The sequence below is a fragment of the Podarcis bocagei genome, assembly GCF_964188305.1.
Source record: "Podarcis bocagei genome assembly, chromosome: 4".
Taxonomy (NCBI): domain Eukaryota; kingdom Metazoa; phylum Chordata; class Lepidosauria; order Squamata; family Lacertidae; genus Podarcis; species Podarcis bocagei.
The window spans coordinates 40,210,107-40,481,271 of record NC_138128.1 but is presented as its reverse complement, the minus strand read 5'-3'; the positions used below and the strand labels follow the sequence as shown (position 1 = coordinate 40,481,271).

General features: G+C 43.8%; 7 protein-coding genes and 4 long non-coding RNA genes across 20 annotated transcripts; 7 read left to right on the top strand and 4 right to left on the bottom strand.

The window, feature by feature from the left end:
• The first annotated feature begins 21,755 nt into the window (after positions 1–21,755).
• LOC308586005 lies at positions 21,756–28,365 on the top strand. Of its 3 annotated transcripts, none has more exons than XR_014007712.1 (3): positions 21,756–22,052; positions 26,695–26,994; positions 27,618–28,365. It is a non-coding gene; the product is annotated as an uncharacterized lncRNA (long non-coding RNA). The 3 variants fall into 3 exon arrangements; XR_014007713.1 differs by lacking the exon at positions 21,756–22,052 and having other exon boundaries at positions 24,558–26,994; positions 27,618–27,731; positions 28,240–28,365; XR_014007714.1 differs by lacking the exon at positions 21,756–22,052 and having other exon boundaries at positions 24,558–26,994.
• Positions 28,366–44,005: 15,640 nt separating this feature from the next.
• On the bottom strand, positions 44,006–61,682 carry LOC308586307. 2 transcript variants are annotated; one of them, XR_014007783.1, is made up of 4 exons: positions 60,421–61,682; positions 56,716–56,838; positions 44,929–45,094; positions 44,006–44,118 (listed from the first exon to the last, which is right to left on the bottom strand). It is a non-coding gene; the product is annotated as an uncharacterized lncRNA (long non-coding RNA). The 2 variants fall into 2 exon arrangements; XR_014007784.1 differs by lacking the exon at positions 44,929–45,094.
• Positions 61,683–64,070: 2,388 nt separating this feature from the next.
• LOC308586064 lies at positions 64,071–69,818 on the bottom strand. The gene is made up of 3 exons (XR_014007734.1): positions 68,375–69,818; positions 66,019–66,102; positions 64,071–64,275 (listed from the first exon to the last, which is right to left on the bottom strand). It is a non-coding gene; the product is annotated as an uncharacterized lncRNA (long non-coding RNA).
• Positions 69,819–71,598: 1,780 nt separating this feature from the next.
• PTTG1IP (PTTG1 interacting protein) lies at positions 71,599–83,194 on the top strand. Its single transcript, XM_081192720.1, has 7 exons — positions 71,599–71,996; positions 76,397–76,449; positions 79,448–79,556; positions 80,360–80,465; positions 80,583–80,648; positions 81,046–81,092; positions 82,294–83,194. The coding sequence occupies exons 1-7, from the start codon at positions 71,882–71,884 to the stop codon at positions 82,338–82,340; spliced, it is 543 nt and encodes a 180-aa protein (XP_081048846.1). The 5' UTR covers positions 71,599–71,881; the 3' UTR covers positions 82,341–83,194.
• Positions 83,195–90,077: 6,883 nt separating this feature from the next.
• SUMO3 (small ubiquitin like modifier 3) lies at positions 90,078–101,989 on the top strand. Of its 2 annotated transcripts, XM_081192322.1 has the most exons (4): positions 90,088–90,266; positions 94,382–94,510; positions 95,621–95,692; positions 100,163–101,989. In XM_081192322.1, exons 1-4 carry the CDS (start codon positions 90,246–90,248, stop codon positions 100,223–100,225), a joined length of 285 nt encoding a protein of 94 aa, XP_081048448.1. In that variant the 5' UTR covers positions 90,088–90,245; the 3' UTR covers positions 100,226–101,989. The 2 variants fall into 2 exon arrangements, with proteins under 2 accessions (XP_081048449.1, XP_081048448.1); XM_081192323.1 differs by lacking the exon at positions 95,621–95,692 and having other exon boundaries at positions 90,078–90,266.
• Positions 101,990–105,475: 3,486 nt separating this feature from the next.
• UBE2G2 (ubiquitin conjugating enzyme E2 G2) lies at positions 105,476–123,995 on the top strand. 2 transcript variants are annotated; one of them, XM_081192777.1, is made up of 6 exons: positions 105,476–105,622; positions 110,111–110,146; positions 110,231–110,276; positions 117,342–117,460; positions 120,543–120,683; positions 121,938–123,995. In XM_081192777.1, exons 1-6 carry the CDS (start codon positions 105,580–105,582, stop codon positions 122,048–122,050), a joined length of 498 nt encoding a protein of 165 aa, XP_081048903.1. In that variant the 5' UTR covers positions 105,476–105,579; the 3' UTR covers positions 122,051–123,995. The 2 variants fall into 2 exon arrangements, with proteins under 2 accessions (XP_081048903.1, XP_081048904.1); XM_081192778.1 differs by lacking the exons at positions 110,111–110,146; positions 110,231–110,276 and having other exon boundaries at positions 105,535–105,622.
• Positions 123,996–154,727: 30,732 nt separating this feature from the next.
• TSPEAR (thrombospondin type laminin G domain and EAR repeats) lies at positions 154,728–206,627 on the top strand. 2 transcript variants are annotated; one of them, XM_081192622.1, is made up of 13 exons: positions 154,728–155,284; positions 174,940–174,983; positions 177,268–177,488; positions 178,782–179,020; positions 180,694–180,784; positions 187,573–187,729; positions 189,182–189,313; positions 190,333–190,565; positions 192,033–192,219; positions 194,631–194,860; positions 202,269–202,450; positions 202,756–202,857; positions 205,112–206,627. In XM_081192622.1, the coding sequence occupies exons 1-13, from the start codon at positions 155,268–155,270 to the stop codon at positions 205,263–205,265; spliced, it is 1,989 nt and encodes a 662-aa protein (XP_081048748.1). In that variant the 5' UTR covers positions 154,728–155,267; the 3' UTR covers positions 205,266–206,627. The 2 variants fall into 2 exon arrangements, with proteins under 2 accessions (XP_081048748.1, XP_081048747.1); XM_081192621.1 differs by lacking the exon at positions 174,940–174,983.
• A 3,575-nt stretch (positions 206,628–210,202) lies between these two features.
• LRRC3 (leucine rich repeat containing 3) lies at positions 210,203–216,224 on the bottom strand. Of its 3 annotated transcripts, none has more exons than XM_081192753.1 (2): positions 215,073–216,224; positions 210,203–211,539 (listed from the first exon to the last, which is right to left on the bottom strand). In XM_081192753.1, exon 2 carries the CDS (start codon positions 211,509–211,511, stop codon positions 210,726–210,728), a length of 786 nt encoding a protein of 261 aa, XP_081048879.1. In that variant the 5' UTR covers positions 211,512–211,539; positions 215,073–216,224; the 3' UTR covers positions 210,203–210,725. The 3 variants fall into 3 exon arrangements, with proteins under 3 accessions (XP_081048879.1, XP_081048880.1, XP_081048881.1); XM_081192754.1 differs by lacking the exon at positions 215,073–216,224 and adding an exon at positions 214,571–214,666; XM_081192755.1 differs by lacking the exon at positions 215,073–216,224 and adding an exon at positions 212,348–212,464.
• On the top strand, positions 212,562–217,642 carry LOC308586304. 2 transcript variants are annotated; one of them, XR_014007779.1, is made up of 4 exons: positions 212,562–212,939; positions 213,550–213,677; positions 214,613–214,713; positions 217,458–217,642. It is a non-coding gene; the product is annotated as an uncharacterized lncRNA (long non-coding RNA). The 2 variants fall into 2 exon arrangements; XR_014007780.1 differs by lacking the exon at positions 217,458–217,642 and adding an exon at positions 214,799–215,064.
• A 3,521-nt stretch (positions 217,643–221,163) lies between these two features.
• On the bottom strand, positions 221,164–258,253 carry TRPM2 (transient receptor potential cation channel subfamily M member 2). Its single transcript, XM_081192520.1, has 34 exons — positions 258,040–258,253; positions 253,742–253,805; positions 251,304–251,611; positions 250,956–251,041; positions 249,134–249,302; positions 247,412–247,592; positions 246,103–246,266; positions 245,308–245,488; positions 243,165–243,226; positions 242,278–242,478; positions 242,074–242,176; positions 240,803–240,924; positions 238,119–238,469; positions 236,753–236,890; positions 236,046–236,175; positions 234,975–235,120; positions 233,712–233,824; positions 233,340–233,553; positions 232,501–232,619; positions 231,389–231,521; positions 231,057–231,228; positions 229,414–229,597; positions 228,814–228,995; positions 228,191–228,323; positions 227,707–227,794; positions 227,127–227,214; positions 225,709–225,860; positions 224,779–224,855; positions 224,490–224,591; positions 224,314–224,400; positions 223,400–223,505; positions 222,824–222,925; positions 222,003–222,119; positions 221,164–221,367 (listed from the first exon to the last, which is right to left on the bottom strand). The coding sequence occupies exons 3-34, from the start codon at positions 251,496–251,498 to the stop codon at positions 221,242–221,244; spliced, it is 4,524 nt and encodes a 1,507-aa protein (XP_081048646.1). The 5' UTR covers positions 251,499–251,611; positions 253,742–253,805; positions 258,040–258,253; the 3' UTR covers positions 221,164–221,241.
• A 159-nt stretch (positions 258,254–258,412) lies between these two features.
• CFAP410 (cilia and flagella associated protein 410) lies at positions 258,413–267,031 on the top strand. Its single transcript, XM_081192739.1, has 7 exons — positions 258,413–258,648; positions 259,457–259,475; positions 260,604–260,650; positions 263,291–263,520; positions 263,766–263,940; positions 264,822–264,918; positions 266,048–267,031. Exons 1-7 carry the CDS (start codon positions 258,452–258,454, stop codon positions 266,174–266,176), a joined length of 894 nt encoding a protein of 297 aa, XP_081048865.1. The 5' UTR covers positions 258,413–258,451; the 3' UTR covers positions 266,177–267,031.
• Positions 267,032–271,165: the final 4,134 nt, after the last annotated feature.

Here is a 271,165-nt window from a genome sequence, read left to right as displayed (position 1 = left end):
TCCATTTTAGTTCAGTCGCCACATCATGTTTAATTCATTTTATTAAAAGCATTTCTGCCTCTCCTTTTGGTTCAGAAAGTTTAAAGCGTTGCCAACAATGGAGGATTTCCCCCTGAAACAATCACCAGCTTCCTCAGAACCACAACATGGGAGGAAAGGGTAACACTCAACACTTAATTATCAGCCCCACACCCAGCTGGTGCTATTTGCATCTTCAGAAAACAAACCCTGTGTGTACTAAGTGCAAATACGTATCTAATGTTACTTGTAGGTTGGTCTTAAAAGTCCTGGGCCCTACTGGCAGAGTTCCTGGTTTGCGTTTACCACTGCCTTTCAGTTAAAGCCTTAATAACAAAGGTCACTCTGAGGGTGGCAAGCACTGCTCACACATCCTAAGAGGTAATTGGGTTATTCTAGCTTAAGTCCGTGCATGGATAATGGGGGCTGTGCATTCATTAGATATACAGTGATACCTCGGGTTACAGACGCTTCAGGTTACAGACGCTTCAGGTTACAGACTCTGCTAACCCAGAAATAGTACCTCGGGTTAAGAACTTTGCTTCAGGATGAGAACAGAAATCCTGCTACGGCGGCATGGCGGCAGCAGGAGGCCCCATTAGCTAAAGTGGTGCTTCAGGTTAAGAACAGTTTCAGGTTAAGAACGGACCTCCAGAACGAATTAAGTTCTTAACCCGAGGTACCACTGTGTAGTAAAAAAGAGATGATGCTTTATGAACCTTCTCATCATCACCAGACCCCAACGTAGGTCACAGCAGTGTAAAAATGCAACAGTTAAAACAAATTACAATTAAAAGAATGGGTACTAAAAAAAAAAAAATCTTTACGAAAGAGAGATTGTCCAAACCAAATACACTAAAAGCAACATATATAAACAATACAGCAATACTGCACACAATATAACGATACCTATAATGCAATTACAAGGGGCCATGCTGGCGATAGGGCAATGGTAGAGGGGACTTCACATTTGTTTTTCTTTTTTAGACAATGCAAGTGCATCCATGTGATAGAGTAGAATAAGAATATTATTTTGTGAAACTAATGGCTTAGCCATGCTTCCTCTTGTCCCACTGCTTTCACCTGAGGAAAACTGCTCTTTAGTGCTCAGTTGAAGCAAACAGCTGGAGAAAGCCCAAATTGCCATTTGCTCCGACTGAGCGCTAAAGAGTGGGTTTTCCTTGGGAAAACCACTCAGGCCTGGGCTTTCTAGGCACAGGACAAGCAGAAGTGTGGACAAGCCCTAAAGCAAATATCATTTCCAGAGGGTTCATCTGTTGAGGTAGACTGTAGTTCGCTGCAAGAGACCCTCTGGAAATGATATTTGCATCTGTTGAAGTGAACCCTAGTCTATGAAAGTTTATTCCATAATAAATTTGTTAGTACTTAAGCTGACACAAGACTCTTCATTATTAACTTCTGTTAACTGTTTTAAACTCTAAACCAGGGCATGAAAATTGGACCTTGCCACTAGCGATGACATAGTGGTTCTCCTATCATATAAAATGTATGCGTCTTTATCATAAGGTCACTGGCTGAACTCCTTGCTGGGGAGATCTCTTATTTTAGCAGCTACCTCTGGGTATACTATGAAAATTGAGGGGGCGGGGAAATGGTTTGCCAGAGCAACTGAAAAAGGAAATATTACGATGAAGCTGAATATCTCTATAGCAATTTCTTTTGTCTTGAAAGGACACTTCAGGGGGTATTAAGCTTCACAAGTGCCTCCCCTCCATTTAGTTTTTTGGCCCTTGTTTGTGGTCCAGGCAGTCATGGCCACTGTGCTGTTCAGTGCTGCTTAGCACCAATTTCTCCCTCCTTTTTTGCATGAAGCAACGTCAAAGTGTGGGCAGGGAACATGGCCCTCACTCTGATTTGGCTTTGGGACACCTTCACGTTGCTAGATCTGCCTGGTTCCTTGGAGTTGTGTGGGGGAAGGAAGGAAAAAACAGCTCTGAGCTATGGTGCTGAATTCACATCCTAAACAAAATGGTGAAAGGGGTGGAGACTCTTCATAGCCTAAGAAGAGAGTGGTAAAGCTGGGTGATCATTTCAGTTCTGTCCTAGTGGACATTTATTGCTGCAAGAGACAGAAAGACAAGAATGCTACCATGTTGCTGAAAATATATTGTCCGTATAAGTCACAAGAATATACAGAACATGGCGAAAACTGAAGGGCCATTGCAATGTTTTCCTCTTTCCTAATGCAGAACCAGTCCCTTGTGTGTACAACACGACAAGCCCTTGACATCACAACTGAGGCTGTGTTCTGCTCCCAAGACAGGAGGGCCTGGTGTGCTCAGACAACCAACCCTCAAGTGTGTTATTATGGCAGCCCTTCAGTCAAAAGCTTCCTCTTTCTCTCTCTCTCATCTCTCTGTTAATTTCCTTCAAAAACAAAACAAAGGAAGGTTCTGAGCATTTTCCTCCATGGCAAAGGTTGAATTTTCCTAAGGAACAAAACAAACCACAGCAAACAAAATATGCCAAAATAGATAAAAAGCTTTTCCCCTTTCTTTCCATGACGTGCATGCTTTAATGCCGAGAGGCGACACTATTTCAGGCATGTTGTATTATTTATATCTAATCATATTGCACTATATTCAATTTGGAATATATATATATTTAGAGAGAGGGGGGGGTTCTGACTTCAAGATGCTGAGAAAGAGCAATTATGTCTTAAGTTGACGCGAAGTTGATGGGGAAGACTCAGCTCATTTGCGTAACATAGCACACACATGTACATTCACCCACAACTTGCTTTTGATCTGAATGCTTATATTTCATGTGTTTTTCAGCTCTTCTCCATCAGCTTGCTTCTGATTCCCTCTGGGTTTTTGGTTTTTTTTGCTGAGAATCTAATAACATGCTGAAGCCTGGGTGGGGAAGATGAACAATTTATGATATGAGGAACCAGTAAAATCCCATAAATGTTTTTAAGAAAAACCAATTTCCCCCAAAAAAGCCTGGTAAGGGGAATAAAATGCAGGTTTGTGGTTCGAGGACCCGACCCAGGCGAAGTGAAATAAAGACACAAGGACACGTGATATAAGGTTAATGGGCTAGAGAAGGCCACAACTTTATTGGTTACAGCAATTGAAAAGGTATTGGCTTAGGCATTGGATCGAAACAAGTGGGTTATTCACCAGTAGGTGGAGCCTGTTGATGCTAATCCAACGTGACTCGCGATGGGCGAAGGAAGAATGAGGCCGGGGAAGGCTGGCGCTGCAGCAAAATGCTGCTGAACACGCCCCCTCCGTGGCTCCTGGTTGGATGGCCACCGAGGGGGCGTGAGCGCCAGCCAGGTGAGCGGGCGGCAGGGGGCCACGCCCCCTGCTAGCCGGAGCTCGGGCCCCGACCACAACCCCTCCCCTCCCTTTCAGGGAGGAGAGTCTTTGCGGGAAACCTGTAAAAAATCTTCCATAGGTACATGTGAATATATGAATTTCCCTGTTCTGTCTCTGTGTGCTTTAATTTCTTCTTCTCTTGACAGTAATACAAGTGTTATTTGTATTATTTTCAGTATTACTTATGGTATTACCTTGAAAAGGATTATTTCACTTCCCCACCCCCACCCCCGCCCTCCCCCACAAAAAGGTTATATGGGCTTTTCTTGTGCCTTGAAAATTAGCAGATTAATTTTTACTTTAACAGCAACCTATTAAACAACGAACTTGCTTTAGATGTTGCATATTGTTGGAACCTACATAAAACATGTACAGTCATAGCAGGCCATAAGTATGTTCACCAAACTATATACTTAATTCCCAAATTGGCAGTGCAGTCCTAACTACTCAGAAGTAAGTCCTACTGAACCTAATGGCGTTTACTCCCAGGTAAGTGAGATTATTCAGATGCATACTATGGTGTGATAATATTCAACACCTTATCAGATCACGACTTTGCTGCTTGTTGAAAGCTCTGATGCTATGAATCATTTGTTTCTGTTAGCTATAGAAAAGCCATCTTGGCTGGACTCAGAAATAACTCCTCCTGTGTGCTGTGGAGATTTCTAATTACTATTAGCTAGTCGAGTTCCTTCCTGGGATTAATTAATAGTTTCCATTCACTTTTAAGCACTATTAAGAAATGAATCATTATTCTGTTGGCTAGCAGACAACCATGACAAGGGGGAAAATGGGTCCCATTTTTGCTGACATTTACAGCTTTGGAGCAATAAGGCTTGTTATCCATAGAAGGTATGGATGGTCAGTCCATCTCTGATTGTGACGTTGTTATAACACTGAGGTCTCCTCTTTGGACTCTAGATGTGCAGCACAATCCTGCACAATGTCTACTAAGAAGTAAACTCCATTAAGTTCAACAGGAGTTACTCCCAGGAAAGTGTATGTAGGATTGCAGCTGTGAGCTGTGGCTTAGGAGTTAGTGTGTTGGACTAGGACCAGGCCCGTAGGGTTGCCATATTTTGAAGAGCAAAAAAGAGGCCACATTTTGCAACTTCTACTTTTAACTATAGGTCGCTATGACAATTCTACCCATGGAAAAGAGGACGTGTCCTGGAAAATGAAGACACATGGCAACCCTGCCTGGGAGAGACCAGGGAGCCTAACCTACCTCAAAGGGTTGTTGTGAGAATCAAATGGATAGAGGGAGACTTATGTACACTACCTTGAGCTCATTGGAGGAACGAAAGCGGGATATAAATGCAACAAACAAATAAACAAGCCCTCCAGTGAGATGTACGTACAATACCTTTACACTCAATAGTGGGGGGGATCTTTGAGCTCAGTCCTCCAGAAAGACCATGCTCCTGTTATCCTGCCATTTGAGAGGAGGCTGGTACTACTCTGTGCACCCTTTGCCTAACAATGGCTGATTTGGGTGGCAGTGATGTTTCTGTCCACTGGCAGTGATACTAGGTATAATCTGGTAATGTAATCCGTCAAAAGTGGGCATAACCTGTTTTAGTAACCTGTGATCAGCAGTGGAAGCCCTGTTGGGGTATCACCACTGGTGCAGCCTATTTGGAACTGACCCATGACACAGCCTTCTTGGTGAAAGTTCCCCGCTTGCAGAATGCCCTCTCTGGTCTCTCTCTCTCTCATTAACATTTAGGAGGAATTCTAAAACATTCCTATTTGCTCAGGCAATTGACGGCTGAAAGACAACTCTTCTTGGCAGCCATGAAATTATTAGCGGTAAGAATATGTGGCTGTTTTTCAATGTCTCTCACATGTTCTTAATGCTTTTAAATGTTTTATTTTCAATTGCACTGCTTTAGTGCTTGCTGCTGGCTGCCGTGAGCTCCTCTGGGAAGATAGGTGGGATAGAAATTTAATTAATTAATTAATTAATTGTTAATGTCAAGGGGAAGTGGTGGGGGTGTCTACAGGGACATCATGGATGGGGTGGGTAGAATCAGTACCCAACAGTGAATACATTCAAGTGATTTATGTGCATAAAATATTATTAATAACACGAGAATCAGTGTTATTATGACATTTAAGAGTAAGCGCCTGGTGCTTATCAGTTATCTTGGCACCTCTGCGCTCATGGGCTGAGGCACTGGAACATTGTTGCTTCTTACTCAGCTGTTGGGTAGGATCCTGCCTACACACTTTCCTTTATATCTCTCTCCACAAGTAATTGGGTCAGATAATTTATTTTTAAACGTAAGTTGGAAATTCAGGACAGGGGCCTGGGAAATAATATAATCAAGGAGGCCACAGACCTGCCTGAGCCGCCCCGAGAGAGAATATGATTACATCCCTGAGAGAGAATTTGATTAGATAATTTATTTAAGGTAACGTTTATCTCATTGGCTAAACCAGGGATGAGGAACCTATGGCTTTCCAGATGTTGCATGAGGACGATGCCTCCCACCAGTCATGACATTGGTTGTGCTAGCTGAGGCTTATGTAGGGATGCCATACGTCCAGGATTTTCTGGACGTTACCCAGATCTCAAAGGCAGAAGTGACATCTGGGAAGAATTTCTGGAAGGCAGTGGATTGTCCTGGATCTTTGGCAAGTAAACCGAGAAATCGTATCCGGATATTTACATCTTGAAATATGGAAACCCTAGTTTATGGGAGTTGGGATTCAACAACCTCTGGAGGGCCCTTCCCTGGCCTAAATTACTCCTACACTGGCAGGTACGTTTATTTTTAAGCAGCACTGGAATTAGGGGAGTGCAGGTGGTTCCCCTGCACAGGGTGCCAAGCTGAGGGGGGTACATGATAACAACAACAACAACAACAACACCTATATTTATATAGGTACCTATTCAAAGGCCCCAGACAAGATGGGCAATTGAATTGCTGCAACTATGACGTAGTGCAATTGACAGCATGTGCAGAAGGAAAGGCAAGAGGGGGAGGGTACCAAATAAATATTTATGGCCCCCAATTTTGCCCTCGCTCAGGGTGCCATATTACTAAAGTCCTCTCCTGTTTGAAGCATAAACCTTCTGTTCTTTAGAAACCCTGTTGTTGTTTTTCGTCATCACTTTTCATTTCAATAACTCAGGGTGGCATATGTGGGGTCATTTCCTTTTCTTTCCACTGCTGTGAGAGAGAAAATGCGTGTCCTGGTTTTCCACAGCGACACGCTGGAGGGTATGCACTACACCACCATGGCTCTTTTCATTTTTTATTTTTTATTTTAAAATGATATTTATTGAGAATTTAAAATTACAGAGAAAAAAAGAAAAAGAAAAAAGAGAAACAAAAAAGGAATTAAACAATACAAGTCAATAAAAAGAAAAAAGAGAACAAAACACACAATACATCAAAACCAAAAACAAAAGCAAACAAAAAATTAAAAACAAATCCAGTATTCCCAAATCTTTATCTTTCGTTAACTTGTTTCACTGACCTCCTCGCACCTCCCTTTTTTGTATTCTAGTTATTAATTATCTCAGCAAATCCTTTCCATCTTTCACTATATTCTGTCATTAAATTGTCTTAATTTATTTTAACCTTATCTTACCATAAAAAGCCCTAAAACTTAAAACTGATTTGTACACCATGCACCATGGCTCTTTTCAGGGGATGTTGGGCCTACCCATATTTTCTTAATGTCCAGCCTTATATTTCCACAACATGCAATATAGTAATTAGTAAGCTGGTAACAGAGATGTTGATGGTGGCCTCAGGGCACCAATGAGAGTTTCAGGTGTTGGAGGAAATTAAGGCGAGTTGGTCTTGGTGCTCACTGAATGTGCTCACACCTCCTCCCTGTCGCTGTTGCCACTGCCCATTTCTTTGCTAATCCACCCTACCTCCCAGGGAAATGAGACAAGGATAAGCAGAGGTTACTGCTCCTTCCCACCGCTCCTCATATTGCTCGCTTGTACAGCAACAGCAAGGAGCAGGAAGCTCCAGTGGCCCCCCAGCCTAAGGCAGACCTTGGAAGGTGCTTGATGATGCTAACCCTGATTCAAGTATTGGAAGGCATAGATCTCTCCAGCCCAAAGTGATTTTCTCCATGCTTCACACCTCAGGTTGCTTGCTAGTTAATCAGAAAAGCTGTCGCAGCTGAACCCCAGAAAGCAAGACTGATTGAGATTCAGACCCCACACACAAGACTAAACTACCTCAGGGTCAGCTTTCTCTTTTTCACAACCTGCCCAGAATTTTACCAAACATTATCTACTGACATGATGGGCTTGGTCTATACATGCAGCAGAACAAGGTGGTAGGATGGACTGGAGTTATTCAGACTGAGGGAAAATTATAAACTTAAAAAAATATTATGCCCTGTTTTAGTGACTTAATGCAAAGGGAACACCAGAACTGAAAGCAATGCTTAAAGAAAAGTCTTTCCCTCTGCAGGGTCTTTTCTTTTTCCTTTCTTCTATTTGATTTTTACTTGCAAAAGCAGTCAAAACTGGAACCCCTCAACCCTGCAGTCCATTCTACTACCTCAGAATTCCCCGTCTTTTTTCTACTAAAATGTACGATTGAATGTGTGGTTAAATGGACATCTGTATAGATTCTCTCACTTTTCCATAATGTCTGTCCTGCTGCATATGGTAACCAATCACCTCATGATCTGAATCTTATGAAAGACAGGACTCCAATACAGCAGCCCGCTTCCATGACAACAACACTCTGGTCTTCAATTCAGGCTACACTGAATATATCCCCAGAAATATAAAGTCATTTGACATTCACAATTTATAGCTGGAAAATTTCCATGTGTTGCAAGGATTTTGCTCTGGTATCCCACAATGCACTGTCTCAAAAACATGCCTATTTTGAGTGGTCACTAGGGATGGACCTGTCAGTTTTGGTTCCCTCCGTTTCTTGTTTTCCCAATTTTAAACTCAGTTCTCAGGATTTCTGAAGCAGTTTGCAATTAAAACAAAAACAAAAAACCAGCAGCATTTTGGTGCAAATTTCTCATTATAAAAACATTTTTGTATGCAGTTTCAATTAATGTACACATTTTTGGAAGCAGTTTCCCCTAATGCATGTATTTTCCCTAAACATTGGTTGGTTGGAGAACTGCATTGCAAAGCTGGATAAGTGTGAATTTTGAAGGATGGCTGCATTTTGGTTTGGTTCCTGTACTGTTTCAGAAAGTGCAGATTTGATAGCTTCACCTTTAAACGTGAACTGAATTGAATTTCTCTTCCATCCCTAAACTGAATTTGATGGATGTCACTGTCCACTTTTTAACAGGATAATATGGTTTCATCAAAGAATACATTGCAGCTGCTGTATCCTTCTTCTGCCACTGTGGCTGATGGCATAAGCCCCAGTGGAGCTTCAGTCTGAATTACGTAGCCTGATCCTCTATTCCCTTTTCCCTTTCCTCTTCTGTGAAGAAACCCTTCCTAGACCCCACATTTAAATTCTTATTCAAACACCTCCTTGCTGGCCCTAGTAGGACCAACTTGGCCAGTTAGCCCTGGTGATTATTCGATGTCTACTGACTGCCCCCCCCCCCCAATGACCCCTGAATTCTTGAATTTTATTAATACTGATGCTGCATTTTATGTTGTATTCTATGCTGTTTTATGCGTTTTTAAGTCGCATTTTAATCAATTTTATATTTGCTGTTAGCCACCCTGAGCCCAGTTTTTAAACCGGGAAGGACGGAGTGGTGTGTGTGTGTGTGTGTGTATTTGAAGGATATATATATATATATGAGGCTTTGTACCTGGTACATCAATACATTTACTCCTTGTGAGTTATTCCACCATTTATTTCAAAATTGTCTGTCCTCATAAGTCTATGATTGTAGTGTTTCAGTGCATTAATCTTTAGAATGACCTGTGTTCTTGAAGGGAAACTGCATCAGGAATGTTGATCTTAATGACGGAGGGCTGGCAATTCATTGTGTATTACTTCTATGACCAGAGCCTACCAGAATACTAACAGTTTGACAAAGCTGCCTTTGGCTTCTAAGATATCTTGAAATACGTCTCAGAGGATATCAGTAGTGCTCTCAGTCTAATACCTCCAGATATCTGTGAATATAATTTTTTTTCAGCCAAGCAGAATGTTCTTAAAAATTTGTGTTCACAACAGTGCACAAGCAACCCACGTCCCTGCAGTCACGTGCTTGGGGCAGGGTGGGGGTGAATTATGAACAGTTTGATTGGTGGCTGTGAAATCACATAAAAGAAGGAAAGAAAATTCAAAGCTCAAGGTTAGGTTCCAAGTAGTTAGACAGCATTATGTCGTAACCTGCTTTCCCACCCTATTACACTGGTAACTGTGGAGAACTCACCTTTTAAAAGGTACTTACTAGAACAGGGTTTAGAATTCAGGACTGCCCAAACTTTTTCCAAAGGGGGCCCCAGATTTGATGAGGTGAACATGCGTGAGGGCCAACCAAAGTTGCTGAGCTTTTTTTAGGATTTTACCCCAGGACATATACTGCCATGGGGCCCGGATTAAAATGACCAGCAGGCTGGATTAGGCCCCCGAAATGAACTTTGGACATGCCTGGTTTAGATACAATGTATGGGTATGTGGGATCACATAACATGACGGGTTAAATTTGAAATACTAAGTATACCTTGGTGGCTGAGAGTTGGCTATTGTTTAGTTATATGTCTGGTCTGAGGGGAATCTGGGTTCTTTTAAATACTGAGAGGTGGGGATTGCAAAATTACACTTCTAATTGGCTTACTAGGTAGAAATTCTTGGTCGCTCATTGCATGGGGTAAGTGGTCTGACGAGTAGGAGAATTCCATACCAATCTGATTGGTTGAAAGATAGGCTGGCTGGAACATAAATAGGCTTGTTCTGCCACTGCTGAGAGAGATGATGAAGAAGACAAGAATGAAGACAGAAGACTGGCTCTCAAGAACAAGCTGAGGCTGGAGCTGAGGTGAGGTGGCAAGAGGCTACTGAGGATAGGGGAATCCTGGTAGTGTAGAACTAAATCACTGGCCGAAGCCAAAGATTGGAAGAAAGGCCATAACAGCATGAGAGGGATTCAGTAAGGAGCTTCTGCAGCTGACCAGATAACTGCCTGCAAGCCTGGCTCAAAGGAAAGAAGGTGTGGTCCATAATACCTGGTGGTGAGATTAACCAGGGCAGAGGGGCTAAGGGTACTTGGTACGTAAATTAAATAGGGTTAGGAACTACACTTTTCCAGCCAGCCTTACATAAACATCTGTAACTGTAATTTGAATATACAGTAACCTTATTAATGCAAGTGTAAGTCTTAAAAAGCCCCATAAACAACTGAAATACAGTGGTGCCTCGCAAGACGAAAAGAATCCGTTCTGTGATTCTCTTCGTCTAGCGGTTTTTTCATCTTGCGAAGCAAACCCATTGACGGATTAGCGGATTAGCGCTATTAGCGGCTTTTAGTGGCTTATCTGCTGATCGGATCAGCTGATAAGCGGCTTAGCGGCTTAGAAAAAGGGGGGGGAGGAAAAAAAACCAGCAGGAACTCGCAAGACATTGTCGTCTTGCGAAGCAAGCCCATAGGAGATTCGTTTTGCCTCCAAAATGGAAAACTCTTTCGTCTAGCGAGTTTTCCGTCTTGCGAGGCATTCGTCTTGCGGGGCAGCACTGTATAGTATTTACCTTATTTTACATTTATAGTTTATAATAAATATAGAATATCTTGTTACTTTGATTTATTATAAAAAAGTCTTTTGCTGGTTTGGTATCACATCAAAAATATCACAGCTACTGGGTTGTAGTTGGTAAACAGCTTAGTACAGATATTTGGTGGCAGAATTTAGAAGGTGAATCAACTGTAGTAAATAAAAGCTGGTTCTTTACATATCAAGGAGAGGCAACTTCACTGTACCAGATGGCAGTTTTTTGTTCTCCTTCTTTATCATAAATTTAAATGAATTACAGAGTTGCATTTCAAAAAGGTGTAATAAGACGAGGAACTTTATTGGTCATTTGACCCGTTTTCAAAAATGGTCTTGGTATATGATACAGGTATGTGCATAATCCACATGGTACAATACATTTTACTAATCAACAGGTTTCTAATGTATATAAAAAGCAACCCATGTATTTAAATAAATAAATTGCCATATACATGTGAGCACAAATTCTTCTTGTTTTAGGGGGAAGCTGGAGACACCCCCCATCCCCATACAGCTTATAGCCCTTTTGGAAGATCCCATCCTGACGACACAAAATTTATTTTGTACATGAGATGTCAGGGGTGTGAAAGAATGAGTGTGCTTTGAAAAGGCATATATTTATGACACTGTTGCATCCCCTCCAGCAATTGATTCTGTAGTTCTGTCATAAGAAAAGAAAAGCATGTTTTTTTGAAGAACTATATCTTTTATAAATCCAGGCTACTTATTATTCATGGTTTCTGGTGCCCACTAGGTACTCTGTGATTTCTTTGGTCACGATTTTTAGGCAGGGTGGCAAGGATCTGAAAGCACTAATGTTCCCGAAATAATTGCCTGAGTAGGACACCTGCTGCGGATATAATGGCCACTTCAGCTACACCTACTGTACAGCTGGGCTTAGAGCTCAGTGCCTAAAAGCTACTTATATATGTGCAAAAAATAACTAAGAGGCTCTGATTGGCAGGTAGCAACTGGCACGCAAGCCTTTATCCCTGCTTCTTCCCTGCTGCAACTCCTTTGAACACCGGGGCATTGTGCCAGAGCAGAGTTTGATTTGTTAGCTTTGATTGTGCTCTCCCCAGCCATTTTATATTTTTGGATTCTATTGTTGTCAGATGCTCAGTAATGAAAGTGCAATAAGAACTGGGCCATCAGGTGTAAGGAGGAAGGGTATTGAACTGGACAGTGCTACAGGACAAATGTCGACAAACCCAAGTTTAGCTCAGGTTTAGCCAGGACAAACCAAGGCTTAGCTGCATCAATGGATCAAGCTTTAGTTTGGGGGAACATATGAAGTAATAATGAAGAGAGTGTCTCTGAGCCTATGATGACTGCTTTGCCCCTATTCCTGAATATATATGTCTGTCATCTTGCGCTCCACAAAAGGGATATGAATTAAATAGAGAGAGCACATGGAAAAAGTTACTGCTGACCCCTAAGTCCTGAAAAACCAAATGGGTCCTTTCGAGTTGAAAGGCAGGGGTGTGGGTTTAGTTTAGCACTGAGGTCTTATCAAAAGCTCTGCCGAGAAAGAATTTTGCATACCAATGACACATTTCGGCCTGTTGAGAAAGCTTTTCTGATTCGCTAGACTTGTGAATGCAAGCATTTGCAGCCCTCGGATTTCTGTCATCCTCCTTTGGGGTATTCATGGGAAATATAACACACATATGAAGACAATTAGTAGTTAATACTGAAAGAATGTGCTGGTTTTGTGTCCTTTCTCAGTAGGATCAGTGCAACTGGACAAGCAGCCCAGGCCATTGCTCCAGGCAGCAGTATTTTAAGGGCAACACAGCAGGGACTGATCCTCCCCCTAAGGTGATCATGTTCAGAGACCACCTCAGTTCTGCCCTAAGCCCTCTCTTTTGCAACTCTTCCTACTTGCCCCCAACTTGTCTGTTCCCTTGTGGGAAAATGACTTGTCTGAGTCTCAGCTGTGCCCCTGGAGCAGGAATTCTTTGAACAGAACCAGTTCGTGACTTCCTGTTAATTCCCTTGTACAGGTTGGGAACTAAGGTTGTGTGTGGCTAACTCATACAAAGTCCAAAAGGGCTCTTATCCCATAAACAGTACAATTGGAGCGCATATTGGTTCATCATATCACTCCACAATGTGGTTCTGGAAAGGTGAGTACAACAAAGAGCATGGTGTCCACCCATGCAGACACGTACATCTAATGTGTGGACACAGAGCAGTGTAGTCCTGCTGCTTCTTGATCTCCTGGATGTGCTCATCATATGATGGAAGTATAGCATTAACAGTAGTTTCCATCCTGTGTCAAATAGCTTCATGGAGGCAATTTTTGTTGTGACTATGGCATGTGTGCCAAACCCTCTTCCCCATGTGCCATGATCCTAATTTTGATTGCCCCCTCACAAGATGGGACTGCAGGGCTTTCTCCAGCCAGAACTCCGTCCTGCCACCTCTCAGGTGGGTGCCACTGCCATTATAAGAGAACAAGGGAGGCATTCATGGTGACTTCCAGCACCTCTTTTTCTAGAAAAATAGCACCCGGTGGGAGAGGAAGTTTTTGTTATTGTTATTAACGGGCAATGTTCTTTTATTTTAATCTCACCCCTAGTATTCAGGTTGGCACAAGCTTGAAATTGAAACAAATAACATTTTCACAAACAAGTTGAGTAAACACGGTGAGCGACTCAAGGAGGAAAATGTAAGAATCCTTTCCTCTAGGTCAGCATTCTCTTCCCACTCGGGCCTGCAAGCTCCTTACATAAGGGCATAAAGGTGACAGCTATCCAGTGCTTCTATCAGTTCAATTTGTAGATCTGTTCTGGCTGCCATACTGTTTATTATCCCCCCCCCCCGATTTGGGTAGAGGCGGCAAAATTATTGACAGATGGGCAGATTGCATAGCAAGATGGAACATGAGATACTGCTCTGGACGAATTTTGTAAACTGAAGAACTGATTTGAAAGCAAAGATGTGAAATCCAATAACTAAGGACAAGTGTAAACTGTAATGTCAAATGGACAGAAACCAGCCGAAGATTACAAGTTAGATAGCACTATTAGAGAAAAAGGTCAGAGTAGTGTCATAGATCCCAAAGGAAACACAGTCAATATGATTCTTTTGCCAAAAAAAGACAAAAAGTAGTGGATTGCATTCCAAAAAATATTCACAAAAGCATATGAAAAATTTCTTAGTTGCACTGACCTCAGTATTGGTCGCATCTCAGAGTTACGTTCAGTATTCCTAAATTGGGGGAGGCTCAATGAGAACAATAAATATGATGGATTCATAAAGAAACATCTACAAAGATAGGTTAAAGCACTTGGGGTTTTTTGCCCTGGTGCTTTTCCTGTGAAAACCCACCCTTTACCAATGAATCCTGGAAAACACGAATTGCTGTTGGTTCCGACTCAGTACTAGAGCGAGTTTTCCTGGGGAAAGCAGGGATCTGTGCCTAGAAAGTGTAGGGCAAAAGGGAAGTGTGGATGAGCCCTTGTTGAGTAAGATCTACCTAACCAATTATACAAAAGAGCAGGAGGGGTGGTGGGATTATAAAACAGATCGTTAATTATGTTGAAGAAACTAAAGTATTATGCTATGATCCAGCAAACGTTATAGCAACTCTCATGAACCAGTGCAGTTCTACTCAGAGGTAATCCCCACTTTGTTCACTGTGTAGGAACTTCTACTTGTTACTTTATTAATGTTCCTGTTAACGAAAAACAAATAAACGTCTTTAAAATGGCAAATGCAAGTTGAACCCTATGCACTATACAGTACATTTAAAGCAGTATCATGCGACTTTAAACAGTCATGGCTTCACCCAAAGAATCCTGGGAACTGTAGTTTGTTAAGGGTGTTGAGAGGTGTTACGAGACCTCCATTCCCCTCACAGAATAAATTTCTCGGATTTCCCTATAGTGCGGACGTGGCCTTGATCTTTAAAGTGGCCTGCTCACAATATCTGCATAGTTTCTGCAAGTGGGTGTGGAGGATCAAGTGCAGCATGCTCTACAGTGATCTCCTGTATGGTGTACTGGTGAGAGTGCTGCATGTACAACTAGAGTGACACAGTTTCAGGTTTTTGCCTGGTCATAAAGATTACTGAGTAATACATAGCACTGCAGGGAACCTCAGGAGGGGGTGAGAATGGGGGAGGCACTTAAGCATCAGTAGGGGGGGGAAAGGAAATGTATCATGTGCCCCCCAAGGGGAAAAAATAAGACACAATTTAGCATAAAAATTGCATATGCTAATTTTTGCATTTAGATACACATTTGTGGGGGCTGCTGTCTTCATATATTCTGCTCTTCAGTCTGCTGGTGGGCAGGTACAAGGTCCCTACCCTACTCTCCCCTTTTTATGGGTGAGGCTACCTGTTATGTACTGAAGTTCTCACCCTGGGCCAGCAGGGGGATACTGTAGATAGTTTTCCCTCAGGTCCACATCAGTTATTGTAGGCGGGAAACCCTGGGTTGTTGTTGCTACAATGTTGACAGCCGGCTGCCTATAAAAGCAGGCCGGCTGAGCTGTTTGCTGTTCAGTTCTGTTCCAGCTTACAAAATAAAGAGCTGCTTTGGAGAAATCGCTGTGTCGTCTGCCATGTCTACCCACTATTCAACACTACCTTTAAACCAGACTTGGACTAGAGGACATCTTCAGATATGAGTGACCTTTGAAAGCCCTTCAAATAGGTCGACCCCTTCACTGTCAGTTATACACATGGCCTATCATGTCTAGGTTCCCAATATGTAGAACCAATAAGCTAGCCAGAAATATAGGTGTGCTTGAGCAAACATCCTATGTTGCCTGAAACAGAGGTGGAGGAAGTATGGTCACTGGTCATCCCCATGTCTCCTTAATTGGTGCCCCAGCCCATGCAGCAACTGTGTTTAATATTTGAGGGCTTTTATTTCTATTCTTCTTGGACTGCAAGAAGATCAAACACATCCATTCTTAAGGAAATTAGCCCTGAGTGCTCACTGGAAGGACAGATCGTGAAGCTGAGGCTCCAATACTTTGGCCACCTCATGAGAAGAGAAGACTCCCTGGAAAAGACCCTGATGTTGGGAAAGATTGAGGGCACAAGGAGAAGGGGGCAACAGAGGACGAGATGGTTGGACAGTGTTCTCGAAGCTATGAACATGAGTTTGACCAAGCTGCGGGAGACAGTGGAAGACAGAAGTGCCTGGCGTGCTCTGGTCCATGGGGTCACGAAGAGTTGGACACGACTAAACGACTAAACAACAACAATTTCTATTCAGTCACCAGAACAGGAGAAAACGTCTTCCCTTGCCTTTATTTTATTGCTTTAAAGTGAGAGCAAACTAGCCTGGCTTGCCTATCCCCATGATTCAGTTGGGAAAATAAGTGCAGAAAATGTGTTTTGAAAGGGCATTAGGCTGCTTTGTAAATCTATGGATATACTCCTTTGTGGTTTTATAGTTCCTTATTCTGATTGCCCCACTTCTTCACGTTAAACCGCTCACTTTTGCTTTCTCTTGCTCACTCCCATCAGCAGAATACATTGCTGTTATTATCCCTGTAGCTCTATAGCTTTCACAGAGGCACTTTGGAGATTGAGATATATATTATATATATTAAAGGTTTTTCCTTACTGACTGCAGTAGCATAGTTACACCACTGTGCTTGCTGCTGGGGCCAGGACAGCTGAAGATAGGGAATATGTGTGAGTACAGGATGTTTTGTTTTGTTTCTTTGCTGACAAACACCAAATCAAATTTTAAAAGAGACAAAATTATATATAGAGAGAGGAAACAATGCAAAAACTGGATTCTGTTAAAACAATTATTTAAATGCAGCTTTTTTTAAAAGGCTTACAAATATGCATAAGATATTCTTTGTGGACTCAATCCAGCTTAGGGCTTGCTAAAGGGTCCTCAACACCTAGATACAGTAATGGTATTAAAAAGACAGTGGCCACAGATTTGCATTAAAATGCTACTTGATATATGCCAATTTAGAAACAACTGCTATCATTTAAATCAAAATACATCTCACCATAGTGGCGCACACTGTGAACAGGTGACTTTGGACTGGATTTAACATTCTCTGACCGCTAACGCAAGGGCCCTAGCATAAGAGCGAGAATAATGGTTGCACAATATGAAACTCAGAGCAACAGTTGCAGTAGCGGAAGCTTGTTGTACAACTGGAAGTATTGGGCCTACAGCAATCTGCTGAATAATAATAATAATAATAATAATAATAATAATAATAATAATAATAATAATAATAATAATAATAATAATTTTGTTGTTGTTGTTTAGTCGTTTAGTCGTGTCCGACTCTTCGTGACCCCATGGACCAGAGCATGCCAGGCACTTCTGTCCTCCACTGCCTCCCGCAGTTTGATCAAACTCATGCTGGTAGCTTCAAGAACACCATCCAACCATCTCATTCTCTGTCGTCCCCTTCTCCTTGTGCCCTCCATCTTTCCCAACATCAGGGTCTTTTCCAGGGAGTCTTCTCTTCTCATGAGGTGGCCAAAGTATTGGAGCCTCAGCTTCACGATCTGTCCTTCCAGTGAGCGCTCAGGGCTGATTTCCTTCAGAATGGAGAGGTTTGATCTTCTTGCAGTCCATGGGACTCTCAAGAGTCTCCTCCAGCACCATAATTCAAAAGCATCAATTCTTCGGCGATCAGCCTTCTTTATGGTCCAGCTCTCACTTCCATACATCACTACTGGGAAAACCATGGCTTTTACTATACGGACCTTTGTTGGCAAGGTGATGTCTCTGCTTTTTAAGATGTTGTCTAGGTTTGCCATCGCCTTTCTCCCAAGGAGCAGGCGTCTTTTAATTTCGTGACTGCTGTCACCATCTGCACTGATCATGGAGCCCAAGAAAGTAAAATCTCTCACTACCTCCATTTCTTCCCCTTCTATTTGCCAGGAGGTGATGGGCCCAGTGGCCATGATCTTCGTTTTTTTGATGTTGAGCTTCAGACCATATTTTGCGCTCTCCTCTTTCACCCTCATTAAAAGGTTCTTTAATTCCTCTTCACTTTCTGCCATCAAGGTTGTGTCATCTGCATATCTGAGGTTGTTAATATTTCTTCCGTCAATCTTAATTCCAGCTTGGGATTCATCCAGCCCAGCCTTTCGCATGATGAGTTCTGCATATAAGTTAAATAAGCAGGGAGACAATATACAGCCTTGCCGTACTCCTTTCCCAATTTGGAACCAATCAGTTGTTCCATATCCAGTTCTAACTGTAGCTTCTTGTCCCACATAGAGATTTCTCAGGAGACAGATGAGGTGATCAGGCACTCCCATTTCTTTAAGAACTTGCCATAGTTTGCTGTGGTCAACACAGTCAAAGGCTTTTGCATAGTCAATGAAGCAGAAGTAGATGTCTTTCTGGAACTCTCTAGCTTTCTCCATAATCCAGCGCATGTTTGCAATTTGGTCTCTGGTTCCTCTGCCTCTTCTAAATCCAGCTTGCACTTCTGGGAGTTCTCGGTCCACATACTGCTTGAGCCTTCCTTGTAGAATTTTAAGCATAACCTTGCTAGTGTGTGAAATGAGTGCAATTGTGCGGTAGTTGGAGCATTCTTTGGCACTGCCTTTCTTTGGGATTGGGATGTAGACTGATCTTCTCCAATCCTCTGGCCACTGCTGAGTTTTCCAAACTTGCTGGCATATTGAGTGTAGCACCTTAACAGCATCATCTTTTAAAATTTTAAACAGTTCAGCTGGAATACCATCACTTCCACTGGCCTTGTTATTTGCAGTGCTTTCTAAGGCCCATTTGACTTCACTCTCCAGGATGTCTGGCTCAAGGTCAGCAACCACACTACCTGGGGTGTACGAGACATCCATATCTTTCTGGTATAATTCCTCTGTGTATTCTTGCCACCTCTTCTTGATGTCTTCTGCTTCAGTTAGGTCTTTACCACTTTTGTCCTTTATTATGGTAATCTTTGTACGAAATGTTCCTTTCATATTTCCGATTTTCTTGAACAGATCTCTGGTTCTTCCCATTCTGTTGCTTTCCTCTATTTCTTTGCATTGCTCGTTTAAGAAGGCCTTCTTGTCTCTCCTTGCTATTCTTTGGAAATCTGCATTCAATTTCTTGTATCTTTCATTATCTCCCTCGCATTTTGCTTGCCTTCTCTCCCCCGCTATTTGTAAGGCCTCGTTGGACAGCCACTTTGCTTTCTTGCATTTCTTTTTCATTGGGATGGTTTTAGTTGCTGCCTCCTGTATAATGTTGCGAGCCTCCACCCATAGTTCTTCAGGCACTCTGTCCAGCAAATCTAAATCCTTAAACCTGTTCCTCACTTCCACTGTGTATTCATAAGGGATTTGGTTTAGATTGTATCTTACCTGTCCAGTGGTTTTTCCTACTTTCTTCAGTTTAAGCTTGAATTTTGCTATAAGAAGCTGATGATCTGAGCCACAGTCAGCCCCAGGTCTTGTTTTTGCTGACTGTATAGAGCTTCTCCATCTTTGGCTGCAGAGAATATAATCAATCTGATTTCGATGTTGCCCATCTGGGGATGTCCATGTGTAGAGTCGTCTCTTGTGTTGTTGGAAAAGCGTGTTTGTGATGACCAGCTTGTTCTCTTGGCAGAACTCTATTAGCCTTTGCCCTGCTTCATTTTGAACTCCAAGGCCAAACTTGCCAGTTGTTCCTTTTATCTCTTGATTCCCTACTTTAGCATTCCAATCCCCTATAATGAGCAGAACATCCTTCTTTGGTGTCACTTCTATAAGGTCTTGTAATTCTTCATAGAATTGGTCAATTTCAGTTTCTTCAGCACCAGTAGTTGGTGCATAAACTTGGATTACTGTGATGTTAAAAGGTCTGCCTTGGATTCGTATCGAGATCATTCTATCATTTTTGAGACTGCATCCCAGTACAGCTTTCGCCACTCTTTTGTTGACTATGAGGGCCACTCCATTTCTTTTACGGGTTTCTTGCCCACAGTAGTAGATATGATAGTCATCCGAACTGAATTCGCCCATTCCTGTCCATTTTAGCTCACTGATGCCCAGGATGTCAATATTTATTCTCGCCATCTCATTTTTGACCACATCCAACTTACCCAGGTTCATGGTTCTTACATTCCAGGTTCCTATGCAATATTTTTCTTTACAGCATTGGACTTTCCTTTCGCTTCCATGCATATCCGCAACTGAGCGTCCTTTCGGCTTTGGCCCAGCCGCTTCATCAGCTCTGGATCTACTTGTACTTGTCCTCCGCTCTTCCCCAGTAGCATGTTGGACACCTTCCGACCTGAGGGGCTCATCTTCCAGCGTCATAACTTTTATATGCCTGTTGTCTTGTATCTTTCATTATCTCCCTCGCATTTTGCTTGCCTTCTCTCCCCCGCTATTTGTAAGGCCTCGTTGGACAGCCACTTTGCTTTCTTGCATTTCTTTTTCATTGGGATGGTTTTAGTTGCTGCCTCCTGTATAATGTTGCGAGCCTCCACCCATAGTTCTTCAGGCACTCTGTCCAGCAAATCTAAATCCTTAAACCTGTTCCTCACTTCCACTGTGTATTCATAAGGGATTTGGTTTAGATTGTATCTTACCTGTCCAGTGGTTTTTCCTACTTTCTTCAGTTTAAGCTTGAATTTTGCTATAAGAAGCTGATGATCTGAGCCACAGTCAGCTCCAGGTCTTGTTTTTGCTGACTGTATAGAGCTTCTCCATCTTTGGCTGCAGAGATTATAATCAATCTGATTTCGATGCTGCCCATCTGGTGATGTCCATGTGTAGAGTCGTCTCTTGTAATAATAATAATAATAATAATAATAATAATAATAATAATAATAATAATAATTTATTTATACCCCACCCATCTGACTGGATTTCCCCAACTACTCTGGGCAGCTCCCAACAGAATATTAAAAAAACGATAAAACATCAAACATTAAAAACTTCCTTAAACAGGGCTGCCTTCAGTTGTCTTCTAAAAGTCTGACAGTTGTTTATTTCCATGACATCTGATCGGAGGGCATTCCACAGGGCAGGCGCCACTACCGAGAAGGCCCTCTGCCTAGTTCCCTGTAACCTCACTTCTCGCAGTGAGGGAACCACCAGAAGGCCCTTGGAGCTGGACCTCAGTGTCCGGGCTGAACAATGGGGGTGGAAACACTCCTTCAGGTATACTGGGACGAGGCCGTTTAGGGCTTTAAAAGTCAGCACCAACACTTTGAATTGTGCTCAGAAACATACTGGGAGTCAATGTAGGTCTTTCAGGATTGGTGTTATATGGTCTCAGCGGCCGCTCCAGTCTGGCTGCTGCATTCTGGATTAATTGTAGTTTCCGGGGTACCTTCAAAGGTAGCCCCACAACCAACCTCGAGAACCATGTTGGCTTACTGCTCCTTCTCTTGCACATGCCATTTTGCTAGCACCACTAGCATGTCACTAAGGGACTTCAACTTAGTGCTACATTGAAGTCCTCCCCCTATGCCTACTCATTCTGTTGTCCAGATACTAATTGTTGATGAGCAACTTCAAGGCTCCACCTCTCCCTTCTTAGGGTTCTTTATCTTTAAATACTGAGACTGAGCTGGACAGCCCTTCACTTTAGAGAACCCTTTCAAATGGAAGAAAGGTGGAATATAAATGGACAGCTTTATTTGCGGGGTAAGAGGTCAGATTTCAGTGGGAGCTTGCGTTGCAAACTATGACTTCACAATGCTGTCACACAGCTTGGTTCTGTTCTTGGCTCATAGTTGTGCCATTAAACTGACAAGTTGGTAGGCATTAGTTATAGAAATGGAAAGTGTGGAAGAGACCAGCTTCATCATTTGGTTGCCACTACCCACTGGCATTCATCTGAACACCTCCACCATCTCTGATCTATATTTTGTTCCTTCAAGGCAACTTTCCCCCTTGTTTGCTATAACACAAAGTAGTCATCATGCAGCTCGTCTATCTCGATGTGGGCTTCTGTAGCAAGACTTTTCACATTGTTGTGAAGTGAGACCACTGACGCTTGATTTTGTTTTTAAGGTGCTGTTTCAACATCATACAATTTCTCCAGGTATTCAAGGCACTGTGTCAATGTATTGTGAGTTTGTAGGTGCCAGTATCCCCTAAATTCCTGGGTCTGATAGATATTAGAATTTCATCAATGCTTGCAGTGCTAACATTGGCTGCCAGACACTGGATTTAGCAAAGTGTTAAGGCAGGCCAAACCACTTTCCTGAGTTCAGGAGATTGCTGAAAGGTGGGCCATTAACAGAGAACAAAGACAGGGAAGATGGGCTATCAGCAAAGCAGACTCTGTGGCAGTTGGCAAATGGGTAGATCCCTTACCTGAGCTCTGAGATAGTTAGCTGAGACAAAGCAGAATTGAGAGTTTAGGATTGCAGTTGGGGATGATGTAGGCTGGAGGAAAATGGCTTCAGTCTGTTAAAGGCTGCAAAGTGGACCGAGAGTAAGAGCCATGGCTGGTATCTGTTTTGAATCCCAAGTTGTACCTATGAAGGAAGCAAGACCCTTTTGGAATGCTGTAAGCCCCTCCATCATTTGGCTCAGGTTGTATAGATGTGTGAACAAACCATATAACATAAAGACACCACAGTCTCCACTGTTTCCAAAAGGAAACATGAATCCTGGGTAAGCATCTAGTCCTAGAACCCTGGAATCTTGCATGGCTTGGAGATTGGGGTGGGTGGTGTGTAACAGTATTATTTGTTTCCTTTCTGAAATTTCTGTTCTCAGCATTGCTAAAAATGACTTGGGCTGATCTTCCATAGAATTTGTACAGCTGACATTGTTACATTCCTGTTTCTTCACAGCAATCTGAAAGATTCCCATCAGGTTATGCAGGAAGCAAACATAACTAAGTAGGAAATTTGTGTTCTTTCTCACTGAATACTGCCCACACAATCTCCGCACATTCTTCTTTCTCTGAAAAGAAGTATGACCTCAGTACTGGCCAGCATTGTAATATGTGTTCAATAGCAGGTAGAAGCGACAAGCACTTTGTTGGTACATGCCGAAGGACATCTTTCTATTTCATTTCTACAAACTCAGAAAAGGACATAAGAGATTCTACTTTCTTGGACAAGGGAAAAAAACCTCACTTTATACAGTGGTACCTCGTGTTACAGACGGGATCCGTTCTGGAGACTTGTCCATAACGTGAAATGCCCACAACTCGAAGCGCTGCATCTGCACAGGCACACAGTGCAATTTGGTGCTTCTGCGCATGCGCAAAGCGTGATTTAGAGCTTCTGCGCATGTGCGAGCAGCGAAACCTGGAAGTAACCCATTCCAGTACTTCCGGGTTGCCGTTGGACGTAATGCGAAAAGACGCAACATGAAGCGGACGCAACACGAGGTATGACTGTACCTGGGGTTTCTGCAGCAAAACTCAAAGCACTCATCCAATGTTTGAGGCAAGTATGGATTATATGATGTTTGCATCTAATTTCTATCAGGTAGTCATTAAGCTGCTTTAATTTCTGATACACTGATCTGTGCTTTTCCAAATTTACAGAGGCACTGTCAGCTCCATAAGAAGACACACTTAATACAGAGACCATTCTCCTGTGGAATGATGGCGATATGTATCACAGTTGACTGACTTGTCAAGTCATTGCAAAAAACCAAGTTAGCCATGCTTAATTCTGTCTGACACAGAAAAGTAACAAAGACTTACTAGGAAGACTTTCCTCTGTCTCATGTTGCAAACAACAGATTCAACTAAAAAAACAACTGTGCACCATCCAAGTCCTTACGCAAAGGTTCTAGTGATTTGGGTGCCAAAATGTTTTTCTGTTGTGCTGATTGCTTTTGTCTGTGCACAATATTGTGTTGCTGTTGCAATTTCAGAATCGGACAATATTCTTAGAAGCATTTTGCTTGCAGTCTTGGCTTGCATAATTTAAAGGGTGTGAAGTTCTGTGGTAAGCCTGCCCCACTTCTGCTATTGTAACCAGATTTTCTTGGGGGAGAAATGGTACAAAATGATGAAATCTGTTGAATTCTTTTCTGTTGTTTTTCTAATTCCTTAGGCTTTCTTTGTGGCTCCTTACAGCTTACCCCTTTCTCCCCACCCCCCACAATATTTAACTGAAGACCCTTGGTGGCATCCAGTGTTCTCTGCTGGTAGCGGTGTTGACCTTGTGAAACCAGCTCCTAAATGCATTTTGTTTGTACCATTCATCATTAAAACCAGACAAATGCACCGTCTTGTTCACTGTGCTACTGTAATGTTCTTCAGTAACCACCACTACCTCTCCCTCTTTTGTTTCTGTTTACAGAAGGCTTTTCTGCACCATACTGTACTCTGGATGAATGCCCAGCTCCTTCATGCTGCCTCTCCTTAGATTGTCTCAGCACTTCTTCTAGTCTCCTAACTCCACTGTGCACTGGTCAAACTCCATTTTGCAACATTGACTTGGGACTGGTTTCCATGGTTTGGTTCTCTACTGCCCAGGCCTGGCAGCTGAGTCAATCAATGATCCCCTTGTAGCTGTGGCTCAAGCTGAGTAGTGATGGCAGGGCAAGAGTCCCTTGTACCTGTTCCTGACCACTTTCTAGTGTGAGACAGGTTGGTCAAATCTCCAGGATTGGCCTCAGAAGATTCCTGGAGCTGCAGGTTGATGCTTTGACTCTGGGCCAAACCTGGAGGGCTGGCAACTCTAGTGGGAGGGGAATCATAGATTTGTAGAGTTGGAAGGGACTATGAGGATCAAATAGTTCAACTCCCTGCAATGCAGGAATCTTTTGTCTAACTTGAAGCTCAAACCCACAACCCTAAGATTAAGAGTCTCATGCTCTACTGACTGAGCTATCAAGAGTAACATTTTCAGGCTTGCTTTTGAAAATATGTAAGATTAAAGTGTCGAAAAGCAAAGAATTTTAAAAGCAGGCATTGTGGTTACATGAACATATGAAGCTTCTGTATACCAAGTTCATAGTCCATCTAGTTCTGTTTTGTCCACACTGACTGGCAGCAGCAATGATGCAGGTTGGTACTGTTAGACTCTACACTTTATGGCCTTAGTACCCTCTCTGCTCTATAGGTTTACTTCAAACTGTGGCCATGCTGTGTTTGGGGGCCCTCCTACTCATTCCATCGAGTGGGGCCCTGACCTCCTTCTCCAAAGTCCTGGCCTGATGGCACTACTGGGCATGCCTTTCCAGGATTTTGGACAAGGATATTTCCTCCACCAACTGGAGACACCAGAGATTGAACCAATGACCTTTGGTATACGAAGCAATTGCTCGACCACCCAGGTATGGCCCTCCCCTTATACCTAATAATAACCAGAGGTATGCATTACACTTTATAACTCTTGATAACAAGAGGATGTTCCTGAGAACAGATCATATGCAGTCTAAAACACAGAGGGTGAGAGAGGTCTACTTGCTGGTGCCCTGATAGTTATTTCCCCTATCCTGTGTTATTAACTGAGCTAGGAATGTTCTGGGGTTTTTTTCTGGTTAAAACTCTCAGTCTAATTATAATCTAAAATTAAGTTTTGAAAACTGGGCAAACTGTAGAATGGATGTGTTATAGTCCAACTAGCACATGTTCCAAATCACTGAAAAACAGGAATTAAGGAGGCCACACAGAGTTCTTTCTCAGGCAGTGATGCATTGCAACAAAATTCTGCTGAGCAGCTGGTTAGCTCATAAAATTGCTAATTTGCTTATATTGGGATTTACAGTGTCTGCTTCCTGTGGCATTGGCCAAGATGAAATCCCTAGCAAAGAGAATCAGTTTTGACTCTTATCTCTTCTTTATAATGCACTTTTTCAGGAACATTAACAATTAAGCAATTAGTGAGGTTAAATAATTTATTTTCAGCCAAAGAGGATTTTTATTTGAGGCATTGCCTCTGGGAGGAATATTATCTTCCAGATATCTTGCATTTTTTTTAAGGATGCATTAAGATAAGCAGTTTTTGCATGACCTACTAGTGATTGTTATTTGTGCATGGTGATACGTTAAGTATTGCACCCTGTAATCTGTCAGTTTTTATTTATATATTTTTACTTCATAAAATGTATACACCACTTGATGGTGAAAAAAAGAACCTCAAAGTGGTTATCTATATCACATGCCCTGAATTTTTCATTAAGAAGCTGGAAACTGTCCCATAATTTTCCTTCCCTCACCACTGCCTTGCTCTTCCTCTCTTTTTTTTAATTGGCAATTTAGAATATTTTTAAAATCATTGCGCCCATGCAGGGTTTCTCTACAGATACCTTGCTAATTCAATTGAGAAGAAGGTAAATCTGGCTACTTCATGACCCTCCATTAAGGAGGAATCTTGCATTAACTGAATTGGAATGGGTACAGGTGCCAGTTCACAGATACAATTACACATCTATAGCAGCATTCTAGAGAAAAATAAAGAAAAACTCAGCCCCATAAAGAAGGATGCTTATATAGACAAGGATTACTACCAGGATAGTGATGGATGAAAACTGACTTGAAATGCAGTAAAAGAGTGAGTGTGTGTGTGTGTGTGTGTGTGTGTGTGTGTGTGCCCACTTCCCCCACAAACTCTGTTTCAAAAAGAAGACAGATGGGTCTGATTTTCTGCATTTTGGTGCTTTAGTGGTTGGTACTGTAAGATTTATACCGAGATCACCAGCGGAATTTGGGAAGCCGTTAATCAATGTATTTTCAAAGAGCAAAACTTGCTTTGTTGCTTTCCCAGGCAAGTCATTGAAGAGCATCTGAAAATGTTAAGTGCACAGGATGAAAGGAAAGATATTCATACGAAGGTTTTTCTTACTCCAAGTCACCCTGTTTGGAATCTTGTCAGATTTTGTGAGATCGAAAAGGCAACCAAGTGATTCAGAGAGAGAGAGAGAGAGGACTGACTTACAGTTAGCAAAATCCATCTCATTCCAGCAGAAAGCCTGTCTGCTTTTAATGCAGCCAAATTGCCCACATGAAGCCAGATGATTTGTGAAGCTAAATGAGCCGATGATAGCACAGACTGAACCGTATTGAGGTATGTTGTAGCAGGTCATGTCAATCCAATTGTTCATTAATTTGTCTGACTCACTGGATGAGAATTCAATCTAAGCAAGAACATGGCGCTTACTCTCATCCCCCTCTGAGCTTATAAGGATAGAAAGGGAAAAGGTGTATGGTTCACTTTCTTTGTAAGCCAGCTTTGCTTCTCCGGGTTGCTGCTGAGGCCATATTGTGCTGGCTGGAGAAAGAAATGCAGGCAAGGAGGTGGTCAGCTGGGTTCAGCAGCTTGGCATCTCTTAATGAGATCCATCTGCTTGGGATGTACAGGATTTGGCAGGATTCCTGCAGGCCTGATGGCCAACTCCTTCGCCAGGCTTTTAAAATGTATAATCATAATGGGGCTGTAATTGGCACAAAGCACTGAAGGCTTTTCTGGCTCAAGTAACAAGTATAACACTATGGCTGAGTCACAGGTGCAAAACACCACGGTGCATCTGAACTGATCCCTATGATCAGTTTTTTATTGGGGTTGCTGTTTCTGCTTATTAAAGGTTATGTAACATGAGTTTGCCTTGTCCCCCTGAGTAGAAGTAAGCCAGGTATTTGGCTTATTGAAAGGCTATGAAGTTTAGGGTGGCCATATGTTCTGCTTTGCAGAAATCCATCCTCCGTTTGATGAGCTATCAGAGGAAAGTCCTCTATTTGAAGGGGTGTCTGGCCCTAGATAAAAAAATGTAAGGTGGGAGAGGAGGACTCTTGACGTTGCCCACTGTAAGTGAACATTTGGATAACAGATTGAACAGCAGAATGCCACCTGGTCACATTCTTCCCCACTAAGAGTGAAATTTATTTTATTATTACTGAAATTCTATCTGTGAATTAGCAAATGCAGATCTTATGCAAATCTGCCCACTTTTTGGTCTTTTAGATTATGTCTTCCATCCTTTTTGGTGATGCACAAGCAGCCAGCTAATGAGGTTCCAGACAGCCTATTATGTGGGCAGTGCCTTTTCCAGCACTGAAATCACATAGGATGAAAGGGGCAGCACGATATGTCACCAATTTCTTACACAAAAACATTGCTGCTATTTGTTTTACAGGCTATTGTATTTTTTAAAAATAGGCTTTTATATGTAACGCAATAGACTTTTTCTCCCTTCTTGATTTTATGCCACGCTTTTTGTTTTCCAATGTTGTTAGTTGCTTGGAAACTTCTTATGTGCCAAACAACTCATAAATTGACTAAATAATAATAACACTTGGTGTTCTAATCCTACAGCCTTACATGGCACAGCTACAGGCTGTGATCCCATGTGCTCACCATGTGGAGACTGTAAAAGTACTGCGTGAACGATGCTCACTGGGTGTGCCGAATGAACACAATTAATAAAATCTCCCATATGGACATATTATTGAATTTTAATTTCAGTATTGATTATTTAACTTCATTAAACAGCACCTGCAAACGGACACAGGCTCAAAGTGGCTGGCTGTCAGCAGCGATAAGCTGATTGGAGATGTCAGAAAGCCAAGCAGCAACAGGAAATGTACTTCAAGCTTCCAACCGTTTGCAGCCATGTCTTTGCCTACATCACATAGGACAACAAGTGTGGGGCAGGTGGACGTGGTTTAGAGAAAATGGCCTCGTGGGCCAAATTAGGACCCCTGCGGAAAAGGATATGCTTGTTTTCCCATTGCTAAACAGCAAGTGTATAGGGACCCAATCTGATGTACACCATGGTCTGTTTGGATGAGGGGAGGCAGGAGAGAGGGAATTTAACCCTCGGTCCCCATAGTGGTCCCCAATCCAGCCCAGGGCCCCATGTGCCAGCAATTTATGCTGGACAGAAAGCTCTCATTTGAAGCAGATTAGTGTGCACACCCCCAATTAGTTGCTTGCGGTCACAGGTGTGGATCAGGCCCACTCTGTGTAGCTGTTCTGAGCCCACAGTCCTTGAGTTCAAGCCGTGGCTGCAAAGCAACGCTCTTCTTTTGCAGCCCCAACTTGAATTTTAAAAGCATGGCTGCAAAATTAATGGGAGCTCACGCAAACTTGAGCTGCCAAGTCTTCCTTTGTAGCTGGTGAGTTTTGAACCTGGGGCCTTTACCCCATCACCCTGGAGGGCAGCAGGAACAGGGGCCAGATTCAGAACGTAGCAGCTGTGAGAGTCAGGAGCGCACTTAGGGTGATTCCCCCTTTGCAGGCGCGGCTTGAACTTCCTCCTGCCTGACGTCGTTTATAACACAAGGCACGGGGAAAGATGGCGCTGAGTCACCCAAAATGGCCTGCAGGGCCTAATCAGGGCACGTGGCTGGAGTTTCCCAGCCCTGGCCTAAAGGATCCCGATTCCAAATGAGTAAAATGTTTTCTTCCGCGAGTAGGAGGGCTGACCTTTTATCCCTGTAACCGGGTAGGCTTAAAAAAAATGGAATCCTGGGCTTCTAAGAAGAGTGCCTCAGGAGGATTGAGCCATGCGCTTCCCCACCCTGTCAGATGCACCGTAAAAGGCATTGTTCTTCAGCTGGCCAGGTTAGCGCAGCAATGACAGTTCCTCATAAAACACAGAGAGGGACAAAACCCTTTGCCATATGCTGAGGGATGTCTGTGTAAAAAAGAAATGGTTTGGCTGTACACCAAGCTGCGCAGTTTCCAAATAGAGTCTGAATCCCAGCGAGAGAAGTTCCAGCTAAATATAGCCATGACAAGAGTTCAGAGTTGACTTTTTTTTTCATCAAGTACACTTAAAATAACCTGGCAGAATCTGGTTCCTATGCTACAAACCAGAAGTGAGTGTATTTGTCGGGAGGGGGGAATTAAGGGGCATTTCCACCAACTCAGAGGAAAACAAAAGAAATGGAGATGAGCAGATGGTGGGGGGGGGGGGAGAGGATTCCTTTTCTGATAGGGATGCCAGTCAATCAAGAAAGGAGCTACCTAGGAAGCTGCCTTATTCTGAGTCAGACCATTGATCCATCTTCCTCAGTGATGTTGACATGGACTGGCAGTGCCGCTCTGGGGTTTTATGCGGGAGACTTTCCCAGCCATACCCTGAGACCTCAATGAGTGAACCGGAGACCTTCTTGCACACATGTGCTTTAGGTTCATTGGGCTGTGCATAGGAGAGCTCAGGGAGCTGCTACATTATAGCTAGGGATAGGGAAGAAATTTGATTCAGTTTGCATTTAAAGGTGACGCTTCCTAATTCCCCACTTCCGAAACGATACGTGAAACACATTTATCGTTTGAAAGTCGCGATTCTCCAAATTTTTCAGCACAGTTCTCCTGCCAAGTAATGCGCACAGAAATGCATAGACTAGGGTGAAGTGTTCATAAAATGCATATACAGTGGTACCTCGGGTTAAGAACTTAATTCGTTCCAGAGGTCCGTTCTTAACCTGAGGCGCACTTTCACTAATGGGGCCCCCTGCTGCTGCTGTGCACTGTCACATGATTTCCATTCTTATCCTGGGGCAATGTTCTTAACCTGGAGCAGCCACTTCCTGGTTAGCGGAGTTTGTAACGCAAAGCATCTGTAACCCGAGGTACCGCTGTATTAACGAAGATAGCATACAAAATTGAATTATAATTACAATTTGTTTTGTAAAAATGTGTGCATTAGGTGCAAAACTTCAAACAAAAATGTGTAGATTCAGAAAAATTTGCACAAAAATGCTGGTGATTTTTTATGAGGACTTCTTTTAAGAACAAAAAGTTTGCACACCTATGTGGAAATGTGGAGGACTGTCTTTAAGGTTGGAAAAATGATAAATGGAGAGAAACCGAAATGGGCAGATTCTGCCATCCCTAGCATATACCAATAACCTCATGAGAGATGGAGGCAAAAAAGGTAGGTTTCGAAGGCTGTAGTTTTAAAATGTGTGAGAGCTGCTTTTTCCTGCCACATATGATTCACTTGCAAAACACATTCCCTGCGGATATTGTGAAGGTCACTCATATAAGTGGCTCTGAGAAGGAAAAAACAGACAAATGCAGTGAAGATATGTCAATTGTGAAGGACGTTTAGGCTACGTCATTAGGAGATACAGCCTCATTCTCAGTTCATTTAGGGAACCCTGAAGAAATTGGGAATGAAGGACAATCCTTTTCAACTCAATTCACCGCACACTGAACAGGTAAGTAATGCAGAAGAAAAGAAAGAGACCCAGAGGCTCTGTCTTCACTTTTTAGCTCTCTTCTGTCCTCACATAACCCAGGATTGTGTAAACAAATGACAGGAGCTAGTTAAAGGGTTTTAAATCTTTGGATAAGTGATGGTAAAACTTAGGGGTGGTTTTTTCTGATCACTAGACTGCATTACCTGTTATGATGGGCAGAAGCAAATAATAATAATAATAATAATAATAATAATAATAATAATAATAATAATAATAATGGTCAGGGCTACTGCAACTTTCCCTAATTGTGCAGAAGAGGGAGTTTCAACAGGTGCAGCTTCTGTGACAAGTAACACTTGCTGAATGTCTCTTTTCTACACAACTATTAAAAGTTCAGGAGCCCTGTGCTCTTTTGCACCTGGTCATCCTACTCCGTTATTGCAAAAACACTCTTCTTCAAATGCAGCACAGGAGAAATAATGAGGTTCTTCCGGTCTCCTCGCTGTTCAGAAAATTAGAAAGAATTATTAATATACTGAGGAGTTTGCAACAGCAGCCAACACAGAGAAGAGACCTTTCCTTTGAAGGAGAAGAAAGGCAGCGAGAAGAAGGGAGAGCTTTCAAATGAAAGTCTTTACTAGGACTCGAGGCTTGCAGGGGGATGAAACATAAGCTATTATAAAAGAATGTTCCTGACCAATGGCAATGAAGTGATATATGTACATCCAATAATAAATAAAACTCCCTTGGTGTTTCTATCTGCTATGGATAAAAATACTGCTGGACAAACCCTCTGTAAGTGCAAAGAAAACACTGTGTTTAATTTATAGGGTGCCGGCTATATTTAGCCAGCAGATTTTATGCGGGACTGCAGGCTCTTGGAGCAAATAACTGAAATGCTGTATCTAAAGCAAATGCTCTTTGACACTGCCTTAAGAAAAATCCTTTATATCCCCCTCATTTGAAGAGAAACATACAGCAAAAGGCAGACCAGAGGCCAAACCCATGCGCTTACTGCAAGGCAGTTCTGAAATAAAGTTGATAGGCCACTAAGCCATGGTGTGCAGTGTACTAAATATTGTTTGGAAACCAATCCATGGTTTGTGTTCTGCATGCACATCAAGGTTCATGTTGTGTGTTTCTTTCCCAGCTCCCACAAGGATCCCTGGGTGCTATCCCAAACCACTCAGCCTTGCCCCACTGCTGGCAAAGTGGCACTTTGTTAGGGTTGCCATATTTCAAAAAGTAAGGCTGATCACGGAAGAATTGATGCTTTTGAATTACGGTGCTGGAGGAGACTCTTGAGAGTCCTATGGACTGCAAGAAGATCAAACCTATCCATTCTTAAGGAAATCAGCCCTGAGTGCTCACTGGAAGGACAGATCGTGAAGCTGAGGCTCCAATACTTTGGCCACCTCATGAGAAGAGAAGACTCCCTGGAAAAGACCCTGATGTTGGGAAAGGTTGAGGGCACAAGGAGAAGGGGACGTCGGAGGACGAGATGGTTGGATAGTGTTCTTGAAGCTACCAGCATGAGTTTGACCAAACTGTGGGAGGCAGTGGAAGACAGGAGTGCCTGGTGTGCTCTGGTCCATGGGATCACGAAGAGTCAGACACGACTAAACGACTAAACAACAACAACAAAAATTCCTGACAACTACAAAGCCTCCGGGTTTCCCTGGACATTTTGCTGATTCGGCAAAATTCCCCCCTGACACTATTTTTACATCTGAAAACCAGGACATGTCAGGAATTTTCCTGACGTATGGCAAGCCTACACTTTGTGTGCTGCTTTGGTGCAACTGGATGCCCCCTCCCTCCAAGCAATACAACAGAGGATGGATATACCTTCCTGGAAACGTTTGCTTTGTTCTTAATTGTACCGATTATGCAAAGCATTTCCGCTTCTTGCAGCATTCTGCCGAGGCGCTTCCCCTCCTCCTCTTCCTCACTGTCCCTGTGTGTATTGCCTTTTGTAAATCATTCCACTTTTTGCAAAATGTGATCAATAATATGGTGGTTCTGTCTGTTATCCCTGCTTTCACCTGCTGCTACACAGGGAATTGGTTTAACATCTAGGATGGCTTATTCAGTTTCCCAGAGAGAAACAGAAGTCCGGAGAACATGGACTAAGCCATGCCTTTCAGAGTTTGGCATAAGGCGAAGCAATCGAGTATTGGAGTCAACTACTTGACCATCAGCATACATCAGTTATATCACTTGAAAACTGTTAGCATGTATTTTTGTTCGGCAAGCGAGACACATGAAGGCTGAACCTCAAAAATCCCACCCAACCCAAATGGCTTCTCAGTTTGCTGAAACTAATAGTCTTCAGTAGAGTGGCAATGAGTTTTTGTTCCCCTTAAACTACCAAAGAAGAAGAAATGTTGGCAAGTGCAGGTTTTTTTACCATGCTGAAAAATCAGCATGCGTTGAAAATCAATCTTCTGCACAATGATGAAAGGTATGAGAGTCCCGGTCTCATTCAGGTCGCCATAGTTTTCACGTAATCACTTCTCTCTCAATCTCAATCTCAATCTCTCTGTCCAGAAGATGAAACTCTGGATCATGAGAAGAATTCAACACACCTTAGTCCTGTCTTACTCATATAGTGTCATACAGTGACAGGCTGGAATGTCTATACCAGGCATAGGCAAACTCGGCCCTCCAGATGTTTTGGGTCTACCACTCCCACCATCCCTGACCACTGGTCCTGTTCGCTAGGGATGATGGGAGTTGTAGTCCCAAAACATCTGGAGGGCCAAGTTTGCCTATGCCTGGTCTATACCAATTAAGCAGTGGGGGAGTAGGAATCATCATGTGAAGGTATCTCAATTCAGTTGCATGCTTGTTATCCACATCTGCCTGGAGAAAGAACCAAGAATGCTGACTTTTCTATTCTGCTAACAGATGTTGCTCTATTGTGGGTAGATGCAAAAGAGGATGAAACTTGCACATTGCATAGTTGTGCAGACGAGGAACGGTCAGCAGGTATTGCTTATCATGCAAGCGGCACCTGCTGAAATGCTCTACACTGAATGGTGTAAGGGCACTGTCCGAATCTGCATCTGGCCATCCCATGCTCAGATTAAATTTATCTGCCTTCCTTGCCTAAGTCTAATCCTTTTCATGTCTGGTGGAGATCATGTGACCTACAAAACCAGCAGTTGGTGGTGGCAGTAGCAGCAGCAGCAGCGGGGAGCAGTTGTGTCGAATTCTGGCAATACTTTCATGGCTTCCACACTAGTATCCCTTCCCCTGCATTTATTTACAACAGACTGTAACGGTGACACTCTAATTAACACTTTGCCATCAGCACATAGTCGGAACAGTTCCCTAATTAGCACAGCTGAGAGAATAATGGGCAACATTTCCTGCAAACATTTGTGTTTGAAAACAAATTTAGATTCAGCTACATCTGTGACCCTTTGCATGCTTGCTTTTTGAAGATACGGATACTGCATCAGCCCTGGCTATCAGGAGCACTTGAAAGAAAAATTACTCTAATAACTCATTATCTGGGAAAGGATTTGCCAGACAGTCCTTTTGTACCAGCAGATGCTGTTGTTGAAAAATGGCGTGGTCCAACTTCCCAGCTCCAAAACTGCACCCCCACATCTTCATTAGGTACATAGGCTAATGACTTATTCTGGCAAAAGGGTGTTTCACATGGTAATTTTTAGGGCAGACATTAATCTGATTTAATAGCCATTCCCTCCTTATAAGGAAACCTGGGATCCATAGTTCCCAGAAGATGAGTAGAGAGCTCCAACACGTAATACAGGGATAGCCTAACTTCTGTTGTCTATGCTCTAGTAACCTCTAGGCTGGATTACTGCGATGCATTTTACACTGGGCTGCTTTTGAAGACAGTTCAGAAACTGCAGCTGGTGCAGAATTCAGCTGCCCGGTTGCTCACTGGGGTAACATGGTCTGAGCACATAACACCAAGCCCAGCCTAACTGAACTGGCTCCCAATTAGTTTCAGAGCCCGATTCAAAGTGCTATTTTTGACCTATAAAGCCTAATGTGGCTCAGGACTCCAGTACCTCAAGGCTTGCCTCTCCCCATATGACCCAACCCAGATCCTGTGATCATCAACTAAGGCCCTTCTTTGTGTGTCCCCTCCATGGGAATTCCAGAGGGTGACAGTGCAAGAATGGGCCTTTTTGGTGGTGGCTCCCCACTTGTGGAATGCTCTCCCCAAGAAGGCTTGCCTGGTGCGATCCTTAGGCGCCAGGCAAAAACATTTCTTTTTCACCAGGACTTTGGTTTGTAATTAGCTGTGGCCTCCATATGTGGGTGTGATGTTTTAATCCTTAAAAGCAGAAGTGTCTTTCAGTTTTTTGCTTTGTTTCCCTTTATCCTGATATGTTTGTTTGTAAAGTTCCCCACCATTAAACGGCAGAGTTAAGGACCCAGTAGCTTCCCTGCTGCTTACAACTTTGCAAAAGTGTGTGTTGCATTCAGCTGAAGGTGCAGATAAGTTTGCTTTCTCATTTTCTCTCTCTCACACACACATGCATAGCTAAGTGGGAGATTATTGTTTGATCCTAAGTATATATTTCTTTAGCGTGGGAGTCCTGTGTTGTATAGCAAGCGATCTGTGTGAAAGCAGAGCTGCAACATTGTTCTTAATACCACTTCTGTCAATGGAGCTGGTGAAGCGATCAGGCCTGGATGGACCAGTTTCAAGGATTTCTGCTGGCTACAACCAGTGGGGACCCAGCAGGGAGGAGGGGACGCTCTTTGCTGGCAGAGTGATGCTGCCATCACTCCACAAGCACATGCTGGCATAAAATGCACCTCCATCCCATCCAACCTTCCATGCCAGCCTGGCACAAAGGGAGGTTGGATTATGACCTCAGTGTGCAAAAGACTGCATTTATTGTAAGTCTCTTTAAGACTGACTTGTAAGTAAATGCATACACAATGATCAGAGAAAGAGAGAACAGTTGGCTATTTCCCCTGAAGCATCTTTAGTGACATACAAAATCACATGTCTGTGTCCAAACTAAAATGCCATATTAATTCTATTACAGTAATCGCAAAGGCCGCCACTGCTGAGAGCATCTTTATTTCCATCCACATGTAGGGTGGTCAGGTGAAAAAGAGGACTTTTAATAGTTATGCAGAAGAGGGAATTCCACCCTAATCACATGTGAATATTCTCCAGGAGCACCTATATTTCTGGTTATATGGAGAAAAATAACCGCAACCAAAGTACATACCTATTTTGTTGCAATTTGTATTATTCATATTAAAACTGCTTCCTTATAATATTATTTAATTATTATTGTTGTATGGTGCAGGATTTCTGGGTTGTGTGATGTGGAATGTGTGAAGTGGGTGTGATACAGACTTTCTGGAGTACATTGGATGTGAGGAGCTTCTATGTACCTTATCTGTCTGCATTTGAATTCTGTGAATTCTGTGCCACACCAGTAGAGTCACTTATTTGTCCTTGGGACTAGAAAACATTTTCAAGAATGTCTTCTGTGATCTTAATTCCTTGACCATGCAACGTATTTCTTTCCGTCTATAAGACGCCCCCATGTATAAGACGCCCCCTGTTTTGGGGGACTCAGATTTAAGAAAATGGGGGGAGATGGCCCAGAGCATAAAGGTTAAAGGTAAAGGGACCTCTGACCATTAGATCCAGTCGTAAGGTAAAGGGACCCCTGACCATTAGGTCCAGTTGTGACCAACTCTGGGGTTGCGGCACTCATCTCGCTTTATTGGCCGAGGGAGCTGGCGTACAGCTTCTGGGTCATGTGGCCAGCATGACTAAGCCACTTCTGGCGAATCAGAGCAGTGCACGAAAACGCCATTTACCTTCCCGCCAGAATGGTACCTATTTATCTACTTGCACTTTGACGTGCTTTCGAACTGCTAGGTTGGCAGGAGCTGGGACCGAGCAACGGGAGCTCACCCCATCACGGGAATTCGAACCGCCGACCTTCTGATCGGCAAGTCCTAGACTCTGTGGTTTAACCCACAGCGCCACCCACGTCCCCTAATTTTTGACATTACTTTTTAGGGGGTAAACCTAGTCTTATTCATGGAAAAATACGGTACTTAGGTTTTGTACATACCATACATTTAAAGCACCTCCCACCAGTGCTTTTTTTCAGGAGGTACTCAAGGGTACACAGTGCCGGCACCTCTTTTGTTGTTGTTAAAAAGTGTAACAACTTCATGGCGAGTACTGGCACCTATTTTTTCTAGAAAAAAAGCACTGCCTCCCACCAAAGAATCCTGGGAACTGTGGTTTACTGTTCAATTCCTAGCACCCATAACAAACCACAGTTCTTAGGATTCTTTCTGTGGGAAATGCGCTTTCAGTGTATGGAGCGGCGTACACAGCCCTCATTTGCATGAACTGATCTGTAGTTTGTCCTTTTTCTTATCTGCTGTGTGTCTTTTCTCTGCAATGGATTTCATTATCGTCTTTGGAATGAGACTCAGTCTTCTCCATCTGTAAAATGTCAGCTGCAGTCCAAACCCCAAGCAGCAGAAGCAGCAGGGCTTAACAGAACAGCAGGGCCACTGCCACATCCACAGCTCTGCTACTCACCCCAGGCAGGCAGGCCAGAAGGTAAACTGTTGTGCCAGCCTTGAGTTCGATGCTGTTATGTGATGGCGGCTGGGCTGGCTCAGGTCCCAGCAGATCCTGAGTTGGCTCAGCACTCCCTGCATGCAAGCTTGGCAGGTGAAACAGGAAAGTCCTCTGGTGGAGGACACTGGAGTCTGGCAAGGCTCCTATCCCTCCCTAGGCTGGTGCAAAGGGGTTTGGACTGTAGCCCTAGGACTTCTTCTAAATCTCTTAAAATGTTGTTTATAAGTGTGACTCATAGTGATAGGGACGTGCCATAGCTGGGTAGTTGAGAATCTGCTTTGTATGTGAAAGGTCCCAGCCAGGTTTTATGTCTGGCCTTTCCAGGTAGGCCCCCTGGGACTTTCTTACCTGAAACCCCACAGAGTCACAGCCAATCAGCATGGACAATACTCAGCTTGACCGAATAATAATAATAATAATAATAATAATTAATAATAATAATAATAATAAACCTTTATTATCACTACACCACCTGTGTGCAGTGAAATTAGAAGAAGAAGAGGAGGAGGAGGAGGAGGAGGAGGAGGAGGAGGAGGAGGAGGAGGAGGAGTTTGGATTTGATATCCCGCCTTTCACTCCCCTTCAGGAGTCTCAAAGTGGCTAACATTCTCCTTTCCCTTCCTCCCCCACAACAAACACTCTGTGAGGTGAGTGGGGCTGAGAGACTTCAAAGAAGTGTGACTGGCCCAAGGTCACCCAGCAGCTGCATGTGGAGGAGCGGAGACGCAAACCCGGTTCCCCAGATTATGAGACTACCGCTCTTAACCACTACACCACACTGGCTCTCAAAAATAATTCTAACACCCCCCACTGCCCCCATACACTCAGTCTTGTTTGCACTCTATGTGCTTGTCGGAAGGCAATTGCACCACTATTTTTTTCCCATTCAGCAGCCCAACAGCCTACGGATAAAAACTGTTCTTTAACCTGTTGGTGCTGCTGACTGTACTTCTGTATCTCCTGCCCGAAGGTAGGAGCTTAAAGAGGTACTGGCCAGGTGTGAGTCGTCCCTAAGAATTTTCCTCGCTCTCCTGAGGCAGCGGTCTCCCGCAATGTCATCTACCGAACTCAGGGGACAGCCCAATCCTCACTATTTTTGTGCAATCCCTCAGAAAGTCTTTAATCCAATCACAGATGGTAGAGGAAAGGTCCAGGTCCATCAGCTTTTTAATAAGAATGATCATTCGGTATCCTGCCTGAGCTTTCTGCTATGCACGTACTTCTGCTTATGACATGCATGTGCCACAGCTGCCATCAAGGATGTGTTCAGTTGATCTATGGTGGCCCCCATCGTGTGTGACTGGTAAGGTGGCCAGGTTAAATATTGATGAATAAATTGCCTTCTATAGGCTTTGCCCCCAGCCTTGCTATACTCCATCCCCTTGGCCAGGTTGATATCACAATATTGTGTGGGCCTCTATGAACCTACCTAGCTACCCCTGGTTTGGCATTTCCTTCTCACAAGGGAACAGGAGGATCCAGACTGATGCAAAAGCTCCTAACTTGGGAGCCTTTGCTTTGCTGAGTAAGCTTTTCTCAGCAGCTCTCTCTGGGGTTCATTTATCATTTTGATCAAAGAAAACAGTTGTTCAGCAGGACCTAGAAAAGTGGTGTTTAATAAGGCCATTGCCTTCCAAGCCGTCAATGAAAGCATCCTCTCCCTTTCAGATATTGGATTGATTCATGAGCAAGGGCAAGGGCTAACAGGCAAGGGACTCCTCATAAATAAAACGCACCCAAGCCCAGCCTGTGAGAGAATTGGTCTCCTGTACTAGGCACTTTTCCGGGGAAAGCCATTTTTTGCCTGTCCACTCAATCTTTTCCAACAAACTGTACCAAGAAAAGGACCTGGGGAAACAGAGCTATTCTCCCATCCAAAAATCTCAAAGGCCAAGTGGATTGGGGGAGGGCAAGAAAAAGGCTGAGTGTGGTGAGCTAACAGATGGGCAACTTGTAAATGTCTCTGCAGCTTTCCCCTTGATTAACAAGGGATGGGCAAGCTGGGAAGGAGACAGCTTTGACTGTCTGCTGAAATATGCTTAGGATAGAATCCAACTCATATTTCAGCTGAACTGGCATGCTAGCTCAGTCGGCACACGCTGCCATTGGGTGCCTCTAGCACGGCTTCTGTGATAGGATTATGTCCTGACTTTCAGATTAAAGATTGCATGGCACTACCAAGACAACAGTGCCTCTTAGAAAGCAAGGCTTCGGGTTCTTTTATATACAGTCTTCCATTAAACAGAATTTGTGAAAGTCTGAGTGCATGTGGCAGATAGCTTTTAGCTACCAACACAGAAAGCTCCTCAATCAACTTGTCCTGAGGAGTCAGCATGCAGCTGTGATGCAGCCCTGCCTCCTGGCTTCTCCTTCGGTCCTCCTGATTTGCTTCTTGGTCTTCCTGACCACTGGCTAAGTCCAACGAGTCTTGTTGGTTTGTTCCCAGCTCGCCTCAGACTGCTGCCCACAGCTCAGTCCCAACAGCTGCCAAGCTCTGCAATGCCCCATCTCCTGACCCACCAGTGATGTGACTTGGGTGGTTTTGGTTTATAGCACCACCAATATCTGAGTACACTAGTCATCATTGCACAGGATTTGCTGTTGGTCATAAGGCTTCACATTTTCTCTGGGTCATTTACTGAGGTTAAAGTGGTTGATGTATGTAGGGCAGCTTTCACCAACTGACTCCACAGTTGTTTGGGGTTGCAACTCCCATTGCCAAAACATCTGGATGGCGTCAGGTTGGTAAAGGCGGATGTCTATATAGACATCTTCCTAGAATGTGGTGGGATGTAGATGTGATGGCCCCATGTGAGAATGTGTGTTTTGAAACATAATTTATGGACATCCTAAACATGGGGAAACAGGACTAGGTGCTCACTCTCCAGGTTTTGAAGGGGAGTGATTGCTCCCACCACCTCTTGGTATTGTTCAAACTCTAACCAAGCAAGATGAGCTGGACTTCAGTGGGAAATTGACCTGGGGCTTCGGTTCTGTGCAGGGCTTCGGTTTCATGTCCATGATAATTTCTGAGACAGTGGGTGCAAGACCACAGCCTTAACATGGCTGCACATGTGGGATTTGTATTTATTAAATTTTCTAGCTCCTCCCCTACTCTACCATTTCCTCCCACGGGGGGCTCAGCTAGTTTACGACATTTTAAAATATAAAACAACACTCTGAAGTTCGATTTCCATAATGCTGGTGCCTGAAAGAAGCCCGAGCATGCTTTCTGTGGTCAATGCACTGAATGAGATTTAAGAACGTAAGAAAAGTCCTTCTGGAGCAGGCCAAAGGCCCAGCTAGTCCAGCATCCTCTTTTCACGGTGGCCAACCAGATACCTGTGGGAAGCCTGCAAGCAGGATGTGAGTGCAATAGCACTCTCCCCTCCTATGGTTCCCAAGCAGAATTTGGAAGCATTCTGCCTCTGACAGTAGATATAGAACATACTCATTACGGCTGATAGCCTAATCCCTCCATGAATGTATCTAATTCTCTTTTAAAGCTATCCAAGTTGGTGGCCATCACTACCTCATGTGGAAGTGTATTCCATAGTTTGCACTGGGTGAAGAAGTACTTTCTTTTATTGGTCCTGAATTTTCCAACAGCCAGTTTCATTTACTCACTGTAAGGCTGCAATCCAAGGTCAATAATGCCTATCTACTTTCTCTTAGCTGTGGAGAGTGTGCATTGCTGGATTTAGGCAGGATCCACTCCAAGGATTATGGTATCCTAGTAAAGGGGTCAAAGGGGGAGTACCTCTGTCTGAATACCAAGGCAGGGGTGTATAGGCCATAGACCCCCACCTACCCAACAGCATCCTGGAAGGACTGTCCAGAATTGATGTGCATCATAGAGTGGTCCTTTACCCAGGATTAACCCTGATGACATAACACCGGTCCTGAGAGATCGGCATTGGCTCCCAGTACGTTTCCGAGCACAATTCAAAGTGTTGGTGCTGACCTTTAAAGCCCTAAACGGCCTTGGTCCAGTATACCTGAAGGAGTGTCTCCACCCCATCGTTCAGCCTGGACACTGAGATCCAGCGCCGAGGGCCTTCTGGCGGTTCCCTCATTACGAGAAGTGAGGTTACAGAGAACCAGACAGAGGGCCTTCTCGGTAGTGGCGCCTACCCTGTGGAACACCCTCCCTTCAGATGTCAAGGAAATAAGCAGCTATCCTATCTTTAAAAGACATCTGAAGGCAGCCCTGTTCAGGGAAGTTTTAAATATTTAATGCTGTACTGTTTTTAACACTTGATTGGGAGCCGCCTAGAGTAGCTGGGGAAACTCAGCCAGATGGGTGGGGTATAAATAATAAATTATTATTATTATTCTTATTATTATTATTATTATTATTATTATTATTATTATTAGTCAGCAAATCGGGTTGGTTAATTCAGGATGCACACCCAATGCCTAAGCCAAGACCTTCTGACATCTGTAAGCAATGAAGTTGTGGCCTATTTGATCCCAAGTGGCTTGACCCGTCTTTATTACTTCTTCCCATGGTTCAACCCCGACGTTTGCGGGCTCACTGTGCCTGGGCCCGCAAATGACCTCTAGCGAGAACAGAGGTTCTCAGCTTATTTCTCTTTCATCTGGAAAGAAACAGTTGTGTAACCAATAGCAAAGGAAATGCAATAAGTAAATAAATAAGTCTTGTTATGTATTGTGGGTGGAGAGTTCAAAGTTCCACAGAGAAACATAGTAAGCTGTGAATGACTTCAAAGAGGCTAAGTAGCTGAAGAACATATTATAATTCCGTTTCCTTGTGAACCAAAGAATTTATCTCAGCAGAACTACCTTCTTTGGACAGAAAGGGAAAAAAGGGAGAGAGAGAAAAGAAACGACCAGAATTATTTGAGAAGGATGCTGGCTAGGCAAGTGAGGATTTCCATTAAATACCACCAGTTGACTTCAGAATTCTCTTGTACAGGGGCCAGTTCTCTTGAACTGGTCGTCTTGTGATCGCAGAAAAGCTGCTCTGACATTCTGTAAGTAAAAAACAAAAAACGGAGGGGGCCACCAAATGGGAGTCTGAGTCAGAGTGCCAGTGGTGGTTGTGACATGCTTTCAGATGCCCCATTGGGAGTTGAGCTACTGGAAGTCCATGACAGCTAAATTTGATAATAGAGTCCCATCAGAGAGCAACAGGTGTGTATTAGCGGTCAGAAGGATGACATCTCTAATTACTACACTGTGGAGATTTGCTCAGTGGCAGGTAACAGCAGAGGGCCAGCCTTTGCTCCCCTACCACTGGTTTTTGAAGTGTCCTCTGAAGTGTCATTGGTAATTGGATGCTGAGCAGATACCATTTCTTCACTGTTGCCTAGAGACTCACCTCAGCCCCGTTCTACGTGCCCAACTACCATTGGTGTCACTGAACTGAATACCACCAGTTGGTCACATACTGTATGTACTCTAGCATAGTTATACAATGGCTTTGCTGAGGCAATTCAGATCCTTTACATTTGGGCCATCTAAGTACTTAATTTATGGCAGAATATGGAGATGCACTTCTACCCTAAAGATATCACAAGAGATTCCTGGGATGTTCTCAGTGGCTGCTCCCAGACTTTGAAATTCCCTTCCTAGAGAAGCTAGACTGGCTCCCCCGCCCCCCCTTGTCCTGTCCTATTCCAACAGGCCTTCAGGGAATGGCTGTTCTTTTCAGGAAAGGGCTTTTATAGTACTGTGTTGTTTTTATTGTTTTTGTCATCTGCATTTTAATAGATTTGTTTTTTCAGTTGGGTTTTTTCATTTATAAGATTTAATTAATACATTATAATAAAAAAAATCTAATCTAAATGGAAACAAAAGCAAAGAAGAAGAAGAAAGTCTTCTTTCACAGGTAAATCTTAACTTAACACAGAGAAAGGCGAACCCTCTAACTCTTACCTGGGAGCTTCCATTTCTTCTCTCACACAGGGCCCTTAATCAACTATCCATCACCTTCATCTGCATGTTAACCCTTCCTTAATCCTGAGTAAAAAAGGTAAAGGGACCCCTGACCATTAGGTACAGTCATGACCGACTCTGAGGTTGCGGCGCTCATCTTGCTTTACTGGCCGAGGGAGCTTCCGGGTCATGTGGCCAGCATGACTAAGCCGCTTCTGGTGAACCTGAGCAGCGCATGGAAACGCCGTTTACCTTGAGTAGAGGACCACAAATAGTGCAAATGATTGGAACAAAGCAAAAACAAAAGAAGAAAAAGATAAAGAAAAAGAACAAAGAGATAAGAATGTTAAAGGAAATAATAATGAAACAAAAATGTAATGAAAGGTAAGAAGAAAGGAGTAAGCAATAGTTTTAACACTATTTGAGTTTAATTACTTTTTAATTATTATCTTTTCTATGTTTTCAGCTTCTTTATTTTATCTGCGTTGTTTTCATTTGTTGTAAGCCACCTTGAGTCCCTGTCTGGAGAAAAGTTGGGATGATAATAATAATAATAATAATAATAATAATAATAATAATAATAATAATATCTTGGAAAGTAAAAGGACCCATGCCCAATTCAAGGAGGGACAAAGAGGATCTCATGCACTGGGTGGCAGGTTAGGGGTACAACAACGCAGAGTGGGAGAGAGAGAAGAAAGGTTGGTGTGCCACAGCACACACTTGCCAACTCCCCCTCTCTCTGTTCTACCCACCCTCCATCCACCCACCCACATAAATGATTAAATGATATGAGAAAAGCCACACACCCCTAACAGAATGGCCACAACAGTGCTGCTTTTTCAAACCATAGATGGAAGGGCAGAATCACAGAGTTGGAAGGGACCACGAGGGGCATCACAAGATTTGGGGAGCAGTGGGAAGGTGCCGGTACTGCATACTATTGAGTACTGCCAGAAAAAAAGCGCTGGCATCATGGTAGCTGAAGCTCAGGGAAGACTGAGCAGCTACAAGGTTGTGATCCCAAGCACATATGTTTAGAAGTAAGTCACTGCAGTTGTAGACACTGAAATCTATGGAACCTGCTTCCAAATAAACTGGGGTCCCAGTGGCTTGTGCCTAACATTTTATAAAAAGGAAAAGTCTCTATGTGAAATAATATTATATCAGGACAATGACAATGACTCTGCTTTTGCCTCTTATAGGATTACCAGACTTCAGAATACCAGAAAAGGATGCTTTCTAAGGACCAATCTGTCTTTTATTATTGCATCAACTGATTTCAATAATGTCCTCAGAGCAAAGCAGAGGGTCACTGAAGTTAAAGCTAACCTGATTCCATAATCTGTGCGTACTTTTCTTGAAAATTAAATTTTCCTGAGCCAACAGAGGGGTTGTTCACCAAATAACAGCAAAATCCAGTTCAAAGTGTGAGCACCATGAAGTACTGCAGAACAAATTTGGTCTTCTCTGATTTCAGCACTTGAATGAGTTTTCTCTGCTCCATGCAGTTTAGAGAAAATATTGTTTAGTCTTTCAATGGTGGCCACTTAGCAGACTAGTCTTATTTACATTGCAAATCATATATGGAACAGAAATAGCAAAAGACACACAGCTAGCTGACGTCATCTTCCTTCCAGGACTGATTCTATTTAAAGTAAAAGACAATGAACACCCCCCCCCCCCTGTTGCCAAATCTCCCTCTTTAGAAACCATACTCAGTCTGGGGTTAGGAACTTTTTTTTTTTTAATAATATTTTTATTACTTTTTTCCAAATAGATATCCACAATACAGAAAAACAAGAAAAACAAGAAAAGAAAAAGAAAGAAAAAGAAAAACTGATTTTTCCAAAGCCTCCAACGGACTTCCCCACATCTCCCGCACAATGCAATCTTTATAATAAATTTGTCAGCAAATTATAACCTTGTTTCAGGTGTTTCTTTTATACTTTCAGTTGCATTTTAAGTTTAAATTACTTATTATTCAATTACTCTATAAACACATATATTATCCTTATTTAAACATTTAAACATTGGTTCTTTCATTAATGTTGTCTAATTTCAATGTCATCAACTCCCATTGCTGGAGCTAATCTTTCCAAATCATGCGAATTTTTATAGTTCATATAACTTATAAAATTTTTGCAAATAGTCCTTAAATTTTTTCCAGTCCTCCTCAGTTGTTTCTTCTCCCAAATCTCGGATTCTGGCAGTCATCTCGGCCAATTCCATATAGTCCATCAATTGCGTTTGCCACTCTTCCAGGGTGGGCAAATCTTGAATCTTCCAATATTTTGCGATAAGTATTCTTGCTGCTGTAGTTGCATACATAAAAAACGTTCTATCCTTCTTTAACACCTTTTGGTCGACAATGCCCAAGAGGAAGGCCTCCGGTTTCTTAGGAAAGGTGTACTTAAACACCTTTTTTAACTCATTGTAGATCATTTCCCAGAAGGCCTTCACTCTTGGACAGGTCCACCAAAGGTGAAAGAATGTCCCTTCAGCCTCCTTACATTTCCAACATTTGTTATCGGACAGATGATATATCTTAGCGAGCTTGACTGGGGTCATGTACCACCTGTATATCATTTTCATAATGTTTTCTTTCAGGGCATTACATGCCGTAAATTTCATACCGGTGGTCCATAACCTTTCCCAGTCTTCAAACATAATGTTGTGCCCAATGTCCTGAGCCCATTTAATCATGGCTGATTTAACTGTTTCATCCTGAGTATTCCATTTAAGCAGCAAGTTATACATTCTCGATAGTACCTTGGTCTTTGGTTCTAACAGCTCTGTTTCAAGTTTCGATTTTTCCACCTGGAATCCTGTTTTTTTATCCAACTTAAAAACCTCATTAATTTGGGCATAATGAAACCAATCTTGCACCTTATCCTTTAATTTTTCATAGCTCTGCAATCTCCAATTATCTCCTATCTTTTCTATTATTTCCCAATATTTCGGCCAACCGGCCTCCATATTGGGTTTTTTCCGGGCCTTGGCCTCAACTGGTGATAGCCACCTCGGAGTCTTACTTTCAAGTAAGTCCTTGTATTTTGTCCAGACCATAAATATTGCTTTCCTGACAATATGGTTTTTAAACATTTTGTGTGTTTTTACCTTGTCATACCACAAAAACGCATGCCATCCTAACGACTTATTGAAACCTTCCAGATCTAGGACATCAGTGTTCTCTAGCAAAATCCAATCTTTCATCCAGCAGAAGGCTGCAGCTTTGTAGTATAACCTTAAGTCTGGCAGGGCAAACCCCCCTCTTTCTTTCGCATCAGTTAATATTTTAAACTTTATTCGGGGCTTTTTGCCCTGCCAGACAAACTTTGAAATATCCTTCTGCCACTTTCCAAAACATTCCACTCTGTCCACGATCTGCAAGGCTTGAAACAAAAACAACATTTTTGGCAAAACGTTCATCTTTATAGCTGCAATTCGGCCTAACAAGGAAAGTTTCAGTCTTGACCAAATTTCTAGATCTTTTTTCACTTCCGACCAACATTTTTCATAGTTGTCTTTAAATAAATTCAAATTCTTGGAAGACAAGTTGACCCCCAGGTATTTCACTTTTTTAACCACATTCAATTCTGTTTCCCTCTGAAATCCATCTGTTTCTAAAGATGTTAAATTCTTTCCCAGTACCTTAGTTTTTTGTTTATTCAACTTAAATCCCGCCACCCGACCAAATTCTTGAATCAGTTCTAGAACTCTTTTTGTGCTAGATTCTGGCTCCTGTAGTGTTAAAACCAGATCATCTGCAAAAGCTTTCAGTTTGTATTGTTTCGCTCCGACCCGTATTCCTTGTACCTGCTGGTCCCTCCTAATCATGTTCAGCAACACCTCCAGGACTGAGATAAATAATAAAGGGGAAAGGGGGCACCCCTGCCGTGTTCCTTTTTCAATATGAAACTCTTCTGTCACCACATTGTTCACTATCAACTTAGCTTTTTGTTCTGAATAAATTGCTTCTATTCCATTTTCAAACCCCCGTCCCACTCCCATCCCTTCCAAGTTTTTCTTCATAAATTTCCAAGAAATGTTGTCAAAGGCCTTCTCTGCATCAATAAAGATTAACACTGCTTTAGTGTTAATATTTGTTTGTAAAAGTTCCAGAATATCGATAATATTCCTAGTGTTGTCAAACAAATGCCTGCCTGGGAGAAAGCCTGCTTGGTCCTTATGAATTACTTCATTTAGTACCTTTTTAAGTCTACTTGCCAAAATGTCTGCAAATATTTTATAATCCACATTTAGGAGTGAGATGGAACGGTAGTTCTTAAGTTGAGCCTTTTCAGTTTCCACTTTAGGTATCAATGTGGTGAATGCTTCTTTCCACGTTTCTGGTGCCCTCCCTCCCTCCATAATCTGGTTACAAACCTCCAATAATGGTTGTATCAAATAATCTTTTAGCGTCTTATAGTACTTGGAGGTAAGTCCATCGGGGCCTGGAGATTTGCCTAACTGCATGTTCTGAATGGCATCCTCGATTTCCTGTTGTGTTGTTTTGTGATTCAAGATTGATCTCTTCTCCTGAGACAGTTCTGGTAGGCCATTGTCTTTCAAAAACTGATCCATCTCAAGCACTTCCTCGGGTCCTTGGGTATACAATTTTTTGAAATACTTCTGGAAACACTTTCTGATTTCTCCCGGTTTCTGAATCTTTTTCCCTTCAACCTCTAGATTGGTAACATAATTCAATTTTTGTCTTTTTTTCAACTGCCATGCTAGCAGTTTTCCACATTTGTTCGCGGATTCAAAGGATCTTTGTTTCATTTGCTTAATTTTCCATTCCACTTCTTGGTTTATCAATTTCGTATATTGTGACTGGTGGAATTTAATTTCTCTTAAAATCTCTTTTGATTTTGGTTTAGATCTTAACTTTTTCTCTCCATCTCTTATCTTCTCTAATATCTTATCCTTTTTTCCATTCCAAAGTTTTTTCTTAATCGTGTTCTGTTGTATCAGAAACCCTCTCATTACAGCTTTACTTGCGTCCCAGATTGTTCTTTTTTCCACCGAAGTATTCAAGTTAATTTCAAAATAGTCCTTTAAAGCTTTTTGGGCCTTCTTTACAATCTCTTGATCTCTTAACAGGTTGTCATTCATTTTCCATCTGAAGGAACCAGCCGGAACAAATCTCACTTCCATTTTCAAAGCGTTATGGTCGGAGCAGGTCTTTGGGCAGATTTCCACTCTTGTAGTCTTAGGTGCCAGCCCTCTAGTTGTCCAAATTTGGTCGATTCTTGTCCATGACAGGTGGGCCTCAGAGAAGAAAGTTCCTTCTTTACCTAGGGGGTTTCTTGTCCTCCATATATCAATCATGTCCATATTGTCAGTTAGTTCAAAAAAGGTTTTTGGTAGTCTGCCATCCTTGGTTAGATTTTGATTCTGTGACTTATCCATATAAGTAGAGACCACCCCATTCATATCTCCCATCATAACGATGTTAGAATAGTCCAGATAGTCCAGTAATGTCTCATGCAGCTTCTTGTAGAATTCTGATTTCCCCTCATTTGGTGCATAAATTCCTAATATCAAAACTTTTTCTCCTTGAGTTTGTATTTCAATTGCCAGGATTCTTCCTTGTTCATCTTTAAACAAAAATTTCGGTGACAGGTTCTCCCTTGCATAGATCACCACGCCTCTCTTTTTAACTCTGTCTGATGAAATAAATTCTTGGCCTAATCTTTTGTTGATTAATACTTTCCTGTGGAGCCTAGTCACATGTGTTTCTTGCAAACAAATTATATCCAAATGTTCTTTTTTCAAAATATGAAAAATCCTTTTTCGTTTCTCCAGGGAATTCGCGCCATTTATATTCCAACTATACAGCTGCAGAGACATCCTGTATCAATCTGTTGTTGCTCTTTATGAGGTGTCCTCTTTTTTGTCCGGATCCGAGGGGGAAGGTGTTGGATCTATTCCAGGCTGTGGCTGAGGCCAAGGAACCGCTATTCCCTTCTGCAGATCCTCTCCGTGGTCGTGTAGGAACTTCTGGTTCTCCTCTTTTGTTTTAATTCTAACCTTCTTTCCTTTGTAGTTGAATGATAAACCTTGTGGAAACTCCCACCTGTAGGGTATCCTGTTGCTTCTCAAAAGTCCTGCTAGGTCAGTATATGTAGATCTGAGATCCAAAAGTTGTTTTGGTATATCCTTATAAATTTCCGCTCTTCTGTCCTGGATCTCAAGTGATTTGTTAAAATGAAGGTCAAGTATTTTGTCTCTCTCCTGTTTAGTTCTCAAAATAATCAAACAGTCTCTGGGCCTGTCCTTCTTTGCTGCTCTTCCCAGCCTAAACGCAGTTGTTATTTTAAAGTCTTTATCTTCTTCTATACCCCAGAACTTAGAAAATTCTGCTGTCAAATAACCAATCAAGTCTTCTTTCTCAAGCTCTGGGATAGATCGTAATCTTAAATTATTTTCCCGATTTCTCAGTTCCGCCATAGACAGGTAGACCTGCTGGTCACTAATATGCTTATGCAGTGGCCTTACCTCTCCTTTTAATTCGTCCACTTTCTGGTTCGCTTGGTCTGCTTTTAAATTTGCGGCCTCAGCCAATTTCCGATTCTCAGAAGTGGCGTCTTTTAAATTCCCAATTGCTTGTGAATGTTGTGCCACTTGTTCAGATAGTTTTGTAATAGAGGATGTGGCTAGGTCAATTTTTGCTGTTTGATCATCTACCTTCTTATTTAAAATTGCAAATTGTTGTAGCATTTCATTTAGAAGAGTATCAGATCCCCCTGCAGCCATATCCTCTGTTGTTGTCTGTTCAGCTTCCTTTAATACAGCTGTTGTTGGCAGTTCAACTCCCTTTAATACAGCTGGCACTGATGATCTACGTGCTTGTGTAGTCAAAGTTGTTTGCACAAGTTGGCCTTTCCCTGCTTTCGCTTTTGCAGATCTTGTTTTCGGAGGACTACTCATTCCACACCTGTCTATGAGTCAAGGTCAAATAGTCTATTGTCCCATGGGAAAGACAGTTCCTCAGTGTAGATAACAAAACAGCAGAGAGTCAAAACAAAGTTAGTTCCCAGGAATTTGTAAATCCCAGACTCCACTAGAGGGAGTATTGTTACAGTTCAGGAAAGGAGAAAAGTTTAGCCGCCATTAAAGTCCCTGCAGCTAAATAGCTTAACAATAGTCCTTAAAACTTTTCCCACTTGCAGAGCCTTTCCCAAGTTGCCATTTAGTTGCTTCTAAGAGGTGCAAGTTACAGTTGCTTAATTGTATCTTCCAATAGCGCCCCAATGTAACAATGTAACAATTTCAGGTATATATTGTATCCGCAAAGACAGCTCTTTTCCCCTCTGTCAGCCCGAGGCTTGGTTTCTTAAATTTTTAAAGTCCACAGAGGGAGGAAAGTTCTCAATTTAAGTCGCCCCAATAATAGAGAAGAAGAAAAAAGACTTGCCTTTCCTTTCAATTACCAATTCCACCAACGCACGATACTTCCGAGTTTTATAATCCCTTTCCACTGCTTCCAGCTTGTCAGTTCTTTGCCTTTGATCTTTAAGCCTTGCCGGAAGACGGACTTCCTTTTTTTCGTCTCCCGCTTTCAGCCAAATTCATAAATTTGTAATCCAAAGTAGAGTAATTCTTACTCACGAGTAGATGGTTTGAAATCCAATATTTAAGGAAGAAAGGTCAGCGCTCATCAGCAACAGCTGCGCGGCTTCGCTCCCGCAGAAAGAGCGATGAACTCACAGCACCGCTTCCCCTCCGCGTTTCCGGAGCCCCTTACGGGGTCCCTTCTTCGTTTTGGGGGTCGCTCCAGGTGCCCGCCGAGTCCCACGGCCACGGGCTCACTCTGCCCGTGGTTTTTCTTAGTGGGTCGTCGCTGTGCCGCAGCGAACGACCCTTTTCTGCGGAGCCCCTCTTCACAGCGCGAAGAGGGCCGCCATTGCTTGTTTCGCGCCGCCTCCGGAAGCTGTCTGGGGTTAGGAACTTACTCCCTGAAACTTTCTCAGTGTCTCCATTAATTTTTCACCTTACATAGTATAGTATAGCTTGAAGCATTGTGAATTCCTGCAAAACCACTTAAAGCAGAAGTGATTGTGTAATACACACACACACACACACACACACACTACCTTGTGCAGCTGCCAGTTGTTGGCCAGTTGTGTCTTAACTATCCAGTAATCCCTGCTTGCACACTGTTTTGGCCAGGGTACTGTCTGACCTATTTTCCTTTGTATAAGAACAAGCATGAAGGAGGCCTCCCAGCCTGTTCACAGGTCCTTATATGATCAGTGAAAACAGTTGGTCCTGGCAAGTATTAACTGCTCTCAATCTTAGCCTGATAACTGCCATTTGTCCAGATTTTAATTTGTGTGAATTAATTTTAAGATGTATTTTAATTAATTGATGCCTGTTTTTATGTATACTGTGTTATTTATATGATGTTAGCCACTCTGAGCCTGGCTCCGGCCGGGGAGGACAGGGTACAATTATTTTTTTTACTATTATTATTATTATTATTATTATTATTATTATTATTATTATTATTATTATTATTTTGGTTGGCCTCATAAAGTTATTTCCCAAATACAGCCAACACAGCTCCATTTGCCTTTAATATTGTTATGAGTTTGGGGTGTTAAGCTGGGTGCCAGACCTCTCTAATCCCTGGATTCAGCAAGTGTCAGAATTGAACCAAGCCTTCTAATTCTTGTAACAGCCAGACTAGTCTCCTGGGGAGGTGGCAGCCTGGGTGAGAGCCATTAAGGCGGCTAAACGGGCTTGGTGCAAGTCAGCAAATGGGTAGGGCCCCTTCCTTCAACAGAAAAAAAGCCAAAGTTGAGAACAGAGAGTTGCGGTGATGTGACCTAGAAGTAAAGCAGCAAGGCACAGAGAGAATCAGAGCAATGTTTGAGAGCAATGTTTGATTTCTGTTTGAATCCAAGGCTGTGCCTATGGGAGAAATAAGACCCTTTTGGGGTGTTTATGCTGTGAACCCCTCCATCATAGGCTCAGGTTGTATATATGTATAAATAAACCATATATCATAAAGACACTACAGTCTCTGCTGTGCCTTGATCCAACCCTGAGACCCTTGGAATCTCGCACTGCTCAGAAATTGGAGTGGCATGAAACATGTAACCTCTAGGATCTTCACATGTCCCTGGGATTTTGGATGTGAGATCTGTCTCTTCTGGATTTGTGAGAAATAGTAACACTATCCCACTACCATGTGAAAACTGCAGGGAACAAAGAGACCTACAAAGGCAAATTGGATCCCACCCTCTTAGAGAGGAGCAGGGCTTACTTCAGGGTTTGAAACAACTGCATAGAACTTGAAATCACTGAAGACCACAGTGGCGGCAGCGGGGGAAGGCATATTTGATTGTCTTCTCAAATCCAATTTGAAAAGTTGGGAAAATCTGATCTGCAAGATGACTCAAAACATGCACATTTTATTTGGAACTGAAGCTATTGACATAGGTCAGAGCTTTATTGGAGAAAGCAGAGGACCTTGAAAGCAGAGACAGGCAGCATGTGGAGATGATGGGTTTAGATGGGGGAAAGTAAATGGGAGCACTCCATTAAGTGAATAAAAATGAGACCAAAAGTTATTTAGAGATGGCCCTGTTTGTTTTCAAGAAAATGTATCATAATATCAACTATGTTATAGGGCTGGGACCCCCTTCAGAGGCTGTACAGCTTGTAGAGCATATAATTCCACACTGTATTCTGGGCATTAGCACAAGGGGCCCACGTTATTGGAAGCTGATACCATCTCCTGCATCAAAGCTGCAGCAATAGCCACTACTGTTCTGGCAGATGCACAGCCTGAAAATCTTGATCATATCTATAAACTTTCCAAGGCAGCAGGAGAGTAACCTCTGTGACCACAGCAGCTCCCATTCTGTTCTGCCACTGATCCCTAAATGTGCACCATCCAGCACAACTAAACTGGCTGAAGTTCACTGAAATAAACAGGTTTATGGAAATACATTTTGTGTTCTGCAAAAATAAGATTACGACAAGAACTGACGGTTGTCTAACAGCAGTATTTAAAATGTTAGCATTCATTGTTGTTTTAGCAACACATTCCATTTTTGTCCATAACTGAATGATCTGAGCAAAGTATAAGATATAGTTAAAGAAAAGACCCTCTGCTTTTCTAGCACTTTAGATAAGCTGTAATGCTCAGTCAATTAACTGGAAATTTAAGACGAAGTGGAATACAGTATTCCTTGTTTCTTCTGAAGCAACAGCAAAACTCCTTAAAATCTAATTTATTCTAGCATTCCATGTCACAAGACGGTACAACACACTGAACACAAGTTTGGAGAAAGAAATTGTAATACATTTATCAAAGTTAAATTAAAGCAAACTTGGTAAATGAATGTTAGTTCAATATTTGAATAAACCTGAAGAATCTGTAATTGAGGAAACACAATTATTTGAAGCACAACTTGAACTGGGAAAGTTATGTTAGTAGAAGAGCAAATGTGATAATATTTAACCACTGTGTTGCTGGAATTGCAAGTTATATAATGTAGTAGCAATGCAGAGCTGGGGAACATTTTACAGTCACGGAATCATACAGTTGGGAGGAACTTCAAAGATACTGTATTTTTCGCCCTATAGGACGCACTTTTCCCCCTCCAAAAATGAAGGGGAAATGTGTGTGCGTCCTATGGGGCAAGTGCAGGCTTTCGCTGAAGCCTGGAGAGCGAGAGGGGTCGGTGCGCACTGACCCCTCTCGCTCTCCAGGCTTCAGGAAGCTCTCCGCAAGCCTTGGGAGCCCGGCGCGACTTCCCGCCGGGCTCCCAAGGCTTGCGGACAGCAAGCTCCACAAGCTCCGGGAGCGATGGCGAGGTTGCGCAACCTCACCTTCGCTCCCGGACCCCTAGCCCCAAGGCTAAAAACGAAGCCAGGACAGCTAGCGGGATCCATCCTGCTCACTGTCATGGCTTATTTGCTCTTTGGGGCTGGGGGGGGATTTTTTTTTCTTTATCCCCCCCCCATAAGTGCACCCTATGGGCCAGTGCGCCCTATAGGGCGAAAAATACGGTAATCTATTCCAGACCCTTATTGATACAAAAAATCCACTATTACAGAATTTCTGATAGGTGGTCATTCCCAGGGAATAACTGATGGGTAGAGGGGATGCTTAATTATTCCTCCGACTAATGATTCTCCCTTGAAAATTGCCCACCCAAGGTGTCTTAACCAATTTCTCTCCAGATAGGGGACTGAGATGGAGGGGACATTTGCAAAAGAGAATTTCTGGGTGTGGAAAGATTAAGAGCATCTATTGATCTCTACCAAAGTCCCCTGCCTCCACCTGCTTGTGTCACATCAGGAAATGCAAGATTATGAATGTGCATTTGTAGACATAACATGGTTCTGTCCTGAGTCCCTGACAAATCAAGAACAAGTAGAATATATACTTTATAGAAAAATATCAAATAGTGTCTGGTATCACCAAACATTCATCATGCTAGTTAACTGGTTTTAGAAAAGGCTTTTGACAGTGTGGGAAGGGTCCTTACAGTTAAATACCAGCAAACTAATATATCATATATATGACATGAATAAAGCATGATTTACATTCCAAGCTTAACCATGTTTATTCAAAACTGCTCGAGAGATTCAATGGCATTTACTTTTTAAGTGAATATGCTTAGGCTTTTCAGCCTAATGTTGCTCAAGAATCATTATACTGTAGTTAAAAGAAATATTCTTATGCAGCAGCATTTACAGATAAAACCCTCAAAATCCTTAAGATTAACAAAGAACAATCCCTGCATGCTAAAGTTTTTGTGCTTTCTGTAATAACAACATAATTCCCACATTACATCATACTACATCTGTTAAACTATTACTCTCAATAATTTACTAATCTACTATCTATCAGTGGTCGCATACTGAGGATCGTAGTGCTGAACTGATGAGCCTTTTCAAACTAAGCAGCTCTTTAAATCTTTCTCCTTTTGTGGTTTTCTATCATTTTAGATTTTAGTAAAACTACATTTTACTATTTCCTTTTCACATGGGGAGGGTAGTCAAAAATTGGTTCATCAATACTTTTGTTTCCCCACCCCATAGGAAAACCACTGGAGCTATACACTCCAGTGCAGGAGAGGGGGAACATGCAACTGTGGGAGAAGGATTTGTTGCAATTCACAGACGCTTTCCTAATATTGCTCTTTTAGAGTTGTAAAGCACGCAAAAGTATCCAAAGCAACCAAAACAATGCAACAAATGTTATAGCCTGAACTGAATGGGAATTGTGTTGATGACAATAATTAATGTCAGGTTCAAATGACAACCCCTTGCACTGAAAGAATGTGTGAGAGGGATCAGAGCCATATGGACTAGTCTCCCTGCCACATTTGGTGACCATAAACCTTCCATGCATTTGGAGCACATCAGAAGGGGTTCTGAGCACGTAATGGTGAATGCACATAGAGCTTCTCAGTGCAAGGAGGAACCCTGATTGGTATATGTGTATACCTTCTGACACGCTCCAACAGTGTGGTGGCAGAGCTGCCAAGTACATTATCAGAAAGAAGAGCTAGTTGCCATGGCCATGCGACTATACCGTGGTACCTCTGGTTACGTACTTAATTCGTTCTGGAGGTCCGTTCTTAACCTGAAACTGTTCTTAACCTGAAGCACCACTTTAGCTAATGGGGCCTCCTGCTGCTGCCGTGCCGCCAGAGCACAATTTCTGTTCTCATCCTGAAGCAAAGTTCTTAACCTGAAGCACTATTTCTGGGTTAGCAGAGTCTGTAACCTGAAGCGTATGTAACCTGAGGTACCACTGTAATGCACTTTTCAGTGGATGGTGGGAAGGTTTTGCCCAAACATCCATCACTATCCAATAAGTGCCTCTTGGCAGCTGCTCGGCTACCTTCTATAAGACAATCAAATATACAATGTCCAGTGTTCTCTGTATTAAAAAAAATTGCAACATTTTAAGGTTTCAGTGCTAGGGAAATGTAATATCCCCACATCAGAAATTACACTGATCAGGAGAGGGATTTGGGTTGCTTGTAATAAATAAATAATAAGGTAGTAGTCATGATTAATAAGCCCCAATGTTTAGAGGCAGAATTCCTTAGATTACTAGATGCTAAAATAACAGGGCATGACCTTCATGTCCTGCCTTTGAGTTTCCAGAAGAATCTAGCTTGCTACAGCTGGGGGCAGAATGTTGGACTAGATTGACCTTTTGACTCATAGAGCAAGGTAGTTCTTCTTCATGTTGCCACATACCTATTGCACAATTAGAAAAGGGTTTTATCATTCAAGATCCCTGGTGCTCGGAAAATAAACAGTGAGTTTTTATTCTTTTGCATCGATTTGGATATACTGGTAAACAAACAATGTCATAATTTAAACCACTATTTGCAACCAGGGGGAAGTGAGAAGATCAGCAGACAAGTTAGGTGATTTGGGGCACTCTATGCCCCTTCAGCTACTCTTCACAAATGAATGCTGGTCCCACAAAAAATCTAAAAAGTAATATCTCAAATGAATATTAAGGGCCAAATTGTTAAACAAGTCTTTGCATCTCCTATGCAGGTTTTTCCTGTTTGTGTTTTTAAAAATCCCTGAACATTAAATGCTATGAAACCTTTTAACATCAAGTCTCATTTGGCCCTGAGTCAGAGTTTTAGAACAGACAGCATCCATCTATTCCGGTAGTGGGGGGTTTCTGGCAGCATTACCAGAGAGTCTTGTCCACAACAGTGATGAAATTTCACAAAGCGGAGGAGGAAATATGTTCTCCCTAGGACATTGTTTGATTATGCTCATCCATCATGCAGCGCTGACGGTGAAGACCAATTCAGATATATATGCACACCTTGTCACAGTTCCACAGCCAGACAGATATACCTTCATATTAAGCTCATATCAGCACACCTTCAGAGGCCCTATTTGTTCACCTTTCCACTTCTCAATCCCATCTTGCAGAATTGTCTCCTTTTATGACATAAACAACATGTTTGGAATAAAAAGCCAGCATATTCACCCGCTGCACAGCTTGTTCTGCCCTGTGAGTTCATATCTGCTGAAGCAACTCGCATCACCAGCAGCAAACATGCTTTGTACTAGGGAAAGGGCACAGAGGGCTGCAGCAGCACTCAAGAGAGAGTGTACATGTTGGATGATGAGCCTTCAAGTGATTGATGCTGAGCCAAGGTCTATCGTCGGGGGGGGGGGCGTGAGGGGGGCTGTCAAGCAAGTCAACCCAGTGTCTCTGCCCCCTTTGCTGCACTTCTTGGAGTACTCCTTGATTCCAACTGATACAATAGTGACTGAAAAAATAGCGAGGAAGTGTGGGAGTGTTTCTTTATATGGCCTGATCCTATGATCTGGGACTTAGTTATTGGAACGATCAGGATCTGGCTCGAGGGTCCCAGCTGTAGCACTAGACCAGAAATTAGGAAGCTGCGCCAAGAGCTCTCCATCAAAGCTAGCACAGAGCTTAACCACATTTCCTCCTAACCCACTATCTTCTAGGTGTGGCACAAGCAAAAGTGTGGATGAACACACCCACAAATGGTTGTTGTGAGGATAAAAGGGGGTGAGGCATATATGCCACCCTGAGCTTCTTGAAGAAAGGGCACACTACAAATGCAGTAAGTACATATGTAGCTAACTTATCCTGAATTAGGCCCTTGGTCCAATTGAGCTCACTATTGTCTACTCTTATATAGTGGTTCTCCAGGGTTTCAGACAGAAGCCTTTCTCAGCCCTGCCTGGGGATGCCAGAAATTGAACCCGGGACTTCCTGCATGCAAAGCATGAACTTTACCATGCTATGTCATTCCATGATTGATTCATTCATTTTCAAAATTTATTAATTTGTTTCAGAAGGTTTAAACCCCACCCTTCTGTTGCAATCCCAATGCTCAGGACAAGAATGAGTTGGCCATGCCAGCAGTTGCGAATGTTGTGATAGGAAAATAGCCCATAAAGCACTTGAGTGTGGCAGAGGCTTTAGCCCAGGGATAGACAATCTGTGGTCCATGCAGGTGCTGTTGGAAACCAACTCCCAGCAGTCCAGCCAGCAATAATATCCGGAGGGCTGCATGTTTCCCATCCCTGCCATACGTGATCCGCATGGTTTGCATGCAGAAGATGCCAGATCCAAACCTCTTGTTTTCAGAAGGATCAGGGAGTAGGGTGGGGAATAACCCTGTATTGCTAGCTGCCAGTCAGAGTAGTACACAATACAGGGCTAGATGGGCCATCTGAGCGTAAGGCAGCTTATGGTTCTGGCAACAGGAGTGGTGAGGCAAGCAAACAAGCAACCTTGCAACACAACATTTTACCCTCCTGAAAGCCATGTATGCCGGTGCAACTGCAAACCTACCTTCCACAAAATCAAATGGTTGGGAGAGAGGGAGAATTTGGAGTTGGATACAGGCAAGTCTGGAAGAGAGCTCTGCCTGAGACCCCAGGTACTCACTCCTAATAGAGCAAACAAGTCTAGGAGGCAAATGGAGGAAAAATTTGCATCTCCATATGCAAATGTATATAATAGGTTCAAGAAAGCCAAACACCTCATAGATATCTGCTTCTGAAAATTGTGTGTTGCAAAAGGTGCTTTGCATGTTGCAAAACTGACAGTAGAAAACAATTGGTTGTAAAAAGACTGTGATTATGAAGTCACATACATTCCCTCCCCACAAATTGACAAGCCTGGATTTGAAGCTGCTTAAACAATGGCACACCAAATATCAATTTGCCAACTCTATATCTTTTGCCACTTCTGTTATGGAGTGGAGGGGAGACATTGCAGTTCTGTATATGGTTGTTTGTGGCTGTATGCATTTATAGATGTATTCAATGTTTTACAACGAATCATTTACATTTCATTATTTAAATACATCCTTATCCATTTAAATTACGTTTTACCACTTAAAATGTTACAAAGGCATGTGGTGCCCTCAATGTACAACAGGTTGTCTTTTACGCCGTAAGTCACCTCAGGCACTTCTTGGGTAAAAACTCCCAGTCCTTCTCTCATTCTTCCTTTTAGATGTCTATAAAGAGGGTTGTTCTTATACCCATTTTACAGATGGGAATTGAGGCTCAGAGAGCTATTCACCCATATAAAGCCTGCAATATTGCTTTCAAAAGTGGTGAACTGGCGCTGGTTTTCATTTTTCTTATGCAAGCTGAGAGAACAACACGAGATGCATTCCAAACCATAAGATGTGCCAAGTGTTATATATAAAAGACGTTCCGGTTTCATGATTATGTCTAGGCCCCTTCAGACGTTACAAAAAATATTAAAGCAGGTGGCATTTTGACACAGGAACTACCATGTGAGATCGGCATGCACATCACTGCATGTGGTACCCTTGCGTGCATTGCTACCCTGTGTACATGCTCCAGGAAACAACAATTGGGGCCGCGGCTTTCCAGCCTTTATATACTGAGAGTAAATGCTCCCCACAACAAGCCCCAAAGAAAACCAAAACCAACTACAACTACCACCAAGCGCCCCTACATTTCTTATTCACATGTGATCTAGTCATGGGTTGCGCAGCACTTCACTTCCTGTGCCTGTCCATCCACCAGGGATGCTGTGACACATGAAGCAGCCTTGAGCGCCCTTGTCCCTGCGCCACCCTCACTCTCAGGAACTCCGGGGAATGGGAAGCATCTTCCCCATTGCCTGGTGCCCTTGCCAAGTGAGTGTGGGCTTCTGAGTGCAGCTGAGCCCAGAGACTCAGCTGCTATGGCTGCTGCCTGGCATGTGCCTGCTCCTCTGGGACAGGAAGGCAAGGCATCAGGAGCCCTGGGGCAAGTCGAGCAAAGCAGCAGGCAAACTCCTCTTACCTGGGCGCCTCCTGCCCGCCTGTGGGCCCATCTAGTGGCCTTGGGACCTGGCGATGCCCAGGCAGCCCCAGCGCGGCTCCTCTCTGGTGCCAAGGCCCGCCGCTGCCCGCGGGGCCCTTCCCCGCCAGTGCAGACATGCTGAGCTAATTTTATCGGTCCCCTTTCCCCATCGCCGGGGGAGCCTCCGTCCCTCCTCCTCCTCCAGCCCCCACCTCCTTTCCTCCCGTCCGCCGCAGCCAGGCAGCAGCAGCGCTAGAAAATAGCACATCGCCCACTCATCCCCAGGCTCCTTCTTCAAGGAAAATATTTATATTATTATGCCACAGAGAGGGTTTCCATGGCACTGATGACTTTCACACTGTTGCCGTGACAACCACTTGAGGCCATCTTGGACGGGCTGAGAATACCCACTTCCTAGACAAATAAGGCGAGCAGCCGCCGAGGGGAGGGGAGGCCAGGGGTGGGGTAAGGGGAGAAGATCTCCCTTCTCCCCCTCGGTCCTCTCCTTCTGTCGTCTTCTTCTTCTTCTTCTCCTCCTGGCCTGCTGCTCTCCCCCTAGCGGAAGCCCGACGGGCGTCTCCGTCGACGGGCGTTTCTCGCGCAGGAACCGCCAGCGCTTGGCGTCAACTTTCCGGTGCAAACGTCTCGAAATGAATGAGACTCCCTCTTCTGAAGGGCAACCCTTTCAGCTTCTTCGTGTCTGCAAGGCATGGGGGGGGGGGGCGTGCAGGAATGCGGGGGGCAGCGGGAGGAGACAGAGCCAGAAGGCTGCCCCCCCTCAAATATTGCGCTTGATGCAGAGGAAGTAAAATTGCGCCCAGTTAGGGTACCATAGCTCATGAAGCTGGCTTATGGAGTCCAAGTGTGACGAGCTTCGGGTTTTTGTTTAAAAATTTTTTTAGGGCTCATTAGTTGCCTAGATCCAGATGCATATCGAAGGTCTGGAAGACCTATTTCTGAAAGTAGCGTTACCCAAAGAATGTTCAGCTGCATTCCCATATGGGTTGCATCAGTTGAGAGAGCCTTTAGTAACCTGAAACTGGTAGAGCGCGGATGGGGAGGACCACTGATGTGCGGGAGAAGTAAAGTGCGCAACGGATAGTGGGCGCAGCCAGAGCCTAAAGTGGGCGGAACCTTCCCATCTCTCTCCCTCCCCCGCACCCTTTCTCACTTTCTCTTGTGGTCACCTGTACATGCTTCTTCCCCCAAAAGCTGGACTCTTGTCCCTGATCTTGTTATATGCAGTTCGAAGTGAGGTACAAAAAAACCAACACCTTGGCAAATCTTGATTCTGTGATGGTCTGTAATTTCCTGAGTTTGTCGAATATTCCTTTAGCATTCCAGTAAAGTAGATGAAGGGGAAATTCATTCATAATCGTGAATGCCAATTCACAGGATAGGGAAGCCATTTCTCTGTCTGCTGAGTTTTTATGGTTTTTAAGGACTGGATCATCATTAAGTGCTACATACAAAACTATGTCATATGTTATGGTACTGCAATAAAACTGCTAACGCATTTGCAAAGCTAAGCCAAGCTCAGTATGGTTTCAAGTTGGTTGGGGAACAAAAAATTGAGTTACTGTATATCTGGTCCCTTCCAACTCTACAGTTCTATGATTCTATGATATTTCATGTACTTAAATATGCTACTGACGTGGGGGCAAGAGGAGGGCCTCAAGACGACTGATGATTTGTTGTTTTGTTGGTTTGTTGCATTTATATCCCATCTTTTTCTCCAAGAAGCTCAAGGTACTGTTCAAGGTGGTTCTCCCACTGCTCATTTAATCGTCACAATAAATTCTACTCAGAGTAGACCCATTGAAATTAAGTTATTTGTCCCCATTAATGTTAACGGGTCTACTCTGATTAGAACTAATGTTGGATACAACCGTATGTTTCACTTTGGCCCCAGGTTACTTCTCTGGGGGCTTGTTGACACTGTGTACTTTTGCTCTGAAAGGGGTGCTAGAGTTTTATCCTCCACCACTATCACTCCCCCTTTTTTTCCTTTCTCTACATGGAGTCAAGATAGATGCTGATCAGCTTAAATGAAAGCAGGCAGTGCATGGTGAACAACATTTCAAGGACAGCAGGTTCCTGCCCTCCATCGCTTGTGTAAGAGCTGCTGCAGTCTTGCTACAGCTGCCTCCAGTTTTCCTGCTTGCCGTGAAGGACTGGAACTTTGATTTTTATGCTCTTAACAGGGATTGAAAGCGATGGGGGTACAAGGTTAGATTGAGCGTGGTGGTGGGCTCGATATGAAATTGATTAGGGTCATCCATGTGAGCAGCAATGTCCTGGATGTGTAGTTTTAAGCATTGGATCCCAGATTTTCTTTATGGTATCAGCAGAGGAAACTATGGATCTCAGGGATCTTGCATTTAAAGATCATGGAAAACATGAAATTTTTACTGTGTGTGCTGAGATGATGAATTGGTAGAGGATACATGTAAAAATATTGAGAAACCAGAAAGGCCTGTGCCCTCAGCTCATGCTTTTGACCAGAGCTATGATGTGCTGGTGGATTTATTATATTATTGTCCAGTCTGCTTGGGTGCCCTTCCTGATAATGCCACTCAGGGTTCAGTCAGTCTCTCCATCTCCTCTGTTCTCCCCTGCCATGTTGTCTCCCTCCTTTCACCACCGTGGGAAATCAGACAGTGCATTTGGCCATTCATGAATGAAAGAGAAATCAAAAACAAACACATCATATTTATAAATGGAGACAGACCGGGTTGGGGGGACTTCCTGTCTGAAGTGACAGGCAATCTGTGGGAATGAACAGTGTTTTCTTTACTACTATATTAATAATTATTTACATAGCTCAGTTAAGCCTGCAAAGGTCTTTATTATTGCTCATTCATGTCCACCAGAACCCTCTGAGCTAAAATCATTACTATGTTCATTAGGCAAGAACCAAGAGCCCCCACAGAGCATAGCTATAATTTTGAAGACAGATCTTCCAGGCTCATGGCTGACACCCTATTTCCTAGATAACTTATTCAGCACTTGAAACATGAACTTCAGCCTATCCACGAAGAGACAGATCCACACCAAACATTTAAAGCATATTCAACACACATTTAAAGAACGTGATTTTCTCAAAAGAATCCTGGGAATTGAAGTTCCCCACAGAGCTACAATTCCCAGTACTCTTAACAAATTACAGTTCCCAGGATTCTTTGAAGGAACTCATGTGTTTTAAATGTGCATTGGGTGTGTTTTAAACCATCACAACCTATCTTCCTATATACATAAAAATCTAAGGCTTTCATTGTACAAAATGGTTTACTTACAAAACTTTTCAAAGGTTGGGTTCATGTACTTTTCCATAAAGCAGTCAGAAAAATTGCACAGGCAGTAAAACACTGCTTAGTTACAAGAGGTAAAAGTTTCTAAACTTTTGGTAGAGAAAAATGCTAGTTTCAAACTTTGTTCTGGTTTGAAACAAAAGAGGCTAGTTACAGCCATATGCTGGAACAACCATCTCAGAGCTTCTTACACACTGAAATCCTGGTGGAGATAGACAGATAACAAATGTCTTAATGCACTTATTAAATTCAAACATGCTAGAATTCTATGAGGCTGGAATCCTACAGCCTGGAGACTGATCTCAAGCAAGACAACATGCCATGATGATCATTCCTGCATAGATGTACCAAAAGCAAGTTTGGAAATAAGTCCTCACTCAGAGAAAGTGTCACTTGTTGTATCCTGTTTTTGTGTGTGTTTTAGGAAGTCAGGGAAACAGCAGTCCAGGAGGCAGTACCTGTGTTTCTCTAAGATTCTGAGATGCACCACAGTGATGGGTTGTGGTGGACAGCTCAAAGAAAGCAACAACTCAGTATGCAGCAGCTGGGGTGGGGGAGGGGAGAAGGCAAAGCCCAGGTTAGGGATCAGAAACAAAACTTCCAATATAATAACATCCTTATAGATTTAGAAATATTGAGTTACTCAATATTGAGTTTCTCAAAAACATTAGGAAGAACTTCCTGACAGTAAGAGCTGTTTGACAGTGGAATTTGCTGCCAAGGAGTGTGGTGGAGTCTCCTACTTTGGAGGTCTTTAAGCAGAGGCTTGACAACCATATGTCAGGAGTGCTCTGATGGTGTTTCCTGCTTGGCAGTGGGTTGGACTCGATGGCCCTTGTCGTCTATTCCAACTCTATGATTCTATGAGTTCTGCTCACCTCCATGTCTAAAAGGTTATAGAAGAGCTGCAAATGGTGCAGAAAAGAGCAGCCAAAATGATCAGGGAGTTGGAGCACATTCCCAATGAGGAACGTTTAAAGCATCTGGGGCCTTTTGCTGCTGGGGGGGGGGAGGAACTCTTAATTTTGTGCTTTTGGCTGTCTCTAGAATCAGTACAGCAGCTGGCAAAATCAATGTAATAGTCTGGGCTGCCTGTTCAGGGCTGGGCCCACCCTAGGCAGAGTGAAACAGCTCCTCAGGCAGCTGATTTTGGGTGTCATGAACAAGTAGCAAATTGTAGGTTATTTAACTTGTAGTCATCAATCTTTTTTTTCCTTTTTTTTTTTTTTTGCTGCCAGGCACATTAAGAAGCATTTGTGCTTCAAGTGCCAAAATAACTTGATTTGCCTTGGGTAATGCGCACCGAAACTTGGAGGAGGGGGATAATTTGCTGTTCTGCCTCCTGCAGCAATAAGTCTTGGGCCTTATTCCATACCCAAGGAAGGAAGGAAGGTAGCAGAAATGTAGCTGGATAAAACCTCCTTCAGTGAGGAGCTTGCTGGGGAAAGCAGATCAGATTTTATGAGCTCCCTAGTAAAGGACACACTGCAGTGGGTCTGGAGAGCTTCTCCTTCAGGGTGGGAAAATAGGCAGCAAACTAGGCATGGGATACCTTCGGCTCATGGGACATCTCTGAGGCCATTTTATGCAAGCCATATCCATCTGACGTCGTGGCCTAACCATCTCACACTATCTCATGCCATGTAGGTAAAGGTGTGGCTGTTGGAAATAATTGGAAGGGACCCCAAGGATCATCTAGTCCAACTGATTCTCTTCCTCAGCTTCCAGCCCCTCCCTCTATTCCTCCAGAATTTATTTATCGCACAGTAGCAAACCCACAGGGGTCCTATCTTCTGCTTTACTGGGGAGAGTCACACAGCCTCTCCAGATTTTCCAACTCTTCCTCTCCCTGAATCACATTGTAAGTGAGCCTTCTACAGCTTCATGGGGAAAGGGAAAGGATGGAGCTCATGACTGCCATTCACATTTTCATCGTTCTGTCTGGTTGAAGCCCAGACATGCTGGGAGGCTGGAAGACTCAATGGCGCCCCTCTGGAGGCTTCACCTGGGGCAGAAACCCTGGCTAGACACCCCACCCCAGCTACGGCTCTGCTTGTGGGCATTCTATAACTTCACATCAGCTGGCTTAATGCCAAGTAGGGGATAAATAAACAAAGGCAGAGCTCTCAGACAGGCAGCTGATGATGGCCAGCTTTTAGCTGATGAAAACCACATCCATCCTTGTCCAGGTCCTATCCTTGGAGCTTCTTCCACAGCCTGCTTAATTAGATACTCTCATCTAGAAAATCTATATGATGGAACAATATCGTGGCAGAAACGAACACACCTCCGTTCCTGATCCATTTGAAGAACATCATCTCTTAACGACTGCAGAATCCATCAGAGGATGCAGACGCCAAAGGAGGACCATCTATCACAGTGAATATTATAAAGCAGCTAGAATCTTGTGGCTTAGAAGAGTTTCTGGGAAATGAGGAGTTTCTTGGAATGTAACAGTGACTCACTGAAAGGATTTACCAGCAAGTAGATCCAGGTTGTTAGACGTTAACAGAGCCCCATAATGTTGGGCAGTTTGCATACTGGAAATGCATGGCGGCTATTGCTTTCATTGTAACTGTTCTCCCTACTCCTTCTATTTACTTCCAGCTAAATCATCCCCTGTGGCTGAGGAGCACTAATATTTTCTGTTGCACCTATCAATGACAAGGCTTAATTACTCTGAATAACTGTTGTAAGGATAGGGCAGTCTCCTGTTCCAGCACCAACTCTGCAGGGTAGGCTAGTATGCCTGGAAACTCATCCTAGTCCGTTCTCTCTCTCTCTCTCTCTCTCTCTCTCTCTCTCTCTCTCTCTCTCTCTCTCTCTCTGCTACAGCCATTCATCAATGTATCCAAGGCATTGTGCCCTCCAAGGCATTGTGTAGACCCAGTCGCCTAAGCCATAAGAGAGGTTAACTAGCCTTTGAGTGTGTTCAGTAACCAGTACAGCCCAGTAATCCAATTAAGCAGTTTATTCAAAGGGTAAAAAGGAAGATGAGAGGAGAAGCAGCCAGTATGCTGCTTGTGATACAAAAATACTGGCCTAAATAATCCTACACTTAATCCAAACTAACACTGCAAATTTATGCTGAATGGTCACCTCTAACAAACCTCAAGAATATGTTGCAGGTTGGAGGAATGAAGGGCAAATGACACTGTTTGCAACAGTCCACTTTGGGGGGCTTGATTGACAGCTGGTGATACCCCACCAATCACAAGCCAGTCATATTCACCAGGTAGAGGGTTGACAGCTTTTGCAAGTTGGGAGATGGCTATCAAGGCTGCCATATGTCTGGATTTCCCTGGATATTACTGGGATTTCAAATGTGGAATTTCCGAAAAGCGGTACTTTGTCTTTGATCTTAGGCAAATAAATCGGAAAAAAGCTCAACAACTTTCGGGGTGTCCTGGTTTTTACTTTTTGAAATATGGCAGCCCTAATGGCTATCTCAGTGTTGGTTATCACTGAAGTCCCCACACTCCACCTGTTGCTGTGTATTTGGGAACACTGCAGCAAGGATATGCCTGACTCACTCAGGCAGAATGGAGGGCGAGTGATTAGAGCTTTTCTCCACAGCTGGTTTGCTAATCAGTGAAGAACACCCCTCCTCATTCTTTTCCACCCATAGTGTTTATCATCCCCGTAACAGTCATCTTTTTCAAACAAAGGCAATAATTACCCACAAATTTACAATTGTTCCTTGTCAGTTACTCCATTCTTTGTTTCACCTTGGTCATACACTCATGGCCTCACCATGCCAGCTGCATGCTGCAAAATCTCTTATTGTTTGTTTGGATGTTTCTGAAAACCTGATGTGAGGCATTTTGACCATATTTGCATAATTCCACCAATGTTTTTCTAGTCTTTCTTCAAAGAGCATGAGCAAAAAAAAGAAAGAAAGATATGCTTTGCTGGTTTAAGGTGTGCTCAGGATGCACACTGTGAAAATAAAAGTTCTCCAAGTGCAGGTCCCTGGTTGTTGACAAAGGGCCAGCCTCTATGTGCCCTTAAATTCTGGTTCTAAAAATGCAAATAGCATCAGGATGGAGGGCTGGAAATTACTGGGATTACAGTATGAAGGGGGGACTTAACTCTTTCCTGAGGAATATTCCTCCTCTGAAGTTGGTATTTGCTATGCAGGGAAATCTCCCATTAACACCTAAGGTCATGACACAGCATCTAATGTATAACACAGCTCCACCAATGAAATACAATTCACATATATCAAGATGCACAGCATGGGTGGGTGTCACGATGACAACAGAACCATGAGCACATAAGAGGCAGCTGGGTGTCAGGGAACTTTTGTGGAAACAGCACTTTGCAAAAAGCAGGTATGGGGAAATTGTGGCCTTCCAGATGTTGAACTATAAGGCTCTGAATCTCTAACCCCTGGCTATGCTGGTGGGGACTGATAGAAGCTGGAGTACCATAGCCACAGGTCCCCCATACTTGGCAAAGAGAAGCACAAGCAGCCAAGGAGAACAATGAAGAGCAGATTATTGACATTAATGTATCCTTAGGTGTCTTGCTGTACTCCAGTCACAAGCGCACATAGGAACTTGTTCCAGCCCAGCAGTTATAATGGAGGCTAACAAGGACTGTGGATGCCAGGGGGTGTACCAGTGAGAGTGAGACCATACCTTACAGCAAAATTCCTGAATACCCACAGGGTTTACAATTGTAGTCATTCTCAGGAAAACTCAATCTCTCAGTGGCCACTGGGTCCGGGGACAGTGTACTGATGTGCTGTGTAGCAGCAAACAAGCATAACAGCCCAGAAGGATGTCAAGCATTCTGGTGGGGATCTGCCTCTTTTCCTGCCTCTGTGTGTTGCCACTACTCCCACAAACACCAGGAAAGGCCTTAAGCAGAAGAGTAGGTGGGCGCTGGGGGGAACTCATGAGGAGAGTACTTGAGGATTGGTGTGGGAGGACGAAAGCTGGGAATTTTTCTTCAGTGCAAATTTTAACCCAAAGTGGAAAAGAATTTCAGGGTGTTAAAAGCTCAGCTCTTGTTTGAATTTGATCTGCATCCCTTGTGGAAAAAATTCAGTGCATCTCTTGCCTTAGGCCCTTATCCCCTCCTGAGTCCTCATGGAACTCAATTTTTCACAAATGAATTTTGTCCATTGCTTTTATCCTGACAACATTCTGTTTATTTTTCTTCCATGCCTGTTATTAAGCCCTCCTGTTTCACAGGGCACTTCCAGATTTTCAGTATTTTCAGGTGGGATTCAATCACCTATCAGCAAATCCAGTTTGTGCAATTAAAGTTGATTTGGAGGACTTGTGTAACAAATCTGCTTCTTCAAAGGATTGAAATTTTGATATAACATTGTCTAAACTCCTCACAAGCAAATCAAAATGAATGTCCTAACTTCTCTAAGAACTAATTAAGATGAATGCTCAGTATTCCAGGTCACCTGGAAATGCCCACAGTTCTTCAAAAAACCAAACATAAACAGCAAAAATAAACTTTTAAAAACCATTGTGAATTCTGCACTGACTGAAATCTTATGCCTTTCCAAAAATTTCCCAGGGGGGCTGTTAAATAGCTTTTGGAAGACAGTCTTCAAAACAAGTTAGCTAACATGTTCTTTTCAGGCTTTTATATATACTTCAAGATGATGGCACCATCGTGTGGTCATTTTTATTTTCTTTCTTTTTTACTGTTAATACTGTAATGGACAAATTAATCTCTGTTGTTACAATTACTATTTTAACCTCATGTAACAAAGTAGATATTATTCCAACAGACACATCTTCTTGTGATCCAGATGTAAATATGGAAGGGGACACCATGGTGTAACTGCAATGGCTGACTTCCATTTCTCTCCAACACACTTTGCCATATGAAAACTGGTTTTTGCTGCTCAGTTTATTGTTGCTCTGACACCGCCCCCCCAAAAAAACCCCTATAGGAATCCCTGTCTCTCCACACACACAAGGAGGCACCCATTTAAATTCCCCTACAATACTTCTAGTGCTTTGGTTGCCTTATTCCAGCATAATGCTTATATCAGGGTCCCAGAGGATTGAAATGGCAGGCACCACCAGCAATAGTTGCTGCTAGACTGCCCTCTCTGTCTGCCCTCTCTAAGTCCAGTCAAAGGTGACTATGGGGTGCGGCAGTGGCGTAGTGTGGGTTGTCAGCACCCGGGGCAAGGCAAGTAATTTGCGCCCCCTAACCCATGGATTTGCACCCCCTAAACCTAACCCCCAGATGTTGCGGTCGGTGTGGCCGCACCCCCTGCACCCCCCATGCTACGCCACTGGGGTGCGGCACTCATCTTGCTTCAGGCCGAGGGAGCCAGTGTTTGTCTACACGCAGCTTTCTAGGTCATGTGAAGTGGAACACCATGACGGAAGCCAGAGCGCACAGAAACGCCGTTTACCTTCCTGCCACAGTGGTACCTATTTATCTACTTGCACTGGTGTGCTTTTGAAGTGCTAGGTTGGCAGAATCTGGGACAGAGCAACAGGAGCTCACCCCGTTGCACGGATTTGAACCGCTGGCCTTCTAATTGGCAAGCCCAAGAGACTGAAGTGGTTTAGACCACAGCGTCATCCACATTCCTGCCAGGATAAAGGACCCACCTAGGTGGTGGGATGCTGAAACTCCCCACCTGGAATTGGCACCAGCACCATGCAGTATATTTTTTTCTTTTATTTAACAACTACCCTGTAGAAGAGTACTGGTGACCTCAACAGCTTGCTTAATTTTTAATTGGTCCTAATACTCATATTATGCAACTATTGCTGTTTGGATATCCCCACCCCCCCAATGGACCAACAAGGCTGATTACTTTAATCAACGATGATTAAAACCAGAGCAGCACAAAAGCTGCCGTCTGACAGAGCTAGCCCTGGGTAAAAGACATATAAATGGGACGAGGAGGACCATAGATCAGGGACGGAGCTCAAGCTTTGCACAGGAGGCAGTGAGGACCACCAACTAGGATGACTTTCAGAGGATTAAAATAAAAAAATTCCTTCCAGTAGCACCTTAAAGACCAACTAAGTTAGTTCTTGGTATGAGCTTTCGTGTGCATGCACACTTCTTCAGATACACACAGATACTAACTTAGTTGGTCTTTAAGGTGCTACTGGAAGGAAATTTTTTATTTTGACTATGGCAGACCAACACGGCTACCTATCTTTTTCAGAGGATTGGATAAATTAACGGAGCACAAGTCAAGCCTATCAATGGCTATTAGTCACGATGAAGGTTACCCTCGTGCAGAAAGTCTGTAGTTTGGTCCCTTGCACCCCTACCCCGTGTCCCCCCCCCCTTTAAAATGGATTAGGGAAATGTGATGAGAAAGACTCCTGACTGCTTTATGCTCTTGGAGTGCAAGCCCAAAATCCCAACTTCAATCCCATGTGTGTCTCCAAGGAGGTAGGGCTGAGAAAGAAAGACTCCTCTAAATCCTTGAAGAGTCACTGAGCTAGACGGATCAACAAGGGGGAGACTTGGCGCAAGGCAGCTTCCATCCCGTGCAATCATAATGCTGTGTAAACCTCCCAAGTCACTCAATCCGATGGCGCGGCGGGCTTCTGCTCCTTTTTTCCGCGCGCGAAAGGACAGGGCGCATCGCAAAAATACCGGTACAGTAATCTGAACAGGGAACGCCTGAACTCCCAACGGCTGCTATCGCCGCTGATGCAGCCATGATGAGGGGCGCCAAAGAGCCTTGTGGGGAGAGGGAGAGCGCGCGCGATTGGGCGGCACCTAGAAAGCGCCTTGCCAGCAGTAGAGTATCATTCGCGCTTCGGCGCGGTTGTGATGGTTACGGCTTCCTTGCGGGAGCGCGCGTTCCCTCGGCCCCACCTTTCGGGGGGAGCTGCCTTGTTGTCCCGCCCAGCGCGCGCTCCCGCCCCGTCAGTGAGGAGGGCGCGGGTGGAGACCGGCCTGCGCGCGAGAGCGCGACTGTGCGTGTGTCACGGCGGCTGTGGGTGTGTTTGTTCCCTGTTGAGCTCGGAGTACTGAGGAGAAAGAAGCGCAGTGAAAGCAGAAAAGTGTGTGTGTGTGTGTGTGTGTGTGTGTGTGTGAGAGAGAGAGAGAGAGAGAGAGAGAGAGAGAGAGAGAGAGTGTTCCCTGGCGCCAGAAGAAGAGGGAGCCTGGCTTTGCGGGGCGCCTTCTCCGCCATGGGCCGCCACCACTGCCTCCCAGCCTCTCCGCGGCCGCTTCTCCTGCTCTGCGTCCCGCTGCTCTTCGCTGTCGCCCGCGGAGCCCCCACCTCCGGGCCCGGGGAGCAAGCAGGTGAGAGACCTCGGCCTCTCGGGGGCAGGGAGTTGTGGGCGGCCGAGGCAGCCGCGGGAGTTTCCCTCTGCAGCCCCGGGCCCGCTCCTTTCCCCGCCCCTCGCCGCTTTAAAACGCCGTTTGCGCGGCTCTCCGGTGTGGACGTGCCCTTCGTGGCCCCCGGAGGGCCCGTGCGTCCTTTCTCCTCTTCCCTTTCCAAAACGGCGCCTCGTTTCCGACGAGGAGCGGCGCCGCCGGGGCTTGCCGTGATTTGTTTTATTTTGTTAGCTTTATTGCCCTCCGCGACGCGTTGCCGGGGATCCGACGTGTTTTCCTGAAAGTTTGTTTTTATGGCCGCGTACGCACGATATCTGGAAAGCCCGTTCGAAACGCAGCGATGGGAATGCGCGGGGACGAACCCTATAAACTATGGGCGTAGCCAAGGGGGGCACCTGCCTCCCCAGTCAAGTACTGTAAAGGATTGAAAATACTTAACTGAGGTTATGACCCTCCCAACATGAAGACGGCCCCCCATGTTAAAATACTTAACTGACCAGATACCTAGGTTCCCCACCCCCAAAGTCATGGCTATGCCTATGCCCTATAACCTAAGGGCTGCAATGTGAAAGGGTGCCTCAGCAATATTGCAGATTGAATCCAAGCATCATCATCATTATTATTTTAAAAAATAAAGATGGAAAACTTATCTTAAAAAGGGGCTTCTTTTTTCTCACATGAAAGGGATTTCCTCCTACCACACATTCCTGCTTCAGAACTACAGTGGTACCCCAGGTTACATACACTTCAGGTTACAGACTCGGCTAACCCAGAAATAGTACCTCGGGTTAAGAACTTTGCTTCAGGCGCGGCAGTAGCAGGAGGCCCCATTAGCTAAAGTGGTGCTTCAGGTTAAGAACAGTTTCAGGTTAAGAACGCACCTCCAGAACGAATTAAGTACTTAACCCGAGGTACCACTGTAATTTTTTACACACATGCAAGTTTGATTGCCTAAGATTTATGAAAACTGGTGACAGCTCTAAAAACTGTACTGGACTTAGCGGCTTGAGAAAGCACTGGTGTAATCAGTGTCTGGTCTCTGTTCTTGTTCGTTTGCATTCCTTAAGTTGGAACCGAAGCATTAGATTTACCTTAAGTGAGCAAGGCTGGTTTCTTTAGTCTCTGAATTTGAGGCTGATTCATTTGTTCAGTGAGCTAATGTTATGGGTTTGCCAGGCAATAAATAGTTGCAGCAAAACTCCTGATATCCAGCCATGTGATACAGATTAGTTGCTCCTTAGCACACTTTGATCTCTTGATTGTATAAAGAGTTCTATTGGTTAATGTGGGAACTTCAGATCTCTGGAGAAACTGCAAGTCCAAAGTTGGCTGTTGTAGTTCGTTCTGGGCTATTCCTTGTGTGGTCTTGGGATAACAGGGATGCCATTTCTGAATTTCATGATGTAGCAAATTGCTGTATGCAAAAGAGTTTGTTTAGGGTTAAAAATAGTGGGGTTTACCCTTATAAGCATGAATGGCATTGTTATGGTGCTTGTAAAAAGCACCATGCCATATGCTTTGCATACAGAATGTTCAGTCCCCTGTCATCCCCAGTTAGAAAGCTCATATGGTCAATGTCTAACTTAGTATAAGTTAGCCTATATTTCTGGTGTCAGTTTTCACTTGAGTAAAATACATGATAATAATAATAATAATAATAATAAATTTTTATTTATACCCCGCCCTCCCCAGCCAAGGCCGGGCTCAGAGCGGCTTACAAGCAATAATAAAAACAAGATGAGTGATTACAACTTAAAAACAAAAATAAAATACAACATTAAAATAATGGAACATTAAAATATTAAAATGGAGCCTCATTGTAGGAGAAGGAAAAGAAAAAAGAAAAAGGGGGCGGAGGGAATCAAATTGGCTCCAATCCAAAGGCCAGGCGGAACAACTCTGTCTTACAGGCCCTGCGGAAAGAGATCAGATCCTGCAGGGCCCTGGTCTCATGAGACAGAGCGTTCCACCAAGTTGGGGCCAGTGCTGAAAAGGCCCTGGCTCTGGTTGAAGCCAATCTAACTTCCTTAGGGCCTGGGACCACTAGGGTGTTGTTATTTATGGACCTTGAGGCTCTCCGTGGGGCATACCAGGCGAGGCGGTCCCGTAGGTACGAGGGTCCTAGGCCGTGAAGGGCTTTAAAGGTCAAAAGCAGCACCTTAAATCTGACCCTGTACTCCACCGGGAGCCAGTGCAGCTTGAAAAGCACTGGATGAATATGCTCCCATGGTAGAGACCCTGTGAGGAGCCTCGCTGCAGCATTTTGTACCCGCTGGAGTTTCTGGGACAGCTTCAAGGGCAGCCCCGCGTAGAGCGAGTTACAGTAGTCAAGCCTGGAGATGACTGTTGCATGGATCACTGTGGCCAGGTCGGGGCGGGAAAGGTAAGGGACCAACTGCTTGATGCGGCGAAGGTGGAAAAATGTCGCCTTGGCTGTTGCTGTGACTTGCGCCTCCATGGAAAGGGAGGCGTCAAGGATTACACCCAAACTCTTAACGGAAGGCAATGGCACTAATTGGGCCCCCGCAAGAGAAGGGAGTTGGTCCCTCATCCCCATGCTATCCCGACCTAGCCATAGGACCTCTGTCTTCGAAGGATTTAGTTTCAATCGGCTCCCACGAAACCATCCAGCCACAGCTTCCAAGCATCTGGTCAGTGTGTAAGGGGCCGAGTTGGTGTGGCCATCCATCAGTAGATAGAGCTGAGTGTCATCAGCATATTGATGACAGCCCAGCCCAAAGCTCCGGATAATCTGGGCAAGAGGGCGCATAAAGATGTTAAAAAGCATTGGGGAGAGAATTGCGCCCTGCGGCACTCCACACACCAAGGAGTGGCGTGACGACATTTCCCTCCCTAGTGCCACCCTCTGTCCCCGACCAGAGATAAAAGAGCACAACCAGTTACGGGCTATGCCCTGTATCCCCACGTCTGCAAGGCGATGGTCCAGAAGATCATGATCGACCATGTCAAAGGCTGCTGACAAATCTAAAAGGATCAGCAGTCCTGACCCGCCTCGATCCAGTTGTCTACGAATATCATCTGTTAGGGCAACCAGAGCCGTCTCCGTCCCAAAACCAGGACGGAAACCGGACTGAAATGGATCTAATGCCGATGTTTCCTCCAGAAACCTACCAAGCTGTTCAGCAACCGCTCTCTCAATTACCTTACCCAGGTATGGAAGATTTGAAACTGGGCGGTAACTGGATAGGTCTAAGGGATCTAATGAAGTTTTCTTTAAGAGTGGACGCACCACTGCTTCCTTCAGTTCCCCTGGGAATGTCCATATAGGATATGGCTATAGCATTGCTTTCGTAGTTTACCCCAGTGACCTGCATTGACTAGTTCATTTGAACTGTGTGTGGGCATAGGGACATTTCACTTCCTTTAACCCAGATGTTTCCTTGGCCAGCATTTGCGACTGAGTTGACAACATTGTACAGATGCTGGAAACCAAGATGTAATTGAGCTAAACCAGGCTGTGTCATGTGCTCAGGGTTGTTCTAGAAGACACTTGCTTAGAACTTTATTCTGTAAAGTTGATTGCTAAACATGACCTCATTAATCAACTGCACAATTGTACTGACACTAATGTCGAAACTTAATGGCATCATATTACACCTACTTTGTGTACCTACCTGAGAGCAGTTCAGCACAGCATATATATACAGGAAAATAATAGCCATACAGTAGTTTAGAAGTTTCCTCTTTGCCTGAATTTTAATGTCTAAGAAATGAATGTTGCAAATTATGGGAATGAATTTTGGACTGTTTTAATTTTCTGTCCTAAAATAGGAAGTAAATGTTTACAACCATAAGCAACTTGGCTTAGATTCCTGGCATCAGGGAATCCCACAAACTTCTACAAGTAGAGTTCAGCCTTTTTTAAAAAATAGCAAAATATATTATGGGAGAAAACTGCAGTAGTGAGTGACTAACTTAATGCAGGGGCGTGGGTGGCGCTGTGGTGTAAACCAATGAGCCTTGGGCTTGCCGATCAGAAAGTCGGCGGTTCGAATTCCCGTGATGGGGTGAGCTTCCGTTGTTCGGTCCCAGCTCCTGCCAACCTAGCAGTTTGAAAGCACATCAAAGTGCAAGTAGATAAATAGGTACCGCTCCGGTGGGAAGGTAAACGGTGTTTCTGTGCGCTGCTCTGGTTCGCCAGAAGCGGCTTAGTCATGCTGGCTACATGACCCGGAAAAACTGTCTGCGGACAAACGCCGGCTCCCTCGGCCAGTAAAGTGAGATGAGCACCGCAACCCCAGAGTCGTTTGCGACTGGACTTAACTGTCAGGGGTCCTTTACCTTTAACTTAATGCATTGTCAATTATAAACTAACACATCATTCCTCTACTCTCTCACAATAGGCTGCCAACAGTACACAAACAAAACATGTGAGGAATGCCTGAAAAATGTCACGGTAAGTAGTATACAATTGCAGAATGCATATTGTAACTTGGAATTGTCTATGAGCCTGCTGTGTGCTGTGATGTTAAAGGCCAGCCCAACCCACAACTGTTCAGGCACTCTAGAGTGCATCCACAGGGCTATGCTGTCAACCAAAAGTGAACGGTTCCAGAAACCCTGCAAATGCAATCTTGGTAGTCAAGATAACCCCACGGTTAATTGGAAGTTGTAACCATGAGCTCATATATGTTCATATTCACTTGCTTTGATATAGGCCAATTGGCTTGCTTTGATTTTATCCTTATCTGTGGGCTTGGGGTGCTGGGCTCTGAGCCCAGAAAAGGGGAACTATCTGTAAGATGTGGTTATTTGCCATCTATGCCCTATCTGGTCAAGTAAAGTGATGGAAAGTGCTGGCCAAATTGACGTATGCTGTTTGGGGTATAAAGAATGTATAAACATTTGCTTGGGCCATCTCCTTGCTTCAGTGTCCTTCCCGCATCTGTAAAGGCTGGGAGACCTGGCAGGCTGATTTGTTGAAAGACTACACCTCTCTTTTAATAAAGCTCTAGAACTGATTGCTCTGGTGCTTTTGACATCCTCCTTAGGTATCCCTGCACCAAACCATTCCCACGAGCCCTCCTTTGGTCTGGTGGATCAGGACCAGGGCTCAGCAAATACAATAAAAGGAATAATTCTGCGTGTGCAGTGAGAATGAATGCATCAAATTGTTTCTATTTTTAATGGGGAAGTCTCTTCCAGAATACAAGCTTTGTGTATGCAGAGGGAGCTGTTGGCTTAGCACAGGGGTGAGGAATCTTATTACCATTGCCCATGCTGGCAGGGGCTGATGGGGTTTGTAGTCCAACATCTGGAGGGCCATAAGTTCGCCACCCCTGGCTCAGATGCTCCTGCACTACACAACCCACTCTACACATACTCAATAGGATGGTCAGTGATACAGAAACAAGCTTGTTGTGCAAAAATGATCAAATCTTGCTTTCTCAAGTAAGTTTATAACATCCTGTTTCTTTCTATGGAGACCAGTATAATATTACATAATGCCAAATCATCCTGGGATGAATAGATATGAGGCATAGGCACCACTCTTCATTATACTGTATACTTCAAATAAATTAATTAACTAGTCCTCTTCCTCAACAGATTTAAGTTGCAAGCCTGTGATCACTTACTTGCAAATTGTATTGTGATATCCCTCTTCCAATTCTTGAAAAATGTTTCTCAGTCAGTTGCTAGTTCGTCCAACTAAAAAGAAATCACTGTTAGTTGACAATAAGTGCAGATTCATGTTTAGGCAAGGAAAGAGGGTTTGTTAAGCACAAAAATTTGAGAGTCAGCATTTTTGAGTTATGTATGAACTGGAGATACCTGAGAAACATCCAATGAGTATTTTGATCTATAATCGACCAGATGTTGCTTCTGAGCAACTTCTCTATGACCTGGACTTGAGTAGGGGTTTTATACAAGTCTCATTGTACTGAAGCATCCAGATCTTGATTTTTCTTGCAGTTGTCTGGCTTTTCATATTGGGAAAATGCAGGAAGACTTATTGCATTCAAGTCCTATTGAAAATTTAGTCAAAATAGTTTTTAAGGATAGCAGAATTTGCTGCCAGTTTTGGACAAATGCACTGTTAGTTTATAGAACTTATTTGGACTCCGCTGCCATTCCCTATAGAACTGATGAGGAACCATTTTCAGTCAAAAAGCTGCATTCCCTTCTGGGCAATTACTAAGGGACTACATGCCAGTGTGGGCAGGGCTAGAGGCAGAAGTGTGCATTTTACCTTTATACAGTAGGTTTTTCTTCTACACACATTCATGCATCACTTTCTGTTCTCACTTCAGGCAAGCAGGAAATATTATTGGAGTTCCAAGGACACATTCCAGCCAGGCAAAAATATTCGAGAGCCAGCTAAGAGAACAGTGGAGGGCTGCATTTGGTGTCCAAGCCTGAGGTTCCCCATCTGTGCCTTATAAGCATAAAAAAATTGTACTAACCACCCAGCAAACAGATTAAGCAAAAAATGGCATCTAAATATGAACATGAGGGCTTAATTTGGGAGGGGTGTGTGATGTTGTTGTTTCTATTTGACTGCACAGTCCTTTAATATGCCAGATGCACTGTTTAGAAAGCACTGCAACTATGGAGGCCCTAGAGGTGTACAGTGTATAATTCTGAGTCTTGGTAAAACCACTTCCAATTTGCTGCCTCTTTCTGTAAGTCTGAATCTAATGTTAGTCCTTGACCTCTAGGTGCTTTTGACAGGGTACCCTTTGGGTTCACTTGTGCTGATCACAAGAACAGTCTTCCTTGATCACTACAACTTTCTGCTTCTATCTGTGGCCACAGTTCATTTACTGATCTATTATAGTTCCCAGTTTCCACATAGTAATATTTTTATTTTGTACTAATCCCATGCATATGTAACAGCCAACTACATATTTTAATGTGGCTGGGATTGTTTTTGTGTGTGGACATGTTAAATGTGATCATGTGTTTAACACAATGAGTAGTTTGTCTCTCTGCTGAATTAAGGGACGCTTGCTTCAAGTACAAAGGATTGCAGTTCTAGACGAAACAAGTTTTTATGACCTTTTAAAATGACCTACATTTGATGCTTTTTTAGATGGGATTACTTGGCAATACAAAACTCAAGAGGACCTAGTGCTTCAGTAGTGCAGTGTTGGGACTAAGGTTGAAGCAGTGCTCTTGAATTCTTGGCAATGCCCTCTAGTCAACAAGATTACATAGAAGCAACATTGATAATGCTGGCATACAGTTGTGTTCCCTTCGCTATCTTTGGGCGATACCCAGCTAGTTCATTCTCAGAATAGACTGGTTGAAATCAGTGGCTTGAAGTTACTTAAGTCAACATATTTCAGTGGGTCTCCTCTAAGTATGGATATTGCCCTTCAACTTTATCCTACTCAACTGTTTTGTTTGTTTGTTTATCGGCTTGTTGTATTTTCCACCTCTTCTTTTTCCAGTGTTTATGGTGCAGCAGCAGCAAACAATGCCTGGAATATCCTGTTCGAAATATCCTCCCTCCCAGTTCACTTTGCCAGTTGAGTAAGGCCCGCTGGGGTGTCTGTTGGGGTGAGTAACTTCCAGGAATACTGCATGTGTGTCATTGGCATTGCAATTATCTTTATAAACAATTCCTGGATTGCTTCTTGGATGCAATAAATACTCCTCTTCTCAATAACTTTCTTTAATATTATTTAGGGTATTATAAGTAAACGTATCAGAAGTTTGCAGTCTCCTTGCAACATGGGCAGATCAAGTTACTACAGCTTACAAGTTGATAGAAAGGAATGGAACTCCTTTACTTGCTACCAGCAGCAAAATGTTCCATGACATTATTTTACAGGCAGAGATTTTTTCCCCTGAGTTTTTTTTCTGGATTAAACAGCAAATCATTACTGCAGCAAGATCATGGGGATTCTTTCTAGTTACGTTCCTATATCACAGCAAAGATATTAGCATTTTTAGTGGTTAGCTAGGTGTTACTAGGATAAGCAGAGTATGATGCTTCTCCCAGTGTTTTGGTAATTAGAAGGTAAGCAACTTCTGAACATGAAGATTCCATTATGCATTTTGTGTTCAATAGTTTTGGATAGTAAATGCAACTTGTCCTTAAAAAAGAAAATTTAAAGCTATTGTGGTAGCAGAAGGCTCAGCATTATAGATTTCCTATAGAGGACATTGCCCATGCAGTGGCTCATTTGTATGAAGCTGCTGCACTGAGTTTGTCCTCCATGCTTTAACTTGGCAAGTTTGCAGTGATTTGTGTAGAATAACTTTAATTTTGAAATAAATGACTTAGGCCTATTTTAAATTCACAGTTTGTTTTTTGGCAAATGGCTCACTCACTACTTTTCTTATGTTATATATTTCAGTGAATTTTGAAGCTCTCATAATTACAATGTCCGTGGTGGGAGGAATAATCCTTATTGCTCTTTGTGTTTGTTGCTGTTGCTGCTGCAGGAAAAAAAAGAGCAGAAAGCAAGTATCTGAACATGTTCTTATTTTTTAATACTGTAAATATCCTTACCTTAATGACACCCCTCAAGTTATGGCATACCTAATTATACATATCCTAAATGCTCTTGTTTTGTGCAGACCTGATAAGGAGGATGAGAAAGTTGCCAGAGAGAGAGAGCAGAGAAGAGTAAGACAGGAAGAAAGGTAAGTTGCTGTCAACCTACAGATGTTGTCAGGCCTGCTGCTACCTTCCCTTTTGATGTTAAGACCAGATGTTTGCAGAAAACATCTGGAGTAACAGACTGTTGCAGGTGCTCTTTATACATTATTCCTCTGTTGTAATACTTAACGTGTTGGCCTTGGAGGACTCCAGTGTTTATAAGCATCTGGAATTATATTGTAACCTGCTTGAAGGTCCTATTGATGAAAAGCACTTTGAAGATTCTATTGGTCAAGAGACAGGGTATAAAATTAATCTTGAATGTAGGTAGTTGGGAGCTGTCTTCTCACTAACATAATTTCCTGCCTACACAGGAGAAAAAAATGCATACAAAATTATTCTAAATTGCAAACATCCCATGACATGTTATCTTTCTTGCAGGAGAGTAGAGATGAAATCAAGGCATGACGAAATCCGGAAAAAATATGGTAAGTGCCAATGGCTAGCTGTCAAATGCATAAGATGCTTCATCTTAGTGTGCTATATATCAACATGTGATAGTTACCACTTCAACTCATTACCCGAAGGAATGGTGTCCCAAAGGGAACACCCTCCCACCAGATGTCAAAGAGAACAACAACTACCAGACTTTTAGAAGACATCTGAAAGCAGCCCTGTTTCGGGAAGCTTTTAATGTTTGATGTATTATAGTTTTAATATTCTTTTGGAAGCCGCCCATAGTGGCTGGGGAAGCCCAGCCAAATGGGCGGGGTATAAATAATAAATTATTGTTATTATTATTATTTATGACTGGCCTTGGTAACCAAGCCAAAAAAACCCTGATTGCCAGCAATCTCTCTCTCCCATCTGTTGCACCTCCACACAGATGTCCAGAAATAAACCCTGCTCCCTAAGTAAGGGTACAAAACTGACTGGAGTTTATGTTCTCTAAGCATATCATTTAACTGATTTTGCTTAAACGGTAATTTGAGTGTTGATAATTCTCATAAGCTGTCGTCAGCTTTTCCTTATTATTAGATCAGTACCCCTGACACAACAAACAATCAGTTCTGGGTTAAGCCAAAATGTTATAAAACATAATTTATTGTATTATAACTCTTTAAAATACTTGTCCAAAAACATGTTGCAAGAAAGGAGTTGTTGGGGTTTTTTTAACCAGATGCCACATTGTGTGGAATATTTGGATAGGCAAACTACAGTGGTGCCTCGCAAGACGAAAAACCCGCTAGACGAAAGGGTTTTCCGTTTTTCGATGCGCTTCGCAAGACGAATTTCCCTATGGGCTTGCTTCGCAAGATGAAAACGTCTTGCGAGTCTTGCGATTTTTTTCGCTTTCCCCCCTTTTTCTAAGCCGCTAATAGCCTTTTAGCCACTAAGCCTTTAATAGCCGCTAAACCGCTAATAGCGCTAATCCGCTAAGCCGCTAATAGGGTTGCTTCGCAAGACAAAAAAACCGCTAGACGAAGAGACTTGCGGAACGGATTATTTTCGTCTTGCGAGGCACCACTGTATTGAGAAATGCAGTTCACTAGACTTTGATCCTGCCCCCTACTTTCATGAATACTGGCAGCCACTTTTCATCACCTCCCTCGGCTACTTCCTTTTCATATTTGCCCCTCACCAATATCTTTGATCTCTGTGTTCTAACCAGATGTTATTTTTTTCCAGGTTTGTTTAAAGAAGAGAACCCATATGCCAAATTTGAAAACAACTAAAATTTCTTTTGAAAAGCCAAAGTAAGCTCTGCCAGTGCTGTCTATAGAATGTGTAGTACAGCTGCTAAAAGATCCAGTAAATTAGATGCCTTAATTGCAAATGGAAAATTGGTCTTACTAGAAGACAGCTGTTAATAAGCAGCAAGATAAACGAACAAGCCAAACATACCTCTGAAAACCAGATGGCCTAGCAGGCTGGAGATGTTAGATTTTTCTTCTTTCTGTCCTGCAGGTGTCTGTGCTCTTACATAGTATAGCATAACCTTTGTTTGCTGGTCAAATCTTGTAACAAATTTGTTCATGAAGTGGAGAGGGACAGTGCACATTTCTTCTTGTCAATCTTTTCTATGGTCAACAAATTATAGCTGTTTTTAATTGAAGGCTAGGAGTTGGGTGGTCATATCAAAAAACGAGGTGGGTAGGCTATGTGAAAGGAACATAAGCTTTAATTGTGCCACTAGCAAAAAGTGCCTAAATTGATCTTTAAAAACATTTTGTTTGCAGCACAGATGTTTTTATAGTGTGATTGTGAAGGTTTGCACTTTTATATATGAATATTACTTTTTCTTCTGGACTACGTATGCATGTTCCTTCTATTCCTTTGCCTCTTTTAAATCACTTCAACTACAGAAATAGTTAGACTGATTTATGTTAGTAACAGTGTGATACGAACACTTTACTGGTGCTGATTAAATGGCTGCTTGTATTGGAATTTTAAAGGCTCTTCTTATATTTAAGAACTTTGTACTGCTTGTAATTATCTGAAGCAATGTATAATCTTGGAAAGAATGTCCTTAGTAACCAAATCAGAAGAATGAAAAGGTTCCTTTTTTGAAGTAAAGAACCATAATGAAGCCTTGGGGTTGATTTCTGCTGCCTAGAGTAAGGCCTGCCAATACAATATTTGGCTTGATGCAATAGCCTGTTTTTCTTCAAAATAAAAAAATTCCTTCCTGTAGCACCTTAAAGACCAACTAAGTTAGTTCTTGGTATAAGCTTTCGTGTGCATGCACACTTCTTCAGATACACACTATTCTTCAGATACAGAAGTGTGCATGCACACGAAAGCTTATACCAAGAACTAACTTAGTTGGTTTTTAAGGTGCTACAGGAAGGATTTTTTTTATTTTGACTATGGCAGACCAACACGGCTACCCATCTGTAACTGTTTTTCTTCAGGCTCTTCTACGTCAAGAGTCCTATGCACTGGAGTTTCTTTATAAAGACAGATTAATAAGGAAAGTAACTTCTTATTGTTTACTGTCAAGTGGAAGAGTGGATTAAAACAAAACCGTGAAATAATGATTTGGAGGACTGGCTACACTTCAAATGTATAAAGTTTGTTTCCAAGGAAACTTTAAACACTACATTTGCCTGGAGTGAAATAGCACCTAGGTCATAAACACAGAACTTGTGAAAAATGTGGAATGATATTTTCATTTCCCCCACCCCAAAATTGAAAGCATTAGCTAGTATAGAGAAATTAAATGTCTGGTTTTCATGCCCACACCCTTCTAAAAACACACATACATATGGAGGTATATTAGTTACTGAAGTAGTAAGATTCCATTGTAATCTTAAACTTTTTATATATGTTGTCAAAGTCACAAACACATATAATACTTTGTATTCATTTAAATATCTTTACTCTTCTGTTGACATCTTAAAAAACAAGTTGAAATCTGCCGAAATTTGCTGACAATGCGTAGTAAATTCCAGAAATACAGGATATTGTTTTATAAAAACTTTCATACAATTATTCTGCCATATTAACAAGTAAAATGAATTATTTACTGTAGCAAAATTTGTAATTATTTACATAATAAAATAAATATTTAATATCTTACATCTCTTGGCATTCTCTAATTCTGTTGCCCTCTTAAGCAAATATAAATAATAGGAATTATGGCCATACAATCTTTTTCTGAAGAATATGAGTACGAGTGGGGAGGGATGTCAGCATCTGAAGAAAGTGTTTTTTAGTGACAGAATCACAAATTTGAAAACTAAAAATGCTTAAGGCTTATGCTGACGTGTGTGTGTGTGTGTGTGTGTGTGTGAGAGAGAGAGAGAGAGAGAGAGAGAGAGAGAGAGAGAGAGAGATCTCCTCAAAGAGAGGGTATGACTGGCTGAAACTCTGAACAGGCTCCCACACTGCAATGTTTTGTGGCACACATGCACATACATGCATAACATCCTCAGGTTGTTGGGGCTGGCAGCCAGTCCAAGAATAAAGCCTGCTAGCAATATATAACATAGTGGAAGATGGCTTTGAGATGGGAAGCGAATGGAATGTGTCCTTTATTCCTTCCTACTCTGCCCTAACGGTCAGGGGTCTCTTTATCTTTACCTTTACTCTGCCCCAAGAGGGCAGAACAATAATACCTTTTGGGGGTGGGGATACACTGCAACATTCCACACAGCATGTTCGCCTTGCTCAGTTTATCCACATATATGGGCTATCTACATGACTTAGTAATCTAGTTAGTCTTTACAATACTACAAAGATCTCACTAATTTATGTTGGCTGTTCTAAAATTCTAATACATGTTCTTATTGCCTGGTTTACTGTAATGTCTTGGTTCCAGTTTCTCACTCTAAATGTCTTCTATCTTCAGCTCTGTGGCCATCTAATATTTTGCTCACTGTTTAAAAGCCACACCACTGCACCATTCATTCACTCTTTTTGCATTTTGTTCAAACTTCTTAGTATTGGCTCTTCTTTCATCTCAACACTAGTCATATTTATTTCATGTAATACAGAGGTAGGGAACCTGTAAGACGCTGGCAGGGGCTGATTAGAGTTCAGCAATTCTGGAGAGCTACAGGTTTCCCTGTTCCTGATCTAATACTGACTTACCTGCTTAACCTCTAGTTTCTTGTGCCATTTATTTCTGCCAGTTCTCTGCAACAGTTCATGCACCTAGTGCATGCATCTGTCTTCTATTATTATTCAGTCCATGCACCTAGTACATGCACCTGCCTTCCATTATTATTATTATTATTAAAATTTGTATACTACCCTATACCCACAGGCAGTTCACAGAGTAAAATATGAATATAAAACCACAAAACATACAATCAAAACAAAAACTAATAACCCCCACACATTTTTAAAGGGCAATAAAAGCTACCTAAATGTCTCCTCTTCTATCATTCCTATCTTGACCTTTTAACAGTCTTCCCTTCAGTCTTCCCTCTTCCTAGATTTCTGCATTGTGCCCAATATTTAACAAACTTCCCATCTTGTTTGTTGCTTCTAATATACGTACAACACTTATGAAAAGCACTTCATTAAAAAATGACATATAGTGAGGCTGTGTGCTGAGTGACAGTGCAGTCCTACAGGTATCTACTAAGAAGCCTTATATGGCACAATAGGGCTTACTCCTTACAACAGAGCAGGGGTGGGGAACCTGCCCCCCTGCATATGTTTTTTGGGAGTACACTTCCCATTATCCCTGACCATTGGTTATACTGACTGAAGCTGATGTGAGTTGTCGCTCAACATCTGGAGGGCCAGAGATTCCTCAGCCATGATTAAGGACATAGGATTTCAGCCTGAGAGAGGGTCAAATAACACTCATCTGACTGCTTTCAAGATACTCTTTGGGAAGAGATCAATGAGTTTTTATCCTACTTAAAATATTTTGTACCTCTTCAGGGTGAACTACCTCACCACCCCAATGAATCCCTCTCCTCAAATATTAGTTCCATCTCAAAGGATACCATTGGGGATGTTTTAGAAGTTTTGGAAGTTAACTACCCAATGGGGAAATATTTCCCAGTTGTCCCAAACCAAATTTAGGTACATGTTGTTCCTTAGTAAAGGGGGAATAGCTGCATTAGGCAGAGGGCGTCAGGACTACTGTGGTTAGAACTGATAATCTTTTCTCTACATCGCAGATTGCAGAGAAGAAGGCACAGATGAAAGAAGCAGTGTTTATATGCCACACTCTAGAGTTTTGAAAGAAAACCAGAAGTTAAAAGATTTATTTACCATACAAAAAACTTTCAGTCAAAGCCATAAGTTATGCTTTTCATCAATTTAACAAGACGCGACATGATCAATGTCTCCACTTCCTTGAAATTGCCTCAGAACTCCCAACAAAGCACCATTGTTTATGTTGCACATATCCAAGGTACTTATTAAGATGTTTTGCCACAACTACTGGTGCAACATACAGTGCAGCGGTTGCCCAACTTACTGGATTAGCAGTCACATAACACAAAATGGCTGTCACGGGGGAGGAGCACAGTGTAACAAAATTGTCATTGCTGATTCCCCTTCTCCCTCGACCTCACAAATGCAGAGGTCTGCACACATACAACACTGTTAAGAGGCTGCACACACATAACTGTTAGGAAGATTTGTTCGTAAGGACACATTCCCCAATACCAGGAGGGAGAAAAGGTTCCGACCCCACACTCACTACACACACAAAAACCAGAGACAGATGCATCTCTCTCTCTCTCTCTCATGCACATACATGCACCTCTTTCTCTCTGCCCAAGTGCATCTCTCTCACAGTTCATGCATACAAACAGATCACACGCACACATCTCTTCCTCTCTGACACAGATCCGCCCATAAACCTTTCCCTCTCTGCCCAAAGAATCCCTCTCAGTCTTACTCTCTCACACACACCCCATTTTGAAGCTGCCCTACACACACATGCAAGTCTCCCCACAGGTGAAGGAAAGTGCCTGTTGCCTCAACCCCACCCAGTTCATCCCCTACAAATACACAAGGGCTGTGCTTTTTTCTGGGGGCATGTGGGGGTACGCATACACCTAAACATTTTGTCAATCTAAGTTTGGCCTCTTGAGGGGCGATATTTCAATATGAATAGGAAAATGAGAGGACCCCTAAACATTTTTGAAGGAAAAAAAGCACTGCACAAGAGCCACCAAACAAGTACCCACAGGTGTCGTGTTGGTAACCCCTGATAATAATGGGTGACTTGATGGTGATAAATATACTCAGTGTATCTAAAAGGGAAACTAGAATTCAGGAATTTGGCAAAAGTGCAGTTTCTCATTGCCTGAAATTCCCTTATGTTATGTTAGTTGTCTCTTCTCCCGCTGCCTGTCAAATATGGGGTGGTCACTGATATCCCACTCGTGGCACAAAACTTGAATAATTGAATTCTTTCTTAGTTCTTCCTAAACCAATCATAGCAGGAGACACTGATGCTGGGCCAAATGAGCCAATGATCTGACCCAACAGGGTTGTTTAGGGTCATGGAGGCAACCTGTGTGGCCTTGATCCCCATCAGATATGGCTGAGTGGATACCATTGCTATGGTTGGTTTACTGCCCTGTTTTGTTATGAAAGTAAGTCACCTTCCGTTATCTTCTAAAACCTTCCCAATTCTAAGCATATTTGCCAGGAAAAAAGTACTGGACTGGACTGTACTAACAGGACTGTAAAAAATCCTCTAAGATAAGTGGAATGCCTTGGGGGGGGGGCTTTGTTTTCTTCATACCAATTTCTTGTCTGCATTCAGTGTCATTCAGGTATAGCAAATTTCCCGACAAACTACTTGGCAGAAGTAGTAGTCTATCTATTTGTATGGCTGTTAAGAATGTATTTGTGTACCAGAGTACTGGAATTTCTGCCTCTGTAGAGGTGAATTTGGCAAGTCAATATAAATGTGCAAATATCTGGAAATAATTTGTCAGATTTTATTTTTAATAATATGGAAGTTGCCAAGAGAAATATTAATTCTGTGATCTATGAAGATTCTTTGTTGCTTTCAAGAAACAATTTTTACTTATAAAGCAAAGGACTTAGTGGCTTGGCTCAATAGATCTCTGGGAGCCTTTACAAGTGGCCACAAGAACACTCTCAAATGCTCTTTTAATTCTAATCTGGCTTCATATTCATGAGAGATAGTAAGATACCTTTTAGAGTTGCATATAGCACTAGTGAATATTGGAAATATTGGAAATGTGAAATGAGAAACTCAAGTCTATTATTTTTATAAAATAGCATTTCATTTGTAAATGTGGCTTTTTTTAACAAAAAGGTTCAATTTTCTGTGAGAATGATTAATTACTCTAGTTTCAGCAAAAAGACATACGCTTACACAAATTCTTATTGCTGAAAATGAAAGAGTAATTTCTGCATCTTTTCTAATTTGGATTAACTAATTCCTTAGCTAGTGATCTCTAATAGCTTTCCCAGATGATCAGATCAATGTCATCCCATGCCATTTGTAGTCTTTGTAGTGTGAACTTGGAATAGCCTTACTGCTCCAAGTGAAATATCCATGCCTCATTTTCTTTCCTAGTCATAAATATGGATACTGCACATAAAGTACAGTGTGATTGTTCAGCTTATTAAGAGCCAGAGGAGCAATTAGGGGCACTGAAATGTTAAGAGACATGAAGCTGATATGAGGCTTTTCCAGAGTTTGTGCTTAAAGAGTTTCAGCTCCTTTGGGAGTCCAGCCTTTGCAGCATGGGTGCACCTTGGCATAATTTCAAAATTGCTCTGCAACACTTCAGTTCAGACCGCTGGCAAGAGTGATTTGTCTATCACATGGCGGCTTGCTGTTGAAATAGAGCAAGGAGAGAAAGAAGGGGTGGACCCACTATTGGCTTCAATCCTTGCTATGTATTACCTTGCTCAGGGAATACAGCAAAAAACGTTCTTTGATAGGCTAAATGCTGATGTGAGAGACAAAATATTTATTTCAACTATTTTGAGTCCACTTAACACTACGGTCTCTAAGTGGTGTACCGTAAGTTTACAAAAATAATATAACAGATATAAAATCAGTTAAAATTACCATAAAATCAGAAAACTTGTATTTAAAAAATCTGCTAAAAAAGTATTCACCAAGCACTGGAAGTTCAGCAGGTAGGTATGATGTTGCTCTGGCACTATGACCCTTCTCCACAGTTTTCTGTGCTTTAAGCTAACTTTGAGCTGTTGTGGCCCACTGTAGCTTAATCCAAGTTGTAAACTGTTTATAGATTCATAGAATCGTAGAATTGGAAGGTACCCAAAGGGTCATCTATTCCAACCCCCAGCAATGCAGGAATCTCAACTAGTTAATACATGACTCGTCTCTGATGGCAAGTACTGCGGGGTTGTTGTTGCTTTTTTTATTTACTGTCTTTCATCATTTCATTAATTAGATTGTATTTGTAAACTACATTGTTGTTTTTTATTTCAGCCAAGCAGTTTATAAATTTTATGAAATAAATATTTTGCATTTTGCCTAGTTTGTTGGCCTGCCAGGAAATATTTAGCTGCCACGAATGAATGAAGCGTTTCCACAGCTTTTACAACCAAGGTAGGCTTGAAGCGCAGCAGCTAAAAGGTCCTTATGTGAATACTTGTGGAAACAGAAGGCGACTTTGTGTATGAGAGCAGATGCGCGATGCCTCGAGTCTATTTCTATGATCGGCTTCTTAGGCCCATGACGTTATATCCCCGAACAGGTCACATAGGGGGGCTATGGAGGGCGACCCTCCTCCATTCCCCAGGGGGACTTTTGTATTCCTTTTCGGAAGCCTTCGCCCCGCCCCCTCCTTCCTCCCGCGCCCCGACGTGGCTCCTCCCCTTCCCCATCCCCCCCACCCGCGCACCTTCTGCCGCCCAAGTGCTCCCGCTTCAGCCGGCGATGACGCACCTTCGGCGCCATCGCCGCCGTCGCCTCCGCCCTGGCGAAGCGCGCTCCCGACGGGGAGAGCATCGCTCGGGAGCGCGCCTCGGGAGCGCGCTCCGCCCCCACGTGACCCCTCCGAGACCAACCGGGAGCCGAAGATTGCGGGGAGCGGAGCGCGTCCTCGCGGGCAGTTGCTGCGGGCGGGAGAGGAGAGCGCAGGAAGACGGGGGCTCCGAGCGCGTGCGGACTCGCTCCTTGAGAGGTCCCTGCCTGACGCGACGCCATGTCCGAGGAGAAGCCCAAGGTGAGTGCGAGGCCGCCCCAGCGCCTCCTACAGCCGCTCGGGCCCCGTCGGCCCTCCGCCTCCTCTCGGGCCCCTTCCGAGCCTGCCTGCCTGCCCCCCTCACGAGAGGGGCGCGAGGCTCGCCGTGGGGCTGAGGCCCCGAGGGTCTGCGTTCCCCCGCCCCGGTTGTGAGCAGCGAGACCCGGACCCGCCTCACCCGGAAGGAGGGCGGCTCGAGAAGGGGCGGCCCGACCGCGCTCTTCCTCCGCGGAGCTCCCGCAAGAGTTCGGCGCCGCTCCTAGGCCGCGCCGCTTCTCTGCGAACTCCCATCCTGGCCCGCCCCCGCCGGGTTCGCTATTGTGGAGCCAGGCCGAAGGCGCGACCACCACGTGCTCCGCAAGGCAGCGCTCTCTCGCCGGGGGCCGGATCCATCCGGCCTCTTTCCCTCTCCCCGCCGCCTACGGCCCCTTTTCCGCGCGCAGTTGGACCGAGGTCTACACGGACCGATGCCCAGTAATTTCCAAAGGGTTTTGCACCTAAGAGCCCCCTTCCCCCGCGTGCATCCATATAGTGAGGGAGCTGCCCTAGACAGAGCAACCCCATTGAGACCTGAGACTCAACATGCATAGGATCTGGCTGCAAGTTTGAGGAGAGGCTTTCAGTGCAGTCAAGTGCTGGCCATTGAATTCAGTGGAGGATACCTCCCAAGACGGTATGCGGAGCATTACACTGTTCTGTTTTGCGCGTGTGAAACAATCGCTATCCACAGTGTAATATTAGAACAATTTAATGAAAGGTGATACGTTTAGCGTTGTCCCCTTCAGTTGTAAGCCTACATCACAGAGTCGCTTAAAGGTGAGCTTTATAGATGAGTGGGTGTTTGTAGGCTGAAAATAATCAGATAAGCAGGAGTGAAAGCATTGAAACTTTTTTTTCCAGTTTTTTGGATGGTATGTAGTTTTTTAAAAAATTGGCTTTTATCCAACCTCCCCCAATAGTTTTAAAAGCAGAGAGGGATCATTCTAAAATTGAGTCTTTTTACAGACTTGTGGAATACAATGATACCTCGGGTTAATTACTTAATTCGTTCCGGAGGTCCATACTTAACCTGAAACTGTTCTTAACCTGAAGCACCACTTTAGCTAATGGGGCCTCATGCTGCTGCTGCGCCTCCAGAGCACGATTTCTGTTCTCATCCTGAAGCAAAGTTCTTAACCTGAAGCACTCTTTCTGGGTTAGCGGAGTCTGTAACCTGAAGCATATGTAACCTGAGGTACCACTGTATCTACACTACATTTAAAGCGTATTTAACATCCATTCTTTTAATTCCCCCCCCCAAAATCCTGGGAAATGGAGTTTAAGAGTACTGGAAAAGTTAGTTCTGTGAGGGAAATTGCAATTCCTACAATTTTTTTTAGGGGAAATCGTGTGCTTTAAATGTATAGTGTGGATCTGCTGTTGGTCAACCATGTTCTGATTCTGTGTGGAATCTGATAGAATTGTAGAGTTGGAAGGGACCAAGTTTAAATATATTATGAAACATGTAGACTTTTTAAATAATTACAGGAAGATTGCCTAGTACTGGAGGTTGTTTTCCCTCCTGCTACAGGAGACTGGTGCTGGTGAAGCTAAGACCCCAGGGTGGCACATCTTTGACAATTTATTGAGTATTAATTGCACTCCAAATTTGGAGTAAGAGATGTAGTTCAGTGAAAGATAATCCACTTTGCATGCAGAAGGTCCAGGGACCAGTTCCTGGCATTTTCAAGTAGGAGATGAGAACATTCCCTACCTGAAAAGCAGAGAGCTGCTACCAGTCAGTGTAGACCAGAGCTAGTCAACCATGATATCCTCACATGGTTTGGACTGCAACTCCTATCCTTTGTTCTTGGCCATGCTGGCTGGAACTGATAGAAGTTTTAGTCAACAACATCTGGAGGGTGCCATGTTGGCTACTCCAGGTTTAAAGAATACTCAAGTAAATGAATCTGAGTCAGTATAAGACAACTTCCTCTGCTGCTTGAGGAAGGCTTTCAGTTTGCATCATGACTAGGCTGTGGATTCTTAAAAAGCATTTAAAGATCATTTTGAATAACACATGCAGCTAGGGAAATGTAATTGGTGTGAGACTATCACTTGGGATCAAGCTATAGTGGTACCTTGGGATGTGAACGGGATCCGTTCCAGAGCCCTGTTTGCATCCCAAACAGAACGTAAGCCGCGACAGTGCGTCAGCGCATGCTGCGTTCCACCGCTTCCGTGCATGCGCATGATGTCATTTTGGCCATAAGCACGAGCGGCGAAAATCGGAAGTAACATGCTCCATTACTTCTGGGTCGCTGCAGAGCACAACCCGAAAGCACTCAACCTGAAGCTTATTTATCCCGAGGTATGACTGTACTAGAAATTTATTAAAACTGCTAGTTGTTTAATATGCTATGTTGTGTGTTTAAGCCTACAATCCTAACCCCACTTACATGGGAGAAAGCCCTTTGAATCAACTATGTTTTATGAGTAGACATGGTTAGGATTGCGACCTAAGTATAAGCTTACCAATAGTGAAAGTATAAATGCAATTTATAATCTTTCTAAGGGTAAGCTGTGAAGGGTGGTATTTCAGCAACCCTCTTGGGAGAAGTTTTTATGCCAACCTTTTCTTTCTTTCACTTCCTGTGTTGCTCCCTGGGCTACTCAGTTGAAAAAGAAGGCAAAATTTATGTTTGTAGATTTCACTTCATTTTTTACCTTGAAATCCTAATGGAATTTCCTAGAGTAAAAAAATCTAGAGTCCAGTAGCTGAAGAGGGCGTTTTCAGACTAAAAATGTGGAGGGGTTGCTAGATAATGCAGTGAGGCTGCGTTACATATCATCTGCAGTTGTGTTACAAATCATACCTCCAAACCAGTTGAGGAAGCAGTGCTTTGTTAATTCATACCAAAATGGTTGTGCTGCAGTCACAATGAAAGATCCAAACATTGCTACAAGCCAATGCTCAACAACAGGATGACACATGGGGAGAAGCAGAAATACCCCATTCCAAATTCCTTTCAGCTTAGTCACATGGCTTAGCCACCCTGCAGGGGTTACACCATCCTTTTTGCCAGTGTAAGTCAAACTATTTTTTTTACAGGTTTGTGTGCCTGTGCCTCTGCTGCGTTTGGGCTGACTTAAACAGCAGTAGCTCCACTACTGAATAGAATTTGGAATAGGACTAAGTTGTACTGGCTTCCTGTAGTTTGGTTTGCTCTGCCCTTTTGTTTATTTTATTTAATAACATCCATGTGCTACTTAACTGTAGTGCGGCAGCTGTGAAAAAGGCAAATTCCATGCTTGGGGTCATTAGGGAAGGAATTGAAAATAAAACTGCTGATATTATAATGCCTTTATATAATTCAGTGGTGTGACTATGTTTGGAATACTGTGTACAGCTCTGGTCACCTCACCTCAAAAAGGATATTGCAGAGTTGGGAATGATTTAGAAAGGTGCAACCTAAAATGATCAGGGGGTTGGAACAATTCTGCTATAAGGAAAGGTTGCAGCATTTGGGACTTTAAAGTGTAGAGAATAGGTGAGTAAGACAAGACATGATAGAGGCATATAAAGTCATACATGGTGTCAAGAAAGTGGATAGATAATTCCCCCCCTCCCTTTCTCATAACAGTAAGAATTCATGGAGATCCAGTGAAGTTGCAAATTTGAAGATTCAGGGCAAATTTTTAAAAAGTACTTCTTCACACGTTACATAGTTGAACTATGGAATTTACACCCGTAGGAGGCAGTGCTGGCCACCAACTTGGATGGTTTAAAAGAGGATTAGACAGATCCGTGAATAATAAGTCTTATCAATGGCTACTAGCCATGATGGAGGCTATGCTCTGCCTCTGCAGTTGGAGGCAGGAATGCTTCTGAATGCCAGTAGCTGGAAATGCAGGTGGGAAGAGTGCTCTTGTGCAGGTTCCCCACAGCTTGGCCATTGTGAGAACAAGATGCTGGACAAGGTGGGCATTGACTTTATCCAGCCGGTGGTTTGTACATTCTTTTCTGAGAAATCTTCTAAGTGCTGCAGGTATCAGCCAGGTTCTCTTGACTAATGCTCCCCAAATACTGATCTGAACTTTTATGTTTTGTTTTGCAGGAAGGAGTAAAAACAGAGAATGACCATATCAATTTAAAAGTAGCTGGCCAAGATGGATCAGTGGTCCAATTTAAAATAAAACGGCACACACCACTAAGTAAACTAATGAAGGCCTATTGTGAGAGACAGGTAAATGAGTTAACTATATTTTTGTGTTATTATGCACTTGTTTATTGTGAGGTACATAAAAAGGCTCCCAAGCACCCATGGCTTATTTGCCCAGATAAATGTTGATGTTAGAATATTTTCTCAAGGCATACAAAGTTCTGATGCCTTGGTGGTGTAAAACCCATTATGCTAGTGTGTTGAAGCATACAATTATCCCACATAATCTTTGATGTGCTTGTTGAATTCCTTTCATTTGCAGTGCTGAATTTATTAGCTTTGTCCTAGAACTTGAATTTTCAAAAATCCAATTACTGTAACCAGTTTTTTCCTATCTCTTGTTTCTTTAATAGAGACACCAAGGAAATACCCTGTGTTGTGAGACATATCTGCACAAGTGTCAAGTCATAATTTATCTCATGTTATGCAGTGTTAAATTGAAGTATGAGAAAACTTCATTTAATGGGGCTGTGTAATGTGGATAAACCTGGGTGCTCATGAGATTACATTAGACCCATCAGACACATAACTTGTGTGCATTCAGCTTTACACATTTGGCAAAAAAAGTAAAATTTAAAAAGTGGGTGGGCATCCAAGGGAAAAAGACTTTGGCAATCCCACCCGCCATTGCACCCAGTGTGTTTTGACTATATGTGATTTTGGCTTGTATGTACTATTCTTGGAATGTAGTCCCCACATAAATTGTGGATTTACTGTATACTGCGAAGTGGAAAGCCATAGGCTAAGGGAGCCGAATAGGACCCTCTGGCTTTTCTTGCTCGGCTTGTGTTTGCCTCTGGCTCTAGCCATCATTTGCAGGTGACCTCTAGAAGGTTGCCTAGATAGGAATGTATTTGATTCTGCTGTTCATAGAAAGTCACCTCTACACTTGACAAAGAAAATACACCGTCCTAATTACATTGCATCTCTAGCAGCTCTACCGAGATTGCTAAATTAGACAAGTTTATAGAAATGTTGCATGAGGCAATAAAATTCCTGAGAGATACTTGGCTCATGAAGTGTGTATCCTCAATCAGCTTTCAGTTTAATTCTTTGAAATACTGATGTCTGTGAGCAATATCCATTTTGACATGAACTTATATATGTGGATTTTCATTAACTGTCATATTTCAGGGTTTGTCAATGAGACAGATTAGATTCAGATTTGATGGACAACCAATTAATGAAACAGACACACCTGCACAGGTAAGAGAGAGTGGTGTTCGTTATACAGTTGAAGCTGAGCTTGCGGCTACTGCCTGTGTCTTGGAAGTTTAGTTAATTACTTCAAATGGGAATTAAGTTGATTCCTAGAATAAAATGTTACTATGGTGAGCTAAATCATTATTAACAAGAGTCCATCAAGGTGGGAGAGAGAAGAGAATTAGAGAATATTAGAGAAGCTGTAGGCCTTCAGAATTCACTGGCAATTTCCACTAGTGAGGAAATGGTGTGTAAGGTTTCTGGGGTGTAAATAAGGTTGACATAGACTGATAAGATGACAGATTTTGGTAGGCTCTCAGTGATTATTAGAAATACATATAATAGATCCTTTTAGATTTTGGTAGGCTCTCAGTGATTATTAGAAGTACATATAACAGATCCCTTTACTGGAATTAATCCCGGGCATGATGTAATTCCGTGCCTGTGGTACTTGTGGAATTCTCTGATCCTTGATAGAAAATATTAATCTTTTCTCATGGAAACTTTCTCCCCTATATCAAATTTATAGTGTAAGCATGCTACAAAATTTTCCCACCAAGAAAGGATTCAGCCTTACTGAGGCTGAAACTGTGCACATTTATTTGGTAATAAATCCTATTGAACTCAGCAATAACTTCTGAGTAAAGATGCTGGGTTGTATCAGTTGACGTGCCTCCAGCAGATTTGTGAGGGGGCTGCAGGGGGTAGGGTGGTTATGGAAAATCACTTCCCTCGCCATTCTTCTGATAGAAGGCTCTACTGGATCAAAGAGTCTTCCATTTCAACAGGACACCAAATGGGCATAAAGAATTGCACTGTAAGTATTTGGCTGGAAGGAGTGCAAGAAAAAACATCCTTAGAGATGGAATCGAAGGCATTACCCCACAAGAAAGATAGGGATTTTGGGTTAAGAGAGCTGTAGCACATATGAGTGTGTGAGCTACTGGGAAGATCTGGTTTCTCCAAATAAATGTGTTCCAAAATAGTTAACATGTGGTCTAAATACAGTGGTACCTCGCAAGACGAACGCCTCGCAAGACGGAAAACCCGCTAGACGAAAGGGTTTTCCGTTTTGGAGGCGCTTCGCAAGACGAATTTCCCTATGGGCTTGCTTCGCAAGACAACAACCCATAGGGAAATATCCGGGAGAGTGGGGAAGCGCAGCGCGTCTTCCCCACTGTCCTCGGACCTCCTCCGAAGCCGGGCGGTGGGGCGGGAACGCCTCCTCCCGCCGCCGCGGGGCTTCGGAACGATGCTCCGAAGCCGGGCGGCGGGGCGGGAACACCTGCCCCCGCCGCCGGGCTTTGGAACGCTGCTCCGAAGCCGGGCGGCGGGGCGGGAACACCTTCTGAAGGCGGGCGGGGGGCGAAAGTCTTTGTCCCCCCTGCCTGCCTTCCCAGGGGCTTTTAAATCGCCCCGGACAGCGGAGAAGTCCTCCACTGTCCCGGGGCGATTTTAAAATGCCGCCCGCCAGCATTTTAAGATCGCCCGGACAGCGGAGAAGTCTTGCGAGGCACCACTGTATTTATTGTTAGTCTGATTTTAAATGTTCTCACTTTCATGTAGCATATGAAAACTAATGCCTTTCTCATCCTTATTTTATTACTATTTCTAAAGGTTTTGAAAGGCATTAATTGGGATAGGAAAAAGGTTTTAGTCTAAGCTAACCGGTTCGCCAGACCATGCATGCTGGCTGGCACCAGAAATATTTGTTTTATCCTATGTAAAAATATTCATTCAAGTTGCTAGATTTTTCTGTATGTTTATAGTTGAGGATCTGTGTCTACAAATTTTGCCTTGCCTCTCTTTTATCTTCCTGAGGTCCTATGACCTGTGCACAGAATTTGGGGGAAGAGAGGCCTGCTCGCTCATGTTCTAGGTTTCTGCAGAAGGTTCCAAGCAGTGCCAGTGCCATGAGAAGCAATAGAATCCATCCATCCTTCCACAGGTTGTGGAGAAGGGAGGGTACTTTTTCAGTCAGGAGCTGGATATCTGCAGGAACTAACATCAGCGATTCTGGAGAAGTTGAGTGAGGAAAAATAGTAGTAACTCACTTCTGCAAAAACCCAGTACTGAGAAGAATAACCATCCAGTTTCTTTCACAAGCTGTTCTTATGGAGAAAGCACTTGGCAGTACCTTTCTGCTTCCACTTACGAAAGTTGTGGAAAGGGAGGAAAGAGCATTTTATCTACCGTATTTTTCGCCCCATAAGACGCACTTTTTCCCCTCCAAAAATGAAGGGAAAATCTGGGTGCGTCTTATGGGGCGAATGCAGGCTTTCGCTGAAGCTTGAAGAGCGAGAGGGGTCGGTGCGCACCGACCCCTCTCGCTCTCCAGGCTTCAGGAAGATATCCGCAGTCTAGGCAGCCCTGTGGGAGGTCCCACAGGGTTGCCTAGGCTGCGGATAGCAGCCTGCTTCTCGGAGCGTTGGGCGCCCTGAAGGCAGAGCGCCCGACGCTTCGGGAACAATTCCGCCGCCCAGGCAGCCCTGTGGGAGGTCCCGCAGGGTTGCCTAGGCTGCGGATAGCAGCCTGCCTCTCGGAGCGTCGGGCGCCCTGAAGGCAGGGTGCGCAAGGCTTGGGGCGGCAGCGGACTGCTTGCGCGCACCTAGAAGCTTGGGGCGTGCTGAGGTCAGCGCGCCCCAAGCTTCTGCATGCCGGCAAGCAGTCCGCTGCCGCCCCAAGCCTCCCGCACCCGGCAGGAGGTCCCGCCGGGTGCGGGAGGCTTGGGGCGGCAGCGGACTGCTTGCGCGCACCTAGAAGCTTAGGGAGTGCTGAGGTCAGCGCGCCCCAAGCTTCTGCATGCCGGCAAGCAGTCCGCTGCCGCCCCAAGCCTCCCGCACCCGGCAGGAGGTCCCGCCGGGTGCGCAAGGCTTGGGGCGGCAGCGGACTGCTTGCCGGCATGCAGAAGCTTGGGGCGCGCTGACCTCAGCACGCCCCAAGTTTCTGGATTAGCGCAGGGGTCCGCTAGCCCTGGGAGAGGCGCCGGCTCTCCCACGCTAGCGGAGACCTTGCCGGCACGCAGAAGCTTGGGGCGCGCTGAGCTCCGCACGCCCCAAGCTCCTGGTGTAGCGCAGCGCACCTGGGGGGGAAATAAAAATTTTTTCCTTCATTTCCCCCCCTAAAATCTAGGTGCGTCTTATGGGCCGGTGCGTCTTATGGGGCGAAAAATACGGTATTTATATGTTTGCTTTTATCAAAACAATTCACAAGGTGTAAAATGTACAGCAATAGCAACTGAAAAAATGTAACATTTAAATAATCAGTGACAATAAGCAAGTATATCATAACAAAGTCAACCCACAACGTTATATTAAACTAATACAGATAAAATAACCTAATTAACAGCTTAAAACTGAACAGGAGAGAGAATAAAGCCTGATATGGAAATAGAAATAGTAGTACAGAAAACTAAATTCCACAAGATATTCTATTAAGTTACCACAGTTAACATACACACACTGGATGGCAGGCACCCACCTATCTTCACTAAATTTCTCTCTTGGATTTATTTGGAATGACTGTGTTAGCTGCTTTCTTAGCATGCCCTCTGAGATGTACTTTAAGCATGCTAATGTTGGGGGGAAATGCACTGTTAATGCATGTGTATCATACTAAGAAAGCTGCAGGAGTTGGCAGTAGAAATAACCCAAGAATATTTAGCCTGCCAGATTGTGAAGTGTTGGACCAGTAAGAGTACTTAGATAATGATTTGCTAAGTATATGGTTTCCTCTGTTTCTAGGAGAGTGGTGAAGGGCATTGTTCCTTCAAGGCTATATATTAACCTTCCAAGCCACATCCTCCCCAACCCTGCTTTGCACCCCCCCCCCAGTGTTCTTACCTGAGTAGAATGTGTCCTTGAACTCCAGTAATGTTTCTTGCTTGCTTGGATAAAGAGTACAGAGATGTGTTGAGTGTGAAGAAACTAGCCTGCTCTACAAAGGTACAATGATGCTTTTGCCTCTGGCCCTGTTCACCACTGGCATATGGTCCCCCGAGGCTCGTCCAGAAGGGAATGCCTCCCTTGGGCTGAAAAAGTTCCCCATCCCTGCAATACAGCAAGCAGACGTGGTTGCAGAGTTCTCTTTAATTCTAGAAACCCAATGTGGGTTTGTGAGAGATGCAGCTTTTAGCACTGGAAGGGGGAAAACTGGTGCTGATAAAATAATACATCTAAACAAACCTCTACACAGTATGCTTCCAAACATGAAATTAATTATTTGTACCTGTAGCCTGCCCTTCACCAAATGATCCCAAGGCAAGTTACAAAAATCTCACAGCTAAAACAGGTACAACTACATAAAAAACATAACACAACTGCAAAACAACAGACCAGCAACATGGAACAAGAGTGGAGCAAGAGAGAAGGCATCTACTCAACCATAGGTCTGGATTAAGAGGTTTTGGTATATTAGAAACAAGATTCCTTAAATATTATTTTTTAACTCGTTACTTTTTTGTCTTATTAACAGTTGGAAATGGAAGATGAGGATACTATTGATGTGTTTCAACAGCAGACGGGTGGCATGTGCTAAATATCCTGTCCTTTTAGGAAGAGGAATGTAAAATTTCAACTCACTTTATCATCTGTCCTTGGATTTGCTATTAAATAGTAAACAAATGAACATGCCAATCATACAGGAATCTCCTCATGTTCTGAAGACATTTATCCAAATTCTTTTCCTGTCCCTGATATACTGCGTGTGCAAGTTGAAGCTGCATCTGTGGGAAATTACTGCATCATAAAAATGGGCCCAGTCAAAATTAAATTTTCAAATAAGTAAAATACCGGTTGTTGTCTGCTGTCATCTTGTTTCTATAAATTGGTGGCCTAAATACAAGCCTACTGTAAAAGAAGGATACTTAGTCCTGGCTTTCATGGTTTCTGTTTTACTGCTTAATTATGTAATGTAAATATTGAAATATTTTTCCTTGCAATAGTAAGTTTCTCAATACAGGTGGTTTGAGAAAGAAAGGATTTTACCATTAAACACATGTATTACTTTAAAACTGTTAATGGGATATGCAGAAAGGACAGTACTTCAGATACATGCTTAGTGACAGTTTAAGGTAATGCAAATGTACATGTGCTTTTTCATAATAAAATAGCATAGAATAAAACAATTTTTTTAAAGTAAAGGAATGTCTTTTGAGTTTGTCAGCAGCTGAAGCATTTGCATAGGTTAACTTTCACATCTTCTATTTAACTGTCACATGTCCAAAGTTGAGCACCAATGTCTTTGATAAAATGTTTAAAGAATGGACCAGAACCAGAATCCTCTTAGGAAGCAATGGTGTTCAACTAATTTTAATGGAATTTGTTTAGGAGAAATTCTGAACAGATTGTTCCCAGTGAGAATCACTCCTTATTGATGTATTAGGCAATAAATAAACTTGTGTACCTTTTTCTGACATCTCTCTTGAAAGCTGAAATTTTAACTATTCCCTTAGCTGCTACTTTGAAATCTATAGGCTGGGATACAAAGGACCATGTGCCATGTTCTGTGTGCACATCAGGGATTTCTGCAGTCTCGTCCTGCTATAACTCCTCATGTCTCCTGAAAAGTTGCCTCCTACAGGAGGAGGACCCTTTGGAGTATTGTGCAATACTGGAGGGCTGCAGAGGAGAAATGTGTCCGGTACCTGTTCCCCATGTACATGCAGAGTCTCCTGCTTGTGCATGGGGCTCTTTGGATAACCACCATCAATCCATAGATATTTTAGTTATATTATAATGAGTAAATTAGGTGTAGCTTTTAAAAAATATGGTATCAATATATTTGGGGGTTAAGTATGCAGGAAAATCTCAATGTAATGATACATTTTTAAAGAGGCTTGCTGTGTCCTACGTCCTCAAATATTTTGAGCTTCAAAATAATGTTTGTAGTGACAACTGGCTTGATAAAATTTAATTTGCAGAGATCCAAAAATACAAGGTCATTCTGTTGACTTTCAGGATGCTGTTCATTGCTGCTTGAGAATGTCACTTCCTTTTAATCTCTACCTATCATGTGTTAGATTATCTGCTTGCAAGAAATCCTGTTGGAAAAAAGTCTGTTCTGTTTCAGTTATATGTTGTCTAAGGAGGGGTATTTTAAAATCTGTCATTGTTTATTCACAAATTTTTACATTTGTTGTCCTTTACTACTGTACACAGTAAATATAGTTTGTTACTCTGTCTCTTGGCTTATGCTTGATGCTGCTGCATTTCATATGACTGTACTCAAAGCTATATCACTGAAATGCTGACAACTTGTTCTTATGTACATCTTTTATTAAAGTTCTTTTATTGAGAGTAAGCCTACTGTTCAGGGCATAAAAATCAGTTTTTCATAAAATACACCCTGGAGGTGTTTTTCTTTATTAACTTACAATTACACGGTGATATTATTTATCCTTAATATCTCAGATGAAATGCACTTACTATTTAGAAAAATGGATGGCGTGGGAGGAAGTGGTGATGGTGGCTTAAAGGGCAAGGCCATATTTTCTATTCAGTATTTCAGAGATAACTGCACATCAGACACCCATTTCAGGAAAACATTGCAGATCCATTTGGAATTGCTTCTATATGTAGTTACACCTGGACCATACAGCTGCTGCTTCTGTTTAACTTGCACATAAAAAGTTTCACATTTGAGTAATTTAGCTTTAGTGTAAAATTTGAGTTGTTTGAAGGCATACAGTGGTGCCTCGCAAGACGAATGCCTCACAAGATGGAAAACCCGCTAGACGAAAGGGTTTTCCGTTTTTGAGCTGCTTCGCAAGACAAATTTCCCTATGGGCTTGCTTCGCAAGACGAAAATGTCTTGCGAGTGTTCCGATTTTTTTCACCCCCCCTTTTTCTAAGCCGCTAATAGCCTTTTAGCCGTTAAGCCTTCAATAGCCGCTAAGCCGCTAATAGGGTTGCTTCGCAAGACGAAAAAAACGCTAGACGAAGAGACTCGCGGAACGGATTATTTTCGTCTTGTGAGGCACCACTGTATCAGGATGCATAGTGCATTCTAGATATCTCACAATAGGCCTTTACCACAGTAGTGTGCCAAAGCCACATTTTTGCAGTTGTAGCTTGATGGTGGGCAATGCTTATATCTTTCACTTTGACACTATTTTGGGGTTGTAGCTATGGAGATGCTGCCATTACTTGCTAAAAGTCTAGTTACCTGCAGCTTTTGTTTCAAAACATTTGGGTTGTTGGGAGTCCTGCAGAATCTTTGTCCCTCAGGTTATTATTGAGTCCGTAAACAACAATAATAGAGTTGTAGAGTAGAAAGGGATCACAAGGGTCATCTAGTCCAACCCCCCTGCAATACAGGAATCTTTTTGCCCAATGTAGGTCTTGGAACCTATGACCCTGTGACTGAGTCTCATGCTCTACTGTCTGAACTGTGATGGCATAAAAATTGCTGCATATCTTCATGAAGCAGAGAAGCATCCAGATATTATTGCAGATATCATTGAAGCTACCTTTTTAGGAATGACTGCCTGTAGGTAAGTCACTTTGTTTTGCCCAAAAATGACTTCTGACCCTAGTTGGTCCAATGAATACCACTTTGAAGGGCTGGATGAATGCTGTGTGTAGATCAGCGGTCAGCAAACTTTCAGCAGGGGGCCAGTCCACTGTCCCTCAGACCTTTGGGGCGGGCAGACTATATTTTGGGGTGGGAAATGAACGAATTCCTATGCCCCACAAATAACGCAGAGATGCACTTTAAATAACAGGACACATTCTACTCATGTAAAAACACCAGGCAGGCCCCACAAATAACCCAGAGATGCATTTTAAATAAAAGCATACATTCTACTCATGTAAAAACACTGATTCTCAGACCGTCTGTGGGTTGGATTTAGAAAGCGATTGGTCCGGATCCGGCCCCCGGGCCTTAGTTTGCTTACCCATGGTGTAGATCATGAAGTACGTACTACTCAGTCTCTAACCAGGTTTTTGAAATGTCCACATGAATTAAACGATTTTAAAAACATGGTACGAGCGTGTGATAGTGGGTGCAGTGTGAGGATATGGAACTAAGAAGAATATCCCACGGTATTCCCATAATTTGTTTCTTTTCTTTTTAATCATTTTTTATTTTAGAAATTAATTCATAACCATACCAAATGCACATCCATGTAAAGAGATTACTTTGCCCCCCCATAGGTTCTATTGTCAACATTTTCAACTGCATATTGTAATCCATATGTAATCCAATTTATGTCTATCCATACTGTCCATAGCATTTGTTACAAGTGAGATTAAAATCTTGCTAATGTTTTCATCTGCTTTACAGTGGTCTAAATAAATTATAAACTTTTCACATTTCCCATAGTTTCAAGACAGCATGTTTAATTGACAAGTGCTGAGTAAAAGAAAGTTAAATGATTCCATGCGCTTTGGTGATTCCCTTTCTATTTTGTGAAGAAGCAAAAGTCTGTTTCCTAGTACAGCACAGATTCTCCCTGTCTTTACACTGTGTTGATAAATAACTACACAACTTTTAGAAGACATCTGAAGGCAGAACTGTATCGGGAAGTTTTTTATGCTTGATATTTTACTGTTTTTATATATGCTGTAAACCGCCCTTATTGGCTGGGGGAAAACAAAGCCAAATGGGCGGAGTATAAATATTATTATGGGCGGGAGTTTAGTAGTAGTAGTTATGTTATATACATCTAGATTACAATGGAAGCGAAATTAAGGATCGAGTAATTCCGATTGCGCGTGACAGTTCTTAAGTTACGGGAGACCGAAGCTCGAGTTCTGCGGTGCCGACACCCAGAGCGAGATGGAGGTTGTGAAGAGGTGAAGCCGCTCAATTGACGCATGCGCACAAAAGTAATTCAGCTGGGTGACGACATACAGGTTGGCTCACAGAGATAAGGTATGGGAAATGGCATATCATATCGTGGACATGAATGACTTCTGGGTTCATCTTGTTAAAATCTACACCAGGGTAGAAACAAGCACTCGCTGGGTCACCAGCATGCCTTCTTAGAAGGAAGCAGTAAAGAGAGTTTGTGCTCTTTCTAAACTCGAATAGCTCCGCCAGTTCAAACATAGGAGTGCGCTGTGGTTGAGAACGATTTACACAGAAGTGTGCATGCACACGAAAGTTCATACCAACAACAAACTTAGTTGGTCTCTACGGTGCTACTGGAAGGAATTTTTTTATTTTGTCTGTACTGTAATGTACTCCACATCCCGCTGCAGGTTGGGGTTGGCAGTGAGGCTGAGCAATATCTTCTTTGGCGATCACTCGTAGCAATGCAGCCCAGGCCTGCTATCGCCCACGTCTTAGATGGGATTGCGGCTTATAACAGCCCTTCAACGTAACTCGCTGTCAGAGGAGGGAATGGGACTGGGTTGGCTTTCCATTCAAAATCACCTTATGCAAAACACGACCTCTCAGGCTACACAAACGATTCCTTCCATTCCGAGGCCAGATCCAGCGCCCACTTGCACGCAGAAGCCCTCCTGCTCCGTTTGGTCCGTTGGCTTGCATACCCGATGGGTTGCACTTTGCCCCAAAACCCTGAAAAAACGCGACATTTCCCCACGAGTGGCAACCGAGCCAGAAAATCTAGATTGATTTGGGTTGTGAGGCCCGCTTCCCAACGTCGCCGAAGGAGAAATGCAGGCTTTCTTTACCGATTACCATTATTCCGCTCCCCCCCCCCCCAGCGAGGAATGCAATAAACCAGAAAGGTCGATCGAAAACATTTAAGCTGAGGTTCCCTCTACCTATTTCTACCTCTAGGGAGAGAACGAAGAGTCTCCGCCGGGAGCGGCCTCTCTATGGTAAAGGGCAACCGGAAGTGGCTCCTCGGATGGTTCCGGTGACCCGAGGCGCAACAGCTGGCGCCGGATCCGACTGCCCTCGTCACTGCCTGAGCTATGGCGGGCACGGCGCTGAAGCGGCTGATGGCGGAGTATAAACGTGAGTGGGGAGGCGAGGGCAGGCGCCCCCGTGGTCTGTCTCTGAGGGAGAGGCGGGAGCTACGAAGCGGCGTCCCCTCCGGCCGTTTCTCAGGGCTCCGTTGCTGGGGGTGGCGGTGGGGCTGGGGGGTGGCAGTCCCGGCCGGCTGGCTTCGGAGCGACGCTTCCGAGTCCCTTGGCCGTTGCTCCCCTAACTCCTCGTCGAGCTCCTCCGTCCAGTCACGCCAGTCTCTGGCACCCCGGGCCAGGGCAGACATTCATCAGGCGCAAGGGAAACTCCTTTTGCCGTGAAATTGGCTTTGGCTTTTTGGGACTGAACTGCCCCTAAGCCCCCACATCAGTCCCCTGTATGTGGAAATCTGGTGCGTCGAGAGAGAAGAGTTTCTCTTCGGGGTGGGGAGCCCTCGGCCCTCCAGAAGTAATTGGGACTCCAGTGCCATCAGGCCCGCCCAGTATAGTCAATGGGAATTGTAGCATAGCTGTCAACATTTCCCTTTTCTTCCGAAGAATCCTATTCGGAATAAGGGAATTTCCCTTTGAAAAAGGGAAACGTTGACAGCTATGAATTGTAGTCCAACATTGTCCAAAGGGCCACGGGTTCCCCATCCCTTGGTTCACTCTATATAGTAGTATTCTCCTTGACATGTTTTTTTTTTTTCATGTGCAAAGGTGTGGGGTGTTTTCCTTAGGCGGTATAGAAATATCAATTTCCCAAGTCCCTTCGGTGGTTTATATTTGAAAAACAAAACAAAATTTTGCATAAAGGCATAGTGTAATAAGTGCTACCGTCTGAAGTGTTAACAATGTAGCCGAGACTTTAGCTCTTGCTTCTCTTTTGTGTCTGAATTAGACAGCACCAAACAGAGGGTTCTGCTGTGCTGTTCTATTTAATAACTTGAACAGAAATAAGAGAGTTAGTTTTTGCTGTGTGGGAGGTGTTTTGTTTGGTCATTCAGTTACCAGTGTGTAAGAGAATTTGGAATGATGATGCCAAAAAGAAGGTAATATTTTTCATATAGACTGCTTAGGAAGTCTACAGTAGACAAACCTAGTGCCATATTAGCTAATCATGAGAAACCCTTAACAGGGCTGTCAGCTACGGTTGCTGCAGTCAGCTATGTATCCCAGTGTTTGACATTTGCCCCAGGTGCGTGGCATCTCCAGGTTGGACTATAAGAGGCTCCAGCTCTTAAGTTCTGGAAAGATGCTGCTCATTGAGTATTGAGCTCAATAGTATTGAGCTAAATAGATCAATGATCTTACTCTGCATAAGGCAGTTTCTTGTGTTTCTTGCAGCAGAGCCTATGGGAAAGTGCTGGACTCAGGAGAAAAATCCTCTTAATATAGCAGTCTTGTCAAATTTATATCATTAGGTATAAAGGTAAAGGTACTTTCATGTGTTTAACTCTGAATGGTAGTATATAAACACAAAAATTAACAAATACATGGCTCACTTATGTGGGATGGAAATTTCTCCAGTGCTTTATTCTCCACAGAAAATTTTCTGTTTCGTAAGTTTAATAGTGTTACGGTAAAATCTGGGTGCGGGGCTACTCTGCCACGCAGCTCGTCGGACTAAGTCCGCGGGTCCCTGCAGAAGAAAATGAGCTCAGTTGGAGACAGGACCAACCTCAGAAGATCCAAGTTTATTGCGCAACAGGTTCAAGGCGAGATTGAACAGCGAGAAAGGGATGACGTGAACTTTTGAAATTTCCCTCCATGTCCCAGAATACAGTGCAAAATACATCCCAGTTACATCATGAATACATTAAGAAGAGGTTGGGTTACACAGATTACATCATGAATACATTAAGAAGAGGTTGGGTCACACAGGATTAACATATGGAGGAGGGAGGGGGGAATATGCAGAGCTGGAGATATGCGCAGATAAGCACATCCTGAGTACCTGATGAGAAGACAATGGTCCATGTATGCATGGTCTGCCACCTGGCCTTGCCCGGAGGAAAGGCTTGACAGAGTGATTTGACAGGATTTGGGTCTTGACACCTTGCTTGAGGGATTATGGAGGACAGGGGAGGTGTCATGGAGTCCTAGAGAAATTGAGCAAATTGGCACGGTGATTTTCTATGAATTTTATAGATTTTAGTCCCTTTTGACATTGACAATTGGAAATAAATGGATATATTGTAGCGAAGAAGGAGGTGAAGAAGACATGCCCCCCCTTCCGTATCAATAGTAACAGTGAATATAGGTCAATTGCAAAAGCAGTACAGTATTAAGCAAGTTCAACTGTTTCAATACCTTTTTTTAGCTTTGTTTACTAAATACAAGTAAAATAAATGTGCTAAATAAGACCACTCTCTAGGGCATCAGTTAGCTTTCCAATGCAAGTTAGGGTAATTTGCAAATGAAATTCATTTTTCCTGGAAAACCATTAAATATTAATATGATTCCATGATTTTTAATTGTATTTTAATAGATTATGTTATGTCTTACATTTTATTGCATTACAGTTTGAATTCTATGGAGTAAATATAACAAAATAGATATGAAATAAAGGGAACAACAAAAATACAATTAAAAAATCATACAACATCTACCATAGCACATGATAATTGCTTCCATAGGCAGAAAAATCATTAAGTAGTCTGCCAAGACCCTCAGCAATCTTCAAGTAGTCCATGGTGGGGGGAGTTTGAGAACCACTTTTTTTTAAACAATCATTTGATGCTGATATTTGCATCTTCTCCACTAGAGAGAGCAATAACTCCTCTTTTCACTCCTGTTCACTTCTCCTGTCCTCTTCTCCTGCCATCATCTCACATTCTAGATCTTATTGTTGTAAACAACTTGAAAAGTGGTAAGAATATGCCAGCCTTCCTTAGGCTGTGGCTAATGTGAGTTGCAGTCCAAAATACCCCTGCAGGGTCCTAGGTTTGGGAATGCTGGAGTCGGCACCTGTTAATGAACACTGTGGGTCAGATTCAGCCAACTGGCTCTGCTAGCAGAAGCCCATGCAGGGACTTCTGCTAGCACAACAGGGCTTTTGCCCCTGTCAGCCCCAAGGTGCCATGCACACAGGCCCCAAATTGGCTTATAGGGGTGGTCAGTAGAACTCCAAGAGCTGAGCATGGGAGAGGAGAGAGAGGAAATTGTTCCACCAGGCAAGCAGAAATGCTTGCACTGATAGAACATGATATAGAATTCCTTCCAGTTTAGGAACCAGGAAGCCTAATGGATTCCATCAGCTAAAATAAATTAAAACTTGGATAGCTGTAAGATCTCATGCTTATTGCTTGCTGACTGTATTCATATACATACTTTTGCATGCCTCAATATAAATGATAGAATGCAAGCTTGTTTTATATATAAAACAAGTCATCTCTGTGGCAGTGAGAACTAGATTTAAGAATATAAGAAAAGCCTGCTGGATCAGACCAGTGGCCCATCTATTTATTTTTTAGTTTTTAAATTTGTATACTGCCCTTCATCCGTGGATCTCAGGGCAGTTCACAACATTAAAATGCAAGATAAAAACACAAAACAACTAATAAAAACAACAACACCCCAAACTAACAACCCCCCTCCCCCAAACACATTTAAAAGGGGTATAAGATGTTAATCAGTCAATGACCTATTTAAAGAGGAACATTTTCGCCTGGCGCCTAAAGGTATAATGAAGGGGCCAGCCAAACCTCCTTGGGGAGCCACTGCAGAAAAGGCCCATTCTTGTGTTGCCACCCTCTGGATCTCTTGTGGAGGAAGCACGTGAAGAAGGGCCTCTTATGATGATCACAAGGTCCAGGTATGGAGAGAGGTTGTTCTTGAGGTATAATAATATTTATTTATTTATACATACATACATACATACATACCCTGCCCATCTGGCTGGGTTTCCCCAGCCACTCTTGGCGGCTTCCAACAAAGTATTAAAATACAGTAGTCTGTTAAACATTAAAAGCTTCCCTAAAGAGGGCTGCCTTCAGGTGTTGCAGACCTGAGCAATTTAAGGCTTTATAGGTCACAACCAGCACTTTGAATCAGGCCCACAAACTAATTGGCAGCCATCGCAGTCCTGTATCCTGTTCTCAGAGTGGTCAACCAGATGCCTCTAGGAAGCAGACAATCAGAACCCGAGCCTGACAGCAACAGTGGTTTCCAGCAACTGGTATTCAGAAGCTTATTGCTTCCAACAGTGGAGGGTGAACATTTTAAAGAGAGAACTGGGTTTCCAAGAATACTGATAATGCATGTATACTTGGAAGCAAGTCCAGTTGTATTCGACGAGGCTTATTTCCTTGTGAGTGTGCTTACCCTAACAAGCAAGCAAGCAAACTAAGAAACAAACAAAATAGTAGGATATAAAGTTTACTCTAAATCATTTCCGTGTGTTGAGTTATCTGTTATTGCTGTCAGAAATTATTGTGGCCATATAGATTGTCTTGGCAGAATATTAAATGCCTTGTTTTTGTGGTATTAATTAATTAACTGAGGAAAAATACTTTAAAATATTTATTCTTAATTTTAGAGTTGACCTTGAATCCACCAGAAGGCATAGTAGCTGGTAAGGAATCCTATTTATTTTTTTATCTGTATACCTTGAAATTAGATAACTTTAAATAAAATAATACATTTTGTCTTTAAATAGGGCCTATGAATGAAGAAAATTTCTTTGAATGGGAAGCTTTGATAATGTAAGTTTATAAGCTATTATTCTTTTAAAATTATATCTACATACATTTTGCTGGTGGACTTCAGAGAACAAAAAGTAATCCTATGTGCATCTTTTAATAAATGGAGTATCAAGTTTAGGGATTCCCCTGAAACAGTTCAGGTTGCATTTATCCACCTGCCAACACAAGTCTTCTTAATACGTTCTGAAAAGATAAAAGCTTTGCCAGCTTGCAAAGAGGGCAAGTTGTCAAGTTCAATAATAATCTCATTTTCTTGTCTTAAATGAAACAAAAAGCAATGTTTGCCAACCAAGCGGGCTTCTCCTTTTTGTTGAATTCATATGTGGCCTTTAGTACTGAAAGAACTTAAGAGTTTTGCATGTCACCACACCTTCTGGGACAGACTCAGATAATGAAGAAGAGAAATAGTGTTAGTGTCTTGAATTTCACCTAGTTTATTCATAGCCACATAGGAACAAGAGAGACTTTTCAGCATTGTGCTCTCACCTACGAGGTTTTTTTTTTTAATTGAGATGAAACAGGTGGTGAAATTGTTGAGGTCTAGCCAACCTTAGGGGAGTTATTTTCCACGTTTATCTTAACGAGGGTTTGTGCATCCCATTTTCACTCAAAGGGGACCTTGGCTGTTGGAAAGACTTGGGCTTTCTTTACCATGGCCCCAACTTTTGGGGTTTGTCTTGTGAAGTTTGCAGATGACTCAACTTGCCAGTGTCAGGGGAATGTTTCAGAAATGAAGAGTACAGACAATGGGAACACAAACAATATGACACAAGTCTCAAGATCTGGAATTTCTCTGAAGTCCGGTTTTCCTCTTCTGAAGTGCACTCTTTCTGTGTTATTTGGCAATGTGCTGTATAAAATTTCAGATAGGATCATAGCTCTGGAAAATTGTAGCAGTACAGTATGCATTAAGACACACTGGAAGAAATTAAAATAGTCTGTATACCATTGATCTGGGAGGCTTTTTCTAATGAGAAAGGCGGGTGTTAAAGTAACAAGCTAACTGTTACAAGTTTGCTGCAAATTTTGATTGTGTGGCCATAGCTGATAGAATAGAGAAACACATGCTTAATTTTGTGCATCAGGCTACTAGTCAAATTGCAAGAAAATAAACTTTGGATTATAATAAACCAGTGCTTTGGAAGGAAGTGTGGCCAGTATACAGCAGGGTCATTTTTTTGTAGTTCTTAAATACCAAATGTTATTTTCTGCCTTGTAACACACATGTACATATGGAAAGAGTACTTTGAACATTTTTTCAAGGAATTTGTGTATCAGCATCTTCCCTTCCCACTGTAGTAATCAAGGCTGCATTGATCATGAGAGTGCCTAATTTATGAATGGCACCAATAAATATTAAGCTAATAATAATGAGGCATCTCTTTTTATTTACTTTGGTCCTCTGTATTAAAGGCTCAGTTTGGAAGAACTACAGAGCTGTAATACTTTCATGACTTATGAAAAATTTAATTCTATGTAGATGTGAATATCAAAGTGTAGAGTCTGAAGTTTCAGGAGTGAGATTAGAAGGGTGATGAGAATGACTGCTATTCAAACATACCAGAAATACCAAGCCTTGCATTTCATGATGAAAACTAGTATTGCTGAAACATCATATATTGAATATTTTCAGTGTGGCTAAAGCTGAAAAGAAACACTGGTTGGCATCTGATCCTAATACACTTACGTGGAACAATACCCAATTTTAGCAAAAAAATCTTATTTAGTTTTGCTGTGTCCGTCTCATGGCCAGTAGTATGTCCACTTTGGTAAAACTATGCTTGTTTTTAGGGCCTGAAAACAAGTGCTGTGATCTTGTGCACAATTTCTAAAGCAAATAAATGCTCACTTTTGATCTTGTCACATCAAAAGCGCAAATAGGCAGTGTTAGATAATGGGAATACATAAAGACTTCCAGCTTCATACCGTGTGAGTGCTGTGTTGCGTAAATCAATTAACTTGATATGTGAGATTAATGTATTTTCTCTCTCTTATCAGGCTATTCTCACTTAGCTTTATTAACTTCAAAACGGGTGGCATTTGAAAACTGTTAGTGCTCATTATCACAACAGTTTACCCCACTAAAATGATACAAAAGTATTCATTGTTAGAACTTGGCTAGCCTAAAGGCTGCTCTTAAAAATAACAAGTACAAATTTAAGCCAATATTTCAGAAAGCTGTCTAGAAATGTAATTATATTTCAGTTTAGTGTAAATGTTTACTTCGTTGTGGAATTCCCCTTTGTGCATTGTAAGATTTTGGGAGCAGGGATTGCAGCTGCTTTCATAAAAATTGGAAAACACACACAAACGTGCTTAAAAACAATTATTATATCATTAACTGACCTCCCATAAGTGTTTGTTCTTTTGTTCCATATGTTTATGTGAAGGTTTTCTACCCTTTTATTTTCTGTAATTGTATGTTACTGTTATAATGTTTTTGCTTATGCTCCAAGATACATGTAAATTTATGGCTGTTTGTCATAATATTTTTATGTCATGTGTCACTGAAATGCAAGACACCACTAACTTTTGAAAACTTCCAAGTTTTTCTTATATCTTGAGCTACATGTGAATGGTGTTTCAAGAAATAAGAGCCCTGCTAGGACCCCTCAAGTCCAGCACTCTGTTAACCAGATGCCTATGGGAAAACCATAAGCAATACATGAGACTCCCGCTCAGGACTCCCAGGAATGAGTATTTAAAAGCATATTGAATTTGTCTATCCGCTCTTTAAAGCCAATCACATTGGTGGTCATCACTGCATCTTGTTGCGAATTCAATAGTTTAACTATGTGTTGTGTGAAGAACTACAGTCATACCTTGGATCCCGAACACCATGTGAGTCAAACGTTTTGGCTCCCGAACGCCGCAAACCCAGAAGTGAGTGTTCCAGTTTGTGAATGTTCTTTGGAATCCGAACATCCAACACGGCTTCCAATTGGTTGCAGGAGCTTCCTGCAGCCAATCGGAAGCAGTGCCTTGGTTTCCAAACGTTTTGGAAGTCAAACGGACTTCCGGAATGGATTCCATTTGACTTCCGAGGTACCACTGTACTTCCTTTTGTCACTCTTGAATTTTCCAACGTTTAGCTTTTTTTGAATGACTCTGGCTTCTGGAATTATGGGAGAGGAAGAAAAAATCTCTCACCACCCAGGCATCATTTTATACAGTTCCATTAGGTCGCCCCACCATTCACCTTTTTATAAACTAAAAAGCCCCATACGTTGTAACCTTTCCTCATAGGGAAGTTGCTTCAGCCCCTTGATCTTTCTGTTTGTACTTTTCTGCGCTATAGTTTATATTACTGTATTGCACCTAATTATCAGCAACCATTATGAACTGAGAGCTGGAAGAGTGATATACAGTCTGTAACAAGTGACTACTTGCTCAGTGTCGCTATTTTAAAGTTTATGGGGGTAGGGTGGAGGAAGTATTAATGTTTAACCCCTTAGAAATTGTAGCAGTAAAACTACCTAGACTTATTTATTATCAGATTTAAAATGTAGCAAGGAAGCCTAGTGGGAACCGTGCTTAGATTAGGAATAACTTTTCTGTACAGTAGTGAATTTATGATCTGCTATAGATCTAGGCAGGGGCACGGGTGGCGCTGTGGGTAAAACCTCAGCGCCTAGGACTTGCCGATCGCATGGTCGGCGGTTCGAATCCCCGCGGCGGGGTACGCTCCTGTCATTCGATCCCAGCGCCTGCCAAACTAGCAGTTCAAAAGCACCCCCGGGTGCAAGTAGATAAATAGGGACCGCTTACCAGCGGGAAGGTAAACGGCGTTCCGTGTGCTGCGCTGGCTCGCCAGATGCAGCTTTGTCACGCTGGCCACGTGACCCGGAAGTGTCTGCGGACAGAAGTTTCCACTTTGAATGATTTAGCTTGCCAAAAATTATGGTCAGTGCTTGGTGTGTATGTAACCCCATTTATAATCTGGGTGTGCACCTTGGGTATACTTACCTTCAAAGTCTGAAGTCTGGCCAGCATGCACATCCTAATTGCGTATCCTGAAGTTGCTTTTATTACTTGAGTTGTTGTGTTAAAATCTAACATGCACATCTTTCCATCAGACCATTATAGAAATAATAAACATTGGTTATACAATGCCTTGCAAATGGCAGTTTCTGACACTTTTGTCCATGCATTATAATAGTGTCTTCAAAGTAGCAAGATCAAGCACCTGTAGGCTATATCTCTTGACGTGCAGGCACTAAAATCTGGAACATGCCTTGGAGACAGATTGAGCATAATTGAATAAACACACCCTGGTAATTAAGCAGTGTTGTGACCTTCCTAGTAATTTAATGTGCAAGCTTTGATTTCTCTCCCTTTCAGCTTCTTGTTTTAGGTTAGAGAGGATGTGAACAAGTTAACTCTTTATAATCAAGGCTTCCTTCTAAAAAAACAGCATGAATTTTTCAGTACACATTGGGTTTCACTGTGTAGTATAGCCTTGTAAATAAGCTCACCAAAGTTACTTGTCTAATATTTTGTTTAAGTGGCACAGAAAGTAGGGTAAATGTGCTTTCCACAAATTGGGCTGGCAGTTAACATATGGAGCTGAGGGACAAGCTTCTTGTCTTCTATGACAAGCTCAGAAAATTAACAAACAGGCTGAGAACAGCTAAAGAGACCTATCCCTCCTTTGCCAGCCCACTCACTCGCTTGCATGGAATTTCTTGTCACCTGTGGTTTCCAAGCAAGGTGTTGGGAGAGACAGGACTAGTTTAGTACCTAAAGTGGCCCATGCTGAAGCAGCTTCTGTAGAAGTGGTTACCATCCAGCATGGAAGCTCGCATGCTGTTAATTACCTATGACAAATCACCAGTTGTAGAATGGCAAGTAGACGAGTGTAGGGCTGTGTGGATTGGACAGAGTTGTCTCTGATGGCCTCTTGCAGAGACCAGCAGGAAGCCCCCAGATGGGTCTTTTCTAAGGAGGGAGAAGGGCTGAGGCAGCCCATGATCCATTGGAAACTGAGCTTGCTGCTCTATGTCATGTGATAGCATTGAGAAGAAGAAGAAGAGTTTGGATTTGATATCCCGCCTTTCACTCGCCTTCAGGAGTCTCAAAGCGGCTAACATTCTCCTTTCCCTTCCTCCCCCACAACAAACACTCTGTGAGGTGAGTGGGGCTGAGAGACGTCACAGAAGTGTGACTGGCCCAAGGTCACCCAGCAGCTGCATGTGGAGGAGCGGAGACACAAACCCGGTTTCCCAGATTACGTGACTACCACTCTTAACCACTACACCACACTGGCTCTCTGAGCCTAATCTGGGCCTAATCACTTGGTTGCAAAAGCATAAGTGTAAGAATAGTGTGTCAGAAAAGCTGTATCCTTACTATTAGGTGAGAAAACAGGGTTTCTGATTCTCTCCTTTTGCAGTGAAAGTTGAGCCAAGTGGTAGCTTAGCTGTAGTATTTAGTGATGCATTTCCATTGAGAATAACTTAGCACTTGCCCCCTGCTGCCAAAAAAATCACTTTCTTAACCTGGTATTAGGAATCAGGCCTCCAATATTGGATGTTACAACTTTAAAACAAAACAAAACACAATAATAACTGAGAGTTAATCCTATTTCATATTTATAGTAACAGGAGTACAACTGTATGCAGCTTATGCATGTAAAGACCCCAACAGGTGGAGTGATTTAAACTGAGGCTATTTTAAATCACAAATTATATATGAAGTTAGGTGAGGGGCAGGTGGAGATGCTGCTCTCTATGTACAGTTGGATGCTGCATTAGAAAGAAAAATGTAAGCCCAGCCAAATCACCATTACTGCTGATCAGCTGATTGGTGGTAACTTCAAACCCCACTTGGATAAACTTCAGATTTTTCTTCCTAGTGTGGCTTGTCATAGTACAAAGGAAAAAATGGCTCTTGGTAATGTCATGTGGGCAGGCCTTGAGAATGGAGGAACTCAGGATCTGACCCGCTTGTTGTTTAGTCGTTCAGTTGTGTCCAACTCTTCGTGACCCCATGGACCAGAGCACCTCAGGCACTCCTGTCTTCCACTGCCTCCTGCAGTTTGATCAGACACATGTTTGTAGCTTCGAGAACACTGTCCAACCATCTCATCCTCAGTCGTCGTCCTCTTCTTGTGCCCTCAATCTTTCCCAACATCAGGGTCTTTTCCAGGGAGTCTTCTCTTCTCATGAGGTGGCCAAAGTATTGGAGCCTCAGCTTCAGGATCTGTCCTTGCAGTGAGCGCTCAGGGCTGATTTCCTTAAGAATGGATACGTTTGATCTTCTTGCAGACTCTCAAGAGTCTCCTCCATCTGGCCCACTAGCTGGATCCACTTCTCTACTGCCATAGCATACAAAGTGATGCAAGTTATCCTCCTGGGGTCATTTAATGATTCCAAATATGTATGACTGTTAAACTGCCATTAGTTAACTGTCCATTGTGGAGGAAGCAAGTGGTGGTGATCCCTGCAGCACAGACTTCCCCTGCTTCTTTAGCCTTGGTTCTTGAGTATGATTGCTGACTCAGTAGGTCATCTATGGCAGTGCCAAATGTACAGCTGCATCAAAGCACTATGACTACAACATCAATTATAGTTTATCATCAACTTATTTATGTTTAGGAAAATATATATAAACAATCCACTCATAAAATAGCCAGGTGGTGTACTACAATATATACACATAAAAACAACATGCAATAATCGTAAAACTGACTCACTCATTTTGGCAAAATCTAAACAACTGAATGGGTCTGTCAGCATAAAAGATACTCAAGAGCTCCCTGAAAGTTAGCAGCAAGGATGCTTGCCAAATCTCTACTGGATTACATCTTGGATATCCTCTTGAAGATTGATCTGTTTGAAATGGAGAATACTCTCCTAAATAGTTTATAGTTATTCAATTCATACAGTCTGGAAACTACTTCCATGTTATAATTGCATGTATCTACTAATCTAGAGACTTCCTTGTGCTGCTGAAATACTTGATTACCATCAACTTCCATTTTTAGTAACCAATATTTTGGAACTAGTTTGAAAGTGGTGCCAACTGTTTCCATGCTGCATAGATGTAATGTTTCTTTTGTTTCAGGGGCCCAGAAGACACATGCTTTGAGTATGGCGTTTTCCCTGCTATTCTGAGTTTTCCTCTTGATTATCCTTTAAGTCCTCCAAAGATGAGGTTCACATGTGAGATGTTTCATCCCAACAGTAAGTTCTACCAATAGGTGCCTTGATGGTTTCTACATTGGTAAAGAATGTCATCAAGTCCAGCTATCTAAAAAAAGCTTAATGGACACTTCAGCTATCTGGACCTACCCTTTGATTTTTGTTGTTGTTCATTATTACACAATTAGAGAACTATGTACTTAGTCACTGGTTAACACCTTTTAACTATGTTTTACTTGTAAGCCACTTTGAATTGTGGTGCAAAATAAAGCAAAGTACAAGATGTGATCTTCTGTATACCATATACCCTTAATGTAAGTAATTTCATAATGTAAAATGCCCTGAAATAGAATGGAGGAGATAGAAGGGCTGAGCTAGCCTGGGATCTGCTGGAACCTAAGCTGGTCTCACTGCCATCACATGATAGGATCAGCAACCTTGCTTCCCCATCTGAACTTCTGCCCTATCCACCTTGTGTCCATGAAGTCCTGTTGGTAGGGTAGAGGAGAGGTTTGAGTTACAGCCTGAGATTATAAATACTTGACATATAGATTTACCAATGAGATCAATTTAGTTCGTCAGTAGCTCCATTTCTGGTGATATTTTGTCTTTGTTTCCCCAACTGATAACAGTAACTAGTTGGCCTCTGCGTAATTCCCATTGTCTTAAAAGAAAAAAATCACAGGGTTGAGACTTCCTTTCTGAATTCCATGTCTTTAATAACAGGAGAGCTGGATACTTCTCTAGGAGCATTATAGGCAGATGGATAGGTACCATGAAGTAGCAATTGGAGAAGAAGAACAATGATGCCCACCAAAAGCATGGACCAGATTCAATTAAATAATTGTTCTGGTGGGAATCTGTGCAATGAGTCCCACTAGTGCAGTGGGGCTTCCCCCCCCCCACCTCCTTAATCAGCTCTGCAGAGCATGAGTTAACAGTGTAATGTTGGAAAATGTTGATCAGTTCTCTTACCTGGGCAGCTATCTTTCCACAAGGGCCGACATTGATGCTGAAATCCAGCATCGCCTGAGCTCTGTGAGTGCAGCTTTCTCCGGATTGAAGCACAGAGTGTTTGAGGACCGGGACGTTAGCAGGGAAATCAAAATGCATGTTTACAAAACTATTGTACTACCAACCTTACTGTATGCTTGTGAAACATGGACCATTTATAAAGGCCATTGCCACTCTTCGAAAGATTCCATCAAAGGTTCTCTCTGAAATTTTTTACATGTCATTTGGGGGGACAGGCGAACTAATGCCAGTGTACTGGAAGAAACAAAGATCACCAGTGTCAAAGCAGTGATTCTTTAACATCAACTTCGTTGGACTGGTCATGTTGTTCAGATGCCTGATTTTTGTCTTCCAAAGCAGCTACTCTTAAAAAATGGAAAGTGTAATGCAACAAAAGAGGTTTAAAGACTCTCTCAAGGCAAATCTTAAAAAATGTTGTATAAACACCGACAATTGGGAGACACTGGCCTGCAAGTGCTCCAGTTGGAGAACAGACTTTACCAAAAGTGTCATGGACTTTGAAGACTTTAAGCTCAGGACGAAAGGGAGAAATGTGCTAAGAGGAAGGTACATTTGGCAAACCCTCACTTTGATCAACTCCTACCCGGAAACCTACCGTATTTTTCACTCTATAAGACGCACCAGACCACAAGACGCACCTAGTTTTTGGAGGAGGAAAACAAGGGAAAAAATATTCTGAATCTCAGAAGCCAGAACAGCAAGAGGGATCGTTGCGCAGTGAAAGCAGCAATCCCTCTTGCTGTTCTGGCTTCTGAGATAGCTGCGCAGCCTGCATTCGCTCCATAAGACGCACACACATTTCCCCTTACTTTTTAGGAGGGAAAAAGTGAGTCTTATAGAGCAAAAAATACGGTATGTCCTCCCTGCAGAAGGACATGTGGATCCAGAATTGGCCTCCACAGTCACTTACGGACTCACTCTTAAGACCGTGTTCATGAAAGACAATCTTAATCGGCTGCGAGTGATCACCAAAGAAGAAGAAAGAAGCAGCAGCAGCAGCAGGGCACGCGAGGGAAGATGGTTTCATCTGGCAAGCGGAAATGCTTGCACTAACAGAACAATTGTATTAGCATGATGTTGAATTCAGCTCTGTGTGATTAACTCTCTTTCATGTATTACTTCCCCCAAGTTTGACTATTGGGACTTTCAAAGCATATCATCTTTGCATCTTCTATTCATGTTCCTCTACAGAATAGAGATCCATCAAAGTCTTCTCTCCCTTTCCCTCAGCTATGGATAGACCAACAACAACCATTCCCTACCCTAAGGCTGTAATGAGGGAGTAAACACAGTAACCTATATATAGCACTTAACAAGTTTCAAACTTGCACAGAAATTAGCTGAAGGGGAGATTTGAAAATGTGCCTGGCAGCTTTCTACCACCCGTTTCACTCTGCTGTTATTTTGGGTGGAGAGTAGCTGGACAAATGGAAGAACAACCCTGAGGGGGGGCATGAGAGAGAAAATAAAAGTGAAGAACCAAATCTCTCTCCCAGTCAATCGGTTAGAAGAGCAATACCAATTTATATTTGTAGCATGCTCTTTCTCCATCTCATTCAAGGTGAAAAACAGTAAAATGGCACAAAACACTAGTGCAAGGCAGACTGTTAAAAGTGCACCAAAGGTTTGTTGAATTTTAAAAATCTAGCATCTTTTAGGCTGTAGACCTACTTGTTAGGGGAGTATTTTGGGGAGGCGGAACTTGTCCTATTTTAAGACACCTTAAAATAAGAACTAATGTCAGTGTAATCCTATGCACGCCTAACTGGAAGTAAATTCTATTGTGTTATATGAGATTTATTCCCATGTAAAAGGATTGGGATTGTAGCCTAAAATGCATAAACGATGGACAGTGTTTGGACAGAAAGCATGTGGGGAAACATATTACACTGGAGAATTTGGAATCCCTCAGAAATTGATCTATTGACCCCTCCTTTTTATCTAGAAAGATGTGTGTTTTAAGAACACTAGCTCTGTAGTTGCAAAAAGTATACTGTTGCCTCCTAGATTCTTCCACTTTCTTTCTGTTTTTCTTAAATGACTGTTGTGCAGAGGAGGCTAAAGAACAAAATACTTTTCTTCTCCACAGTTTATCCAGATGGGAGAGTTTGTATTTCTATTCTTCATGCTCCTGGGGATGATCCCATGGGCTATGAGAGCAGCGCAGAACGATGGAGCCCAGTACAGAGCGTGGAGAAGATCCTCTTGTCAGTGGTCAGCATGCTGGCAGGTATGAGTTCATCTCCAAACACTAAGCTAGGAAAGCTGTTCAAGCAGCAACCAATTAATGGGCTGCTAAAATAACAAGAGTTTCAGCAGCCACCTTAGAAGCTGTTTAGCTATGGTTCTCTTTTATGTGGTCTACTGTTCCCTTAGATTTGGCATTGGCTTTTCTTTAAGATAAATTGTGTCTACGAAGAGAAGAAGTGACCAATTTAATCAATGTCTTGCTTCCAGGTAAAGCAGTCCACCTTCCCAAATGTAAGCCTTTATGTTGCTACTTTTGAAGACTGGAGAATAAGGCTGTCACTGGCTACTAGCCACAATGACTACCGTATGTTGTACTACACTGTTGAAGACAATATGCCTCTGAATGCCAGTATCTGGGATTCGCAGCTGTTGTGCTCAGGATCTTCATGCAAGAACAGAGTGCTGGACTAGATGGGCCTTTGGCCTGATCCAGCAAGGGCTCCTTAGGATGAGTTGAAAATCCTATGTTCAGATAGTTCATTGTTTACCTAAATAGAAGAAAGTTGTTACTCTCCCTCTATGGCAAAGTGCAAGGCAAGCTGATGAACTGCAGTATGTTCAGACGACAAGGGTGAAAAATACTACTCATTCTGGCATTGAAATAGTCATTATTTGAGGTCTTATTTCTGTAAGCCCCTGCGGACATGAATGGTATGTGCTTATGCACATAAACTTTGGCTTAAGTAAATCTCAAGGAATTGTGAGATTTGCTTTAATTAAGAAACCAGCATTCTACTAATTTGCTGTCAAAACAGCTACAAATTTAACAACAACAACCAAATACCAATTCAAAATCAAACTTATAGGTCCAATTTAAATGAAGATGGAGTAGCTCAGACCGTCAAATATGGGTTGCCAAACTAAATTGTTCAGTGAGCCAGCTTCACCACCTAACCTACAATCCTGGAGTTGTTTTCAGTCCCTATATGTACTGGCAGTTTTCTGTGTCTGTTGATGTCTCAAATTCTGCGACTCCATTTCTTTAACACAGTGCACGTGCAGTTGTGGTATAGTGTAAATACTTAGTAGCCCCATTAAAATATTGGTTGGGTCAGTGATCCATGTATAGAGTCCAGTACATTGTGTACCTTTCAGTTCTGCAAGGTGGTCTAGGGTGCCAGCAATCCTTGGAAGCAGTAGGGAAGGAAATTGAAGAGGCAGAGGACCAGTCAGAGTCTTAGGGTGCATTCAGATGTAATGCTAAACCCATTTTTTCTTTTATTTCCCTTTTCAGAACCGAATGATGAGAGTGGAGCCAACGTGGATGCTTCTAAAATGTGGCGGGAAGACAGAGAGCAGTTTAACAAAATAGCCAAGCAAATAGTCCAGAAATCACTTGGGCTTTAAAAAAAGGAAGGAACTGAGACATTTGACAATCATAGTATTTGATCTTTTATCAGGCAGGCACATGGCAGTACTCCGTGTTGATAGGAAAAAGCAAATCTTGCAAAATTTTTGACTGGGTGTCTTAATACCACACACATCCTCACTCCCCCCTCTCTTCCCTTTTTGTTTACTCTTTTGAGGGCGGGGGATCTTCCTCCATCTAAGACATGTAAGTAGCTGCAATACAAGTGGATTTAGTCATAGGAGAAAGGTTGCATAGTGCTGTGGTTTCTTTGCACTAGTGAAAGCATGGGAGCATTGCATAGCGTCTGTGTCTCTTCAGTTATATTTATATTTTCCTAACCCTTTTCAGTGCAGTACTGTGCACTTTCTGGTAATGGGGTTGAGAAGATCTATGAATTAATAACTGCCCAGAACCATGGAAAGCTGCTGAAACACCATTGGACTCCCTTGTCTGGAAATGGAGAAATGCCGTTCTAAGGATGTCTTACTTCATAACTGGATGTAACTTTTGAAGGCCTCAGATTCTCTCCTCCTTAAGACCACAAAGCAACCACACCTGAAGTCAAATGAGAACATAGTTAAACTGCTGGGCAAGAGTATTTTGAAAGCAAGTGAGTTACTGTATCTAATTGAGGTAAATCAGAGAAGTGGCCAATGTAATCAGTGTCTTGCTTCCAGGTACAGCAGTTAACCTTCCCAAATGTAAGCCTTCATGTTGCTACTTTTGAAAGCCTTCAAGCACTATTGAGTTCCTCTTGAGACATTATTTGAACTTGGTACAACTCCAGAAAGTTTGATGAATAATCCTCATTTCTAAAATGTATTGGTTTCCTTTAACAGCTATCTCTACTCATAAGATATGCTGGAAATACCTTGTATTGCAGCAGAGCAGTCTTTCCAAAGTTAATCTTCCGTCCTCAGCTGACAGCACTTAAACCTAATGCAAAGAGACTGTCTTGAATCTAATGTCACCCAAACTGTATTCCTAATAGAAATCTGGAGAACAAAATCAAGTGTGAATATTATTTGGATTAGAAGGACTTGATGGTATTCAACTTCAGTTACTCTTTTATTTTCCTGAGTGTGCTGTGGGAGGGAATCTTTATCTTGGAAACACTAGACTAAGTAGTACTAGACATCCCCTAGTTTCTTAGTCTAGTACCAGGAAAATAAAAGTTATTGCTCTACTTTCTTACTGGCTGGGAACAACTGAGCAGTAAACTGGTTCTTGATCTGTATTTCAAAGCCAGGTTATATAGCAGTTGACAACCATTTCTTACTACATCTGTACTACTTTAGAATGCCAAATTTAAAGTTACATGGCAAGAAATACTATTAATATCTCTTGCTTAAGCTTGCATTTTAATTACTTTTATACTGTTTACAATTTAATCAATTTCTGATTGAAAGGGATTACCATTCTCTGAAATTTCATGCATTGAAATTCAATTTCATATTTTTTTTTACGGTGGCATACTTTCCAGGAAAAATAGCTCTCATAATTTGATCAGTCCACAGCAGAAGCTGAATCTAGGCATTTTTTTAGCAGCATGAAGCCCTGACTTCACGAGAGTGATTTTCTGTGGGAGTTGTGCCTGAATTAGAAGACCTTTCTACTTTAAAAGGTTTTGAGAAAGAGAAGTTACTTTGGGCATGGATTAGGGGAGGGTGGAAGTAGTAGTATTTTTCCGAAACAACATCTACAAGTGGTGGTTTTCATGGCAAATGAGAGGTTTTTATTTATTCTACAAGTTGTAATTTAGTTTGATGAGTCCAACAAGACAGCAGCATGGAAAGAAGGTGCTCTTTGTTTAATGGTGATTACATATGGGAAAGCTGTCCTGGTCTTACACAGTATTCAAGTGTATTTAAACACATTGTTTTATATTGGACACGAATATTGTCAATGAAAATAAATGCATATTTTCCTTAAAGTACAAAATCACTTGTACTTCTGTTTTTGGGAGATGTCCTACTTTAACACATACTACATGTAGAAGAGAGTGTATTTACCTCAGATTCAATGCGACCATGAGAGAATGTGGGGGTCTTACAGATTGTAGAAAATGAATTGTAGAGTTGGAAGGGACACCCAGGGTCATCTAGTCCAACCCTCTGCAATGCAGGAATGCTGCCCACAATCATTCTTGGGTGGGCTTGAACCAGCAAGAGACATACAGTGTATTTTTTTTGCTCCACGTGTGACCCACCCTCACTGAAGCAGATTTACCTAGAAACAGCAGGGCAGATACATACCAGTTTGTAAAGAAAGAACCTCAGTGAACTTCTGTTTCATCTGGGATTTGATGGGCAAGTGTTTACAGGCAGGGGGGTTAACTGTCTACCACAGGGGTGGGGAACCTCTGGCTCTCCAGATATTGTTGGACTCCAGTTCCCTTCATCTCTGACCATTGGTCGTGTTGGTTGGGACAGATGGGTGTTGGGGTTCAACAATATCTGGGGGGCCTCAAGTTAACCACCCAGCAGCTACAGTTCTTCTCAGCCATACACATACATACACTGAGTTCACAACAGAAATACTCAGATATAATTATCAGCTGTGCTGGCTGACAACTATTGAAGACAGATCTGAAGAAGAGTTTGGATTTGATATCCCGCTTTATCACTACCAAAGGAGTCTCAAAGCGGCTAATATTCTCCTTTCCTTTCCTCCCCCACAACAAACACTCTGTGAGGTGAGTGGGGCTGAGAGACTTCAGAGAAGTGTGACTGGCCCAAGGTCACCCAGCAGCTGCATGTGGAGGAGCGGGGAAGCAAACCCGGTTCACCAGATTACGAGTCTACCCCTCTTAACCACTACACCACACTATGATCCAGCATAGACAGTCTTCTGTTTTCATACAGTGGCCTAAATACTTGTGCAGGTACCTATGGTGGGAAAACTAGGTAGCGACAGGTCTTTAGCAAACACCTGCTTTTTGTGGCAAGGCATGAAGCATTTTTTTTAGCTTCTTGAACTAATGCCCAATGCATATGTACTATTTCATTACGAGGGGAAATGAGCACATGTCTTTAACTTACATTGTAGATGGATGAGCTTGCATAACTTAATTGGGAACACTTGAGCCTCTTGGTGTGCTGGCAATGAAGGGAACACATTATCGTGTGTGATTCAGCTGCCTCCATGTGTACGAAATTTAGAGATGATTAGACTGCTGTCGGAAGAAGCCATGAGGAAATCGCAACCAGGTCTAAAGCTACTTTTTGCTCCAAAATACAGTGGTGTAGAACTGCAGCTTTGGGAGAAGACTGCAATGTAGTGCTTCGAAAGGCCGCTGCTCTCAAATCTTATTAGTGCCAGTGTAAGAATAAATTTTGTCCTCTATTCTTTTGACAAGGATATGTGTGTGTTAGCAGGCTCTGCATCCCTAGCTCCTGGCGACATTTCTAATTGGTGTACCTTTTCTTTCCTCTAAGAAACAATTACTGTAAAACTTGTTCCTCGGCAGATGTTACGAATTTTTTTTAAAAAGGTGTTACTATTAAATACATGCAAGTAGCTTTTTAATCTACAGTTTTCACCTTTCTGCTTAGATTGTTTGCTTTAGGCTTTGTAGTTGGAAAGGATGCAAACAAATGCCTCTCCCCTGGCAGCAAGGGCTGTGCTAGGACACACAAGACACACACACAGGCAAGGGAGAGACTTAAATTAATCATGTCTTCCATCCCCCACCCCACTTCTTTGAAAAAAACCCTGCTGTATTAAATATGTTGGAACCACATAAAACAGTTGACGCTGGAGGGCAGGGCTGATCTCTGGATTCTTACTGCCTTCTTGTGTTTGGCCCAGTTCTCACTTCGCGATTATCAGCATGTTGAAAGAAATATGCGTGTTCTACAATCTAGCTGGCATGCTAGCTTTAAAGTTACTACATGCACTGCAATTGACACCTGTCTTAGTTTTTTGCTTTGTTTTTTACTTTCAGTTTTCTTGGCAGGGTCCCGCTTCACAGTTAAGGCATGAGCAAAAGAGATCCAGTTGAATCTCACACCATGAGCTGCTGACAGGTCATACGTTACTGAGGAGTTAGCACCCTATCCATAGGCCCCAGCCACCACTGTAACCAGCCAGCTGACTTCTATGTCCCTCAATTCATGGTCCTTTGGCCCCGTCCAGGAACTGAAATCTATGCTCTTACAGCTCATTATATCTCTATATTATGTCTCACAAGTAGTCCTTTTATTTTCTTGTCCCTTTGCCACTTCTCTTTGAGAGGAAGGTTTATGTCTAAGCCAGGGGTAGGCAAACTAAGGCCCGGGGGCTGGATGCGGCCCAATCGCCTTCTCAATCCGGCCCGCAGATGGTCCAGGAATCAGCGTGTTTTAACATGAATATGTCCTTTTATTTAAAATGCATCTCTGGGTTATTTGTGGGGCATAGGAATTTGTTCATATTTTTTTTCAAAGTATGGTCCGGCCTACCACATGGTCTGAGGAACAGTGGATCAGCCCACAGCTGAAAAGGTTGCTGACCCCTGGTCTAAGCTGTCATAGAATAATTCCACAACAAACATTATAAACATTATAGTCACCTAGTTCAACCTCTGATCATACTCTAGGGTGCTTTCATTAACTGCTGTCCTGTACACCCTCAGAAGGAGTGGAATATGCTCATCCGAATCCCTTTGGTGCTGCTGGACAAACATTGCCAGTTCTATTCCCAACATGTGGTTTAACCATGCCATCCGACTGAGGCCTAGCTTGGTATTCTGGGTATTGTGGATGCCTAGAATTTCACCCACTTTCTGGAACACCCTTGACTCACAGTTCCTGTGTTGATCAGAGTGCAATTCCCCCAGCACTTGAAAATCAGAAAAAGAAAATGGTCACCCAAGGCATTTGCCACTATCACAGCTTCCTGTTTTTTTAATAGCAGACGCCTCTGACCACCGTGTGAAATAATCCATGGAAACCAAGATGTAGCAGTTGGGTCCTAGCACATCCACTGTCACATGTTCCATTGAGGTATCACCAGTTGCTGCTGCATTGGAGCTCTCTGTGCTGGGAAGAGAGCTGCTTTGTTATGCAGGCATCACACCTTTGACACCAACTGTCCACGCCAGCTGAACCCCCAACGTGCGGTTAAAGCTCTCAATGCCAAAGAAAATGACATTGCAATTCCAGTAGATTTGGAATTAAACTTGCTTCATAGCCTGCCTTTTGGAGTTTATATCCTCTCAAGATGGGTTACAACAAATGCTACAGCATTAACATTCCAATCATTAAAACAGCAGTAGTGAAAACAGCAAATAGAACGGTGTGTGCATATTTAGAGATTACAACATTCATTAAAATTTGGACGAACCCAAATGAGAACGATTGGTTTCAATGGAAGTACCGTCTCTTGTGGCCTCAGGCTGGTACCCAGGATAGCGCCAGAAGGAAAGCGTTAAATCTAAAACCGATCCATGTAAAATCCTGCAAAAGCGTTGCTTTTCACTCCTTCGGCCACTTGGTGGTGCCTCCAGTTTGTCTAAATGAAAAAATCGTTCCGGAAATGAAATAATCATCTATGCCTAAACTATAAGAAACATGGAAAGAATGCAAAAGTCAACCAGTCCAGTCAGCATGGAAACATGCTCTGCTCTCCAGGAACAGATTGTCCCCTATTCCTTGAGATTAATTTCTGGTTGCTGGCCTTGAACATTCACAGAGCTAGAAGAACTTTTAACGGGATTGCAAGAGTATGAGACCAGCAGCATGAATTGGAGCATTCCATTAAATTGGTTTTGGCTTAAATTAGCCTGCATCATGAATATAAAACCTGTATTACCTGTGCAAAGGTGATTCTTATGTGGCGTATATGGTGAGCGAGGGAATCAAAAGCTTAAGACGTTTCGCAGCTGTGAAAATGTCTTCAGACTCTATAATAGAATGGCTAAAATGTTATATGCAAAAGAATAGTGTTTCAACTCAATGGATTTGGAATGGAGGGCATATCACACACAGCCCTGAGCCTCTGAGAACTGGCTATCATGCAACCGTGTCTGGAGTCCTACAGCTGAGCTATATATGACTTTCATAATGTAGCTGATTCCCTTTAACAATACATGGAGTGAACTAGATTAGAGTCATTGCAGGGGGTTGGACTAGATGAGCCTCAGGGTCCCTTCCAACTCTACAATTCTATGATTGTCGTGGGGATAGGGAAATTTAGCCCTTTGCTGCTGCCACAGCCCAATCAGAATTGGACCCCTTCCTGCACCTGCTATTTGCAGTGGAGAAAATGTGATTGTGAAGATATCTTCATTGTGTTCATGTATGGCATTTACATATACTGTATACACACACACACACACACACACACATATATGTGCATTTTATGGGTACATTATAAAAGTGTAAAGCAGCCATTAGCTGATTCTTCAGATGCATTTCAACAGAAGCAAATATCAGACGAAAAAGATAAAAGTTTGCTGTGTTTACATATTGATATTCTGTGGCTGAAAATGGGAGTGCCAATGCTTGCTCAGAACTGCTTGTGTAACATATAAATGGCAATGGCCAGTATCAAAGCAAATGTAAAATAAACCACTATCTGACTTTTAGAAAATACAGTGGTACCCCGCAAGACGAACGCCTCGCAAGACGGAAAACCCGCTAGACGAAAGGGTTTTCCGTTTTGGAGGCGCTTCACAAAACAAATTTCCCTATGGGCTTGCTTCGCAAGACGAAAGCCCATAGGGAAATCTCTGGGACAGCGGGGAAGCGCAGCGCGTCTTCCCCACTGTCCTCTGACCTCCTCCGAAGGCTGGCGGTGGGGCGGAGAGACCTCCTCCCGCCGCCAGCCTTCGGAAGGATGCTCCGAAGCCTGGCGGCGGGAGGAGGGCTCTCTGCCCCACCGCCAGCCTTTGGAAGGCTGCTCCGAAGGCTGGCGGCAGGAGGAGGTCTTTCCGCCCCATCGCCAGCCTTTAGAAGGCTGTCCTGAAGACTTGTGGTGGGAGGAGGGTTTTCCTTCCCACCGCCAACATTCAGAATGCTGTTCTGAATGTTGGCGGTGGGGAGGAAAAACCCTCCTCCCACCGCAAGCCCCGGGAACAGAGGAGAAGCGCTGCGCTCCTTCCCCTCTGTTCCCGTACCTGTCCTGAAGGCTTGTGGTGGGGAGAAAAGCCCTTCTCCGCACTGCCAGCCTGGCAAGCGGTTTCCCTAGGAACGCATTAATTGATTTTCAATGCATTCCTATGGGAAACCGTGCATCGCAAGACGAAAAACTCGCAAGAAGAAAAAACTTGCGGAACGAATTAATTTCGTCTTGCGAGGCACCACTGTATCTGAAGGCAGCCCTGTTTAGGGAAGTTTTTAATGTTTGATGTTTTATCATGTTTTTAATATTTTGTTGGGAGCCGCCCAGAATGTTTTTTTTTTTAATAAAATTTTATTGGTTTTTCAGATTTTATAAAGACATGACACACACATAAAAGACAAAGACAAGAACACGTAAAATTTCAAAAATCTTACTTTCTTAACCTTGGACCTTGACTTCCCCCCACCCCCCCTTCATGCATCCCAATTCCCATGATTATGTCAGCAAGTTATTATTTTCTCTCCTTACCATATTGATATTACATCTTTTATAAAAAATTAAGTTCTTTCCTAAATTGGACTCAAAATCTCTTCCATCGATTTCCCATTTTTTATAAAACATAAATCCTATTGACTAAACCCAAAAGTCATAAGTGTTTTTAAAATTCTGTTTTCCCCCTCTCCCATCCCCGGTTTCCATCCCTTCCCAAATATATGTCCAAAATAGCAGTTCTTAGCCTGGGTTCCTCACGTCCGAGGCCTTCAAATCTCTTTCAGTCCCTCTCCGCCGGTTTTGTTGGTAATCCTTCATGTTGGTCTTCGGATCTCGAAGGAGTTCTATCCCAATCCAGCCAGGTTTTCTTCCCACAAAAGAACTTAAAACCAACTGCTGCAAAATTTCCACCAATCCTTCATATTCAAAATCAGAATAAGAATAAAGATAAGAATGAAAATGAGAATGAGAATGGAGGCCCCAGTCATATTTCTTCTTTCTTTTAAATTCTTCAATTCCAAGTATTCCAGGGGCCTCCTCCTTCATCTTTCGCATCTTTTGCAGATTTGTAATCCACATAATCCAAGGGTCTTCTTGTTTATAGACCATTTGTGTAGGCTTCTGGTTTGTACTTTCCATCTGTACTTTCTCCTTTGCTTGTTTAGTCTCGTTTCCTTCTTGCGTTATCTCTTTCCGTTCGGCTGCAGATTTTTTCTCACTCAAGTCCTCAATCCTTTCAGCAGATCTGCTTATTCCAGAAGTCAAGGTCATGAGTTGTTTATTCATAGCCAGACTCTGCTCTTGTAAAATTCCCACAAGGTAAAACGTTTTTTCTATTTCAGCTAGTAAGTTTCCATCCACAGCCATTGTAATGTCTCAGAATTCCCCCTAGGGGGAATCTAGTTACTTAGTAATCTTTTCCCAACAATCCTTTACCTCGTTGTTTATTTCTTTGTTTCCAAGCACTTTAGTTAAATTATATCACATTTAGTCCAGAGAGATCTTAAGTAACAAGCTTTTTCACTTTAAATTACCCGTTTGACAGCTTTTGACAGCTGTCAAACTCCTTTCCTCTTCAGCAGGCTCAAAGACAGGACGCTCCCGGTCCCGGGAGGGGGGGTTGCATACGGCAAGAGAAAAACTTCTAAAAAAACCACTCTTACACTCCAGCTCCACACTTCTTTTATCCAATCGTGAAAGTTAATGTCTTTTTAACTCACCCCAAAAGGGTAGGCTCTCCAACTTAGTTTTTCCTGCTATTGCTTTAAATCGTCTGCAGGAGGGGGGGTGCGGACTTCCCTTTGACACATCCCCCGGTTGTACCAAATTTGCGGATAAGTATTTTAAAGTCCGGATTCCGATCTACTCACGGGTTGCTTCTTTTTTGGGTCCGAATTTGAGGAAAAAAGTCAGCGCTCTTCAGCCATGGCACACGGCTTCGCTCCGCTGGGATAGCGGTCTACTCCCAGCACCACGCCACTCTCCGTACCCTCTCCGCAGCCTTTAAAAAGGCTCTTCATGGGTCGGGGGGTGCTTAAGGTGCCCACCGAGTCACCAGGTCCGCAGGCATCCGCGCCTGCGGTTTTTAAGGGTCTCCGCGTCGCCGTCGCGGCAAGACCCGTCCCCAGCGGAGCCGATTCCCTCCGGAGCTCGGAGGGAATCCGCCATTAGCTGTTCGCGCCAACCCGGAAGTCCGGGAGCCGCCCAGAATGGCTGGGGAAACCCAGCCAGATGGATGGGGTATAAATAATAAATTACTAGTAGTAGTAGTAGTACTAGTACTATTAGTAGTAGTATTCTGTGAACACAATGGCACTTTGAATGTGTGGCAGCCTCCTTTAGCAGTTGGGCCCTGTACTGCATGAGCAATCAGCTTTTAAAACCAAGGGGAGTTTAAAAAGCAATTGGTGAGAGGGCATGGATGAAGGTCAGTGATTCAAAGGGATCTGGATTAAAAAAGAAAGAAAAGGCATCAGACAATGTGTTGGCACAAGTGCCATGTAAGTGTCTAACCATCTTTCTGGATCCTAGGCAAATGCCATCATTTACCAAGGTGAAAATATACAACTTTTAATTATACATCCTAAGGCCCAAGCTCAACAGTTTACATGCATAATAAAAACCCTATTAACTAGTTGTTCCAGACAAAGTGACTCTTGGAGCAGGAAGCTTGCAGCAGAGAAGGACACATGCATTTGAAGCCCCATGAAGGCAGTTACAGTGGGAAAGTGGCAAAAAGAAGGAACATCCCTTTCCACTACTGCTTCTCCGCTGCAAATTTCTCGCTCTCCAAGACACTTTGCCTAGAAAAAGGAATCCCTGGGCTTTTATTTTATTTTTTTCAAAAGATATTTATTAAAGTTTTTAAAAATATAACAATGAAAAAAATAAAAAATAAAAAGAAACAAAATACAAAATACAACATAAAAACAGTTAAAAAACAAATAATTTTCCATAACATATCTTCCTTACGCTTATTTCCCCAGACCTCCTCATACCTCCCTTCTTTGTATTCCACTTCAATTTGTTAGTTCAGCAAATCCTTACCATTAAGCTTTTACCCATTTATAAACCTTTTTTTTTCGTATCTCCTAAAGCATTACAGCTGGAAACCCCTTAGTTTCTATCCAACAACCTGGGCTTTTATTGCCTATATTTGCATGGAATGGGTAGCTTGCCCTTGATCTTATAGTTATGGTGCTGCAGAAAACAATACGTGAGCAAGCCGTCGTCTGAAAGATTGGCTATTGTGCCAGCCAGTACTTGCTAGGGGTAAAACGGCAAAGCAGCCTAGAGATACCTTCAAGGCTTGTGGAGTTTGAATGTTGTTAGGGAGAAGAACCACACTAGCAATTACTGGCACTTTGCAGTGGGATTAAGGCGATTACTCAAAGTACAGCCCAGCAGCAGCCTGCTGTTGCTGTGCAATTACAGGGGGTCTGGCTGTTGCAGGGCACCTCAGAACTATCCCTGCTTTCACTCGGAGAAGCTGGAGCTGCCTGGCAAATAGCTGTGGCTGATAAGAGAGTGACAAATGTTCATCCGGCTACATCTGGATGACTCAGGATCTGTTGCTGTGGTCTGAAGGCAACCTGAAACCCCTGAAACAAAACATTTCACAACCACAGTCCCCAGCTAAGGGCAAGACTTGGGAATCCTTCCTTCTAACAGCAAACCCGAGTGACTAAGTGCTAAGGCGATTTGAACCACACTGAAAAGGTAGCAGCATGCACAGGTGAGGCAAAATGTATGCAAAAAATAGGGTGTGTGTGTGTATGTGTGAAAGCCCATCCCGGTGAGAACTAGGTATCCTCGGAGGTCTCCAGGAGCCATGACATGTTGATGTCAATTGGGAATCTCTTATAACTTGTTATAGTATCTTGGAAGAGGGCATGTCTAGATGCCTTGGACCATAAAAAGGAGCGCAGCTCTTAGGCCCCATTTGCACCACACATTTAAAGCAGTACGGTACCATTTTAAAGAAGTCATGGCTTCCTCAAAGAATCCTGGGAAGTATAGCTTGTAAATGGTGCTGAGAGTTACTAAAGGTAAAGGGACCTCTGACCATTAGGTCCAGTCGTGACCGACTCTGGGGTTGTGGCGCTCATCTCGCTTTACTGGCTGAGGGAGCCGGCATACAGGTTCCGGGTCATGTGGCCAGCATGACTAAGCTGCTTCTGGAGAACCAGAGCAGTGAACGGAAACGCCGTTTTCCTTCCCGCCGGAGTGGTACCTATTTATCTACTTGCACTTTGATGTGCTTTCAAACTGCTAGGTTGGCAGCAGCAGGGACCGAGCAATGGGAGCTCACCCTGTCACGGGGATTCGAACCGCCAACTTTCTGATTGGCAAGTCCTAGGCTCTGTGGTTTAACCCACAGCGCCACCCGCGTCCCTTACTGAGAGTTATTAGGAGGCCTCTATTCCCCCTGCAGAGCTACAATTCCCAGAGTTCCCAGGCATTGATGTTCTGCAGGTCTGGCTCAAGACATTTCGGCACCTGAGGAGGACCACAAAATGGCGCCTCCCCCACCAAGGAAGGAAGGGCAAGAGGAGATCTTACATAAGGAAGAGGGGGGGAATAAAGTTCTACATTGGGAATAAGGTGAGAATCAGATCACCCTAACCCAACTGTTAAAGTGGGAATCAAATGCCATGGGGTGGGGGTGGGGCTCTGAATCATGCTGGAAGGATGCAGGCCCCAGGAGACCCCAGAGGGCAGCCCTTGCCATTTCCTCCCTGGGGTGGGAGGAGATGAGCAGCACCTCCCATTCACCAAGAGGCCACTGGAGGGGGGAGGCAGCAGATCCAGCTCCCAAGGAACGTGTTGCAGCGGGTGATGCATTCATTAGAAGCCAGGTCTGGTCCTGTGGATCTTGCCACCCAAGGCAGTCATCTCAACTTGCCTCATACGTGGGGTGGCTCTGACTCTGGGCATTGTAGTTCTGTGAGGGGCAATTCTAGCTTAATTTTTGTGTTGGAGAAGAGATAGCAGAGGGGGGTGGCAATGGACTGGTGGAGCAGAACAGAGGCGTCTCTTACACCTACACCAACATTCTCATTCACCTGCATGGAATTCCTTGTTGTCTATAGTTACCTGCACAAACATTTAAAGCACATTTGCCGCTGCCGCCAAAGGATCCTGAGAACTGTAATTTGATAAGGTTGATGGGGCTTGTGGCTCTGGGAGGGGCAAGCTACAGTTCCCAGAATTCTTTGGGTGGGGGAAAATGTGCTTTAAATATATGGCATGTATACAGTCTATGGCTATCAGCTGAGTGCTTAAACAGACCAGGCCGAATCTCAGCTCCAATTCCTAAAAGTGTGAGTGACTTTGGCAGACAACTCAGTTTTCCAAGCTGATTTTTCAGTGGCGAAACTACCGTTCATGAGACAGTTTTCTCCCTCATTAAAACCCCAGCGCAATCCTTCAGGGCATTCAGAGGCATTACGACAATCTCCCAGCTATAAACCACTTTCGGGTTTGCACTCTCTGGTGAGCAAGGGAGAGGAAAGGCTCGTTCCCTTGGGTCTCTTTAAAGGAGGTGACTTCAGAGGCCCCACAAAACTCTTAAAATGTGGATCCCACTCCGTGAGAGGCCAGTAAGATTATGGAGTGTACTGGTATATAATTAATGTTAATTATATGTTTTGCTGTGTCATTATAGGGCATGTGCTTCCGCTGGCATCACATGTGTAAATTGCTTGTGAAGCAAAAGGAGAGGCCGCACTTTTGTGCATAGCAGAAATCTGAGTATTTAGGGGCAGCTGAATAGATTCAAGCAAAGGCTGATTGCATACATTCATCGTGAAGTGGTAGGATGCAGGTTTTAGCTCCTGGGAATATTAGAAAATGAGACGTATGATCACATGTGAATCAGCATGTTTACAGATTTATGGGTTGCATGCATGTACAGAGGTACTGTAGCATGCAGGCCTGGATCTAGACACATCAAAAAAGTGTTTCAGAAAAATGCCTTGTAAACCTCAAAGTGGGGGAATCACGTTGGCAAAAGATGGAACTCCACAGCGCCATCTGGTGTCACAGTGTTATAACACATATAATGCGCTTTTTCTTTACTAATGTAACCGAGTCCCAGTTGCCATATTAATTCATGCCAAAATGGATGTTTAATACAGCTGTGCTGCAAACAAGAACAGTCTAGAACAGGGGTCTGCAACCTTTAAGACAAAAAGAGCCACTTGGACCCGTTTTCGAAGGGAAAAAAACTGGGAGCCGCAAAACTCGTCATTATAAAAATAACTTTTTTGTCACTTTTTTTTAATTCTTTGTTTGACCCCTCAGAATTACTCCTCCTCATTGAAATAAATGTTAAATTAACAAGTTACCTTTTTTGTGTGTGTGTTCTTCACTCCCCTTCAAAACAGTGACCAGCGTACATGCCCCTTACAAGCTAGCGGGCGGGCAGGCGGGAAGGTGACGTCGGGACGGTGCATGACTAACGCACGCACCGCCCCCATGCGACGTCACAGCCAGTACAGCGCCCGCCGCAGTGGGGAGTGTCGGGGCGCACAATGCGCCTCCTCCCCTCGCTAGTATCCGCCCCGGAGCCGCGGCAAAGGTGTAAAAGAGCCACATGCGGCTCCGGAGCCGCGGGTTGCTGACCCCTAGTCTAGAACAAGTACATGACGGATTGCCACCATTTGACACAGTGCCACCCATAGTTGGAATAGCAGTATAACAGTTAACGCTACATCACAGCAGTGAAACAGATACTCAGGTGCTTTTGACACTCAAAGGAATAACATTCAAACAGCATCTGCTCAACAGCTGCCTCTTTCAAAATGACCGGGGTCACCTTCTCGTCAGATAAATGGTTAGCCACTTCCTGGAGCCAGTCACTCATCGCTCTCCAGCCAAAGAAATCCAAGGAGCAAGCAAAAATGTGGCAATCCTTACCCTCCATGCACCTTGTTCACATCCTCAGCTCATACCAATTGAAACTCACCTCACCCAACAAAATAGGACACAATGATAAACTAGACAGAATTTCAGAAACAGATGCATCTAAGCTGTGGCAAATGTGAACTATTTTATTGCCAAAGTGTTTAGAAAATATGCTACAGGAGGTCTCCAAGGGTTCACACACATCCTTTTGTGGGCCAAATTGGAGAAGGTCCAGGACTACTTGGAAGATCAAACAAACTATGCATTTAATCTTATAATCAAAGAATGTGCATGTCTCATCTGTGCTTTTCTCTTCAGAACTATAGATTTTACCCCTCCTAATATGTAGAATTGTGCATATCTAATCGAGTGATTTTTCAATCAGGTGAAACTAATACAATTACAGTGGTACCTCAGGTTAAGAACTTAATTTGTTTGGAGGTCCATTCTCAACCTGAAACTGTTCTTAACCTGAGGTACCACTTTAGCTAATGGGGCCTCCCACTGCCGCCGCACCGCTTGCATGCAATTTCTGTTCTCATCCTGAGGTAAAGTTCTTAACCTGAGGTAATATTTCTGGGTTAGCGGAGTCTGTAACCTGAAGCGTATGTAACCTGAAACATCTGCAACCCGAGGTACCACTGTAATTTACTAGGATTTCTGAAGTCGTGAGGCATTATACAAAAGTGTGTGTGTGTGTCAACTCCCTGAGGTGCAAACTCCCTGGGGCCCTGGGTGCCCGAGCACCCACAAAATTCCCCATGAAGGGGCTGGGCACCCACACATTTTGGTGCCAGGGCCATGCACGCTGCATGGCACCCATGGTCCCAGGCACCCACAGTCACGGGGCCAAGCTGGCGCTCCTGGCGTATATACACATATATACGCTGACACACACGTCTGTGCACACAAATGTAATTAAATTTTATTTCCTTGCTGTCAAGCAGAGCATGAACTGCCCACTGGTGCTCCCCAGCAACTGGCATTCAGAGGCATGTTGCCTCTTGAGCCTGGAAATAGTGCGTAGCCACCCCCATTGAAAGCCTTATCCTCCATTATGATTCCCACCCAGCAAAGCTGACAGAGATCGACTATAAGACAAATACTGTAAAGTGGTACCTCAGGTTATGGACGCTTCAGGTTACAGACTCCGCTAACCCAGAAATATTACCTCAGGTTAAGAACTTTGCTTCAGGATGAGAACAGAAATTGTGTGGTGGTGGTGCGGCGGCAGTGGGAGGCCCCATTAGCTAAAGTGGTACCTCAGGTTAAGAACAGTTTCAGGTTAAGAACGGACCTCCAAAATGAATTAACTTCTTAACCCAAGGTACCACTGTATAGGTCAAACAGTTCTAAGGAAATGAAATATTCTTGTCGCAGGAGGGGATGAATAAGACCTACCTTCCAGAACAAGAGCTTTCAGGGTGGCTATTGTTTAATGTGTGTGGGGGGGGTGTTTGAGGGGACATTCATGGGGAAATAGTGGAGGTGTGCAAGTATTCAGAGGAAACAGTCCAAACTGGAATCAGCTGTGGAATGATGCCAAAAGTGAATTCGCCCCCTAAACCTGACTGTGTGCTATTTCCCCTGCATTTGTTAAACTAGCAATTAATACCTGGGAACACCCTGTGAGCGTTCTATATATGGGAGACATATGGCAGTAATCCTTGGTAAAAACCTGTAGAGAGCTAGAAGGTAAATGCCCATAATTGTTGCGCTGATGGATATGACATTGTAACAATCTGGAAGCAGAGAGACCTGGTGTTTAGACACGCATAATATGAAGTATCAACAAAGTTTTTTTACAGGCTATTTACCTGTCAAAACACAGTTTATTGCTGGTGACAGGAGCCTTTTCAGATTGTCTTATCGAAACAATGGCAGGTCCCAGCCAGAATTCCCCAGGGAGGGACAGCGTTAGTTTCTTCTGGGTGAAGCCTGTCCTCCTGCATTTGGACATGACAAGCCAGCAGGAATTGCCAAACTCCATGCCAATGTGCTTGATGGAAGAAGCTCCAAAAGCAAAAGCGGGATTCTGGGAGATGAGAAATCCCTTATCTGATAAGGCTTTATCCTGTAACCACAGGGAAAGGTGTGAGTTCAGTGGCAGACCACATGCTTTGCATGTAGACAGTCCCAGTTTCAAGACTCAGCATTTGGTAATGAAAACCCTGGAAAGTTGATTCTACAACAATGATTCTTCAACATCAACTTCGTTGGACTGGTCATGTTGTGCGGATGCCTGATGATCGTCTTCCAAAGCAACTACTCTATTCTGAACTTAAAAATGGAAAGCGTAATGCTGGTGGTCAACAAAAGAGCTACGGGACCGCCTCTCCTGGTATGCCCCACAGAGAAACTTACGGTCTTCAAATAAAAACATCCTGAAGGTCCCAGGCCACAGAGAAGTTAGGCTGGCCTCAACCAGAGCCAGGGCTTTTTCGGCTGTGGCTCCGATCTGGTGGAACACTCTGTCACAAGAGACCAGGGCCCTGCGGGACTTGACATCTTTCCGCAGGGCCTGCAAGACAGAGCTGTTCCACCAGGCCTTTGGCCAGGGCACAGCCTGACTCCCTCCCTCGGCAATCTTCGCGGAGCTCTGGCCCAATGGTTGCCAGTGGCCTGAATTAATTAATTTTATAATGAATGATTTTAGAGTGTTGTTTATGCTATACTTTTATACTGTTTTATTGTTGTTAGCTGCCCTGAGCCCGGCTTCGGCTGGGGAGGGTGGGATATAAATAAAATTTATTATTATTTATTATTTAAAGACTGTCTCAAGGCAAATCTAAAAAAAAAAAATGTAGTATAAACACTGGCAACTGGGAAACACTGGCCTGCGAGCGCTCCAGTTGGAGAACAGCCTTTACCAAAGGTGTCATGGACTTTGAAGACACTCAAACTCAGGACGCAAGGGAGAAACGTGCTAAGAGGAAGGCACAGTTGGCAAATCCACACCGTGATCAACTCCCACCCGGAAACCAATGTCCCCACTGTGGAAGGACGTGTGGATCCAGAACTGGCCTCCACAATCACTTATGGACTCATTGGTAAAACCGTGTTTATGGAAGACAACCTTACTCGGCTACGAGTGATCACCAGAGAAAGAGAAAAAGAAGAATGAAAACCCTGGAAAGTTGCTGTCTGTCAGTGTGGACAGCCCTGAGATATATGCACGAATAGTCTGACTCAGTTCTCCCTGTGTTCTTATACAAAACTCATAGAACTGTCTGAGGGTGCAGCCACCAATGGTGCTGCTGTTTCGACCATGACCACATCATTGTCCCATCTTGCATGATCTCTCTCTTTCAAACACTGCCAGCATGGCTGAGGACCTGATCATGCAGAAATAGCAACTTGGTTGCACAAGTGACATCAAAACCAATTTGCCAGTGAATACAGAGGAATGGTGGTGTGGAAAATGTCCAAATGATCCAGGAGAAACACATGTTCCTACAGTAACAGTGCCATGAGGAACCGTAGATAAGGCAGCAGCTTTGCAACGGCCACAACACCACAGAGAAATCCATGAAAATATGGAAGAATCCTAGCATAGCAAAATACCATAGTATGTGTGCCAAATACCAATTCACATGGCAAAATATATATATGATTTTACCAGAGTTAAAGTATTTTTTGGATAAGTAGCTTAATTCATTTTTAAATGGAACCCAGGCACTAGAAAATGTCAGGGACCACACACTGATGGCTCTCAGAATTAGAATTTGGGTAATCAAAAGCATTTAAAACTCCTCACCAGGCTCCTGCTGCTGTTTTCAATAACCTTGCTGTGTCATTAATTACATCTTAAAATACATAGAGAGAGAGAGAGAGAGAGAGAGAGAGAGAGAGAGAGAGAGAGAGAGAGAGTCACAGATTCTGGGCACTGGACACTAAGATAGAGTGTTTGGCTTTGGAACAGACTTCTGAGGAAGTACCAATAAATTAATGAAAATGGCATTTTTGCAAATTATGCACACTTTGTCATTTTGCATTTGACACAATTGTAACAGAAATGAAAAACCTAGTTTGCCTGCTATGTGCATTCAACTGGCTTTCTCCCCATGAGATCTATATGGATACCTTAACAGAATCTGCAAGGGCACAACCCTTGTGATGAAGAAGGGCCATGTAGCTCAGTGGCATCAGGGTTGCATGCAGAGAGGCCGTCATTTCAAATCCCTGGCATCTCCAAGCAGGGCACTCCAGTTGTTGTTGGACTCAAAGTCCTGTGAACCCCAACCAGTATCAGACAGGGATGATAGGAGTTGTAGTCCAAGAATGTCTGGAGAGGCACAGACTTCCCATCCCGGGTGTAGCCAGGACTGAGCTACACCATTGTTTCCCAAACTTGGGTCTCCAGCTGTTTTTGGACTACAGCTCCCATCATCCCTGGCTAGCATGACCAGTGGTCAGGGATGATGGGAACTGTAGTTCAAAAACAGCTGGAGACCCAAGTTTGGGAAACACTGAAATGGACCGGTGATGTCATTCAGTATAAGGTCCTATGTTCTTGTGATCCTTATACTGGAGTTTAGTGGGGCTTCTTAGGAGGCACATATACACTACACTAAAAGCACAATTTGGTAGTAAGTCCCTCTGTGTTCCTTCCATTGTGTTGCTGGGTCAATGTGCCTAGGTTTGCAGCCTTTGTTGGGAGTAGGCCTGAGTAAACACAGAGTATTAGGGTACCTTTTGAAAAGATCCACACAATATTCTTTCCTGCCTTGCCCAAAACATTCAGTGAAAAACAAAAGACTCTTCTCTTGTCAGAGCTCTCCCTTTCTCCCTGAGTCCAAGTAAATAGCTGGGTCATTTGCTGCCATACCCCGAAAGTCAATAAATGACGTTTATGGCAAACTACTTTTAATTAAAAGAAACGAGGCTAAAGGATTGCTTTGGATGCAAGAAGGGAAAGAAGGCCAAGTCATCGGTTGAGTAACAGGGTGGGGGTGCCACTTCCCCTATTTGAACTGAACTTCAGGATCAACGTATTTGGGAAGGAAAATGCCTAATGAAGCCACAGGACTGCATCTCATCTGGCAACAAATGTTTGTCAAAGAGGGAAGAGTAGTTCTCAATACACAGTCTGGCTTTCCCACATTAATACACAAAACAACAATCATGTGATGCAATCAAACACAAGAAAAAAAATCTAGTTCAGCACATCTTCACTATAACCTTTCCAGTCTCCACCATTTTGAAAAATAAATAATCTTTCAACTTGCACTTTTTTGTCAATTAAAAAAAAAAGTTAAACTATACTGTATTTGCAATTGCACTTTAATGAAACTGTTTTAGTGTAATTTTTTTAAAAGTATTTTTAAATTAATGGTATATTTGAGGCTTTTTCAATTGATTCCACTTATAATCAGGCTTATTCCCTTCCCTGTTTAATGTTATATTTTACTTCTAATGTTAGTCATTTTTTTTTGAGTTAGTCATTCAATGGCTCCAAGTTTTTTTAAGCACTGTACTGAAGATTTAAAAAATATTTTTTAAAAAAATGATCCAAAAAGTTTTGTTTCAAACGTCAGGCTCAGGTGACTCAACCTTTCCCCACCCATAGCAACAATACATCGCTTAGTCCAGGTGGAACATAACAGAATGAACACACAAAAAAAGCCCTAGAACATCCAAAGTGTGGGAAATGAATTGCAATTCCACATGCAGCTTACAGCGGAAAAGTGCTGGGAGCTGCCCTTCTGGACACAATCCTGAGCATGTCTACTTAGAAGCAAGTCTCGCTGGGCTCAATGGTGTTTACCACCAGTTAAGCCTGAAGAGGATTGCAGCCTTAAGGGTCATTCCAAATGTCTGGCCAGCAGTGGCAGGCTTGGCAGAGCAATGCAGCCACCTTTGCTTCCACAGCCCCACTGCTCATATCAACCAGAGAAAAGTTCTCTTTTGCTACAGCAGCTACTACCAACAGGCGATACTGTGCTGGAGTGCAGCCTCCTGACTTCCCTTGACACTAGGACTGGATGAATCTGCCAATTTCTATTTTTCATTTTTTCCAGTCTTAAGTTCAGTTCCCTACATTTCTGCATCAGTTTGCAGAAGATTTTTTTTTTTAAGCCCTCATGAAAATTCAACAGGATTGTAGTGAAAATTTCTTATAAGGTATGCAACAATAAAAACTTTTTTTTTAAAAAAAAAGCAGTTTCCCTAATATACTGCATTTTATATGCCATTTTCACTAACATATACATTTTAAGCACACTTTCCCCTAATATACACATTTTTGTATGCATTATTTTGTTTGTAGACCTGCATTGCAAAATTCAGAGAAGTGCAATTTCAAAGGATAGCTGTTCTCATCTCCACACCATACATTTAAGCCCCCCCCCCCATGTTGGGAACTGTAGTTTTTTAAAAGGGTGCTGGGGATTGATATGGCATGTGGGATAAAGCACGGTTCCCATGAATTTTTTTGGAGGGATCCATGTGTGACCTGTAATTTCAGTCTGCAGATATTTTTGGAAGGCGAGAATTAGGTAGACATGCATTAAAACGTGAAGCAAGCTGAGTTTCCCCAGCCCTATCTTACACACCATCTTTTGGGGATTTCTGCTTGCTACTGCTAGCAGGGATGCTACTGGCAGGAGCTCCCACCCACAATTTGGGTGGCTGCATTGGGGTGCTCCTTGCAGGTGGGACTTCCCCACTGGCAGAGGCAAGCAGAACTGGGCAAGGCAGGGCAGAAGGACTTCTCCACACCCTCCAACACCCCACAGCACAGCAGATTGAGGGACCTTGCAACTAAGATTAGCGCAACAAAACCCATTTCCTTAAAATGCATCTTTAGGATGGTGCAGGGTAACCAAATCCAAACAGAACAGTAGGCTTCAGTTCTGCAGTGGTGGTGCTGGGGAAAACGAATTGTAATTATGGGAGGGAATCCTGGATCGAGCCCCCACCTTCTCCCTTCTGCCAAACACACTGCAATTAAGAGTGCAAAATTCCTGAGCGTCCTCCACATAATTTCTGAAAGCACCGACTTCAAAGACTTGAAAAGTGGGAAAGAGGTACTGCGGCTCACTGACGAAGGGATATAATTATAGCTGAAAGAGGGGGAAAGGGAGAGAGAGAAACGCACACCAGAGCTCAGAGTGCGATCAAGGGGTTGCTCATCATCGTCATCACACACAGCTTCCCTTTTCTATTTATCTTCTGCTTTTTGTAAGCAGAGGCCTCTATTTACAGACGCACAACCCTATTAGGAACAAAGGCGCATTCTGTTTGATGTGAATCAAATGTAGCCTATAAAAGGGAAGTCTGTGCCAGGTTCTTCTCTGATAACATGTTGTTTTCTTCTTAGCTCTTTGATACTTTGGCTGTGTTTAACTTCCCTTCCTGCTCCCCATTTCTGGTGACGAGGCAGGCAGAGATACATTACTGACCCCACCCCACCCCACCTGCCTCCATGTGCAACAAACCCAACCCAGCACCCCATGAAAATAAGCCTTCTGTGGCTTGTGCCACAAACCCAGTGGGTTAACTGAGGTCAGATGGGGTTCTATCCAAATGAAAGTCCGGGGAACCAATGTGACCATCATGGGCAACTAGTCCTCATGAATAAATGCATTGCCAAACAACTGTCATGTGGGTCACCCAGCCTCCCTGTGTAGCACTTTTTGCCTATTTTTGAGACTTCTTTTCTCCTCAAATGAACATGTGAACAAATGAAGCTGTGTTATACAACATTGGACCACTGGTCCATCAAGCTTCCAGCAACAGTTTGTGGGCTGGGGTGGAGTGTGGTGGCGCTGCTTAACTGCCTTTCCAAGATGGAGGTCACCACCATTAACCAAGGGGGGGGGAGGCCAGCACAGTTAAGGTGCAGCAGCAGGAGTGTCAGGTTGGCACTGTGCCAACCGCCCCATGCCCAGGTCACCCTCCCTCTCTTGGTTACCAGCAGCGACCTCCTCACTGGAAAAGCAGACAAGCAACACCCCCTCCCCACCCACCACTACTGCTAGCTTGATATTGTCTATTTTGACTGGCAGTAACTTTCCCAGCTCTATAATATCCTTTGAGGTGAGGCAGTACTTCAAGTTTGGTTGCACCAGATAGATAGTTCTATAAATGCATTATTCCATTGGCAGTTTGATTTTCAGTTCCTTCCCTAGAGCATGGAATTCACCTTTTCCACAGCTGCCAGCCACAAACTGGGGTGACCTCTTCATTCAGCTCTATCCCCTGAGGTCTCGTTCCTAGGCAGTCACCTCAGTTTCAGACCCCATGAGCATATATGTGAAGTTAAGTAATGTTTATGCATACACTCATTTACATTGAACTGCATTTGCCGTTTTACTGCCCATTCACTCAATTGGGAGAAATCCTTATGAAGCTCTTCACAATCTCTTTTTGTCTTAACCATCATGAACACTCGGGTTTCGTCAGGAAATCTGTCTACCTCACTGCTCACCCCTAACTCTTTAATAACATCTCCTTTAGATTATTGATCTCCTCTCTCTCTTTCCCAGAAAAATAAGTTAGTTTATCCCAGGAGGCAATTGCAGAGTGGAGTTTTATTCTGTTTGGTGCGTTCTTTTATCTATTATTTTATATTTATTATTAGTCACTTCATAACAGAAGCCTCATATACAGGTATACTGTTAAATGTGGATACAAAACTCCTTGTACCTCCATTAATTCTCTGCTATCCACAGGACATTCTCCTTGAGATTACTGGCTTCCTGCACTTTTCCTTTCCTCAGTTGGGATTTTCTTATACTCTCTCCTTCTCAGAGTATCCCTGGTTTGATAAAATCCAGACTGAGGGATGGGAAAGTGTGAGAAGGCAGTGATTTAGAGGAGAACGTCATATGGAAAATTAGAAAAGTGGAAAATTCATGGAAGTACAGGAAGTGGACTATTCACATTGAACCAAAATATGGATGAGCCTGTAGTTCTCTGGGTGTCATACAACTCTTATTTAATTCAAAATTTAAATTAACCAAACAAATTATGCAAATCAAAAACGCCAACATCAGCAATCAGCATGAGCAAACAAATGAAGTAACACAATTTTTTTTAAAAAAACCAACCAACTGCCATCTACAGCAGAGACGTAGAAAACCAATCCTTAAGAAATAATAGCATTATCTTTACAAAGTAGTGAGGTTAAAACAGTATAAAAAGGCAATGTTTCTTCAGACTTCAAACAATCCATTTTCTACCACCATCAAAGCTAAAATAAGAATACAGCACATACTTTATTAACCCATTCCATTTCAGATTAATATTGAACTTTCCAACCACAAAGTTAGCCCGAACTTTTCATCTTGTATTTGAGGATTAATTACCCTTCAGTTTCTGACTTGGGAGTTTGTAATACTTTCCACTCTCACAGAACGGATTACACCATATCCTTCATAAAACCTCTCTCTTTGTTTTCCTGTATAAATCATTATTAAGTCAGCTGTGGAGGGGGGAAGGGTGCATTGGCAGTTGTGACTCCTCTGTGGAAACAAGAGCAAGACAGGAAAGCAAGCTTTTATAGTCTTGCGTTTGGCCTCAGGAGCTATTATTTGTTGCTCTTCAAGACTGGTTCCAAGTGAGGTCAAAGGGAAATATTACACATTGCAATTGCTCTCAGAAAGCTGCCAAAATGACAGGAGGAACTACAAATTGTCAGCTACAAATTGTCAAGCAGCAGGAACAAGCCAGCCAGCCTGCCTGCCTGCCTGCCTGCCTGCCTGCCTATAACATCAGATGTAAGGAAGTGACTGGCAGGTGTGAAGGGTAGACAATCTCTGTTACTCTTAGAACCTATGACTCCTCTGTTTCCATTTGTTTGTTTACTGTTTTCTGCATTTATATTCCAGCTTTTTCTCCACTGAGCTCAAGGTGGAGTACATGATTCTCCCCTTCCTCATTTAATCCCCATGACAATCTTGTGAGGTAGGTTAGCCGAGAGGCAGCGACTCATGTTAAGGCAGTGACTAGCCCAAGCACACCTAGGAAGAGCTTCATGGCCGAGTGAAAATTCAAACTCTGGTCTCCCAAGTCTTAGTGCAACAGGTGTGAATGGGGCTAAGTACGGTACTTCCCATCTGAATTCCTTCCCCCATATTTCACAAATGCTGATTCTCCTAGTGTAATTTGCATGAATGCACAGCTGAGCCTTGCATTTCTCATGTTAAGATTGTTGGATACATATTAATGCCACATACACAAGATGACACCAGGGTATTCTTTGCCAATTGAGCAGAATTAGGCACCTCCAGTTCTATCTTTTCCACAATCAGACTAGAGTGGGTTAGAATCTTACTTCATCCTGAAACATTAATCGAAAAGGTAGAATAAATCTGACCATTATTTTCTACTCTTTAACCTTTCCGACTGTGTGTGCAACAGGATGACTAAAGGATGATAAGGAATCATTCTCTACTCTACCTTAAGAGATCTTGAGTATTCATCTGCCTCCAAGGCCTGAGGTTCACTGCTCTAGACCTTGGAATTTGCAAGACAGGGAAGTACGTATGTGTCTCATCTGTGTCACAAATGCTCTCAATATCTATTAAGTCAAAGGGTTCTCTAGTTCCCAGGGGCATTTCCTATACACAAGCTGCAGAAACCAGCAGAGTGTGGCAATGACTGGTGTCAATGGGTAGGAGTAACACCACCATAAGCAAGATTCCAGGAGCAGCAGTCCCCAGTGCTCATGACAGAGTTCAGAGGCCCCAGAGCCCGAGAGCCAGTGTGGTGTAGTGGTTAAGAGCGGTAGTCACGTAATCTGGGTAACCGGGTTCGCGTCTCCGCTCCTCCACCTGCAGCTGCTGGGTGACCTTGGGCCAGTCACACCTCTGTGAAGTCTCTCAGCCCCACTCACCTCACAGAGTGTTTGTTGTGGGGGAGGAAGGGAAAGGAGATTGTTAGCCGCTTTGAGACTCCTGGAGGGGAGTGAAAGGCGGGATATCAAATCCAAACTCTTCTACTCTTCTTCTTCAGAGCCTGTGTGCATAAGAGAGTTATACCTCCAGTGTCCAAAGTGTGCGATAGCCAGCCTCATATAACCAACATACTTCAATCTAATTAACGCATGAAGGGGTTAATACCATAGAGTAAGCTGTCCTGCCAGGTTTAGTGAGAGGTCACTTCCGCTTACCCTGGGAGGCAATGGGTACTCAAGCCTATTGTTCTATTTTCTACCTGATGTCCTGAACCCCTGGCCTACCTGGCAGTAAGTAAAAATGCCTAGTCCAAAGTCTGGGGGTCAAGCCATACAAGCAAAGTCCAAAGGTCAAGAAACACATTCTGGGGTCAATCCAGGTAGCCACGTCTGAAGTCCCACAGTCAGGATACAATCTAGAGTCAAACCTGAAGCACAGTCCCATAAAGGTCCAGGAAAATCCAAGCCAAGGGCCATCAACATGGGCAGTTGAGCAGACCCAGCCCCTCAGCTCTGTTTCCTTTTTGTACTTTGCACGCTGATTTCAGCATCTGGGCTTGATGAGGCATGTGACCCTCACCTGTTCTAAGCCTACTTCAATTGAGGAATCACACCCCTCCCCCCAGAGCTAGTGAGCTCCACCTGGCCAGCTAGGGAGCTGGACTATGGGCCCTTGCCTGCCTCAGCTTCCTAGACTGCCACTCCTGCTGCTCCCTATGCCTCAGAGCCTGCCACATTTGTGGGGACAGGGACCCATCTGTCTCTGGCTCCTGCTTCTCCTGTACATTGACCTCCATTCCCTCATCAGCGTCCATCACTCTGTGAGTACTTTTTTCTCCAACCCCCCCACTTGCCCCCGTGTATTCCAGTCCCAGCTACAACACTTACTGGGATCCTCTTCCTCTTCTTCCTCCTCCCTGTCATTCTGCCAATTCATGACACCTCTCACAAGCTACTCTTGAGTTCCTATACCAATAATTTAGGAAGTTTTACCACTGTAACCAAGCCACATTTTACTGCCTGTGCAACTTTTTCTGAATGCTGTATGGAAAAGCCCATGAACCAGACCCTTGGAGAGTTTGTAACTAACCCAACTTTTAACTTGCCAAACATGTGGTCTTTTCCTGTACTGGGGGAATAGGGAAGTTTTGGAACTCACAAGGGCATATTTTAAAGGTCTAACAGACTATATTTCCACATTCATGTTGGTCTGATGCAGTCGAAATAAAAAATAAAAAATAGTCCAGTAGCACCTTAGAACCAACTAAGTTTGTTCTGGGCATAAGCATTTGTGTGCATGCACACAAAAACTTATACCTAGAACAAATTTAGTTGGTCTCTAAGATGTTACTGGACTATTTTTTAATTTTTAATTTTTCTACACTTTACTTTGCTGCATATTTTGTGGTTTTACCAAAGAGTTCTTGCCCCAAATTTGTATCTTGGCACCCAGGAATTCTTCCCTTCTATATCTATATATGTTTTTCCTTGAACCAACACAAAGGGCATAGGAAAGCTGAAATTAGATGACAGGGACAGGAAACAGTGTCTAAAGGATAAAAATGGTCATTTGTGTGTTGTTCTGCATACCTGCCATACTATGATTTATGGCTATAAATATTTATTAGGCATCCAGAAACAGGAGCTCAAACAAAGGGAACTAAATGAAACCACAGGGCACCAATCAATACTCCAATTTTCCAAGCTATGCAAGGGGTTGTGCTTCAGGAGTTGGAAGTTGTACAGTTTGGCTCAGATAAATTACGTTTGGGCCCCAGCACACTGCGATGGCAGTCTTGTTGGCCATATTTCTTGCTGGTGTGAATGCTGGCAGAATGTTAATACTTTTATATCCTTTTTTTAAAAAAAATAGAAGTTCCTCAAACCCCACCCTCACAAACGCATTGAAAAATAATGAGGCGCTTAGTTCAGAAAGACAGGCTGTATTTTTACTTTATTGGGATTTTATGAGGAACAGTTCATTAAACCATGTGCTACTTGTAGCTAATGAGCTTGCATCTGAGGCTTCTCTGGGCAGCAGGGACGAGAAAGACTGAACTTGGCATTTTAATTAGTTCAAAATGTCTGCTATGCTCATACACTCAGAAAAGTCAAGCAGAGTCTTGTTTAATATGGACAATTATTATGATGCCATGGGTGAACCTTGACAACATTTAAGTTTGGATGCCTCAGCTTTCAGAAACATACATATGGCACATGGGGGGGGGGAATACAAAGCAGAGAGCCCACTTTAAGTATGGCAGGAGACAAGACTTGACAGCTGAGTCAGCCGTCAAGTTGCTGGTACACTTAAGGACGATCTACTTTCACACCTCTCCATTCTTAAGGAAATCAGCCCTGAGTGCTCACTGGAAGGACAGATCCTGAAGCTGAGACTCCAATATTTTGGCCACCTCATGAGAAGAGAAGACTCCCTAGAAAAGACCCTGATGTTGGGAAAGATGGATGGCACAAGGAGAAGGGGACGACAGAGGACGAGATGGTTGGACAGTGTTCTTGAAGCTACCAGCATGAGTTTGACCAAACTGTGGGAGGCAGTGGAAGACAGGAGTGCCTGGCGTGCTCTGGTCCATGGGATCACGAAGAGTCGGACACGACTAAATGACTAAATGTCTAAACAACAACAACAACACTTTCACACAGCTGTGTATATGCACAGCACTGGAAAATAAATAGATTCAAACCAGAGTCCTCATGACTCGCGAGGAGACCCTCCCTGGAGCCCAAAGAGGACTTCAGTGAGAGCATATGAAACTCCAGAGAGACCTGAGTGGGACTTTTTGTAGGCTGCTAACCCTCCCTGCTGCTTTCCCACATGTCCTCCAGCCTCCAGTTGGCCACAAATCTTCAACTCTAGTCAAAGAGAGAGTTGTGTGGTGAGAGATGGGGAAAGAGAGCTGGAGAGCTGAGGAAAATAGGAGTTAAGAGGTTTTTTAGAGAGTGCTCCCTACTTATGCAATTTTCGCTTATGGGCATGGGGCCTCGGAATGTAACCCCTGCGCAAGTGCGGGGGTGCCTGTATTCATGCCTGTTTATCATATGTTGGAGATGTGATCATGCTACAGCGAAGAATTCACTATAAATCTTCCCTTTATGTCAAGTGTGCAGTGTTTTTGATCCTTTGGATACAACTTCCATCAGCCCCAGCAAGCATGGCCAATGGCAAGGGATGATGGGAGTTGTAGTTCAGCACAATCTGGAGGGCAAAATGTTCTCCATGCCTACTTTATGTCTTTCAACACACATAACAAACTTAAAGGAGGATAACTCATATATAGATAAAAAAAATTCCTTCCAGTAGCACCTTAAAGACCAACTAAGTTAAGATATCAGTCTGTACCTCACCAAGAAACTTGCACAGAACCTCATATATAGATGTTCCTCCTCGTCGTTTTGCCGCAAAGCAGCTTACATAAAATAAAGTGAAAAACAAGCAGATCAACACAGTAATGAAAACGATAAAAGCAGCAGTAAAACCAACTGGACCACCAACAGGGCAAAATGCAATTTAAAAGTACTGAAAATGGATATACCCACTAAAAGTATGTGTGAAGAGGGCAAACTTTGTGTGATACCAAAAGGAATACGTTGGGGGAAGGAGTTATTCAGTTTGGGGCAGCCACACTGCCTCATTTCCAATCAGTGCATATTCTGTGGCTTCCCACTAAAATCCCATAACTTTTCATAGCACAAATGTATTTTTTTGGGGGGGGAGGTCCCACTCTTGCTGCACTAGAGCCCCTTCAGATGCATCCACAGAACTTGTGACTCGCAGGTTTCTGTGAGTGATCTATAGTTCCCAGCGCTGCCTTCATGCTGTGACTATATTCCTGCCGCCCGCCCTCTCCCTCGCCCTGGGGCAGTCCAGTGTGGGAAGGACTCCATTCAATGGCAGGAAAGCCGCAGCGGCATCTGACGCCTTGAGGTCCAGACATACAACAATCTGTACCTAATTTGGAATTTGGATCATTGTTATTTTTTATGTCCAGAGGATGTCTGGGAAATCTGAACGAATAGCAGATCATACTCTTGGTGGTTGCCGTCTTTGCTCATCTCTGTTATTGGAACTGAAATTTCCAACGTTGCTGCAATTTTAACAAAAGTGCAGCGTCTTCAAGGCTTATCCTCAGACAATTCAGTTGCTCTTGCAAAATTTCCAACATTAGATGGGCGATGTGTTAACACTCGGGACCGCCTACAGGTGAACTGAGGGAGAGAAAAAAGCAAATAAATCAGGCCCTCGGGGTCTTTTTGGGTGGCCCTTGGCAACATTTCATATGCCCCCCCCCCGACCCTGCACTGCCTTCCAAAGCCAGGTAAGCAAAGCGCTAGGCTTTGGGAAGGAGGCATGAGGGCTCTGGCAAGGTCCTAGAGCCCCCTTCCTCCTTCCCAAAGCCTAGTTAGTGTTTTCCCAGCTTTGGGAAGGATATGAAAGGGCTCTAGGACCGTGTCAGAGCCTCATGACTTCTCAAAGCCCAGCACCTCACTTAGCTGGTTTTGGGAAGGCAGCACGAGAACTGGGGGGGGGCATTGGTTTTTCACCTCACTCCCCACCACCACGTGAAAAAGTAGTGTGTGGCCTACAGGCTCTGTGTCAAAGCACTTTTGCAGCCCACTTGGTATGAAAAGTTGGGCTGCCTTGGTCTAAATCTATGCTTTCATATCCCGGCTTCTTCTTCCCTGCACTTTTGCTCCCAGCTGAGCTCAACACACTCTTGCAAAGCCCTCCCATGGGCTTTGTTCTTCCCCAGCAAAGCCACCATCCGTCACAACTTGAAGACTGTACTGTAGTGTTCCAAACCACAACAGAAATTTGAAATACATATTTCAGCCACATCCAGAGATGTCGACAATTTCTTCCAGATAGCTGCCTTGCGCTGTCGTGCTCTGAACACCCAAAGTATGGACGACTGCCATTTGCGGCTTCATTGCAAATCTTTAGCTGGAATTCATTTGCAACATTTGCCTGTGAATACTAACCCAGCTTGCTAGAAGATATTCATATGATCAGGATTCCGAGATGCCTGAAGCCTTGCTACATGCATTGTAGAGTAATGGGAGGATTTGGGGTTAGGAATAATTAATGGCACAGAGGAGGTCCACATCCTGAAATGGTCTGTTTTCCTTTCCCATTGTCTTGTTGTCGGTTTGCTCCAAAGTCTGCTCTCTTATCCCACCAGGGTTCCTATAATTTTAAAAGCTGAGCAAGAGGCAAATATATTACCAGCTGCACCCTTTTCACAATGTGGAGCCTGCCGTGGTTGGAAACTTTGTACCTAATCCATTGTTCTGCTCATGTGGCATCTTAAGAGTTGAAAAGCCCAGTCAGAGTAGGGAGGGAGTAAGGCAACAACAATAAAAAGAAATGGATGCGTTTCTTTAACAATAAATACAGCACCTCAGGCGGGAAGAATCCCGAGCCTCCCTCCCTCCTGGATCATCCTTCTTTGCAGTCAATTAGCTTATGTCACTTCCCCTCACCTTGGGAGGAAATGGGCAGCCAAGCCTTTTGTTGTACTCAGTCTAAATGCAAATTCGATAGATGAGGAGCCCCAAGCTGCTCCTTCCAGCCGCATGGCTTTAACTAGCCTCTTTTGTTTCAGACAATAACGGAGTTTGAAACCAATGTTTTCCTATACCGATAGTATAGGAACCATGTTGTATCCAAGCAACATCTTACTGCCTGTGCAACGTTTTCTGACCATTGTATGGGAAAGCACAAGAACCTGGCCTTTAAATGGTTTTGTAAGTAAACCATTTTATAACTGTGGTCTATCTGTGTGCTAGGGGAAGTGGGAAACTATGGAAGGAGCTCTTAAAAGGGACGTTTTGGAATTTACTGAAAAGGGCACATTTTAAGGTTTTCCAGCCTATATTTCCATGCTGTATGTTTTGCTATATTAAATCTCTGCAAGGGTTCTCTCACTTGCCCCAAACTTGGATCTTGGCAGCCAGGATTTCCAACTTGCTTTGCATTCAAAAAGTGCCTGGTTCAATTCCTGGCATCTCCAGGTAAGATTGGGAAGGACTCCCACCTGACTATAAGGAGAGCCAGTCAATGACAATACTGAGCTAGATGGACCAATTGTTCTTCTGACTTTGTACAAGGGAGCTTCCTATATTCAACTCTGGCTCCAGCCTGGTGGAACGCTCTGTCTCATGAGACCAGGGCCCTGCAAGATCTGATTTCTTTCCACAGGACCTGTAAGACAGAGTTGTTCCGCCTGGCCTTCGACTTGGAATCTATTTGATTCCCCCCCCTTCTTTTTCCTTTCCCCTCCTGTGATGGAACTCCTATTTGGGGACTTCCCTGGCTTTTTTCTGGCCCATGTAGGACCAGTCTGGAAAGTTAGCCTTGGTGAAGACTTGACGTTTTCATCCCCCAAAAAGTTTTTGATTTGAGTTTCCATTGAAATGAGGCTGTGTTTTAATGTTTTAATGTTGTATTTTAATCTTGTTTTTAAGTTGTATTTCAATCAATTTGTTTTTATATCGGGTGTTAGCCACCCTGAGCCCGGTCTTGGCTGGGGAGGGCAGGGTATAAATAAAATTTATTATTATTACTATATTGCTTTCCTGGAACAGGCAGTTGTGTCAGTCTTGTCATGGTCAGACCATGGTCACACCACTGTCTTGGAGAAGCTCAGATGTCTGTGGCACAAAACCTTCCATTTCTTGGTCTGATTGGAATGTTCTGCTCTGGAGATTGAGGAACCCCCTTGGTTTCCAGCACAGCATGTATGCAGGGCGGTGGTGGAGAGGGAAGGGTCTGGTCATAGACCTTTTTTGTCAAAACTCAAGAGGCTAATCAGGGCTGTTCCCTGTCAAGAATAGCCTGGGAGAAGTATTTGAACTGGTCCGAATTCACCACGAATTCAAAACGAATTGGCACAGAATGGTGCCCATGTTCTTCCTAGGCATTCCTTTATTATCTTCCAAGGAAACAGTCCCCATTGTTACAGAACTGCATTCTCATTTTTGTGGCCACAGTAATTGGATGTTTGCTATTATCTAGAGACCTTGCAGCTCTGTCTCTAATTCTATTGTTTTAATTTTAATGAGCTTCTCAAGCTGTATGTTTTCTCACACTTTTCTCATGCCACCTCACCCGTCTCACAGCCGCCACCTCATCTCAGGGAAATCCACAGCTTCACCAACCTCAAAGTGAATATCTCTGTGTGTACATATCACACATTTAAAGTACATTTAAAGCGCATGATTTATCCCAAATAATAATGTGAGCTGGAGCTTACCTTTCACAGTGCTGCAATTCAAAATGTCCTTACACTACACTTCCCAAGACTCTTTGGAGGAAGCTATGTGCTCTACATGTGGTTTTTAATGCCTGGTTTGTACGCAGCTTAAACCCAGCAGCATCAGTTTCCTTTGTTTTCTGCGCATAGATTCTAAATTGAGTTTTGTCAGCATTTAGACAGGCCGCTAACTCCCTTCAATTGCAGTAATATTGGTGGTGTGAAGCACTGCCTAGTTATTTCAGAATCCCTTTTTTTCTGCAAAACTCTGGTGGGTGGGAATAATTACAGAGCTGGGAAGACAAGGCACATAACACACGCACATGGCTCTATCTTAATCTAGGCTTGCAGCATCACGGTAGATGAGATGATGATTTCAGGTGCACACAAAAGCTGAGCTCCTCCTCCTGCTCTTTATCTGCCATGCCCTCTGAACACTGGCTCTGCTGGAGAGGGAAATTCCTTTGCTTAAACATTAAAACCCAACCTCAAGAGGGCTGGGCAAAAGATGAAAAGCTCCCCAAGGCAGTACTTCTCCTCCTCTTTTTCAGGCTAGTTTCCATTTAAATGTCTGCAAAGGCAGCCTCCTGCGGTTGCTTATTTTGTGGCTGGTGGGAGGTCTCTTTCTCCCTGCTTCTTCAGGATGGGGCATTTCAGCAACTAGACACCAGAAAGCCACTTTCTGGCTTTCCTCTGCTGATTATGCTTGTGCTTCCATTTTGGGGGAATGCCTCTTACCTTGCAGCCTAATAATAGCAGCTGGCTAAGCCTGGACGAGTGGTTTTAGGTGGCACTGGGAGGAAAGCCTGATGAGAAGCAGAGAGAGGGAGGATTCAGACTGTGGTCACCAGCCTGATACAACCCCTTCTCCTAGGAGGGGCAGGAACCTTGGAGGGCTGGGTCACTCCTTGTAGGTGCCCCCCAACAAGATGTTCCTGTAAGGTCTCTGATTGACCCAAGAGCAGAGGTTTAGGATATGAGGAGATTAGATGATGACCAGGAGTGACAAAGTTCTCCGATGTCTGCTCTGCTAATGGTTTGGGCTGTGCTTCTGCACTGGGGGATTGAGCAGACCCTGGCCAGAGGAGGAAAGTCATGGGAGCACTGCACAGGTAAGAAGGGCTGGGGTGTCAGTATTGGGGTGGTTGGCTACACTTCATCCTCTGATCTTCAGCTCCTCAAATGAACTTGCCTTCTAAATATGGAATCATGATTATATTGCAGAGCTCTATCAAATACATGGGCTTCCAAGTCCTTACCCACCCACCCCGAAATAAACCATGATGTGTGAAATTAAAAGATGGGAGGGTCAGCAAAGATATCATGTAGGGTTGAAGTAGAATTTTTTTTATATAAAACAACAACAACAACTGGCTGCTTTGGACTTTTCTGTGTCAGGTTCCATTTCAGCTGTGCAGAACCCTTGGCAAGACAAGAACTGTGTTACTGTGTTAGTTAACCTGGAAGTTAGTTTTCTTTCAGTTCTGTCATTTTATCTAGTTGTGAGTGAAAGTGAATTATGTTGATGAGCCTTTTGAGAGCAATGCTTCCCCCCCCCCTCTCGCACTTGTTCTTTGAGAAATCTCAGTTGATTAAAGCAAAAGTGTCACACTGCCCGATCCTGTGCGTGTTTGATCAGAGGTCCTTCTGTGGTTGATGGGGTTTTCTCCCTAGTCTATGCGTTTGGGATGGTAGCAGTAGTAAATTTACTAAAATATCATTTGATGGAAACTTTCACAGCATTCAGGAAGGAGAAGATTTTGACACACGCACCCCAGTCCCCTCTTCCAATTAGCCATGTATTCAAAGATGCATTCTTGGAAGCAGCAAATTCTTGGGGCTGTTAACCATGATAGGGTTGCCATATTTCAAAAAGTAAAAACACCCCGAAAGTTGTTGACCTTTTTAAAGGAAAAGTTGTTGAGCTATTTTTTAGACAAACTCCCAACATTGTCAAGCTTTTTATTTTTTACAGTTTATTTTTTTACAAATTGGCTTCAGTTTCAGCGCTTTGATCTCTACAGTTATTGGAATCATAGCCATGGAGACATATATGCTGGGTCTGCTGAAATAACTTTTAGAAGCACCTTTTTAATACAGAAAACCCGTGCACAATTGTTGCCCCTAATGAAGGCACTTGTTGAAATGTTTAGTCACATTAATAAACTCTCCTGGCACCTGTTTGAAGCTCATCTTATTCTGCTTTTCTGGGCAGATTTGGTGCTGTTATTATTATTATTATTAAACCCTTCCACTTTTCTTTCTTTTTGTATTTCAGTCTCGCATATTAACATATTTTTGTGTGGTAAGTGCTGCTCCACATGTTACAACACTGCTGCATTGAGGACACATCTGTCTAGCTATTGACATGCAACCCACATCACAAATGACCATGCAAGGCACATATGCCAATAAGCTGTGGTTTTCGTTGCTTCCCAAGTATGGGCACAGAGCAAAATAAACCCCACGTGTCTAACCATTGCACATTGCTATCTTCATCTGAGGTTTACATTCATTCCGAAAATGCATTCCTTCTGCATAGGAATTTTGTTCTACATCTAACAAAACAGCTCTAGCTTTGAGACTCGGTTCAAATGTTCATGCTGTGTTGGAGCTACTGATCCTTGTTAAAAGCACCAGAGAAATTGTTTCTCTCTTTGCAAGTGTCTACACGAATATAGAAAATGAATGAGTTTGCCATCTTGAGCTGATGACTAGTTATATGCATTGCCTTCGTTTGCTTCTACTAAACAGTTATTTTGGGGTGGGTGGAGAGAATCTACCCCACAGTTAACTCACCAGGTTTTCAGGATTTGTCAATGTAATTTTAACTTTGCATAGAAATTAAACCATTTATATTTTGATTTGTTGTTAACAGGGTTTAATATACTGCTTGCTTGCAAATAGAACTTCTAAGTGCTTTACAAATGGCAGGGATGGCGCAAATCATAAACCTGACAGAAAGAATAAAAGCAAGTATAAACACAAAATGCTAAATTCCCCTTGGAATCACAAGAATTAAATCTAAAATATTCATATAACATGATAGTTTATGTGCCCATGGGCTTATCTGTAAGTGTAATTACATCTAGGCATGCCTGGTCAACATTTTTTTGATGCCTTCTCTTGGCAAGCGGGAATATTGTAACAGGCAGCGGTGTGCTTTCTGGATTGTCCCAAGACACGCTGCAGTGAATGAGCTCAACAGGGTAGTCTGGAAATGTCCATTTGCAAGTCCAAATTTATTCTGACATGTTTTCTTTTCTGCACACTGTTTGAATTTTGGTGAGTTCATCATTTCCCCGCACATATCTGAGGGTGTCCAGTGTTTGGAACTGGCCCGTAAGATATGTAACTAACAAGGAACCAATTGAATACACTTTTTAAAATATATCTGCACATATTTTCTCCCCTCACCAATACAAAATCAAAGCAGTTTCAGTCACTAGTAATCTGTCTTGCTTTGAACCCGAGAATAAAAACTCAAATCCAGTAAGAAAAAGGACTGGCGTTAATATCAGCAGGGTCATTTCAAGGACAAAATCCTCCCGAGTAGAGAACATTTCTGAATTACCCCTCGATGGAAAAAGGAGAGCAAAATGTTCGAACAGACTGCATAAGTTCTTCAAAGCTCTTTATAGTTACATATTGCTAAGTGCTTTTAGTCTTTGAAACTAAGTGATGAGTGATGGGTGATTATTTCTATTCCACTTGTGATTCTTTTCCATTCATATCAGCAGTGGGAAACATGTGGCCCTCCAGATGTTGTTGGAGTCCCTACTCTTAGTCAAGCAACATCTGGAGGGTTCCTCACCCAACTGACCAAGCATAGCGAATCTCTCTCTCTCTCTCTCTCTCTCTCTCTCTCTCTCTCTCTCTCTCTCTGTGTGTGTGTGTGTGTGTGTGTGTGTATATGTGTGTGTGTGTGTGTGTGTGTGTGTGTGTGTGTGAGAGAGAGAGAGAGAGAGAGAGAGAGAGAGAGAGAAGTGTAAACTGAGTATATGTTACTTAAACTATTCTTCCATATGTGTCTTAAATAAGCAAGATTCTTCGATTCCTGAAGTTAGTAATCTAGGATAATGAACTGATTTCTGGACACCACAGCAATACACAATATTATGCTTGCGTAGTGTACCTCTCTGGGTGCTTTCAGAAAGGGATTGAATGTGGTGGTGGTGGTGGTGTTGCAAATGGGTCGTTGAGAACAGCTTTGGTTTTCCTCACCAAGGGTAAATTTGGGGGGGAGGGGAATACAGACTAGTGTTTTGATTTCGATGTTTTGTGGATGCTTCAAAAATCTTGTGTGTATGAGGAGCTTGCTCCTGATATCTCTCCACATTGTTGGGTTCTTCTTCTGGGGCTGCTGAGCAATCTCTAGGAATGCAAGTTTGATTTCAGCCCATTTCCTAGGTTTTCTTTATTTTAAATTACTGAAACAATTGCACAGTTATACTCTCCTGGAAGTGACATTGCCGGTGCCTTTCCCACTAAAAACCATATTGCCTTATGTCAACTGTTGGAAGTTATTTAAAATGTAGTCAAGGGAAATAATGGGGGAATCCCCATTCCATGGTAAATTTTACCTTTTGAACCCTGGATGAGATTTCTTTTGCCAGGTTCAGGAGATTTTTTTGTCTGCGTTTATTTTTACGGTGCGCTGAAGCAGGGAAATCCCCTCTGCATCCTGAGTCTTAATGTTCGGTATTGTAATACTGTACTGCAAGACATTAATTTCCATATGTTATCCTTTCAGATGAAGGATTTGTGTATTGCATGGGGTATTTCAAATATCTAGAATTGCGATAAGATCAGGATCTTCTATGGTTCTGTTACATAATATAGACACAAGACAACCACAGCCCCCTCTTAGACTACTTATATTGAATTTTTCGGTGGCAGAAAATGTTGTATTTGTCAGGCAGTGGAAACGGCTTTCTGCACCATCTGCTAAATATTAACTCATTAAAATAACAGGGACCATGGAGATGGATAAATTAATGGATTGTATCTGAAGAAGAAACAATATTCAGACTTAAGTTTTTTATTTGAAAAATGAGGAAAAGTCACATAAACTATATCATGCTAGACGGAGATTTCTTTCGTGTGTGAGTTTTTAAATCTGTTTCAATCTTAGTCTTCACCAAGGAAAAATAATTGTAACCCTTTGATGGTGGGTCTGGTGCACATTTCAGTACAAACTGTACATATTAGGTGTACCAACACCTTGACTGAGCAGTGGCTCAAGGCAACCAACTAGTACATATATTATTTATTATTATTATTTATTAAATTTGTGAAGGAATTCCAGTGCTATCTAACTGCACAACCTTTGATTCTTGTCTTAGGATCTGTTTACACAGTAGTTGTTAACCAGTCTGGTGCTACAGCACACAACTGGGAGCGTGGGAAATGAAAGTGAAATGTTTGCTTCAAGATTTTGCAGGAGCAGCATGGTCTGTAAAGCAAATTCCATTTGCCCACATGAATGCATCAAATCTTCAGCGTGAAGATGGATCCAGAAGCATGCAGGACATGAAAGAATGGACAAATGGGGGGACATTCCCAAAGAACTCGGCCCTAGAGAACTATAAAAAGCAAGACAACGATTTGCATAAGAGTGTATAAAAGCAATGGAAACACAGGGTTGTAGTCAACTAAGTCCTACTCTGACCAGCTGAAATAAATGAACCTACGTTTGTTATGTCCATTAACTTGTATGGGTCTACTCCGAGTAGGAATAGTATTGGACGTTGCGAACATACAACACTGTACTATTTCAATTGTTCCATCTGCATAAGCATTGCAACTTGCCCGATGAAACACCCCCTAGTCCCCCCTGTGCTGCTCTTTTGGGTCTCTCAACCCCCTTGAGCCAATTTTGGGGGGCTGAAGGGGGAGGGGATGGGGGAAAGCCCTGTTGCACAAGTAACAATTAGTATCAATTGCATATGCATTTCAGCTGTAGATTGAAACATCTAAGGCAGTATTTCACTGAACAGTTCCCCTAGCATGAGGAGTTTTCAGTTCACAGTGAAAGTTCCCTGTGCAACCGCTAAATGTGTTCTAGTGGTGCCCCCAACCCTCCAGAACAAATTATGGGGTGCGAGCAGGGAGAAGAGAGGGTGGGGAGTTCCAATCTGCAGCTAACATTCCTTGAGCTTGGGCAGTGCTTTTCTTCTAGAAAAAATGGTTTGAGTACTGCGTACCCTTGAGTGTCCCCAGGAAAAAAACGCTGTGGTTGGGGAACTCTTTAGTAAGAAGGCACCCAGAAGGCTGATCTAGAAAGCCCTCAAACGCAGCCTTTGTCTGTTTTGAGACAGGAATTCTTAAATTGAGACATGATGGGCAAGCAGAGGCCCTGGTCCACACCCCTTTTTAGAGTTCACCCACATAGGCCTCTGAGTTTCAATTTAAAATAATTAACTGGAACATGTTCAACAGGAGAACTCAGCCAACTAGCCTTAAGTCTGAGAGCTGTGCTGAATTCCTGCTACAGGAATGGAGAATGGCCTCCATCTCTTAGGGCCTGGCACACATCTGCCATCCGACGAACAACCAGACTGATGGATAACTGGCAAAGTTGAAGGCATTGCATGTACTGACAATACCAAAGGCTGATTCTCTCCAGTGTGGTTCAGAGACATGAGGAACCACTCCCAGTACACCTGGCAGGTGCTTCCATCACAATCTTTTAGAGCTGCCAGATCAAACCCACTGAATTGATGGTTGCACGTGGCCGATATTAAGATGTCATGTAGTTTTTAGAACACTTGTATATTATGCAACCTGATGCTTTTTTGAGTGTTTTCACACAGAACATATGAGGGGCAAATTCCTCACTCCCAACCCCAGTTGTATAACTTCAAGTGAACATGTTACTATGAATGTTTGCTGTGGAGATTTTGCAGGAAAGGCACTACGCTTGCAAGTTCAAACTGTTAACGGAAATTCAAGGGTCCTCTTGGGCAAATGAAGACACCGACCAGAGCAAGTCAGAGCAAAACAGCAGCCAGTAGGCTCGGTCTTTATTTAGAAAGACTGTCGCGACAGGACTCCCACCGCCCACAAGGTGAAGCAAAATGGAAGCCCCGAACAAAGGGAGACCCTAGCTTTTATTAGTTACTAATCCCCTTAGCTACACCCTCAGAATTACATCATATTTACATCATGATTATATTAAAAATAGGAGGAGTTGGGGAGGAGCTGCACAGGTAACCTGAGTGTCCCGACACCTGGCCGGAGTCTCCTTCCCCCTCCCTACATGAGCCATATTCAAGAACAAAGGAAAAGGGCAAAGTTCCTGCCCCCCTGAGGGGAATCCGGTCACAGTCCTTTGTGAGAGTCCGCGCGGAATACACTATGATATGCAGTTCATTATGTCGCTGATAGCCTTCTGTCTGAACCCATCACCGATGGCTATCAAGGATGTCACGTCTAGTAGGAGGGAACACAGAGTACGTGACTGCTCGGTTAAGGGATTATGGCCGCTTGATTTCGGACCACCCTCCTTTGATAGTCTTTGTAATATCCAGCAGAATAAAAGTGGTCCGGTGAAAATCCGAAGTACGGTTGATTTTTAGTGAATTTATGAAGAGTATTGTCTTTAAAGTTCAAAGCACTTTCGCCTTCAGGAAGCGGCTTGCTACATTTTGATTAGATCAGTCACGGTCAATTGAACTCGGAAACTTTGTATTGAGAGCTGTCAAGGGAAAGGGGGGGAAAGCGGCAGTAGCCTGCAGTACCTGCGTGGTCGCCGCAAGGGGCGCTGTTCGGTAATGTTGATTGGCTGAGGCGGGCGCCGATTGACAGCGGAATTTCGGTCGGCCGGTCTACTCACAATAAAAATAGGGCTGTGCGGAGCGCTATGGTGAGAAGCTGTCAAACTAGCGCTTCCTTATTTACGGAAGGCTTTAAGGGATGGCCCTCTAAAGGGGACATCTCCAGGGTCGGGGGGGGAGATGTGTGTGTGTGTGAGTGTGGTGCTTGTGTAACACGTGTCTGTGAGTTGGGGGGGGGGTTTCCGGCGACAGTTCCCCCCTTCGGAGATAAGATTGTAAAGGCAGGGAAGCCGTGCAATCCTTTTCTCCGCATAATCAATAGAGGCTTGGGATGTCATACCTAGAGTCCAGGGTCCGGAGGTTATGCAAAGGTCCCAATTCGATGGGAGTTGACTGGATCTCTGCCGTCGGTGGCCTATAGATGGTGGTTGATTGTGGACGAAGGGCAGGAAGACAGGAGCCGCAAGTTTGACAGCACATCGGGAAGCAGTGAATCATGCAGCAGAAGAAAGTAACGCAGATGGCAACAGTGATCAGTATTAAGAGGCCGTTCCCCAGAAGTTGTTTTATCCAAGTCGACCCCGGTAGCCAGCTCCAGAGTTGAGTGTCCGACAGGCCCTCATGTTGGATATCTCTAAGTTTATCGGTCAATTTGTAGATGTTATTAAGGTGTCCTGTGATGTTTAGGGTCTGGTCGGTGACGTGCGTGCAGCATTCGGTTCCTATGAGGGCACAAACCCCTCCAGTCGAGGCGAGTACGTAGTCCAAAGCAAGGCGGTTCTGGATCGAATTTTGCCTGACCTCGGTTAGTTCAGTTAAGATGGATTGGGTAGCTGCATTGGATTCCTCCATAAAGTTCAGCAGTATGTCAGTCAGTTTAAGGATGTCAACGTGGTTTGAGCCGGCCCCATAGGCGGGAAAGAGGGCTCGGCCGTAAGTTTCCCCGTTGGCTGCAACATCGGAGAGCTCCGACAAGTCTTTTGCTCTCTTATTTCGCCTCTTTCCAGGGGGAAGCTCTTGGGTAACGCGGACCCCAGGTAAAATCAGTCCAAGGTAACAGGTGCCACGGGAGTGGGGGCTAGCCCATACGTAGCCACGGTGGCCACAGATCCAGAACAACCCTTGCAGGCACGAGTCTATGCGCCCAGTATTGAAGGTGCGGAAGAAACACTGGGAAATTGGGGAAGGGTCCCAGGGATCAGGCAAGTTCATCACACGCTTCCATGCGGACAGTAAAGTAGGGTGGGTAGAAGGGTTGCCTTGGTGCCATAGGGTAACTCTGCCACTTAAGGTAATATCAATGGTGTACTTACAGGTACTCTCACCGATGACTTTGTCGTTGCCGCTGAATTTTCGGCAGAGGTCGCCTGTAGCGGGTCCGGTGAGGTAGATGTACTGGTGGGTTAAGTTCACAGCGGTCAGGTTCCAGGACCGTACATCGGCGGAAAGATGTTGTTCCAAGGTGAGGGGCACTCCAAGGAATGGTATGCCACTGTGGAGGTGTGAGGGAGCGTTGGCGCAGATCCAGCATTCGTTGGTGGTTGTTTGTTTTGCGATTTGGGAGATGAGTTTCACATAGGTGTTGGAATGCCAGGTGGACAGGAGGTCGTTGTTGTTGGGGTCTTTGGACATTGACAGTTCCCCCCTTTGTCGAGGTGCGGTGCCGGCAGGATGAAGAGGGTCTTGGCGCAACAAGTAGGTCAAATTGGTGGTTAGGCCTCCGCATCTCTGCGGCCCGGTGGTGTCCCATTCTGCTGTAGGTGGTACAGAGTGATGCCATCCTTCTAGGTATGCTTTGCCGTCCCAATTGGAGGCTAATCCAATATCCCAGACGCAGCAGTACCTTCGGAGGCAGATGCCTTGTAAAACGGTTTGGCGGGGGGTGGAATCTACCCTTTGGCAGTAAAATCCGTGGATCAAACGATCAGTTGGGTGGTTCTGGTCAGTATAAACTGATTCTCCACCACCGTTATCGAGGGCAGTCCAGTTCAGTGATTGTTCTGGTGTACCGTCGGAGAAAAGCACGTAAGAACCATTGAGGCAATGGGCACGGTTCCAAGGGCCGTCTCTGGTAAGGATGAGTTTCCCTAGAGGTCTGAACGATGGTGAGCGAACAAAAAGTTCCCAGGCTTGGTGTGTGTCGAGGACAGGTGAGATGGAGTGTCGAAGGAGGACGCGAGTCTCTGGTAGGCAGAATTCAAAATCTCCAAGGCGGTCTAATGTCCCTTTTCTCACCATGTCGACAATCCCAAAGTCCAGGTATTTGTATTCAGTTTGTAATCCAGGACAAGAGGCATGTGTGCTCGTGGTGTTTTGGGAGAGTACGGTGGTGAGATGAAGGAGGAGCAGGATGGGTATGGTGGTTGTCATAGTCGAGCTGTCAAATGAGGAGCGGCGGGCGGTGGAGCTGTCAAACTGCAGAGCTGTCAAATGGGGAGCGGCGGGCGGTGGAGCTGTCAAACTGCAGAGCTGTCAGATGGGGAGCGGCGGGCGGTGGAGCTGTCAAACTGCAGAGCTGTCAGATGGGGAGCGGCGGACGGTGGAGCTGTCAAACTGCAGAGCTGTCAGATGGGGAGCGGCGGACGGTGGAGCTGTCAAACTGCAGAGCTGTCAGATGGGGAGCGGCGGACGGTGGAGCTGTCAAACTGCAGAGCTGTCAAATGGGGAGCGGTGATACCTTGCGGAGTTTCAGGCGGATGGGGGGTTTATCTTTTTGGCTAGGTGTAGTGATGAGTTCGGAAGACCACAATGTTGATGTGAGAGGTGAGTCAGGTCCGGTCTGTTGGGCCCGATTCGTGCCCCGATCTGGTCCGGTCTGTTGGGCTCGATTCGTGCCCCGATCTGGTCCGGTCTGTTGGGCTCGATTCGTGCCCCGATCTGGTCCGGTCTGTTGGGCTCGATTCGTGCCCCGATCTGGTCCGGTCTGTTGGTTTTGCTCGTTGCAGTTGTCGTCGTCTGTTGGTTGGCGTGGGACGTGGTAGGGCGAGTCGTGCGGTGTAGGTTCAGGTGGCAAAGCCGGCTTGCAGCGGGTGTGATGCAACCAGGCTGTCTTTTCCGCTACCTTAACAGAAGTTGGAGTGGTTAACAGTACTTGGTAGGGGCCCTCCCAGGTGGGCTGTAGGGGTACTTTGTGATATGTTTTTGCTAATATCCAGTCCCCTGGTAAGTACGAGTGGATGTTTTCATCTAGAGGGATGTTTTGGCTTGAGGCAGCATATCTGTGGAGACGAATGAGTTGCCTCTGTAGGTGCATCACATATTGTGTTAGTTCTGACTCGCCTACCTCTAACTCGGATGTTGGAAATTGAGTATTATATACAGGGGAGGGCCTACCAAAAAGTATTTCATAGGGGGATAAGTTTAAGTTTCCCCGGGGACAAGCTCTGAGATTATGTAAAACTAAGGGGAGAGCGTTGATCCACTTGATTCCGGAGTCCTTACAAAGCTTTCCTAGTTGTGACTTCAGCTGTTGATTCATTCTCTCAACCTGCCCTGAGGATGGGGGATGGTATGGGGTGTGCAGTTTCCATTTGATCCCTAGGGCTTTGGCGACTTGCTGAACTATCTCTGAGGTGAAGTGGGAGCCCCTGTCGCTGTCTATATGTCTCGGCACCCCGAAGCGTGGTATTATTTCGTGCAGTAGAGTTTTTGCAACCATTTGGGCAGTAGCTCGGCGGGCTGGGAGGCATTCTACCCATCCAGTCAACTGGTCAATGATGACGAGGGCGTGTTTATAGCCTTGGCAAGGGGGCAAATCTATGAAATCAATTTGAAGACTTTCAAAAGGGACAAAAGCCCATGGTCTGGCTCCAGGTGGACTTCTGGCAGTATGCTTAGGATTAAAGGTTTGACAAGTGTGACAGTTCTTTACTGCCGTTTTAGCGGCAAGGGCTAGTCCGGGGGCATACCAGCAGCGTTGCACTGAGTCTATAAGCTTGTCTCTTCCCCAGTGAGTACACTGATGGAGAATTCTGACATGCTTGGGTACCCACAGTCTAGGCATTATAAGTCTCTTGTCGGGAAGGTACCAGATGCCATTCTCAAGGATAGCTCCGTGATCTTCCCACCCTTGCCTTTCTTCAGGGGTGGCGGTTTTATACATTAGGTCAAAGTCTATGTCCGATGGAATTTGGGGTCCCTGGAATTCATTATCCGGGGACAGTGGTTGGAGGGCTGCTTCTTGTGCCATATGATCTGCGCAGCGGTTCCCTGTGGATACTGGATCTTTCCCCTTGGTGTGAGCTTTACAGTGGACTACCGCTATTTCCTCAGGGAGGTGAATGGAGTCCATAAGACGCTGTACTAGGGGTGCATGGGCGATCTTAGTGCCCGCGGCAGTTAGGAAGCCTCTCTGCAGCCAGATTTGTCCAGTGGCGTGAACTAGACCGAAGCAGTATTTGGAGTCTGTATAGATTGTGACCCTTTTTCCTGCCGCTAATTCACATGCTCGAATTAAAGCGATGAGTTCGGCCGCTTGTGCACTATACTTGGCGTGGACAGGACGCGCTTCCAAGACATCTGTGTCACTAACAACCGCGTATCCGCTCTTTCGCTCCCCCCCTACTATTTTGGAACTCCCGTCAGTGTACAGTACTAAGTGAGGGTTATCCAAAGGGACATAGTCAAGGTCTTCTCGTGGTTTCTCGGCATGTCGTACTACTTGGCTACAGTCGTGGTGTGGGGTGCCGTCGTCAGGAAGGGGAAGGAGGGTTGCGGGATTTAGGGAATTCACTCTTTTTATGGTGACGTTTGATGGACTGAGGAGGATGGCCTCGTATCTATTCAGTCTCTGTATCGTGAAGCGTTGGCAGCCTTGTAGGCTAAGAAGGGTGGCCACAGCATGGGGAACGTTTACGATCAATTCATGTCCCAAAACAGTTTCTTGGGCTTTTTCTAAGAGTAATGCTGCTGCTGCCACTGCCCTAAGGCATCCCACATTCCCCAATACCGTAGTGTCTAGCTGAAGACTATAGTAAGCAACGGGTCTGTTCTTTCCTTGAAATGGTTGGGTCAGGACTCCAGAGGCTACTCCTTTGTTTTCGTGGACAAACAAGGAGAAGGGTAATCTGTAGTCCGGAAGTCCGAGGGCAGGCGAAGACCTTAGCTCGCGCTTGATTGATTCAAAGGCTTCGAGCGCCTCTGCAGTCCATTGCAATTGATCAGGGGCGCTATCGTGCGTCATTGCAGTGAGGGGCCGGGTGAACTCACCATAACGGGGAATCCATGCTCGGCAAAATCCACTCATTCCAATGAAACCCCTGAGTTGTCTCTTGGTTTTTGGAAGGGGTAGTCTGGTTATGGCCTCGATCCTATCGGTGGCGAGGGCACGGGTACCTTGTCCGAGGATGTGGCCAAGATATTTTACCTCCTTTTGGCAGTACTGTATCTTCTTTGGGGATACTTTGTGGCCTTTGTGTGCTAATATTGTCAGGAGAGCTATAGTATCTGATTTACAGGATTCCAAATCTCGCCCGCAGAGTAAGATGTCATCTACGTAAAGTCTGAGGGCAGAGCCACCCGGAAGGTTCACATCAAGGAGATCTTGGTGTAATATGGAGGAGAAAATTGCTGGGGATTCTACGTATCCCTGGGGTAACCGGGTCCACGTTAATTGGCCTGTTTGCCAGGTAAAAGCGAAGAGAAACTGACTTTCTGGATCCACGGGGATACTGAAGAAAGCAGAGCATAGGTCTATTACGGAATAAACTACAGTTCCCTCCGGGATGGTGCTTAAAAGGTGGTGTGGGTTTGCTATCACGGCATGTCTGGGGATAACGAAGGAATTGATCAATCGAAGATCTTGTACCAAGCGCCATTTTACGGGGTTGGTATTCGGCTTTTTGACTGGAAGCAGGGGGGTATTACATGGTGAGGCACAGGGAACTAGAACTCCCATTTTTAGAAATTCATCGATCATCGGAGTGAGGCCGTCGATTGCTTCGGGAGGTAGGGGATATTGTTTAGTACAGGGAAAGGGTAGATCTTTCCTATAGTTGACTTTTACTGGGGTTGCGGACTTTAGAAGTCCGACAGAGGTCGATTCAGTTCCCCATAGCCAGGAAGGGACACTATTTAGGAGTTCAGGAGGAAGATCAATGGGTTTGTTGTTAGCTTCTTGCAGGACTCCTTGGAAGTTGAATATGGAGTCGTTTGGCATATGTAAGTAAATTCCTTCCTGGCCACATTGAATAGTAGCATTTAGTTTACATAGCAGATCCCTACCGAGGAGGTTGACTGGGCTGGAGGTTAATAGGAAGGTATGTTTTACGGATAGGGGTCCAACGGAAACGTTTGCAGGTCTAGAAAGAGGGCAATTCCGAGGAATTCCATCGAGTCCCATTACAGTTCTGGTCTCTTCTCCAGGGGTTAGGTGGCTGTTTGTGAGGGTGGAGTAGGTGGCCCCGGTATCCAAAAGACAGTTATAGGGTTGGCCATCAATTTGCATGGTGCAGATGGGGTCGGAAGAGGAAAGTTGTAATACTGGGCAGAGGAAAGAAAAGGAGGCGGGATCTGCTTCTAATTGTCAATGTGGCTGATATTCTTCCATTACCATTTCATGAGTTGGGTCTGTAGTGTGGTTTCCCTGTTTGTAGGGGTTGATTGTGCCATGGGGTTGGCTGCGTGGGCGAGGTTGTGGTAGTGATGGGTCAACGCGGGGTTGTAATTGGTTTTGGAGTTGGCTGGGGCTGTGTGAAGGGGTAGGCTCTCTGTATCTGAGATGTGCCGTCTCCCTATAATCTGGGTTGTAGGGTCGGGCGTCCTTATACTCATTTCGCTTGGTTCCTACCCGGACGGAGCAATTTCTCCGGATGTGTCCTATTTCCCCACAGTTGTAACAGACGCGGTCATCTAATAGTTCAGATCCCCTTGAGTTAAACCTTTCTTTGGAGGTTGGTACCCCGGCTGCATAAGCTAGCACACGCGGGGAATCGGGTTTTTGGTCTTTCCTTTTCCGTTCGTCTCTCGAGTTGAAGACGGATTTTGCGATGGAAAGAATTTCGCTTATGGTTTTTCCATCGTAACCTAAATGGGAATTTAAAGCCTTCCGAATGTCGGCAGTGGCTTGGTCCTTAAAGAATCCTTTGACTATCACTTCGTGTTGCGGGCTTTCAGGATCTATCCCACCCCAGGTTTTAATGGCAGAAACTAGGCGGGAGTAGTAGTCGGATGGGTGTTCCTCAGGTCCTTGAAGGACAGCTTGGACTTTTGTCCAGTTTACAGTTCGCTGACCAGCAGCCTTGATTCCATCTAGGATGGCTTTCTTGAAAATCTTTAAGCCCCATAGCCCGTCCGTTGTATTATAATCCCAGTCCGGGTCGTTAAGGATCGACTGAGTAGTTAGAGGGGCCATAGATGTCGGTCGATTTGGTTGGTAGCCCTCTCGAGTCAGGGCTTCCCCTGCCTTGGCTAAGATTTCTCTTTTCTCCGCTTCATTAAAGAGAGCCCCCAGGAGCATGTGCACATCTGCCCACGTGGGGTTGTGGGTTGAGAAAATGGTGGCCACCTGGCGGTGGCATTTGTCGGGGTCATCCCGCAAGGACGGCATTTTGTCGGACCAATTCATTAAATCCGATGTAAGGAAGGGTTGGTGTGTGAAGACCATACGGGGTGGACCCCCTGCCCTTTCCGGAGGTATGGGTAACGCTCGCAAGGGGAAAGCACCCTCCACTTCTCCATTTGGCGGATTATCTTTGTTTCGCGTTCTACTGGCGACGGGACCCTCCCTTTCCCCGTTTAGAAGTTGCCCATTAAGTAGAGGTTCCACGTCTAGATTTGTCTGGTCTTCGGTTAAGTTGGGCATACTTGGAAGGGGCTTAGCCGGCTGGGTAACTATCGGCGGTGTATTCGATGCACTCGAAGAAGGGGCCGGGGTGATGTTCGCGGTGTCTTCCCTGGGTCCCGCACCCCCCCTTCCAGCCCCTGCCCCAGGTCCCGGTGAAGGGGGGACTCGTGGTTCTGGGTAGTAGAAAGGGACGAGGGTCCTATCCAGTTGTTCCTCTTGAGCCCTGATCTCATCATATGGAGGGGGTCTCGTAGGTTTTAAAACGGCCATCTGCCGGGCTATCCTAGCTTGTTGTTGTTGGAATAATTCACGGGCTTCGGCAAAGGCATTCAGATAGTAAAGTTGGCGGGGCTTCTCGTCGGCTAGATAAGACTTAAGTGCTTGCATCCTTGTGACGTTAAAAGAGCCGTGAGGTGGCCATCTCTGGGCCGGATCTAGATGGTGAGTAAAGGTGACCCACGCAATGTTGCAAAGGTCTCTCAATTTGGATTTTGAGAGTCCTTTCCTCCCTCTCAGCTCCTTCCAGTTTAAGAGAACAAATTGGAGAGGGGTATCGGAGTCCTCTTTCTGGCGGGAAGGCTTCGCGAAAGCCTTATCGCCTGGAGGAGCCCAGTCAGAATGTTTGGAAGCCTGGGTTCCCATTCTTCCTACGTTAAAGATAGAGGGGGGTAGAGACACACACGAGGGGAAGAGAGAGGGGACGGGAGGAAGAAGAGAAAGGGGAAAATTTCCTTTCAGTATATATATATATATATTTTTTTTTTGTTTGTTTGTTTCTAGTAAACCTCAAGAATAGAGCTTAAGAAAACGTCTGCCACGGGACGCCTTGGCCCGAGAAAGTTTCAGTTACGGGACACCTTGGCCCGTCTGCCACGGGACACCTTGGCCCGAGAAAGTTTTAGTTACGGGACACCTTGGCCCGTCTGCCACGGGACACCTTGGCCCGAGAAAGTTTTTTTTTTTTTTTTTTTTAGTTACGTCTATTTTCTTTTCTCACTACCTCAGCGCTGTTCACAAGACTAATCCTAGTGTGGGGCCCCAATTCGTGAACCACCCCTTCTACCCTCCACGACAGCCTCCTGCCTATCCTTTGAGACTAGGTTCGGAATTCCCTACTGAACGCTTGCGCAGTGCAATGCCAGATCGGGGTCCGAGAAGAACCAAAGTTTGAAAGGAAGCAAACGACCTTGCGTTCTCACGTACCCGGGTCATCCCTAACAAAGGTCGCCAGGCAGGAGGGGCGGCTTCGTTTGCATGGTTAGGGTAGGGAAGAGTAAGAGAATATTTGAAAGGCGCCTCCGGACGACTCCGAGGGAGGGACGTCAGGGAAAATAGTAAAAGAGCCACGCTTTCCCGGACTCAGTTCCAAGACGGAAAACGGGGGAGAAAAGGAGAGAGGAAGAGATTAAGGCGTTCCTGGACGACTCCGAGAGGTAACACCAGAAAACCAGTAAAAGTACCACGATTTCCTTGGCCACTTTCCGAAGGGGAAATCGGGGAGAGAAGGGAAAGTTTAGGGTAACGTCAGAAATGAAAGAAGAAAGTCTGGCTGTCGTGGAGATATTTCCTTTCCAACCCCCCTCCCTCTGTATTTACTTCAAACCATACTCACGTTCGTTGATGTCCCTCGCAGATCCCGGGATCTTCCTTAGCCGGCTTTACCTCGCCTTTGCTCTCTCTGGTTGGGCTTCTGGTGACGGTTGATTACCGCCCGCAAAGGGAAGGCAGGGAGAGGAAGAAAAGGATCCCCGGGCTAAGGTTGCCCGGTGGCGCCCGATCCCCTCTATCTCCCCTCTCACCTTTACAGGAGAACCAAGTGTCCCTGAGTCGCGGTCGCCAACTGTTAACGGAAATTCAAGGGTCCTCTTGGGCAAATGAAGACACCGACCAGAGCAAGTCAGAGCAAAACAGCAGCCAGTAGGCTCGGTCTTTATTTAGAAAGACTGTCGCGACAGGACTCCCACCGCCCACAAGGTGAAGCAAAATGGAAGCCCCGAACAAAGGGAGACCCTAGCTTTTATTAGTTACTAATCCCCTTAGCTACACCCTCAGAATTACATCATATTTACATCATGATTATATTAAAAATAGGAGGAGTTGGGGAGGAGCTGCACAGGTAACCTGAGTGTCCCGACACCTGGCCGGAGTCTCCTTCCCCCTCCCTACATGAGCCATATTCAAGAACAAAGGAAAAGGGCAAAGTTCCTGCCCCCCTGAGGGGAATCCGGTCACAGTCCTTTGTGAGAGTCCGCGCGGAATACACTATGATATGCAGTTCATTATGTCGCTGATAGCCTTCTGTCTGAACCCATCACCGATGGCTATCAAGGATGTCACGTCTAGTAGGAGGGAACACAGAGTACGTGACTGCTCGGTTAAGGGATTATGGCCGCTTGATTTCGGACCACCCTCCTTTGATAGTCTTTGTAATATCCAGCAGAATAAAAGTGGTCCGGTGAAAATCCGAAGTACGGTTGATTTTTAGTGAATTTATGAAGAGTATTGTCTTTAAAGTTCAAAGCACTTTCGCCTTCAGGAAGCGGCTTGCTACATTTTGATTAGATCAGTCACGGTCAATTGAACTCGGAAACTTTGTATTGAGAGCTGTCAAGGGAAAGGGGGGGAAAGCGGCAGTAGCCTGCAGTACCTGCGTGGTCGCCGCAAGGGGCGCTGTTCGGTAATGTTGATTGGCTGAGGCGGGCGCCGATTGACAGCGGAATTTCGGTCGGCCGGTCTACTCACAATAAAAATAGGGCTGTGCGGAGCGCTATGGTGAGAAGCTGTCAAACTAGCGCTTCCTTATTTACGGAAGGCTTTAAGGGATGGCCCTCTAAAGGGGACATCTCCAGGGTCGGGGGGGGGGAGATGTGTGTGTGTGTGAGTGTGGTGCTTGTGTAACACGTGTCTGTGAGTTGGGGGGGGGGTTTCCGGCGACAAAACACCTTATACAAATGAAAAAATTACGTTTAAACCATATGCAGCATAAATATCTCAAGGAGGCTGTTGTGCTTGTGAGGTTCTGAGGGGCTTTGTGCATCCAGAGTGCTATGCCAGTTTGGTTATTTTAGAAGCCGCGCTGCAGTCAGGCTGCTTTCCCTCCCTGCTCCCTGCTTTCTTCTCTTTAGGGCCCAGAGTGGAGCTCCATCGCTTTGCCAGCCAAGGGAGATTTAGGCTCCTGTGTAACTTAAGAGCTTTTGAAAAGGCTGCCCCAGGCATTCCCTTGATCTCTCGGATGATGTGGCCCTCCTCGAGTCTCTGTTAAAAGTGAAAGAAGGATCTAGTCAGAGTCTTCACAACATAATTTGCCTCACTTCTCTCAAGTATCCACAGCTGCTGTTCTGTAATCATTAATAAGATTCTGCATAATCCCTCGCTGCACTTTAATCATTAAGAGTGTCTGTATAATGTGGGAGGTGAACTGAAAATAACTGCTTTGGCTTTCATTTTACGTCAGTTTGAGACCGAGGTGCTCCACCATCTCCAAGGAATTTGTCTGCAAGCCACAGACAGCTGAGCTGCTCAAAGTGCCTGTGCTAACCTACCACAGTCAGTCTTCCCACTGAGAAAAGAAACACGGAGCAGCTTTGTCTACTTGAGGAGGAGCATCACACCTAGGGATCAAGGAGAAGGGATCTGATTTTTTAAAATGGGTAGTTCATTTACATCAGGGGGTGTCAACATTTTGGACTCCCATGGGCCAGCGGTGGAGTGTGCTTTAATGGCGCCCAGGGCGGGCGCACACATGTGCTGGGAGAGCTGGACAAAAGGAGCCCACTGCATGCCAGCCTAGCCCTTGCCAAAGCGACACCAGCCCTGAGCCTCTTTGCAAGGCTGGAATGATCCCAGCCTCGTGAAGCGAGGTTTGGGGAGGGCAGTGTGAGCAGCACCCCCACCCAAGAAATGTGCCCCCCACGCCCCTGCAATGGGTACATTTACAAACTAGAGAAACTGTTGTGGGCATCTTGCATGCAGCACACGCACCCTCCCCCACATGCACAAAGGGTTCCTGCAGACACCCCTTTTTCACATCCATGATCCTTTGTGCTCATGATGCTATTAGGTGCTCAAACATGATCCCACTTTCAACATAGTTTGCATCTGCAAAAGTTTGGGGGCAGTCACACTGCTTCATTTCCAGTCAGTGCATATCCCATCACTTCCTGCTTCCTGTTTATTTTTGTCCTAGTTTTGTTGCTCTGTAGCCTCCCTGGGCAACAGTCATGTGGTAGCATTGAGGAAATGTCACACAACAAATGAAAGGAGAATAAATCTGCCACTAATAAAGCACCTGTGTGGAGGGGCACTCACTTGCCCCTCTCCTGTAACCCCAGTCATTAGGCTTGGGAGAGAAAAAAGGAAATAAGAAGCCAAACCTATTTTAGATGTTATATATGCATGCGTGGATGTGCAGAAGTTTGTTGTATATGACCTACCTCCATGCATCCATCTGAAGATACATCAAAATGTGTAGGGTCTTTCAGATCTCAAAACTAATATATATAGATGTGCACATGCCTCTCACCATTCTTGCATTTATAAAACATCTGCAAGGGGGTAAACTTGAGGGGTAGGGAAAAGCCCAGTAGCTTTGATGTGACTAACAGCATGCTGACTGATACAGGAAATGAAAACCAAATTAATGACAGCATCCAACTAAATCTGGTGAATCAGTTGCAGGCACAGGATAATTTACTTTGCCAATCTTTAGTTGGGATAGATGTATGCAAGGTTTTTGAGTTGCACAGCTCTTCAAGGTAGCTTATTCAACCTAGATCAAGAGAAAAGCTGGCTGCCTGTGTACTGTGGCTGCCCAACTGCACTTATTGGCTCTTAATCCCAAACGAGGAAGGTTAGAACCGCAATTCAAGGCTATCTACATTTACCATACTTTTGAAGCACATGACACCCCCCAAATAATTCAAGGAACTGTTGTTGGTTAACAACAGGTGCTGGAAATGGTACCTCTGTGAGGGGTAAACTGCAGTTCCCAGAATTTTGCGGGGGGAGTCATGTGTTTTAAATGCATGGTGTGTATGGAGCCTTCCTTACTTCCAGCTATTAATGACAGAATTGCAAAATGGCTATCACTTCCATACAATTATCAGGCAATTTTCTTGCAATGGCTCAAGACCACCATTTCCTTTTCCTCCTTAGGCAAAGAATAGCAGTTAATTTAAAATGTGGGTTTATTTTTTTCCTTTTTAAGGAAAGAAATTATATTGGTGCTGCATAAGCATGTGGAGCCTCCAGGTAAGGTTTAATCCCTTCCTATTTGCCCCCCCACCCCCCAGCACAATATTTGGGAAGACATCAAACGGTGGGGGTTTTCCCTGCTGCTAAATGGACCTAATTTGGTGTTGCTGGTGTTTGTTTGAAACACCGCAGACAATCTTCACGCGGCTCAGCTGGTCCTGCAAGGCTGGTGTCTGTACTTACCAGATGTTTTCTGTCAGAGAGGCTTATCCTCTTTCCCTCAGTCCATGTGATTCCCTAGGGCCACACATGTGTCTTGCTTTCTTCTGTGAATAATTTGAATTATTTGGAAACTGACTATCTTTTTGTGGAGACGTATGTAGATTTGAGTGAGTTTCTTGCGTAACAAAGATAGCTAGGCTTGAGGCCAAATCCCTGGAACCTCACATCTATATCTATCTAGTAATGCTGCAGTTGTCTGATTCTGGGCTGCTGAAATCACCTGTTTGTAGACCATCCATCCTGATTTGATTGCACAAAACTCACATGGAGGTTAGACGATGTCTGGTCTTTATTAAACAGCTCAGGACTGCAATGCCTCAAGGACTGCCTCTCCCCATATAAATTCATCCTGGCTGTGTTCATCATCTGAGGCCCTTTTTTGTGTGCCTCTCCAGTGGCTCTCAGTTTGTGAAATTCTCTCCCCAATGAGGTTCGCCTGGCACCTTCATCATATACCGTATTTTTCGCCCCATAAGACGCACTTTTTCCCCTCCAAAAATGAAGGGAAAATCTGGGTGCGTCTTATGGGGCGAATGCAGGCTTTCGCTGAAGCTTGAAGAGCGAGAGGGGTCGGTGCGCACCGACCCCTCTCGCTCTCCAGGCTTCAGGAAGATATCCGCCGCCCAGGCAGCCCTGTGGGAGGTCCCACAGGGTTGCCTAGGCTGCGGATAGCAGCCTGCTTCTCGGAGCGTCGGGCGCCCTGAAGGCAGGGTGCGCAAGGCTTGGGGCGGCAGCGGACTGCTTGCGCGCACCTAGAACCTTGGGGCGTGCTGAGGTCAGCGCGCCCCAAGCTTCTGCATGCCGGCAAGCAGTCCGCTGCCGCCCCAAGCCTCCCGCACCCGGCAGGAGGTCCCGCCGGGTGCGCAAGGCTTGGGGCGGCAGCGGACTGCTTGCCGGCATGCAGAAGCTTGGGGCGCGCTGACCTCAGCACGCCCCAAGCTTCTGGATTAGCGCAGGGGTCCGCTAGCCCTGGGAGAGGCGCCGGCTCTCCCACGCTAGCGGAGACCTTGCCGGCACGCAGAAGCTTGGGGCGCGCTGAGCTCCGCACGCCCCAAGCTCCTGGTGTAGCGCAGCGCACCTGGGGGGGAAATAAAAATTTTTTCCTTCATTTCCCCCCCTAAAATCTAGGTGCGTCTTATGGGCCGGTGCGTCTTATGGGGCGAAAAATACGGTAGTCATACCTCGTGTTACGTTTGCTTCACGTTGTGGCTTTGCAGGTTACAAACGTGGCAAACCTGGAAGTGTTTACTTCCGGGTTCGCCGCATGCGCATGCGCAGAAGCGGCACTCTACTTATGAACTTTTCGGGGTGCGAACGGCACCCCAGAACAGATCGCGCTCGTAAGAAGAGGTACCACTATATATATATTTAGGTGACAGGTGAAAATGTTCCTCTTCAACCAGATCTTTGGCTGATTTATATTTTACTGCCTTTTAAATGTGTTTGTGGGAGGGTGGGGCTATTGTTTTATTATTTGTGTTTTCATCTTGCATTTCTGTCTTGTGGACTGCCCTGAGATGGAATAAGTGTTTAGTTTCAAAAAATAAAAGACACTTGCTTAGAATAAGGGATACAGTGGTACCTCAGGTTACATACACTTCAGGCTATAGACTCCGCTAACCCAGAAATAGTACCTCGGGTTAAGAACTTTGCTTCAGGATGAGAACAGAAATTGTGCTCTGACGGCACGGCGGCAGCAGGACACCCCATTAGCTAAAGTTGTGCTTCAGGTTAAGAACAGTTTCAGGTTAAGAACGGACCTCCGGAACGAATTAAGTACTTAACCCGAGGTACCGCTGTATCTGGCAACCATAGGACTTGATGGTCCACTTTAGTTCTATGTCAATGTCCTTACCTCTGTTTGGTTAAAAAAACCCAGAGGGTTTAAAAAATAATAATCTTCTGCATGCAGCCAGCTAATCAGTTCTTCCCATTATTTTGATTAATCTCGAAGCCGTTTTCCTGGCATAAGTGCCTGGCCTTTCAGGAACAGCCTTTGCAGCCCTTTGCTGTGTTTCACCAGTTTTAGTAATGTGTTTTGCTGCTGTCTCTGGTGTAGATCTGCGTCCTTTGGATATTCTCTCCGAAGTGGTTCCTGTGAATGGGGTGAAGAGTGGGATACGGATGATCCAGATCCAAGGAGCACGTGGCTTCCAGTTCTCTGCAATGCGCCCTCGCTTTCTCAGTTTTCCAGCATCACGGATTTTCATATACTGTGACATCTTCCCAGAGGAATTCTCCATTGTGGTCACCCTAAAAGCTTTCCCCATGCAGTCCAAGGTAAGCATGTGGTAGGTTGTTTTGTTTTTTTGCACTAGAGCAGAATCACGTATCCGCCGATAAAATCGTGGTTGGTGAATTCAGTTTGCTAAACCTGATCTTAATTACCGTAATACTGTAATCAATTTGGCAAACTTCGCAATATCACGTGATTTAAATAGCTCATTCCATATAAACTGTGACTGGAACAGTTGTTGGCATATTTACTTGGATGTAAATGTACTCGGATGCCTGATAGAATCACTATGCATAATTTATGCTGTAGGTGATGAAATAAAACTGTCACAGGTGACAAGAGATAATCTTTAATTGGTCATGATGTGCTTTATGAATTATATCCTTAAAAAAAGAACTTGGAAAAACATCCTGGGGTTTGCTTTTTTTCTGGATTGTGATAGCACAGGAAACAAAATGCAACTGGAGCTTGATTCTATCTTTATTTGGAAGTTAGGCTGTGTACACACTCCCTGTTCACTCTGCATCCAGTGTGTTCCCACCACAGGTTTGGGAATCGGTATACACACAATGTTTGCCTCTATCCTGTCATTTCTTATGAAATACAGTGGTACCTTGGTTCTCAAACTCAAACCGTTATGGAAGTCCGTTCAACTTCCAAAATGTTCGAAAACCAAGGTGCGGCTTCTGATTGGCTGATTGGCCCCGGAAACAATGCCGAAATGGATGTTTGGCTTCCGAAAAACGTTCACAAACCACAACACTTACTTCTGGGTTTGTGGCATTCGGGAGCCGATTTGTTCGTCAACTAAGCCGTTCGGGAACCAAGGTTCCACTGTACTGTGTTTTGAGGTGTTCCCTGACATACCAGTTTCAATCTGAAGTTAGCCAGAGAACCCCCTAGATGAATTTTGAGGTGGTGTACACAGAGAACTGGGAATTGTAGTTCTCTGAGGTGAATAGGGTCGTCCTAATAACTCTCAGCACTCTTGACAAACCACACTTCCCAGGATTCTTTGGAAGGAAGCTATGACAGTTAAAAGTGGTATGATACTGCTTTAAACGTATTGTGAAGCTGGGGCCAGAGTGCTCAAAAAATTAAATTAGTGATTCATATGCTGGTAGAAGAAAATAATGTATTTCAGGCTGGCAAGCTTAACTATGTTTTCAAAAAATGAGTTTTGGAGGACATTTATTTGGAGAACCTTATTGTTGCTCCAATGCTTAGGATTAAAGGTTTTCTTTTCTTTTTTTGCAAAAATTTTTGACTGGTCAGGTTGATAAATAGGAGGAGCAGGGGGAAGCTTTCCAACTAACAGCCTTTAACTCTCCTTTCAGAGAAACGAGTACATCTTTACGGTTTTGGAGGAAAACAGTGACACTCTGCTGCTTGGACTCCGATATTCGATGAATAAAATTCACTTCATCTTCTGGAGCAGAGAGCTTTCCAATGGCTGGCAGACACGGGTCACCTTCCGGGACGTATTTTTGGCAGACAATCAGTGGCACACACTGGTACTGGCAGTAACTAAAGGCTCCTTCTCTCTCACTGTGGACTGCAGCATCCCCACAGATGTGTACGTGAAGCACGTACAATTCAGGGGTAATTTTGCCGCCACCACCATCCCTGGGTTGGGGCTGCATGGAAAATTACACTGCCCAGAACTGGGAAGTCTGGAGGCTTTGTGCAAAACGTGGGAGCTCTTTTCATCAGGTCCTGGCCAAAATCCGCCTCTGGTTTTCTACAGGCACGCATGCACCTCCGTCCACCTTCCAGAAAAGCAAGAGAGAAGCATGGTCACAGGAGGGAGCAGCCTATGGGAGGGTGTGTGAGAATGTAACAAAGGTCTGCTGGATCAGGCCAATGGCCCATCTAGTTCAGCATCCTGAAGAGAACCCCAGGGGCTAAAGGGCTGCATTTGGGGCCCCCACCCGCTGCCTAATGGTGCTCTGTACTCCAGTTTAGCCTCCAGACTATGAAAGTGTGATTGTAGATAGGGTGGGTAACCAACTAGGTCAACAAGATGCAATGTCATGGGAGCAATTAGCCTGTCATAGCCGCCTGGAAGGACTGAAGGCACAAATGGATTGCAGAAACAGCAGATAAGCTGCGACCCTATTTTGCACAACTTTATAAAAAAAATATATAGTACAGGCAACTCCCCATTTACATGCACTCAAAAGGTGCACAACTCTGCATACACGCAGGCTTTTCCAATGGTCTTTCAAATACAGTGGTACCTCGGGTTACATACGCTTCAGGTTACATATGCTTCAGATTACAGACTCTGCTAACCCAGAAATAGTACCTTGGGTTGAGAACTTTACTTCAGGATGAGAACAGAAACCGTGTTCCGGTGAAACGGTGGCAGCAGGAGGCCCCATTAGTTAAAGTGGTGCTTCAGGTTAAGAAAAGTTTCAGGTTAAGAAAGGACCTTCGGAACAAATTAAGTACTTAACCCGAGGTACCACTGTATATGCAATTTCACTTAAATGCGAGGTGCCTTGGAAGGAAACTCCTGTGTGAATTGAGAGTTGCCTGTAAATGGTTTACTTCGTAACTCCCAGAGGAGCATAACCGTCTGAGCCTGACACCATGTATTGTCCAAGATTGATAAGCTAAGAACAAATCTTTGTGTCCCGTCATGGCTTCTTTGAAGTGAAACAAACCACAGCCCCTAACTTGGACATAATGCCAAGCTAGGGGACCATGGTTTGCTGCTCCTGTTCATACTAGGGAAGGTGGTGAAGCAGGAACTTCCTGTGTCTTCATGGTAAACCTTACTGCAAGGGGGGACGGGACATTTTCCAGCCTGAATTCCCTTGTAGGCAACATTTGGGGAGTGTGTGTGTGTCACATTCCAGGGGTGGGCGGAGCCTAGAGTAAAAGTGGGCAGAGCAATGAATATGCATTTTATAGTAAGCTAGTTTCTGTGCACAAACACCTCTCTATCCTTCATCCAGGGAAGCAAGAGGCAACAGCAGAGAGTTCAAGGACTCATTCCAGCCAGTCAAAAGCACTCAAGGAGATTGTGAAGCAGGGCCAGTGGGAGGTGTGGCTGGGAAGGATTCAGGTCTGGGGAGAGTCTCAGGGGCCAGAAAGAAAGGCCTGAGGGGCCACAATAGGCCCATGGACTTCAGGTCTCCCAACCCTTGATGTGTGAATGCAAAGTTTTGTTACCTCTGCTGTTACCAGTGATGATGACTTAACTGTCTGGATACATATTGCTTTCCTTTTTATTCACCTTAGGATTACAGATGCTGTTTTCCCCACATCCTTGACTGTGACAGGATCCCGGTTTTATGTAGGGAGCAGAAGGAGAAGAAAAGGTTTCTTCACTGTGAGTACATTATTTGTGTTGAAGAGATTATCATAGCCATTCAGCATACAATGGGCTGACTCTGCCGTACATGGGGATGGAGATGTGCATTATCAATGCATGCCTGTTTAATATCACTTTAACTTTCATTGGTACCCCCAAACCATTTTGAGAATTATAGCTTGGCAAGATACTGAGAATTTCTTGTTTGAGATTCCTAGCTCCCCCCTTGTGGAAATACAGTTCCCTGGATTCTCTGAGGAAACTGACCAATTTAAGTCTAGTATAGAGACAAGTAGAGACTGCAACAAAATGTTGCAGCATACCCATCCTTCTAGCAATGGAAAGGGCCAAAGCTCAGTGGTAGAGCACGTGTTTAACTTGCAGAAAATCCCAGGTTCAATCCCTGGCTCCTCCAAGAAGGGCTCCTACTGAGAATTAGTTAACTATTGATAGCCAGCGATAGAAATAATGCTGAGGCAGATGGACTGAGGGTCTGGCTCAGTAATGGTGGCGCAAGAGACACTGCAGGTGAAGTCGAACTCTGAGGATACTGGAGGAGCCGTGTTTTCAGGCCAAAGCAGTGTTGAAGGGACAGGGACTAGTGCATCATCTGACTCTGAACCCTCTTCAGCAGTGCTGGCTGGTAGCTATTGGGATTGGTGGGCCAGAAGGCAGGAAGGTCAACAGTGGGTGGAGCCAGAGCCAATGAGAGGCGGAGCCAACTGATTCTATTTTTGTCCCCGTCTTCCTTCCGGCTGAGGGGCAACGCTGAGACTCATGAGAAGGAAGGGGAAAGGCAGTGCCACCCAGTGGCGGAGGAAGCATAGGGGCAGGGTGAGGGCGAGGCAATCCACCCATAGTGGCGGGGTGAGGACGGGGCAATCTGCCCATAGGGACGGGGTGCACCATGGGGCCTCCGGAGTCTGCCTGCCTCCTCCCAGTCAGCCGCCCTACAGCTGGAGAGGAGGCAGAGGGTGGACTGTTTGGGCAGAGTGGAGCCTGTCCACGCCCAAGCCACCGTGTCTCTTCCAGGAGAAATGCATGACTCGGGCGTGCTGCAGGCCCCACGGTGAGTGCTGCCCAGCATTTTGTCACCCCCAGCAGGGTGACACCCGAGGTGGCCCACACCCACCGCACCCCCCTTTCTCCACCCCTGGTGCCACCCTCTAGACCAGCCTTTCTCAACCTGTGGGTCCCCAGATGTTGTTGGACTACAACTCCCATCACCCCTAGCTAGCATGGGGTGACGGGAGTTGTAGTCCAACAACATCTGGGGACCCTCAGGTTGAGAACCACTGCTCTAGACTACAGTGGTACCCCGCAAGACGAACGCCTCGGAAGACGAAAAACTCGCTAGACGAAGGAGTTTTTCGTTTTCTTAGCCGCTTCGCAAGATGCATTTCCCTATGGGCTTGCTTCGCAAAACGAAGCTTGCCCCGCAAGCTCCGGGGATAGCAGGGAAGCGCAGCGCATCTTCCCCGCTGTCCCCGGACCTGTTTTGAAGCAAGGGGCGGCGGAGAGAAGCAATCTTCTCCCTTCCGCCCCTTGCTTCAAAAGAGGGGGACAGAGGGGAAGATGCGCTGCGCTTCCCCGCTATCCCCGGAGCTTGCGGGGCAAGCTTCGTTTTGCGAAGCAAGCCCATAGGGAAATGCGTCTTGCATTTGTACCAAGGGGCGGCAATGGGGAGAAGCGATTCTCCCCGCTGCCCCTTCCCTTGCTTTAAAACAGGTCCGGGGACAGGCAACAGGGAGAAGAAATCTTCTCCCCGCCGCCCCTTGCTTTACACAGGTCCGGGGACAGAGGGGAAGGCGCGCGGCGCTTCCCCTCTTTCCCCGGACGGTCTCCATAGGAACGCATTGATTGATTTTCAATGCATTCCTATGGGAAACCGTGCTTCGCAAGACGAAAAACTCGCAAGAAGAAAAAACTTGCGGAACGAATTAATTTCGTCTTGCGAGGCACCACTGTATTTGTACAGTAAGTAAGAAGGCAGACAGGTGGGGTGTCTGAAGGCAGGCCGAGGTTGGGGGGTCAGTGCCCCATTTGCCCCAGAGGGCCAGCCTTCACTGCTTTTCAAGCCAACACGGGTACCCTGTGACAGGGGACGTGACAATTTTATGTAGGCTGTGAGGTGAGATATTGATAAAAAGTGGTCTGCGTTAAGAGTTTCTGTGACATTCATCAGCCATGTTCTGTGCAGGCCTCATAAAACTCTGGAGTATGCAAAGCTCTGCATAAAGATCAAACCAACTTCAGAACAGACCCTGAGGGAATCACACTGATGGAAGTCGTGGTACTAATCTGCTAGGAATGCTTTGGCTTCCCCTCTCTCTTGTAGCATTTCCAGATAAACAGCAGATGCATACATGGAACAGCTTCTGTTCATTTCTGGGTTGCTGGCGATAATTTTTAGCCATTTTCTCAGATAGATCAGTAGGCTTTCATGAGCAGACATTGCAACAGATACATAATACCGTGTGTGGCTGGGGCTGGGAGACACAATTGAGTGAGAGATAAAATTCTATTTTCCCTTCTTTTAAAACTAACTTGTGAAAAGAAGCCGACAGGAGCGGAGAAGCGTCTGGTTCAAGATAACTCAGCCTTTGGGGAGGATGATCTGAGTGTTCCATGCCCACAAATTATGGACAAGATAAAAGCTGATAATAAGCCTACAAAGGCAAAGGAAAGCCAATCTGATAGCCAAAGATTTTCATAGCAAAAATCACAGGCAGAAAGACACAGAAACCTCTAAGACAAGAAAGATGAGTCAAGAATAGGGATGGGGCAGAAATTGGATTCAGTTACCATTTCAAGGCAAACTTGCAGAAATTTTCTGAAACAAAATGTGAAACGGAACACAGCCACCCTTTGAAATTCACACTTCACCAGTTTTTGCATTACAGTTCTCCAGCCAAGTAGTGTGCACAAAATGCTTATGTTAAGTTAAAGTGTGCATATAAATACATGTATTGGTGAGAAAGATATATGAAAGTGCATTATATTACAGAAATTGCTTTGAAAAAAATGTGTATATGAGGAAAAATTGCATAAAACAATGTGCATATTAGGAGAAATGTGCAGTAAAATGTTACCAAATTTTCATTAGGACTTTTTTTAAAAATGCAAATGTGTGCTATATGTGGAGAACTGAAAACTGGAGAAACAAGAAATGGAGAGAAGCCAGAACCAACACTTTCATTCATCTCTGGTCCATGTGATATCTGAAGAGAACACAGATATACCGAAATACTGAGAATCCCCAGCCTTCTGTGGGGATTTTATTATTTTGTTTTTTTCAAAATGTCTACGCCACTTGCAGTTTAACAAAACTTCCAGGGTGGCTCATAATAATCGTTAAAACAATTTCAGATAGCTATAGATATCACTTAACAATGATGGAACTGTAAAAAACCTAAAGAGAGTAATAAAAACTAGCAGCAACCAATAACATTTATTGGATTAAAACCAGCTGCCATGTTGGAAAGGCTGACTAAATAAAAATGTCTGCTGCGGGAAGGACATCTAATTCAGTACCAGGCAAGGCTCTCTGGGGAGAACATACGATGTGTGGGCTGCCAGAAGGACCGGGAAAAGGGGTGGGACCCCTTTCTTCTGTCATCACCAACCTCATTTCAGAAGGCAGAGGGATTTTTAAGTAGGGATGGGAGAGAAATTTGATTCAGCTTGCAATCAAATGTAGACTTAGCTAATTCACACTTCTCTAGATTTTGCAGCGCAGTTCTCCAGCCAAGTAATGTGTACAAAAATGCACACACTAGGGTAAATTGTGCATATAAATTCATATGTATGCTACTTAAAGTAGCATACAAAAATGCATAGGTGAAAATGCTTTGCAAAAATGTGTATATTAGGCAAAACTGCATACAAAATGTGTATTTAGGAGAAATTTGCACTAAAATGCTGCTATGTTTTCAGGACGACTTTAGAAAGTAATAATCACAAGTTGATGTAGAAATATGGAGAACTGAACTTAAAACTGGACAAATGAGATAATGAAATTGATGTATTTGGCCATCCCTAATTTTAACCAGGGGCCTCCAATTATCACCTTAGCAATCACAAAGGTTCATATAAAAGAAAACCACTCTCCAGATATCTGGGCCCCAGACTATTTAGGGGTTTAAAAGGGAAGCATCACCACTTTGAATTATGCCTGAAAATGGCCTATCAGCCAAATTAGTTTAAAAACTGGAGAGATACCTAGAGGGGTGGTGAACTATCTGTGGAAGTTTTCAAGCAGGGACTGTTGGACATGCTCTGGTTTTCCTGCATTAAGGAGGGTTTTTTGGCTATGAGATGTGTTCCATTTGGTTGGTTCAAGTTACAAAACCAACAGAACGGACACGGTATATCGAAACGAGGCTCAGAGCACTGTGAATCCACACACACAAATGTAACGAGTCATTGTGAGTGTGCCTTCTCTAGGAATTTACAGCTCTGTGGTCCTTAACCCCTTCATTTACTAACTAGTATTGTTAGGTTTGACTGCCAAAACTCCCACACTTTTTCATCCCAGAAAACGTGATTTGTTTCTGAGTACATCTTTGCAACAAAACCACCTATCCCTTTCTTAATGTTTTGTGATGGTTAAAGGTCAACAATCGTTCATTTTTTTAAAAAATAATGTTTTCTTGAAATGCTTTCCATTGTAGTCAAAAAGAGTCTTTGCAAGATCAGGTAGAACAAACAGGAAATGAAGAAGACATTAGCTGAAGTGATTTATGCTGATCTTCATCTCGCACTTACAAATGATTTATTAAATTCAGATTATGACAAAACAGCCTGAAGCGTACATCTCAAGCTTAAAGAGAGTGAAAAGCCAAACTATTTGCACCGAGGGTGTGGGTGTGTGCTCAGGATGGGTGGCTGAAAGAGGTGTATTGGGGGAGTGCTAGAACTGGCTCTAAGGGGATAATTGGAAGATGGGGGGGTCTGGCAAATTGTTTCTGAGATGCTGAGAGTACATTTAGAGAGAGAAACTAGTGCAGGAAAGCCATAAAAAGGATCCAGTTACTGTCCCAAAAGACTTATAGATGAATGAGAGGCATAGGGGAAGCAGTAATTCTAGACCAGGTGTGGGAATCCTTTGGGCTTCCACATGCTGCTGAACTACAGCTGTCAACCCAGCCATCGTGGTCAATGACAAAGGATTATGGGAGTTCAGCAACATCTGGAGGTTCAGAGGTTCCCTTGTTCTAGGCAAATTGAGTGCCAGACATGTAGCATGCAGAGACACCATCTGCAAGTCCAGGGAATTTTGTCTCTTGCTGCCCTTTCTGAATTAGATTTCACAGGCTCACTTCTCAGGAAGACTCAGAAGTCATAGCGGCCAACAGTAGATAGAGGCAAAGCCACTGATGAGCAGAGCCAACTCTTCTCCCTGCTGAGTTCCAAAGGGGCAGCTCTGAGGAGGAAGAGGAGGAACTTGGCAGCCAGAGCCACCTCCAGGACTAGTAGTAAGAAAGAAGGCAGGGCAGGTGGGGGCTGGCTGAATGCAGATTGAGGCTGGTGGGACAGTGTCCCATTTGCCCAAATGGATCAGCCTCCACTCCTAGCACCTCTGTTTCTGCCAGCTCACTGCTTCTAAATGTGCCCCTGAGGACATTATACTCCACTGGTTGAATAGTCATTCCCTTATTTGAAGTGAAGCCTATTGGAAGTGAAGGAAAATAACCACACTCTTACAACTACTGCACATGCGTGCTTTTTTCCTAATCTCCCTCCTCGGACAAACAGCCAGCCCAGCAGGTTTTTGTTACATACCTATGTTAAATAATGTATAGCTAGATCCTTAGTTCAAGAAAATATGGAATAGTAAGTTTTCTTAGATTACAGGGTGTGGGTTTTCCTCCACCAGTAGAAGCTTATTTCCACATTAGCTTCAGTAACAGTTTAATCCCTGTCAAAGTGGCAGAGTAACCATTGCAGAAGTGTTTAATTACAAACCAATGTTAACATGGGGTAGTATACTGTTGCTTGAAAGGCAAATGCTCCTTAATATCCAGCATTCCACGAAGACCTAGTATGTTTGTGCATGAAATGTTGCTTTGATCTGCATCTACACTGTGGTGTACAATTCAGCCATACACTTTCAACAAGGTCAGCATAACATGAAAGTGTCATAATTTCTCTCGTGTTCCCTATTACCCTCAATGTTAATGTGGATAGTAAAAGGACAGATTAGTCAAAGAATTATTGCTCATATACCATACTTGCTCACCCATCATGTACACATTGGTGAGAAGTTGCTCTTGTGAATAAAGAATAAAGGCCAGCAGCACAGAACTTATTTTGAGCAGAGACTCTTTGGAACCTCTGAGCTCAGCCATGGAATCAATGTTCAATGGCAGATTCAATAGCCCACCAACACATAGAGCAATATGAAGAGGCTGCCCTGAGCACCTGAAAGGTAGTTTTCCCCTGTCACTGATGAGTCACAGTTGCTCCCCACACATATGAAAATAGGGGCCCATGATTTTTCAAATGGGCTTAAGCCCCATCATCAACTGAACAAAAAAAGAAAGAAAGAAAGAAAGAAAGAAAGAAAGAAAGAAAGAAAGAAAGAAAGAAAATCAATGTTGTAAACATACCAACCATGGTCTTCCAACAACCCTAGAATCATAGAATCATAGAGTTGGAAGAGACCACAAGGGCCATCGAGTCCAACCCCCTGCCAAGCAGGAAACACCATCAGAGCACTCCTGACATATGGTTGTCAAGCCTCATTGATTTCATTGTCAAGCCTGATTGATTTCATTCCCTAGTCTGTCTTCCTCTCTTTTCAGGGCTTGCTAAGGCAGCTGGTCCTGTTGCCAGGATCTGATGCTACCTCAAGGATGTGCACTGGCATGAACTTTAATCTAGCAGTGCTCTCCATCCCTAAAATTCTGCAGGATCTCCCCGTGAAACCAGCGGGCAATGGGCTGCTGAAATACCCTTACGGTCAGTAAAACAAACAAAATAGGTTTTGAGGGGCTTCCAACAACTTGCATTAGGAAACTATAGAGAACAAGCTGGTAACCCTTCCAAGTGCAGAGAGAGAGCCTAGAGTTAGAACAGATCTGGGCTGATTGACTTGCAGCAGCAGAAGGGTACGTTTCACTTTTGTCATATAATACTATTCTGTTTCGTTTCCCCCTTCAATAAAATTGTGAGACTGATTCCTTGTAGTTAATGAACCTTTCTTCCTTGTGGACCTTTTCACTGATATACATAATATATTGCTTTAAGCCGCCCAGAAAATTTTGTATCTTAGGACAAATGTTGTTAATAAATAAAAACATGTTACAGTGTTTCTGTTATCAAATGCAAAACAATATTTCTTGCTTATACTTTGATGACAGCAACATATGTCTGATTTGCCGTTTACTAGTGGAAAGGTGTCACCACAGAGAAGGCCCTGCTCCTTATCCCTACCTGCCTGACTTCGGAGGCTGGCAAGACTCGGAGCAGAGCCTCTCCTGCAAATCTTACCATCCAGTAGTGTGTATATATGGGAGAAGAAATTGTATACATTGTAGAAGATTGATTCCCGTCTGCCTCAGCCACCATGGCCAGTGGTCAAGGTTGCCAAAGAGATATAATTGAGTGTTATCAGCCCACTGGTGACATTTACTTCTGAATCCTCAGATGAACTCTCCAAGTGGTTTTGGGTAAAGATGTTAAAGAGCTACAAGGGACAAAATGGGACTGTGGGATTCCATAGGAAAATTCCCAAGGGGTTCAACAACAGTTCCACAGTGCAAGCTCCTAATTAAGCCAACTGTCATTGCTTAGTTTATGGTGTAATGAAACATTATACCCGGAGTGCTTCTAGATGAACTGTTCCTTTGCAGAAGATTTGGTTGTTATCACACACCACCATGGCTTGTTTATTGCCAACAAAACCACAATCTGAAGTGATGGTTTGTTGTTTTGCTTATGAATCTTGGTTTGTTTTAACTATAGCTTGGTGCTATGTGTGAACCCAGCAGCCTGCCTTTACCATGGCTTATTTGGTGACTTCATCCGCTAGACCAGTGGTTCCCAACCTTTTTTTGGCCATGCCCCACCTAAGCATCTCTAAAATCCTGATGCCACCCCCTCCCATAACATATAATTTTTATTATTCAAAAAGTGAACTATTCATGTGGAGGAAGCCTAAAAGGCCATTCACTGTTTATAACTCATTCTCGAATTGCCCCCCCCCCCTTAAAAATAAAAGACCATACTTGTTCAGTGGCAAATGAACACAGAGAAAAACATGTTTGTAGCCAAGCATTATCTCACATAATCCAGTGCAGTTGCGTATTGATATCTATAATTGCATTTCTCGTGGTGCCAGAGCAAGTATTTATTTGCTGCTAATTTACTTGTGTTGGGTTTTTTTTTTTTTTTTTTACTGTTATCATTCAGAAGCAGACATGAAGGTGACTTTGGGGTCTCGCCCTCCCTGTACCAAAAGTGAAAGTGGTCAGTTCTGGTTTAATGCTGCTCAGAAAGGGCTATTTATATGCAACGGGGATAAATGGATTTCCTTGCTAGAAGGTAAGCCTTTCTGGGTACCGATTGATTGGTTGTATTTCTGTTCCAATTTTCATTCATCTCAAAATCTCAAATCAGCTTACAAACAATAAATAACAAATTGGTTGGCCTCCATCTGTCTCGGGAGACAATGCAGGAGTGTGCCTTTGGGAGGTGAAGTCAAACCTTTGGGGAATTACAGCCCCTGCTGTGGCAGTAGAGACCAATATGGGAAAGACATGTTTTGTTGCAGCTGGGGCAGACGAGGGTGTTTGGTTGTGCTGGTGCAGGTAAAGCATGGCATTTCTTCTTTCTGCGCTCCTCCAAGCAGTCATTCCTCTTCTGGTCACTTCTGTGGTTGCACAACCTGACTGCCTGTCTCCAGGTGCTGTGGTCATCTGTGAGGGATTCTTTCACGGCGGAGTTAATGTTGCCAGCTTTCATGTCATGTTTCCAGACATCTTTGTAATACAGGGTTGGTCTGCCAGCAGGCCTGGTGCCTGAAGCCAGCTCCTTGGGGATCCTGTCATCTTCCATTGTGTGTACATGACCAAGGCAGTATAGACGTCAATGAGAAAGAAGTGCAAACATGCTGAGAGGTGCTAAGGCACTATGTTTAAACTGGCTTATAGGCATCTGAGCAAAGAACATAGCTGTCAACTTTCAGATTTGAAAATAAAGGATCAGCAGCCTCGAAAATAAGGGATCAGCAGCCTCACCTGTTCCAGGGACAGGATATCTAACAATCCGGGCTAGCAGCGGGAGGCAGTGGGAAACGGCGCTGGAATAAGGGAATTTCCCGCCAAAAAAGGGAAGGTTGACAGCTATGACAGAGAAGCTAGATCTAAATGTGAAAGGTAAGTTTGAATAGGATCAGGGGTAGGGAAACCAGAAGGAATGAGAGGGAAATTCAGGGCAGATAGGAGGCCCAAGGAAGAGGGTCACAGAAGGGGTGGAGAGGAGACGATAAATTTCAGGAATGCTAATTCTGCTGGATCATTCTGCCTACAGAATCCCCTTATTAATGCCATTTGATTTCATAGTTGAAGAAAGACTGGACTATCTGGAAGAATACCAGAGTTTAGCTACAAATTCTGAAACCATGGGCATTGAGGTCTTTGTCATCCCTGACGTGGGACTCTTTGCAGCTACTGCTAATCGGTACACTCCTCCAGGGTCAGCCATCTACAAATGGACGGATGAGAAATTTGTGGCATACCAAAATATCCCCACTTACCAAGCCCAGTCCTGGAAATTCTTTACTATCGGAAAAAAGGTAAATTGTAAGTTAATTTTTAGTATTACTGGATATTCCACCATTCCCATCAGCTTTTCTCTCTGGTCTTTTTCTCACACTTCCCTTACCAGTTCCTTAACTGGCAGTTAACCCCCCATCTGACAGTCAACTCCCAACTCAATTGGAACCTTAAGCCATTAAGAATCTACTGTCATCCAGACCAATCGGATTAAATTTACCTGATCCAGGCCCCATCTAATACATTTGTAAAGTGATAATTATCTCTCTCTCTCCTCTGTCATAACCTGTCCCCAAGAACTACTACTATGTAGGCTTGCAACACCATGACAAATCAAGGCACTTTGATGAAGGTCACAACACATTTCCCCCTTCAAACACAAATAAATATACAGATATAGATTGAAATGGATATAGATATAATTCCTCCACACCGCCATACTGGTGTTCTTATTTATCTAGAACAGGGATGGGGGAAACTCCTTACCATTTGGCCAGCAAGGGTAGGAATTTGATTGAGAAAGGTGTATTCCTATCCACCCATCAGTTTCAACTCCCCCTTGCGCTTTTCCTTCAGAACTCTGCAGTTTGAAGCACGGAGGGGGCTGTGTTTGAAAGCGCACTCCTACCTGCCCATCAGCATGTGCCTTGATCAAGGCTTTCAAATCCCCTGCCCCCGTGCTTCTTCAAACCTTCATGATACTTCAAAGGGAAACATCACATGACATCAGTATGTCAGGTGTTGGGCAGGTGGGCAGCCCTGTCCACCTGTCAACTTTGACTTGCCAGGGTGGGGAAGAGATCCAGCCCTCTGGCCAGAAAAAGTTCCCCACACTTGCTCTGGAATAAGAGATTTGGAGCAGGCTGTGCTAGAAGACTTTAGCAGACCAAGAATCTCATACCAGAGATGTTTGGTGGCAAAGTGCAAGAGCTTTTCAAAGCTGACTTTCATTGCACTGCTGTGTCTTGCTCTATTGCTATTTATGAAAGATGGCTTCTGTAGCAGTTTCACTATTTTATTGTAGGAAATTCTGAGAGCATTTTATGGAGTGTGCCCAATAAATATTCCAAATAAAGTATGTGTGGTATGGGGTGGGGTGGGGTGGGGTGGGGGGAAGGATAGCATATTTTCACATTTTGAGAGTTTTTCCTCTCTGGAAAAGAACCTGTTGTGCTTACAGGCCTTCAAAGTAGGCCCCCTCTGATACAATGCACCATTGACAACGTTGGAAACTTCTGGAAAAGTCCTCTTTTCATACTGCTTTCAGTTCCGCCGTCACAGCAGCTTGGATGTGTGAAATGTTGGAAAATCTGTGACCTTTCAGGGCAGATTTCAGTCTTGGAAAAAGAAAGAAATCCGATGGGGCCAGACTGGGAAAATATGGAGGGTGGGACCACTCAGTAACCTCAGTAACGATTTCACGCAGAGTATATGGATTGTTGTGTGCAAGAAGAGAGACTGAGCTGTTGTAGCTTCTTGTTTTTCAGATTTTCCTTGCAGTGGCAAATTTTGAAGCAAATGAAAGGGGTCAAGAGTTTTCTGTGATTTACAAGTGGAACTACAGAAAGGAGAAATTCACTGTGTACCAGAGGATCAACACATACAGTGCTCGAGACTGGGAGGCATTCGTCATTGATGGCGAGGCCTTCCTCGCAGTGGCTAATCATAGAAAAGGTATCTAGTTGTCAATGTACAGTGACACTAATTGGCATGTGCAAAATCCCTTCCCTTTGTCATTGGACAGCCAGAACCACCTGGCTTGCACCTGCTTTCCTTACATATGTTCTGTTCCTCTTAACAGCTGTGTGGCACGCATCAAGGCAACAGGTGCAACTTTTGGCATGGAAATGCCAAGATGAGCTCCCCTTAATTAATTTAATCTATCTATCATCTATCTATCTATCTATCTAGTCTATGCCCTGCTTGCAAAACACAGAGGGCAAGTATCTTAGATGACTTTCAAAGGAGATTAGATGAATGTGTATAGGGATAGGTCTGCCAGTCTCCACTAAACCACTGTTGCTCGGGGGAGAGCTACTGCATGGAGGTATCTGGTTGGCCACTGTGGAAAGCAGGATACTGAATTAGGTGGATCCTTGGTCTCATCCATCTAGGTTTGTGTTCTTAGGAGACTCTTCCTCCAGAAGTGACCCTTCAACCAAGAGAGATACTGCAAGGGATCACTGAAGCTGCTGTCACTGTAGCTATTGCAATCAGCAGTCCAGCTGACTGCAGCCTTCCCTTGTGGTGTTATTCAAGAGTTTTTGTAGGGTCCAGTGGCGTAGCGTGGGGGTGCAGGGGGGGTCGGCTGCACCGGGCGCAACATCTGGGGGTTAGGGTTAGGGTGCGCAAATCCACGGGTTAGGGGGCACAAATTACTTGCCTTGCCCCGGGTGCTGACAACCCACGCTACGCCACTGATAGGGTCTATAACAGGGAAATAACGAGTTGCACTCCTCTTTTGCCCCCACCTGCCAGGGTTTAGAGGCTGCTCATCAATTCACTTCCAAGAGCTCTGTGTCCTCTTTAAATTAATAATTCCTATTGGCTAAAACCATTTTTAAACAGTGGATGTCTGCTTCATTTTGCACCAGCTTTTTCATATTTGCATCTGTGCTGTGTTTAGTATGTGGTTATACATATTTAGACCCCAGCAACAAACGGATGCTTTCTTTGTGTGTCAGGGCCTTTGCAGTGTTAAGAGAGAGATTTTAAAAACCTGGATTTATGAAAGCAACCCTGGGGGTCCTCAACCCAGAGTGAGATTGCAACATGGCAGGATGTCGTTGTCGTCATTTATTTATTTTTAACCATTTGCCCCTATGCTGTTTTCCTGCTGAAAATCATCCCCTTGTGGTTTCTGTCCCCCTGCCTAAAATTACACAGTTACAAAATTGTGAGGTATTTTCAGCAGGGAAATGGGTCCCCTGCTAGAGTGTGGGCCTTATCAGGTCCCCCATAAGGCCAGACTCTGGAGCTCTGCCTGGGTCCTCAGCCCAGCCCCTGAGAACAAACAACTGATTCTTAGTTTCCCACAAACAGTATGCTAAACCTTGGTTGAAAACGTGGCTGGTAGTTTAGATTTCAGGCATCTAGGTTAAAATTCTGCAACATTCCTCCAAACCATCAGAATGGTTTGTCACTTGCAATGGTTTACACTTCACAAACTATGAGCCAAAAAGCCAAAGCCAGAACATAGCTAAACCACAGGCTTGGGTTTGCCCAACGCATCAAGATAACTAGAGCTTCATTTAGCTCAGTGCAGCAGCAGAACAATTGGGAAGGAGCACAGAAATCGCAACCACCTCTCTCAGAGGCTGCGCACTCACACGATTGCCCTGGGCTTAGCATGGCTTGCAAGCCTGGCCTCCAAACTAAAGTGGAACCTCCTGGAAGCTTTTTGGGATCCAAAATCATTTGGAGTGCTCATGAAATGGCCATATGCTGCCACCCAGTGGAGTCTGTTAACATAATCCATGGAAAGAACTGTTTTTCTAAAATGTGTTGTGTGGGAAGAAAAATTAAAATGTATAGTTTCAGCCTTAGTATGAAGTAAACAGGGACAATATGGAAGTAAATGCTATTCAATCAATCCTATTTGTACTGGGTCCCTCACTTGCTTTTGCAAAAAGGAAAATGGTGGTAGTGGTTGTGATTAAAATCTAATGCTTAGCTGACCAAATTCTTTATTCCTCATTCGTGTAATGCCTTACTCTCTTCCAAGTCCAGCCTTGCCATTAGGCAGGCCTCAGGCAGCTGATTTGGGGTTTCATTACTATATTTTTTATTATGGAGGAGGGAGAAGCTCACATCAGAGGGGATGTAGAGCATATGACCCCCAGCCCCATGTAGGCTTATTTATGGAATCCTATACATTCCATCCCATGCAAAAATTCCATTGTCTTTTGAAATCTTTTCAGGTGAATTGAATTATTAGCTCCTTTTTTGGTTTTTTATCTGGTCAAAAACCAGACAGTCACTTCCTTCAGCTTGTCAACAACAACAACAAGCCTCTCACTTGACTCTCCTTTTCATATAAAAACCTTGAGGTCAGTCCTTGACGTCTGACATTTTTTCTTCCTTAGGGAATAACCACAATATAGACAGTGTCATATACAGGTGGAACGCCAGGACAGGGCTTTTTGAAGCCAACCAGACCATTCCTACCTCGGGAGCCTACGACTGGGAATTTTTCAGCATTGGGCCTTATTCCTTCCTCGTGGTGGCCAACACATTTAATGGAACATCCACCACAATCAACTCTCACATCTACATTTGGCTCAGTGGAGCCTTCCAGCTCTTCCAGTCAATATTGGTAAGATACTGAGTAGGAAAAACCAATGTAATTGTTTGATTGCTTGGGCAATGTATTTTGCTCTGAACACCTCAGTGGATATACCCTATATAGGCATAGGGAGGGTGGGTGTGCTGATTTTTATACACAGTTCTGTATGCATGAATAATAATAATAATAATAATTTATTATTTATACCCCACCCATCTGGCTGAGTTTCCCCAGCCACTCTGGGCAGCTCCCAATCAGTGTTAAAAACAGTACAGCGTTACATATTAAAAACTTCCCTGAACAGGGCTGCCTTAAGATGTCTTCTGAATGTCAGGTAATTATTTATCTCTTTGACATCTGATGGGAGGGCGTTCCACAGGGCAGGCGCCACTACCGAGAAGGCCCTCTGTCTGGTTCCCTGTAGCCTCACATCTCGCAATGAGGGAACCGCCAGAAGGCCCTCGGCACTGGATCTCAGTGTCCGGGCTGAACGATGGGGGTGGAGACGCTCCTTCAGGTATACAGGACCGAGGCCGTTTAGTGCTTTAAAGGTCAGCACCAACACTTTGAATTGTGCTCGGAAACGTACTGGGAGCCAATGCAGATCTCTCAGAACCGGTGTTATGTGGTCCCGGCGGCCACTCCCAGTCACCAGTCTAGCTGCCGCATTCTGGATTAATTGCAGTTTCCGGGTCACCTTCAAAGGTAGCCCCACGTAGAGCGCGTTGCAGTAGTCCAAGCGGGAGATAACTAGAGCATGCACCACTCTGGCGAGACAGTTCACGGGCAGGTAGGGTCTTAGCCTGCATACCAGGTGGAGCTGGTGGACAGCTGCCCTGGACACAGAGTTAACCTGCGCCTCCATGGACAGCTGTGAGTCCAAAATGACTCCCAGGCTGCGCACCTGGTCCTTCAGGGGCACAGTTACCCCATTCAAGACCAGGGAATCCCCCACATCAACCTCTCCCTGTCCCTCAAAAACAGTACTTCTGTCTTGTCAGGATTCAACCTCAATCTGTTAGCCGCCATCTATCCTCCAACCGTCTCCAGGCACTCACACAGGACCTTCACCGCCTTCACTGGTTCTGATTTAAAGGAGAGGTAGAGCTGGGTGTCATCTGCATATTGATGAACACCCAGTCCAAACCCCCTGATGATCTCTCTCAGCGGCTTCATATAGATATTAAAAAGCATGGGGGAGAGGACAGAACCCTGAGGCACCCCACAAGTGAGAGCCCAGGGGTCTAAACACTCATCCCCCCCCACCACTTTCTGGACACGGCCCAGGAGGAAAGAGCAGAACCACTGTATGACAGTGCCCCCAGCTCCCAGCCCCTCTAGACGGTCCAGAAGGATGTTATGGTCGATGGTGTCAAAGGCCGCTGAGAGATCCAGCAGAACTAGGAAACAGCTCTCACCTTTGTCCCTAGCCCGCCGGAGATCATCAACCAGCGCGACCAAGACAGTTTCAGTCCCATGATGAGGCCTGAATCCCGATTGGAAGGGATCCAAATGGTCCGTTTCCTCCAGGCATGCTTGGAGTTGTTCAGCAACCACCCGCTCAATCACCTTGCCCAAGAATGGCAGATTTGAGACTGGGCGATAGTTGGCCAAATTGGCCGGGTCTAAAGATTTTTTTTAAGAAGCGGTTTAATGACCGCCTCTTTCAGCGGGTCTGGGAAGGCTCCCTCACAGAGGGAAGCATTCACCACGCCGCAAAGCCCATTGCCCAGCCCTTCCCGGCTCGCTTTTATCAGCCAGGATGGGCAAGGATCAAGGAGACAGGTGGTCGGTTTCACTTGTCCAAGCAGCCTGTCCACATCCTTGGAGGTAACAGATTGGAATTGATCCCATGTAACAGGACCAGACAGAACTCTAGCACTCTCCCGCCCTGGCCCTGCTCCCACGGTGGAGTCTACCTCCTTCTGAATCTGAGCAATTTTACCTGCAAAAAACTTTGCAAAAGCATTGCAGGAGATCTTGGGGTCCCTACCAGGCCCCAGTGGTATAGGTGGTTCCGATAGATTGCGAACCACCTGAAAAAGTCTCCTGCTGCTGTTTTCTGCAGATGCAATGGAGGTGGCGAAGAAGGCCCTCTTCGCCGTCGCCATTGCCTCTTGGTAGGCTCGACGTTGAGCTCTAGCCCGTGTCCAGTCTGATTCAGAATGAGTTTTCCACCACCGGCGCTCTAGCCGTCTCAACGATTGTTTCATCACCCTCAGCTCTGGGGAAAACCACGGGGCTGTCCGGGCTCCATGCAATCGGAGAGGGCGCTTCGGAGCCAGACAGTCAATAGCCCTGGTTAACTCCGCATTCCAGCGTGCCACCAGGGTATCAACTGAAAGGCCATCAACTTGGGATAAAGCATCCCCTACCACTCTCTGGAAGCCAATTGGATCCATTAAGTGGCGGGGGCGGACCATCCGAATCGGTCCCACCTCCCTGCAGAGGGGAAGGGTTGTAGAGAAGTCCAGTTGCACCAGGAAGTGATCTGACCATGGCACTTCTTTTGTTTTGCTTTTAGTTAGTGTCAGATCACCAACATCCATAGAGGTAAACACCAAGTCTAAGGCATGTCCACGGCTAAGAGTTGGGCCAAACTTATTCAGGGACAGCCCCATGGAGGCCATGCTTTCCATGAAATCCCGAGCGACCCCTTGTAAGGTCGTGTCGGCATGGATGTTAAAATCCCCCAGGACAACCAAGCTAGGTGTCTCCAGGAGCATATCCGCCACGACCTGAAGCAGCTCGGGCAGGGAATCCTTGGTGCAGCGGGGAGGTCGGTACACCAGTAGGAATCCCGTACTGCCCCTATTGCCCAACTTCCAGAACATGCACTCAGAAAACTGGGTCTTCCCAATAGGACGCCTGGTGCAGACTAATGACTTCCTAAAAATCACTGCAACCCCCCCTCCCCGCCCACATGACCTGGGTTGCTGTGCGTAAGAGAAACCTGGTGGGCAAGCAGCGGCAAGGACAGGCCCATCTGCTTCATCCAACCAGGTCTCTGTCACACATGCCAGGTCAAATCCTCCACCCACAATCAGGTCGTGGATGGCAGTGGTTTTATTCATCATTGACCTGGCATTGCACAGCAACACTTTCAGGTCATGTGGGTTTCCCTTGCTGATTACTGTATCCTTCCGGTCAGGACCAGACCTGGAGGCAGGGATAGTCCTCAAACAATGACTAAACCTGCCTCCTCGGTAATGACATGGTCTGGTCTTAGCATAACTCCTCCTCCTGCCCGTGATCACTGAGATCGGGTGTCCCAATACATCCCCCCCTGTGGAACCTGCCCCATCCAATCTATTGGCTGAGGCCCACTCCCAGGCAGCCATGACCCTTCCCCTTAAAAAGCAAAATACAAACTATATAATAATTTAACAGAATAATAATAATAATAATAAAACAAAACAAAACAAAACAAAACAAAACAAAACAAAGCAAGAAACAATAGCGCTGACTAAATGCTTATCCCACCCCAAGCAAAAATAAAATAATGAAATAATATAATATTATAAAAAACAACCACCACCATTTAAGGTGCTGCAAATTAAAAGCAATTAAAACATTTAAAACCATTTTGTCCATTGCTGCCGGTAGCTGCTCAGGCCTCTAAACTGTAGTGGTAGTGCAGGCCCCGCCCCCTAGGCCGGATGGAGTTGGCAGGAGAGGGAGCGGTCTTCCCAGCACTCACACAAGCAGCAACAGCAGCCGTCGAAGCTGCATTGAATGCTGCCGCTGCCACCAAAATGGCATAGCCAAAGATTTCCCTTCCATTCATATATGTCAGTACTGAAGTCTGTTGCACACAGGTAATGAAAACTGTACATGCGGATGTGACTGCAGATCAGGGGGATGTAAGTATAGGTGTGCATTGTGCAATCTATTGTCTGTAGCCCCCTCATAGTGCAGGTTGCCTTGAGTCACCATATACCAACTTTTGTGTTATTTGTTTTAATGGGACTGCAAAATAAAAGTGTGGGGTCATCCTTCCTTGATTTATTTTCCCCTTAGTGCTGATCAGCAGCATCACTGAGTATGCTAATTGGTCATATGAAGTTATACAGCTGTGGTTTTTTTTAAAGTTCTGTTGGAACACTAGAGATCAAGTTCATTGGGGGACGTGTAAATGGCAAATAAAATTCAGCTCCCCCCCCCCGCAACCTGATGCCCTCCAGATGTTTTGGACTGTAGCTACCATAATGGCTGGAGCTGATAGGAACTGAAGTCTCCGACATTGAAAAGTTGGCATCTTTTTACTTCTTTGAATGTAATGGGTTTTTCTCTGTCCCATCCTGAGCTTGGCTAGCCATCTGCTGGGACTTATGAGCCACTCGTCAGCAGCTGTTGCCTGAATGAGTTTGCTAAGCTGTTTGAAGGCAAAAAAGAGCAGGTTGTCTAAGGCAGGCAATAAAGTAGCAAGACAGGGCATGCTGCCCGTCCCGATGTCAGGGTGAGCTCACCCTCAGGCCACTTCAGTTCAGATGAAGGGAGTTGCTACTTCTCTGTTCCCCACCTGCTGCCCGTGGTCTCAGGAATCACATGGCTCTCCTTCCTGGCTCCTGCTCCCTTTGGGCCTCCATGCTTCGTCATGTGCAGTTCCTTCCCACAAGTCCCCCTGCTCCTGTGTTACTACTGAGGCACATCTCAGTCGCCCTGGCAACCAGGCCAGCTTCCCAGCTGGAGATGGCAGCTGTGGTGGAGAGCATTCCGGTTGCCATGGCAATGTCACAGCTGTTCTTGGTCTTGCCATTCTGCAGTGCTCATCCCGCTGGCCCCGAGAGAGACACTTTTGGCCTCACCTTCCTCTTTCTGTGAGGCAATTGAGGTCACCACTGCTGAGCCTCACAAAAAAAATGGCAGCGCTTGGGCCAGAGGCTCAGGCAAGTGGGGAGCAGCAAGATACAGGAGGGGCTGATACAGTTCCTTCCCTGGAGCCAACAAAAATCCTTCATGGAATAATGCTTTAGGAATGATTCCTTATGATAGAAAGCTATTGGAAAATGCTTCACTGGGATAAAAAATGCACATGGATTTTTCTGGCAAGCAAGCTGCCTCTGGGACTCTTAAATCTGCAATCCATACAGCAGTTTATTCCATTTCCCCATTACCCTAATTGTTAATTTCTGCATTATATTTGAACTTCCACACAAGGAAAAAGCCACTTCCAGGAATATAGAGCAAGTTCATAGATCGTTTCCATGTTGTTTGCAAGCAGGTGTCCCCCCCCCCCCCCGGAAGCAAATTACATGGAGATGGGTGCTATATTTGCACTGTATAGTATATGCACTGTATATTTCCAGAAGGGCTTGCTTTTAGTGCCACGTGAAAGCTCAAATTAACAGTTAGGAAAATGGAATAAACTGCTGTGTGAATGCAGTCAAGTTCCAGTCTCAAGGAACTTTGAAGAATCTACATGGATTTTCAACTTTGGCACAATTTTTTCTGGCTACGTTCCTTCATAAATACGTAGAAAACTGCTCTATACTGAGCCAGACCTTTGGTCCATTTAGTTCAGTGCTTTTAGCAGCAGCTCCCCAGGATTTCAGAGAGGAAGCTTTTCCCATTCTTACCTGAATCTGCCAGGGGTTGAGCCAGACACTTTCTTCAGGCAAAGCAGATGCTCTACCATTAAGCAACAGTAGTAGATAGGTAGCCGTGTTGGTCTGCCATAGTCAAAATAAAAAAATTCCTTCCAGTAGCACCTTAAAGACCAACTAAGTTAGTTCTTGGTATGAGCTTTCGTGTGCATGCACACTGCAACAGCCTATGAAGTATTGCAATGGAGGAAAGACCATTGCCTCATTGAGACCACCCATAGATCAGTGTAGATGTTCAGCAAAGGCAACCCTATTTCACGTGAGCTATGTTAGAAAATGGGTGGGTTTGCATGCACCATTTAACACAGCTCTGGAAATTGTGGTACTAGTTAAGAGCAGAGGACTGAGTTACATTTGTCCCTAGTAGGGCTGCTACTAAGATAATGTCCTAGTGCAAGGGAATGTCATGCATGAAATAAGAGAGCAGGAAGAAGCATTTGCCAGACATTCTGCTAGCAATATTTCCAATGGAACCCAGCTGGGCAGGAAGCAGAATGGAACGTGGTTTTGCATTCTTCATAATTGTGAACACCAAGGGGTTTCCAAGTAAAAACCAAGTGAGTGAACATGCCAACATATTTGGACAGCTTTCCAAAATTGGGACCCACACCAGACCTTCCTTCTCACTGCTAACTAACTGCTAGGTCTGCTTCTGCAAGAGTTACGTGGCTACTCAAACCCTCTTGTACACCAGGCTGCAGGGGAGAAACGTCATTCCTAGAGCAGGAAGAAAGAAATGGTTTTTGAATGAGAGTGGCAGGGGAGGAGGGTAGCCCATCTTAATTTTGGTAGAATTTCCCTTTTTAAAAGGCAATATGAGCACTAATATGGAAAAGAAGAAAAGCATTCACCTTTAAAAAACACACCCAAAAATGAAAACAAAACCAAGCAAAAAATGCTTCCAAAATGGCTTGGGCATTTGGTGGATGGATTGGCGGTTGGAGTTTTCTTTTATTTTCATGAGCAGAGGTCACAGGAACTGGGCAATAAGTGCCAGTGGCAGTATCCCAATCACCTTACACCAGGGATGAGTAGCCTTTGGCTCTTCATAGCTTCATGGCTGGGGCTGGTAGGAATTAGGAGTCCAGTTGGAAAGCTGCAGGTTCCCCATCCCAGGCTTACACACACTACCCTCAGCCTTTATTAAGAGAGAGAAGAATTGGGTATGCAAGCAATTGTGGTTTGTCATTCAATTACTGGCAAAATCAGTGTTCAAAGTCCAGCCTAAAAGGATGATGTCTGCACTGCTTGTCGCCATAAGGTTATGACAGTGGTGTTAATAAAATTCTTACTGTATGTAGAAGCCCTTAAAGCAGGAATGGGGAAACATTTTCAGCCTAAGGGCCACAATCACTCACGGGCCAACTTCTGGGGGCCACTTACCAGTGGTGGGTGTGGCCACAGGCAAAAAGTAGGTGGAGCAACAGTGTGGTTCTTGCCTTTGTGCAGTAGGCTGCATTCAATCCATGTACATGAGATGTTCTACATACATCTCCATCCAGACACACTTCAAGGACATATTCTAGCAAGGCAAAAATTCTCAAGGATGGGATGGAGCAAGGCCAGAGTGGGGCCTGGCCTGGAGAGGGTGAACAGCCTAGATAGCACCTTGAGGCCTAGACAGAGTGGCCTACAGGGCTGAATTTGGCCCCCAAGCCTGAGGTTCCCCAACCCTGCTTTAATGGAAACTGATGTGCATGTGCTGAATGGCTTCCTGGAGGGGAAGTTGAGGTCTGGATTATTCTCCTCCATGCATTGTGTTGGATGCATTCTTCTGCAGTTGCTGCTCATTTTCTGAAAAGCTTTTCTTCACGCCTTCTCTTTTGGTCTAGACTTTTGGTGCTGCTGATTGGGAAGTCTTCCAGATCCAAGACAGGGTCTTCCTTGCTCTGGCGAACAGCTATGACAGTACAATTGTTGCCCCAAACAACAGCTTTGCCATCAATTCTTCCATCTACGAGCTTAACATCACTGCACAGATGTTTGTCAAGTTCCAGGACATTCTTACCTACAGGTGCCTCCTTTATGTATTGCTGAAATTGTGTCATTTTGATAATGGAATGTGTTTCGGTCTGCCAGAATGTTTTGATTCTTTTTTTAAAAAAATTGTAAGACTGCAGTCTAAAATGTGTTCTTAAATTGATCTAGGTGGTCGAAATGTATCATAGAAAGATGAAAATGTTCACTTCTCTTAAAAGAGTCTGATTTGGGGAAATGATTTAAAAAATGTATTCTAAATAGTAAATGGAAAGCGGATGTTTTCCCAGGCAGTTATCCTGTTGTTGTAATCTCTTCTTGTTTGGTTGCTTTCTGCTGTAGTGCTGTGGATTGGGAGTTCTTTTCAGTTGGAGAAGATAACTTTTTGGTGGTAGCAAATTCATTTGATGGTGTGACCTTTGCTGTAAACAGCATTATTTACAGGTAAGTAGGTGCACAACCCCCGCAGTGTCATAGCTTGAGTCATACTTGATTATTTTCATAGTGAATGAAAGTGGAACTGGTAAAAAAGGTAGGTAAAGGTAAAGGACCCCTGGACAGTTAAGTCCAGTCAAAGGCAACTATGGGGTTGCAGCACTCATCTTGCTTTCAGGCTGAGGGAGCCGGCGTTTGTCCACAGACAGTTTTCCAGGTCATGTGGCCAGCATGATTAAACCACTACTGGTGTATGGAGGACTGTGACGAGTGCCAGAGCACACAGAAATGCTGTTTACCTTCCTGCCGGAGCGGTACCTATTTATCTACCTGCACTGGCATGCTTTTGAACTGCTAGGTTGGCAGGAGCTGGGACAGAGCAATGGGAGCTTACACTGTTGAGGGTTCAAACCACTGACCTTCCAAGAGGCTCAGTGGTTTAGACCACAGCACCACCTTATGATGGTAACTAATATAGGAAGGAAAATCAATCTGATCTCAACCTGTGGGGCCATGTTATTGTAAGGGTCTGGATGCAAATGGATATGCATATGTAAATACCGTAGATCAAATATCACAGGCAGAATTTTCTTTTCACCTGCTTAGGTCACATAAAACAAAATGCACTCTTCCCTCACATTCTACTTGGAATAATTAAAGGGTATACATATGTGCACTAGCCCTCAATACATTGAAACGCCAGATCCAGGAACTATCCCAGGAGCATGTCACTGGATACCACTGTTGATTAGTTAATATTTACCCTTTAAGTACAATTTCCCAGACCGCTGAGAACCCATGCTACCTGTCCGCAACACACTCTGCTACCTGTTACATATTTCAGAAGCTTTTCCAGGAGGATATAAAATACACCACCTCTATTAAGTCAGCTACTTTATGAAAGAAGGAAACTAGGTCAGTCTGGCATCATTTGTTCTCAATAAAACCATGTGAACTGTTAATGATCACTCGTTTGTTCTATTCAGTAACAGCTGTACTGGTTTTTTTTATTGTTTCCTCGACTTGATATTAAAACCAAACCAATCAGCTCTACTTCCCTGGGTTTTATTCCTTCCATTAAAAAAAGGCATGATGGTTGATCTTCTCCATTCCTCGGGGACTAGCCAGACCAACCCAGTTTCCTTTTTGATCACACAACCAAAAAAGGAGAGCATAGCTGATGCATGTCCTCTGGGAGAAAGGATATGACTTGCAACAACTTGCTATGAAGACTGGCCTTGTGCATTGTATTGGGAACCTTAAGTGGAAGTGAATGGCCCTAAAATTATATCTGAATACTGTCAAGCAATAGCAGCCATCCAGTATTGGATTCTGGACTTGATTGTGCAGTCCTGGAGAGGAGGGATATGCAGTCAGGAGTGGGTGTGCACAGAGGGTGCTGCACATGCAATTCATTCCCTAATACAACTGTTAGGACTGTTTTTCTTCCCTTCTGCCCCTCCCTCTCCCTCTCAGGAATTGGCAGTAAATCATGGTGTAGGGAAGTCAAAAGGCAATGTAGCCCCACCTGTGTAGCCCTGCTGGCTACCACAGCTCAGTCTATTACCCCCAGTTTGTGCCCACAGTACATTTCCCTTCCTAAGTCAATAGCACTACCATATGAGTCTCTGAACAACAGGCTACATGCAGAAGTCACCTCTGAAAGCCAGAGGTGAGGAGCTTTAGGCTTAGGGGCCAAAAATGGCCCTCTGCGCCTCTCTGTTTAACTCTTGGGGCCAGCTCACCCCTACATCCCAGCCTATGCCTCCTCTCACAAAGCCACACCAGCTCACTGACTGTGCTCCACACACTTCTCAAGTGCTTTTGCCTGGCCAGGACGTGTCATTGAATTGTGGCGATACCTCTTGCTTACCTGAATGGTGGCTGGGGAGATGTGCTTTCTTTGTAAATCTACATATGATCCACTGTACAAAGGAAGAGACACACATCTGCTACACCACTCGCATGCGTCCCCCAGAAGGGAATGTGATCCCTGGGCGGAAAATAGTTTCCCACACTTGCTTTCAAGTGCTGCCTTGCAGCACAATGCCAGTGGCCCCTTCAAATATGATACAGTTATACTGGGTGTTAGGAGCGTGTCTGCTATCTATAAGGTAGGCTCTTTGAACTGGTGTTAAAGGAGCGCATTCCTCACTAGGCCTTTTTCTGAATGGGAACGCTGTTTGAAGGCAGTGGGGTAAAACAGATCCTGTGAGGTTGGTGATCATGAGCATTGAGTAACTCTTTTCTCTCTCTACTGTAGATGGCAAGGATATGAAGGCTTTGTAGCTGTTCACCATCTTCCAACGTTTGGCTGTAGGGACTGGGAAGCTTTCACCACTGCAGCTGGCTCTTACCTCATGTATTCAAGTGCAAAAGAACCACTATCCAGGGTGCTGAAGCTGAAAACCTTTTGATCTGGACAGGGGTGCTTTGATTTGCTGCAAACAAGTGGGCAAGTCTGGACTTGTGAGGAACTACTTTGGCTACTCAGGGCTAGGAGCAGGAATGCTGTACCAAAGAGTCACTGCCATGAATGCCAGAGATGCCAAAGGATAGATACCCAGGTTGCCTCTCTGGATTAGGCTGAATATAAGGCTGCTCAGGATTAGATTTCAAACCTGTTTTCCAGTACCTGGAATGAGCTAGGAATATACATAACTTGGAGCTGGCCAGTGATATTAGTGAGTACAGTAACCTTGATTTCTCTCTCTCTCAGACATACCACACCATCCATGCAAGACAAACACATGCCCACTTCTGAACATCTTCCAGGAGCTGCTAATATAATCCACAATCCTGTGGGCAACAGAAACTAGAAGATGCCTTTAGCACATTATGGGCTACTGACCCCCTGTTTAGCAATATGGAACAAGTATAAGCATTTGAGTTCACTCCTTCCAGATTCCAGATGAATGCTTCCACTGCCATGTCACTTTATGGGAAGAGCTTCAGTGTGCACCATTTTGGCATATTCCAACCCACTGTGAGCCCCTGTGGATATTGCTGGATCCCTGAGAAAGATCCCAGAAGAACGGAAAGAAGATTCCTTAGGATATGGATACGCTGTATGTAGCTTGAGAGCTTTGTGCTACAGCAAAGACCCAGCTGTTGTTTTTTCAAAGCTATTAAACCATTTCAGACATTTATTTATGGCTCTGGATTTTAGGAGTTCAAGGGAAAATATCTGGGCCTTGCTGAGAAAATCTGAAGCCCAATTATTCCCTTAATACAAAGTACTGCAGTCCACACCAGAGATGCACAACCCATACTGGCTTGGGACGTCGTCATGCCAACAGTTGCACAGATCAGTGGGCTATGGTGAAAGCCCTGGCCTTACAAAGTGATCTGTACATTAGTCTTCCACATTTTCAGCATAACTACAAGGAACGGAAAGTCAGATGTATTCTTGTTATGTTTAGGCTTTATGGATTTCACAAAATGGTGCTTACTGACATTTGGAAAGCCATTAGTACCTTGTCATGTGGATCTGTGACACTTCTCTAGTAAGCTCTACCCCATTTTCATTGGTGCTTTCTCAGTCTTTGCTTACATGTTAGCCTGTGAATAATCCCCCAAAATATAGCTAATACTGTACTTGTTATTGCAAAGGATTTCAAATCATTCTCTATAAATGATATGTTTATATTGTATGAATTGCTACTATTGACAATAGCAGTTCTTATAGGGAGGTGGAATTATTATTTATTATCCAAATAATATTTGCAATTTTGAAAGTAGCACCTAATAAAATTGACGGAGTGACTTTGATAACCTCAGGGGTTCTGCTTCAGGGGTTACTTTTTGTTAGCACTGTAGACCCAAACACCCACCTTAGCTGAAATAAGTGAACAAATGCAGTTCCAGTTGCCAGAACTTTCTAGGTCCACATTACCTGGCTACCAGACTTACCTAAGTTAGGTTCGGCTTTGTTTGCAAAAACACACTGAAGTAACGAAACATAAAAGATGACTACTGATTTTTACTACTACTTTGCATAATGCACGATTAATTTATGTAATTCACTGTCCCAGATTGTGGATTTGGCCACTAGCATAGGTAAGTCTCAAAGGGGATTAGAGATGGGAACATTTTACAGGGTCTGGAATGTGCTTATAATGCAGCCTACAAGGTGCAAGAATGAGTGAGGGAATCCCATTCCAAAGCATCCTATGCAATCACAACTCCTAGTGAGATGTTCTTGACCACTTATGTCAATGTGACATCTCCTGTGCAAAGGTCCCCCTCCCCTCCATCACTTTCACAATCTATATATTCCCTTCTCCTACATATTGCTTGCTTCTTGGAATTAATGCAGTTTTTAATTTGTTTATCCTAAATAAGAATATATATATATGCTGATCATTGATTTTATAGATAGGTTTAACTAATCTGGTATGTTCAGCCCAGGCCAAAACTAAAAAATAAAATGGTTGTGTTCCTTACCAAGCCCAGGAGGGGGCAATGAAGGAGAATGTTGCAAAGGATGCTGTTAACAGTATGAAGGGGACTAAGCCAGTTAGTGGGGGTTTTAGTAATAGCATTTTCTAGGTAGGTCTTTTGGGCAATATAACCCTCATGTAGGAAATATGTGGTGTGTGTGAAGCAGTCTGAGGAAATGTTTGCCCTGTTCCTCACATACCAGGCACAACAAACAGCAGCAAGCCTGACTTTACTGTACTTGTAAGCGTACACTTAACCAGCAACAATGTAAGACTATTTTATCTGTCTAAAACAGGGAGCCTACATGCTGCCCTCCAGATGTTGCTATGTTCCAGCTTCCCTAACCCTCAGCCATCATGGCCAGGGATGATGGCAGTTGTAGTCCAACACATCTGGATGGCACACCACTGGCTACTCTGGACATACACCAATATTCCAGCTGGGAGTGGCTGTCTAGGGTCTCATGGAAGTTTTTCTGACCATCAGCTGTTACCTGATTCTTTTAACCGGAGGTAGCAGAGATTTAATCTTGGACCTTCTGCATTCAGAGCAGGGGCTGTTATCGGTGAGTTGTGATCTCTAAAGTCAGTCAGAAAGCTGCTCCTGGTTCTCTGACCTAGATGATGTCACCTGTTTGTTACTTTCACATTTTGACAGTTCCTTTGAGGTGAGGGAGTCTTAAGACAGTGCCAAGCTTTTTTGAAAAAGCAATGTGTGAAGAAGTCCAAACATTTCGGCTAAACAGTGCTGTGGGTAGCTGTTGCCTAGGTAACACACACACACACCAACACACAACAGGCACAAATAAAGAGCAAAACCCTCCCAGCAAAACTTGTTAATTATTCCTTTTCGGTTATAACCAAGTCCTACATTCATCTGCTTGAAATAAGATGAATGGTGTCTTTTGGGGCTGGCTTCCTGCCCCTGGACCCACAGAGTGGAATTGTTGCTGAAAAGATACTTGATTTAGGCTTGACAACACCTGATTTAAGCTTCAGCATAATGTGTATGACTGTTTTCCAGACAATAAACACACACACAACATACCAGATTTTATCCATTGTGCTTGCATTAGCTCTGATCCAGCATCAACAGCATAATATGTCATCCTTATGTATAATGGATGCAGGTAATCATCTTGTCAGGGAAAGGATATCACTTTTTTAAAGGATATACAACTTCTTTAAAAATGTGCAGTAGGAGTGCTCCAGCAGTGTATCTCTATATACCTCAGATTGCGAACGTGATCTGTACGGGAGGCACGTTCGCAACCCGCAGTGCCGCGTCTGTGCACGTGCGTGACGCAATTCGGCACTTCTGTGCATGCGCATGACATCATTTTGTGCTACTATGCATGCGCGAGCGCTGAAACCTGGAAGTAACCCGTTCCAGTACTTCCAGGTTCGGCCTGGTCCGTAACCCGAAAACACACAACCCGCAGCGTTCGTAACCTGAGGTATGACTGTAGACAAATAAAATCCAGTAAAATATATCCACTTCATTCTTCAGGTTGGCTATGGCAAACTGTCAATTGGCTTCTCCATTTCCAGAACACTCTCTTAATAGCCACTCCACTTGGTCATTAAACATTAGTGTAAATTCTGAAAGTGCCTCAAAGTGCTTAATTTGCTGTTTTATGCCCATCCCCTTTTTTCAAATGCACCCTATAGGCAGGGACTGTATTGTTTTTTAATCTTTCTGAAGTGTCTAAAAATCTTTATAGGCAGCAGCAGTAGCACTGCTCCTGAAACTAAAGAGCAAATGGTCAGGTGAGGGAATCTTAGACAGTGCCAGCCTTTTTTGAAAAAGCAATGTGTGAAGAAGTCCAAATATTCCTTTTTAAAGTAGCACAGGATGAACACTCCACTATGGTGGCAATGCAACCCAAAGAGCGCACAACCACCCAATATAAAGTTCACAAAACAGGCATGTGTGTAATGCATCATGAGTGATGTCACAGGCACAAGTTGTCTGTGATACAGAACTGCATACGACAAGGACATCCCAGTAGCAATGTGTGTGCTAACAGAAGGACGATTTGTGTTCCGCCAGTAATGTAACATAGCAGTTCTGAGTGTTGGGCTGAGAGATATCCCTGCAACCCAACCTTGAGGAAGTTATGGGCACAATAGCTGAATAGCAAATGTGCATAAAGGGATCATCATAAAAAGGCCCTAAGATCCTGTTCTTTTGGCACTGTGTTATCCCTCTTTTTTATTTTGGCTGTTAATTGCCAGAGTACTATTAAATTGGATTGTGTGTGCTGTAGAAACAGAGTCTCAACAAACATGCATGTAGCTATACCCATTTTTCTAAAAAAGGCTACTGGAGCTTTGAATACTGAAGCAGCTGAGATTATTTTAACAGTTTGAGGAACCACTTGAAATTTTATTTCCTTACTGTTTATTGTTTCAGCAAATGAGCTGCGTTGCCTAGGAATTTTTGTCAGCTGGAAATACATGTTGAGTGTAGCAACTTGCCACTGCCATGTGCCCCCTAATTTTTGTTTAGTTTACATATAATCCATACCCTACTTTTCCGCCTTACTAAATACCAGCACCAGCTACATCTTAGGACCATCCTTGAGGAAGGGGGGTGGGTTTGCGATATGAGAAAGAGGCATATTTAGAAATAAGCATTTTCGGTCACGTGCTTCCTTCCTCCCTTTCTGTGGAAGAAGCCTGCTCAGGCTCATTCGTTACATAATATATGCTTAAAATTGTCCTCTCTGATTATTTTCAATGTTTACCTTAATAGTGGTCACCATGAAAATAGGTTAGTAACCTAACAGAGAGTGAAGAGGTGCAGACTCCAAATGCCATGTAATACGTAAGCCCAAAGGAAGCACATACCCTCTTCAGCTTTGCAACACAAGCACGCTTACATCAAACATAATTCCTGCTCATGTACATGAATCTATACGTGTGCATGCTTGCACAATTTACTGATTTGAGAGAAAGGACTTTGTGTGGTTCCAAAAACTCCTGAGAGAGTGTGTTTGCAGTGTCCCAAAGAATAAAGTAAAGGTCAACCATGTACATACTTCCCACTGAAATCAAAAGCATTTTCGGAGCCACCAAGTTCTAGACACTGCAGGGCTTTGGGGTCTCTCCCACAGAATCAAATCCTGATTGTAAACATCTCACATCAACCGTCCATTGTCCTAAAGTTCTCCTAGAAAGCAGATCTCCTTATCTCTAGTTTCTGCTGGAATCCTTCTGCTGGTAATATGGCACAGAACATGGGAACCTTGGCTTGGACACTCTTCCTATATTTATATAACAACAAGTTTTCATTTTCTATTAAACTGTTGGTTTGTTTTTGTTAAAAAAAAAGTTGTTGCAGAACTAGTTGGACATAAATGTCCCAAGTCCCTCCCAACGTTCTTTCCTACATAGAAAACTGGAAGTCCAGCCAAGGATCAACATTCCTGGCTACAGGATAGTGCTGATGGTCTCTTTAGGGACCCTTGTGCTAGGCAGGGATTTCAGATATTCCAGGTGCTTCTTTGTGTCCTCTTGGTTGTGCCGAACATAGTACACCACATAGCTGATGACTAAAGTAAACCAGCTGAACATGGTAACAAACATGGCGACATCTGTGGTTTTCTGGTGCATGTTGCAAAAGTTGATGCCCGAATCGAGGATATGGAGCAGTGGTTTCCCAGCATACTCCTCTTGCACAGATGTCTGGCAGGTGATCTCGTTGACTGAATCGGGGTCTAGTTTCACTTCCCACAAGACTTCCTGCAGAGTACATTCACAGTGCCAGGGGTTATTGGACAGGCGGATCATGGCATTTAAGTTGACCAGGGCTTCCTTTGGGATCCTCTGGATGTGGTTGCCAGAGAGGTCAAGCAGCCGCAGGCCATCGGCAACCCCTTTGAACGCTGCAGAATCAATCTTCTCAATGGCATTTTTGGAGAGGTCTATCTCCTGCAAGTGGGCGAGGTGCCTGAATGTGCTGTTAGGGACAGAGGTGATCTTATTGGCATCCAGTTTCAAAAACATGGTGTCCTTGGGAATATCTTTTGGAATTTCATCTAGGTTGCTAGCACTGCACAGAACAGCTGTGGCTCCCGAGTAGTTGGTGCACTGGCACTGGTCTGGGCAGGAGGTACAACAACCGGAAGGGGCGCAGAAGAGGAGGCAGAAGAGGGCTTGAGACCAGAACAACAGCGCAGGCCGAGATGCTTCAGCTGCTAGAAACATGCTGGTCATCCAGTCAGGAGTGTGCAGTCCTGCATGGCTGCAAAGGCAAAGTAAGGCTCTCTCAAAATCTTTTGAACTAGGAATTCCTACCATCACACACCAGCCCCCAGCTATCTGTAGAGACATAGGTCCGGCCCAGCCATCTGCTCCTCATTCATTCCTCTTGTCTTCCAGAGGTGGGTAAGCAACCCAAATCAGTGCCGGATTAAACCCTGTGGAGGCCCCTAGGCAGTCGAAATCTTGGGGGGGGGGGAGAGACCCACACTTTGAACTAAGAAAGCTTGGTTGTAATTTTCTTTCAACATCAAATGAATATTATTTTGACCCATTGCTGTAGGGCCCATAAGATGGTGCTTACTCTGCCTATTTGGTAATCTGGCACTGATCACCACAGGGAAGACAATAGGAATAGGTTTTTCTAGGATTCATGATTCTCCGGTTCAGTCTAAGACAGCCGACCAAGCACCTGCTGTCCTACAAAGTTTGAGGACATGTTACAAATGCATGTTACGAAGGCCTGACAGCCAGCCAGCCTTCCTTCCTTCACTGGAACTGTAGCCTTTTTAGCCTCCTTCAGAACCATGGACATGGGCGGGGGACACACAAACAAATGACGGCAGAAGTTAGCCCATATGGCCTTGGCAAATACATGCTCCCAAAGCCACATTGGGTGAGATTAGTACAAACACAGGTCTGGTACCAACAGTGGAAGCAGGAGGCAGGGGTGCTTAACTGGTTTTGGATCATAGCTGAAGAGGACTTTAAAGATAATCTAGATATTGGTGTTCTTCCATTTAGAAAGGGCAGGGGACACGCGAATAAATCCTGTTTTACATTTGAATTACATTTTACAGGCTACAATGAAATGTGTTCTGACATTTGTATTGCACTGTCCATTGTAATGTTTTTTTATGTGAGCAATTTTCTGTGTGGCAGTTTAACTGTCGCTCGGGGCCTTAACTGACACCTATGAAGAAAGGTTGGTATTAGAATTCCTAGTATGCAAATAAAGGGTTGAATGTACGCACATTTTGATTGGTGGGTGAAGGTTTAGAACTTTCAGTTAAACACAGTGTGATTGGCTGGAACTGGAATGGAAGGGCCAGAAGAAGTGCATATAAGGTCGGCTGCTGGTCAGTGGTTAGTTAGTTGGCTGGAGGTGCATGGTGTCTGTGGAGTCAGCCAAAAGGAAGAGACAAAACCAGAGGAAGAGGATTGGATAAGAGGAAGGAAGACCTGAGAGGCAGGTAGAGCGGTTTGGTGGATGAAGGACAGTGGAATCATTTGGCTTAGGCTGAATAGAAAAGGGGAGAACCTGCCAGCAGCACTGAAGGGAGAAGGGAGAAGCAGCTTGAAATGCTAGACTCTGGTGACTGGCAGGAGTAGTGAGGGAAGATTCTGACGGCAGTACAGCAAGACAAACCAGTACTTACACAGGTTAGAAAAAAGGATTGGAAAAAAGTCCTCCACTACAGTGTTGGTGGAGGTTAACTTGGGTGGAGAGAACAGAAGGGCAATTTGGCAAAAGATTTTTATAGGGTAACTAACTGCTTCCTAAAAGCTGTCTTCGCTTAACATTATAGTTGGATATAAGCTGTTTATATTTAAACTGACAGTAACAACAAAGCATATACTACAGTACTATTTTGAAGTAACCAGCTAAGTTTGTGCACTTTATAATCTTGTAGGTCATAAAGGTAAAGTACCTTTGTTAAATGTAATATCTGTATATGACTAGCTTTGTAACATGCCTATCCCCCAACATTACTGGGGTACTGGTAAGTTAAGGGTTCAGACAAAGTGAGCGAGCGAGACTGAATGAGCAACAATGGAATGAGGGGTGGGTTTTGTTATTATAGATTAAGTAAGGAAATGCCCTGCCCTCCTTTCCTCCACAGGTGGCAAGAAGGAAATGGGCCTTCTCCCCTGTTATCAGAGAGGTATTAACAACAGCATGCTTCTGCCACATCCATTTAACCAAAGGTTTTCCCAGTAATTAACGCTAGATTCTACAATCATGTATTTTTCTGATATTTGTATTTTTCAGAATAGTTTTAATGTATGCAGGAGCAACCAATGCTGTGGCGCCAATCACCATCTGGGCAGCAGCAACACTGCCAAGTGTGGCAGCAGGGGGGCAGTGTTTCAACCTTACCACTGTCTTGTCCCATTCAGGTAAGTGGCAGCACCACCCCACCCATTCCTGAATATGTTTTACAGTGTTAACTGCTTTGAGATTTTCTTAATAATAGTAAGCAATATAAAAGTACTTTAAAATACATTAAAATAAATAAAATGTGTACCCTCTGCAGAGGGAAAAGCAGCTGTGGAGGGCAATGTGGAGTGGAGAAGTGATGAGTTTGAAAGGGGTTAGGCACTCCCTTAACCCCTACCACACCTCTGCTTTAAAAAGCGTACCCTTCAGAAGTATTTTTTCCTCAATGAAACCAGGTCTATCGGGTTCGCCACATGCATTTGTACATAACACTCAAATATTTATTTGAATCGTGTTCAGAATATATTACCAACTTCGTATGGCTGTTGATAAAATGACCCCAATTTTTAAAAAATCAAGACACTGAAAACTGCATAACCGATGGCCATTATTGTTGCTGTTGCCTTTATCAATCCATGCCTCAACCTATGCTACTCATAGCCCATTCTACACCACAAATTTGTATCAGTTTTATACAAGCTTAACTATGATGGATGGGAACCGTAGTCTGGGGAAGGGTACTTACAATTCTATGACATCTCTAAACCTTCACTCATAGAACTACAATCCCCAGAGTTCCCCGAGGAAAGGAAATGACTAGGACTGCTACACTACAGCTTAAGTCTGTAGTATAAATATGCCCTGCTAGTGGCCAGCTGGGATCTAGAAAATTGAAGTTATTTTGCATTTGAACATCAGGACATTATGGGGTGTTGATGCCCAGCTGTATGTATCCTGTTATGGATCTCAGTCTTCGACTGTAGTGATGATGACGATGGTGATGATGATGATAGAGGAGAAATCCCCTCTATCTCCGGGAGAATCCCGCTGCTTCCCCCCTCCCTTGTCCTACCTAGGAACGTTTTCAGCGGCGGCGCTCCTTTCCCTTTAATAGATGCGTCGTCGAGGGAATTCTGACAGGCGCAGCTTTTCCAAGCTGGGCAAGCGCCGTGACATGACAAGAGGCATCTGCTGCTTTCCCCACAACTATTAAAGGTACATGAGTCATAACGCCCAGAGGTTTGGCCATCCCTGCTGTAAGCCCAGCAGGGAAAGAGGCTGATCTCGCCTTTCCCTCCAGGCGATGCGAATATGACACTAAAGATCTCGCTGCAGCATCCGCCCACACGGCGCTTCTCAGACTTCCGAGCACGATGCCCGCAGTGCAAAAGCAGCCCGGATCTCGGAATCCCGCTTTGCAGGGCTCCGAGAGCCTCGCCAACACTGCTTTAACTTAGATCGCTATGGATCCCATCCATCCTGCAGATCCGTCCCCGTTAAACCCACCGGCTGGCCCTCCGCGGCGCACACCTCCCTCCCTTCCCCAACCTGAGGATGGCGTGCAGGCGCGTTACCTGAGCTGAGGTCACTGGAGCCCACCGGACGCGACTGTGCCAAGTTTCTCCCGCGCCACCAGCGCAGCGCCGCTCTCCTGGCCACGCCCTTAGTCGAGGGGGCAGGCGCAGCCCGAGGTGGCGGCACCGCGGCGAGGACTTGCAGCCCGCTTGCGCGCAGGACTTGTTGCTGCCATTCTCTCGCCTTCCTCCCAGTCGCACACAAAGCCGTTCATGGGGGCTGCCGGCTGTACTGTAATTGGATAGCGCCTGCTTGTCACCGACAGCCTGGAGGGGGGCATCCTTGGATTTTTTAAAGGGGCAGCTGCCGCTCAGGCAGAAGGGAGGCTCGCCTTGCCTCGCGCTCACAGCCATATTGCGCTTTTACGCATTTGGAAAGCAGATCCGGGGAGGCCAGAGAAAGCCGCCAGTCCTTGTTGCGTCTGCTGTCGAGCCGCCGGCTTGGGTCTCGCTCCGAACGCCGCTTTTATTAGCTACTAAAATGCCATCTGTGAAGTTGCATTTCAGTCCTCGTGTTGAGAAACAGTGGCATGGGATGGGGATCTCGCGTCTGCGCGCACGTGGCACATGCATACCCGGCATGTGTTTGCAGGCGCGCCTCCCGACACCAGGGAAAGGTCCACGACAAACGCCGTAGGGCGAGGCCCGTTTGTCTGGCCCAAAGACTTAAAAGGTCGTACAGTAATTTATAGGCACTTACTACCATTCTACGTAATAGAACTTTGGTTGCAAGTCCGCGGCGGGAAGGGATCCACACACGTGTGTTCGGATGTGTAGGGAATTTTGAAAGGGAAAAACCTTTATGGAAACTGTCTGGCGCCTGAGGCCTGGAAGGACTTCTCATTCTGTATACTGCAGTTAAGCCTTTTTAGATGGGCTGAGAGATGTCAGTGTGGTCAGTAGGCTCCTGTTCAGAGGCCCTTTGCTGTATAGCCGCCACATTACACAATATTTCTGGATCTCACTTAAAAATATGCAGTGTGCAGTATACCAGGCCAGTTGTCATTTTCAAAACTGCACTATTTGGAAGCTGTAGATTTGATTCAGTATCAAAATTGTATTTGTATACTGCTTTTGTTTGTCCATTTTCAACATTGCAACACTACCAAACTATTCACTGGTCACAGGTGTTAAAATGTTGTTGCCTAAAATCTACAAGGGAGGTCATACTTTTGAGCTTCCCATAGGCAACTTGTTGGCTTTCGTGAGGCCAGGATGTTGTATTAGATAGGCCTTCAGAGTGCTTTTTGCAAGAGTCTTTGTATGTTCACACACTTAAACCCACCTTATGGCATAGGTGTAACCAGGATTTATTGGGGGGGGGGGCAGAACACACACGTGTCTTGTTCCAGAACTAAGCTACCTGCAACACAATTGGTCAGTTCATAAAAGCCATGTGTATCACTCATCACTAGAATGCACCACATCATCATCCAAGTGACCTCAGCAAGCATTTCAATTTCAAATATTCTGATTAAAATACAGTGGTACCTCAGGTTAAGTACTTAATTCGTTCTGGAGGTCTGTTCTTAACCTGAAACTGTTCTTAACCTGAAGCACCACTTTAGCCAATGGGGCCGCCGCACCGCTGGAGCACGATTTCTGTTCTTATCCTGAAGCAAAGTTCTTAACCTGAAGCACTATTTCTGGGTTAGCGGAGTCTGTAACCTGAAGCATATGTAACCCGAGGTACCACTGTAACTAAAAGTAGAAATAAATAATTTACTTGATTTTAGGGGGGCAGCTGCGCCCCTCCCCCAGCTACGCACATGTCTCATGGACTCAATTTTAAATTGGGCCTTTGAAGCCTGGGTATTCTAAGAAAAAAAATGAGTGCAATCAAAGGTGTAATTTTAGGCTGAATGCACTTACCCATTCCTGTGCACAAGTGTTTCTGCTGTAGAGTGACCTCTTCTCCCAACTGCCACCTTAAAGGACATGCATACATAGCTCCAAACTGAATGCTGATGGTTTTTCAAGCACCTGTTTGTCTTGTAGTTTTCAACCACTTGGTTTATTTCAAATTTGTTTAAAACTTTAAAGTTGGTCAGCACTTTACTATTAAAAAAGCACTTTAAGATGGAAGGAATGGCTTTGTTATTTGCATGAGCCAGTCAGTAGTAATAAATAAGCATGTGCAAATAAGGCTTTTATTGAAAACCAAAACAGGATTACTCTGAGCTTGATGTGGGGTATACTATGGAGGGGGACATGCACAGTAGGTTATCTGAATCCTCCAGATGTGTGTCCATAGTGGTCTCACTGCTAAAATTATATCATTTGGTCACAACATATTCACGTTTCATATTCTCTGGGACCAGCCCATCAATACAATTCTATTAAAAACATGTCTTCAAGTTCTGTCTCTTTCATGAACCTTCCCAGATTTGTCTCAGGCTTTTAGAATATTTCTACATAAAACAAGAAATCTGCAAATGAATGGGAGATCAAACTACTTTGCAACAGATTAACAGAGAGAGTAAAGCTATTGAGGAAAAACTAGCTGCAGTCTTGACAGTGTATTATACAATCTTCCCACCTATAAATAAAAAGCAGCAGCATTAATGGAATCTCTGGCATGGATATATCAACACTTGGCGAAAGCACAGCTTTTTATTAAGCAGCAGCAGACCAATGTGAGGCATAAGCATAGAATCCATTAGCACCATTGGACTAACATGAAATATCAAGATGCCCCAATATTAAGGTGAGTATGAGGAAGAATGTGAAGTAGGAGCACTACAGTCCAGAGAAAATTCAGAAGCAAAAACATTTCAGTAATGGCATTTGAAGCAGTTTCTTCTAATTAATTTTACACATAATGGATTAGTGGTATCTTACAAAGAAGGATTAGACCAGCACCATTTGGAATTGTGAAAATGCTCATGGGAATACTCTTTGTAAAATGTTGTTTCTGTGTAATGAGTACTTGTGAGCAGGGACCATCTAGTCACTTATGCATTGCCAAAAGAGAGGGAAAACAAAAAGGATTTGTCTGTGCAAATTACCTCCATTGAAACAAATGAGGTTCGTAGTGTTGTTGAAAAAGAATTCAGAGTGTATCAGAACACTAATAGAACAGATTACTGGGAATTAGTATCTCTGGCCATAGTTCACTGTGTAGTAATGTTTCAAGTAACTTTTACATGATTTAAATTACACAAATGGAAATTTATTGAATGCGTAACGCAAGCTAAGCTTATGATATTTGGGGAACATTTTCCTTTTTTTACCTGAGGCTAAATCCAGAGTTTACTATTACAGCAAGAAATTGTTACTAATATTAATTACCATGCTGTGGCATAGATTGTGGTCACATTCTTTCAGTAACTCTTCAAGCTAAGGTTGCCATATTTCAAAACGTGAAAATCCAAACACAAAAGTTCCGACATGGGTTGCCATATGTCCAGATTGTCCCAGACATTTCAGTGCTTTCTGCCCAGTTTCCGACTACCATATTCCAGAATTCCAGACACATGGCAACCCTACTTCAAGCAAACTATTTAATTTAGGCTTTGAACTCAAATAAATTGACTTTACGTTGAACTCACATTGACTTCACTTGCACCAGTCTTTTAGATCTGGGGCATCATGGTGCCATCTTGTTGGACTACAGTTCTCATTGTTCCTGACTACTGGCCATACTGGCTAAGGCTGGTGGGACCTGGAGTCTGGCAACTTCTAGAGGGCACCACATTCACTAACCCTTGCTAGGTAAGGCCCAACAGCTTCTAGCATGAAAACATAGAAATGGTAAGTTGCTGCAGTTTTGTACGTTATTGTTTTTAAAGCTGAGAGCCTGGGCCTCTCGAAGCACAGTCAATTTGCCCCATAAATAAGGCAGAATAAGACTGAATATATTCCTGAAAATATGGAGAACTAAAAAGAGGAGTGTATTAAATGCAAGAGAACTGTAAGCAATGCAGACAAAGCTGTGTGCATCCAAATGGCAGTACAGGATCCATTAAAGAAAACATGGAGCTTTGTGCCTTTTTAGCACCCTGGCTAAAGGCCTATACTTAGAGGTAAGTTTTATTATAGTGGCTATTAGCTAAAACAGAAACAGTTATGTTCAGAGATGATGCATCTGATTGCCAGATGCTGGAACCAAATATCTGGGAAGCTATCTTCATCTTGCACTTTTTATTGGAAATCAACTGTTGGATTATTTGGACCTTGGTTTGATCCAGGTAGGGCATTTTAGATTCTTATGGATGACTGTGACATGACCCAAGAGAGCATGGAGAAAAGTAATTTGATTCAAAGACTGCACTCAGATTCAGCACAAGAATCAACACACTATCAGCTAGATGGCAAAACAGTGAACACAGAATCAGAAAATGGGAAAACAGTTAAGAAAATTCAAATGATGTGGGTGCCTTGAATGAACAAACTAAGTTTTAATTATGTCAACATCTGATGCAATTTAGCTATCAGCCTACTTGCAAATTGAGAAGACAATTAGTTTTATGTTGCAGTAGAACAGGGGTGAGGAAACTTATTTCAGCCCAAGAGGCAGATCTGAATTTGGCCAGCCTTTTAGGGGCCACATTCCTGTGGTGGGTGGGGCAAAATAAAAGCTACCAAAAAGGAAACACATGTACAGTATCTCCATTCCCTACCATTGTCAGAAACATACATGTATCAGACATGAAGGCATACGGTTCTCACTCACTTCCCTCAACACTCTCTTATCCACCCTCACTCTATTGCTGCGGTGGGTGGAAATGCTGCCTTTTACTTTTAAGCACACAATTTATCTCTATGCACTGTGGAACTTAGCACTAAAATTGGAGATAAGCCCTTAAGGAGCAGGCAGAGGGATCTCTTATCTCCATAAAATGACATGGGGTGATTGGAAGGGCAGGGCTCACTGGGACAGGCTTGGTGGGCTGGATTGTGGGATATGGTGGGCTATATTTGCCCCAAGGTTCAGAGATTTCCCATTACTGGAGTGAAAGCTCCTGTAATTTCAGTTGAAAAGAGCCTGGAGACTTTATAAAATTTTACCCTGCAGGGCCTAGGATCAACAGTGTAGAAAGCCCATGTGATGTCATGGTTAGTGTGTTGGACTAGGACCTGGGAGACCAAGGTTCAAATCCCCATTCAGCCATGAAGCTTACTGGGTGACCTTGGACCAGTCACTGTCTCTCCAGTAATAATAATAATTTATTATTTATACCCCGCCCATCTGGCTGGGCTTCCCTTCACATAACCTACCTCACAGAAAAGGAGAGGGAAGAGCCATTTGCACCAACTTAAGCTCCTTGAAGGAAAAGGTAGTATATAAATGTAAAACAGTAAGAAGCCTTGTGCAGAGGTTCCTTCTGCCTTGACATATCTCCACAGCAAAGAACGGATTTGGTTATACCTTTTAAAAAAAACCCCAGTGTCAGAATGAATTTCCAGCCTCAACTTGGCCAGAACTGCATTGATGAAAGCAAAGCAATAGGTAGCAGTGGAAGAGCCGCCTTCTCTTAACCTTGGCAAACACTAATGCCTGGTTCAGAGATGCTTCTTCAGCTCAGTATGCCAAAGACTTATCACGGAACAACATCAGACCTGTGAATTGATCTACTGAAAGCTGATAGTCTTCTGCTTGCGACAAATTCCTAGCTCCAGAGTCTTTGGGAAATGGCTTGTATGCTGGACACAGGACTACTTTTTCCAAAGGCAGCATTGATGAGAGGACATGCATCTTGAAGGCAGTGCAGCCGGCTCTTTCCATTACCTAACCAGAACCTCTTTCCATTACCTAACCAGTGATCCTAACCAGAATCAGGCCCCACTGCACTGCCTACTTTGCAGATTTAGAATGCCATCCTGAGCGCTAGGATTATCTGTATCGGTTGCAAGATACATTGTTAGCCAATGGAACAGCTGAAAAGGAAATCCAGTGCCCCAGCAGCCCTGCTCCAGGAAGAACAACAAAAGAATGCTCTGCCCCTTTTCCTTCTATGGGCAAATACTAACTGTTATTCAAGGGCCAAGATTACATTGCTTTCTACAGTCGTTTTGTGAGGGTCAGCTGAAGTGTTATTCTGCACACAGGAAAAAGAAAATGCACAAAGAAAATCACCAGAGGGGAAGATGTCAGTCAGGTTTTGCTGCATTTTTAAAGAGCTGAGAGAGAAATGGGAGGAAGACTAAGGGTGATGGTCCTGTGTCCTCAGTAGTATGCCCCCAGGAGGACACATGCTTTCTGCAGGAGTTCTTTGTGGTTCACATAAAGCGGGATTCTCTTATCCACAACCTGCCACCGGACGGTCGCCTCCAGATCACAGCCCTGGAGAAACTGCAGAAAGAAACCCCAAAAGGAATATAGGTTACTGTCAGCTTCCTATCAGCCTCTCGCAAGCCACAGTCACAGTCCAAGTGATATGGATAGATTCTCTCAGAACCATCAATACATCTACTAACAGGGGTCTACCGAGTATTAAAAGAACCTGTGGGAAATAGTCAAAACAGGCACTCTTGGGGCCTGCTCCACTTCTTCCTACTTTGTGCTATATATAGCACTGTGCTTTGCATCTGATTACACCAAGGTGTGCTGAATATTCCTGATTACAGCCCTCAGGAACTGCAATGCAATATTTTAATTACAGAGTAGTATTAGGTAATTATCTCTCACACACACTCAGACGCATACATGCACACACAGAGAACCACCTCTCTAATATCTGCCCATTCATTTCTTCCAGTGATTTCTTTTTCTATGCCCTCAGCATCGTCTTTCTTAAGCTTCCCACATATTTTCACTTGGCACCATGCCCATTCTGATGCTTAAAATTCAAGGAGCTGCCCTTTCTCCCTCTTCTTACACAGCAAGATTTCATGCCATGGTTTCTGCAAAACCTGTGGCTTTCATCCCACTACCTCTAGAGGAGAATTTTGTGGCATAAGGGTAATAAACTGAATTATGGCATGTACCGAATTCATACGCTTCATCTCCACATCATTATGCTCTTCAAAGTGCACACTAATGGCCACCGTTTCTATCCAGGCATTGTCTGTGTTCCTGGGGTCATCCACGTATCCTTTGTATACCTAGAAGTAGAGGTGAATGAAGGGTAGATGGAAAAAGAGAAGACATAATGTATGGACTCTTCCTAAAGCTGGTGATCGTTATGTTCTAAAGATCTCTCCAAATGATTGAGGTGAAGAGTAGATATTAAAGTAGCTTTTCCAAGGGCATGGTGGCTTTGCTCCTTTATTAAAGAAAATACAAGTCAACCAAAGTGCCCAAGGATGGAAGGTTAGTACCAGACAGCAATTAGATTTCATCAGACTCCTACAGCTACAACTACCAATTCAAGCTTACCACTTGTTTCCTCCATCTTTCTCTTCCGCACCGTGTCTGTGTCAGCTTTCCATACTGGGCCTTGTAGGGAGGAATCACTGTGTGGATCTCGGGTTAAGGGCTCATGGGAAAGCATGACAGAGTCTACTCTGCTTCATCACCCCAGCCCACAGATGTGATCTAAGACAGCAGTTGAGGAGTGTATGACCAGAGGAGTGTCCACAGGAAATTACAAAGTACTGGTGAATTGTCTGGAGCCTGAAACCTCCTCTTCATTTTTAAAACACTATTGATTTAAGACTATGTCATGTGCCCATTTGGTGCATCATGCCCCAAAGCCTAATGGAATGTAGTTCCCCACCATCTTCTCCTACATTATTTTGGGAATGGGGCAAAGGGGTTCACTGACAGTGCCCTTGTTTCTGTCAAGCCCCATTGGTGCTCAAAGTACCTCTGTACCCTGATTCAGCAATTTCTGAAATTGTGGCCAGAATTCCCGTCTTAGGATCCGCTTCAGCTTCTGTGGCAAAGCTTCCCCTGGCTCTAAAGATCCCTGGAAGAAAAATCAAAACATTACTTGGTGTAAGAAGCAGATAAGCTTCCAAGATACTAGGCCAAAAAAGCAGGAGTTTCTATCTGGTTTCCAGCTGGCAAACTTTTCTTGGAGTCCCATGAAAGTATGCCTTTCAAGTGAATGAGTATTACAGTCAAATCTTGGAAACTCAAACAAGAAAGCTAGAACCTCTGGCTTGAACTTTTAAGAACCAATCAGACAAAAGATGCACCTAACACAGCAATCAGTGGGAGCTCACTGGCACAAGGCTAAGAAAGAAGGTCAGCTTAACATAGTTTTAGTGCCCTATTGTTTTATAAAAGGCTTTTTAGGTTTGGCATTTTCTATGGCAGAACCCCTGGAATGCAGGGGTTTAGCAGTTCATGTAATTTATCACTCTGACTTTAATAAAACCTTGGCATACACCTCCCTTCTTCAGATATGGGCTAGATGTGAAGAAATATAACTACTTACCCCAGGCAAAGCCCATTGATCCGAAAAGGGGAATTTTACTATTAAGACTTCCAGCATTTTCTTTAAGCTTTTTCTATAAATGGATCCATCCACATTCCTCCTCCACCTACAAACACCATAGAGAAAGATGTTACAGAGTATTATCCCATGGTTTTGAAGATACTTGATACAATGACTTTGAGGCAGCTATGCAGATCTGGGTCTGGACATTGTCTGGATGGAAGACCACATGGGAACCCAACATATGCCGCCTTGAATTGTGTAATGGAAAAAAGACAGGATATACTGTAGCTATCATTCTTTGTATACATGCATCTTAAAAAATGATAGTGAGAAGTCTCTCCACCACAGCTACTGTGATGGACTTCTCTGGTGCCTGTGAAGTGTTCTCAGCTTCAAATACAATTTCTTTGACATAGTTCCCGGACACAAGGACAAAACGCTGCTTTTGGAAGCAAGAAAGTGTCTTCTGAAGCAAGGAAGCTATCTGCAGCCCACATGACCTGCATCAGTCAGTTTTCAGGCTAGGGACATCCATGTTTCTTTTCCTGGCCTGTTGTTGTCATGGATACAGCACTTACTCCTGCAACGGCGCTGCATTTATCAGCTGAGGCTCAAAAGTGCTCTGAAAATAGGCAGCGCACTTTACAGTATTAACTTGTGAAAAGCAGACTGCTTGTGGATGAGTACAAGTCTGAAGTGAGGGGGGGAAATGCATCTTGCTGCTCTCAAAATGAACCTGGTGAAATTGCCCTTGATTGGAACCAAGAACTGAGGAGTAAGAACAGGCTCCTGGTATGGTAACATTTCATTTATAGCTTATTTTGTGGTTTCTCACACAGTCCAAAGCTACCAAATTAGAGTAGAAGACTACACTTATAGGGATGAGAAATGGCACTCTGCTATCTACTCACCGTGTCACAACAGGGTGAAGAGCATGATTTGGTCCAAAGAACCGAAGAATACCTTGGCCCTTCAGGCCTGTCCTTCCCATGGGATTCCTATAAAAATATTAAAAGAACTATGTTGATGCTAGTGTGATGTGGGCACCATAATGAAGATTCCCACTCTTGTTACCAGACTCACTCACAGTGGCAGGCCGTCCTCAATAAGATAGGTGCCATGGAAGCTCTGTCTGTTGATATCTCCATCCATACTGTTGAAGTTTATCCTTGAAAGATTCTCTAAAGAGCTGAAAGACAGGGACAAAGCTTTCATCTCCGCAACATGTTGAGTCAATGAAAATCAAACCCAAAGTAGTTTACCAGTACAATGAAATACAATCACTAGAAGATGGGTGGCATAAACAGAGGAAGAAAGAGCAAAAACAGTACAGATACAGTGTGTGTATGTTTCTGACTCTCTGAGGACATACATACTCTTTCAGGAAGTCAGGTGAAGCATTCTCCTGCCTTTCTGCACTGTAGAAGGGAGGGTTGTAGATCTCAAACTCTACCTGTCAGGGGGAAAGGATGTTTTAGACATATCTCAGAGTCTTCCAGAGCAGCACAAATTCACATTTCAAGCATGATCTATTAATAAGAACCCAGAAGAGTTCTTCATTTATGACTTCCCTTGTATCTAAATTCCGGAGTGTGTTTTTCTTTGTTTGGCAGCTCTGACAATACTCCCAGAGCTAATGTGCCACATGTTTTTGCTTGTTTTTTCCTGCTCTGTTGTGTTACTGTATGTTAGATATGATTGTTATTCATACTTTTATCTTGTTATGATCTTGTGAGCCACCATGAAAGCTTGTTAGCTTAGGGCAACATATACAATCTTAATAAACAAGTAAGTGTTTTCTCATGCATGAGCAATGCACCCATGGCAAAAACTGCACATGGGCTCTCTTCAAACCCCTCTTATTGTGCCAAGGGAAGCTGACAATATTGCTACCATCAACTTTCAGTGAAGGCTGAGCCCAAAGCCAATTCTGTTGGGGTGTGTGTGCACGCACACACACATTCTAATTGAAGTCTATAGGCATCATATATACACTACAAATATCTGTATCACCTCTCCATATACATTTTTTGCCAGTTTAATTGACATGGCTTCTCCTGTGTCAGAACTATAGAATGTGAAGGTATGGCAAATTCTTGCTTGAAATTTCTAATGCCCCTGTCCTCACAGAAGGACAGTTTGCAGGGTTCACTGGGGAGAGGTAGTGGCTATTAAACCATCTTAAGATTGTAATATAGCTCTTCTCTCAGTCATGCACAACCGTGGTCACATATAATGACTTATGGCATCATTCCTTCTTTTTTATATGAAACCATATCTTGCTCCCTAAGATATAAAGCTCCTACCTCCCAAGGCACCTTCTCATCTGGTACAGGAAAGCAGACAGCAGTGGAGCTGGGATACATGAGGTTCCTGGCGCTCACATGATATATGGTGTCAAAAGATTCTGGGACATCCTCTTCATGGCATTCCTTCATCTCAGGGGCTCTGCTAGGAACTAGGTCAAACAAGATGACTTCTTCACACTCCACATATTCAAACTGTGGATCTCGCCATGCCATGCTTTTGTGTCTCTATATTTTTGGAATTTATTTTATTTCCAGCCAACCAACCACTGCTGGAAGACAGTATTCTGATATACTCTTTTACTCAAAACTGGTTAGACTAAGGCAAATTCTATCACACTCATTGTCTACAATTCTGTTTGTGTAGTCTTTCCTCCTAATGAAACAAGTTTTCCTCGTACAGGTATAATTCAATTAGCAAAAAAAGTTACATTTCAGCATGTTATGTTAAGTGTTTTCCATGTTTTCTCAAGCTCCAAAAAGCAAGGAAATTACAGCAGTTAAGGGCCACACCTAACAGATGCATTATTTAGGTAATATGGTATGGTATCCTATTGAGCATCACCACTACCTTGGATCTGGATGGCTGTCAGTGGTAGACCTCAGTCCCAGATTTGTCTGTTTACTTAGGGTTGCCATACACCTGGAATTTCCTGGACATATCCAGAATACCGGACATATGGCAGCCCATGCCGGCAGTGCCGTTTTTGCCGATTACCCATAAAAATAGCTCAAAAATGGCAATTTTGTTTGCTATTTTGCCAAAATGCTCAACAACTTTTCTGTCCAGATCTTCACTGTTTGAAATATGATAGCGCTAGTTTACTAGAACTGACACATGGATAAATAATCAAAATTGCCATGTCCAGGGAAATTACTGCTCAGTATAGCTCAAACTAAGTTGGGCAATTGGCCCATCTCAGGTCCACTTCTTGTGACACATTTTGCACTCAGGTTCCAAAAACCAAGTAGAAAATACAGTACACACATTTCACTTCTGTTATGAACAATAGCATTTGTGTGTGCATGTATAATTCACAATGTTTCTCTTATAAAATACATGCAGGGGAAGCGGAAGGACAAATATGTCTGGAAAACCTGAAAACAATTCATGCTGTTCCCTCATAGAACTGTTGAGTTGGAAGGGACCACAAGGTTAATCAAGTCCATCTTGCTGCAATGTGGGAATATTTTGCCCAATGTGGGACTCCAGACCACAACCCTGAAAGTAAGAGTCTCATGCTCTACTGACTGAGCTATCCCAGCAGTCGTAAGTGATGAGTACAAAGCAGGTATATACCACAAGTATCGGAATCAAAATTTTATACATACATACATATATATATATATATAGAGAGAGAGAGAGAGAGAGAGAGAGAGAGAACAGTCCTCAGACTCATATTTGTAGCCAGACATACCTATGGTGGGGACGTCTTCTTCTGATCCAAACCCACTGCTTGACAGTGAGTGAACCACCCACCGCAGTGCCTTTGAAAACTGGAACATCTAAAAAGAAGCAGCCCATCAAACTTGTTAAGGCCTGTACTCATCGACCAGCACCTCTGTCCAGAAATGGGGGGAGGGAGGAAGAAGATAAGTCTGTTGAGTGAGTCTAGGTCCCAAAAAGGAACCTGGGAATGATCTTTTCTCCAATTTTGGTCCAGGAAACACATTGTTCATTCATGGATCTCCCTTCTTCCCTAGAGAACATCCTCTCCACTTAGATAAGGTTAATCATGTAGGTGAGCAGACAATTGGCCACATTTCCTCTGGCTAGTTAATGGCAGAAAGAAGCTGGCACTTAAGAGACTCCTCTGTAGGGAAACCTCTGTAATGCAGTGAAGTAATGTGGCTGACACAAGATAGGGCACCTGATCTTATTTTCTTCCCACCCTTTCCAGTTTCCTGACATTGACTGACAAGCTTCAGTTCACCCCATCCTCCTCATAAAGCCTTCAGCATTCTCCAGGTGGGGAAGCCTTAAAAGTCACCCCTCACCTGCTCTTCCAGATACGCCAACTTCTGCTCCACCAGGCCTGTCCTTTTCACTCGATCGAGGTCCAGCATTTCTACCAGCATATCCATTCTTGGGGGAACAAAATCAGTGTTAAGTGAGAGGTGCAGGCAGCATCCTACGGACAGCCACTGAGCCCTCAAAACTTGCCATTTAGGTGTATCATTTCTAGCTCCAATGAATGAGTAAGGATGTTTTTCTATGACTGTCCATGGGGATCACCTCTAAAATGGAGTGTGGGCTTATGACACTAATTTCCACAGTTAAGTGGTGTTCTAAGTCATGATGAACAAATAGCAGTAGGACAGGGTAGGGCAATGGTGAGGACTTCTGGCAGCTGCAAGGCCTTAAGAGCAGTATGCATGAGTGAAGTGCTAGCTACACCAGGTTCTTTTGAGTTGTACCCATGAGCAGCATACCCCATTGGTCTGGCATTGGTGACTACTTAGCATGGCAAGGATACCTCACCTTTCTGCAGTGTCACTGATCTTCTGTTCAGTGTTCTGCTTCTGTTGGGACTGTTGAATCTGCAGGTAGTTTTCCTTCATGTACATCTCCCAGGACAAGAGAGCTGCCTCTTCATTCTTCTCAAGCTTCTCTTCTGCAGATCAATCAAACAGAAGAGTCAGTGCAATGTACACAGTTCCCAGTTATGGAAGAGAAGAGGCAGATTGGCCATCCCTTGAATCCAATGTATATAACAATATTTTTTTATCTGATAAGATTAAAGCTGTTAATGTAGACATTCCCCTGTTGTTGCCTTTAAACATTCTATGTCACCCTCACGTGTCATGCATACCATAATGTCATAGGAGTAGGAATTACATGAAGAAAGGCACAGAGGAGACTGAGGTACCAGCCAGCCAAGTAACATTGCTGTTCTTTTCCAGGGTCCCCTAAGAGAACCAATGGCTCTGGTGTCCCTCGTTATAGCACATGCTTCAATCTCCTCCCTTCCAGTATTGATGAATGTCACAGGTCATCATAAAAATGGTCAGCAGTGATGGAGGGGGTACCCTCATATCATAACTCCAGTCAAGCTGACCCTGCAACACCCACTCTGCAAGGCCCCACCCAGCAGAGCTTCTTACTGAGTTGCTTATGCCGTGTGGCTGGCTTCCGGAGAATGACCCGCTTGATGAAGAGCTGAAGGTGGTTGAGAAGAATGAAGGGTGGTGGAGCAGGGGGCCTGCCATGGTACTCCTCAATCAGGTCATGGCGCTGAAACTTCCAGATTTGATCGGTGTGCTCCTGCACCTGCTGAAATGTGTAGCTGGGAGAAAAGAATACAAGAGTTAGCTCTGCCTCTCTGTGGTTGTAATTTATATACATATAGAGTACGGTGGTCCTCTCCTAAACATCCCATAAGTAGTGATGGAGGGGCAAAGTCTTGCAGAAGCACATCTCCATACTGAATAGTGGAGGCATCTTGCAGAGCAGCCTGCTACTATCCATTAATACTACCTCTGTTTAGCTGCTCAAGTGATGTCCTGAACTGGCCCATGCAGCCTCTAGTTGGGTTCTGTGCATGTTGCAATTTGGCAACCTGGGCTTGATGTAAATCACAAGAAGCTTAGTTGAACAAAGGGCAGTGACCATGACAGGCTTTCTAGGCCTGTCAGTCTCATTGTTGCTAGAAATGAACTAAGGGGAAAGAAATGTTAGAAGTTGGTGCTGAATGTAGAACTCACTTGAACATTGCAATGAGGAGATTGAGGAGAAGGATGTTGGTGAACAGCAGGTACAGGCAGAGCAAGATGACCGTCAGCCACTCAGGGAAGATGGGCTGTTGATTTGTCTCATTGTTTTCCGGGCACTTGGGCTTGTATGGGTCAGTACCATTTGGGCTGCACTGATCCGGGTTGAAGTTCACTCCTGCCATAAAACACAATGAACCTCAAAAGTGCTGAGCTGTTCCTGGAACAGGAAGTCCTCATCCTATTTTCTTGCCTGCTGAGAGTAATCTGAAATGCCATATCTATAACACAGAATGACAGACGTCAAGCTCTGTTTAGAGTTTAGAAAACAAAGTTTTTCGAAGGTATGGAATGAATGACTCAGTCCTTTACTGACTGATATGAAAGCAGGAGCTAATCTGAGAGGAGATTCACATAATCACACACTTTTCTTCCTTCCTCTGAGAAATGTTATTAAAGATGTGCTGCCAGTGAATTGCTGCCAGAGACATGTCACAGGAGCTCATCTCCTGGGGACCCTGTATTTGCTTGAAGTGCTATTTATAGCAGCAGCCTAAGAACAAGGGCTGAGAAACCCAGTGATGTAGCTGCCTTGGGACTAAGAAGCAAATATTGGTGCATATACTTCAGATGATACTTAATCAAACCAGAACTTACTTAACACAAGAGGAACCATTGGGATAATTTTATCACATGTAAAAGGTCAACAACACATGATAACAGCATGATGGTTGTTTATGCCAGAGCAGCCTCAATCAAAAGCATATTAGGTAGCCATATTTTTCTAAAAAGCTTGATTATCACATGTTTATTTAGTTAACGACTGCTTGCACTATTGCTTCATGTTTACTGTTTTTTACACAGTGCCCCCATGTGAGGTCAGGTCTGGGCCTATTGTGAGGTCAGGTCCAGGCCTGGAGCTGTTTGAATACAGTCAGCCCACAACTTACACGTTCCTGGGATTATGCCTAAAGCCAAATTTTGTATAGTCAAAACACATTGGGTTTGATGGCAGGTGGGGTTGCCAAAGTCTTTTTTCCCAGATGCTTGACTCCTTTCAATTTTCTTGGATTATTTTTTGCCAAACATATAAGTTATGAGCTTACTGTATACAGGCATCCTCCTACTTACATGGGGGTTACATTGTAGGCCCCCACATGCATAAGCAAAAATTGTGTAAGTGGGAAGCATCCTCCAAAAAGCCTCTAAACTTGTTTTTTCCTGCTCTTCTGCTCTCTCTCCACACAACTCTTCAGCTAGATTTGAAGCTCTGAGGGTGGCTGGAGGCTGCGCAGAAAAGAAGCAGCTACTGCTGCTGCCCTACCCTGTGTTTCAGCTGTTAAGTGGGGACTCTGAGCAGTCTAGACAAAGCCTCACTACATCTCAGATCTCTTTGGGACTTCCTTCGCCCTCACTGAAGTCTTCTTCAGGCTCCAAAGAGAGTCTTCTTGTGAGCCAAGAGGACTCTCCAGCTATCTACTGCCATTTCCTGGTTTGAATCTATTTCCCACCACCATGCAAATATTGGATCGCATGTAAGTGGGGGTGGGCTGTCTGTACTCTTAGTGGTGAAGTAAGGCATTCAAACAAATTGTCCCTTGCTAGTCCACAGTATGCAAAGATTCTGTATTCTGTACCATCGATATAGGAAGGGATCTGTCCAAATATTGTCAAATAAGAATGGTAAACAACGCCTCGGAAGATCCAGTCCACACGCTTCTCATTGTGGATCAAGATGGCTTGCTTGGCGACTCCAAAGGACACAACCCAAACAGCCAAGAGGAAGAGGAAGAAAAAGACATCCTTCATCTGTAAGCCCACAAAACAAAGCAGAAATTTATTTCTTTTCTCTTTTTTAACATGGAAATAATTGTTGCCCCAGGGCATATTTGATTCTGGCACCCTCATCATAAAAGAAATGCCAGAGACTATGCAGTCACCATGGTGCTTATCAGTAGAAACAACTTACCATCCTCTTCACTATGATGATCTTGGGACCTAGAGTTTTACTGACTGTGAATATGTGCATCAAACGCAGGCAAAAAATAATAAAAGCCAGAGACAGAATGATCCTTCCAGGATATAAAGTGGCTGGAATCCATCTTAGCACAGGGGAAAAAAACAAAAACATACTTATTGAGATAGCAAGAGGAAATATCAGAAAGACATTCCCAAATATCACTATACCCAGACACAAGGAAGCAAGGAGGCTTGATTACCAAAGGACATATATTTCTGCACTAGTGTCCAACCTGCTGCAGCAAACAACTGTCATTCAAATAAACAAAGGGGATTGCGCATATGCTCCTGGTACAACTATTTCCTAAGGCATACCAAGCACAGCAGCCAAAAGATGAAAAATACCCATAGAAATAGAAGAGGCTTAGAGGCTTAGAGGGAACTGGGTTGGGAGATTCAGGAGAGAGATTAGATCTCCAACCAGGAAAAGAGCAGCAAGTGATGCCAAATGCTCAACAATTCCAGTCCTGCCAATTCATGAAAGAGCCAGTTAAAGGGAACTGTGGCATAGCAGGCAGCAGCTTTGCATATATAAATGTACTTATTTTTCTAGACCATTCTTCTGAGAGATGTCAGAGCTGCTTCCTAAAAATGATCAGTGAGGATGACTGTCATATCTTGCACAACCAGGGCGCTGCCACTAGGGCGGCCCTATTCTGCATCATAGCAAGATGGATAAAGCCATCAGGATGATCAGAAGAGTCTTCCCTGAATAACACAGGGCCTGATTTGAGAGGTATGGGGAGAGATTGTCTTTCAAGAGTCTGGGCCCTTAGTCATTTAGGATTTTATATGCTAATATCCACATGTTGAATTGGGCCTGGTAGCAAATGGGCAGCTTATAAGCTTCCTCATACATGGATCTAAAGGGGACTGAACTGAGGGATAAAAATACAACATAAACACAAGCCTCCTCCAATTATCCGTTGGCAAAGTGATCCAGTTTGATGAAAAAATTAAGCATAAATCAGCATTTCGATTTTAAAAACCCCCACTCATTTTCTAAACATGCCTTGTTCTCTTCCCTTTCCAGCTAGCTGGAATCATTGAATATTAACTCACCTGCAGCTTAGCCCAGCTATAAATATTAGGATGGCACACAGATCTAATTTATTCCAGAAATCGTTGAGGTACAAGGAAGCCATTTTCACTAAGCCAAACCCGTCTGGGTCATAAAAAAGCTAAAGGAAGAGAAATGATTTTACTAACCATAGTTTATTGGATCAAAAAAGCATTGTGCCAAGGCACCATTCCCTTCTCTTTTGCATATGAACCAGAAAACTGGGACTTGCTCTCTAATTACAAACCAGGATATCAAATGCAACTTCCCCACAACAGTTTTCTTGGAGGTTGATTCCAAAAGCCGAGTAACATTTTCTCATTTCTCACACGTAAAACAATAATCTCAAAAGGACCAGAAGACTAAGACCCACAGAACAAATATGGCCATCAAGGTTTCTATAATTGGCCACTGAGATTCTCCATGCCATGCCTCGTCCCCAGGCTACATCCCTCACTGTCTCTGCTTAGCACTCTTCATGAGTGCTTTTGCATAGCTGGAATGTATTCTCGAACTGTGATGATGATGTTTCTCTTGCTATCCTGGATGAAGAGAGTTGTGGTGTGTTTGTCTGTAGAAATCCCTGACTTTTGCATTGCTAGACTATAATAAAGGCAAAGTGTACAAAGGTAGCATCTATTGCTCTATCCACTTTTGTCCCCAGTCATGCCCTGGCCTCACTCACTATTCAGCACTGTCTTGTGGCCACCAGAAGGTTGCCTATGAGGTTATGTGACCCTTTGGGCTGGAAAAAGTTCCCCACACATAGCCTATGGGAACAGGCACTTGAGAGCACTGTTTCCGAACTGCATTGTCACGGCAGCCTTTGCACAGCCAATACCTGCCGTGTCTCCTCGCACACCAAGGAGAAGAGCCAGAAATAGATGAGATGCTCCCGCCAGGATGGAGTTGGCTGGAAATCTATCATCAACACATAGGCAAAGAGCCAAAGGAAGGTGAAGTAGGAAAGGATATTGAGGTGGAAGATGACGACAGGAGCTGTAAAGAAGGCTCGGAAGCGGTTCAGGCAAGTCATAGGCTGCAGCCTCTTCTCTCTGTGAAAAGTAAGAAAGAATGATATAGTTTTACATCTTTGGAGGAGATACCAGAGAATTGTAAGAGTGGACTGGTCATAGCTGCTACCATGCAGTACAAAAACGTGTGAACTAAATCTCTGTGCCAGAGAGTGGTGCAGTCAAGCCCTGACAAATACCTGAATGTGATGAGGCCAGTGTAGAGAAGGGGGAAGAACAGCATACACATGATGACCCGACATATCCCATTATCGACACTCAGCTTCCCCCACCAAACTTTGGTTAAGAAAGCCTAGAAAGAGAAACAAGGTGCAATAAAGGTTGAGGTCTGTTTTCCATCTCCTGGGTAAGGTCAAGAACAGAAGGTGAAAGATGGGACATACTTGGGGATCAGTTTGCAGTGAGGACAGCAGGCAACATTATCTGCTGAAAGTCTGTGGGCTTTATGCCAAATAGGACAAATGCTAAATAGCATGACTGTGACTGTGGTAAAAAAATATGCCAGAAATTTGTGTGGTTTGAACTTGGCAAAGGAAACAAAAGAGGGTGATAGGGCTTGTCATACGCTCTGGCAAATTGAAAGTGGCCATCATGTGTGGATCTCAGGACCCAGAAGGATGCACACAAGCATGAGCTGTGTTGTTAGCCAAGTCAGAATCACTGGCAGTACAAGGAATCCCACCTATCGGGAAAATTTAGACCACACAGTAACTGTAGGCCTTGACTTAACTGCTGTGCCCCCATATCACACACTGATTTCACATCTGCAACCTAGAATGAATGGTGTTTCCACAATAGCTCCCCCCCCCCACAGTCAACACCATTCTTCCTGGTGCATTTGGTTAGCCACTCTGAAAACAGAATGCAGGACTAGTAGGCCTTTGGTCTCATACAGTGGGGCTGTTCTTATGTTCATTCACTCACTCATTTGTTTCTGAAAACCCAGATGATATTTCTCTTATTTTTTTAGATGTGAACTAATGTAGTCCTGGTGGTATTACTTTACAGTTTTCCATCATTACTTGTTCTAAAAGGCCTGCTCTTTGCTGTAGAGTATCTGCAGTATTTCTGCAGTTCAAACCCTGAGTGTTCACCCTCAATGGAGCAGCAGGAACTACAACACAGGAATTCTTAAAGGGGCAGCCAAAGTTTCCCAGTAGCTGAATGGAACTCTACTTAGAGAAGGGTGTCCTTTTCTGTCAATGGAGCATCAGCAACAATGGCCATGCATAGTGAGGTGTGAAGTTTCTCAGGCAGTAGTAGAAACAGAGATGGTTACTTTAATTAAAGGGTGGAAATTGGGTGATGTTTCCCCAACAGTGGTCTCTCTTCTAAGTATTTCAGTTAATCCATTATGTTGGGGCTACATATTGCACAGTTAGCTGTAAATCAGATTAACATTACTATTTAAGCAACAAAGTTTTGTCAGTAAGCACTCCAACCTGGATGCCCCCATAAGACACAAATTTCATATTTTTGGCCTCCAGGGCTAGTTGTAAGCAGGTGGTCTTCCCCCAAGCATCAGATATGCGGATCAACAGTTTTTGGGCTCTTTCTTCATCCTTCCGGTAACATTCAGTGAAGACACCTAGAAGAGTAACCGGGATTAGAGATTCTTATTATTTCTTTTGTATTTCTCTCCCACAGGTTCTCTGAGAAGCACTTCCACCTCAAACAAGCCTGTGAGGTAGCTTAGCCTGAGGATTAGTGAGCTGCTACGTAACAAGCTTAACAGCCAAGACTGTGAAAGCCACAGTAGTGTAGTGGTTATTGTGTTGACCCAGGACTGGAGAGGCCTGGTTTACAATCCCTACTCAGGCATGAAGCTCTCTGGGTGTCCTTGGGCAGCCACTGTGGTCCTAGAAAGCACAGGACTGAGGGGTTTTCCATCAGCCATGCCACTATCTCTGCTTTTACCACTGAATGAAAGCAAACGTCAGTCCACAGAAAACCCCAACTGACATTTGCTCTGATTCAGCAGTAAAAATGAGTTTCCCTGAGGGAAAAGCGGTGGGGTGAGAGAAAGTGTGGACAAGCCCTGTGCCTCTCAGCCTTATCACAGGTCACAGGTGAGCATCATGTGCATTGCAGGGACATAACAAGCAATAGTACCAGTATAATGACACTGCATTTCTGGTCATAGAAACAAAGACTACAACTATGTGTGTAGCTCAGGAAAGAGCTCAGGAAGTAGGATATGTGTTGGGGGGAGCCTTCTAAAAGCAACTTAGTTAGGGAACAGGCATAGTTGTAGTGTAGCTTCTTGATCCCAGTGTTCACCTGTTGTTGGGATCATTGCCTACAGAGCATTTACATACAAAACGCCCATGTTTCAAGATGAACTGAATTTATAGGATCTGCGTAGTTGTACTGAGGGATCTAGCCTTTCATGAGATAATGCCATGGTGGTCTGTAGTGTGAGCAGGCGAGACAGAGTAGGTATCAGAGGAAAGCATCCAGTAAGTTGGAGGACTTAACGCACCCTGATCAGAGGCCTACCAGCCCAGACTCACCAATGGCTCGGTACTCATACTCCTCTGCCAGGCTCAGCATTTCCTCTGTGCTGTCAGTGTCATCTTCCTCCTTGGACAGCTCCTTCAGTATCTTGCTGCAAGCCAAAGCTGCTGCAGTGCAGTCCTGGCTCTGAAGCAAAAGGACTCAGGTTAGCAAGAACATGATACTTCTGGGTCCCAGGATGACCGTGTAACCTTCAGGAGTCCTCTCTTTTGGAAGTGAGCTTGCTGCTCTTTCAGCCCTTCCCACTCCTAGTCTGTGGACATCTTTGTCATTCCCAGCTTCTCACTAGCAAACCTGTGACTGGCCTGGACTGCTTCAAACTCCAAGCAGAGACTCACAGGAGTAACAGCATCTTTGCAAAAAGATAAAAAATCCCTGTACATTAGAAATCCAGGATAATCTTCTATGTGGAGAATATCTTTCTTTTTTTTTAATGGAAGAGCATTCTGTCGTGTGCAGCCTCAACTGGTGCAACCCAGATTCAAATTTATCACCTAAGTGAGAACTAGGCCCAAGGCCTCTTCATGTTAAAGGAGTGCCAAAGGAACCCCATGTCTCATGCAAGGGGGCTGCTGCTAGCAGAGGCGGTGAAGGTTGTGAAGGCTCGGGACTGTAAGGAAGACAACTATGAAGACATCTTACCAGCTTTTATTGAGCTGGGTATGGTACTATCTGGAGATGGTTGAAAAAAGAAAAACTTTACCTGGGTCCAGATGATGTCAGCCAGTTCCTTGCGGTTTTGGACAATTGCCCAAATGAGCAAGTCCCTAATGGGATCCATTGTGAATGTGACTCGGCCAGCAGAACGCTTGTACAGGGATCGGAGACTAACCCCTTGTACCTTTAAAAGAGGGGTGGGGGGAGAACATGATTATAAAGCTGGAATCAGATAACATTGCTAAGTGGTGGTGTGAGTGAAAGGAGGACTATTGTTCTTAATTTTCATGTTCATTTTCTGTCCTACTATCGAGCATACACACCATGGACAGTGATGCCTTCTTCACACAAACGTCAATACTGGCTCGGGTGTCTTCAGCCTCAAATTAATTTCCCTCATGGAGGCTGTGTACACATAACTTTAAAGCTCATTCAAAGCACATTCTTTCCCTCAGAGAATTTGGGGCATTGTAGCTTGCTCCTCAGATTTACAATTCCCAGCAACCTGTAACAAACTACAGTGGCCAGTATTGTTTGAGGGGGGGAAATGTGCTTCAAAGGTCTAGTGTGTACACAGCCATAGACTCACCATTCAGCTTCTGCCACCAACAGAGGGCACAAGGAAGGAGTCATCTAACCCTGGTACAGTCTCTTTTTCTCCCTCAGCTTGCTTAACTAATTCTAAGGCCATTTCCTTGGGTCTAGGAAGATACAGCATATCAGGCCTTTTTCTGGTTTGAAGTTATGGAACAAAATCTTGGAAGTAAATTTAAGAGGAGAGAGGCTGGGATACAGAGATCCACAATCATATCGAAATGAAGTCAAAATCAAAAATTTGCACCAGTGAGTGGAGAAAGGGCACTAGACATAGTAAATGGAACCAGCAACAAAATGTTTCAGTGTGACATGCAGGATTCCAGCTGCACTATTCTACTCCCATTTTTGTCTCCATACCCCCAAACATTGAGTTGTGGCAGTAGGGTGACAGGGTTTCCCTCCTTACAGTTGTATTTTTTTACTTCTGCAAACTGGAAGGTTTTTTCAAACCTGCTGATACCTCTCTATTGCAATTGGGCAGTGCTGTTTTGGTTACATAACTGATGGCACTTGCAACTTGAACATTGGAAATAGGGGGGATCACTGCATGAATGTCCTGGGTGCCAGTAAAATAAATCTCCAGTATCAATTCTTCATTCAGCTTCTGCTGCTACAGCAAACTGACTGCAAGACACAGTATAATATTAATACGTATACGTATAACTAGCTTACCAAAGGTGATATTCTCCTGGCATTGGTGCAGGGACCACTAGTAGAAGTGGCGAGGGGATGTATGGACTGCCCTGTACATTCTGTACTAAAAAGGGGTGCCATGAAAGGTTGTAAGGGATTAGTAACATGCGGAGATACATTACATTGAGCTTGATATGGGGCACGGCGATAGAGAGCCGATGTCTCTCAGTGTTCTTCGGCTTAGGGTACAGCTGCTGAGTGAAATCTCCCAACAGCTCCCTCAGCACCTGGGACACATGGTGCATTTGGACTCTTGGAACTTTGGAGAAAGCTGAGCGCTCCTTCTCTTCCATTAACACCTTCTGTAGCTTTGTGTGGAAGACGCTGGAGTTTGCCATGTTTTCATAGAGGTAGATCAGGTTGTCCCAGGTAACAAACTCCTTCAGGCGCACACCTTGCTCAAGAAACAGCTTGACAAAATCTGGCTTGTTGGCTATGAGGGCAGCAGCCATCATTGGGTGCAGATCAGAGGGCTGTTGGCCAAGAAGACAACCAGAAAAAGACAACATCAACCAAGGGTAATGCAGGTTGTCCTCCCCATGGGGGGGGGGGCGGAGAGAGAGAAAGAAACAGACAGACAGACAGACAGACAGACAGAGACATGGACATACACACAGTGCAAGCTCACAGGTAATGAGGAAGCATACAGGAGTTGCAGCAGTCTCTAGAAAGGCAGAAGCTGATAGCTAAAGCAAAGTCCCTGAAGCAGATGAAGCAGGCAGTAGAAAGCTAAGAGATAGAAGCTGGCCAGCATATGTTCAAGTGTTCTATCTCCCGTTTAGTCCACATTTACACCTCAGCAAAGCACAGAAAGCAGCAGGCAAATTGAAGCAAGCAGGTCTCACTGATGCTGATGGGGCACAGCCGCTTCCTTTTTAGCATGGAGTGATGGATGCATGAGAAGCCAATAGTAAGAGTCTTTCCACAGCATGCTACCCTAAGGGACAACAGGACAATAGTGGGTGAGCCATGCCCATGGGGTCAGTCAGCAACACACGCCACCCCCTCATGGTTACCACTGCCTCCCATTCCAAGAAGTAGCTGGAAGTTGCCATGTTGGCTCTGACACAAAATATGTATGACACAGGTATTAATAACATGCTATTTTTCAAGGGATGCAGGTGGGGCTGTGGTGTAAACCACTGAGCCTTGGGCTTGCCGATTGGAAGGTCAGAGGTTCGAATCCCTGCAATGGGGTGAGCTCCCATTGTTTGGTCCCAGCTCCTGCCAACCTAGCAGTTCAAAAGCACGTCAAAGTGCAAGTAGATAAATAGGTACCCTTCCAGCGGGAAGGTAAACAGCGTTTCCGTGCACTGCTCTGATTTCACCAGAAGCAGCTTAGTCATGCTGGCCACATGACCTGGAAAAACTGTCTGTTGGCTCCCTCAGCCAGTAAAGTGAGATGAGCACCGCAACCCCAGAGTCGTTCACGACTGGACTTAACCTCAGGGCTCCTTTACCTTTTTAAAAAGATTTTTCAGTGAGGGCAGAACCCAGCTCTTTAGCATGTCACAGCAACAGGGCAGCCACTCAACCACACTGCCAGTGCAGGGTTTAAATAACTTGGTTTACCTATTTGTAAAAAGCCTAAAAATGTGAAAGTATTCGCTATTTGATGAAATGTTACTTGGAGCCCATGGGATAATTCCACCTTACTCTGCTATTGTCTTCTGGTGCCAATTGACCAGGGAGAGTGTTTTCAGCATAGACAATAAAAAATGGCATTTTCGCTGCTTTTTGTGGACACCTCTAAGAAACATGACGCGCTTCCTTAAGGCAGTTTACACTTCTGATAAAAGTGGGTGTCTTAAAGATTCCTCAAAGTAGCAAGCTGTAAAGGTTGAGTTTTTAAGAGTTCACATCCAAACGGAAAAACCTCTGGCAATGTAAGAGTTGTTTTGCACCTTCTGACACCACGAGTTCTCTGAATAAACTGTTCTTTGATCATCCCAAGTATGCCTGCCATTGCCAGACAAGCATTATGACTATTCTGTCCTCTGTATGAACAATAGCAAACAAGGAATGCGTTACATAAGACCATGCATACTGCTGCACTGATCTATTATTCCCTTACAAAAAGTTCTCTGGGCAGCTTACAATGCAACTGAGTGAAATATACAAAGGCGAGCCAGGAATTACTGTTGAGATACAACAGGCACCCACAACTTTGCAGAGACTACTGAATACATTTTTGTATTAACAATGCATCTAGATGAGAAGCTCTCTGCCTTAAGTGTTCATTCTGTATTGTTTTTAAACCTAGCTTTAGTTGTTTCCATACTGTTTTAAAAACTATTTTATATGTTTTTATGGCATGTTTGCAAATATTAGTCACTTTTTGCCATGGCAACACAAAGCTACTTACAAAATGACTGTAAAGAACTGGGAGAGCTGCCATTCCATTACTCTTGACCCTCTCTTCCTCAAAATGTGTCTACAACACAACACAACACAACACAACACAACACAACACAACACAACACAACACAACATCATTGCATTGTGTCTCCTCATCCCTGCCTGCCAATTGTGTGAAGGTGGGGAGACACACCTCATGATGACATGTCACGGGTGTCACAGTGTATTGCAGCACATATTAGGAGGAAGGGAGAGCAAAGAGACACAGATTGGCAGCTGTGCAAGGCAGCTCTTATAACATCTGGTTTCACCCTCAAGACACCCCATGCCTTCCCAAGAGACATGCTTGCAGTCAAGCCAAGCCTAGTGCTTTTAGACCCTGCTCTAATTATGCAGGCAGAAAGCAAATATGCTCATTGCCAGTGTGTGTCACCAAAAGCTTTCCTACCTTCCACTCATGATCGTCGGTGAAAATCTCACTCCGGGCAATATCCACCCTGTTCCATGCCACTGCAAGCTTCAGCTGGTGGTCCCAGTTTTCATGGCCTAAGTGATCTCTGTATCGAGAGGCTGCAATAGAGGAATAAACAAAAACATGGCTGAAACTAGGTTGCAAACTAGGTTGCCTTTATTGGCTGTCTCTTACTCATGCTAGGTACCTTGCAACATAAAGGTATCACTAGCATACCCCTTTGGCCCCCAACTGCTTCTTTAAATATCCTATGGATTTAAGCACATGTTTTTTTAATTGCTGTTACCTCCTATGAGCTGTAAGGTTAACAATCAAACTCAACACATCAAATAAAATGTGTTTGTGTCAAATGACTTTGTATCTCCTAGGTATTGCTCAACATCCCACTTCATGCAATGTCACAGTTTCGGGTTATGATACCAGGTAGTATTTGCTGTACTGTAGTTACTGACTCCCACTTCCATGTGTGAAAGGGTTAACCTGAGCTCAGGTTGCCAGTGAAGGTGGCTTAGCAGGCTGTCAGCAGCCTCTGCCCCCCTCCTTTCCCCCCTTAATGCTTCCTAGAACAAGCAAAGAAGGAGCCATGTAGCTTTGGCTCCCCACTCAGCTGATCCTGTAAGTGAACTGAATCTCTTTAAAAAGTGAGATTTTAAAACCTGCATCTTTGCAAACCCAAAGATTGCATGATTCCCTTTGTAAGGAAACAAAGTACTTTTCTTTGTAAAGTTGTTTGGAACCTTTTCATCTTTGTTTTACTGCCAGAAGATGGAAATTTGTTTGCTGTAACTTCTGAGAATTTCTTAAGTAAAAAAAAAATCACTTATTTGCAAAGCTAAGTTTCTCTGATTTTATTCTAGCCTAAGTATTTTAATGGGGAACATTCTTTAAAGGTGGATGAGGGTAGATGCAAACCTAACCAAGTTTTAAAGTTCTTTGAACAATCACCATTGTGTTTAACTCTGCTACTGGAGAGTAGGAATCTCTCTTCCAAGCCTCTCTCTCCAACAGTATTTTGCTCACTGCATATGGTGATCAGGTGTCCTTGCTGTGCCTCCACTTCCATGGAAACAAATCCCTTAAGGTAAGTGAAGTATAAATTATGACACACAAAAGTTTCTACAGTACAGTACTGTCTTGTGCTGCATTCTGAAGCAATACCACATTCCAACACAAGGGGATGTCCTAAAAGAAACAGTTTCACTTACTGATCTCTGTAGCTCATCTGCAACACCCACTGCACTTCTCACCTTTGAGCATTGCTTGAAGAATGGCTACATCGACATCCTGTTGTCCATCTTTGCCTTCCCTGAAGATGGTCAAGAGCTGCCTGTTGCGCACAATATCCTGGATCTGCAAATGCCAAAGAAAAGGTAGGACTGAAGGTCCTAGCTCATGACTGCAACTTCACCAACAAAACCCAGTAAAAGCTGCACAGAGACCATTTGCCTTACCTTTTTGGTCCATTCCACAATCTTATTCTCAGTAAACTGCTCATAACTCTCTTTGAAGAATATGCTCAGTTTTTTCTGAATGAGGGAGATGCTTATTTGGGAGATGGGCAGATTAGCCACTTGAGCAATGACATCAGCCACCCGTCCTGAGCCTTCCACAATCACACAGGGGGTGCCATTGGTAATTGCATTGTAGATGGTCTGTAGAACAGAATACAGGAGCATGACTGCATTTGAGCTGGTGCTATCTCATGGACATCACTTTGATATTGCCACTAAGTTCAGAATCAATTTATGAATTGGTTAAGCTTGTAGAATGACATCTTGGAATTCTGAACTGTATCATATCACATGGCACAGGTGGGAGATCATATTTCGGAATATATATGCTCCTTGTATGCTGTTGTAATCTATGGAGCATATCTGGGATTAAGGAGTAGTATAGAGAACTTCTTATGTGAAAGTTTAAAAACACAATTCTCCCATCTGCTGTCGTAAGTGATGTAGTTCAGAATTCCACCTTGCTCTGCCACTTCATTCTGCTGATCAGCATGTTGACCAGGTTTCAACAGTTTTAGAGCGATTCTCATTGTTTACAGCTAAGGCATACTCTCATATCTTCTGCTATGCAGAATCGCTTTGTTATGTGTGAGTTAAAAGGGCTTGAAATGTACAAGTCAGAACTCTCTGTGCCCGCACAGCCAGTTCCTGCTTTGTACTTACAACTAGATGTGTTTCTGCAATGTCACACAGACACCACAAAAGTGGTTACTATGTGATTGAGGCACACTGTGCTCTGAGAGAGAAATATCCAGGTGTTAACAATTTCTGAATTCTCCAACTTCTTTCCCCATAATTAGTTGCCCTGATGCCTGTAGAGTACTTACATCAAGAGTCCCAGGGCCACCCTCGAGTACTACACAAACGATTGGTATTTTAATGGCAACTCCTGTAAGGAAATAAAGGCTCAGTCAGTCCCATGTGCAGAAAGCTAGTTATTCTTTCCCTTCTTGCTGATGCCCATTGGCAGTTACCTTTGAATCCAGTTAAAATGAACAATATTTATCTAAAATAACAAGAGAAATAAATTAATAGCAGCTACATAATTAACATTTCTAATGATGATGAACAAACACAACCATCATCACACAAATAAGCCAGCGTTAAGCCACCATTGGTTACTTACTCACTATGGTATCAGTTGTTTGTCGCTTGCAGTCAGTCCCTTTGCTTATTTTGTTTAAATGATTTTTAGGGAAAAGTATCAGGGCAACATACAATAGGAGTGATAAAAGGCCAATATACAATCCTATAAAAAGTAATAACAGGATACAGCAACAGCAGAAAACTTGTGCAAAAACATATTTGTATTTTGTTTGTTTGTTATGAAAACCTCCACCTCCTCTTATACTTTGCAGCTCTTGTTTTATTGCTCATATAGAAAATAAAACCATGTTAAATTGTAAAGTCAGATTCTGGTTGGGATTCACCCCAATAACATGAATATGATGAGTCAGCATGGCTGCCGCAAACCACAACTTTGCCTACTACCCTTCCAAGGCAACACCCTTAGCATTTTTCCATTTCTGCCTAATAGTCAGCAACTAGCATAAAGTCATTCTTTGGAGTTTTTTTCCCCTACAATCGGGCAGTATATAAATTTTAATAAAATAAATAAATCCAATATTTGAATTTATACTCACAAACATAATTTGGCTCACTTAAGAACCTGCTCCCTGGAGGGCAGTTCATCACAACTGCCAGTATGTACCCTTATGCCAGCAGCTTCTCCAGTGCAAAGCCGTTGTCTCACCCTGTTACCTTAGCTAATCAGACTTTGATATAAAACCATGTGTGTAGGAATTCCATTTTGGGTTTCATGGATATCAGCTGAGGTTGACCTGAGAGGCATACATTGCCACAGGGAATCCCATTGTTTTACTCAAGTTCTTCATGGAGGTCATTTTCGCACTGATTTTTGAGACCTGAGAATCCATTAGAATTGATATATCTCAATAACACATGTATTTCTTAGATCAGGTCTTTATAATTCCTCAATTTCTGGTGGCTATTCATTTTCTTCCACCTTCCTCAGTTCTCTCTTCAGGTCCAACTGTCACCAACTTCTTTTTCCCACTTGCCCTTTCCCATCATTCTGTGCCCCTCCCTTCGCTTGCCCTGCATTCCACCATGTCACAAGTCTAGCCATTTATGCTGTCACAACTAGGAACATAGGAGCTGCCTTAGACAAAGTCAGACCATCAAGCTCACAACTGTACACTGACCAACAACAGCATTCAGACTTTCTTCAGAAAACAATCATTCCCACTTTTATCTGGAGATGCCAAGGATTGAACATGGGACCTTTAGAACGCAAAGCATGTGCTGAGCAATATCACTTGACAACATCTTGGCATCAAAAACACTGAACTAGTATATTCAAGACTGCAGTACCAAATGGAAGAAATTGCATACCACTGGAAGCAACATCCAAATCTAAAGAAACAACTGTTCTTCCCTCCCATCTCTAACAACAGTGCCCCTATTATATGGATGTTGATTCCAGGATTCAAGTCTTTTGGCACTTTACCTTAGCAAATAATGTCCTGATATTTCATGGTCTCTCCACTCTCCACCTGACATCATCAAGGCCTAATACAGAAGCCTACAAAGAGGGAACCTTTGGTCCTCCAGGTGTTGATGGGCTTAAAACTTATATTGAACCTATTCCTGTAAATGTAATACGTTTCAACTGTTTTTAATTCTGAATTTTAAATAACTGAAACCCACCCAGGGACCTATAATGAAGGGCGGGTAATCAATTTAACACCAACCAACCTGGCTATTGGCCATGCTGAATGGAGCTGATGGGAGCTGAAGTCCAACAGAATCTGAAACAAGTTCTTCATCATTGGCCTGGCTGACATAAATGAATTCCAAGCCAAACAAGCCTTAGAGGAGGGAAGGGCTCAGACTGCACATCAGATTTTTATCAGTAATGAGATACCCTGTATACTGCATCACAATTACCTTCTTTCACCTTCGTTTGCTCCGAAATGAACTTCTCAAGTCTGGTCCTCAAGGGGATCTCCACACCATATTTCCCATGTGTCCCATCATCCACTAGGATGAAGTGTGAGTGATTACTGTCCAGGCAAGAGAGGTTCCCTTGAGTCTCCTCATCCAGGACATATTCAGCTGGGAAGCTACCCTGTAAACATCCAGGGGTTGGGGGGGGGAAGTGGTCAGAAACCAACAAAGGACTTAATTATTGGGGCTCTAACTCTTCCTTGGGTTTGCATAACATGCTTCACTAAAATCTTCCTGTAGAGGAATGCCTTATCTTTAGAAAATGTGGCATGTTTTTTGAAAGTGGGCATGTTGAGGTCTTTTTCTAGTACCAAAACAAACACTACAAATGGTGCTTACTTTTCTTATTTGGTGAGGTAGCAGTAGGATCTGCAGGGTGTTAAAACACAAAACTTTCCACTCCCCAAGAAATGGTACTTGTATATGATTGGTCTGTATTTATAACGCAGTACCATTATAATGAATTGTACTTGTATATGATTGGTTTGCATTTATAACTTATAACTTATTGCTCATCCTTCTTCATCTGTCATCAAAGTCTTAACAAAACAAAAAACAAACTTCTTTTTGCAGTGCACATGTGATCCTATACACCTGTTAATTTCACCTGCTTCCTTTCTTTTCTTTTTTCAGCAGAAGCTTAAATGCAAATTAGATTGACATTAAATATGACATGTGTGGGATTGAGCTGTAAGCATCCTATTCTTCTAGTAGAACAGCCTGAAAATGGCTCACCATAGGGCAGATGAGGCTACTCCGGTTGTGTACTGTCCCCCATGTTGCAATGCCAATGGTGATAATCTCTCCTTTATAGTTGCTGCTCATGCTGAAGTCCCGTACTGCTTCTCCAACTTGCTTCATCACGCCAGCATGAGAACCACCAGTGATGATCCAGGCACCTGGGAAACAAAAAACATGACTGGATTAAGGCCAGCTGCTTCATATCTGAATCTTTGTTCACAATTAGGGAGCAATACTTCCATTATTTTTTTAAATAATAATAATAATAATAATAATAATAATAACAACCCTGCCAGCCATTTAGTCTGGTGGAGTTGAGTGTTTGTTCCCTACTGCTATGAAGTCTTTTTACTGGCTCTCATTTTAGCTTTCTGATCTATTTTTGTTGGGAATTTTATTTTAGGTTTTATTACTTCTTAATGATTGAAAACCACCTCAGGGGTCCATCTGATTACTAATGATTGAAAGAAGAGGTCAAAATATTGTTATCAGATTAGGGATTGGGCTGGGTGGTCTCTTTGTGTCCCTTCCATCTTTAGGTTTCTATAGTTGTTAGAAGAGGCTGCTAAAATGGTCACACTGGTTAAGATACATTTTGCACAGCAAAACCCCCATTTTAAAAAATGGAGATTACCTTAGGCCTGCCATACATCTGGCATTTGTCTGTCAAAAATGGTGTGGTGTCCAGGCGGAATTTTTAGAAAGCAGCTGAAAAGTCTGAAAAATCCTGGGTGTATGGCAGAAGTGTTGGGGTTTTTTGGTGATTTTCCTAAAAACTTCAATTTTTTTATTTAGAAAAACAGCTCAACAACTTTTGTGTCTAGATTTTCACTTTTTGAAATATGACAATCCTAGCTATTGGTTCTTAATGGCAAACTTTATCAATGGCTAGCAAAAATCTGAATGATATGTCCATAGCACACATCCCTACACATAGCAGCTTGAGGCAGATAGAATCAGAGAAAAAGGATAGATTTTGGACTTCTGGACCTCTAAAGGTGCTGCAAGACTTGATGTGGATGTGGTGAACTTTGTTGGGGGTGTCAGTTGGTGTACTTGATGCTGTATCTCCACTGAAGTGCAACTTGTATATTTGTGAATAAATACAAATATTACAAAACACCAGTAAGCTTCCAGTGCTTTCTTTCCATATGAAACGAAACCTGAGTAGGTGCTGCTTCCTTGTAACCCTCTTACCATCTGGAGAAGTGAGGGAGCAGGTAACAATATTACATAAAGAAACAGAGAAACAATACAGGAATGTGTCCTTTATTGGTGGCTTTGGAGCAGGATTCTGCCTTACCTGTTGTCTGCGCTACTTTAACAAGCCCCCTCCGGAATATGTTTTTCAGTCTCAGCTTCATGTTGAAGTTTTTAGCTCCTCCTGTCACAGATATTAAGAGGTTGGGTATATCAAGTCCCCAGTGCTGCGTCATCAGCTGGTAAATTACGCTTGGGTGGGTATTAGAGGAGACACGCACAAACTGCAACAGGAGAATAAAGCAAATAAAGCACAGATGGTATGAGAAAGCTATTCTCTGATTCTAGCAACTATGGCCAATATCGTAAGAGTTCCAGGCTCTCCACAGGCCCTCCCATTTAATTCAAGCATCCAAGGAGTCTTGTGAATCAGAAGCATATTCTCAAAGCTTTGTGTCTGAGTGGAATAGGAAGTCACAAAGACAATGTAGAGAATATCTTCTGTGACTTGGGGGGGGGGCAGAAATCTATTTCAAGCTACAAAGAGGTTCTTTTTCACTCAGAGACAACTCTTCTTATTGTTCCACTTATTATTTATTAGAGAATATAAACCACTTGATAAAAATCTCCAAGCAATGCACATAAAAATTATCAATGTAGCACTGATAAATTCAGCAAATATTAAAAACAAGTGTACATGAATAAATTATGTGTCTGGCTAGGCTTGCTAAAATAAAATAAAGAAGTTTTTATCAGACATCTAAAATAGTACAGTACCTGCCTAATGTTAATAATTCCCAGTATCTATGCTATGAAAGCTCTATTTCTGGACATTTTGGGAGCTGGGAAAAACAACACATAATGGCAGGCTGTGGAAACAGGTGCACTAACTGTGTTCCCCTCCCCACCCCGCTCTGTAAGTTGAAGGGTGACAGGAAATAAATGTTCTGCCTCATGCAGGGAGCCTCCACATGCAGAAGCAGGCTCCCCACTCCTGACAGTTGCTTCCCTTATCACAAAAAAACACTATTCAGATGAAATGCTCCATGATGAATCTACATGAACTGGTACCGCCACCCAATGTCACACACACCAGCTTGCCTCAGCCTGAGGTTCATGCACTTAGAACAAACATCTGCAGTGAGGGAACATTTGCATGCACAGCTTCCTCTCTGCAGACATTCAAGCTATATATGCAGACATCATATATGCAGACATCAGGCACAGATGATGAATGACACTGGGGGTGGGACTACCTTGGGGGTGGGCTGCTTCAGATATTGATTCAGTGCATAAGCATTTCAACTGAATGGGACTAAATTGTCACCTTCAATACTGTCAAGATTATAATTTTGTAATGCGACACATGCAATTGGTCTTGCCTGAATGGCTGTGGGATTATTAACAAAAACAATAATACCCTGCTCATCTGGCTGGGTTGCCCCCGCCATGAAGCAGTTGCTCCCCTTATCACAACTATCACAACTTATCATTTATAGCAACAAAGTAGGATATATTCGTTGCATAGGGGCTAGCTTGGAGCCCCCATAACATTTAAAGGATACCTAGTAGGTTAGAATCCCAGAGTATGATTACAGTGTCTTACTTTTCATTCTTGCCCTTGCAGCCTGAACACTTAATCAAAATTTTAATTGGCGGGTGTTTTTTTAACCCACTTCCCTTACAAGCTTTATAAACAATGCTCTCTTCTTAGCTTCCAAATCTTACTAGAAATCCTTGTGGCCTACACAACTTTCAACTGCTATGAACGCTAACTACTCATGTTGAAGTAGTAGGCTCCAGTCCCTTGCATGTGCTAACTCACCTTCCCTGTTTTCTGTCCCACGGTTGTGAAGCTGAGATCCCCAAAAGCATCTGTTGGCACTTCCTGGACGTGTCTTCTGGGATCCCATTCTTTCCCCTGAAACATGGCAGGCTTTATGGCTTCCTCCAAGTGCTGCTCCCTGAGATAGCCACACTCACACACTACTTTCCTGGGGGGAAATAAAACATGACCATTGAATCTAAGAAGCTACTTGGTAGCCCTTTCAGAGCAGCCTGCTGGATCCACAATAAAACAGAGGGTTATACTTATAGCAATTAATGAAATGACTATTAATTGGCTTTGCTAGAGTTGTCAAATTTCTTACAGGACAGAGCTTCTATGGCTTTAATCATTGTGCAATGGAGTAAATTTTAGTGCACTCAAGCTGTACTGTTCTTCATAAGCAACACTAAGTTCAGATACGAGATGGTGGCCTCCGGATAGTTTCGTTATGTAGTTCGTACTGGACTTACTTGAATCCGAGACCTGCGTGGAGTAATAGGTTTTCCATTGGTCTTGTATTCTTGTTGGAGACAAATAAATAATAATAATAATTATAGCTTCCTGACTGGTATATCTTCTAAGCCAGGCATAGGCAAACTTCGGCCCTCCAGATGTTTTGGCCCTCAACTCCCATGATCCCTAGGTAACAGGACCATTGGTCAGGGATGGTTGGAATTGTAGTCCAAAACATCTGGAGGGCCAAAGGTTGCCTATGCCTGTTCTAAGCCTTCCATGACAGTGGAGCATAGGGTCTCCAGGTCTCACCATTCCATAATTCACAATTCACTGCATTTCCTTTCTCAAAATTTTGGATTCCTCCTGTGGCACCTTAAAGACTAGCACATGCACTGATGCATAAGCTTTCATTAGATCCACCTGTTTTGTGTACAGAGCATATGATGATAACTGCTCAAAAATCTTCTTCATACTGGATTTCAGTCCACCCGTTAGTAGACAAAGTATTGATCTCTTGGCAAGCTACTACAAACATCACTATTTTGGAGCGTTTGCTAGCACATGCTAGCAGCTGAATTTCATCCATACTAGCAAATGCGCATGATCGGTTTTGCCAGGGGCTGTGGGGTATCAATCATAGCATTTCCAAGTGACTTTTGCCTCAGCTGCTCCCCACAACCTGGCTAGGTGACATGAATAGGTCCACAGGTATTAACAGGATGACAATTCCATCCTCTAAATACAACTCAAGATAGCTTTTGTGCATGAAGATTAACAGTGCAATCCTATACATGCCTACTCAGAAGTAAGTCCCACTGAGTTCAGTAGAGCTTATCCTTAAGTAAGTGCATATAGGATTACAGCCCTAATTGGTTTTGTTTTAAATTGGTTCCTAGAACAAACATAATATATATCTGTTTTTCTTCTGAATTTCTGTCATAACAGCATTCATAGCAAAACACACATGAAGCATGTGAGAAGCTCAAATGCCGTTAAGCGTTATATATAAACATGCATTCAGCTCAACTGAACACAATTTACACAGCATAGTCCTTTTACTGAGTTTGAATTTTAAAATTTTGGGTTTTATTTTAAATGTAAATTTAATTTAATTTTTCTATACAGTGGTAGCTCGGGTTAAGTACCGTATTTTTTTTCTCTATAAGACTGACTTTTTCCCTTCTAAAAAGTAAGGGGAAATGTGTGTGCATCTTATGGAGTTAATGCAGGCTGCGCAGTTATCCCAGAAGCCAGAACAGCAAGAGGGATCACTGCTTTCGCTGTGCAGCGAAAATAATTGTGAATAATGGTAGAAGCCAGAGTTAGAAGTGTATGAAGTGAGAAGTGAAAACAAGGCACTTACCCAGAATCTGACATTTGGGAACCTTCAATAAAATAGACACATTCTTTTTTCCGTATGTTTTCAGGGATCCATGTGCTGAGATTTTCCTGTGATATTGGGAACAGAGCAGTCACCAAAAAGTAGCAGATAAAAAATAAAATGCTACAAAAAAGGTGCTAATTTGCATCATTTGTATAAAATTCATTTTTGCACAATGCAGAATTTGGGGTCTTTTAAGGGACACAGTTCAACTTGTAGCCAAGCTATCCCTTTAAGATGGGGTTATTTTTTCGCTTCAACTTGCACTCATGATTTCCACCCCATGTTAGTTTACTCCTCCAATGTATGACTTCTTTTTATTTAACTTACCTTTTCATTGGCACCAGAGTTAAAGTGAGCCCTCTTCTTGTTCTTACTAAAGGCGCTGTTACTTCGTCTGAGATTAGGGACCACATCAAGGTCATAGTAGCTCCTAGGATACACAGGATAGCCATCTCCTTCATCAGGGCAAACCTTATTCAGATCCGTAGGGAGTGTTCTGATTCGCCTGCCTGGTCCAGCCATGGCTGTATTTCTCAGGTCACTCACTGATGCTGTTCAGACTTCAAACACAATTGGAAAAGGATCCCTCAAAACCATCACCTCAGAGATAGTGGAATTCAACAGGAGTGCACTACCTGCATTTTGGAAACACCAAAATGGATCTGCTGACTGAAGCACTTCCATCATTTTCTCATATTTCAATTTAAGTATTATGGTGAATTTGCTAGATTCCCCTATGTTCAGATAGTACCACAACACTGAGGTTATGACTGGTATTCAAGGTACACAAATATATTTTAAGTACTAACATGCTGAAAAATCACTGAGCTACAGGGATAAATGTTGTCCAGTTAATTGAGCAACAGCAGGAGAAAGTCTTAAAAACACAAAAAGAGCCTTGCTGGATCAGGTCAAAGGCCCATCTAGTCTAGCATCCTGTTCTCACCATGGTCAACCAGGTGCTTATTTCTAGTTAGACTAGATCCCCCTGACTGATGCTGCTTATTTGTAGACAAGACATATGTAAAAGTAAAATATAGAATAATCTTAATACTTTCTGCATCTTCCACTATATCATAACGCCCTAACCATAGCTGTCAACTTTCCCCTTTTTTAAAGGGAAATTCCCTTATTCCGAATAGGATTCCTTGCAAGAAAAGGGAAAAGTTGACCGTCTAACACAGGGGTAGGGAATCTGTGGCCCTCCAGCAGTGGCTAGACTATAGCTCCCATCATCCCGGACCATTGGCTATGTTGGCTGGGGTGGATGAGAGTTAGAGTCCAACAACATCTGGAAGGCCACACAGGCTTCCAATTTATGTCCTAACGTTTTATGGGAATCATGGCAAAATCTGTTTGGTCAATAATTCTTTCTCACATACTTTCCAGTATCCAATCCAGTTTTCTGCTGTTGTCTGAACTGAAAGAAATTTCTGCTATGCAGCAGAGAAACCCACCTTTATTGGATACATTATTAGTCTTCTACCCAGGAATCTTAGGTACCAATGTTTAAGGAGTGACTGGTACACAAGGTGGTATAAGGTGACATGGAGACCCAAAGTCTTTAATAATGGCAAATCCTTATATCTGTTACTAGATGTAATGTCCTTTCCACAAGAAAAGGCACAGCAGTTGTTCTCGCATTAAGGCTGCAATTCTGAGCATACTTTCAAGGCAGCAAGCCCATCTGAATTCAGTGAGACTTCCAACATGCTTAGAATTGTGCTGTATACCTACTGTAAGCAGTGCCTCTCTACACACCACCCTGATCTCTCTTTAGTTGGGAAACACTTGAGAAATTTTAGACAAAAACATACAAATGGGCAAACTATGGTAAGTCTCTTCATTTATATGAGTTATCTACATTTTCTGGCTCCAATACTGCATCTTAAACTGTTTTCTTAAGATTAGTAATTGAATTATCCCCCCCCCCCTTTTAAAATTCACTTAAGGAAACATCTGAAACAACACGTATTATGCCACTAGAGACTAATGACCTCAGGTGGTTTTTATGATGCTTCAAATATTTCTAGCAAAGGGAAGGTGGAGATATAATTAGGAATGGTGTAACCAGCAAAGTTCACACCAGCTGACAGCCCAATAAAAAGTATCAGCATGTGCTCTATTACTGATTGCACTTTTGTCACAGCAGCTTCCTAAAAATGTCATTCTAACTCCAAAAATCAAAAAGACATTTTTCTAGCTCTGGATAGTCTCATAAATGGTCTCGCTGTAAGCACTTTGCCAAGGTTTTCCTATAGGCATAAACTGCAATCCTATGCACACTTATTTAGGAGTAAGAAACATTGAATCCACATACTTCTGAATAAATACACATTAGCTAATGAGGTACAGCTTGAAAGAAGAAAATACGAAGCATCAACTCATCCACGCATGCACGTACAGTTAATATCTCTATGCACATAAGCATCCAGTTCCGTGTGCATTGCACAAAGCGATCTCAGACTGTTTAAAATGCATCAAGGATTTCTCCTGACCTTGCAGTGCAGAGTATTTCAGTCCAGTCAGTAGAATTACTAAGCAATTTCTGCAGAGACTGTTTTATCCATCTCTAAATGTGCAAAGCATCACTTAGGTGCAAATTCCCAGCCTTTGCTACTTCAGCCCCCCTCCCCCCATTTTAAAGGTTCTTAGAATTTGCAACGGAAAGCCACACACACAAACAGCTTGTCTCTACCTTTCCTGCAGCATCCTCCCGATCCCACTCCTACTCATGTACTTCCTGCCAGACACGAGGGACATACCTCTGTCTCATGCTGCAAGCTGGTCACTTTATGGCTGGAGAAAGAGGAAGCCTTTCTGAAGTGACTGCAGTTAAGAGGAGGAGACAGATCAAGGGTTGGCAGCTTGCCAACAAATCACACTGCAGAAAGAAACTGTCCCCAGCCCCGCTCAAGAGCTTGGGACAGGAAGACAAATCCAGAGTTTGCTAGATTGTGTGGTGTAGAGTCACACATCTGTCTTGAACAATTGTAGACAACGCAGTCTAGTTTTTGAACAGTCCCGTTGAGGAGCTTCCCCAAAAGAGCAATACAAATGATGGGGCAAAAGTCAATATGCTTTTTGATGCATGTTCCAATGTGGCTACTAGTCCACATGTATCAGAAACAAATAATGCCCCAATAAGAAGATGCCTCTGGGGTCTGATCTGCATACAGTATGGATGCAGTATATTCGACTGCAATTAGCCGACTCTCCTTCCTGCTAGTGTTATGGTGACATTCTTGTAAAAATAGGCTAACAATTCCCCAGAGTGAATAACTGCATTTAGCTCACAATATTCCATATAATCAGGATAAAATACACCAAATTGTTTGGGGGGAAAGCCAAGGAATGGCCCAAGGTAGAAGGCCTGCATGAAAATCTTAGAGACTGTGACTACATGCAACCACAACAGTCCAGCCTTATAGATACTACTCCATGTACTGCGCTAGCAGTACATGCTTCTAGCTGCCATAATATCTGTTGGATCCTTTGTGGTAAAAGCAAGGGTCAAAATTCACTTACCACTTCATGGGTCTTCCCTTTACGTATTGATAAATAGCTGTCCCCAAAATAATGTTGTGGATGGAGAAAATCATTTCTAGTGGAGATTGTTTATTTATAAAAATATCCGTGAGCAATGCATTTAAAAGCAGAAGTCCTTATTTTAGCTTTCCATGTACACATGCAAAACCATTTTAAATAAATTATTTAAAGGTGGGAATAAGAGCCAAATGGGGAAAGTTCTAAAAAGATAAGACTCCCTTCCTACACACACACACACACACACACACACACACACACACACTATTATCATTGATATAATGATAATTGAAAATGCCATTGCATTGCATAAAGCATTATTGTATTTTAATGGAGATATAGTAAGTCACCTATCTCACAAAGTACTAGTTACCAAAGCAGCAAAATAAGTGACAGGCTGAGCCAGAATGTTGTCCCCAATATGATAGTTTTCTACTTAAATTTTTTTTTAACATGGGAAAGCATTCCACTCACCTTTAATCTCATCTAGTACTGTCTATTAAACCACCTCTTTATTATATCACCTTATTAAGACATCTGCTGCACATGAGACTCATGATGCTTAGGCCAGTGATCCTTAAAGTATTTCCTTTGACCATTATTCTGCCTTGGTCAGACCCCACCTGGAATACTGTGTTTACTTCTGGGCACCACAATTGAAGAAGGTATTGACAAGGTGAAACATGTGCAGAGGAGGGAAACCAAGATGATCAAGGATCTGGAAACCAAGCCTTATGATAAATGGTTGAAGGAGTTGGGTACGTTTAGCATGGTAAAGAGGAGTCAGGGAGGAAATATGATGGCTATCTTCAAATATCTAAAGGACTGTCACATGGAATATGGAGCAAGCTTGTTTTCTCTTGCTTTGGAGGGTAGGACACAAACCAATGGCTTCAAGTTACAAAAAAGGAGATTGCAACTAAACTTCAGGAAGAACTTTCTGACATTAAGAGCTGTTTGACAGTGGAATGGACTCCCTCAGAAAGTGGTGGGCTCTCCTTCCTTGGAAGTTTTTAAGCAGAGGTTGGATGGCCATCTGTCACGGATGCATTAGTTGAGATTCCTGCATTGCAGGGGGTTGGTCAAGATGACCCTCAGGATCCCTTCAATTCTAGGATTCTATTATCACCAACCATTGGTCATGCTGGCTCAGTCAGATGGGAGCTATGGCCCACAACAGGCACCACATTGGCTATTCCTGATTTAGCTGCTTCTTTTCTCAGCCAACTTAGATGCCCTCCACCCCACCATCTGGCTGGCATCGTGCTGTCTACAATATAACCACTGAGGTCCTGATCCAAGTCTATTTAGGCAAGTATGTCTAAAGCTCTAATGAGCTTAGAAGGTGCCCCTGAGTGCCCATGAATAGGAGTGCTTTTCAAGTTTTTACAGCTCTGTGAAAGGAAAAACCAACAGGCAATTATGTAAAAAATTACTTTAGAAAAGATGGAAAGTACATTAATCTCAGACATCAAGGTCACCAAACAGCTTCTAGGATATATGCTGAAGAAATATGAAAGGTGCTCTGGTGACTGAGATAAAGGGTGGTCAGAGACAAGCATCTTTTTCCATCCACACTGTAGTATAAATGCCAAGTTGTCACTTATTTGTTGCACAAGCTCTAGACATCTTTCCTCAAGGAAATGTATCCTTTTATGGATTCTTGTTAACCTACATACAGTACCACCATATCATAACAGCCCTCAAGGTGGTTGCCAACAGTTAAAATATAAAAAGTGAGATAAAACAGTAAATACACCAATAAATAAAACACAGGAAAGTTTACAAATCAGTGCAAACGACACAAGCAACAAGAAGAAGACCACAAGAATGGAAGCCCAGCTGCATCCAGGTACTACATAATTAAGCACCATAAAAAAGCATAATTAGGCATTTCATGGTAATGGATAGTTTAGTTGCCTCCCTTAAAGGACACCCAGGGCCATATGACCAGATCACAACAGGGGACAAAGTTCACAAACACAAAAGTTGTTTCTCAAGTATGCCAAGTCCTGACAATTTCTGACTTTACGGGGATTTAAAAAAAAGAATCAGAACTTTGATTTTTGTGCCCAGAAGTTTAATTGTAGCCAGTACAAGTGTACTCATGTAATATTGTATTAGTCAACAACAAATAGAAAACTCTTGCGATGAGGCTACAGATGACAGCAAATAATAAAAATAAATAAACTCAGCAGCTGCAAATTGTCCAAAGTAAAACTTCTAAGCAGTGGCAACTCCAGTAAGAGTGAAATTTGTTGTGGTAATTAATCTAGAGATTACCAGATCATGGCTAATTCTGGCAAAATCCCACTTCTTTAGGAGAGAGTACAAAAGACTAGGAACAGTTACAAGCTGCAACTATGGTCTTCAGGAAAGTATCCCATCTATAATATTTAAGTCTTGTTAGTTACAAAGTTATAATAATCTCCATCTTGTTTTAAATCTGCCCATCCTCACTCAGCTACTGCATTTTCCCCAAACTCATTTGTTCCATTCTTGTGATTTTTACCTTGCATTTTATATATATATATGCCATTTATCAATTGCTAATGAGTGGTGTGGGTGATGTAGCTGCCTAGGTAATCATGGGCATATGCGGCCCATGTTATTAAGATACACAGATACAGTGAAAAACAAGGTATTGTTGTTGTTTAAATTTATATACCACACTTCACCTGAAGATCACAAGGTAGTTTACAACATGAAAACACAAAATACATAATAAACTAGCAAAAACAAAACAAAGCTCCCAGCCACTCAAAAGTTTGTTTTGTTTGTTTTTATTTATTTGGAAACTTTTAAAATTTGCATAGTTCTTTCTGAAGACTGGATGTTACACTAGCACCAATGGAGCCAACTGCAAAGTAAATTTATTTTACCAGGATTAATATACAGAGGTGCCTTGGTTTTCAAACATCTCTGTTGACAAACGTTTCGGAACTTGAAGGCCGAAAACCCAGAAGTAAATGCTTCCATTTTCGAATGCGCCTTGGAAGTCGAACAGCTTCCGCTGAGTGTTTCTCAATTTTCTCAATTAAATTTGCAGGCCGCCCTTTGCGCCTCAGTTTTCAAACGTTTCAGAACTTAGACGGATTACTTTCGAAAACCGAGGTGCAACTGTACTGCTTAATCATCAAAACCTCTAAGTAAATGGGTACAGGATAGGCATGTAATGGCTAGAACTTTTGTGTGCCTGATGGATCTACAAACTGAGTCAGAACAGTATATTTCAAATAGTTTTAGTGCAATGTTCCTCACTCAAGTATAACTGCTTATGAAGTTTAGCTTTATTTGTTGGATATTACTGTCCCTGCCCAGATTATCTGAGGTATAGACTCAGGCCGACAAGCTTTGCCCTGGGCGGGTTGCAATCTCTCAGCCTAGTCTACTTTACAGGGTCGCTGTGAGGATAAAATTGGAGTGGAAGAAACAGCACGTGCTACTTTTAGTTCCTTAGAGGAAAGACAAGATAGAAGCAAAACTCATAAAAAATAGTTTCAATATACATACATACCACCTTAACCCACACCGGGGTCAAACATACAAACCGCACAGGGTCGCTTTAGCATTTCAAAAAAGGGGGGCCTAAGCTCCATGTATGCTACTTTTGAGGTTCTTGGCTGGAAAAAAAACGTAGGAGCGATAATAACAATTAATTTGAGGAACAGGCGAGCGCCGTCAACCGCTGCATTCCTATTTCAGTTGACGCGCACGCGCAGAGCACAACGCCGCCAAAAGGTACTAACGATCTCCCGGCGACTCCGCCCACTCATCTGACTCCACCCCTCGGGGTCCAGAGCCGCGACTAACTCCGCCCCTGCAAGTCGTTTGGCTCAGGCTCGCGCCACTGGGTGAAGAGGGCGAGGGGCGGGGCAGGCAATTTAAGCCCCGCCCCGGCCCAGCGTGCCGGCTCTGCCGTGAGCGGGATGGAGGCGAAGGCATCTGCGCCTGCGCCTGCGCCCGGGCCCGCCCTTGGAAACGCGTCGGAAGCTGGCGAGCGGGCCTTGGCGACCCGGCCCGGGAAGGCCGGCGACCCCGCCGCGGCCATGAAACTGACCCGTAAGGTGGTCCTGTCCCGGGCAAAGGCCACCGACCTCAGCGGCGTCCGCAAGCTGAACTGCTGGTACGGGGAGAGAGGCCAGCGCTCACCTGGCGGCGGAGCTGGAACCGGGGTGGAAGAGGGGTCCGCGGCTGACCGGCTGGGGAACGGAAGATCCGGGAGTTAGAATAATGGCACCATAGAATTGTGGAGTTGGGAGGGACCCCCGGGATGCAGGAATCTCACCACGCGGTCGAAACACAAAATAAAGATGCTAAAACCGGTCCATTCTCCCTCCCCTCCCCTGTTGTGCTCCTGCACCTGATAGGGTTGCTACAGTTTCCTCCTGGCCAGTGTCTCTTTTGGCAGCATACCTGGCACAAATCAACAGTTGTTTTGCCCCCAGCAGATACAGCCTTGGGGAAAGCTTGGCCAGCAAAATGACTTCCTGGAAGTTGGAGTCCAACAGCAACATCTGGAGGACGCATACCTGATTGCTTGCACTGTTTTCAGTCATCCAGTGTCTGGCTCCTCTTCCATTGGGACGTTTGCAACATCCCTGCATAGTATCCCCATATGTGCATAGCCAATTCTCCACTGGTTTCGGATTGTGTGGAGAGGTGCTCATGCACATATAATTGTAGACGCACTGCAGAGGTGCAGAAATACATGTGTACAGATATATGTGTACACAGGGGCTGAGGAAGAGCTTGTCATTGCAGTGCCACTCGACACACTTCCATTAAATGCAGAGGAGAGGCAGAATGCTTGTAAAGGCCTTTAATTGTGTCTCTTTCACAAGTGGCTTTCCTTTGCTTGTTATAAATACTGTTTCAGCATTTTAAGTGCATGATCTGTTTTACCTATTAAAAAGATTGTTTTTCTCTTTTAGGGGCAGCCGCATCTCAGATGTAAGTGTTGTTCCTAACTTTCTAAAAAAGCAGTGAATTGGCATGGTGTTTGCCGTTGTTGTTTTAAAGGATAGAAGCAGAGAATTTGGATGCCCCTCCCCCTTGTATACCTTACTTGTTGAACAGTCAGTGTATCTCAAAATTTTTGCTTTCTGCTTGTCTTCAGAAGCTAATTATAGTGAGAGGATGCATAGAATCCAGTTTTCTCCTGCATGTTTTAGTTATTGGAAAAGGGAAATGCTCCAGTCCTCCTATGATTAGCAGATATGGCAAGGTCTTCATATCAATTATAGCACTTGAATTTTCCCAGCAGAGGAAGGAATGGGGTCAGGAGTGGTTCTTAGCCGTTCCTTGTTGAAATCAAACTGAGAGAGAGAGACCAGCTCCAAGGAGGAAGCAAAAGTTAATAACTTGATCCTTTTTGCTTCTTTCTAGAACTATACTTCTATACTAGAAGTATACTAGAAATAAGGAGGTGATGAGGTGGCTTTACAGTAGCTTGGCACAAGTATCAGCAGCCACTATTTCATGCAGGAATTGTCAGTAAGTAGGAAACAAAAGAGCTGTCTGGCTTCCTTGAGATGCCGCCTCTCTGTGCTTTGTCTTGGCCTAGCTTTCACGGCCAACTGGGAATTACGGTATTGACATGATGGCTGTAATGGACCCAGAGCCTTCACTGCCTGTACTGATCTCCATTACGGGATATAGCTCATGGGTAGAGTACATGCTTTTGCATTCAGAAGGTTCCAGGCTTGATCCTTGGCGCTTCAACTTAAAATGATTACTGGCAGGAAAAGATCACAGTCTTAAGACCCTAGGAAGCTACTGTTGTCAGAAAAGAGACAACAGTAAGTAATTTGGAAGCAGAGCACCCTGCCTTGACACAGGTGGCCTTTCCAGCCCTGTAGTCCTGGGATTTTTTTTTTTTTTTAAGTATTGGTTGATTCAGAGTTCTTTGGCCTTAAGTTAAATAAATGGTGCAAAAAAAAAACTTACAGTATGAGTGCCTAACATTTCTAACAGGCTTACTGGGTCAGTTAGCAAGCTACATGCTTCCTCCCTGCCCCACCAACAAGAGACTGCTAAAGTTTGCTAAAGCTTCTCTTCTGCTTGATTCTCTTTTTCTAGATTTCTATCTGCCGTGAGCTTCCCAACATTGAGGTGATCACGTTCAGGTATGTGTTGCAGTCTGTTAAAAGGTAATTGTTGGCTTAACAAATCAAGCCAGGGGAAATAAAAAAATCTCCCTTCTGAGGATGAATAGGACTCTCCCTTGAAAACCTAACCAGTCCAGGCTATTTACCATGTTGAGAATGCGTAGCATTTTGACTCTCTTTCTTCATCTTCTTACCTCGATTGGTTGTTGGGTTGCCTGCCTTCTGCCACACGCTCTTTGTATGTCTTTCATACTTGCCATCAATTCTGCTTGGAACAGATGTTATGAAACTAAATAATGCCCGCCTGCCTTCTATATAGTAGAATATTTTGCTTGTACCACTGTGAATATGAGCACCAGCTTAAAAATAAACTTAGATATATAGGATTTTAGATGTTCAGTACTGTACTAGCTAACAGTAAATAATTCTACGTACTTTAATTGTGGATTTCCTACATGTGCAGGTAAAAAGAGGGGATAGGCTTACATACAACACTGTGAACTCTATTACAGTGGTGCCCCGCAAGACGAATGCCTCGCAAGACAAAAAACTCGCTAGACGGAAGGGTTTTTCAGTTTTGCGTTGCTTCGCTAGACGAATTTCCCTTGCGCTTTTTTCTTAAAGCCGCTTGAAGAGGCGCAGTTGCGACGGACCATGCTTCGCAAGACGAAAAGCATCGCAAGACGAAAAGACTCGCGGAATGAACTATTTTCGTCTTGCGAGGCACCACTGTATTATTATTATTATTATTATATTTATTGATTTTATATACCTGCAGGTCTCAAAGCAGGTGACAGAATAAAATCAAAATATAAAACCACAAAATACATAATCAAAATAAAACAACAACCCAATAACACCCCCCTAACCCCCCCCCCCACATTTTATGAGAGCATAGGATTTCAATCAAATCAGCCAAAGGCCTGGTTAACAAGAAATGTTTTTGCTTGGTGCCTAAAGGTATATAATGAAAGTGCTAGGCAATCTTTCCTGGGGAGAGCATTCCACAGACAGGGAGCCACTGCAGAGGAGGCACATTCTCGTGTTGCCACCCTCCGAAACTCTCTAGGAGGAGGCACACAAAGAAGGGCCTTGGAAGATGATCTCAGGGCCCGAATAGGTTTATATGAAAAGAGGCAGTCCTTGAGGTATTGCGGTCCTGAGCTGGTCAAAACCAGCACTTTGAATTGGGCCCTGAAACTAATTGGTAGCCAGTGCAGTCAGACCAGGATCGGTGTAATGCTCAAACTTTCAAAGGTGGCCTGGTCACCAATGGCTACCAAGAATTCCACACAGGCGAGGTGGAGGATGTGTGCAGTGATCTGTTCTTCCTGTGCACTCAGCATAGAAATGCAGCTCCCAGTTCTTCATCTGACAACCCCTCAGCTGGCTAATATTTTTTTTCCAGGCTAGTCAACTCGGGAGGGGGGCTTGGTAAAAAGCCCTATACAGTTTATTTCTAAACAAATCTGTGCCTTGTACGTGGAGATTGTAAATTAAGATCCATTCTGATCATCTCTTGGATGTGAACATTTACACATGCCCCTGCTGAGCATCGGCACTTCATCTTCGCCTGATGGTAATAAACAGCTTTAGCCTTCCCAGTTACAATCAGCCCTTCTTTTCCCTGTCAGTGATGGGCACTCAAGTTTTGTTTGCTTCCTTTTCTGTGAGGGTGGGGCTATGTCAGGTGAAAGCGAAAGGAGCAATACCAGAAAGGGAAACGGAAGGCAAAATTGTGCAGTGTGCATGTTCCTATATTCCTTTCTCCCACTTACTTGGGAGAAAGCCTCCTTGAACACAAGAGGTGTGTGAGAACCTTTCCCCACTCTCAGTAGTTTTCTCTGTGTTTTGTGCATGATGCGCTATGCCACTGCTTTGAGGGACCTATTATTGCAAGGGACCTATCCCACTGCAAGAGGGACCTATTATTAGTAAATAGAATTTTGCTATTAACCCTGCAAACTGTTACAGATGCTGACCATAAGAAAGACCCTATGTGGGAATATTTAAAATATATTTGAAAGAGAAGGTGTGTTGTTGTTTTTAGAAGGAAACCATGCAAAATATAGACAGTGTGATAAAGAGATGCAAGACTGGGTTGTAAGAAAGTTGCGGACAGCCCTGAGATCTATGGATGAAGAGTGGTATACAAATTTAATAAACGAATAAAACTAAATAAAACAGTAGTATAAACAATACTGTCTGTAGTTGTAAATTAGCATGATCTCCAAACCCCTTGTCTATTCTGCTGGAGGGGGTTTGGATGCAGCAGCCAGCTCTGCCTGGCTACATCATCTTCTGTCATTGAGGGAGCTTGTGGCATTGGTGGGGAAGCCCCACTGTCAAGGAGCTGCGATCTAATGTGACAGCCCAGATGGTGGGTTGTACCAGCAGGACCTAAGCCAGTGGTAACCAGCAGAAAGGGGGTGGGAGGGTAGACTTTGAAACAGCACTTGATCTGCTGCATCGTGTGTCAGCCATACTTCTGTCATGAGGCTTCATATGTCCCCCTGCAGAGAGACAGAGCAGTGCTGCAGATAATGTGTATTTCTCCTGGGGAATCATAGTCAGATCATGAGCCTTATGTCATGCAAGCCTGATACAGTTGATAACACTTGCATCTGGTTTCCAGCTTTCCTTTGCTTTCTCCAATAGTGCAAATCACATCTCCAGCCTGGAGCCAATGAACCAGTGCCAGAACTTAACGGAGCTTTATCTCAGGAGGAACAATATTGCAAGCCTCCTTGAGCTGTTCCACCTGAAGAAGCTGCCCCGCCTGAGAATCCTCTGGCTTTCTGAGAACCCTTGCTGTGGTCCTGATCCTCATCGCTATCGGATGACGGTGCTGCGCAACCTTCCGAATCTCCAGAAGCTTGACAATCGGAGTGCGTATTACGGCAAATTGCCCTGCCTCTGTTGGTGTTTTGCATTTGCTGATTTAAACTTCTCTTAGGTCTACATGTGGTGGTGATAGAATCCTACCATTGGGGATCCCCTTTTCTTAATACTACCCATGTGGGAAACCCCTTGCAAGTAAAGAACTAGCCCACAAGGGCTCCCTGTGCCAGCCCTAGAGCACTGAGCTGGTCTAACAAAAATGCTCCCTCTGCTTTTTTCCTGATATTTGCAGTGGTGACAGAGGAAGAACTGTCCCATTCCCTGCTGGAAGGGGAAGAGATAACGTCACCCCCGGCCAAATTGGACGTGGAAAACTTCTGCCAAAACTCCACCACTGAATCCAGTGTAACGGAGTCTACAGCAGAGAATGAAAATGAAGTCATGAACTTCACCTTGGAGGAGACAAAGTGAGAAGGGCTCTATTTCTTGCTGGTGGGATTTCTTTATTGTGACTTTATTAATACACAAAGGGGGATGGGGGGGTAGAGACCTGTGCCTCTCCCGATACAATATCTTTATTGTCATTGTCCCATACAGAACAATGAAATTGAAAAATCTACATAAGACATTCAAAACCCCCTAAAAACTCTGAAATTTTAAAATACAATATACTCCTATAGAGACTACTTATACTGCGTTTAAAACCAGAATTGCATTTGGGTAGAAACTGTTTCTCAGGCAGCTCGTCCTGGTCTTTATGACTCTATACCTTCTTCCAGAAGGCAGAAGCTGAAAGAGATCATTTCCGGGGTGAGTACTATCCTGCGCTATCTCTGCAGCTTTCTTATGGCACCTGACAGCATAGATTTGATCTAAGGTGGGAAGAGTGCACCCATTTATTCTCTCTGCAGTCTTTACAACCCTGGACAGCATTGTTTTCTCCCTGGCCTTGCAGCTCCCCAAACCACACACACAGACCATAAGTTAATACACTCTCCACAGTACAATGGTATATTGTTGAATTCCATTTCCCATCAGCCCCAGCTAGCATGGTCAGTCATCAGGGATGATGAGAGATGAAACCCAACAACATATCAAGGACCACAGATTCCCCATCCCTGCTAGAGAATGTCCGCCTCAACACAGAGATTCTCCCTCTTCCTGTGTAAATTCACATAGTGTGTTATTGTGTGGGACGCCAAGAGCTCGTGTCTTGAAATGCTCTTGTTGTTTGATCTCTTGTGTCTAGTAGGAGCAGCTATTCTCTGCCATTTCCGATAGCGCTGGTGGGTGCTTCCATATGACTGCTTTACTTATTTCCTTTTTCTCTTCCTTTTATCCTGCCCAGTAAAATCCGCGAGCAGCTTGGGATGAAGCCTGTTGCTCCAAGGGAGAAGTTTGTCTCCTTGTGCCCTAGGCAGATGGAGGGGAACCGAAAGAAACGGGTGTGTGTGAGAACCTTTCCCCACTCTCAGTAGTTTTCTCTGTGTTTTGTGCATGATGCGCTATGCCACTGCTTTGAGCTAAGCCCTGCTGTGGCGCTCAAGTCAGGAATAGCTTGGTCCTGCTTCTTTGAAATGCTGCAGGATCCTATAGGTAGGGTAAACTGCATATGTGTGAATATTTGCTGTCCCTGTGCAGCAGCATGTGGCATGAGGGAGAGCTACCCTCACAACACTGGGGCCATTGCTGAAAACCTGGATGGGGATGGGGCATGGTGGTGGTGAAGTCAGAACTGTGCAGTTGCAGGAGCTCCGGTTGGATGGCACTGCTCCCATACAACCCTGATCTTGTTGCCACCCCATAAAGCGAAGCCGCAGCAGTGCCAGTGTCTGGAGGGCAGCTCCACCTCACCATGTGCTGCTGAGTAGTAGGAAGGAGTTGCTATCTCTCTCTCCCCTGGTAAAGCAGATCTTGGCTACAGGGAAGAAACTGCTGGCCGGCCTTGCTTCCTCATCCCATGGTTAATTCTAAGTAACTGATCTGCCCTTGCAGTCTGGGAGGGGAAGGGCAGATTCCTATCATAACATAACTGGCAGACTCTCAAAAGGTAGCCTGTTCTGACTCATGCATTAATTGACCTCATCCTGAGATATTTTGCCATAAGCAGCAGTAAACCAAGTGCCCCTGTTGAAAGATGCCTGGTCTTGTGGTGTTGTCCTGCAGATGGGACGGCATTGTTTTCAAGAGCCGTAGTTGCTGCAAATTATAAGCAAGGGAGTTCTGCCGCATGTTTGGGCTTCTCAGAGGCATCTTGCTGGCCACTGTGAGAACAGTTTGTTGATCAAGACGAGCCTTTGCTCGGATCCAGAAACCTATCTTTGTGTAAGAAAAGTGAGAGGGCGAAGTATGGTCAATAATAATAATTATTTATTATTTATACCCCGCCCATCTGGCTGAGTTTCCCCAGCCACTCTGGGCAGCTCCCAACCAAATATTAAAAACACAATACAGCATTAAACATTAAAAACTTCCCTAAGCAGGTCAAGTACTAGTAGAGGCTAGACTTTAGCAAAGTAGTGAATTTCCTGATCCATTTTTGATCCCTTTGTCTTGTGTGTCCTGGGTTAACAGAACAACATCCTCAATGCCATCATGATGCTCCTAGAAGAGCTTGATTCAGATGGACTAGAAGTTGTCCATCAAACAACTGGGAACAAGCTCCAAGCCTTGCAGAAGAAGGAACTCCATGAGGACCGATAGCGGATCCGAGGCAGCTGTTTCGTGGATCAGCGGAACTAGCATCACCAGGCCTGTGCTGTTGGGCTTAGTGTGGGGATGTGCTACTGAACCCAGGAAGAAACGTCATACATTCCTTGTGCATGATGCACTCGGACCATGCTCTAAGGCACGCTTTCCTCTGCAATCACAACATGTGTGCCTGCATCTATGCAACTGCTACCCAGCAACCTGCAAAAGCCTTTGGCAGTGAGGGGCAAACAAGTGTACACCGAATTACAGCAAGTAGTTGTCATATGGAAAAAGGGGTCAGCATTTGTGGCCCTGCCTTCTCCTTAGTGCCTCCCCAGTAGAAGAAGAAAATCACTCCTTGTCTTGCTTCAGTTGTGAATCTGTCAGCCAAAGCTGCTGATCTGTTAGCATAGTCTTAATACTGGAACACAAATCCCTATGATGCCGCCATCCTCCTGCAGTCAGGAGCTTCTGACCCTTGATCTCAAGGCCTGATTTACACAAAAACTGAGACTTTTTTTTAAAAAAAAATCATTGAACTTCAAATTTAGTGGCAAACTTCTAGGCTTTCTCTTCACCTTTCCTACTTTTCTAAATAGTGATTTGGACTTAACAAGAATGTCACCTGTAGTCAGAATTCTGGATTTGTATAATGGACTATCTTGTTTCTTACTTGATTAGAATGCGGTCTTGCACCTTTTGGATATTGCCTTGACTTTCTTCTGCCACTTGCTTGGTTAATCTTCACAGTAACCTAAAAAAAGAGAAAAAGCAAGTTTACTTAGTTGTTGTGACGGAAGGACCAGGGGAGGTGTGGTTGATGGTATATGGTTCAGGAAGTGTATTAAAGTCTGAATCCAACAACAATACAGACTTTGTCTCTGCTCAATATAGTATCGGCTCCGTTGTGTTTAGTCTGTCAAGCTGCATCAGGTGGACAGCAGCACACTTTAAGTGGATGCTGCTAAGTAACTTACAGGTAGTGTGTTCTTACTTGTAATAGGAAGCTCTTAACTACAGTATCTAAAAGAATAATATTTTTTCCTAATAATTCTGGTTACAAATATGTCTCAACCAAGGGATCTGTTTTCTCTGATCTCTGATTACATATAAAACACAGATCTGATATTTCTGCACTCCACCTCTGGATAGATGGCACCAATAGAGAATTGCTTACTTTGTAGTGCTGGTTTTCTCTCCTGCCTCTCCCCCCCCCCCCCGTTTCTGTATCCCTTGGAGTGGATGGACATTACACAGGTACAAGCAAGCTCTGAGTTCTCAGCCTCAGAGGTAGGCCCAAAATGCTACTTTTGGCAAGTCATGGCCACTTTTTCCTACACAAGATGTTATATGTGACATCAGGTGCAGGAAAGTTCAAGATGTAGTTCCTGACACTTCCTTTGCAGGCAAATTTGGCACTTTTTGTTTTTGGCACCTTTTTCTCCTCCGCACACCAAATTCAAAAAGCTGTGGCTTTAGAAAGTGCTCACTGTTCTTCCTCTGCAGTCCTAGGTTGAAGTTATACTCACCTGATACCATGTGACAAGTGGATGTCCACACCCATCTGCCCAACTGACCTGTGAAGGGCTGACCCCTTTGGTTCTCCACCCCTGTCCTAAGCAATAAGACTTGTTTGAAGAAGCAGTAGCAATGACTCTCAGGGCATGGAGAGGGCAGTGTTCACAAGGTTTTAAGCCACGGGTGCCAGCCTCTGAATGGCTCTCAGTTTGATAACGACACAACTAGTAAGGAGCTACTTGTGGAAAAACTGAGCTGAAGGCCAATGTGCCAAACAGCAAAGCCTGAGTAATATTTACCAGCTGAGTATTCTCTGAGGAATCCGATTTCTCTTTTGAGATCTGTGTTGCAGTAGAAATCCAACATCTTGTAAAGGATGTAGGTTCATCACAGGAGAGACCATTTGTGAAGTAATACTGGTTTACCCTAGTGCAAGTATTTCACTGTATTCAAAGGAATGCTTAGCATAATTACGTAATACAATTAGCTGTTAGAAAGCCACTACCAAAACACAACTACCAAAATCATAATGCCCGTGTCATAATCATAACAAATCTATTATGCGCCCATAGTTGGAATATGGTGTCCAGTTCTGGAGAAATAATATTATAGAGCTGGAAAAAGATGCAGAAAGGGGCAACCAAAATGACCAAGGGACTAGAGCAACTCCCCTATGAGAAAAGGTTCCAAAGTGGGACCTTTTTTAAAAAAAGGCAAGTAGGTAGGGACATGATAAGTGGGGTACCTGCCCAAGCTGGTAAAAGATGGTGGAACCGCTATAGCTACTTTACTTACAGTGACAAGGATGGATCATCTAAGGAGCACCTCAGATCTATGCATTCACAAATGCAACCCTGCCCAGAACATGCATTATTGCCCAGTCCCTGGGTCCACAAGATTTGTCTTTTAAGGATATGGCTTCTTGGTCTTCATCACTGCTTCAAGGCGCTGGTCCAGACCTTGCATGGCACCTCCTGATTTGGGTACAACAGACAAACAGCTGAGTATCATCAGTGTACTGGTGACGGCATGCTCCAAACCTCCTATATGCCAAATACTATTGGCATGTATGGACTGTAATCCTTCGGCACTTACTTAGGAATATACAACTCTGAAGGAACTAGATCAGTGTTTCCCAAACCTGGGTCTCCAACTGTTTTTAGACTACAATTCCCATCATTGCTGACCACTGGTCCTGCTGTAGCTAGGAATGATGGGAGTTGTAGTCCAAAAACTATCTGGAGACCCACGTTTGGGAAACACTGAACTAGATTTCTTAGTAGACGTGCCTAGGATTGGGCTGCAGGATAAGACATTCTCTTGGACTGCATGGACTAAAATTTGCTCCTGCAGGCTGACTCGTCTGTATTCCAGTATAACCATAATCAGCACAAAACGGTTTTATACTGAACTCCTGTCACCCTGAAGAATATCTCATTCTTCTTTAGAAGTGGACTGTAAAATGAACCTTGATATGTCCCAGGGTAGCCTCTTCTAGGGTGCCAGGAATCTGAAATCGGTTACAACCAGACTAATGAGCCATAAAAGGGGACTTGCATGCTATTTTGTAATTCTCCACACTGGCAAAGATGTATTTGTTCACTTATTTTAATTGCTCCTACTCATGAATCTCTAATTGACTCTTCTTTTGAGGTTTGTACTAATAACTGTAGAGAAAAAAATGCAGTTTTAGGTCTGCAATAAAAAGAGAGAGAAAACAGCAAAGACTCCAGTTGAGTTTGTGTTGAAGTATCAGCAACTGAAGGCACTTTCAAAAGGGACAGCGGGGACAGTTCTTAGTGCAGGGTGTATCAACTGTGAATGCCATTAATGTGTTCTGGAAAATAGAATAGGGCTCCTTAAAAATCAAAAGCTATGTTCCAATCAGTGTAGGTTTTACTAATGTAGGAAATATAGGTTATGGGAAAAGTTTATTTCGTTATAGCTTTCTCTGAATTTTTTGGGTGTTGTCTCATTCTGTGTGTTTGCCAAATAACTGAGAAGCATAGAGAAGATCCTTGCTCCCCTCCTTGAACACAAAACCAGGCTTACCTTCTTTCTGTCTACAGCATAAAGTGTGTTTATAGAACGTATGTGAATGTTATCTTTGTACAGCAGGCGAGTTTTACACATGCTCTATCTTCCTCCATTCAGGAAAGCAGGAGGCACTATCAGAGTTCAAGGCCACAATCCAGCTATGTGAAAACACACAAAAGAGGGTAGAGAGTAGGGCTGGAGAGGGTGTGTGGCTGAGGTAACTCTAGGGGGAGCTGCCATATTTGCCCTTAGGAACCCCCCCCCCCACTGCTTTAAGGAACTGCAAAGCAGCCCTGTGAGCAGTGCATATTAAGTTTATACCAGATACTAACATGAGTGTAAGACTAGTGCTGAAAGAGGGAGGAGCAGGTGCGCCTGAATTGATCTAGTTGTCTCCAAAGCGACAGCAGAGATGTTTCATGTTGTCACTCTTTTCCATGCGAAGCAATTGTTCCACCAATTGCTTTTATGCTTTGGCCTTGGTTGTGAGAGCAAACCAAGCAACTTGCCCATCATTTTCTCTGCACAGTAGTTAACTTCACATAGACACAAGATCAGGTTTTGCAAACCAGAGCAGTGAGCTGATGACTCTGAGGATCAGCCTGTTCACACTTGGGAGGAGGAGGCTATCCACCACCTGCCAATTTGACTGACCTCATTTAGAGAATTCTGGTATATCCTTGGGTGCTGTGCTTATCATTGTACATTCCTTTTGATGAACTTCTTGTTCGTATGTGGGCCCAGCACAGAACACTACCTTGAGTCCTATGGATCCCCACCCCCCCACAAAAACAACCTGTACTAAATAATTAGGAATGACTAACAATTTCCCTCTTGCATAGTCCAGGGCCTATTCATCTCAGTAATTTTTGACATCCGCCAGAAGTTCTAGGGAAAGTGCAACTGAGTTGGCTGGTTAATTGTCCCAACATGGTGTGCTATGAGTACGCTGCATTGTAATCTCACTGGGATTTATGTCCAGAACCTGTCATGCTCTTCCTGAAGATGTGGGTGTTAAAACAGCTAGGCACCCTGAGCCAGGCACCGTGAAAGGTATAAGATTCTACCTGCGTGTAATGTAAGACACAACCCATCTATTGATATTTGATCCTAAATGTCTTGTAATTCTGGAAGTGGTGGAAGAAAGCATTCCAAGAGTGGTGTGGAGTAAGGAAAAGGTTTAGAAAATAACAGGTGTCTTGGTCTAGGGGTATGATTCTCATTTCAAATAAACACAGAACTGAAGCGTTGGAAGGGATCTCCAGGGTCATCTAGCCCAACCCCATGCAATGCTGGAATCCTGTCCACAGCCATCCCTGGGTGGGCTCAAACCACCAACCTTCTGGTTAACAGGCAGACACACTGACCCATGGCACCACACATGTGAGGTTCTAGGCTGACATTCCTGACAAGCTATTCTTATCAGGGATGGGCCATGGCTTAGTG

Bases quoted from the DNA above. Each gene is read 5' to 3' on its own strand.
- PTTG1IP (XM_081192720.1), top strand. From the start codon at position 71,882: ATGGGCCGCCACCACTGCCTCCCAGCCTCTCCGCGGCCGCTTCTCCTG. The intron at 80,466-80,582 runs GCAAGTATCTGA...TGTTTTGTGCAG, and splicing joins AGGAAAAAAAAGAGCAGAAA to ACCTGATAAGGAGGATGAGA. The intron at 81,093-82,293 runs GTAAGTGCCAAT...ATTTTTTTCCAG, and splicing joins CGAAATCCGGAAAAAATATG to GTTTGTTTAAAGAAGAGAAC.
- SUMO3 (XM_081192322.1), top strand. From the start codon at position 90,246: ATGTCCGAGGAGAAGCCCAAG. The intron at 90,267-94,381 runs GTGAGTGCGAGG...TTTGTTTTGCAG, and splicing joins TGTCCGAGGAGAAGCCCAAG to GAAGGAGTAAAAACAGAGAA. The intron at 95,693-100,162 runs GTAAGAGAGAGT...TCTTATTAACAG, and splicing joins AAACAGACACACCTGCACAG to TTGGAAATGGAAGATGAGGA.
- UBE2G2 (XM_081192777.1), top strand. From the start codon at position 105,580: ATGGCGGGCACGGCGCTGAAGCGGCTGATGGCGGAGTATAAAC. The intron at 117,461-120,542 runs GTAAGTTCTACC...TCTTCTCCACAG, and splicing joins TGAGATGTTTCATCCCAACA to TTTATCCAGATGGGAGAGTT. The intron at 120,684-121,937 runs GTATGAGTTCAT...TTCCCTTTTCAG, and splicing joins AGTGGTCAGCATGCTGGCAG to AACCGAATGATGAGAGTGGA.
- TSPEAR (XM_081192621.1), top strand. From the start codon at position 155,191: ATGTCTGCTCTGCTAATGGTTTGGGCTGTGCTTCTGCACTGGGGGATT. The intron at 189,314-190,332 runs GTAAGCCTTTCT...TTGATTTCATAG, and splicing joins ATGGATTTCCTTGCTAGAAG to TTGAAGAAAGACTGGACTAT. The intron at 194,861-202,268 runs GTAAGATACTGA...CTTTTGGTCTAG, and splicing joins AGCTCTTCCAGTCAATATTG to ACTTTTGGTGCTGCTGATTG.
- LRRC3 (XM_081192753.1), bottom strand. From the start codon at position 211,511: ATGACCAGCATGTTTCTAGCAGCTGAAGCATCTCGGCCTGCGCTGTTG.
- TRPM2 (XM_081192520.1), bottom strand. From the start codon at position 251,498: ATGGCTGGACCAGGCAGGCGAATCAGAACACTCCCTACGGATCTGAAT. The intron at 240,925-242,073 runs GTGAGAAGTGCA...CCTCTATTGCAG, and splicing joins TCTTCAAGCAATGCTCAAAG to CCTCTCGATACAGAGATCAC. The intron at 227,795-228,190 runs GTGAGGTATCCT...TGTTCCCCCAAG, and splicing joins ATCAGTGACACTGCAGAAAG to AATGGATATGCTGGTAGAAA.
- CFAP410 (XM_081192739.1), top strand. From the start codon at position 258,452: ATGGAGGCGAAGGCATCTGCGCCTGCGCCTGCGCCCGGGCCCGCCCTT. The intron at 263,521-263,765 runs GTGCGTATTACG...TGATATTTGCAG, and splicing joins CCAGAAGCTTGACAATCGGA to TGGTGACAGAGGAAGAACTG. The intron at 263,941-264,821 runs GTGAGAAGGGCT...TATCCTGCCCAG, and splicing joins TTCACCTTGGAGGAGACAAA to TAAAATCCGCGAGCAGCTTG.